Here is a 280,857-nt window from a genome sequence, read left to right as displayed (position 1 = left end):
CCTCTTCCTCTGCTCCATCATGTTGAAGTCCTGTCTGAGGTCTGGCGCCATGTTCCTCTCCCTCTGATACTCCGGGCTGCTCTCGTCCACTCGGTCAAAGTAGCGCTCCTTGTGGGGGGCGGTGGTGGGAGGGGGCGCAGTCACCACCCCGGAACCTGAGTCACCGTTCATCACCGGGTCCTGTTGGCTCCTGGAGATTAGATTCAGGTCAGAAGTGAAAACACGAGTTGTGTTCATTAGGGTAAGTGTTTCCAAACCTTTTGGGGACAGGAACCCCTTTTGTGATAGCAAATGTATACCAAAAAAATAAAAATAAAAATTCAGGGACCCCATCAAAAATAGCATACAAAGGGTTTTACTATGACTACTGCAGTGCATGGTCGGACCAACCAAGTCTCAGGCCCTGGGAAACAACAAGCCCCTCCTTCTTCACATCGAACAGAACATTTAGCAGTTTTAAAGCTAATTGCTGTTTTAAAGTTTAAATGACAGTGCACATATGTTCAAAACAACTTTAGGGAATTCAAGAAGTATTTCATTGAAAACTGGACCATCGATGGAGTACTGTGGATCCCTGTGAGCATCCTAGGCCCTGTTGTGCATCTAAGGGTATATTGTAGATATGACATTGTATTGTATTGCACTAGGATTGGGCGGTGTAGATGGTAGAAACAACGGAAAACACCAATGCAGCGCAAAATGTCAGATAGGGCCTTTCCCACCCCCCCACATCTCCTGTACAATGTCGGATGATCATGGGCCTTTTACAGCAGACACTTCATTTCCATTTTCTCCCTAATCCTGATTCGATTTGAATGGGGATTAGGGAGTACCTCCGCGGACCACCAGTTTGGGAAACACTGCACATCATACCAAAATGTTTTCAAACAGAAAATGAACATGTGCATGTATTATTAGATAATCCCAGGTAGTATCTCCAATGTTTCAGTCCCTTACATTTGTTGCCTAATGAACACAAACATGTTTTAATCAAGATTACATTTAATATCCAAGGCAGGCAGCCAGATGGAAAAATGTCACATCACGCTTGGTGCGCTAAACATTGTCACATTACATGCCATCACCTCTGCTGCTTCCTGTTTTGATAGTGACCACACCCCCCAGGGCTTATTGATTTCCTGTCCATTTCCTCAGGCTCAGTCAGTCTAGATACAAAACAAGACACTCAACCGTCATCATTACAGGGGATAAAATGAAAATGAGGCGCGGCGAGCAGCGCATCGGTCTAAGACACTGCATCGCAGTGCTTGAGGCACCACTACAGACATCCTGGTTCGAGTCCAGGCTGTATCCCAACCGGCTGTGAATGGGAGTCCCATAGGGCGGCACACAATTGGCCCAGCGTCATCCGGGTTGAACCGGTGTAGGCCGTCATTGTAAATAAGAATTTGTTCTTAACTGACTTGCCTAGTTAAATAAAGGTTAAATAAAAAATAAAAAAAATGAACCAGCAAGCCAACCAAACATTGACATTGCTAGCACAGGGAGTAAGGAAGAGAGGGAGTTACCATGAAATGCCATTATCAGTCCAGAGAATGGATGGCAGTGATTCTGTTGCATAGCAGAGCTATGAGAGCTGGTTGCTGCGAACCATGAACAAGTTGCACCACTATCTCCCATAGAACAGCATTGATGTCAGAGAGAAATGGAGAGGAGACAGAGGACAGTAGTCTCACACTTCCAGACATCACACTGACATTTTCATATGAGAATCAACGTAGAGCGGCTGGAGTCGAGCTAGAGGTAAATAAGCCATTTCCAATTGATCCAGGCTCATTTTTGTCAAGGCTGTCTGATGGGATAATGTTCCCTCAGACAGAGTACATTACCAGCCTGTAGCCAGAGAGTTGACCTCCCCCCAGAGGACAAAGACAGCCAGCATAGAGCATTAGAGCTAGGCGGGGCCCTGTTCCAATACTCAAAATGCCTCCTTCCTTCCTCCCTTCCATGAAGTAATCAATCCCTGATCTGACATGATTGCTGAAATCAATGCAGTGAATTCCTCTTTAAATCTAACCTAGCCAATCATGTTACCGCAGTGACTACTACCTCAAGAAAGGGATGAGGCTCAGGATGCATTTTTACAGTACTTGAAAAGGGCCCAAGTAGGCCTCTCTGGGCTGCCTGGCAGACACCACCGTCTCTGGGCTGCCTGACAGACACCACCATACACCATTAGTCCTTCTCAATCCTCAGCAGTTAGACAAATCTCAGCCGAAACAGGGCTGCTATGATAACTACTACCCAGGATCAAACCAACCAGGCCTCACAGCAGAGAGAGATGTGCCCAGTCCATATAGTGCCCGAGACTAACAGAGAATAGTTTGGGTGAAACTAAAACACCCGGAGACACTAAAAAAAACAGATATTTACCATCTGTATGGCTGAAGTAATAAAAAAATATATATAGTTATTTATTTGCAACCACTGACACTAAAACAGTGTAGAAATGATATATATATATATATATATATATATATAGCAGTATTGGAGCTATGGTTCTCTTTTCTGACCTGAGGGATTCTTGAGATTTTTACACTCACGAAATACATAGTCCAGAGGAACTAGTCTGGAATCCCAACTGATATAGTTTCACAGTTTGCATTGTATTTCAGGCTGCCAAATACCAACATGAAAAAGTTGAAAAATAGCAATTAGGGATAGGTCTTCCTGTGCCAATCTCATTAGGGACCAAAAATACCCAGAACCTCTGGTCTGTTACTAATCCAATTGTATCACGAATTGCCTATTTATTGTCCAACAGAACAGAGGATAATGCTGCACTGGTTGGTAGAGAATGGATTCTTGCCAGAGACCCAAATGGGATGCTATTCCCTATAGAGTGCACTACTTTTTAACCAGGGCCTATCACAGCCTGCTCAAAAGTAGTGCACTCTAGGGAATAGGGTGCCATGTGGGATGTAACCATGGGGTTCTGTGTCCAGGAATGGAATGGTCCCTTAATGGTCCCGGTCTCTTAGCCCCGCTCTGAGTCTTCCGCTCTAGGACTGACTCAGCACTCTCGACTGTTGAGGATCTGTTGTGGTGCCAGTACTGTGGGAAGGGAACGTCGCAGGCATGTTGTGGTGCCAGTACTGTGGGAAGGGAACATCGGAGACAAAATCTGAATCCTCATCCAAGAGAAAACGACCCAGAACAAGAAGGCTCTAAAAAAAAACTGTGGTTGAGTAAAGTGTCTGCTTACATGCACAGCTTCAACAAACTAAGGACAGAAACACACTAAATGGTAATTATACACTGTCCCTGGTATCTGATATAGACAACAAGCAAGTCGACTCCATTATAACCTCAAACTGTGGTCGTGAGTCTTTCAGATGACGTACTTCTTCAAACTAAGGACAAAAACATACAAAATGGGGGTAAACTAGCTTAAAAAACACACACAGCTGAAACAACATGAACTAAGTGCTTTCAGTGCTAACAGAGTGACCACTATCCTTATTCCTGCTGCAGCAACCAAGCTCAGGAAATAACTGAGGCTTTGTGTAATAGGATCTCCCACCGCCTCCAGGCAGTAACAGATACCCTGCTGCTGATCCCGGTCCTCTAGACTGACATCCATGGGAACACAGAGAGCAAAATGGCTTCATCAACTGTTATTCATTTTGTCCAAATCTTACTGTATAATCAAATCTGAATACAATGCCTACATCAATTCTTAAAACATTTTTTATTTTTTATTTTTTTAAGTCAACCACTTCCTAAATTTCAAAATTTATGGAGTTTCCTTTTTCAATTCCACAGTTTAGATTAGCTTTGGATAAATCTCAGGTATATAGCCTCGACCTCGCTTACAGAACCCAAGGAAGCCCACCCATAGAAAGAGAATTACTATTCTATTAAATGTATTCCATTAAGTCATTCCATTAAGTCATTAAGTCATTCCATTAAGTCATTAAGTCATTCCATTAAGTCATTAAGTCATTCCATTAAGTCATTAAGTCATTCCATTAAGTCATTAAGTCATTCCATTAAGTCATTAAGTCATTCCATTAAGTCATTAAGTCATTCCATTAAGTCATTAAGTCATTCCATTAAGTCATTAAGTCATTCCATTAAGTCATTAAGTCATTCCATTAAGTCATTAATTCATTAAGTCATTCCATTAAGTCACTAAGTCATTCCATTAAGTCATTCCATTAAGTCACTAAGTCATTCCATTAAGTCATTCCATTAATTCATTAAGTCATTCCATTAAGTCATTCCATTAAGTCATTAAGTCATTCCATTAAGTCATTAAGTCATTCCATTAAGTCATTAAGTCACTCCATTAAGTCACTAAGTCACTCCGTTCAGTCACTCCGTTCAGTCACTCCGTTCAGTCACTCCGTTCAGTCACTCCGTTCAGTCAAGAGCCTCTGTCTCCATGACCTGTACATCTAAGGTAAACATGGATGTGCGCCAAATGGCACCATATTTCCAATAAAGTCAATGCACTAGGACTCGATTCAAAAGTAGTGCACTATATAGGGAAAGGGTGGCATTTTGGACAAAGACCAAACCTTCCATGGGTTCATTGAGGTCAGAGTTCTGTGTGAACAGCCATCCAGTCAGGTCAAAGGTCAGTAGATAGACCAAGAACGGGATTGCCTTGAGGATAGTGAAACTGGAAACTAGACCGTGAGAGAGAAGAGCTCAACCAGCTTGTCGTCCTAAAAACAGGAAATTAGTTAGAATTTTTCAACCTCTGGTTCGTTGTCCACTCCTATGGGGGAAATTAATATAGGGAAGAATGTTTTTTGGGGATAAGCGGTGAAATGAAGGTTGATTGTGTAAACAAGCTTTTTCACAAAAAGTTACATTCGCGGATTAAGACTATTTTATAGGACAAAACAGAGAAGAGCTCCTAAGGCTGTGTTTCCAACAGACTTAATTTTCTGCGCTTATCCAAAAACGCCATTAAAATTGACCCATCGTCTTTGGCCAATGAGCCATGGTGGAGTATACCTCTGTCAATGCCTACAAAAAGACGCCATCACTATTGCCCTCAATAAAAATGACATTGTTTCTTACACAAAATGTTACATTAGGAAAGAGTACAGGAGATGAAATACACTTCCTGCTTGTAACATCCTTCTGAGGTCAACTTGAAACATCCCAGATGGCCAGTACAAACAGTATTCCCAGATAACACTTCCACTGAGTGTCTGAACTGGGAAAGTCAAAAGCCAGGCATAATGCTGTGAAACTATTAAGAGTCCTACCAGGATTATCAATCTAAGAAAAACTCAGTTGTTAACTTGTGGCGAGAAGAGATAGTCGTGACCAGACTAGCAAGCAGTGGCTATTAATTCAACCCCTTCAGATTGCAGCTTCGAGAATTTGACATAGTGCCATTTTTCTTGTGTTGTGCTACATTTTCTGATCATGGTTATAAGAGGAAAACTAGGGATGCAACTTAATTTAAAAAAAATATTATCCTAAAATTCCATGTGAATTCACAATGCAGCTGCACTGCTGACAGCAACGGTTTGGGTCTCACGGTACGTCTCTTTCAGATGGTTCAACACCTGTACTACCATTACTGTTCCTTAATTTCACCTGGCAAAGTTAGCATTTTCTCCTCATTTAACTCATTTAACAAAGCCCTGACCTCAATCCCAAAGAAAATTTGTGGGCAGAACTGAAAAAGCTTGTGCGGCCAAGGAGGCCTACAAACCTGACTCATTTATACACCAGCTCTGTCAGGAGGAATGGCCCAAAATTCACCCAACTTATTGTGGGAAGCTTGTGGGAGGATACGCAAAACATTTGACCCAAGTTAAACAATTTAATGGGAATGCTACCAAATACTAATTGAGTGTATGTGAACTTCTGACCCACTGGGAATGTGATGAAAAAAATAAAAGCTGAAATAAATCACTACTATTATTCTGACATTTCACATTCTTAAAATAAAGTGGTGAACCTAACAGACCTAAAACAGGGAATTTTTACAATGCCTAAATGTCAGGAATTGTGAAAAACTGAGTTTAAATGCATTTGACTAAGGTGTATGTAAACTTACGACCTCAACTGTAGGTATTTATAGTTGTTCACATATTCTAAGTCTAGAGGAGTGCAGAGTGATGCTAGTTGGGCGGGCAGGTGCGAGCAGTGATCGTTTGAAGAGCATGCATTTCGTTTTACTAGCATTTAAGAGCAGTTGGAGGCCACAGAAGGAGTGTTGTATGGTGTTGAAGCTCTTTGGAGGTTTGTTAACACACAGTATCCAAAGAAGGGCCAGATGTGTACAGAATGGTGTCTTCTGCGTAGAGGTGGATCACAGAATCACCCGCAGCAAGAGCGACATCATTGATATATATATATATATATATATACAGAGAAAGGAGTCGGTCCGAGAACCGAAGCCTGTGGCACCCCCATAGAGACTGCCAGGGGTCCGGACAACAGGCCCTCCGATTTGACACACTGAACTCTATCTGAGAAGTAGTTAGTGAACCAGGCGAGGTAGTCATTAGAGAAACCAAGGCTGTTGAGTCTGCCGATAAGAATGTGGTGATTGACAGAGTCGAAAGCCTTGGCCAGGTTGATGAAGACGGCTGCACAGTACTGTCTTTTATCGATGGCGGTAATGACATTGTGTAGGACCATGAGCGTGGCTGAGGTGCACCCATGACCAGCTCAGAAACCAGATTGCATAGTGGAGAAGGTACAGCGGGGTTCGAAATGGTCGGTGATTGGTTTGTTCACTTGGCTTTCGAAGATTTTAGAAAGGCAGGGCAGGATGGATATAGGTCTGTAACAGTTTGGGTCAAGAGTGTCTCCCCCTTTGAAGAGAAAATGACCGCGGCCACTTTCCAATCTTTAGGAATCTCTGACGATACGAAAGTGAGGTTGAACAGGCTAGTAAAAGGGGTTGCAACAATGGCGGCGGATAATTTTAGAAAGAGAGGGACCAGATTGTCTAGCCCAGCTGATTTGTAGGGATCCAGATTTTGCAGCTCTTTCAGAACCTCAGCTGTCTGGATTTGGGTGAAGGGGGGGCTTGGGCCAGTTGCTGCGGGGGGTGCAGAGCTGTTGGCTGGTGTAGGGGTAGCCAGGTGGAAAGCTGTATTTTTACAGAAATACAGACATTTCAGAATTTTTGGTGGCCTTCCTAAGCCAGGATTCAGACACGGCTAGGACATCAGAGTTGGCGGAGTGTGCTCAAGCAGTGAATAAAGTAAACTTAGGGAGGAGGCTTTATGATGTTAACATGCACGTCGACTCCCATTTCTGAGTGTCATCATTCGACTCTTAATATTCAGTATTTCTGGAATGGAGGAGACCGACAAGTTGCTGAAATTCCCAAGAACACAAACACTCACATCTTTCATAGTGAGTTAGCGAGAGAGAGCGAGAGAGAGCGAGAGAGAGCGAGAGAGAGCGAGAGAGAGCGCGAGAGAGCGAGAGAGAGCGAGAGAGCGAGAGAGCGAGAGAGCGAGAGAGAGCGAGAGAGAGAGCGAGGCACAGTATACAGGCAGAACCGTGCACTAGGCCTATCTAAATCGGCAATCAAAAAGTGTGTCTGGCAAATGGAATGCTGTATCTCACAATTTCTTGGCTTGCAAAGTCTCGCAACCTCAGTAAACCAGGGACTGTCATCAATGACTAGGATAATAAGATGAGTGAGATGCATCACTTAGCTCTCACAGTATCTGCGCAGATGGGCTTGGTAACAGGGAGGGCTTGGTAACAGGGAGGGCTGTTTTCAGCTCTACAGATGGGCTTGGTAACAGGGAGGGCTTGGTAACAGGGGGGGAGGGCTTGGTAGGGCTTGGTAACAGGGGAGGGGAGGGCTTGGTAACAGGGGAGGGGAGGGCTTGGTAACAGGGGAGGGGAGGGCTTGGTAACAGGGGAGTGGAGGGCTTGGTAACAGGGGAGGGAGGGCTTGGTAACAGGGGAGGGGAGGGCTTGGTAACAGGGGAGGGAGGGCTTGGTAACAGGGAGGGAGGGCTTGGTAACAGGGAGGGGGCTTGGTAACAGGGAGGGGAGGGCTTGGTAACAGGGAGGGGAGGGCTTTGGTAACAGGGAGGGGAGGGCTTGGTAACAGGGAGGGGAGGGCTTGGTAACAGGGAGGGGAGGGCTTGGTAACAGGGAGGGGAGGGCTTGGTAACAGGGAGGGGAGGGCTTGGTAACAGGGAGGGGAGGGGTCCACTACAATGAGATGAACGTATGTGTTGTTGACTTTAGATCTCCAATAATCATTGAGAACTTAATGAAATAGCAAAGTATTTCAGTTAGCTGAAATGAGCTGAAAAGCTAACTCATTCATGTTATGTACACCCACTGTGCACCTCATTAGTCATATTTGAGGGGACATAGTTGGCATGGCTGACTATGCATATATTTAATATTGCTACGCTGCGTTCGATCAGAGCAGGAAGTTCTGTTGAGAAGGATAATAAGACGAGTGAGATGCATCACAAAGCTCACAGTATCTGTGCATGTGCACAGGTTCGCTTCACACTGTTCCGTGTGGTAGCCAGGGCACCAAAATAGCGGAGAAGTTGAGCCTCACACGTCAACACTCTTCGTTGTTGAGGAATTGATCCACTACGCTGTTCACTTGCTACTTTTTTTTTTTTTATCTACAAAAACATTGATTTTCAGTAATGGATTTCTCTTAATGTTAAGGAGCCCAATTTGGTTAAAACGTTCACACTAGAGGTCGACTGATTATGATTTTTCAACGCCGATACCAATTATTGGAGGACCAAAAAAAGCAGACCGATTAAAATCGGCCGATTTGTATTTCTTTATTTGTAATAATGACAATTACAACAATACTGAATGAACACTTATTTTAACTTGATATAATACATCAATAAAATCAATTTAGCCTCAAATAAATAATGAAACATGTTCAATTTGGTTTAAATAATGCAAAAACAATGTGTTGGAGAAGTAAAGGTGCAATATGTGCCATGTAAGAAAGCTAACGTTTGAGTTCCTTGCTTAGAACATGAGAACATATGAAATCTGGTGGTTCCTTTTAACATGAGTCTTCAATATTCCCAGGTAAGAAGTTTTAGGTTGTAGTTATTATAGGAATTATAGGACTACTTCTCTCTATACCATTTGTATTTCATATAGCTTTGAATATTGGATGTTCTTATAGGCACTTTAGTATTGCCAGTGTAACAGTATAGCTTCCATCCCTCTCCTCGCCGCTACCTGGGCTCGAACCAGGAACAAATCAACAACAGCCACCCGACGCAGATTTACCCATGCAGAGCAAGGGGAACAACTACTCCAAGTCTCAGAGCAAGTGACGTTTGAAATGCTATTAGCGCCCACCACGCTAACTAGCTAGCCATTTCACATCGGTTACACCAGCCTCATCTCGGGAGTTGATAGGCTTGAAGTCATAAACAGCTCAATGCTTGAAGCACAGCAAAGAGCTGCTGGCAAAACACACGAAAGTGTTGTTTGAATTAACGCTTACGGGCCTGCTGGTGCCTACCATCGCTCAGTCAGACTGCTCTATCAAATCATAGACTTAATTATAACATAATAACACACAGAAATGCAAGCCTAAGTTCATTAATATGGTCGAATCCGGAAACTATCATCCCAAAAACAAGACGTTAATTCTTTCAGTGAAATACATTCAGTGAAGCTCCGTATTTTATCTAATGGGTGACATCCCTAAGTCTAAATATTCCTGTTACATTGCACAACCTTCAATGTTATGTCATAATGACATAAAATTCTGGCAAATTAGTTCGCAATGAGCCAGGCGGCCCAAACCGTTGCATATACCCTGACTCTGCGTGTAATGAACGCAAGAGAAGTGACACAATTTCACCTGGTTAATATTGCCTGCTAACCTTTCTTTTACCTAATATGCAGGTTTAAACATATATACTTCTGTATATTGATTTTAAGGAAGGCATTGATGTTTATGGTTAGGTACACGTTGGAGCAACGACAGTCCTTTTTCGCAAATGCGCACCGCATCGATTATATGCAAAGCAGGACACGCTAGATAAACTAGTAATATCATCAACCATTTGTAACCATAGCTTCCATCCCATCAACCATAACAAGTGATTATGATTATTATTATTTTTCTTACAAGTTAAGTTTAATGCTAGCTAGCAACTTACCTTGGCTTCTTACTGCATCCGTGTAACAGGCAGGCTCCTCGTGGAGTAAGGCAGGTGATTAGAGCGTTGGACTAGTTAACCGTAAGGTTGCAAGAATGAATCCCTGAGCTGACGAGGTAAAAATCTGTCGTTCTGCCCCTGAACAGGCAGTTAACCCACTGTTCCTAGGCCGTCATTGAAAATAAGAAGGTGTTCTTAACTGACTTGCCTCGTTAAATAAAGTTGTAAAATGAAAAATTAATTATAAAAATCTGCGTCCAAATATACCGATTGTTATGAAAACTTTCAAATCGGCCCTGATTAATTGTCCTTTCCGATTTATCGGTCGACCTCTAGTTCACACCCCATTACTGATATCAGCTTAGTGTTCTGAATGGTACACTACTAGGCCTACTCATATTACGGTCAGTCACCCGAGCAGACATGGCTGAAATTCATAACATTCACTGAATCATTTACTCACACACACACACACACACACACACACACACACACACACACACACACACCCCAACTTCTGACGGCAAGTGAAGTCAACAACTTGCTGCACATACTTCACTTAACTCGCTGAGTCGTCTGACAAAAAAGACTGAGGCTGCGTAGCAACAAGCACAAAACCCCTCCCAATTTAAACCCATACTGACACACACACAGTTGGTGTCCTCCATCCACTGGTTACCAATGTAAACGGTGGATGTTAAGAAAAAAATCCCTATCAACATTTACGGGATCTGGCACTGTGCAGCTACTGATAAAATCTGATACAATGACAGCATCAGGCTCAGTGCTTTACGTTTCAACACTGGCTGGGTCATCTGCGTACAGTACTAACCCCAGCCATCACACAGCTCCCCTCTATTACATACAGTACTAACCCCAGCCATCACACAGTCCCCCTCTATTACATACAGTACTAACCCCAGCCATCACACAGCTCCCCTCTATTACATACAGTACTAACCCCAGCCATCACACAGCTCCCCTCTATTACATACAGTACTAACCCCAGCCATCACACAGTTCCCCTCTATTACATACAGTACTAACCCCAGCCATCACACAGCTCCCCTCTATTACATACAGTACTAATCCCAGCCATCACACAGCTCCCCTCTATTACATACAGTACTAACCCCAGCCATCACACAGCTCCCCTCTATTACATACAGTACTAACCCCAGGCATCACACAGCTCCCCTCCCCACTATTACTCAACAACTGGTGCACATCTGAAGTGTGCAGGGGCGTAGCGTTGACTGTGGTCACTATGGAAACAGACCACATTACCATGGAAACTGAGATAGCCTTTTGCACCATTATGTAATAGTAGAGCAGCCCATCACAAGTACACCAGGTCTACTCCATATGTTATTAATACCTTCCACACTTGTTGTGAACTGGGAGATGAAATCTATTTCATCATTGGGGGAGTAGTAGTAGCAGTAGAAGGGACACACAGGTTGCCATATCAACGTTTAAGTTCAAATAGGCCGTATGATCTACTTCTAACTAATCAATTTGTTACAAATGCACTCTCATGGATGCCACAGCACCATTTGGAACCTGAGAACCTTCTGATGGAATCAAAAATCAAAGGAATGGTTCAATCTGGGCCACATTCCAACATGGAATCCCTGGGGGAAACTAGCCAAAAGTCACTAGTATTGATTACAGCAAGACAGTTCTGGAGATATTCTGCAACAGTCCAGATGCGGTCAATAACTTATTCCATTCTCCAAGGCTCAGGCCTGCATCCTGCCATGTGGCAATGATTAGAGCATAGAAAGAGACAGGGAGAAGGGGAGACAGAGAGACAGAAAGAGAGAACACCAGGAGAGATCGAAAGTAGTTTTCAGCTCTCAATCTCTACAGATGGGCTTGATAACAGGGAGGGTTGTTTCCATATCTACAGATGGGCTTGGTAACAGGGGAGGGCTTGGTAACAGGGGAGGGCTTGGTAACAGGGACGGCTTGGTAACAGGGAGGGCTTGGTAACAGGGAGGGCTTGGTAACAGGGAGGGCTTGGTAACAGGGGAGGGCTTGGTAACAGGGAGGGTTGTTTTCTTGATGGGCTAACAGGGAGGGTTGTTTTCAGCTTGATGGGCTTGGTAACAGGGAGGGCTTGGTAACAGGGAGGGGGAGGAGGGCTTAACAGGTAACAGGGAGGGAGGGCTCGGTAACAGGGGAGGGCTCGGTAACAGGGAGGGCTGTTTCCAGGGGAGGGGGCTCTAACAGAGGGAGGGCTGGGGGGAGGGGAGGGCTTGGTAACAGGGAGGGCTTGGTAACTTGGTAACAGGGAGGGCTTGGTAACAACAGGGAGGGCTTGGTAACAGGGCTTGGTAACAGGGAGGGTTGTTTTCAGCTCTACAGATGGGCTTGGTAACAGGGGAGGGTTGTTTTCAGCTCTACAGATGGGCTTGGTAACAGGGAGGGCTCGGTAACAGGGAGGGCTCGGTAACAGGGGAGGGGAGGGCTCGGTAACAGGGAGGGGAGGGCTCGGTAACAGGGGGCACGGTAGGGAGGGCTCGGTAACAGGGAGGGGAGGGCTCGGTAACAGGGAGGGGCTCGGTAACAGGGCTTGGTAACAGGGGAGGGCTTGGTAACAGGGGAGGGAGGGCTTGGTAACAGGGCTTGGTAACAGGGGGGAGGGGCTTGGTAACAGGTAGGGAGGGCTTGGTAACAGGGAGGGGAGGGCTTGGTAACAGGGAGGGGAGGGCTTGGTAACAGGGAGGGGCTTGGGAGGGAGGGCTTGGTAACAGGGAGGGGAGGGCTTGGTAACAGGGAGGGGGAGGGCTTGGTAACAGGGAGGGCGGGGCTTGGTAACTTGGTAACAGGGAGGGGGGGCTTGGTAACAGGGAGGGGAGGGCTTGGGGGGAGGGCTTGGTAACAGGGAGGGGAGGGCTTGGTAACAGGGAGGGGAGGGCTTGGTAACAGGGAGGGGAGGGCTTGGTAACAGGGAGGGAGGGCTTGGTAACAGGGAGGGCTTGGTAGGGCTTGGTAACAGGGAGGGCAGGGCTTGGTAACAGGGAGGGGGGCTTGGTAACAGGGAGGGGGCTTGGTAACAGGGAGGGGGGCTTGGTAACAGGGGAGGGAGGAGGGCTTGGTAACAGGGAGGGGAGGGCTTGGTAACAGGGAGGGGAGGGCTTGGTAACTTGGTAACAGGGAGGGGAGGGCTTGGTAACAGGGAGGGAGGGCTTGGTAACAGGGAGGAGGGGGGGGCTTGGTAACAGGGAGGGCTTGGTAGGGGGAGGGCTTGGTAACAGGGAGGGGGCTTGGGGGAGGAGGGCTTGGTAACAGGGAGGGAGGGCTTGGTAACAGGGAGGGGAGGGCTTGGTAACAGGGAGGGGAGGGCTTGGTAACAGGGAGGGAGGGCTTGGTAACAGGGAGGGGAGGGCTTGGTAACAGGGAGGGGGGGCTTGGTAACAGGGAGGGGAGGGCTTGGTAACAGGGAGGGAACAGGGAGGGGAGGGCTTGGTAACAGGGAGGGAACAGGGAGGGGAGGGCTTGGTAACAGGGAGGGGAGGGCTTGGTAACAGGGAGGGAGGGCTTAGTAACAGGGAGGGCTTGTTAACAGGGAGGGGGGCTTGGTAGGGCTTGGTAACAGGGAGGGCTTGGTAACAGGGAGGGAGGGCTTGGTAACAGGGAGGGGTAGGGCTTGGTAACAGGGAGGGGGGCTTGGTAGGGCTTAGTAACAGGGAGGGCTTGTTAACAGGGAGGGAGGGCTTGGTAACAGGGAGGGCTTGGTAACAGGGGGCTTGAGGGCTTGGTAACAGGGAGGGCTTGGTAACAGGGAGGGGAGGGCTTGGTAACAGGGGGAGGGCTTGTGGGGGAGGGCTTGGTAACAGGGAGGGGCTTGGTAACAGGGCTTGGTAACAGGGAGGGCTTGGTAACAGGGAGGGAGGGCTTGGTAACAGGGAGGGCTTGGTAACAGGGAGGGAGGGCTTGGTAACAGGGAGGGCTTGGTAACAGGGAGGGCTTTGGTAACAGGGAGGGCTTGGTAACAGGGAGGGCTTGGTAACAGGGAGGGCTTGGTAACAGGGAGGGCTTGGTAACAGGGAGGGCTTGGTAACAGGGAGGGGAGGGCTTGGTAACAGGGAGGGGAGGGCTTGGTAACAGGGAGGGCTTGGTAACAGGGAGGGCTTGGTAACAGGGAGGGCTTGGTAACAGGGAGGGCTTGGTAACAGGGAGGGCTTGGTAACAGGGGGTAACAGGGAGGGGAGGGCTTGGGGAACAGGGAGGGCTTGGTAACAGGGAGGGCTTGGTAACAGGGAGGGCTTGGTAGGGCTTGGTAACAGGGAGGGCTTGGTAGGGGCTTGGTAACAGGGAGGGAGGGCTTGGTAACAGGGAGGGGGTAACAGGGAGGGCTTGGTAACAGGGAGGGCTTGGTAACAGGGGGGGGCTTGGTAACAGGGAGGGCTTGGTAACAGGGGCTTGGTAACAGGGAGGGCTTGGTAACAGGGAGGGCTTGGTAACAGGGAGGGCTTGGGGGAGGGCTTGGTAACAGGGAGGGGGTAGGGGGGGGAGGGGCTTGGTAACAGGGAGGGGAGGGGCTTGGTAACAGGGAGGGGAGGGGCTTGGTAACAGGGGGGAGGGGCTTGGTAACAGGGAGGAGGGGCTTGGTAACAGGGAGGGAGGGCCTTGGTAACAGGGAGGGGAGGGGCTTGGTAACAGGGAGGGGAGGGGCTTGGTAACAGGGAGGGGGGGGCTTGGTAACAGGGAGGGGGCTTGGTAACAGGGAGGGGGTCCACTACAATGAGATGAACGTATGTGTTGTTGACTTTAGATCTCCAATAATCATTGTGAACTTAATGAAATAGCAAAGTATTTCAGTTAGCTGAAATGAGCTGAAAAGCTAACTCATTCATGTTATGTACACCCACTGTGCACCTCATTAGTCATATTTGAGGGGACATAGTTGGCATGGCTGACTACACATATATTTAATATTGCTACGCTGCGTTCGATCAGAGCAGGAAGTTCTGTTGAAAAGGCCTTTTCATCAATTCTAGTTCATATCCTAGGTCAGAAAAAGAGACAAAACAAGGATAAAGACTACTTGAGTTAGCTCCAAAAATATGCCAGTCAAGTCATATTTAGTGAATGGATTTTGCCATGAGAAGCAACAGATACTTGGGTTTCAAACCCCCCCCTCGTGAGTGTGCCACCCTCTCACATCATGGGAAGTGCACTTAAGCATTCAGCCTGAGTCAGTCTCATTTTAACTCTGCAGTGAATGCCTGTCAAAGCTGGAATCCATAATAGTCCAACCAATGGGATGTAGGAAACCACTGCTGCCTGTGCCTCAGACAACAACTACCATTGTATCTGCACTGCGGACAGAAGAATGCGTTAGAGATACTCTTGTTGCTCATTTAAAATGTAAATGTTATGGGCAGTAGTCCTGAGTTTGATTCTGTGTGTATATGGCAAAATTTAGTAAGCTGAAAGCATCCAATAATGCACAAAATCCAACTGCACATTACCGCAAACATCTTGCTTGCTTTTTGACTTCTTAGAAACCTTGTAACCAGTTTTGATTGAATACAACTCCACGTGACGTTATTTAACCAGAATTCATGAAAAATACATAAATATTTCTAATCCACTGTACTCTGATAATACAACTCTGATATAAAACGCAATTTCTCAGGGGCTTGAAATCAACTCTTAGGAATAGAGTTAGACGCTTTTTCATGTTATTGGAAGTCCCACATACCAACATTGGTTTGTTTTGGAGAGATGATAATGCTTAGATAAACCCCCATCAGTCTGCCATAAAGCGTCTTCAGTCTGCCATAAAGCGTCTTCAGTCTGCCATAAAGCGTCTTCAGTCTGCCATAAAGCGTCTTCAGTCTGCCATAAAGCGTCTTCAGTCTGCCATAAAGCGTCTTCAGTCTGCCATAAAGCGTCTTCAGTCTGCCATAAAGCGTCTTCAGTCTGCCAGTTCAGTCTGCCATAAAGCGTCTTCAGTCTGCCATAAAGCGTCTTCAGTCTGCCATAAAGCGTCTTCAGTCTGGTCTTAACCAATATGTTCAACAGGTGGTGGTCCTTGACCTGGTTCTTGGGGATAACATGACTGTTAGCTGGAAGAGGACGAGCAGATTTTCTTCTAATTCATTACCTTGCGTCTCCACTGGAAAAATCTGTGATTTTTAAATGGCGAGGCGAGGAGTCTATGATCGTTTTGCGACGTGATTTGTTAGTACAAAGTAGTATCTAGTGAAAACATACTGTTTGAGTGCTTCACTATAGAAGGAGAAAGGAAGGAGCTTAAAAATATTGTCCATTCCAACTATGCTTGATTCAGATTGGCCCAGTAGTGTGAACAGGGTACTAGTGTCTTCAAACAGGACACGCTGCTGGCTGCTACAGCACATGAGAGTAGTGCCTGGGTTACACAGATGGCAGTGTTATCATTATGCAAGACTGAGATGCATCCCAAATGGCACCCTATTCACAATGTACTAGTGCACTACTTTGGAACAGGGACCATAGGTGCACTGATTATGTAAGGAATGGGTTGCCATTTGGGACACAGCCTCAGCAGGGGGTGACTGTGTTTAGCGGCTGTGAATATGGCCCCAAATCATCATCATAATAATGTATTCCTGAAATGTAATCCATAGAGGTCCTTTGAGGGACAGAAGGATATTTTATATTTGCACACAAAAGGATTATTGAGAAATAATGAACTAAAGTCACACCGGATAAGAGTGTTTTCTAAATGACTAAACATAAACGCAGGCTAAATGATGTGACTCCTGAGCCTTATCAAGGCCTCCTCATAACTACGGTTGTAGTAACGTCTAAAGCTGACACTGTAGGCATGGAAATGTTGTTTTCTGAGGCAGGGTGTTGTGTTGAAGGGACAGGGGTTGGGGAGGGAGGGTCCTCAAGGCTTTATCTGGGTGTGGGAGATCACTGTCTAACAACAGTACTGAGAAGAAACCCTGCTGAGGGAGTTTGAGGAGATTCGTTTGGGCAAGGTGAGGCACAGAACTTCTAATTTTGACCAGATTATTGATGCAAGATGATTTGTAGATCAGCGATTCTGCACAGCCTGAATGCAATGTAGACCCACGCACACTGTCTTGCATAGCTCTAGTATCAACTGCGATACCCTGAGTCTACTACGTATGTGCCAGTGGCAACTATAGAAGAAACTAGGCAAAGCAGTGGACTAGTGACAAAGCTTCAGGACATTAGTGCCACTGGGCTGGTTCGTGACGTTTTCCTGGTAACATTGTCAATATTAACCTAGGTAGTCAAATCCATTTTTAGAACTTCCTCAGAAAACATGGTTTCTTATGTCTAACACAATATACACTCTATGCAGTGCATTAACAAATCTGTTTACACACCTGAAACGGTGCCAACATTTACACTCGGAGAAAAGAAGGAAAGAGAGTGAGAAAGAAAAACATGTTTGAAATGAGGAACACATTTTCATCATCTGCACTGGGGTCAAGGGTGTGTCTAGTAGCCTGAAAACTAACAGACTTCAAAAATGTGTTTGTGTGTGTGTGTGTGTTTGGTACTGCTAGCTTCACTCCTATGGGTGTTCCACTCATTCCACTAGAATAACGAAATCCAGGGAGTTACCCCTCCACAGTTCCCTAAAGGGCTTCTAGCCTAGTCCCTCTCTACTAATCCCCAAAGAGGGAAAGAGAGAGGGGAGGGGAGTTAGGCTACGGCCCACTGACTGACTGGAACATATACCGTATCTACAGCTAGTGGACTAGAGAAGCAACATCTTAATGGAATCTGCTCTCCGATGTTGTCCTAAAAACACACACACGACAGCTTCTTCCACAGCCATGAATGCTCCTCCTCTGAACGACCCTCTGCTCTTATCAAGGCTTTCACTGTGTGGACATGGGATGACACAGACAATGTACAGAGAAGGACTCGGAATTCATCAAGATATTTTTTTGGCTGGTTGAAGATGTGTTCTGGATTGGCATCATTAGGAAAGAGTATTTCAATGGTCTCTTGGGAGTTTGATTGGAAGATTGCTCAAATAGACAATGAAATGGTGGGATGTTTAAATGAAATAGTTAATTATTATTACTACAATACACAAGGAAAATTACATGCATGAAGTTATACATGGTTGAGTAAGGCCTACAATAGCAACACACACTAGCATAGCTCAGTGGATGGCTATTATGAGAGACTATTTCTTCATTTCCTGTCCCATTCAGGCCTACAGTACGCAAAGTAGGCTACCAGTCACTAGAGGGACAAACACATTTCCTAATATCATTGCATAACAGATAATACTGCACCGTATATTGTTTTGATAGATACATAACAGTAAACATGCACTAATTAAACCTAAACTCAGTTTCCTTTCCTGCAGGCTGTGAAAAATACACAAAACAACAGCCTACTAAAATGTGGCCTTGGAGCCTCACTCCTGCGATTGAAGGCGATTGAAGGAGGTGTGTGGGGGGACCAAGTAATACATGGTGTTGTCGTTGTTTTTATTAACCTTCGAGAGCCAACAAAACGATGTACTGTATGATACTAGTGTTACAGTTGAATAAAACATGAAATCATATGTCGCACAGGCTCCTCTGCAGAGTCCACTGGCGACGCGCAGTCAATAATAGAAACAATATAGGTTTCTACATATTGTACAAAGAGAAACGACATAAATCTTTAAATAATTGACATGGTCTCGCACTAGCCGGAGCTTACTACTACGAAACAACATGATCCGTTTTAACTTACCCTCGTTTAGTTGAAATATGATTGAAAAGACAGCACCTTCTCGTAGAAAGCGAGCGTACTATTTTCAGTATTTTTATCCGCTACCCTGCTGCTTTGAAAGAGGTCTGTTTCTGCCTGTAGTTCCTGCGATGCTCCGCCCACCAACGCCTCTCACTTGGGTGCGGCAAAGCGGTGAATGCTGGTGCGCGCCATTGGTTGTGCTCAAAATCCATTGCGGCACATGAAAGCAACGACGAACCTGGTTGGAGGTGGTACTGAGAAAGTACGATTAGACTAAACCGGGATAAACCGGGCTAAGGTTGACAAAAGTGGTGAGTGAGGAGCGCCGTCTCAAATCGAGCATCACCGGGCCATAATGTCAACAAAATAGTAAGATGAATCGTTTAGAAACATAAACTATTAATGTTTAAATAGCCTAGGGCCTAAGCCTATGTTACAATTTTCAAAGTAGTTTTCCTTAGAAAATATTCAGATTCTGAAGGCAGGTAAAAGCGACACATGCATTTTGAGCAAATTTTGAGCAAACATTTTTGCACGTGAAAACACTGAATCCTTACTAATAACTCCACGTGCTTGACATATGTCACTTGTTTTCAGCCGACTTCAACGTCTGCTTTGGTGGAGGTACCCGGGAGGCAGCCCGGTTTCAAAACGAATGCAATCAACGCTAACCCGGTTCAACCGGGGCATGCCCGGGGTATTAATCGAATTCCGTCACTTATAGGAACCCATGATGAAAACAAACAATTTGTTTTTTAGTGTCATCCCCAGTGGTGGAAAAATAACCCAATTGTCATATCTGAGTAAAAGTAAAGATCCCTTAATAGAAAATTACTCAAGTAAAAGTGAAAGTCACCCAGTAAAATACTACTTGAGTAAAAGTCTAAAAGTATCAAAATTAAATTAAATTGCAAAAATATTTATTTATTTTATTTATTTATTTTTATTCATTTAACCTTTATTTAAATAGGCAAGTCAGTTAAGAACAAATTCTTATTTTCAATGACGGCCTAGGAACAGTGGGTTAACTTCCTTGTTCAGGGGCAGAACAACAGAAAGACAAAAGGCCTCCTGCGGGGACGGGACCTGGGATAAAAAAAAAAACAACAATATAAATATAGGACGAGAGACAACTACACTACATAAAGAGAGAACTAAGACAACAACATAGCAAGGCAGTGTAACAGATGTGAAATGGCTAGCTAGTTAGCGGTGGTGCGCGCTAATAGCATTTCAATTGGTGACGTCACTCGCTTTGAGACCTTGAAGTAGTGGTTCCCCTTGCTCTGCAAGGGCCGTGGCTTTTGTGGAGTGATGGGTAACGATGCTTTGTGGGGGACTGTTGTTGATGTGTGCAGAGGGTCCCTGGTTCGAGCCCGGGTATGGGCGAGGGGACGGACTAAAGTTATACTGTTACAGCAGCAACACATGACAACATAGCATGGTAGCAACACAACATGGCACAAACATTATTGGGCACAGACAACAGCACAAAGGGCAAGAAGGTAGAGACAACATTACATCACACAAAGCAGCCATAACTGTCAGTAAGAGTGTCCATGATTGAGTCTTTGAATGAAGAGATTGAGATAAAACTGTCCAGTTTGAGCGTTTGTTGCAGCTCGTTCCAGTCGCTAGCTGCAGCGAACTGAAAAGAGGAGTGACCCAGGAATGTGTGTGCTTTGGGGACCTTTAACAGAATGTGATTGGCATTCTGTGGAGGTCGAGGGCTTCAGTAGATACCTCAGATAGGGGGGAGTGAGGCCTTAGAGGCCTAAGAGGGTTTTAAAAATAAGCATCAACCAGTGGGTCTTGCGACAGGTATACAGAGATGACCAGTTTACAGAGGAGTATAGAGTGCAGTGATGTGTCCTATAAGGAGCATTGATGACAAATCTGATGGCCGAATGGTAAAGCTGAGTAAATGGATATAAATGTATGAGAGAGCTTCCTACTGTCTGAGCTATGTTGTTGATTCAAATTGAAAAGAACGTGTGGCCTAGGATCGAGCCTTGGGGTACTCCCTTGGTGGCAGGCAGTGGCTGAGACAGCAGATTTTCTGACTTTATACACTGCACTCTTTGAGAGAGGTAGTTAGCAAACCAGCCCAAAGACCCTTCAGAGACTCCAATATTCCTTAGCCGGCCCACAAGAATGGATTGTTCTACCGTATCAAAAGCTTTGGCCAAGTCAATAAAAATAGCAGCACAATATTGCTTAGAATCAAGGGCATTGGTGAAATCCTTTAGGACCTTTAAGGTTGCAGTGACACATCCATAACCTGAGCGGAAACCAGATAGCACACCAGAGAGAACTATAGACATCAAGAAAGCCAGTCAGTTGATTATTGACAAGTTTTTCCAACACTATTGATAAACAGGGCAAAATAGAAATAGGCCTATAACAGCTAGGATCAGCTTGATCTCCCCTTTAAATAAAGGACGTGGCTGCCTTCCAAGCAATGGGAACCTCCCCAGAAAGGAGAGACAGGTTAAAAAGGTCAGAGATAGGCTTGGCGATGATAGGGGCAGCAACCTTAAAGAAGAAAGGGTCTAAACCATCTGACCCAGATGTTTTTTTGGGGTCAAGTTTAAGGAGCTCCTTTAGTACCTCGAACTCAGTGACTGCCTGCAGGGAGAAACTTTGTAGCGGGGCAGGGGGGAAAGAGGGAGAAGCATCGAGGATAGTCACATTAGAAGGGGTGGGAGTCAAATATGAATCCCGACTTAATGAAGTGGTGATGAAAGAGGTCAGCCAGGTGCTTGTTGTCAGTAACAACCACATCCTCAACATTAAGGGACATGGATAGCTGTGAGGAGGAGGGTTTATTCTCCAGGTCTTTTCCAGAACATCTTGGGGTTAGATCCACAGAGAGAGACTACTGCTCCTTAAAGGAACTACCTTTGGCCTTCCGGATAGCCTGAGTGCATGTATTTCTCATTTGCCTGAATGAGAGCCAGTCAGCCTGAGTATGCGTGTGCCGAGCCTTTCGCCAAATGCAATTCTTGAGGTGGAGTAACTCTGCAAGATCACGGTTGAACCAGGGGGCTGAACCTGTTTTTCATTCTCATTTTCTTTATGGTGGAGTGTTTGTTAACAACACCACTAAAAATATTGTGAAAAAGGTCCAAGCGTCTTGGACAGAGGGGATCAAGCTGATTCTATACCATTATACAGAGGACAGGTCATGAAGGAAGGCTTTCTCATTAAAGTTTTTTAGCAAGCATCTATGACCAATCAGGACAGGTCGTTTCACTGAGCAGCCATTATGAACACAGGCTGTAAAACAGTGATCACTAAGGTTATTACAGAAAACACCAGACTGATTCCTATCAGGATTATTTGTGAGGATAACATCAAGGAGAGTAGCCTTTTCTGGGTGTTTGGAGTCATACCTTGTGGGGTTGGTGATAATCTGAGAAAGATTTTGGGAGTCCCAATGCTTTAGGACTTTGTCAGATGGTGCAAGCATGTCCCAGTTTAGGTCACCTAGCAGGACAAATTCAGACATAGTGTAATGGCCAGGAGAGAGCTTAGGGCAGGTAGGGTACAGGCCGGTGCTGATGGAGGACAATAGCACCCAGCAACAGTCAACAAAGAGCTATTTGAAAGTGTAATACTTAAAACCAGCAAATCAAATTGTTTGGGGACAGCCTTGGTGGAGACAACCGAGCACCGAAGGTGATCCTAGGTAAAGATTGCCACTCCCCCACCTTTGGAAGATCTGTCTTGCCGAAAAAGGTTATAACCAGAAAGGTTAACATCGGTATTCAAAACACTCTTCCTTAACCACGTCTTAGTAATGACCAACACATCTGGATTGGAGCTGTGAACCCACACTTTTAATTGATCCATTTTAGGTAATAAACTTCTAGTGTTAACGTGCAGAAAACCCAGGCTTTTACGAGAGCAGAAATCAGTTTGGGCAGATATCAGAGCACAAGACAGAATTGGGTCTAGCAACAGTAGATGGGCCAGGGTGTACATGCACATTTCCAGATATCATCAACAGTAGGTGGGCCAGGGTGTACATGCACATTTCCAGATATCATCAACAGTAGGTGGGCCAGGGTGTACATGCACATTTCCAGATATCATCAACAGTAGGTGGGCCAGGGTGTACATGCACATTTCCAGATATCATCAACAGTAGGTAGGCCAGGGTGTACATGCACATTTCCAGATATCATCAACAGTAGGTGGGGCAGGTAGTGTACATGCACATTTCCAGATATCATCAACAGTAGGTGGGCCAGGGTGTACATGCACATTTCCAGATATCATCAACAGTAGGTGGGCCAGGGTGTACATGCACATTTCCAGATATCATCAACAGTAGGTGGGCCAGGGTGTACATGCACATTTCCAGATATCATCAACAGTAGGTGGGCCAGGGTGTACATGCACATTTCCAGATATCATCAACAGTAGGTGGGCCAGGGTGTACATGCACATTTCCAGATATCATCAACAGTAGGTGGGCCAGGTGTACATGCACATTTCCAGATATCATCAACAGTAATACAATCAAAGCACAGCATAGGACAGGGAGAGCTCTGCAGTGTTGATTTATGACATCTGACTGTGCATGAGATGGCAACAAGATCATATTTGTACAGCAATTTCATCAGGAAACAAATCAAATCAAATGTATTTATATAGCCCTTCGTACATCAGCTGATATCTCAAAGTGCTGTACCCCCTCCAGGGACGGCATGAGAGAGCCCCAGTAAGCCAGTGACCCAGCCCCTGTAATAGGGTTAGAGGCAGAGAATCCCAGTGGAAAGAGGGGAACCGGCCAGGCAGAGACAGCAAGGGCGGTTCGTTGCTCCAGAGCCTTTCCGTTCACCTTCCCACTCCTGGGCCAGACTACACTCAATCATATGACCCACTGAAGAGATGAGTCTTCAGTAAAGACTTAATGGTTGAGACCGAGTTTGCGTCTCTGACATGGGTAGGCAGACCGTTCCATAAAAATGGAGCTCTATAGGAGAAAGCCCTGCCTCCAGCTGTTTGCTTAGAAATTCTAGGGACAATTAGGAGGCCTGCGTCTTGTGACCGTAGCGTACGTGTAGGTATGTACGGCAGGACCAAATCAGAGAGATAGGTAGGAGCAAGCCCATGTAATGCTTTGTAGGTTAGCAGTAAAACCTTGAAATCAGCCCTTGCTTTGACAGGAAGCCAGTGTAGAGAGGCTAGCACTGGAGTAATATGATCAAATTTTTTGGTTCTAGTCAGGATTCTAGCAGCCGTATTTAGCACTAACTGAAGTTTATTTAGTGCTTTATCCGGGTAGCCGGAAAATAGAGCATTGCAGTAGTCTAACCTAGAAGTGACAAAAGCATGGATTAATTTTTCTGCATCATTTTTGGACAGAAAGTTTCTGATTTTTGCAATGTTACGTAGATGGAAAAAAGATGTCCTTGAAATGGTCTTGATATGTTCTTCAAAAGAGAGATCAGGGTCCAGAGTAACGCAGAGGTCCTTCACAGTTTTATTTGAGACGACTGTACAACCATTAAGATTAATTGTCAGATTCAACAGAAGATCTCTTTGTTTCCTGGGACCTAGAACAAGCATCTCTGTTTTGTCCAAGTTTAATAGTAGAAAGTTTGCAGCCATCCACTTCCTTATGTCTGAAACACATGCTTCTAGCGAGGGCAATTTTGGGGCTTCACCATGTTTCATTGAAATGTACAGCTGTGTGTCATCCGCATAGCAGTGAAAGTTTACATTATGTTTTCGAATAACATCCCCAAGAGGTAAAATATATAGTGAGAACAATAGTGGTCCTAAAACGGAACCTTGAGGAACACCGAAATTTACAGTTGATTTGTCAGAGGACAAACCATTCACAGAGACAAACTGATATCTTTCCGACAGATAAGATCTAAACCAGGCCAGAACATGTCCGTGTAGACCAATTTGGGTTTCCAATCTCTCCAAAAGAATGTGGTGATCGATGGTATCAAAAGCGGCACTAAGGTCTAGGAGCACGAGGACAGATGCAGAGCCTCGGTCCGATGCCATTAAAATGTCATTTACCACCTTCACAAGTGCCGTCTCAGTGCTATGATGGGGTCTAAAACCAGACTGAAGCATTTCGTATACATTGTTTGTCTTCAGGAAGGCAGTGAGTTGCTGAGCAACAGCCTTCTCTAAAATTTTGAGAGGAATGGAAGATTCGATATAGGCCGATAGTTTTTTATATTTTCTGGGTCAAGGTTTGGCTTTTTCAAGAGAGGCTTTATTACTGCCACTTTTAGTGAGTTTGGTACACATCCAGTGGATAGAGAGCCGTTTATTATGTTCAACATAGGAGGGCCAAGCACAGGAAGCAGCTCTTTCAGTAGTTTAGTTGGAATAGTGTCCAGTATGCAGCTTGAAGGTTTAGAGGCCATGATTATTTTCATCATTGTGTCAAGAGATATAGTACTAAAACACTTGAGCGTCTCTCTTGATCCTAGGTCCTGGCAGAGTTGTGCAGACTCAGGACAACTGAGGTTTGGAGGAATACGCAGGTTTAAAGAGGAGTCCGTAATTTGCTTTCTAATAATCAGTCATCCTCTCTTGGGGAATGCTGCTTTTTAGTTAGCTTTGCGACAGTATCAAAAAGGAATTTCGGATTGTTCTTATTTTCCTCAATTAAGTTAGAAAAATAGGATGATCGAGCAGCAGTAAGGGCTCTTCGGTACTGCACGGTACTGTCTTTCCAAGCTAGTCGGAAGACTTCCAGTTTGGTGTGGCACCATTTCCGTTCCAATTTTCTGGAAGCTTGCTTCAGAGCTCGGGTATTTTCTGTGTACTAGGGAGCTAGTTTCTTATGAGAATTTTTTTAGTTTTTAGGGGTGCAACTGCATCTAGGGTATTGCGCAAGGTTAAATTGAGATCCTCAGTTAGGTGGTTAACTGATTTTTGTCCTCTAGCGTCCTTGGGTAGACAGAGGGAATCTGGAAGGGCATCAAGGAATCTTTGTGTTGTCTGTGAATTTATAGCACAACTTTTGATGTTCCTTGGTTGGGGTCTGAGCAGATTATTTGTTGCAATTGCAAACGTAATAAAATGGTGGTCCGATAGTCCAGGATTATGAGGAAAAACATTAAGATCCACCACATTTATTCCATGGGACAAAACTAGGTCCAGCGTATGACTGTGACAGTGAGTGGGTCCAGAGTCATGTTGGACAAAACCCACTGAGTCGATGATGGCTCCGAAAGCCTTTTGGAGTGGGTCTGTGGACTTTTCCATGTGAATATTAAAGTCACCAAAGATTAGAATATTATCTGCTATGACTACAAGGTCCGATAGGAATTCAGGGAACTCAGTGAGAAACGCTGTATATGGCCCAGGAGGCCTGTAAACAGTAGCTATAAAAAGTGATTGAGTAGGCTGCATAGATTTCATGACTAGAAGCTCAAAAGACGAAAACGTCATTTTTTTTTTTTTGTAAATTGAAATTTGCTATCGTAAATGTTAGCAACCCCTCCGCCTTTGCGGGATGCACGGGGATATGGTCACTAGTGTAGCCAGGAGGTGAGGCCTCATTTAAAACAGTAAATTCATCAGGCTTAAGCCATGTTTCAGTCAGGCCAATCACATCAAGATTATGATCAGTGATTAGTTCATTGACTATAATTGCCTTTGAAGTAAGGGATCTAACATTAAGTAGCCCTATTTTGAGATGTGAGGTATCATGATCTCTTTCAGTAATGACAGGAATGGAGGTGGTCTTTATCCTAGTGAGATTGCTAAGGCGAACACCGCCATGTTTAGTTTTGCCCAACCTAGGTCGAGGCACAGACACGGTCTCAATGGTGATAGCTGAGCTGACTACACTGACTGTGCTAGTGGCAGACTCCACTAAGCTGGCAGGCTGGCTAACAGCCTGCTGCCTGGCCTACTGCATTGTGGAGCTAGGAGTTAGAGCCCTGTCTATGTTGGTAGATAAGATGAGAGCACCCCTCCAGCTAGGTGGAGTCTGTCACTCCTCAGCAGGTCAGGCTTGGTCCTGTTTGTGGGTGAGTCCCAGAAAGAGGGCCAATTATCTACAAATTCTATCTTTTGGGAGGGGCAGAAAACGGTTTTCAACCAGCGATTGAGTTGTGAGACTCTGCTGTAGAGCTCATCACTCCCCCTAACTGGGAGGGGGCCAGAGACAATTACTCGATGCCGACACATCTTTCTAGCTGATATGCACGCAGAAGCTATGTTGCGCTTGGTGATCTCTGACTGTTTCATCCTAACATCGTTGGTGCCGACGTGGATAACAATATCTCTATACTCTCTACACTCGCCAGTTTTAGCTTTAGCCAGCACCATCTTCAGATTAGCCTTAAACAAGAATCCAAAGCCGGTGAGAGGTGGTTAGAATAAGATGAGAGGCCAAAAGTCTGTGTAACCAATATAGAGTCAGAGTCCCGAGCGTGGGAATGAACATAGTCTGTCCCACGGTTGGGTAAAGGAAGTTTGTTGTCAACAAAGTATGCAGGAGCCATGAGGCAAATAGCAAAATAGCAAAATGCACACACACACAAAAAAGATCTAACTACTTGGGGTTGGCCATTGTAAGTTCAGAGTCACTCGCCCCAACAGTGCGTGTGTGCTGGAGGCGAGCGAAAGCTCGGGAGAGAGGTGGAAGCATGGCGGTGGTACCTGTACCAGACAGGGGAAGACAGACCAGGGCAGACGGTGAACAGAGAGGGGTGAGTGTAGCGGTGGTACCTGTACCAGACAGGGGGAGACAGGCCAGGGCAGACGGTGAACAGAGAGGGGTGAGTAGGCCAGCGGTGGACAGGGGGACCTGTACCAGACAGGGGAGACAGACCAGGGCAGACGGTGAACAGAGAGGGGGAGTGTGGTGGAGGTACCTGTACCAGACAGGGGGAGACAGACCAGGGCAGACGGTGAACAGAGAGGGGGAGTGTGGTGGGGGTACCTGTACCAGACAGGGGGAGACAGGCCAGGGCAGGCTGTGAACAGAGAGGGGTGAGTGTGGTGGGGGGGGACCTGTACCAGACAGGGGGAGACAGGCCAGGGCAGACGGTGAACAGAGAGGAGGGAGTGTGGTGGGGGGGGTACCTGTACCTGTACCAGACAGGGGGAGACAGACCAGGGCAGACGGTGAACAGAGAGGAGGGAGTGTGGTGGGGGTACCTGTACCAGACAGGGGGAGACAGGCCAGGGCAGACTGTGAACAGAGAGGGGTGAGTGTGGTGGGGGTACCTGTACCAGACAGGGGGAGACAGACCAGGGCAGACGGTGAACAGAGAGGAGGGAGTGTGGTGGGGGTACCTGTACCAGACAGGGGGAGACAGACCAGGGCTGACTGTGAACAGAGAGGGGTGAGTGTAGTGGAGGTACCTGTACCAGACAGGGGAGACAGACCAGGGCAGACGGTGAACAGAGAGGAGGGAGTGTGGTGGGGGTACCTGCACCAGACAGGGGACAGGGGACCAGGGCAGACAGACCAGGGCAGACTGTGAACAGAGAGGGGGGAGTGTGGTGGGGGTACCTGTGACAGGGAGAGGTACCTGTACCAGACAGGGGGAGACAGACCAAGGCAGACGGTGAACAGAGAGGAGGGAGTGTGGTGGGGGGGGAGACAGACCAGGGCAGACGGTACCTGTACCAGACAGGGGGAGACAGGCCAGGGCAGACGGTGAACAGATAACCAGGTGGAATCCAAGCAGCAGTACAGCAGGTAACAGGAGTAGGTGTCACACCCACTTGGGAGAAGCTTTTATTTCTGGAGACAGATTTCTTGCAGAGAATGTCAGTGAATGGTCTTTGAACAGCAGGAGGGGGCTTCAGAGGATGCTTCAAAGACTCCTGCCAGTTGTTGGACCCAAAGACATCAACATATTTTACTTCACACCTTAATGCTAATTGAATTTGTATCTGGTCTGTTCTTGCAGGCCTGGGAGCCTTAACTCAGCATTCAATCCCAATAAAAAATATATATCATTGTAATGTATTTTATTTTTTTATAAAAAATGATTCTTGGCTTTCAAAAGAGCATCAGACCAAACAGTACTCACTCAGTTCCAGGTTGGATGGTGTCCTCGGGTCTCTGTTGTTTGTTTGCCAGAGCACCCTCCGTATAGCTTGGAAAAATAACTTTGGAAGCAGTAATCTCTCCGGTTGATGTTGGTCAAAATGAGTCTGTAGGTTTAGAGTTTTGATCTGGTGCAAAGGCCATGCTGTGGAGGGTAGCATCCTGCATATGTACCTGCCGGAAAATACAAGTTTATCTAACTCCAAATCTACCCTTTTGTAAAAAAAAACACACATGCAGCTGTGTCTCTCTCTCTGTATGATCAGGACTACATATACTTAAGTATAAAATGTTCAAGTAAAGGAATAAATAATCAAGCAAACCAGGCTGCACCATTTTCTTGTGTTTTAGATGTTGTGGTGGCAGCAGCTGCAGAGAAGTATTTGTGTTTAGTGAGTCCGCCAGATCAGAGGATAGATGTTGTGGTGGCAGCAGCTGCAGAGAAGTATTTGTGTTTAGTGAGTCCGCCAGATCAGAGGATAGATGTTGTGGTGGCAGCAGCTGCAGAGAAGTACTTGTGTTTAGTGAGTCTGTCAGATCAGAGGATAGATGTTGTGGTGGCAGCAGCTACAGAGAAGTATTTGTGTTTAGTGAGTCCGCCAGATCAGAGGATAGATGTTGTGGTGGCAGCAGCTGCAGAGAATACTTGTGTTTAGTGAGTCTGTCAGATCAGAGGATAGATGTTGTGGTGGCAGCAGCTACAGAGAAGTATTTGTGTTTAGTGAGTCCGCCAGATCAGAGGATAGATGTTGTGGTGGCAGCAGCTGCAGAGAATATTTGTGTTTAGTGAGTCCGTCAGATCAGAGGATAGATGTTGTGGTGGCAGCAGCTGCAGAGAATACTTGTGTTTAGTGAGTCCGCCAGATCAGAGGATAGATGTTGTGGTGGCAGCAGCTGCAGAGAAGTACTTGGGTGTACATGATTTTACTGCAGAAGAGTTACAGGATGTGTTGTACCATAGTGTCCTGTCCTCCCAAGCCGTTGGCCTGATGCAGGATCAGATAGGGTCAATGTAGTGGAATAGTTGTTTTATTTTTTTTAAATTACTTTTTGAACCTTTATTTAACTAGGCAAGTCAGTTAAGAACAAATTCTTATTTACAATGATGGCCTACCGGGGAACAGTGGGATAACTGCCTTGATCAGGGGCAAAATGACAGATTTTTACCTTGTCAGCTCAGGGATTCGATCCAGCAACCTTTTGGTTACTGGCCTACCGCCCCAATAGTGATGAGTTTTTTTAATGGGTGTAGGGTTAGTTGGTAGGGTAATATTTTCTCAACAAAGTGTTATGAATTACAATTACAGAGTAGTAGGCTGATACACAGCCAATACAGTAGGAGGCAGCAGGCACTTATACCATTTGTTTGCAGACTGACATAATACCAAAGAAGAAGAAGTAGGGACGTCCCAAGTATCCCGGATAGCATGGACCATTCGGAAATGTTGTCATTTCAGTATGCGTCTGCGCACAATATCGAAACACTTCCACCGTGGAACGTCCATTCGCTTTTATCCAGACGGAAAAATCATCATATTTTCAGATTTAGGTAAGCGTCAAAAATCTTTGAATAGCTATTTACAAAGTTTGTAGATATATCAAATCTATGGCATTATTGTAGGCTAACGTTACTCTTAAAGTTGAGGAATGTACGTAGCTGGCTTAGTGGCTAGCTTGCTAGCGTTAGCACGATGAAGATGTCTATTGCCAATTTCTTGATCATATTAGGAGGATAATGAATGTTTTAACTTATAGGACTTACACAAATATAGCAGCCCAAGTGGATGTGCAGCTAAGCAGTCTGCCGTGTAGTAGGTTAAGGGGACAAAATGGAACTTTGGTTTTGGTGTTAGGCAGGACAAACCCGTTTTGCATATTTTTGGTATAACATCAAAATCAATAAATCGCAGCACGTTTTTGGAATAATTCAGCAGTTTTTTACCTGATTAAGTACAATACCATTGGAAATAATGTAACAATCTAAACCTTTTTCATAAGTACACATATTTAACTTTCAGCTTTTTGAAGCTGGTGTACCGAAAGTAAACAACGCAAAAACGAAACTTGAGAACGGGATGCATAGAAATAGCGAACATAGAACAGATCTACAGCTTCTTAGACTTGCTTTCAATGAGAAATACATGTCTTATAGATCTGTCAATGTGAATTTGTTCGGGTGTCCCAAAAAGTTACCTTTGCCAATTGTATGCAACTGCAGCCCGCCTTGAGCGTCCCCTATGTTCCGTCATGAACACCCCCCAAAAATTAGTAGTGTTGCTGTTCAGGCAAGGGATAGCATCAGGGACTATGTGCTATACTGTCTGTGCATAATGTGATCTTGTTTACTTGCCCCATATCACATGTTCTCATTTCCTCTCACCAGAGATAAGCCAATAATATTATTTGTCTAAAAAAGTCCACAATTGCTTCCTGTGCAATTCAACAGGGACAACTTTTAGGCACTATGTGGATAAGAGCGGCCATTTAGCATACTAAATGAAACAACCTTTGTTTAATGTTTGACTTTGTTTTCTCTGCCCCCTCTGTTGCAGGTTGCCCTTTGACCTGTCCCGTGTAGCTACAGTGATGGTCTGCATTCCCTGCATCGTCATTCCAGTCCTCTTGTGGGTGTACAAGAGGTTCCTTGAACCAATCATCTACCCCTTCATTGGTCCAATCATAAGCCGATTCTGGCCAACAAGGAAAGCTGTCCAGGAGAGTGGCATAGGAACTGGTGACGTGAAAGCCAGTGAAAAGAGCAATGGTTGTCCAGTGATGCGCAATGGAGCATGCAAGGTAATACACCTGTTATTGGATTGTGGACTGTGCCATCACTTGTAGCAATCTCCGGTGACCAAGCCCCAGACCGGCTACACATGCTTGTGGAAGTCATGACACACATTGTAATATGCATGACACCAATACATATACATGCATAGTGTCCATAGGCAGATGGGTTGCATCCCACAACGTTAAGTGTTCTAGAATACAATACATTCTGAAAGTATTTACATCCCTTGAATGTTACGTTACAGCCTGATTCTAAAATGGATTAAATTGTTGTTTTTCCCCCCCTCATCAATCTTCACACTGCCCCATAATGACAAAGCAAATTACATTTTTCCAAATTGATATAAACAATAACTTTAAAGTACTCTTTATTTTTTACTATTTTTTAAATTGTAGAATAATAGTGAACATATCAAATCTATGAAATAACACATATGGAATCATGTAGTAACCAAAAAAAAGTGTTAAACAAGTCAAAATATATTTCATATTTGAGATTCTTCAAAGTAGCTATCCTTTGCCTTGATGACAGCTTTGCACACTGATATCACATTATACAAGTATTCAGACCCTTTACTCAGTACTTTGTTGAAACACCTTTGGCAGTGATTACAGCCTCGAGTCTACTTGGGTATGACGCTACAAGCTTGGCAGACCTGTATTTGGGGAGTTTCTCCCATTCTTCTCTGCAGACCCTCTCAAGTTCTGTCAGGTTGGATGGGGAGCGTCTCTGCACAGCTATTTTTTTGTCTCTCCAGAGATGTTCGGTCGGGTTCAAGTCCGGGCTCTGGCTGGGCCACTCGAGGACATTCAGAGACTTGTCTCGAAGCCACCCTTGTATTGTCTTGGCTGTGTGCTTAGGGTCGTTGTTCTGTTGGAAGGTGAACCTTCACCCCAGTCTGAGATTCTCCCCCGATTGGTCAGTTTGGCCAGGCAGCCAGCTCTAGGGAGAGTTGGTGGTTCCAAATCTCTTCCATTTAAGAATGATGGAGGCCACTCTGTTCTTGTGGACCTTCAATGCTGCAAACATTTTTTGGTACCCTTCCCCAGATCTGTACCTCAAAATAATCCTGTCTCGGAGCTTTACGGACAATTCCTTCAACCTCTCATTGCTTGGTTTTTGCTCTGACATGCACTGTCAACTGTGGGACCTTATATATAGACAGGTGTGTGCCTTTCCAAATCATGTCCAATCAATTGAATTTACCACAGGTGGACTCCAAACAAGTTGTAGAAACATCTTTAGGATGATCAATGGAAACAGGATGCACCTGAGCTCAATTTCGAGTCTCATAGCAAAGGGTCTGAGTAAATAAGGTATTTCTGTTTCAATTTTTCTTAAAACCTGTTTTCGCTTTGTTATTATGGGGTATTGTGTGTAGATTAAGGAGGGGTAAAAATTACTTATTCAATTTTTAGAATAAGGCTTCAATGTAACGAAATGTTAAGTCAATGTGTCTGAATGCACTGTTGGTCTGGCATTTCCAAGACTAATGCATGCATGTCGCAGACCGTAAATCTTTCGTTTGTTCCTTTAGATAATGTTGACTGATTTGTTGGATTCAACAGCATCCCACTTACTTTAGAGCAAGGTATTCAATCGGGAGTCCGCAGAGGTACTGCAGGTGGTCTGCAAAAAAATTATATATAAAAAAATAATATTAAATTTCTATTTTAATGTTTTTTGAATATGGCAAAATAAAATAAATGTTGAATTACATACCTACAGTAGAAAATAGAATATCCTATTTCTGATGATGTCAACTTTATTTCTCAACTCCTAATGTTGAGCAAATTACACCCACTGGAGAATCTGACATGGGCTTTGAAAAATCACCCACACATAGGCTACCAGTCAATAGGCTACCAGTCAATGGGCGGCAAGTGGCGCTGGCTGCTGGCAAGCTTTTTTGACATGGACATTTTATTTAACCAGCTGAACAGCTGCTCTTAATGAAAATGTGTTTGCAGTTACCTTTCAATCTTATTAGTTATTAGCTGTTAGTTTACACTTCCAATCATAATATGTTGATAACTTCTCCTTGCCATTCAGCTGATGGTAGACAATAAAAAATAAACCTTTTTTGTTTGCTAACATATGATGGGACCTGCAGGGGTTCCATGGGCAAGAACAGGTTGAATACCCCTGCTTTAGAGTGAACATGTTGTTTACAGGGCTTCTAGACTGTTGCTACTTCTGTTAACTAATGAAGCCATCTCTCTTTTCAGACTGAAGTCAATGGTGTTGCTGCAAATGGGCCGGCTGCAAATGGTGTTGCTGCAAATGGGCCGGCTTCTCCAGTATCTGACAAGAAGACTGACTAACATTTCACCAGTTTTTCAACTGTGAAAATATTTGAATACAATATGGAGAACTTAACTTTACCATTCTTATTTTCTGAAATTGACTAATGTGGGATTTTTTAATGCTGGCCTGGATTTAACATAGCAACACATATTGTACATTTTCCGTAAGGCTCATTTCAGTTGTTTTGAGGAATAGAATATATGTAGAAAATATTTCTGCCTTTGTTTTATCATGCTTGATTCCCTCATGTTATTTATTATAACAGATACAATACCTACTTCTTTATAGTATTAAGTACATATTTAATTTTCTAATTCCGAAATTAATTATTAGCACTGATTAAAAAGGACATTTAAACACATTCTGACCTTGTGATTTTTAAGCATTTGCTTTTTCCCCCTTTTATGTGCAATGTATAAATAAATCTATGGATTACTATCATTGTTTTTGCTCTCCTAGTGGATCTCATTTAGCCTGGTCTCAACGGTTTATACTCTTAACCTTTATTTAACCAGGCTGGTCAATAAAGAACTAATTCTTATTCACAATGAAGGTGTGGCAAGAGGCAAAACCCCTCCTTTGGGGACTGGGTCTGAAAAAACAATGTAAGACAAAATGGACAACAGACAGACACTGGCAACAGCACAAATACAACAGCAAACAGTGTGTGAAGTAAAACAACATTCTTCCTTAAATAAGACAACGCAAAGTAGTGACATCGGGTGACAAATAGAAACTACAACATCGTAACGACCTGTTCATCTATTTGTACTTTGGGGACACCAGGTCCTGGAGTTTTAGGTTGGCTTGGAGGGAATTCCAAGACCAGGGATCTGAGTAATGACAATATCTTTATCCGTGCTCACTTCTAATATTCGGGACTGTTGGCAAGATCTGAGCTTCTATGTGTGTTTATTTTGAGCTGGAATTATATATAAAAAGGCAGATTTATTAAAAAGGCATATATATATATATATATTCTGACCTGGCCAAGATAAACCGTGGGGCAAAATCAGCCACCAATTGTGCAAGTTCTCCCACTTAAAAAGATGAGAGAGGCCTGTAATTTTCATCATAGGTACACTTCAACTATGACAGACAAAATGAGAAAAAAAAATCCAGAAAATCACATTGTAGGATTTTGAATGAATTTATTTGCAAATTATGGTGGAAAATAAGTATTTGGTCAATAACAAAAGTTTATCTCAATACTTTGTTATATACCCTTTGTTGGCAATGACAGAGGTCAAGTCTTCACAAGGTTTTCACACACTGTTGCTGGTATTTTGGCCCATTCCTCCATGCAGATCTCCTCTAGAGCAGTGATGTTTTGGGGCTGTTGCTGGGCAACACGGACTTTCAACTGCGACCTGGCCAAGATAAAGCAAAGCAGTGGGACAAAATCAAACAACCCAGAGTTACATATAAACGTACAGTCAATAACACATTAGAAAAAAAACTATTCCCAGTTATGTGAAATCCATAGATTAGAGCCTAATGAATTTATTTAAATTGTCTGATTTCCTAATATGAACTGTAACTCATAAACAGTTTATTGTTGCATTTTATATTTTTGTTCAGTATAGTATCACCATAGTACAACACAGAGGGAAAAGTTCAATGAATAAACTATTTTCTGGTGGCAAACACAAAACATAATAATAAAACCCAATACTCAGTTTGTGTTTCCTTGCAAGGTCCTCTACATGGGTGGTGAAGCTCAACTTCTCATCCACCCAATCTCCCAGATATCTGTCTTGCTCTATAGAATGTTCTTCCAAGCGTGTGATTACAAAATGCTATGCATTATGTGAACGAGTGATAACTCATTTTCATGTATTTATTTATTTAACTAGGCAAGTCAGTTAAGAACAAATTCTGATTTTTAATGACGGCCTAGGAACAGCGGGTTAACTGCCTTTTCAGGGGCAGAACGGCAGATTTGTACCTTGTCAGCTCGGGGATTTGAACCTTCCAGTTACTAGTCCAACGCTCTAACCACTAGGCTACCCTGCCGCCCTAAAGGGGGCTTGTTTATCTTTAACCCTATCAAATAATCCACCTATCAAGAAAATGTCGATTAAAATAGTTTTTCTTAGTTACCACACCTGTGAATCAACCAGAAGTGGTTTAGGGAACTGTTCATCTTTTTTTTCCACACTAAAACTTTCACTAACATTTTTAAGGATTATTCACATTATCAACTATAGATTTGAAGTAGTCGTCTGCTTTCAGTTTTAAGGTTCGTAGCCACAACCTGATTCTGATGGTGTTTAAAAGCCATCCAATCATCAGCTGAATCAGACCTTACTTTAGCGCACAAAGCATTCTGTTTCTTTACGAGTTCAGTTAGTTCATCTGAGAACCAGGGGTTGTCTCTGCCCTTCTGTCTTGTTTGAAAGAGCCATGCTTGTTGCACACACCATGAAATGCTTTATGGAAGTAAGAAAAGGCTAATTCAACTGTATTCCAGGCAATAATCCCTCCAAATAACCTGAGTGTCAAACTGCTTCCAGTTTCTTTTCCCGATGATATGTGGAGGTAGGTTAGGAATTTTACCATCCCTCACACAGGCAGCAGCACAGTGGTGACTTATACTGTATCATTAGCAACAAAAAAAACACCAGAAGAATTAAAACAATGTGGAGTGTTGTTTAAAAACAATTTTAGAGGACACTTTGCATTGAACTGTGTTACGTTGTTAAGTCTAACCAGCTCCATTGCTGTCATTATCAAGCCAGACATGACAATTCCATAACGAGTTGCCAAGAGAGCAGAAACAGACCAGCACCCAGGCTTGATCACATTGCAGCCTATAATAATTTGCTCATCTGTTATTTCTCATATATGATGGGGATAAAGTAACCCCATCAGACAACACTATCATAACCATAATAGGATAAAATATCAAGTCCTTCACAGACACACTAGGCTTGGAGTAAAAAGCACGCTCAGTGAAGAATCTCCATTTAAATCGTTTTTTAGTCCAGCACTTAATCTGTGTCCAGAAACTGTCCCACAGAGTTTTTGCTGCATCAATTGAGTCGCTTGACCTCTAGCTACTAGGGCCAGCGATGGAGAAATATCTGTGACCCCTACGCTAGTTACAGTAACTAAGGTTATATTCCTTAGCCACTGCAATTTTTAAATGTTTTTAAAAAAATGGTTTGAAGAAGATTCATGCCTTGCTAAGGAACTGCCCCCATCAGAGTTTAGGGCGGAACATTCCAGAGTGAACGTTTCAGATAGAAAAATAATGTCTAGAATCGTCTCGGCTTTGACAGTTTACTGTGTTGATTCCGTTCTACGCATTTCTATCTTCAACGTGTTGACGTTCCCCTTCCGCTCAACTGTCAGAGTGACGTTCACTTCACGCAAGTCTGTGGCGACGTGGAAATATGGTGGAAGGGGACTAGAGTAAAGTCGGAGCTTTCTCAAATTCTTTATTTAGTAAACATTTGTTTATCATTGACCTTTACAGCTATAGCAACTGTTCAACCTAAGCAGAAGACTGTCAAGAACCTGGGAGAAGAACGCGAGATAGGTGCCACGAGAGCTGTGAGCTGATGCTATGTGGCTAGATAGCTAGCATAACTTAGTTGTTAACTCACTACCCAGACATAGCTAACTAGTTCATATATGAATTAGCTAGCTAGCGTGTTATTGTAATCTCATGTCAGTTATAAATTCAGTTTCACAACCTTGTAGGAAGCGTGTCTCTAACCGCTGCATTTAGACCGTTTGATGAGCTAACGTTAGCTAGCTGCAGCTAGGGGGTGTGTAACGTTACTAACGTAAAGTAACTAACAGTAGCGTTAGTTAGCTAGCTAGCTTGCTATCTATTAAGCAAGTCCATTAACACCTTTCTGTATTAACCAATGACGTTACTTGTCTGGGCAATATTTATTTTTTACTGAAAATGTATCCCTACTGTAACTGTCAGACACCGATGAAACGCAGTTTTGCGGCTGCTGCTTGTAGCTAGCTGGCTAACTAGTTAGGTTGCTATAGACTATCTAGCAAGTCCATGGACACCTTTCTCTATTAACTAGCTAATACTTTAAAGTCTGGTCGATATTTATGATTGTTTTGTAAACTTAAAATGTATAGGTAACTCTAAGTCACAGATGTGGCACTATTGCTGAAGGCAATGACATGGGTGTGATCAAATGAATGTGTGTACTAAAGGTGTGTAAGCAAACCGTAAGTCGATGGGCCAAACTCATCCTGTATTGCACCAGGTATGTTGAACAATGAACATGCCACCAGGCGGTCAATGTTTGTCACCTTACATGCATTGTGTGACAAAGTCAGCGCTTACACTTAAATTAATTCAGCCTGTCACGTTTGGAAGGAAGCCTGATGTCGTGACACCTTGCTCCCAGTGGTTCAGTATAAACAGATCCCTAACAGCGAACCTGTTTGGGACAAGAGCATATTCATCAACAGCAGGCGACAGCCGAGTCAGTATGTTCACATTCTGCCAAATGGGTCATATTTCCAAAATCAAGACAAGCTCACAAAAAGCTTCCAAACAGGGCAGAAATCCTCAAGGCATATTCTGTGAAGGATATGAGGATGCAACCAGACAGATAGATGTGCGTCATGAGCCAGATTTGGGCCCGAATGTAATTAGGTCATTAGTCAGTTAAATAAGAAAAAATAACATTTCTCAGATGCCATGCATGTTGCTGACTACTGGTGGTGTGAGTAGAGTTTCATAACTTTGCAATGCATAATTTAATGCAGCAAGTGGATCATTGCTGACTCCACAGCCAATGTCAAATGTAAACAGCTCTCACCAGGGAACAGGGAGATTCTTCTAGATCAGAAGTAGGCCTAAGTCTCAGGTAGAGGAGAGGATTGCTAAACGTCATAGGTACCCAGTCATTTAGAATTAGTCAGGATTTTGTCATATTTCCTGTTTCATGAACCAAACCTATTTTATTCTATCAGATTCAGATAAGTAGACCTAACGTGAGTAGCGGATGAGCGAGTAGCCTAATCTCTTGGTTCTCTTCCCCAGTACAGTGCCCAGTGTGGTAGTGGGAGATGAGGCAGTGAGAAAGAGAGCATCTCCTCAGACCCCCTGTACTCAGGAGATGGGAGCCAACACCAGCCAGGTCAGTGACCTGTGTGAGAACCAGAGCCTCAGGACCCTGATCGGAACAGAGTCCATCTCAGAGAATGATCCCTTCTGGAACCAGCTCATCTCTTTCACCTTCATCAGTCCCACTAGCAGGTAATAACATGATCATCTGAATGATTAAAGTAGCAGTACTAAGCTCAGCCCAAAAATATACGTCCTCTCACTGTCAACTGTGTTTATTTTCAGCAAGCTTAACGTGTAAATATTTGTATGAACATAAGATTCAACAACTGAGACATAAACTGAACAAGTTCCACAGACATGTGACAGAAATGGAATAATGTGACCCTGAACAAAGGTGGGGTCAAAATCAAAAGTAACAGTCAGTATCTGGTGTGGCCACCAGCTGCATTAAGTACTGCAGTGCATGTCCTCCTCATGGACTGCACCAGATTTGCCAGTTCTTACTGTGAGATGTTACCCCACTCTTCCACCAAGGCACCTGCAAGTTCCCGGACATTTCTGGGGGGAATGGCCCTAGCCCTCACCCTCCAATCCAACAGGTCCCAGACGTGCTCAATGGAATTGAGATCCGGGCTCTTCGCTGGCCATGGCAGAACACTGACATTCCTATCTTGCAGGAAATCACGCACAGAACGAACAGTATGGCTGGTGGCATTGTCATGCTGGAGGGTCATGTCAGGATGAGCCTGCAGGAAGGTTACAACATGAGGGAGGAGGATGTCTTCCCTGTAACGTACAGCGTTGAGATTGTCTGCAATGACAACGAGCTCAGTCCGATGACGCTGTGACACACCGCCCCAGACCATGATGGACCCTCCACCTCCAAATTGATCCTGCTCCAGAGTACAGGCCTCGGTGTAACGCTCATTCCTTCTACGATAAACGGGAATCCGACCATCACCCCTGGTGAGACAAAACCGCTACTTGTCAGTGAAGAGCACTTTTTTCCAGTCCTGTCTGTTCCAGCGACGGTGGGTTTGTACCCATAGGCGACGTTGTTACTGGTGTACCTGTCCCGCAGGTGTCCCACTGCAGGTGTGATGATGTCTTAGTCTGTACGGATATTGCAATTTATTGCCCTGGCCATCCTGTGCAGGTGTTGTCATCTTTCTTTTGGTGTTTTTCAGAGTCAGTGGCCTCTGCCTAAGTTTTCTTTGACCTTTTTTGTAAGCTGCTGAGTTTAGTTCATGGTCCTAGAAACCCTTAGTTTGAAGTTATTTGCTTTGAAAGACAGAGTCCTGAAAATGGGATGTTTATTTTTTTGCTGAGTTTAGCATGGTCCTAGATTAGTTTGTGCTGTACAACCAACTCCTATGGTCATTGATATGCCACAGACTACCCTGTTCATCCCCTCTATCAGGGAAGAACATGTTAAAGTAGCAGACAACTAGTTGGTTGTGCTCAGGGGTGAAAGTAGATTTTATTTAGTACCAGTACACGACACCCAAGGACGCGCATATGTTTTTCATAGCCTAGATGTAATCATAGAATTCCATGTAGAACTCCTAATCATTTCATTTGTCCTCTGTGGGCCTAGTAAAGATTTGTCATCACTTTCAACATGTACACTGAACCAAAAAATATTAACGCACTTTTAGTGTTGGTCCCATGTTTCATGAGCTGAAATAAAAGATCCCAGAAATGTTCCGTATGCTCAGTAAGCTTATTTCTCTCAACTTTTAACAAATTTTGTTTACATCCCTGTTAGTGAACGTTTCTCCTTTGCAAAAGATCATCCATCAACCTAACACGTGCGGCATATTTGCCAAGTGTGTCATATAAGCAGCATGATCGTTACGCAGGTGCACCTTGTGCTGGGGACAATGCAATTGGCATACTGACTGTAGGAATGTCCACTAGAGCTGTTGCCAGATAATTTAATATTAATTTCTCTACCATAAGCCACCTCCAACATTGTTTTAGAGAATTTAGCAGTACATCCAACCGTCCTCACAGTCCACGTGTATGGCATCGTGTGGGCGAGCAATTTCCTGATGTCAACGTTTGTGAACAGAGTGCCCCATGGTGGGGTTATGGTATGGCCATTCATCCGCCACCATCACCTCATGTTTCAGCATGATAAAGCACGTCCCCACACAATTCCTGGAAGCTGAAAATGTCCCTGTTCTTCCATGGCCTGCGTACTCACCAGACATGTCACTTCTTTGATCACGTTTGGGATGCTCTGGATTGACGAGTACGACAGTATGTTCCAGTTCCCGTCAATATCGAGAAACTTCGCACAGCCATTGCAGAGGAGTGGGACAACATTCCACAGTCCACAATCAACAGCCTGATCAACTCTATGGGAAGGAGATTCATTGTGCAGTATGAGGCAAATGGTGGTCACACCAGATACTCACTGGTTTTCTGATACCTTTTTAGAGTATTCAGACCTCTTCACTTTTTCCACATTTTGTTTGGTTACAGCCTTATTCTAAAATTGATTAAATTAAAATGTTTCCTCATCGATCTCCACTCAATACCACATAATGACAAAGCGAAATCAGAAATACCTTATTTATATAAGTATTCACACACTTTGCTATGAGACTTGAAATTGAGCTCAGGTGTATCCTGTTTCCATTTATTATCCTTGATGTTTCTGCAACTTGATTGGAATCCACCTGTGGTAAATTCAATTGATTGGACATGATTTGGAAAGGCACACACCTGTCTATATAAGGACTTGTCCGTAGAGCTCCGAGACAGGATTGTGTCAAGGCACACATTTCTGCAGCATTGAACACGTGTGGCATATATAGCATGGTGGTGGCAGCATCATGCTGTGAGACTAGTCAAGATCGAAGGAAAGATGAAAGGAGCAAAGTACAGAGCGATTCTTGATGAAAACCTGCCCCAGAGCACCTTCCAACAGGACAACAACCCAAAGCACACAGCCAAGACAACACAGGAGTGCTATAATGCCAACTCCTTATCACTCAATGAAACAATGACACAAACAGAACCAGTCTAGACAACCACAACAATTACAATTCATTTGGTTTAAACAAATAGGCTAAAGGAATCCATGCAATGGGTACTAGGTTACTTTAGTAGCCCAGTCCCAGATCTGTTTGCTTTATAGCCAACTCCTTGCAGCAATGACCATGGGGGTTGGCAAGACGACACAAACAGATCTGGGACCAGGCTAATCAAATAGGCCAGGTTAGATGATGTATTCTCTTAATCCTATTTGTTTAATCACATTGAAAGGGAATTTTTTTGAAATACAGGTGGTGTTGTCACACAGAATTACATGTTTCTCCTGAAACAGGACATGTGTTTTAGTAGATCAAACAAAAGGTTTGTAATGTTTACCATGGCTTCACTGCACCCTAACCTCTTTCCCAGTTACGTTGTTAACTGTCTAACACACACATACATACACACTGTGCTTTTGAACTCTGGTTCGAACACATTTTTTCCCTCTGTTACCTTGACGATAAGTTATTCTTGGCCCGTCAACATCAGCTAAGGTGCAGCAACAGAGGGTAGGTTTTAGTTAACTTCTTCCCAAGTCAAACAGCTTTTATGTTACTATTTGTAGACCTCAGCTGACTTGCTGTAATGATCTAACTGACTTTATGATCTGGTGTGACGGGTAGTATAGTTGACCTTAAAGACGCAACCCAGATATTTTAGAAATGTTCCTGTTGAAAAACAATATCCCACGTATAAATAGACTAATGTACACACTTGGTTGTTGTACTTTTATTTTTTTTCTCCCCGATTTCGCAGTGGTGGAAAAAGTACCCGATTGTCATACTTGAGTAAAAGTAAAGATACCTTAATAGACAATGACTCAAGTAAAAGTGAAAGTCACCCAGTAAAATCCAGCTGGAGAAAGTCTTAAGTATTTGGGTTTAAATATACTAAGTATCAAAAGTAAATGTGATTGCTAAAATATACTTAATTATCAAAAGTAAAAGTATAAATACTTTCAAATTCCTTGTGACGCAAACCAGACAGCACCATTTTCTTTTTTGTGGTTGTAAATTTACAGATAGCCAGGGGCACGCACCACAACGCTCAGACATAATTTTCAAATGCACATGCGTTTAGTGAGTCCACCAGATCAGATGCAGTAGGGATGACCAGGGGTGTTCTCTTGATAAGTGTGTGTTTCTGTCCTGCTAAGCATTTTAAAATGTAACGAGTACTTTTGGGTGTCAGGGAAAATGTATGGAGTAAAAAGAGCATCACATTCTTTAGGAATGTGAAAGTAAAAGTAAAAGTTGTCAAATATAAATAGTAAAGTACAGAGAGCCCAAAAAACGACTTAAGTAGTACTTTTAAGTATTTTTTACTTTTTCACCACTGCAATTTTGTGATATCTAATTGGTAGTTACGGTCTTGTCCCATCGCTGCAACTCCCCTATGGACCCGGGAGAGTCGAAAGCCATGCGTCTCCCTGAAACACGACGCTGCCAAGCCGCACTGCTTCTTGACACACTGCTCGCTTAACAAGGAAGCCAGCCAACACCAATGTGTTGGAGGAAGCACCGTCTAGCTGGTGACCGTCAGCTTTCAGGTGCCCGGCCCGCCACAAGGAATTGCTAGAGCGAGATGGGACAAGGAAATCCCCGCCGGCCAAACCCTCCCCTAACCCGTACGACGCTGGGCCAATTGTGTGCTGCCTCATGGGTCTCCTGGTCACGGCGGGTGTGACACCGCCTGGGATCGAACTCTGGTCTGTAGTGACACCTCAAGCACTGCAATGCATTGCCTTAGACTGCTGAGCCACTCGGGAGGCCTGTAATGTACTCACTTATCGGTTGAAAAATAATTTGTATTCGAAATATCTAATACTCTAATTATATTTCCATGAATGAGTGTTGTGACTATACACATTGCTTGACAGTAGAGGGCACAATAGACTATCAGTGATGGTAAAATGGATGAACTTGAGTTTGTTAGCTGACACTGATTTAGTCAGTTCACAAGTGGAAGGATTGCAGTTTAATTGTCCCTGGTAAAGGAAGAACCATAGCTCTCTTATGTGAACTCTTGAGATACAGTGCTTGCCAATATCAGATCAAGAGCTGCTGTGGCTGCTGTAATGGAGTTGATCTTGCTTCTACATCTGCATTGCTTACGCTTTGGGGTTTTAGGCTGTGTTCTGTATAGGCACTTTGTGACATCTGATGTAAAAAGGGTTAAATGTCTTTACTCTCTTCTGTCTCTGTGTCTCGCTCTCTCTTCTTTCTCCCCCCCACAGTGGGGACTCCAAGCTGTTGGAAGAGGCTGTCATTCCCCTCGCCAAGATCCTGAGTAGGTCTCATGTTTGTGTATTAAGCTCGTCTGTCCTGTCCTTTTCTACTTATTTGGGCTTTGTTGATTGGGTCAGCGGCCATCGTTTACACCAAAACAAGCTTTTACAATTACTAATTTCAAACTACAAACTTCATTGAGTGCTACATTTAATCTTCTGATATTTACAGACTTTTATTTGACACAGTTACCTGTAGTAAACATGTAGAAAGCATGTTATCATCAGTAATTATATTATCTTTGTTTCATAAACAAGACGGTATAGATTATTGATGTGCTATGTGTCAGAATCACCAAGCAGTCTTTTTAAATACTATGTACTTCCTCTCTCCTGTCTCTCTCTCTACAGTTGAGAACAATCCCAGAACAGGGAATTTTGGAGCCCTGGTGAGAATATTCCTGGGAAGAACCAAAGAGCTGAAAATATCCACAGAATGCCAAGAGTAAGTATCATGTGAAAACGAACTGTAAACGGGGACAGAATCATCAAAATGAATAGTTAAGTCATAAATACGCCCTGTGTTATACTCTCAATGTTGAAGGCAATGACTGGGTTGAAGTGGTGATGCTGCAACCATTGACATTTCTCATTGGAATCTAGAGGTAGGCCTATAGTTGTGGGACAGTGACCTGGATAGTTCAATAATAAATACGTCCTGTGCTGTACACCATGGAGTGATGATGCAGAACCCCAGTTTGTGGAACCCTGTATTAGCAGAGGAGTCAGATAGTACCAGTCAAGAGTTTGGACACACCTACTCAGTCAAGGGTTGTTCTTTATTTTTACTATTTTCTACATTTTATAATAATGAAAATATCAAAACTATGAAATAACACATATGGAATCATGTAGTAACCAAAAAAGTGTTAAACAAATCAAAATATATTTTATATTTGAGATTCTTCAAAGTAGCCACCCTTTGCCTTGATGACAGCGTTGCACACTCTTGGCTTTTTCTCAACCAGCTTCATGAGGTAGTCACCTGGAATGCATTTCAATTAATAGGTGTGCCTTGTCAAAAGTTAAATTGTAGTATTTCTTTCCTTAAAAAACCTCTTTGGGATAGGGGTCAGCATTTTCACTTTTGGATAAATAGCGTGCCCAATTTCAACTTCCTGCAACTCATGCCAAGAATATAAGATATGCATGTTATTAGTATATTTGGATAGGAAACATTCTGAAGTTTCTAAAACTGTTTGAATCATGTCTGTGTGTATAACAGAACTTATGAAGCAGGCAAAACCCAGAGGACTAACCATTTAGATTTTTTTTTTAAGGTCACTGTCTATTCAATGAGTTTAAAAGTTTGTTCAAGTGCAGTTGCAAAAACCATCAAGCTCTATGATGAAACTGTCTCTCATGAGGATCGCCACAGGAATGGAAGACCCAGAGTCACCTCTGATGCAGAGGATAAGTTCATTGAAGCTACCAGCCTCAGAAATTGCAGCCCAAATAAATGCTTCAGAGTTCAAGTAACGGACACATCTCAACATCAACTATTCAGTTGAGACTGTGTGAATCAGGCCCTTCATGGTACTTGTTCATGGTATTTGTTTTTTTTACGTGTTATTTCTTACATTGGTACCCCAGGTAATCTTACGTTTCATTACATACAGTCGGGAAGAACTACTGAATATAAGAGCAACGTCAACTCACCATTATTACGACCAGGAATATGACTTTCCCGAAGCGGATCCTGTGTTCTGCCTTCCACCGAGGACAATGGATCGAATCCCAGCTGGCGACCCAAAACAACGACGTCGTAAAAGAGGCAAACGAAGTGGTCTTCTGGTCAGGTTCCGGAGACGGGCACATCGCGCACCACTCGCCAATGTCCAGTCTCTTGACAACAAGGTTGATGAAATCCAAACAAGGGTAGCATTCCAGAGAGACATCAGAGACTGTAACGTTCTTTGCTTCACGGAAACATGGCTCACTCGAGAGACGCTAACGGAGTCGGTGCAGCCAGCTGGTTTCTTCACGCATCGCGCCGACAGAAACAACCATCTTTCTGGTAAGAAGAGGGGCGGGGGGGTATGCCTTACGATTAACAAGACGTGGTGTGATCATAACATACAGGAACTCAAGTCCTTCTGTTCACCTAACTTAGAATTCCTCACAATCAAATGTCGACCACATTATCTACCAAGGGAATTCTCTTCGAGTATAATCACAGCCATATATATATATATTTTTTTACCTTTATTTAACTAGGCAAGTCAGTTAAGAACAAATTCTTATTTTCAATGACAGCCTCGGAACAGTGGGTTAACTGCCTGATCAGGGGCAGAATGACAGATTTGTACCTTGTCAGCTCGGGGGTTTGAACTTGCAACTTTCTGGTTACTAGTCCAACCACTAGGCTACCCTGCCGCCACATATATATCCATATATTCCACCCCCAAGCAGACACATCGATGGTCCTGAACAAACTTTATTTGACTCTATGCAAACTGGAATCCACATATCCTGAGGCTGCATTCATTGTAGCTGGGGATTTTAACAAGGCTAATCTGAAAACAAGACTCCCTAAATTGTATCAGCATATCGATTGTGCAACCAGGGCTGGTAAAACCCTGGATCATTGTTATTCTAACTTCGCGATGCATATAAGGCCCTCCCCCGCCCTCCTTTTGGAAAAGCTGACCACGACTCCATTTTGTTGCTTCCAGCCTACAGACAGAGACTAAAACAGGAAGCTCCCGCGTTCAGGTCTGTTCAACGCTTCTCCAACCAATCTGATTCCATGCTTCAAGACTGCTTCGATCACGTGGATTGGGATATGTTCCGCATTGCGTCCATCGACAACGTTGTCGAATACGCTAATTCGGTGAGCGAGTTCATTAGAAAGTGCATTGACGATGCTGTACCCATAGCAACGATTAAAACATTCCCAAACCAGAAACCGTGGATTGATGGCAGCATTCGCGTGAAACTGAAAGCGCAAACCACTGCTTTTAACCAGGGCAAGGTGACTGGAAACATGACCGAATACAAACAGTGTAGTAGCTATTCCCTCCGCAAGGCAATCAAACAAGCTAAGCGTCAGTATAGAGACAAAGTAGCCTAATGATGGCTTGCTTCACTGGCAGTGACAGCTCTCTGGAGTTCATATTGAGGGTTAACAGCAACAGATTTCAAATGCAAATACCACACTTGAAATCAACTCGAGAGCTTTTATCTGCTTACTTTTAAATTAACTAATGAGGGAATAACACACACCTGGCCATGGAACAGCTGAGCAGCCAGTTGTCCAATTACTTTTGGTCCCTTTTAAAAGGGGGGACCACGTATAAAAAGTGCTGTAATTTCTACACTGTTCACCCGATTTGGATGTAAATGCCCTTAAATAAAAGCTGAAAGTCTGCACTTTAATTCATATTTACTTTCAAATCCAATATGCTGTGGTAGACAGCTAAAATAGTAATTACTTGGTCAATTTCCAAATATTTATGGACCTGATTGTATGTGGGAACTCCTTCAAGACTGTTGGAAAAGCATTCCCGGTGAAACTGGTTGAGAGAATGCCAAGAGTGTGCAACGCTGTCATCAAGGCAAAGGGTGGCTACTTTGAAGAATCTTAAATCTAAAATATATTTTGATTTAACATTTTTTTTGGTTACTACATGATTCCATATGTGTTATTTAATTGTTTTGATGTCTTCACAATTATTCTACAATATAGAAAATAGTAAAAATAAAGTAAAACCCTTGAATGAGTAGGTGTGTCAACTTTTCACTGGTACTATTAAAAACAACGATTTCCCAAGGCAGACCAGCCTCTAGCAACACAAGAGAGCCACCAGGCCTCTCAGTAATTAGTGGAGTCAGGGCGGCTCAAAGTTTGCCAGCTAGATCTGACAAAGATGTGTGCGGTGGAAAGGTGTCTGTGAACCTACCCTGCTTCCCATGAAACACCGGGGTTTACATTCACATAGAAGCTCACCACAGTCACAAGGGAAGCCGTTATGATGGGCAATTCCTTGAATGTGTGGTAATAGGAGTGTTGGTGTGCATGGTTGTAAGTAATAGAGCTACGTTGGTTGAATGTGTGTGTTGGTGTGCGTTTATGAACTCATCATTGCCCATATCATAGTTACAAGCAATGCTATTACTTTATTCATGTTTTTTCTTTAATGTGAGTGTTTGAGTGTGTGTTTATGTTAGTGTTGATAGGTGTGTGTGTGTGTGTGTGTCGATTGATGTGGGTGTGTGTTATGTTAGTGTTGATTGGTGTGTGTGTGTGTGTCGATTGATGTGGGTGTGTGTTATGTTAGTGTTGGTGTGCGTTCATGAACTGGGGGTCCATATGTATGATCATACATGAGGTCAGAGGTTCATCCTTCCTGTCTGTGAGCGTAGTCCAGGCTACTGCACGTCTCTATAGCGGATGTGTCACGAGTCACAACAACCGTTGTTACCCAGCAGGACCCAGTGTCTGTGGTTGTGAGAGAGACTGCTCTTGACTGTGGTAGTCAAGGCTGCTGCGTGTCGTATCTCTAGTGAGCGGTTGAGACACACACACACACACACACACTGCTGCTGTCACCGGACCCGCTGTCAATCTGCAGGATCCAGTCAGTCTCGGACAAGCGGACGGGTCACAGGATATAAGGATGAAAGTATCTTGTTGCCACAGGGTCCCTCTGCTGTTGCCCTGACAACATCTCTTTGCCACCTGTTATTATGACAGGGTTGTTTACTACCCCATTCAGTGACTTCAGTTCCCCTCAAAACCCTACTCTGGGATATCCAACCAAATCACTTTACTTTATGGTCAACATTGACCATATTGTAGTGGAATAACTTGTTTTTTTGTGAGCCTGTTTTCATGGCTATTTCTTCCTGGTCTTGTCTTTATGCGTAGTAGGCTAAATCAAATGTCATTGGTCACATACAACATATTTGTTGTCTCATTGTAGCTGGGGATTTTAACAAGGCTAATCTGAAAACAAGACTCCCTAAATTTTATCAGCATATTGATTGCGCAACCAGGGGTGGAAAGACCCTGGATCATTGTTACTCTAACTTCCGCGACGCATATAAGGCCCTGCCCCGCCCCCCTTTCGGAAAAGCTGACCACGACTCCATTTTGTTGATCCCTGCCTACAGACAGAAACTAAAACAAGAAGCTCCCACGCTGAGGTCTGTCCAACGCTGGTCCGACCAAGCTGACTCCACACTCCAAGACTGCTTCCATCACGTGGACTGGGAGATGTTTCGTATTGCGTCAGACAACAACATTGACGAATACGCTGATACGGTGTGCGAGTTCATTAGAACGTGCGTTGAAGATGTCGTTCCCATAGCAACGATTAAAACATTCCCTAACCAGAAACCGTGGATTGATGGCAGCATTCGTGTGAAACTGAAGGCACGAACCACTGCTTTTAATCAGGGCAAGGTGTCTGGTAACATGGCTGAATACAAACAGTGCAGCTATTCCCTCCGCAAGGCTATCAAACAAGCTAAGCGTCAGTATAGAGACAAAGTAGAATCTCAATTCAACGGCTCAGACACAAGAGGTATGTGGCAGGGTCTACAGTCAATCACGGACTACAGGAAGAAACCCAGCCCAGTCACGGACCAGGATGTCTTGCTCCCAGGCAGACTAAATAACTTTTTTGCCCGCTTTGAGGACAATACAGTGCCACTGACACGGCCTGCAACGGAAACATGCGGTCTCTCCTTCACTGCAGCCGAAGTGAGTAAGACATTTAAACGTGTTAACCCTCGCAAGGCTGCAGGCCCAGACGGCATCCCCAGCCGCGCCCTCAGAGCATGCGCAGACCAGCTGGCCGGTGTGTTTACGGACATATTCAATCAATCCCTATACCAGTCTGCTGTTCCCACATGCTTCAAGAGGGCCACCATTGTTCCTGTTCCCAAGAAAGCTAAGGTAACTGAGCTAAACGACTACCGCCCTGTAGCACTCACATCCGTCATCATGAAGTGCTTTGAGAGACTAGTCAAGGACCATATCACCTCCACCCTACCTGACACCCTTGACCCACTCCAATTTGCTTACCGCCCAAATAGGTCCACAGACGATGCAATCTCAACCACACTGCACACTGCCCTAACCCATCTGGACAAGAGGAATACCTATGTGAGAATGCTGTTCATCGACTACAGCTCGGCATTCAACACCATAGTACCAGCCAAGCTCGTCATCAAGCTCGAGACCCTGGGTCTCGACCCCGCCCTGTGCAACTGGGTACTGGACTTCCTGACGGGCCGCCCCCAGGTGGTGAGGGTAGGCAACAACATCTCCTCCCCGCTGATCCTCAACACTGGGGCCCCACAAGGGTGCGTTCTGAGCCCTCTCCTGTACTCCCTGTTCACCCACGACTGCGTGGCCATGCACGCCTCAACTCAATCATCAAGTTTGCGGACAACACAACAGTGGTAGGCTTGATTACCAACAACGACGAGACGGCCTACAGGGAGGAGGTGAGGGCCCTCGGAGTGTGGTGTCAGGAAAATAACCTCACACTCAACGTCAACAAAACTAAGGAGATGATTGTGGACTTCAGGAAACAGCAGAGGGAACACCCCCCATCCACATCGACGGAACAGTAGTGGAGAGGGTAGCAAGTTTTAAGTTCCTCGGCATACACATCACAGACAAACTGAATTGGTCCACTCACACAGACAGCATCGTGAGGAAGGCGCAGCAGCGCCTCTTCAACCTCAGGAGGCTGAAGAAATTCGGCTTGTCACCAAAAGCACTCACAAACTTCTACAGATGCACAATCGAGAGCATCCTGGCGGGCTGTATCACCGCCTGGTATGGCAACTGCACCGCAAGGCTCTCCAGAGGGTAGTGAGGTCTGCACAACGCATCACCGGGGGCAAACTACCTGCCCTCCAGGACACCTACACCACCCGATGCTACAGGAAGGCCATAAAGATCATCAAGGACATCAACCACCCGAGCCACTGCCTGTTCACCCCGCTGTCATCCAGAAGGCGAGGTCAGTACAGGTGCATCAAAGCTGGGACCGAGAGACTGAAAAACAGCTTCTATCTCAAGGCCATCAGACTGTTAAACAGCCACCACTAACATTGAGTGGCTACTGCCAACACACTGTCAATGACACTGACTCTACTCCAGCCACTTTAATCATGGGAATCGATGGGAAATGATGTAAATATATCACTAGCCACTTTAAACAATGCTACCTTATATAATGTTACTTACCCTACATTGTTCATCTCATATGCATACGTTGATACTGTACTCTATATCATCGACTGCATCCTTATGTAATACATGTATCACTAGCCACTTTAACTATGCCACTTGGTTTACATACTTATCTCATATGTATATACTGTACTCAATATCATCTACTGTATCTTGCCTATGCTGCTCTGTACCATCACTCATTCATATATCCTTATGTACATATTCTTTATCCCCTTACACTGTGTATGACAGTAGTTTTTTTTGGAATTGTTAGTTAGATTACTTGCTCGTTATTACTGCATTGTCGGAACTAGAAGCACAAGCATTTCGCTACACTCGCATTAACATCTGCTAACCATGTGTATGTGACAAATAAAATTTGATTTGATTTATTTATCAGATATCATTGGTCACATACAACATATTTAGCAGATGTCATTGGTCACATACAACATATTTAGCAGACGTCATTGGTCACATACAACATATTTAGCAGACGTTGCGTGTGTAGCAGGATGCTTGTGTTCCTAGCTCCAACAGTGCTAGTTTATGTATGACAGATTTCTCTTGTCTTCATAATGTCTTAAATGACAAAGTAAATGTTGTTCTGTTCTCCTCTCCAGTCAGCTGTTTATCTGGCAGGCCCACAATGCCCTGTTTATGATCCGCTGCCTGCTCAAAGTCTTCATCAGTGAGATGACAGAAGAGGAGCTGCACCAACAGTTCTCCTACCAGGAGAGGGCGCCAGGCTCCTGCGGTGAGAAATCCTTCCATCCCTATCTCCAGACCCGTATCCCACCATCCCTATCTCCAGACCCGTATCCCACCATCCCTATCTCCAGACCCGTATCCCACCATCCCTATCTCCAGACCCGTATCCCACCATCCCTATCTCCAGACCCGTATCCCACCATCCCTATCTCCAGACCCGTATCCCACCATCCCTATCTCCAGACCCGTATCCCACCATCCCTATCTCCAGACCCGTATCCCTCCATCCCTATCTCCAGACCCGTATCCCTCCATCCCTATCTCCAGACCCGTATCCCTCCATCCCTATCTCCAGACCCGTATCCCTCCATCCCTATCTCCAGACCCGTATCCCTCCATCCCTATCTCCAGACCCGTATCCCTCCATCCCTATCTCCAGACCCGTATCCCTCCATCCCTATCTCCAGACCCGTATCCCTCCATCCCTATCTCCAGACCCGTATCCCTCCATGCCACGCACGCACACATACATGCATACATACATAGATTCAATTAAACATCTTAATTAAATGATGCTGTAATGTTATGATTCACTCTGAGGCAAATAGTGAATTGCATATAACTCATAGAGAGACTGACAATGTCCTAAACAGTCTGAAGGTACCACACAGTGACTTGCGGTTAGTAGTGATACGCGGGGTTGACTCAACCTGCAATCCCCATGGTTATATCTGCGGGGCGACCCGGGTTTAGGTCATGAAGGGCGGCTGGGATTTAGGGTCACGAAGGGCGGCTGGGATTTAGGGTCACGAAGGGCGGCTGGGATTTAGGGTCACGAAGGGCGGCTGGGATTTAGGGTCACGAAGGGCGGCTGGGATTTAGGGTCACGAAGGGCGGCTGGGATTTAGGGTCACGAAGGGCAGCTGGGTTGAATAATGATAAAATGGTACCTTAAAAAATTCATAAAAGTGTCATTGTTGTGCAATTTATATCTATATTCTACATTTAGCCTAAAATAATCAAATAAAAACGTATCTAGCATTAGTGCGTAAGCCTAAACCTTAGGGCCTAACTGTACACCCCCCTGAATATCCTACACGCTAATCACCAAATAGCCTACACGCTAATCACCAAATAGCCTACACGCTAATCACCAAATAGCCTACACGCTAATCACCAAATAGCCTACACGCTAATCACCAAATAGCCTACACGCTAATCACCAAATAGCCTACACGCTAATCACCAAATAGCCTACACGCTAATCACCAAATGCTTTTGGGAACGGGCAGAAAAAGTTAATGTCGATCCACGAAGGAAAAAAGGACGATGTCGGAGTTTACTTCAATAAGAGAAAAGCTGTGAAATGTAGAGTTGAAAATAAAGAGAAGGGAGACCAGAAAGTAATGTTTGGGAAAGATTTGGTGAAGTGGTACAAGAGGATGATAACAGTGTTGTGTGGTGATTGTGAGGCGCTATACAAATTCAACAGTCACAAGATCGGACTTCAAATAGGCCAATGACAGGTCAAGGGAACTGTAGCCAACTGTTCAGATGGGTAAAATGGACACTGAAATCTGGACTCTGACTGTAGGTCTATAACCTCTCGCATTGCCTGAAGCTTAATTCAACGAGTTAATATTTTCTGTAGGCTACATTTTGACTGGGGAACAGGAGTGGAGAAATATGATTTATTTCACTATCTTGAGAGCATGTGAATGGTCAGTTAGATACCGTCTGTAGAGGTACTATATTTATCATCATAAACACTGATAGTACTTCAACCACATTAAATATGCATCCAAGCTGAACTGAAATCTAATCAGAAACCTGTTGGCTCGTATTACACAGATTTATATTTCCTTACAACCCGTCAAACTGTTATTGTTATAGCATTTTCTCCCCGCCCCCTAATTTAATAACGTCAACTAGATTGAAGCCTTTTCATTCCATGGATTTTATGATATTCTGGTGAACGAGGGTTCATTTCATCTTCTAGGGCAACATCATGACAAGAGAAGCTACATGTATCTAATTATATTCCAATAGCCTACCTAAAATCTCAGAAAATAATCTAGATCAGACAAAATAAATCCTGCACACCCTGTCGTCAAGTAGTTCTGCCGTCTCTGACTGTATCCTACAGCGCATTTTCTATAATAGCGGGTTAGGGTCGGGTGTAGGCCTCAGATTTTCACTCTGGGCGGATGCGTTATTAGTGCACTGTTAGCGGTTATTATGGCCACTTTATTACGGCCATAATAACCGCTATTATGGCCACGTGTGTTTTTTACTGAGTTCTATGAAATGGAAAACATTTGCAGAACCTGAGAGTGTAGAGACGGATGATTTCTTAAACACACAATCTGAAGCTGCCACAGTTTATAGCCCCATTTTCCATGATTCATCACTCCATTTCCTCATCTGGTATTGTCTTTAGCGGCTGGGTACTGTAGGTAACCCTTCCATTGTCACACACAGAGAGAGGGGAGAGAGAGAGAGGAGTTGAGAAATGTGGAAAAATGGCATCACATCCCATCAGAGTTAATATCTGCACTCTCGAAGGGCTTTCCATTAAGCCCTCATTCCCAGGGTTGGGCTGGACCAGCGAGAGAGGGAAGAATGAGAGAGAGGAGAGGGGGGAGAAAGAGAGTGGGAAGGGAGGAGGGTGTTAGTGAGAAGAACGGAGGATGTTAGTGAGAGCAGAGGAAGACGTTCGTGGGAAGAGGAGAGGAGGGCTGGAAACACGCTTAATTGGAAGTTGTTGCAGACAGAGATGGAGATGGTGCCAACAGGCTGTCTTCACCCTCCACTGTGTGTGTGTCTCTCTTTCTTGGTTTCTCTCTCTCCATTCCTCTCAGAGGGAGGAAAAAATGGAGCGTGTGAGAAGGAAAGAAAAGAGGGAGGATAGAAGGGAAGGAGAGGAAAATGCCAATGGTGTATTGCCAGGGGTTATGCAGAGACCAAATCTGACACAGAGCAGAGACAGTTGTTTTTGTTTTTCTGCTTGTGATTTATGTTGCCTGTCTATGTTGCTGTTCTATAGCACAGACTGATGAATATGTAGACAAAGAATAGTCTAGTAGTCACAGGAAATTGAACATGCGGAGAGTAACATTGAATATGCATAGTATGCTTCATACAAGTGGTTGATACTTGTGTCCATTACAAGGTCAATTGGACGTGAACTGTAAAGATAACAAAACCTACAGTTCCAGTCAAAAGTTTGGACACACCTACTCATTCAAGGGTTTTTCTTTATTTTTACTATTTTATACATTGTAGATTGTATTCTACAATGTATAAAATAGTAAAAATAAAGAAAAACCCTTGAATGAGTAGGTTCTCATTTACAACTGCGACCTGGTCAAGATAAAGCATAGCAGTGTGAACAGACAACAACACAGAGTTTCACATGGAGTAAACAATAAACAAATCAAAATATATTTTATATTCGTAAAAGTAGCCACCCTTTGCCTTGATGACAGCTTTGCACACTCTTGGGTTTTCTCTTAACCAGCTCCACTGGAAATGCTTTTCCAACAGTCTTGAAGGAGTTCCCACATATGCTTTTCCTTCACTTCACTCTGCGGTCCAACTCATCCCAAACCGTCTCAATTGGGTTGAGGTTGGTGATTGTTGAAGCCAGGTCATCTGATGCAGCACTCCATCGCACCAAAGGACAGATTTCCACCAGTCTAATGTCCATTGTTTCTGTTTCTTGGGCCAAGCAAGTCTCTTCTTCTTATTGGTGTCCTTTAGTAGTGGTTTCTTTTCAGCAATTTGACCATGAAGGCCTGATTTCACGCAGTCTCCTCTGAACAGTTGATGTTGAGATGTCTGTAACTTGAACTCTGTGAGGCATTTATTTGGGCTGCAATTTCTGAGGCTGGTAACTTTAATGAACTTATCCTCTGCAGCAGAGGTATCACTGGGTCTTCGTTTCCTGTGGCGGTCCTCATGAGAGTCAGTTTCATCATAGCGCTGGATGGTTTTTGCAACTGCACTTGAACAAACCTTTAAAGTTCTTGACATTTTCTGCATTGACTGACCTTCATGTCTTAAAGTAATGATGGACTGTCATTTCTCTTTGCTTATTTGAGCTGTTCTTGCCCTAATATGGACTTGGTCTTTTACCAAATAGGGCTATCTTCTGTATACCAACCCTACCTTGTCATAACACAACTGATTGGCTTAAGAAGGAAAGAAATTCCACAAATTAACATTTTAAGGCACACCTGTTAATTGAAATACATTCCAGGTGACTACCTCATGAAGCTGGTTGAGAGAATGCTAAGAGTGTGCAATGCTGTCATCAAGGCAAAGGGTGGCTACTTTGAAGAACCTCAAATATATAATACATTTAGATTTGTTGAACACTTTTTTGGTTACTACAGGATTCCATGTGTGTTATTTCACAGTTTTGATGTCTTTACTATTATTCTACAATGTAGAAAATAGTAAAAATAAAGAAAAAACCTTGAATGAGTAGGTGTGTCCACTTTTGACTGGTACTGTACATCCTGGGTATGTAACGATTCACCGATACGCATCGGTCCCCGATTCATATGTTTAAGATACAAGTGCATCGGTCCGCGGACCCCAAACCGATCCAAATGTAGCATGCATCGGTCAGAAAATCAATTCAAAAGTTACAAATCACCAGTTCGCAAATTTTTTTTGCTCATATTACATTCTATCTACCTTCCGAAAATACCTCTAATCTTCTGTGAGAACTGATGAGTCCTCTCCTTCAGTGTCAAACATTGACCTACAAGTCATTTTGCATGCTGAACAACCCCAGGTAATATCAGTAGCCTGGTCAAACTGTGCACTGTTCCCAGCTTCACGCACAGTCTAACGTGAGGTAGGCGGCCTACTCCAAATGCTAAAATGGCTAGCTTGATATTAGGCTTTATTAGTTAAGTGACAACCTGTGTAATTTTCTAGGTTATTGTTATTTATACGCTGTTGAAATTTTTTATTTTTTTTCCCAGAATGAAAGTGATCTACCGGAGACACATCTCATCTGACTATAGCTGCTGAATGGGGCTGACAATAGCTTTTATTTTGATTGTTCGGGTTCACCATCCGCAATAGTTTTGAAAGTGTTGCTTTAAAAAAATCAGTGTATATGGTCATTTAAAAAAGATATACTATACAGGGTAAAGATGATAATTTCATAACGAGGACAGCAATCACAGAGGAGAAGAGAAAATCACTCCAGAACGGTCAAAATCATTCGGGTGAGATCCAAAGTTGTGCTATATATTCATTGGCTATATTTCATAGCTCATTTCTAAAGATAAATATTGATACATTACTAGCTGAAATAAAATGTGCAAAAAAAAAACAAATTCTGGTAATAGTCTCCTTTATGGTTCAGTTTAGGGCCTGCATAGTACATACATCAATAGCACACACTCACACACACAGAGAAATAAAAAAAAGTTGTCTCAGACAGACCCAGCTCATGAGGTCCATCAGCGGCAGATTTGAATTTAGAATGAAAAATGTTTTTCTCCAATAAATGTTGGTGCATCGAATTGTATCGCATTCATTTGTTCTCTAATCAAACTAAAATCGTTTCAAACTAATCGTTCCTGTATTGGAGCTCATCTGTACGTATCGAGTTGTCTTGAAAGGGAAAGATGCACATCCCTAATATGTCCAGACACCCCTATGGTCAATTACAACAGGTAAACGATAAATGGACGTTTGCCATGGTGAAACAATCTACAACACCGCCCAGTTCTCATCTCTGTTGCCATAGCTCAGAGCATCTTTACACTCCTCAGTTTATTAGGTACACCAGCCCATTGACAGAAATAGTTTGCTCCTACCAACAGTGAGTCACTTGGCCGTGGCTTGCTGTATAAAGCAGGCAGACAGGCATCGAGGCATTGTGACTGTTCGATTGAACGCTAGAATGCGCAAAACTATTGACCTAAGCGTCTTTGAGCGTGGTAAGTAACAGCTCATGAACGGCATCTCTGGAACGCGTAACTCGCCGGTCCTTGTCACAGATGGGCAGCAGACGACTACTCTGGATTCAATTCCTATCAGCTAAAAACAGTAAGAAGTGGCTCCAGTCAATGATCAACAACACTTGACAATCGAGGAGTGGAAAAACAAAGCCTGGTCTGACAAATCCCAGTTCCTGTTGCGTCATGCAGAGTTCAAATTGTACTTTTTGGTCCACCTCCCACTGTGGCAGGTAGATGAGAGAAATCTACAAGACACATTTTTTTTAACGCAAAAATTAAACCAACATAACACACAAAAAAGGATTTGCATGCTTTGTCATGTTTCTAAAACAAATGTATTACAAGTAAGAAGTCATGTGGTACAGTGCTGTGAAGTAGTATTTTTCCCCTTTCTGATTCTCTCTATTTTTCATATGTTTTTTCTCCTGACTGTTGTCAGATCTTCAGTAAAACCTGATATTAGACAAAGGGATTTTACAACAACAACAAAATATACTTATTTTATTTATTTAATAAACAAAGTTATGCAACATCCAATTCCACTGTGTGAAAAGTAATTACCCCCTTTACTGGTTGTGACTCCTTTAGCTGCAGCGACTCCAACCAAACTCTTCCTGTTATTTGTTGATCAGTCTCACGTCGCTGTGGAGGAATTTTGTCCCTCTCTTCCATGCAGAACTGCTGTAACTCAGCGACATTTGTGCGTTTTCAAGCATGAACTACTCGTTTTAAGTCCTACCACAACATCTGTTGGGATTAGGTCTGGACTTTGACTAGGCCATTCTCAAAACTTCATATGTTGCTTTTTAACCATTTCAATGTAGACTTGATTGTGTGTTTTGGATCATTGTCTTGCTTCACTTCAACTTCAGCTCACAGACAGATGGCCTGACGTTCTCCTGTAGAAGTCTGATACAGAACAGAATTAATGTTTCCTTCTTTAAAGGGAAGTCATCCAGGTTCTGAGGAATCAAAGCATCCCCAAACCACCACCACCACCATGCTTGACCGTTCTATAAGGTTTTTACTGTGGAATGCAGTGTTTGTTTTCACCAGACACAATGAGACCCGTCTTGTCCAAAAAGTGGACTCAAGTTTTTCAAGACTCTTGGAAAAATGTTCTATGGACAGATGAGTCAACTATCATTTTTTTGCGATGACATGGGTAGACTTTAGTTTCAAGTAAATTAAACCACCTTTTAAGCCTGTGCACAGCGCTTCTAAAAAAAAAAATAAAAATATATATATATATATATATATATATATATATATATATATATATATATATATTTATATATATATATATATATATATATTTCACTCAGCTCTTCACGTGCGCACAGCCCCCAGCCAGTGCGCACGTACAGTGACAAGCATTTTGCTACACTCGCATTAACATCTGCTAACCATGTGTATGTGACAAATAAAATTTGATTTCATTTGATTTGAGGCAGTGTGGCTGTGCGAGGTGGCATAGGCAATATAGGCTTTGTAGTTCTTTGACTTTGTGCGATTATTTACCAGCTATGAAACAAAACGCCAGAAATACTTTGAAAACAGCCACTGAAGCATTTATGTCACCATAAATGTGATCATTCTTGACTTTGTATTCACAAATGAGAGTGAAATGCTCGCACTGTGGAGCACTGACCACACGCCAATGTGGCTGGTGAAATAGATGTTTTTATCCACCAATGCCAAAATCTACCCGCAGGTGTCAATTTTAGGCTCTGGTCCATGGCCCCATCCTGCCTGGTGTCAATGGTACAGACTGGTGTAATGGTGTGGGGAACGTTAGTTCCCTTGATACCAATTGAGCAATGTTTCCATTACCAGAAGAAATCAAGCTGTTCTGGTGGCAGATGACCCGGTACTAGATGACCCGGTACTAGATGGCCACTGAGTGTATATTTAATAGCTATCAAGGCCATACATCCAACAGAGCCACCCCGCTGTGCCTTGGGGTCTTCTCATGTGTGTAGGTTTTCCTGTGAAGTGAGCTTGGGTCTCCTCTCTCCACCTTTTTCTATTGAACCCAAATGGACACAAAGTACTCTTTGTAGTCAAGTAGGGGGTCAGTGTAGCTGTTGGCTGGTCTAATTGAAAGGTGGTTGAAAGCAGAGACAGGCTAGGTAATTGGCTAAACTTCTGTCTCTCTCTCCCTCCCTCTGTCTCTCTCTCTCTCCCTCTGTCTCTCTCATTCTGCAGACACGGGGAGAGAGGACTTGCTGGAGGAGCTGATGTGTAACCTGGTACACCTGGTCGTGGAGGTGCCCCTGCTGTGAGTACCGTGGTGGGGAGAGGGCGAGGGGTGGACTGAGTCTGGACCCCCTATGGCTCCCACCTGGGGTGGAGGGAGGGAGGATGAGGGGTACACCTGGCTATGGAGGTGCCCCTGCTGTGAGGGGTTGGTGCAGAGGGGGATGGATGGGCACTGAGTCTGGAGCCCGTCTGGCCTCCTCCAGCTGTTTTAATGGGCTCTTGGATGGTGATAAATGAAAGGCCAGCTATTCTAGATACCTGCTGCATTGAAATATTTGATCTCCACACACCGACTGGGTCATCAGTTAGCGTTTTATTCCTCTCCCTGTTTCACATTAAAGCCTCTTAAAATGAGACCCTAAGTCCTAAAGGGACCATCTGTCGTGGCTAGATGGGGGTATTCTTCTGTACCTGCTCCCCCCAAAAGGTTGAATATAGAGAGCTCCAGTGTGAAAGGGCCAGTAGCACCAGGTCAGGTTGAATATAGAGAGCTCCAGTGTGAAAGGGCCAGTAGATCCAGGTCAGGTTGAATATAGAGAGCTCCAGTGTGAATGGGCCAGTAGAACCAGGTCAGGTTGAATATAGAGAGCTCCAGTGTTAATGGGCCAGTAGCACCAGGTCAGGTTGAATATAGAGAGCTCCAGTGTGAAAGGGCCAGTAGAACCAGGTCAGGTTGAATATAGACCGCTCCAGTGTGAATGGGCCAGTAGCACCAGGTCATGTTGAATATAGACCGCTCCAGTGTGAAAGGGCCAGTAGCACCAGGTCATGTTGAATATAGACCGCTCCAGTGTGAATGGGCCAGTAGCACCAGGTCAAGTTGAATATAGAGAGCTCCAGTGTGAATGGGCCAGTAGCACCAGGTCAGGTTGAATATAGACAGCTCCAGTGTGAATGGGCCATTTGCACCAGGTCTTAAAAAAAAATATATATATATATATATATTTTTTTTTATTCGTTATTTCACCAGGTAAATTGGAGAGAGAGGAGGGGGATGAATGAGGCAATTGTAAACTGGCGATAGCAAAGGGACATTTGCGAGAGGTTCTCCAGAGACGATACTGTTGTGTAAACTTCTGAAATGATCCCATCTGTAGCGCTACCTCGAGGTTGGGCCCAACTGTCGCCCCCCGCTGGGCAGTGTGAACAGTCTTGTTGTGTTCAAGTATAAATGGTTATAGCAGAGCAATATTTCTGAAATAAATATATATATATATATCTCATATAGCTATTTTCCTTATAGTTGAGACTTGTTTTTTTATTGAGGTTTTACCTTAAATTGCAGTACCAGCCTGTTACATTCTGAAAATGTTGCAGTAGCTGACTGTTGCTTCTACACCTGCATTGCTTGCTGTTTGGGGTTTTAGGCTGGGTTTCTGTACAACACTTTGAGATATCAGCTGATGTACGAAGGGCTATATGAATACATTTGATTTGATTTGATTTGATTTTGCTCTTAGCCACGGAAACTATGGAAACCGGTTCCTTGCACCAACATTTAAAAAAAACTAAAAACAACTGTTGACACTATCTCAAAGGGTTGACATATGAAAGTCAACATATTGAGATGGTAGATCATACAAATATATACTTTCTTTTCATTTGTAATATTGTTTGGCGATTTCAGAGGTGGCACCACAGGTCCCAGAGTGGTGGTGGGGTGGGGGATTATTATGATGGGGCTCAGAGTTTTTCCTGATCTGGTAAGCCAACCTAACCAGGTAAAACTCTGGGTATGACCGTAATAAATCAGATTTAAAAAATGGTTTCATATGGGACCAGTTGTTTCTAATCATCTCATATTCAAAAAAAACCTCCTGGCCCTAGGGTGGTTGAAAATATCACAATCCTGTCAAACAAAACATCAGGCTAATCAGTCTAAACAACAATACTTTATTCCTCTTTTCAACACTTTTGTGTCTATCTTTTTTGTGAAACCAAATCAAAAGTACTGGGGGAAAAGCCAGCTGGCCAAATGTTTGCCGACAGCCCTGCTGTGCTGATCTCTGCAACATGGATAGATGGAAATTGCCACACAATGCTACAAGTGAAGAAACATAACCTATGTAGGATCTATGTGTACAGTATGTATTTTATTTTTAGGTGGTTCCATATATAACAGCTCAACATTTCAACTCCCCGGTGAATTATAGCCTACCCATGTTAACAGTCTCAATGTTCCTTTACAAGATGTAGCCTGAACCTAATAGTTTGGTATGTTGTAAGGTAGACCTACTGTACTTTTATATTCCTATTAAAGGGGTAATCATTCAATTTTGATAGGCTGATGTTACTTTATAAAGACATGTTAGCTTTAGCTAGCGGTAACCGTGATATTTTTTTTGAAGCTAAAATGTAATGAGTGTACATATTAGAATATAAACCCTTCAGGTTATAAAATGAGAACCTGCCACCCGCCAACTGCGGGTAGATTTAGGTATTGGTGGGTAAGAATGTCTATTTCACTAGCCACATTGGTGGGTGTCTCTACAGTGGGAGCACAACATTCACATTTGTGAATGAACAGAGAGTCAAAAGTCAAGTCTGAGAATCAAATGACATTTTATCGGTCACATACACATGGTTTGCAGATGTTAATGCGAGTGTAGCAAAATGCTTGTGCTTCTATTTCCGACCGTGCAGTAATATCTAACAATTCCACAACTACCTAATACACACATCTAAAGGGGTGAATGAGAATATGTACAAATAAATAATGGATGAGCGATGGCCATGCGGCATAGGCAATATGCAGTAGATGGTATAGAACCGTAAATACATATGACATGAGTAATGTAGGATATGTAGACATTTATTAAAGTGGCATCATTTGGCTAGTGGCTAGTGATCCATTTATTAAAGTGGCCAGTTGATTGGGTCTCAATGTAGGCAGCAGCCTCTGAGTTCGTGATTGATGTTTGGCAGTCTGATGACCTTGAGATAGAAGCTGTTTTTCAGTCTCTCGGTCCCAGCTTTGATGCACCTGTACTGACCTCGCCTTCTGGATGATAGCGGTGTGAACAGGCAGTGGCTCGGGTGGTTGTTGTCCTTGATGATCTTTCTGACCTTCCTGTGACATCGGGTGGTGTAGGTGTCCTGGAGGGCAGGTAGTTTGCCCCCGGTGATGCGTTGTCCAGACCGCACCACCCTCTGGAGAGCCTTGCGGTTGAGGTCGGTGCAGTTGCCGTACCAGGCAGTGATACACCCCGACAGGATGCTCTCGATTGTGCATTTGTAAAAGTTTTTGTCAGGGGTTTGGGTGACAAGCCACATTTGTGCAGCCTCGCTGTTGCGCCTTCTTCACCACACAATCTGTTTGGGTGGACCATTTCAGTTTGTCTGTGATGTGTACATCGAGGAACTTAAAACTTTCCACCTTCTCCACTGCTGTTCCTTCGATGTGGAATAGGGGGGTGCTCCCACGGCTGTTTCCTGAAGTCCACGATCATCTCCTTTGTTTTGTTGACGTTGAGTTTGAGGTTATTTTCCTGACACTACACTCCGAGTGACATCACCTCATCCCTGTAGGCTGTCTCATCGTTGTTAGTCATCAAGCCCACTGCTGTTATGTTGTCTGCAAACTTGATGATTGAGTTTGAGGCCTGCATGGCCACGCACTCATGGGTGAACAGGGAGTACAGGAGGGGACTGAGCACGCACCCTTGTGGGACCCCAGTGTTGAGGGTCAGCAAAGTGGAGACTTTGTTTCCTACCTTCACCTCCTGGGGGCGGCCCATCAAAGTCCAGGACCCAATTGCACAGGTCAGGGTTGGGACCCAGGGACTCCAGCTTCATGATGAGCTTGGAGAGTACAATGGTGTTGAATGCTAAACTGTAGTCAATGAACAGCATTCTTACATAGGTATTCCTCTTGACCAGATGGGATAGGGCAGTGTTTTGGCTATTGCATCGTCTGTGGACCTGTTGGGGCGGTATGCAAACTGACGTGGGTCTAGGGTGGCCGGTAAGGTGGAGGTGATATGATCCTTGACTATTCTCTCAAAGCACTTCATGATGACAGAAGTGAGTGCTATGGGGTAGTAGTCATTTAGTTCAGTTATCTTTGCCTTCTTGGGTACAGGAACAATGGTGGCCATCTTGAAGCATGAGGGGACAGCAGACTGGGATAGGGAGTGATTGAATATGTCCGTAAACACACTGGCCAGCTGGTCTGCGCATGTAGTCTGTAATCTGTGCGAGTTGCGATTTAGTATCCGTTTTCAACGTGCTTCGTTTCATAGCTGCTGATTGGAGGCGCTGGCACAGGCATAAAAGTTTGTCTAAATGACCCAAGTCAGCAAAGTAAGACTTTGTCCAAGTGTTTCTTGGCTATTTACATTGTTTAGTTCAAAAGCTTTGTTGTTTTTCAAAGTTAGCTTGAATCTGCTGCTTCAACTGATAGCGAAGAGTCTGTTTTCTAAACTCTGTCCCCGGCACCCCAAGGGGTGCACGTTTAGTTTTTTGCCATAGCACTACACAGCACAACTAATCATCAAGCTTTGACAATTTGAAGCTGTGTGGTGTTAGGGCAGAAACCAAAATGTGGTCCCCGGGGGACCGAGTTTGGGAAACGCTGCTGTAGGCGTTGTCTACTGAGAACTAGTCAGATCCCAAATCTCTCACACACACGTGACATGACTCGGTGAGCCCCGTTACCACGGTATCCTCCTGCCCTTAAAGGGGTAGCTGAACATTTTGGTTATATGACTCAAGTCACAAAAAAGGTTTATGAAATTGAGCAATATACCACACTACTTTTCTTGTTTTAGAAACATAAAACTTGGTTATCATTTTTTTCAATGCATTTATGGCACAAAAATATTTTGGCTGGTAAAAAAAATCTTAGTGGTTTGCAGATTTCTTTTTATCTACCTGCCACAGTGGCTGGTGAACAAAAAGTACATTTTAGGCCCTGAAACCCTTTAATTGTCTGTACATGCTTGTGAATTGTTGCTTTTTTCAAGAGTGTAATATGGAAGAGTTACTTTTAAAGGAACATTTCAAAATTCTTCATCTCCAGCACCACCCCAACATCAACATATGTGAAAATGGCGCTTTTCTATGTTTTGTAGTTAAAAAGATAGAGGAAGATGTTTCGAAATTCATCATCGGTGTGCAATTTGTAAATTTAACCAATTTTGAATAGGCATTGCATACTAATTGCCTACTAATTGGTTGATGTTATTGGAAACCTCTATCTCCTGAGTGGGGCAGCTGTCTAAGGCACTGCATCCCAGTGCAAAAGGTGTCACTGCAGTCCCTGGTTCGAATCTAGGCTGCATCACATCCGGCTGTGATTGGGAGTCCCATAGGGCGGTGCACAATTGGCCCAGTGTCGTCTGGGTTTGGCCGGGGTAGGCCATCATTTGTAAATAAGAATTTGTTCTGAACTGACTTTCCTAGTTAAATAAAGGTTAAATAAAAATCAAACAAAATCAAACCTATTTCACAACAAAATAGAGAAGCATCATTTTCTCATGTTGAGGTGGTGCTGGAGATGATGTTGAACTTTTTTTTTTTTTAATTCCCTTTAATATTACCAAGTGGAATAGTTTGCACTGGTTCTCCTCCTGGCTAGTGGTTACTGTGACATTCACACTACTTTGAGAACGTCAACCAAACCCTCTCTCCCGTCACTAATGTCAATTGAAAAGTGTATGTACATATTGTGTCAATTGAAATTCCGTCCTGATAACTCTATTCAGTGAGGAGAATAAGCCCCCCCTTATCCCTATCAGATGGAATAGAGGTCTCTGGCAAAGGTTCAGAGGCAAAGGGTTACTGGATCGCTGGGTTCCTATTGCAGCATGGGTTCATGGGCCATCTGGTGGGATGAGGACACGCACAGTGAGTAAGGAGGGGCAGTTGAGAGACAGGGAGGGTCAAAGGGAGAGGCGAGAGCTGGGCGGTAAGGGGAGAGGAGCCCCCTTGGTTGGCTGGATTACAGTCCTCTGTTTGGGGGTGGGACACAGAGCCAATGTCCTGGGGAGGGAGCGGAGGGACAGGATGGTCAGTGTGTGTCTATGGCTGTGTTCCAAATGATATCCTTTTCCCTATATAGTGCACTACTTCTGACCTGATGGACTAGGATGCTGTTTGGGACGCAGTCTCTGCTGTGCTGATTGGGCATCTTGCTTTGGCTCTGGGCTTTGTTGGGTTCTGTGGCGCCGGGCGGGTCTTGTTGAGTCGGCCCAGATCTGGACCGGCATGGCTGGCGCTGGTGTACATTTCAAAGGCATTTTTCCATTTCGCCTCCGTCCTGTCTCTCTGTCCTCTGTCACCTTTGTGCTTCTCCAACACACAGAGGTGTGTGTGTGTGTCTGTAAAATCACAACTATTATTTTGGCATGCCATACACTCCTCAAGGTCTGTGGAAGTGTCTGCTGAAAGCCTGAGTCTCCCTCTGTGTGTGTCTGTGTGATGAGTCTGGCCATGCTCCAGGCACAGATTGCCTTCCTCCCTCAGAACACTCAGTAATATAAATGCATCAGCGACGTCCATGTTCCGTGGAATGTTCTCAGAATGTCCTTGTGTTCCGTTCCTCCTCCGTGTGACCGTCATGCCCAAAACATATGAGCCATGATGATGATGATGAGGAGGATAAGGGTGAAGAGAAGGAGGATGGAGATTGAGGAGAGTGTGACAGTCACCTTCACATGCACACACACAGGATTTTTCAGCCATTTAAATGCTTGGGCGGGTCGCCTGTAAATATGATACAATTATAATTAATACACTATCGTGTATATACACACACACACACACACACACACACACACACACACACACACACACACACACACACACACTATATATTGCCAAAAGTATGTGGACATGCCTTCAAATTAGATAGGCCACACGAGCTCACAGAACGGGACTGTTGAGTGCTGAAGCGTGTAGCTTGCAAAAATCGCCTGTCCTAGCTTGCATCACTCACTACAGAGTTCCAAACTGCCTCTGGAAGCAACGTCAGCACAAGAGCTGTTCGTCGGTAACTTCATGAAATGGGTTTCAATGGCCGAGCAGCCGAACACAAGCCTAAGATCACCATGTGTTGGCTGGACTGGTGTAAAGCTTTCCGCCATTGGACTCATCTGCGTTGCTTGCTGTTTGGGGTTTTAGGCTGGGTTTCTGTACAGCACTTTGTGACATTGGCTGATGTAAGAAGGGCTTTAGAAATGCATTGGATTGATTGACTCTGGAGCAGTGGAAACGCGTTCTCTGGATTGATGAATCACGCTTCACCATCTAGCAGTCCGATGGACAAATCTGGGTTTGGCGGATGCCAGGAGAAACTACCTGCCCGAATGCATAGTGCCAACTGTTAAGTTGGGTGGAGGAGGAATAATGATCTGGGGCTGCTTTTCATGGTTCGGGGCCCTTAGTTCCAATGAAGGGAAATCTTAACGCTACAGATGCTAATGACATTCTAGACGATTCTGTGCTTCCAACTTAGTGTCAACAGTTTGAGGAAGGCCCTTTCCTGTTCCAGCATGACAATAACTCAATGCACAAAGCCAGGTGGTGGATTTCTGGAAAGAAGAACTTGACTGGTCTGCACAGAGCCCTGACCCCAATCCCATCGAACACCTTTGGGATGAATTGGAACGGCGACTGTGAGCCAGGCCTAACTGCCCAACATCAGTGCCAGACCTCACTAATGCTATTGTGGCTGAATGGAAGCAAGTCCCTGCAGCAATGTTCCAACTAGAGGTCGTCCTCTTCTGGCTGTGCCGGGTGGCAGTAGATGATATAGAGTACAGTATATACATACCCTACATTATTCATCTCATATGTGTATGTAAACATTATATTAAGTAGCATTGTTTAAAGTGACTTGTGATATATTTTAAATCAATTTCCATCAATTCCCATTATTAAAGTGGCTGGAGTTGAGTCAGTGTGGTTGGCAGCAGCCACTCAATGTTAGTGGTGGCTGTTTTAACAGTGTGATGGCCTTGAGATAGAAGCTGTTTTTCAGTCTCTCGGTCCTGCTTTGATGCCCCTGTACTGACCTCGCCTTCTGGGTGATAGTGGGGTGAACAGGCAGAGGCTTGGGCGGTTGTTTTCCTTGATGATCTTTATGGCCTTCCTGTGATATCGGGTGGTGTAGGTGTCCTGGAGTGCAGGTAGTTTGCCCCCGGTGATGCGTTGTGCAGACCTCACTACCCTCTGGAGAGCCTTACAGTTGTGGGCGGAGCAGTTGCCGTACCAGGCGGTGATACAGCCCGACAGGATGCTCTCGATTGTGCATCTATAGAAGTTTGTGAGTGCTTTTGATGCCAAATTTCTTCAGCCTCCTGAGGTTGAAAAGGCGCTACTGCGCCTTCTTCACGACGCAGTCTGTATGGGTGGACCAATTCAGTTTGTCCGTGATGTGTACGCCGAGGAACTTAAAACTTACTACCCTCTCCACTACTGTCCCATCGATGTGGATAGGGGGGTGCTCCCTCTGCTGTTTCCTGAAGTCCACAATCATCTCCTTAGTTTTGTTGACGTTGAGTGTGAGGTTATTTTCCTAACACCACGCTCCAAGGGCCCTCACCTCCTCCCTGTAGCCCGTCTCGTCGTTGTTGGTAATCAAGCCTACCACTGTAGTGTCGTCTGCAAACTTAATGATTGAGTTGGAGGCGTGCATGGCCACGCAGTCGTGGGTGAACAGGGAGTACAGGAGAGGGATCAGAACGCACCCTTGTGGGGCCCCAGTGTTGAGGATCAGCGGGGTGGAGATGTTACCTACCCTCACCACCTGGGGGCGGGCCCGTCAGGAAGTCCAGTACCCAGTTGCACAGGGCGGGGTTGAGACCCAGGGTCTTGAGCTTGAGGACGAGTTTGGAGGGTACTATGGGATTAAATGCTGAGCTGTAGTCGATGAACAGCATTCTCACATAGGTATTCCTCTTGTCCAGATGGGTTAGGGCAGTGTACAGTGTGGTTGAGATTGCATCGTCTGTGGACCTATTTGGGCGGTAAGCAAATTGGAGTGGGTCTAGGGTGTCAGGTAGGGTGGAGGTGATATGGTCCTTGACTAGTCTCTCAAAGCACTTCATGATGACGGAAGTGACTGCTACGGGGCGGTAGTCCCGTTTTAACATGAGACTTCAATATTCCAAGGTAAGAGGTTTTAGGTTGTAGTTAATATAGTATTTATAGGACTATTTCTCTCTATACCATTTGTATTTCATATACCTTTGACTATTGGATGTTCTTATAGGCACTTTAGTATTGCCAGTGTAATAGTATAGCTTCCGTCCCCCTCCTCGCCCCTACCTGGGCTCGAACCAGGAACACAGAGACATCGCTCCACAAAAGCCGCGGCCCTCGCAGCGCAAGGGGAATAACTACTCCGAATCTAAAAGCAAGTGACGTTTGAAACGCTATTAGAGCACACCCAGCTAACTAGCTAGACATTTCACATTGGTTACACCAGCCATTAAGCTGATAGGCTTGAAGTCATAAACAGCGCTGTGCTTGCGAAGAGCTGCTGTCAAAACGCACTAAATTGCTGTTTGAAAGAATGATTACGGGCCTGCTGCTGCTCAGTCAGACTGCTCTATCAAATCAGACTTAATTATAACATAATAACACACAGAAATACGAGCCTTTGGTCTAAACTAATGATTATGATTGATTGTTTTTTATAAGATAAGTTTAATGCTAGCCAGCAATTTACCTTGGTTTCTACTGCATTCGCGTAACAGGCAGGCTACTCGTGGAGTGCAATGGTTAGAGCGTTGGACTAGTTAACTGTGCGGTTGCAAGATTGGAACCCCTGAGTTGACAAGGTACATATCTGTCGTTCTGCCCCTGAACAGGCAGTTAACCCACAGTTCCTAGGCAGTCATTGAAAATAAGAATGTGTTCTTAACTGACTTGCCTAGTTAAATAAAAGGTATAAAAATAGAAAAATATATTTTTTAAATAAAAAATAATCGGAAATCGGCGCCCGAAAATACCGATTTCCGATTGTTATGAAAACCTGAAATCGGGCCATTCCGATTAATCGGTCGACCTCTACTTCCAACATCTAGTGGAAAGCCTTCCCAGAAGAGTGGAGGCTGTTATAGCAGCAAAGGGGTGGACCAACTCCATATTAATGCCCATGATTTTGGAATGAGATATTTGACGAGAAGGTGTCCACATACTTTAGTTTATGTAGTGTATGTGAACTAGAGTTGTGTCAGTGTTACCCACCCACACTCAGGCACGAGTGACTGTCTGTTGTGTTCGAGTGTGACACTCTACAGGTAACTGTCAACATAAAGGAAACACCTAAATGAAGTGTCTTAATCGGGCGTTGGGCCGCCAACGAGCCAGAACAGCTGCAATAGATTCTACAAGTGTCTGGAACTCACACCATCTTCCATGAGAAATTCCATCATTTGGTAGTTGCCTGTATGTCCTGCTGGGTTTTGTGTGTCTGTGTGTGTGTCTGTGCGCATCCTGTTGTCTGTGTATGTGCTGTGTCTGGGTTTGTGTGTGTTGTGTCTGACACTACCTACTAATTTGCAGAGCTGATGATCAACTGTTAATACCAACACAATGTCAATACAGAGCTGGTTACCGTGGCTACAGAACAATGTCCTATAGGTCAGGGGTTAATGGGTCAGGGTTGGAGAGAGAGTGTGTGTTTGAATATATCATTAAGTTTTCGGGATGGAAAAGCATGTGATGGAAAATCGATACGATTCAATGCACAACATATTCATTTTCCATTCTAAATGAGAATCTGCTGCTGATGGAGCTCATGAGCTGGGCCTCTCTGAGCTGGGCCTCTCTGAGCTGGGCCTCTCTGAGCTGGGCCTCTCTGAGCTGGGCCTCTCTGAGCTGGGTGTTTGTGGGAATGATGCATGTCTATAGTGTATACTATGTAGGCATGTGATCTGAGCCATAAGGGAGACTAGATATCTACCTCCCCACTATCAGATTAGAGCCATAAGGGAGACTAGATATCTACCACTATCAGATTAGAGCCATAAGGGAGACTAGATATCTACCTCCCCACTATCAGATTAGAGCCATAAGGGAGACTAGATATCTACCTCCCCACTATCAGATTAGAGCCATAAGGGAGACTAGATATCTACCTCCCCACTATCAGATTAGAGCCATAAGGGAGACTAGATATCTACCACTATCAGATTAGAGCCATAAGGGAGACTAGATATCTACCTCCCCACTATCAGATTAGAGCTATAAGGGAGACTAGATATCTACCTCCCCACTATCAGATTAGAGCCATAAGGGAGAATAGATATCTACCACTATCAGATTAGAGCCATAAGGGAGAATAGATATCTACCTCTCCACTATCAGATTAGAGCTATAAGGGAGACTAGATATACAGTGGGGAGAACAAGTATTTGATACACTGCTGATTTTGCAGGTTTTCCTACTTACAAAGCATGTAGAGGTCTGTAATTTTATCATAGGTACACTTCAACTGTGAGAGACGGAATCTAAAACAAAAATCCACTAAATCACATTGTATGATTTTTAAGTAATTAATTTGCGTTTTATTGCATGACATAAGTATTTGATACATCAGAAAAGCAGAACTTAATATTTGGTACAGAAACCTTTGTTTGCAATTACAGAGATCATACGTTTCCTGTAGTTCTTGACCAGGTTTGCACACACTGCAGCAGGGATTTTGGCCCACTCCTCCATACAGACCTTCTCCAGATCCTTCAGGTTTCGGGGCTGTCGCTGGGCAATATGGATTTTCAGCTCCCTCAAAAGATTTTCTATTGGGTTCAGGTCTGGAGACTGGCTAGGCCACTCCAGAACCTTGAGATGCTTCTTACAGAGCCACTCCTTAGTTGCCCTGGCTGTGTGTTTCAGGTCGTTGTCATGCTGGAAGACCCAGCCACGACCCATCTTCAATGCCCTTACTGAGGGAAGGAGGTTGTTGGCCAAGATCTCTCGTTACATGGTCCCATCCATCCTCCCCTCAATACGTTGCAGTCGTCCTGTCACCTTTGCAGAAAATCTTCCCCAAAGAATGATGTTTCCACCTCCATGCTTCATGGTTAGGATGGTGTTCTTGGGGTTGTACTCATCCTTCTTCTTCCTCCAAACACGGCGAGTGGAGTTTAGACCAAAAAGCTCTATTTTGGTCTCATCAGACCACATGACCTTCTCCCATTCCTCCTCTGGATCATCCAGATGGTCATTGGCAAACTTCAGACGGGCCTAGACATGCGCTGGCTTGAGAAGGGGGACCTTGTGTGCGCTGCAGGATTTTAATCCATGACGGCGTAGTGTGTTACTAATGGTTTTCTTTGAGACTGTGGTCTAAGCTCTCTTCAGGTCATTGACCAGGTCCTGCCGTGTAGTTCTGGGCTGATCCCTCACCTTCCTCATGATCATTGATGCCCCACGAGGTGAGATCTTGCATGGAGCCCCAGACCGATGGTGATTGACCGTCATATTGAACTTCTTCCATTTTCTAATAATTGCGCCAACAGTTGTTGCCTTCTCACCAAGCTGCTTGCCCATTGTCCTGTAGCCCATCCCAGCCTTGTGCAGGTCTACAATTTTATCCTTGATGTCGTTACACAGCTCTCTGGTCTTGGCCATTGTGGAGAGGTTGGAGTCTGTTTGAGCGCGTGGACAGGTGTCTTTTATACAGGTAACGAATTCAAACAGATGCAGTTAATACAAGTAATGAGCGGAGAACAGGAGGGGTTCTTAAAGAAAAACTAAAAGGTCTGTGAGAGCTGAAATACTTACTGGTTGGTAGGTGATCAAATTCTTATGTCATGCAATAAAATGCAAATTAATTACTTAAATCATACAATGTGATTTTCTGGATTTTTGTTTTAGATTCCGTCTCTCACAGTTGAAGTGTACCTATGATAAAAATTACAGACCTCTACATGCTTTGTAAGTCCAAAAACCTGCAAAATCGTCAGTGTATCAAATACTTGTTCTCCCCACTGTATACCTCGTCCCTAACAGATAAGAGCTATAAGGGAGACTAGATATCTACCTCCCCACTATCAGATTAGATCTATAAGGGAGACTAGATATCTACCTCCCCACTATCAGATTAGATCTATAAGGGAGACTAGATATCTACCTCCCCACTATCAGATTAGATCTATAAGGGAGACTAGATATCTACCTCCCCACTATCAGATTAGATCTATAAGGGAGACTAGATATCTACCTCCCCACTATCAGATTAGATCTATAAGGGAGACTAGAGATCTACCTCCCCTATACCACTATCAGATTAGATCTATAAGGGAGACTAGATATCTACCTCCCCACTATCAGATTAGATCTATAAGGGAGACTAGATATCTACCACCCCTATACCACTATCAGATTAGAGCTGTAAAGGAGACTAGATATCTACCTCCCCACTAACAGATTAGATCTATAAGGGAGACTAGATATCTACCTCCCCACTAACAGATTAGATCTATAAAGGAGACTAGATATCTACCTCCCCACTATCAGATTAGATCTATAAGGGAGACTAGATATCTACCTCCCCACTAACAGATTAGATCTATAAGGGAGACTAGATATCTACCTCCCCACTATCAGATTAGATCTATAAGGGAGACTAGATATCTACCTCCCCACTATCATATTAGATCTATAAGGGAGACTAGATATCTACCTCCCCACTATCATATTAGAGCCATAAGGTAGACTAGATATCTACCACCCCTAAACCACTATCAGATTAGAGCCATAAAGGAGACTAGATATCTCCCTTCCCACTCAGATTAGAGCCATAAGGGAGACTAGATATCTACCTCCCCCTACCACTCTCATATTGTGGGGGGCAGTTGTCAATAGACGGTTGGTTGTTTAGTAATAAAAGTGCCGTGCAGTCGTTAAACTACAACAGTGACTGGGTGCAGTAGCTTGGACCGTCACCCACCGAATAGGAAGGTGAACCGGTAACGGGCCCGGCTGTGTTTTACAGACCGTTTAATCGCTGGATGCCAGTCATTCAGTCTCATGCCAAGAGGAAGACTAGGACTCTCTTCCCTTCCTCCCTCAGTGTATGTATCAATACCAGGCAGTGGTGTAACAGAACCAGGGGGAAATAGAATCCTGTGTGTCTCTGAATGGGTAAAGCATCCCTGCCTTGTGACATCACAGGCTGTGCTACGGAACTAGAAGAGCGGGGGGACAGGAAGCAGAGGAAAAATGAAGGGAGGGAGAGAGGGGGAGAGAGGGAAAGAGTGGGAGAGAGGGAAAGAGTGGGAGAGAGGGAAAGAGTGGGAGAGAGGGAAAGAGTGGGAGAGTGGGAGAGAGGGAAAGAGTGGGAGAGAGGAAAGAGTGGGAGAGAGGAAAGAGTGGGAGAGAGGGAAAGAGTGGGAGAGAGGGAAAGAGTGGGAGAGAGGGAAAGAGTGGGAGAGAGGGAAAGAGTGGGAGAGAGGGAAAGAGGGGAGAGAGGGAAAGAGAGGGAAAGAGTGGGAGAGAGGGAAAGAGTGGGAGGGAGGGAAAGAGTGGGAGGGAGGGAAAGAGTGGGAGGGAGGGAAAGAGTGGGAGGGAGGGAGAAGGAGGGAGGGAGAAAGGAGGGAGGGAGGGAGGGAGGGAGGGAGGGAGGGAGAGAAGGGAGGGAGAGAGAGAGGGGAGGGAGGGAAAAGAGTGGGAGGGAGGGAGAGGGAGAGAGAGGGAGAGGGGGAGAGAGGGGGAGAGAGGGAGAGGGGAGGGAGAGAGGAGGGAGAGAGGGAGAGGGAGGGAGGGAGAGGGAGAGAGGGGGAGAGAGGGAGAGGGGGAGGGAGAGAGGGAGAGGGGAAGGAGAGGGAGAGAGAGGGAGGGAGAGAGGGGGGGGGGGGAGGGGGAGAGGGGAGAGAGAGAGGAGGAGGGGAAGAGAGGGAGAGAGGAGGGAGAGAGGGGGAGGAGAGGGGGAGGGGAGGGGAGGGGAGAGAGGAGGGGGAGGGGGAGAGGGAGGGGAGAGAGAGGAGGGGGAGAGAGAGGGGAGAGGGAGGGAGAGAAGGTGGGAGGGAGAGAAGGAGAGGGAGGGAGAGGGGAGAGAAGGAGGGAGAGAAGGAGGGAGAGAAGGAGGGAGAGAGAGGGGAGAGAGGGAGAGGGGAGGGAGGGAGAGAGAGAGGGAGGGAGGGAGGGAGAGAAGGGAGAGAAGGGAGGAGAGAAGGGAGGGAGAGAAGGAGGGAGGGAGAGAAGGAGGGAGAGAAGGAGGGAGAGAGGGAGGGAGAGAAGGAGAGGGAGAGGGGAGGGAGGAGAGAAGGAGAGGGGAGGGAGGGAGAGAAAGAGAGGGAGAGAAAGAGGGAGGGAGGGAGAAGGGGAGGGAGAGAAAGAGGGAGGGAGGGAGAGAGGGGAGGGAGGGAGAGAGAAAAAAGAGGGAGGGTGGGAGGAAAGAGAGGGAGGGAGGGTGGGAGAGAAAGAGAGTGGGAGGGTGGGAAAGAGAGAAAGGGAGAGAGAAAGAGTGGGTGGGAGAGGAGGGAGGGAGGGTGGGAGAGAAAGAGAGGGAGGGAGGGAGGGAGGGTGGGAAAGGGAGGGAGGAGAGGAGAGGGAGAGAAAGAGAAAGAGAGGGAGAGGGGAGAGAGGGGAGGGAGGGAAAGAGAGGGGAGGGAGGGAGGGAGGGAAGAGAGAAAAGAGGGGAGGGTGGGTGGGAAAGAGGGGGGGAGGGAGGAGAGAAAGAGAGTGGGAGGGAGGGTGGAGAGAAAGAGAGGGAGGGAGGGAGGGAAAAGAGAGTGGAGAGGAGAGGGAGGGAGGGAAAGAGAGTGGGAGGGAGGGTGGGAGAGAAAGAGTGGGAGGGAGGGAGGAGAGAAAGAGAGGGGGAGGGAGGGAGGGGAAAAGAGGGGAGAGAGGGGAGAGAAAGAGAAAGAGAGGGAGAGGGGGGAGGGAGAGAGAGAGAGAGGGGGAGGGAGAGGGAGGGAGAGAGAGGAGGGAGGGAGAGAGGGAGAGGGAGGGGGAGAGGGAGGGAGGGAGAGAGGGAGGGAGGGAGAAAGAGGGACGGAGAGAAAGAGAGGGAGGGAGAGAAAGAGGGAGGGAGGGAGGAGAAAGAGTGGGAGGGTGGGTGGGGGAGGGGAGGGAGGGAGGGAGAAAGAGAGGGAGGGAGGGAGAGAAAGAGGGGAGGGAGGGTGGGAGAGAAAGAGAGGGGGAGAGAAAGAGAGTGGGAGAGAAAGAGTGGGAGGGAGAAAGAGAGAGGGAGGGAGGGAGGGTGGGAGAGAAAGAGGGGGAGGGAGGGAGGGAGAGAAAGAGAGGGGAGGGAGGGAGGGTGGGAGAGAAAGAGAGGGAAGGGAGGGAAAGAAAGAGGGGAGAGAAAGAGGGAGGGAGGGAAAGAGAGGGAGGGAGGGAGAAAGAGGGAGGGAGGGAGGGAGGGAGAGGGGAGGGAGGGAGAGAAAGAGGGGAGGGAGGGAGAGAAAGAGAGGGAGGGAGGGAGAGAAAGAGAGGGAGGGAGGGAGAGAAAGAGAGAGGGAGGAGGGGGAGGGAGAGAAAGAGGGGAGGGAGGGAAGAGAGTGGGAGGGAGGGATAAAGAGAGAGGGAGGGAGGGAGGGAGGGAGAAAGAGAGGAGGGAGGGAGGGAGGTGGGAGGAGGGAGGGAGAGAAAGGGAGGGAAAAGGGGGAGGGAGGGAGAAAGAGGGGAGGGAGGGAGGGAAAAGAGAGGGAGGGAGAGGGGGAGGGAGGGAAAAAGAGGGGAGGGAGGGAGGGAAAAAGAGGGGAGGGAGGGAGAAAGAGAGGGAGAGAGGGGGAGAGAGGGGGAGAGAGAGGGAGAGAGGGGGGAGAGAGGGGGGAGAGAGGGGAGGGAGGGAGAGGAGGGGGGGGAGGGAGAGGGGAGGGAGGGAGAGAAAGAGGGGAGAGGGGGGAGAGAGGGAGGGAGAGGGAGAGGGAGGGAGAGAAAGAGAGGGAGGGAGAGGAGAGGGGGGAGAGAGGGAGGGAGGGAGAGGGGAGGGAGGGAGAGGGAGGGGGGAGAGAGGGAGGGAGAGGGAGGGGGAGGGAGAAAAGAGGGGAGGGAGAGGGAGAGGGGGAGGGAGGGAGAGGGAGAGGGGAGGGAGGGAGAGAGAGGGGGAGAGAGAGGGAGGGGAGGGAGGGAGAGAAAGAGAGGGAGGGAGAGGGAGAGGGGGAGAGAGGGAGGGGAGGGAGAGGGGAGGGAGAGAAAGAGAGGGGAGGGAGGGAGGGGGAGAGGGAGGGAGAGGGAGGGAGAGGGAGGGGGGGAGGGAGAGGGAGGGGGAGAGAGAGGAAGAGGGAGGGGAGGGAGAGAAAGAGAGGGAGGGGAGGGAGGGGGGGAGAGAAGAGGGGAGGGAGGGAGGGAGGGGGGGAGGGAGAGGGAAGAGGAGAGGGAGGGAGAGGAGAGAGAGAGGGAGGGAGAGAGGGGAGAGGGAGGGAGAGAGGGAGAGGGGGAGGGAGGGAGAGAAGGAGAGGGGGAGGGAGGGAGGGAGAGGGGGAGGGAGGGAGAGAAGGAGAGGGGGAGGGAGGGAGAGAAAGAGAGGGAGAGAAAGAGGGAGGGAGGGAGAAAGGGAGGGAGAGAAAGAGGGAGAGAAAGAGAGGAGAAAGAGGGAGGGAGAAAGAGGGAGGGAGGGAGGGAAGAGAGAAAAAGGGTGGTGGAGGGTGGGTGGGAAAGAGAGTGGGAGGGAGGGTGGGAGAGAAAGAGAGTGGGAGGGAGGGTGGGAGAGAAAGAGAGTGGGAGGGAGGGTGGGAGAGAAAGAGAGTGGGAGGGAGGGTGGGAGAGAAAGAGAGTGGGAGGGAGGGAGGGAGGGTGGGAAAGAGAGTGGGAGAGAAAGAGGGGAGGGAGGGAAAGAGAGGGGAGGGAGGGAGGGTGGGAGAGAAAGAGAGGGAGGGAGGGTGGGAGAGAAAGAGAGTGGGAGGGAGGGTGGGAAAGAGGGGAGGGAGGGAAAGAAGAGTGGGAGGGAGGGAGGGAGAGAAAGAGAGGTGGGAGGGAGGGAGGGTGGGAAAGAGGGGAGGGAGGGAGAGAGAGGGAGGGGGGGAGGGAGAGAAGAGAGTGGGAGGGGAGGGAGGGAGAGAGTGGGAGGGAGGGAGAGAGAGAGGGGGAGGGAGGGAGAGAAAGAGAGTGGGAGGGAGGGAGAGAAAGAGTGGGAGGGAGGGATAGAGAGAGTGGGAGGGAGGGATAGAGAGAGTGGGAGGGAGGGATAGAGAGAGAGAGAGAGAGAGAGGGAGGGAGGGATAGAGAGAGAGTGGGAGGGAGGGATAGAGAGAGAGTGGGAGGGAGGGAGAGAAAGAGTGGGAGGGAGGGATAGAGAGAGAGAGGGAGGGAGGGATAGAGAGAGCCGGGGAAGAGGCGGGTGATGGCAGTCAAAGACTATAGGGCTCTCTCTCTGACGGCCAGTGTCGCTTTAGTCATGCAGTTATCTCCCAGTGTTGTACTTGGGCAGGAGCTCACCAGAACTGCGCACCGGCACCTCAAATAGAATTTTAACTTAAAAGTGTGGAGGAGTTTAAAATGAGTCCTGGTGTCTATTTCAGTGGAAATCAAGCACTGGTTATATCACACAGAGACATGGAGACGCTTCTCCATCTGTTAGTCAGTACGTGTGGTCTAGTTCATCAGCAGGTAACAGTACCACTACCTAGTTTCCTCAGAATGGAACCGGGTCAGTAAACACAATAGAATCCCTATAGAGGTTGTAGGATGGACTGGATCCTGTAGAGGTTGTAGGGTGGACTGGATCCTGTAGCGGTTGTAGGGTGGACTGGATCCTGTAGCGGTTGTAGGGTGGACTGGATCCTGTAGAGGTTGTAGGGTGGACTGGATCCTGTAGCGGTTGTAGGGTGGACTGGATCCTGTAGCGGTTGTAGGGTGGACTGGATCCTGTAGCGGTTGTAGTGGACTGGATCCTGGTGGACTGGATCCTGTAGCGGTTGTAGGGTGGACTGGATCCTGTAGCGGTTGTAGGGTGGACTGGATCCTGTAGCGGTTGTAGGGTGGACTGGATCCTGTAGCGGTTGTAGGGTGGACTGGATCCTGTAGCGGTTGTAGGGTGGACTGGATCCTGTAGCGGTTGTAGGGTGGACTGGATCCTGTAGCGGTTGTAGGGTGGACTGGATCCTGTAGCGGTTGTAGGGTGGACTGGATCCTGTAGCGGTTGTAGGGTGGACTGGATCCTGTAGAGGTTGTAGGGTGGACTGGATCCTGTAGAGGTTGTAGGGTGGACTGGATCCTGTAGCGGTTGTAGGGTGGACTGGATCCTGTAGCCCTGTAGAGGTTGTAGGGTGGACTGGATCCTGTAGCGGTTGTAGGGTGGACTGGATCCTGTAGCGGTTGTAGGGTGGACTGGATCCTGTAGCGGTTGTAGGGTGGACTGGATCCTGTAGCGGTTGTAGGGTGGACTGGATCCTGTAGAGGTTGTAGGATGGACTGGATCCTGTAGCGGTTGTAGGGTGGACTGGATCCTGTAGCGGTTGTAGGGTGGACTGGATCCTGTAGCGGTTGTAGGGTGGACTGGATCCTGTAGCGGTTGTAGGGTGGACTGGATCCTGTAGCGGTTGTAGGGTGGACTGGATCCTGTAGCGGTTGTAGGGTGGACTGGATCCTGTAGAGGTTGTAGGATGGACTGGATCCTGTAGCGGTTGTAGGGTGGACTGGATCCTGTAGCGGTTGTAGGGTGGACTGGATCCTGTGGTGGAAGGCTGGTGGTTACTCTGAGGCTGGAGGACCATATTTGTGTCACGACTATCTATTGCAGACGTAGAAACGTTAGCTGACAACGTCACAAACGATGCACACGCTTCAATGGGGCAGTAGACCGTGTGTTGTGGTTCTGGATGGCCAGATGGCTAGCTGCCATGTGGGGAATCATAGGGGCTCGTTTCAGCTTGTTTTGTCTTATTCAGACTGTCTTGTTTTGAGGTGTTTTGACTGATGTCATGTCTATGCTAATATGGCAAAAAATAAATTGCTAGCTAACCAACAGCTGTAACAATATATTTGAAACAACACGTGCTCATTGTGCAAATGTATTTCTGTTTTCAATAAACATTTGAGACAGAATTATAGTTTACATGTTGTCAACAAGCTACGCCAACCCCGACCAACCCCGACCAACCCCGACCAACCCCGTCCAACCCCGACCAACCCCGTCCAACCCCGTTTTGCCACATAGTGTAGTTGCTTTTGTTGACCTGTCTTTAACAACGACAAGATATGTCACACAGAGACAGAGATGCTCAATCTGTTAGTCACTACACGAAGGCCAGTTCAGGAGAGCAGCTTATAGGTTACACAAACCCTTCTGGGTTAGTTTAGGTTACCTCGTCCTCCTCACCACGACACACCACTTTCATTCAGAATGCCATGTTTCCTGTCAACTGAACAGGTTTTGTGCAACACAATCACCAAATAATGATACTATAACAGGTATTTCTCTCTCTCTCTCTCTCTCTCTGTCTCTCTCTCTCTCTGTCTCTCTCTCTCTCTCTCTCTCTCTCTCTCTGTCTCTCTCTCTGTCTCTCTGTCTCTCTCTCTCTCTGTCTCTCTCTCTGTCTCTCTGTCTCTCTCTCTCTCTCTCTCTCTCTCTGTCTCTCTCTCTGTCTCTCTCACTCTCTGTCTCTCTCTCACTCTCTGTCTCTCTCTCTCTCTGTCTCTCTCTCTGTCTCTCTCTCTCTGTCTCTCTCTCTCTGTCTCTCTCTCTCTGTCTCTCTCTCTCTGTCTCTCACTCTCTGTCTCTCTCTCTTTGTCTCTCTCTCTCTGTCTCTCTCTCTCTCTCTGTCTCTCTGTCTCTCTCTCTCTCTCTGTCTCTCTGTCTCTCTCTCTCTCTCTGTCTCTCTGTCTCTCTCTCTCTCTCTGTCTCTCTCTCTCTCTCTCTCTCTCTGTCTCTCGCTCTCTGTCTCTCGCTCTCTGTCTCTCGCTCTCTGTCTCTCGCTCTCTGTCTCTCGCTCTCTGTCTCTCGCTCTCTGTCTCTCGCTCTCTGTCTCTCGCTCTGTCTCTCTCTCTTTGTCTCTCTCTCTCTCTCTCTCTCTCTCTCTGTCTCTCTGTCTCTCTCTCTCTCTCTGTCTCTCTCTCTCTCTCTCTCTCTCTCTGTCTCTCACTCTCTGTCTCTCTCTCTGTCTCTCTCTCTGTCTCTCTCTCTCTCTCTCTCGCTCTCTGTCTCTCGCTCTCTGTCTCTCGCTCTCTGTCTCTCGCTCTCTGTCTCTCGCTCTCTGTCTCTCGCTCTCTGTCTCTCGCTCTCTGTCTCTCTCTCTCTGTCTCTCTCTCTCTCTCTCTCTCTCTCTGTCTCTCTCTGTCTCTCGCTCTCTGTCTCTCGCTCTCTGTCTCTCGCTCTCTGTCTCTCGCTCTCTGTCTCTCGCTCTCTGTCTCTCTGTCAATTCAATTCAAGGGGTTTTATTGGTATGGGAAACATGTGTTAACATTGCCAAAGCAAGTGAGGTAGATAATATACAAAAGTGAAATAAACAATAAAAATTAACAGTAAACATTACACATACAGAAGTTTCAAAACAATAAAGACATTACAAATGTCATATTACGTATATATACAGTGTTGCAACGATGTACAAATGGTTAAGGGTACAAAGGGAAAATAAATGAGCATAATTATGGGTTGTATTTACAATGGTGTTTGTTCTTCACTGGTTGCCCTTTTCTTGTGGCAACAGGCCACAAATCTTGCTGCTGTGATGGCACACTGGAATTTATCAAAATTGGATTTGTTTTCAAATTCTTTGTGGATCTGTGTAATCTGAGGGAAATATGTCTCTCTAATATGGTCATACATTGGGCAGGAGGTTAGGAAGTGCAGCTCAGTTTCCACCTCATTTTGTGGGCAGTGAGCACATAGCCTGTCTTCTCTTGAGAGCCAGGTCTGCCTACGGCGGCCTTTCTCAATAGCAAGGCTATTCTCACTGAGTCTGTACATAGTCAAAGCTTTCCTTAATTTTGGGTCAGTCACAGTGGTCAGGTATTCTACCACTGTGTTCTCTCTGTTTAGGGCCAAATAGCATTCTAGTTTGCTCTGTTTTTTTGTTCATTCTTTCCAATGTGTCAAGTAATTATCTTTTTGTTTTATCATGATTTGGTTGGGTCTGATTGTGCTGCTGTCCTGGGGCTCTGTGTTTGTGTGTTTGAACAGAGCTCCAGGACCAGCTTGCTTAGGGGACTCTTCTCCATGTTCATCTCTCTGTAGGTGATGGCTTTGTTATGGAAGGTTTGGGAATCGCTTCCTTTTAGGTGGTTGTAGAATTTAACGGCTCTTTTCTGGATTTTGATAATTAGTGGGTATCGGCCTAATTCTGCTCTGCATGCATTATTTGGTGTTCTACGTTGTACACTGAGGATATTTTTGCAGAATTCTGCATGCAGAGTCTCAATTTGGTGTTTCTCCCATTTTGTGAAATCTTAGTTGGTGAGCGAACCCCAGACCTCAAAACCATAAAGGGCAATGGGCTCTATGACTGATTCAAGTATTTTTAGCCAGATCCTAATTGGTATGTTGAATTTTATGTTCCTTTTGATAGCATAGAATGCCCTTCTTGCCTTGTCTCTCAGATCGTTCACAGCTTTGTGGAAGTTACCTGTGGCACTGATGTTTAGGCAAAGGTATGTATAGTTTTTTGTGTGCTCTGAGGCAACAGTGTCTAGATGGAATTTGTATTTGTGGTCCTGGTGACTGGACCTTTTTTGGAACACCATTATTTTGGTCTTACTGAGATTTACTGTCAGGGCCCAGGTCTGACAGAATCTGTGAAGAAGATCTAGATGCTGCTGTAGGCCCTCCTTGGTTGGTGACAGAAGCACCAGATCATCAGTAGACATTTGACTTCAGATTCTAGTAGGGTGAGGCCAGGTGCTGCAGACTTTTCTAGTGCCCGTGCCAATTCGTTGAGATATATATATATATATATATCTCAACGAATTGGCACGGGCACTAGAAAAGTCTGCAGCACCTGGCCTCATATATATATATATATATATATATAGGGTGGGAAGAGGGTGGGGCTTAAAGCTTGCATCCCTTTCTCACCCCACGACCCTGTGTGAAGAAATGTGTGTTTTTTGCCTATTTTAACCGCACACTTGTTGTTTGTGTACATGGATTTTATAATGTCGTATGTTTTACCCCCTACGCCGCTTTCCATCAGTTTGTATAGCAGACCCTCATGCCAAGTTGAGTCGAAGGCTTTTTTGAAATCAACAAAGCATGAGAAGACTTTGCCTTTGTTTTGGTTTGTTTGGTTGTCAATTAGGGTGTGTAGGGTGAATACATGGTCTGTTGTACGGTAATTTGGTAAAAAGCCAATTTGACATTTGCTCAGTACATTGTTTTCATTGAGGAAATGTGCGAGTCTGCTGTTAATGATAGTGCAGAGGATTTTCCCAAGGTTACTGTTGACGCATATTCCACGGTAGTTATTGGGGTCAAACTTGTCTCTACTTTTGTGGATTGGGGTGATCAGTCCTTGGTTCCAAATATTGGGGAAGATGCCAGAGCTAAGTATGATGTTAAAGAGTTTTAGTATAGCCAATTGGAATTTGTTGTCTGTATATTTGATCATTTCATTAAGGATACCATCAACTCCACAGGCCTTTTTGGGTTGTAGGGTTTTTATTTTGTCCTGTAACTCACTCAAGGTATTTGGAGAATCCATTGGGTTCTGGTAGTCTTTAATAGTTTTCTTTCCCTGTCTGTCTCTCTCTCTCGTCGCTGTCATTCTGTCTACCTGTCTCACTTTTTATTTAATTTTTATTTCACCTTTATTTAACCAGGTAGGCCAGTTGAGAACAAGTTCTCATTTGCAACTGCGACCTGGCCAAGATAAAGCAAAGCAGTGTGACACACAGAGTTACACATGGAATAAACAAACATACAATTAATAATACAGTAGATAAATCTGTATACAGCATGTACAAATGAGGTAGGATAAGAGAGGTAAGGCAATAAATAGGCCATGGTGGCGAATTAATTACAAAATAGCAAGTGCAGGTGCAGTGATCTGTGAGCTGCTCTGATAGCTGGTGCTTAAAGCTAGTGAGGGAGGTAAGAGGATGATGATTTTTGCAGTTGAACCTTTGACAAGGTGATTTTTGTAGTTCGTTCCAGTCATTGGCAGCAGAGAACTGGGAGGAGAGGCGGCCAAAGGAGGAATTGGTTTTGGGGGTGACCAGAGAGATATACCTGCTGGAGCGTGTGCTACAGGTGGGTGATGCTATGGTGACCAGTGAGCTGAGATAAGGCGGGGTTTTACCTAGCAGAGACTTGTAGATGACCTGGAGCCAGTGGGTTTGGCGACGAGTATGAAGCGAGGGCCAGCCAACGAGAGCGTACAGGTCGCAGTGGTGGGTAGTATATGGGGCTTTGGTGACAAAACGGATGGCACTGTGATAGACTGCATCCAATTTGTTGAGTAGAGTGTTGGAGGCTATTTTGTAAATGACATCGCCGAAGTCGAGGATCGGTAGGATGGTCCGTTTTACGAGGGTATGTTTGGCAGCATGAGTGAAGGAGGCTTTGTTGCGAAATAGGAAGCCGATTCTAGATTTAACTTTAGATTGGAGATGTTCTCTCTCTGCCTGTCTCTCTCTCACTCTGTCTATCTTTCTCTCTCTCTCACAGGGACATCACGTACAGTATCCTGTTTGAGGCTGTGACCACCATGTTGGTGTTACTGTCCTACCAGCTCTTCCACAAGGAGATACTGAGAGACGGACTCATTTACCAGTACCTGATGAAGGAACGATGGTGAGTAGAGTCATGGATCAACACACACACTCAGATCCTGTGAGACAGACTCATTTACCAGTACCTGATGAAGGAACGATGGTGAGTAGAGTCATGGATCAACACACACACTCAGATCCTGTGAGACAGACTCATTTCCCAGTACCTGATGAAGGAACGATGGTGAGTGGAGTCATGGATCAACACACACACTCAGATCCTGTGAGACAGACTCATTTCCCAGTACCTGATGAAGGAAAGATTGGAGTGTGGGGACGATTGGACTGTGTAAACATTTGAAAGAAATCAAATACAATTTGAACCCAGGTCTGCTACATACCTCAACACACATGGGGGTGTGGCTATAGTCTCAAAGACATCCCCATTTACTCTTACTTGACACAATGACCCAATCACATGATCTAAAAGTAACGGGAATATCCAGAATAACACAATCACGTGAACTAAGGAACTAAGTCTTCATGAGTCTTTGGAAATTTGTTTCAGATTCAAGGTTCCCTGAGTACCATTTTCTCAGCTCTCACTTTCTGTGAAAAGTGGCCCAGCTAAGATGTCTGTCTGTCTCGGGCACTAAGCAGAGAGCCAGTTATCTCCCTGGTGATTCCAAAGGGGTACGTCCCAAATGACACTACTTAGTGCACTGCTTTTGACCAGGGCCCATTGTGGAGTTCTGGTCAAAAGTAGTGCACTACATAGACAACAGGGTGCCATTTGGGTTGGTCTGGCCCAAACCCGTCTGGTAGTGTGTAACCAGGGGTCAAGAGGAGGCAGAACACATAGTGATTGTGTCTGTGGCGTAAGGATACGGGACAGGACGGGCAGGGGTAGTGCTCTGGTCAGTGTTGTGTCAAAGGTTCAAGGGTTTACAGAGTTCCTGCCTGGCCTGGCTGCCGCCATGCTGGAGTGTTGTTTTGTTGCAAGAGCACGGTGTTCGTACACACTCACAGAGAGACGTACACACTCCCAAAGCGTAGTACAAACACACACACACACACACGGTCCGACCCTGTCTGGGATCCAGTGGGAGACTGGCCAGGGCACACAGGAAGCATCGGACGAAAAACAACGCCCACAAAAACACACAAGCTGTTTCTCTAAGCTGTCCACCTCTCTCTCGCTCTCACCCACACCAGCCTCTCTCTCTCGCCCACACCAGCCTCTCGCCCACACCAGCCTCTCTCTCGCTCTCGCCCCACACCAGCCTCTCTCTCGCTCTCGCCCACGCCTCTCTCTCGCCCACACCAGCCTCTCTCTCGCTCTCACCCACACCAGCCTCTCTCTCGCTCTCGCCCACACCAGCCTCTCTCTCGCTCTCGCCCACACCAGCCTCTCTCTCGCTCTCGCCCACACCAGCCTCTCTCTCGCTCTCGCCCACACCAGCCTCTCTCTCGCTCTCGCCCACACCAGCCTCTCTCTCGCTCTCGCCCACACCAGCCTCTCTCTCGCTCTCGCCCACACCAGCCTCTCTCTCACACGCGCTCTCGCCCACACCAGCCTCTCTCTCTCACACGCACGCTCCCACACCAGCCTCTCTCACGCGCGCCCACACCAGCCTCTCTCTCACACGCGCCCACACCAGCCTCTCTCTCACGCGCGCCCACACCAGCCTCTCTCTCACACGCGCCCACACCAGCCTCTCTCTCACACCTCTCTCTCTCACGCAACACCAGCGTCTCTCTCTCGCCCACACCAGCCTCTCTCTCGCTCTCGCCCACCTCTCTCTCGCTCTCACGCAGCCTCTCTCTCGCTCTCACGCACCCGCGCCAGCCTCTCTCTCGCTCTCACGCACCCGCGCCAGCCCTCTCTCGCTCTCACGCACACGCGCCAGCCTCTCTCTCACGCTCTCACGCACACGCGCCAGCCTCTCTCTCGCTCTCACGCACACTCTCTCACGCGCCAGCACGCGCCAGCCTCTCTCTCACACGCGCCAGCCTCTCTCACACGCGCCAGCCTCTCTCACACGCGCCAGCCTCTCTCACTCTCTCTCACACGCCAGCCTCTCTCTCACACGCACCAGCCTCTCTCTCACACGCGCCAGCCTCTCTCTCACACGCGCCGCGCCAGCCTCTCTCTCTCACACGCGCCAGCCTCTCTCTCTCACACGCGCCAGCCTCTCTCTCTCACACCTCTCTCTCTCACACGCGCCAGCCTCTCTCTCACACGCGCCAGCCTCTCTCTCTCACACGCGCCTCTCTCTCTCACACGCGCCAGCCTCTCTCTCTCACACGCGCCAGCCTCTCTCTCACACGCGCCCAGCCTCTCTCTCTCTCTCTCTCACACGCGCCAGCCTCTCTCTCACACGCGCCAGCCTCTCTCTCTCACACGCGCCAGCCTCTCTCTCACACGCGCCAGCCTCTCTCTCTCACACGCGCCAGCCTCTCACGCACCCGCGCCTCTCTCTCGCTCTCAGCCCCGCGCCAGCCTCTCTCTCGCTCTCACGCACCCGCGCCAGCCTCTCGCTCGCTCTCACGCACCCGCACCAGCCTCTCTCTCGCTCTCACGCACCCGCACCAGCCTCTCTCTCACACGCACACACACACTAGCCTCTCTCTTACACACCAGGCTCTCTCTCTCTCTCTCTCACTCACTCACTCACTCACTCACTCACAATAGAGTTTGTGTTTCTCTCCTCACATTTTAAACACAACAAACCTGCTTTTCTTGGGCAGTTTTCCCGTATCTGTCCAAGCTATTTTCATGTTTTAACGTTGGTTTCCCATAAAAACATCCAAAAACAGTAAACACCTATTATTATTAACACAGAAAGGCCAGTCATCCTGTCTCCCGAGTCCTTTAACGTATTTCATTATGTCAACATCGGTCTTGAGATTATGAGACCAACTCTCCTCTGGTTCACTGACAGGAAATAAATGGAAAAGGTAAACAACCCCTGTTTCTTCAGATATGTGCTTTTAGGAAACTGTTACAACATACGATGACCTATGATAACAACCATTCATGGTTAAAGTCCTGCTCATCCTCATTCTGGTGCTGTGTCTGACTTGGTGTTACAGACTGTAGTCCTCTTGTCCCTGACCAGTCAGTTAGTGAAGACCCTGCTGGTTAACATCAGACCTGTTCTGTGTGGTGCTGTAGATCAGTTTCTGTCACTGACCTTCTCTGTCTCTGTTCTGCCAGTGTGTCCCTGACCAGTCGGTTAGTGAAGACCCTGCTAGTTAACATCAGACCTGTTCTGTGTGGTGCTGTAGATCAGTTTCTGTCACTGACCTCCTCTTCTCTGTCTCTGTTCTGCCAGTGTGTCCCTGACCAGTCGGTTAGTGAAGACCCTGCTGTATAACTTCATCAGACAGGAGAAGTGTCCTCCTCCCGCCACACACATCTTTGATCAGCAGTCGGACGGTGGAGGCCTGCTCTACGGCCTCGCCTCAGGGGTAGCAAGTAAGTACAAGAAGGTGAACACTGGGGTTTCGTACCGTTATCCTGTTGCTGTACAGGGTTATACAGTACAGTATATCAGCAGTGCACACAAGGGGGTGCTATTTCTTTCTAAACTTAAATATTTTTAAATAATATGCAAATTCCCATAGCGGACGCTAGCTTCTTAAATGATTAAACAGCAGGGATCTGGATCCAGGAAGTATTTGTTGTTGTAATTGTGGACGGTGTTGAAAATCATACCGTTGGTATTTCAAAATATACCGGTATACCACCCAAGTCTAGCACACACCCGCACAGGGATGCAGATACACACACCCGCACAGGGATGCAGATACACACACCCGCACAGGGATGCAGATACACACACCCGCACAGGGATGCAGATACACACACCCGCACAGGGATGCAGATACACACACCCGCACAGGGATGCAGATACACACACCCGCACAGGGATGCAGATACACACCCGCACAGGGATGCAGATACACACACCCGCACAGGGATGCAGATACACACACCCGCACAGGGATGCAGATACACACACCCGCACAGACGGGCCGACTCAGCCCGCACAGATACAGACGCACACGCACAGACACACGCACAGGATTATACAGTGGGGCAAAAAAGTATTTAGTCAACCACCAATTGTGCAAGTTCTCCCACTTAAAAAGATGAGAGGCCTGTAATTTTCATCATAGGTACACTTCAACTATGACAGACAAATTGAGAAGAAAAAAATCCAGAAAATCACATTGTAGGATTTTTAATGAATTTATTTGCAAATCATGGTGGAAAATAAGTATTTGGTCAATAACAAAAATGTATCTCAATACTTTGTTATATACCCTTTGTTGGCAATGACAGAGGTCAAATGTTTTCTGTAAGTCTTCACAAGGTTTTCACACACTGTTTCTGGTATTTTGGCCCATTCCTCCATGCAGATCTCCTCTAGAGCAGTGATGTTTTGGGGCTGTTGCTGGGCATCACAGACTTTCAACTCCCTCCAAAGATTTGCTATGGGGTTGAGATCTGGAGACTGGCTAGGCCACTCCAGGACCTTGAAATGCTTCTTACGATGCCACTCCTTCGTTGCCCGGGCGGTGTGTTTGGGATCATTGTCATGCTGAAAGACCCAGCCACGTTTCATCTTCAATGCCCTTGCTGATGGAAGGAGGTTTTCACTCAAAATCTCACGATACATCATCCCATTCTTTCTTTCCTTTACACGGATCAGTCGTCCTGGTCCCTTTGCAGAAAAACAGCCCCAAAGCATGATGTTTCCACCCCCATGCTTCACAGTAGGTATGGTGTTCTTTGGATGCAACTCAGCATTCTTTGTCCTCCAAACACGACGAGTTGAGTTTTTACCAAAAGGTTATATTTTTGGTTTCATCTGACCATATGACATTCTCCCAGTCTTCTGGATCATCCAAATGCGCTCTAGCAAACTTCAGACAGGCCTGGACATGTACTGGCTTAAGCAGGGAGACACGTCTGGCACTGCAGGATTTGAGTCCCTGGCGGCGTAGTGTGGCTTTGTGACTTTGGTCCCAGCTCTCTGCAGGTCATTCACTAGGTATTTTTTTCCTCATTTTGTCTGTCATAGTTGAAGTGTAGCTATGATGAATATTACAGGCCTCTGATCTTTTTAAGTGGGAGAACTTGCACAATTGGTGGCTGACTAGAATACTTTTTTGCCCCACTGTATATGTAGTGAGGTTCTGTTATTCAGAGGACACCTATGACTGTAGCTGTACAGGGTTGATCAGTAAGGGGAGACATCACCTCCCTGACTGGATACTCTGCCTCGTCTCAACATACTCTCTCTCGGTAAATCACAAGATTGGTTTTTATCACATCATTTGAACGTCCAAATGTAATTGTACTGATGTAAGCCCAGACTCTCTCAGACATTAGTAGTGGAGGCAGAGGACAGCGCCAGAGAGACTTTACTTTCTCTCTCTCCGTCTGGCTCTCTCTCCGTCTGGCTCTCTCTCCGTCTGGCTCTCTCTCCGTCTGGCTCTCTCTCCGTCTGGCTCTCTCTCCGTCTGGCTCTCTCTCCGTCTGGCTCTCTCTCCGTCTGGCTCTCTCTCCGTCTGGCTCTCTCTCCGTCTGGCTCTCTCTCCGTCTGGCTCTCTCTCCGTCTGGCTCTCTCTCCGTCTGGCTCTCTCTCCGTCTGGCTCTCTCTCCGTCTGGCTCTCTCTCCGTCTGGCTCTCTCTCCGTCTGGCTCTCTCTCCGTCTGGCTCTCTCTGGCTCTCTCTCAATTCAAGGGCTTTATTGGCATGGGAAACATGTGTTAACATTGCCAAAGCAAGTGAGGTAGATAATATATAAAGTGAAATAAACAATAAAAATTAACAGTAGACATCACACATACAGAAGTTTCAAAACAATAAAGACATTACAATTGTCATATTATATATATATATACAGTGTTTTAACACAGTACAAATGGTAAAGGACACAAGATAAAATAAATAAGCATAGATATGGGTTGTATTTATAATGGTGCGTGTTCTTCACTGGTTGCCCTTTTCTCGTGGCAACAGGTCGCAGCAATCTTGCTGCTTTGATGGCACACTGTGGAATTTCACCCAGTAGATATGGGAGTTTTTCAAAATTGGATTTTTTTTTTTTTATATTTTATATTTTACCTTTATTTAACCAGGCAAGTCAGTTAAGAACACATTCTTATTTTCAATGACGGCCTGGGAACAGTGGGTTAACTGCCTGTTCAGGGGCAGAACGACAGATTTGTACCTTGTCAGCTCGGGGTTTGAACTCGCAACCTTCCAGTTACTAGTCCAACGCTCTAACCACTAGGCTACCCTGCCGCCCCGTTTGTTTTCGAATTCTTTGTGGATCTGTGTAATCTGAGGGAAATATGTCTCTCTAATATGGTCATACATTGGGCAGGAGGTTAGGAAGTGCAGCTCAGTTTCCACCTCATTTTGTGGGCAGTGAGCACATAGCCTGTCATCTCTTGAGAGCCATGTCTGCCTACGGCGGCCTTTCTCAATAGCAAGGCTATGCTCGCTGAGTCTGTACATAGTCAAAGCTTTCCTTAATTTTGGGTCAGTCACAGTGGTCAGGTATTCTGCCGCTGTGTACTCTCTGTGTAGGGCCAAATAGCATTCTAGTTTGCTGTTTTTTTGTTCATTCTTTCCAATGTGTCAAGTAATTATCTTTTTGTTTTCTCATGATTTGGTTGGGTCTAATTGTGCTGCTGTCCTGGGACTCTGTAGGGTGTGTTTGTGAACAGAGCCCCAGGACCAGCTTGCTTCGGGGACTCTTCTCCAGGTTCATCTCTCTGTAGGTGATGGCTTTGTTGTGGAAGGTTTGGGAATCGCTTCCTTTTAGGTGGTTATAGAATTTAACAGCTCTTTTCTGGATTTTGATAATTAGTGGGTATCGGCCTAATTCTGCTCTGTGTGCATTATTTGGTGTTCTACGTTGTACACGGAGGATATTTTTGCAGAATTCTGCGTGCAGAGTCTCAATTTGGTGTTTGTCCCATTTTGTGAAGTCTTGGTTGGTGAGAGGACCCCAGACCTCACAACCATAAAGGGCAATGGGCTCTATGACTGATTCAAGTATTTTTAGCCAGATCCTAATTGGTATGTTGAAATTTATGTTCCTTTTGATGGCATAGAATGCCCTTCTTGCCTTGTCTCTCAGATCGTTCACAGCTTTGTGGAAGTTACCTGTGGCGCTGATGTTTAGGCCAAGGTATGTATAGTTTTTGTGTGCTCTAGGGCAACAGTGTCTAGATGGAATTTGTATTTGTGGTCCTGGTGACTGGACCTTTTTGGAACACCATTATTTTGGTCTTACTGAGATTTACTGTCAGGGCCCAGGTCTGACAGAATCTGTGCATAAGATCTAGGTGCTGCTGTAGGCCCTCGTTGGTTGGTGACAGAAGTACCAGATCATCAGCAAACTGCAGACATTTGACTTCGGATTCTAGTAGGGTGAGGCCGGGTGCTGCAGACTTTTCTAGTGCCCGCGCCAGTTGGTTGATATATATATGTTGAAGAGGGTGGGGCTTAAGCTGCATCCCTGTCTAACCCCACGACCCTGTGTGAAGACATTTGTGTGTTTTTGCCAATTTTAACCGCACACTTGTTGTTTGTGTACATGGATTTTATGATGTCGTATGTTTTACCCCCAACACCACTTTCCATCAGTTTGTATAGCAGACCCTCATGCCAAATTGAGTCGGAGGCTTTTTTGAAATCAACAAAGCATGAGAAGACTTTGCCTTTGTTTTGGTTTGTTTGGTTGTCAATTAGGTGTGCAGGGTGAATACATGGTCTGTTGTACGGTAATTTGGTAAAAAGCCAATTTGACATTTGCTCAGTACATTGTTTTCATTGAGGAAGTGTACGAGTCTGCTGTTAATGATAATGCAGAGGATTTTCCCAAGATTACTGTCTCTCTCCGTCTGGCTCTCTCTCCGTCTGGCTCGGTGTCTCTCTCTCTGTCGGTCTCTCTCTCTCTGTCGGTCTCTCTCTCTCTGTCGGTCTCTCTCTCTCTGTCGGTCTCTCTCTCTCTGTGTCGGTCTCTCTCGCTGTCGGGCTGTCGGTCTCTCTCTCTCGCTGTCGTCGCTGTCGGTCTCTCTCTCTCGCTGTCGGCTGTCGGTCTCTCTCTCTCGCTGTCGGGCTCTCTCTCGCTGTCGTCGCTGTCGGTCTCTCTCTCTCGCTGTCGGCTGTCGGTCTCTCTCTCTCTCGCTGTCGTCGCTGTCGGTCTCTCTCTCTCGCTGTCGTCGCTGTCGGTCTCTCTCTCTCGCTGTCGTCGCTGTCGGTCTCTCTCGCTGTCGTCGCTGTCGGTCTCTCTCGCTGTCGGGCTGTCGGTCTCTCTCTCGCTGTCGGCTGTCGGTCTCTCTCTCTCGCTGTCGGGCTCGCTGTCGGTCTCTCGCTGTCGTCGCTGTCGGTCTCTCGCTGTCGGTCTCTCGCTGTCGGTCTCTCTCTCGCTGTCGGTCTCTCTCTCGCTGTCGGTCTCTCTCTCGCTGTCGGTCTCTCTCTCGCTGTCGGTCTCTCTCTCGCTGTCGGTCTCTCTCTCGCTGTCGGTCTCTCTCTCGCTGTCGGTCTCTCGCTCGCTGTCGGTCTCTCTCTCGCTCGCTGTCGGTCTCTCTCTCTCTCGCTGTCGGTCTCTCTCTCTCTCTCTCTCGCTGTCGGTCTCTCTCTCTCTCGCTGTCGGTCTCTCTCTCTCTCGCTGTCGGTCTCTCTCTCTCTCGCTGTCGGTCTCTCTCTCTCTCGCTGTCGGTCTCTCTCTCTCTCGCTGTCGGTCTCTCTCTCTCTCGCTCTCTCTCTCTCTCTCTCGCTGTCGGTCTCTCTCTCTCGCTGTCGGTCTCTCTCTCTCGCTGTCGGTCTCTCTCTCTCTCGCTGTCGGTCTCTCTCTCTCGCTGTCGGTCTCTCGCTGTCGGTCTCTCTCTCTCTCTCGCTGTCGGTCTCTCTCTCTCTCGCTGTCGGTCTCTCTCTCTCTCGCTGTCGGTCTCTCTCTCTCTCGCTGTCGGTCTCTCTCTCTCTCTCGCTGTCGGTCTCTCGCTGTCGGTCTCTCGCTGTCGGTCTCTCTCTCTCTCTCTCTCGCTGTCGGTCTCTCTCTCTCTCTCTCTCTCTCTCTCGCTGTCGGGCTCTCTCTCTCTCTCTCTCGCTGTCGGGCTCTCTCTCTCTCTCTCGCTGTCGGGCTCTCTCTCTCTCTCGCTGTCGGGCTCTCTCTCTCTCTCTCTCGCTGTCGGGCTCTCTCTCTCTCTCTCGCTGTCGGGCTCTCTCTCTCTCTCGCTGTCGGGCTCTCTCTCTCTCGCTGTCGGGCTCTCTCTCGCTGTCGGGCTCTCTCTCGCTGTCGGGCTCTCTCTCGCTGTCGGGCTCTCTCTCTGTCTAGCTATGTCGGGCTCTCTCTCGCTGTCGGGCTCTCTCTCGCTCGCTGTCGGGCTCTCTCTCGCTGTCGGGCTCTCTCTCTCTCTCGCTGTCGGGCTCTCTCTCTCTCTCGCTGTCGGGCTTCTCTCTCTCTCGCTGTCGGGCTCTCTCTCTCTCTCTCGCTGTCGGGCTCTCTCTCTCTCTCTCGCTGTCGGGCTCTCTCTCTCTCTCGCTGTCGGGCTCTCTCTCTCTCTCGCTGTCGGGCTCTCTCTCTGTCGGTCTCGCTGTCGGGCTCTCTCTCTCTCTCGCTGTCGGGCTCTCTCTCTCTCTCTCGCTGTCGGGCTCTCTCTCGCTGTCGGGCTCTCTCTCGCTGTCGGGCTCTCTCTCGCTGTAGGGCTCTCTCTCGCTGTCGGGCTCTCTCTCGCTGTCGGGCTCTCTCTCGCTGTCGGGCTCTCTCTCGCTGTCGGGCTCTCTCTCGCTGTCGGGCTCTCTCTCGCTGTCGGGCTCTCTCTCGCTGTCGGGCTCTCTCTCGCTGTCGGGCTCTCTCTCGCTGTCGGGCTCTCTCTCGCTGTCGGGCTCTCTCTCGCTGTCGGGCTCTCTCTCGCTGTCGGGCTCTCTCTCGCTGTCGGGCTCTCTCTCGCTGTCGGGCTCTCTCTCGCTGTCGGGCTCTCTCTCGCTGTCGGGCTCTCTCTCGCTGTCGGGCTCTCTCTCGCTGTCGGGCTCTCTCTGCTCTCGGGCTCTCTCTCGCTCTCGGGCTCTCTCTCGCTCTCGGGCTTCGCTCTCGGGCTCTCGCTCTCGCTCTCGCTGTCGGGCTCTCGCTCTCGCTGTCGGGCTCTCTCTCGCTGTCGGTCTCTCTCGCTGTCGGTGTCTCTCGGTCTCTCTCTCTCGGTCTCTCTCTCGCTCTCTCTCGGTCGGTCTCTCTCTCGCTCTCTCTCGGTCGGTCTCTCTCTCGCTCTCTCTCTCGCTCTCTCTCGGTCGGTCTCTCTCTCGGTCTCTCTCTCGGTCTCTCTCTGTCTCGGTCTCTCTCGGTGTGTCTCTCTCTCTCTCGGTCTCTCTCTCTCACGGTGTCTCTCTCTCGCTCTCTCTCGGTCGCTTTCTCTCGGTCGGTCTCTCTCTCGGTCTCTCTCTCGGTCTCGGTCTCTCTCGGTGTGTCTCTCTCTCTCTCTCGGTCTCTCTCTCTCTCGGTCTCTCTCTCACGGTGTCTCTCTCGGTCTCTCTCTCTCACGGTCTCTCTCTCTCTCTCATATATCCATGCATTTCACTTTTCAGCAGCTTTGAGACGCTGTGTTGCCTGTTGTTTCCTCATTGTCAGACCAAGACAGTTATGTTAGACCTCTGTCTAGATATTTTATAAATGTATGTAATGATTATGGCGGTGTGAGGTACTGTTGCACCCTCTACAACCACTGTGACTGTTCTTCCAGCTGAGTCAAATAATAATCTGGCCTTAATGGCCAAGTACTCTAAGACTGGCCACCCCTCAGAGCCTGGCTCCCCTCTAGGTTTCTTCCTAGGTTCCTACCTTTCTGGGGAGTTTTTCCTAGCCACTGTGCTTCTACATCTGCATTGCTTGCTGTTTGGGGTTTTAGTAAATGCAAAATGGCTTTATAAAATACATTTTATTGGAAAGACTTTGGCAAGAATGAAGAAATATATTTGACATTTTCTTTGTAGTGTTTTGTGGATGTTTTTTACTCTCTCCATCGTTCCAATCGTCCACTTCTGCATTACCCGAGTCTGTCTCTCTTCACACAAGGCTCTTCTCACACCACTATTGGTTGCTGGGTCGGGTTCAGCAGGAGGTCAGACCAGTCTGTCTGGTTGATTTACAGTGGTGAAGGATCCTCAGGTCTGTCTGCCCCGTAATGTCTCCCGTTCACAGGACCAAAGAGGGCTGTGTGCTCACAGATGGATAGAAATAGACAGACAACACTGTAGCATTGGCCAGACTGGACAGGTGCCTGACTGTGCTAGTCTCTTCATTACTTTGCTTTGTTTAGGATTCTTCCACGTCCTCTCTCATTCTAGAATGACAGCTAGCGAGCTAAACCCCTTTACTGTCTGCCTACATGCCATGGCTGCAGTTAACCACAGTCTACAATGCACCCTGGTTGTAAATCAGGACTTGAGTACACTACTCACACTGATGTCTTTATGTAGGACAACGAGCCTGTTCTGTCTGACAGCCAAGCGGAAGAATGAATGGTATTTGTCCTGCAGAGGACAGCCTATAGTCCCCTGGACAATGAGAAGAGATGTGTTGGTGGTACCACAGGGGACTGGGCTGTTAACAGTGTTGTGGTTATTATTAAGGGTATGATTTGGCCTCGGATCAGACGGTTTGTATTGGCATGTTGTGCTCTCCTGCCTCCCCTGCGCCTCCTGCTCTTCCTGGCTACACACACACACACACACACACACACACACACACACACACACACACACACACACACACACACACACACACGCCAGGGAAATCTAGCGAAGGAGCATGAAGGAAAGGCTTTCAGGAAGGAGGGAGGGGCCAGTTGGAACGTTCCTCATCAGACGAGATGGGACTGCTACTCAGAGCTCTGTGGGTGGGGCTGAGGGAGGGGCCAGTTGGAACGTTCCGCATCAGACGAGATGGGACTGCTACTCAGAGCTCTGTGGGCGGGACTGAGGGAGGGGCCAGTTGGAACGTTCCTCATCAGACGAGATGGGACTGCTACTCAGAGCTCTGTGGGTGGGGCTGAGGGAGGGGCCAGTTGGAACGTTCCTCATCAGACGAGATGGGACTGCTACTCAGAGCTCTGTGGGCGGGACTGAGGGAGGGGCCAGTTGGAACGTTCCTCATCAGACGAGATGGGACTGCTACTCAGAGCTCTGTGGGTGGGGCTGAGGGAGGGGCCAGTTGGAACGTTCCTCATCAGACGAGATGGGACTGCTACTCAGAGCTCTGTGGGCGGGACTGAGGAAGGGGCCAGTTGGAACGTTCCTCATCAGACGAGATGGGACTGCTACTCAGAGCTCTGTGGGCGGGACTGAGGGAGGGGCCAGTTGGAACGTTCCTCATCAGACGAGATGGGACTGCTACTCAGAGCTCTGTGGGCGGGGCTGAGGGAGGGGCCAGTTGGAACGTTCCTCATCAGACGAGATGGGACCGCTACTCAGAGCTCTGTGGGCGGGGCTGAGGGAGGGGCCAGTTGGAACGTTCCTCATCAGACGAGATGGGACCGCTACTCAGAGCTCTGTGGGAGGTAGGGAGGGAGAAGAGAGACATTCGATAGTGAGTGAAAGAGACAGGGAATGGATGTTTTCTTCTCCCATAATGTATTTTTCATCCAAGAGGTCCATGATCATGAAATTGTCATATTTGCCTGGTGTGGTGCTTTATTTTCAAATGTTTCCTGTTATTTTTTAGAACTGTTGAATTCTTCCTAGGCCCATGCGCTTTGTGTACACGAAAGATCCTATTTCAGAATGACTTTTTTTTTTAAAAACAGCAAACCGGAGGGGAATGATGTAAATGTAGTGCTTAGAACATTGTTGGCATCACAAAGATGTAGTGATGGTCTCCTTCATCTCTCAGCCTGACACGGGGGGCACGACACGGGGGGCCCGACACGGGGGCCCGACACGGGGGGGGTGACACGGGGGGGCCCGACACGGGGGGCACGACACGGGGCAAGTTATAGGAGAAGAGAGGGATGAAACCAATTACTGGAGAAAGAGATGAGATACAACCATGAGTCAATCAAACAGCAGAACGAGGTGGAACTGTTGTGTACAGACTCAGTGAGCATAGCCTGGCTACTGAGAGAGGCTGCCGCAAGGCAGACCTGGCTCTCAAGAGAAGACAGTCTATGTACACACTGCCCACAAAATGTGATGGAAGCTGAGCTGCACTTCCTTATCTCCTGCCTAATGTATGACCATATAAGAGACAAATTTCCCTCATATTACAGAAAGAATTGGTCATCAATTCCAATTTTGATAATCTTACATATCTATTAGGTGAAATACCACATTGTGCCATCACAGCAGCAGGGCCAGATAGAAGCAGATACCTTAATAACATAAGTATTTAGACCCTTTGCTATGAGACTTGAAATTGAGTTCAGGTGCATCCTGTTTCCATTGATCATCCTTGAGATGTTTCTACAACTTGATTGGAGTCCACCTGTGGTAAATTCCATTGATTGGACATGATTTGGAACACACCTGTCTATAAAAGGTCCCACAGTTGACAGTGCATGTCAGAGCAAAGGTGGAAGGAATTGTCTGTGGAGCTCTGAGAGAGGGTTGTGTTGAGGCACGGATCTGGGGAAGGGTACCAAAACATGTCTGCAGCATTGAAGGTCCCCAAGAACACAGTGGCCTCCATCATTCTTAAATGGAAGAAGTTTGGAACCACCAAGACTCTTCCTAGAGCTGGCCGCTCAGTCAAACTGAGCATTCAGGGGAGAAGGGCCTTGGGGAGGGAGGTAACCAAGAACCCAATGGTCACTCTGACAGAGCTCTAGATTTTAGGATCGAGGCAAAGATGAACAGAGCAAAGAAGAGAGAGATCCTTGATGAAAACCTGCTCCAGAGCGCTCAGGACCTCCGACTGGGACGAAGGTTCATCTTCCAACAGGACAACGACCCCAAGCTCACAGCCAGGATAATGACCCTAAGCACACAGCTAAGACAACGCAGGAGGGGCTTCGGTAAAAGTCTCTGAATGTCATTGAGTGGCCCAGCCAGAGCCCAGACTTGAACCTGATCAATCATCTCTGGAGACCCCTGAAAATAGCTTTGCAGCGACACTCCCCACTCAACCTGACAGAGCTTGAGAGGATCTGCGTAAAATAATTCGAGAAACTCCCCAAATACAGGTGTGCCAAGTTCGTAGCGTCATACCCAAGAAGACTCGAGGCTGTAATCACTGCCAATGGTGCTTCAACAAAGTACTGAGTAAAGGGTCTGAGTGCTTATGTAAATGTGATATTTCCATGTTTTATACATTTCTAAAAATCTGTTTTTTGCTTCATCATTATGGGTTATTGTGTGTAGATGTGTAAATAACACTATTTAATCCATTTTAAAATATTGGTTAAATATTGGTTAATGTTACAAATTTGGCCTCAGAACAGCCTCTGTTCGTCGGGTCATACACTGTACAAGGTGGCGAAAGCGTTCCACAGGGATTCTGGCCCATGTTGACTCCAACGCTTCCCACAGTTGTGTCCAGTTGGCTGGATGTCCTCTGGGTGGTGGACCATTCTTGATACACACAGGAAACTGTTGAATGTGAAAAACCCAGCAGCGTTGCAGTTCTTGACACAAACTGGTGCCCCTGCCATATCCCGTATCCCGTTCAAAGGCACTTAAATATGTTGTTTTGCCCATTCACCCTCTGAATGGCACACATTCTCAATTGTCTCAAGGCTTAAAAATCCTTCTTTAACCTGACACCAGCTCTGTGACTGGTACAGATGAACTACAATAGACAGACAGCATACAGGACATTCAACATGGATTTGAAGTGGATTTAACAAGATATCAACAAGGATTCACCTGGTCAGTCTGTCATGGGGAAAATAATGCACCACATCAGGAAAATAGGACGATTTCATGGACCTCTTGGATGAAAAATACGTTATGGGAGAAGAAAACAGCCATTCCCTGTCTTAATGTTTTCTTCACTCAGAGTATTGTATGTTACCATGCCAGTAAAGCCCATTGAATTGAGAGAGGCAGAGCGAGTGAGTGACCGGCTGTCTGAATGGAAAATGAGAAGAGCCCATGGTCAAACAAAACAAGAGGAAGAGGGGTCCTTTATGGACATGGAGGGAGAGAGACTCTGAGTCTGAATGGATCGGCGGTCAGCGGTTTCCCTTAGATAAGTGTTCTTTGTTGGTGGCAGACGCCTATCAGTGGGCCATCAGAAGCCGACCAGTCTCTGTCTCTGACTACTGTGTGTGTGTGTGTTTCCCTTTGTGTGTAAGTGCGACTACTGTCTGACTGTTATCAGAGGTCAGAGTTATGCCTTGTCCTCTCTGTAATCCCCCAGAGCCTCAGTGTCTGCTACTGTCTCCTCCCTCTCTCTCTCTCACACACACACACACACACACACACACACACACACACACACACAGAGAGACTAGTAGATAGACGCCATATAGGATTTTGGCTGACTGGTTGTAGTCATGACGGTTACGTCCACAGCTGGGACAGACCGTCGTCTCTCCCCTTACTGAGATGACTGGAGCACAGACTGGAAACTGCCTGGTGTGTCCACACTGGAACAAATTGTGTAATGTGACAGACAGAGCTAACATGCCCTGCAGGCCTGGATGGACGGGCAGACAGGCAGGCAGACAGACAGGTTAAGGCTCCCTTTTTTCCAGTTTGAAGCATTCGTTCCTCAGATTTTCCCATCACTCATTTACCCCCAGCATGATCATATGATCCTGTTTCACATGCCGCCACAGGACTGTGTGTGTGTGTGTGTGCGCGTGCATGCTTAAAGATGTGTCTTACTCATAGCCCTGTGCCTGTATGATCTTTAGTTGGACATTCCCAGGAAATCTCTGCCAGCCAGTCCGTTAGCCTGCCTCAGTCAGTCACACTATGTCTGTAGGCAGGGCTGGAGCCGACCTATGAATCTCTATTCATCAAACCAGTTGTATATCAGCCCTCATTTGTCTCCATGGAAAGAAGAGATTGTTGAAACCATCCAACCATCTGCATTGTAATCTCCCCTTTTACTGTATTACTGTAGGCTTCCTAATGTTCCAATGCTCTGTGAGAAATTACAATCTAAGATGATTCCATCCAGACATCGTCTGACTGAGACAGTTGGCTTAGAGGACATTCCAAATGGTACCCTGTTTCTAATGGGGCGGCAGGTAGCCTAGTGGTGAGAGTGTAGAGGCGGCAGGTAGTCTAGTGGTGAGAGTGTCGGGCCAGTAACCGAAAGGTTGCAAGATCGAATCGAAAGGTAAAAATCTGCCCCTGAATTCTGCCCCTGAACAAATCAAATCAAATTTTATTTGTCACATACACATGGTTAGCAGATGTTAATGTGAGTACAGCAGTTAACCCACTGTTCCTAGGCCGTCATTGAAAATAAGATTTTGTTCTTAACTGACTTGCCTAGTTAAATAAAGGTTCAATAAAAACATAATGGTACTGGTCCAAAGTTGTGTACTAAATAGGGTTCCATTTGGGATTCACCCTTTGTTGCCATGAAAACTATACAAGCTCTTACTAGCAGCAGTGAAAACGGTTGGGCTGAATTCATGTACAGTGGCTTTCATCCCGTCGCTCCGGTTCTTTTCTATTTTTTTGAGTCGTGGTCGTCCGTGCTGGCAGACTTGCAGTAGTAATTGAACATCCTGTTTGTTGTAGTTCATCTGTACTGGTCACAGAGCTGGTGTCAGTCTGTGCCTGTATTCTGACTTCACATTTTAAATTAACCAGATGTTGGAACAAATGGTTTATTGGTTTAGAAAATACACATTTATTTATTGAATATGTTGTGTATAATGCCATGTCTTTCGGTGCTGCCAATGTAGCCTCTAAAGAGAAAATGATGCATGTTAGAGTTTGGTTGGGATGCCGGAGATTTAACTGGGTCATTTACACATTCAAATAATGTATTTTGTGTATGTGTTTGCCTTACTAAGTGCACATTGTAATGCTATTGAGAATTATTTCTACAGGAATGTATGTTACAAACGTACTTGTTTTAATCCTTGTTTATTGAAGAGGTGAATCATTTATTTTATTTCTGCTGCATCAGGAAGGAGGGTTGGCAAGCCAGGTCCTTGATCTGAAGCACCATTTTAAACTGACCAAATCCAGCTTAAATAAATTTAAGATAAATATTTTCCCAGAGTCAGATGAACTCGTGGATACCATTTGAATGTCTCTTTGTTTGAAGCATGCTAGCTGTTACCATAGACATCCAGTCATTGTGCTAAAGCTAGTTGGCGTTGGCTCGCGAAACTACCTCCTATCACGTCCTTCATCCTGGATGTCACTTAGCATGTTTTCCTCAGAGAAAAGGTCTGAAAAGGGAGTGTGAAAGGAAGAGGAAACATTTCATCCTGGTTATTAGTTGAGTAGTTGAGTAGTGCCTGGTCTGCCAGTTCACGGTTGTCCTGAGGAAGTGGAGCAGAGCTTAGTCATGCCGAGGCCCGTCTCCCCGTCAGCGTTTCCCGCGTTCCAAATGGTACCCTATTCTCTACATAGAGCACTACTTAGGGATTAGGGTGTCATTAGGGATATACACACCTGTCTGTGTGTTCACGTGTCACTGTGCCAGTTTTGCCCAACTGTGTGTGTGTGTGTGTCGGTCCGCGCCAGACTGGCCCCACGGCACCATAGTGCCACCTGTCTAACTTCCTGTCCAGAACAAAGCAGCTGACAATGTAGAGGCACAGGAAGTGGCGCTCTGTGTGTGTGTACGTGTACCACCAACTGAATATTGCTCTGTCCGGAGTACCCCTGAAGTACCCCCTCGTGCATTTTACCAGTGAGCCTATGGTCTCATGAGTCTTCTCAAGTACCCCCTGTGCATAGACCAAGTACCCCTAGAGGTGCTAGTACCCCTGGTTGGGGACCACTGTGTCAGACTATATGAACCACTGTGTTAGACTATAAGTCTGCAATTTAACAATCTAGTAATGTGTGGCTTGACATTTTGTTCCACATCTGAAGCTAGATTAAATCTGGTTTTAGAAATAGGTTAATAATAAAATAAGATGACAGAATCCAGAGTAAATTACGACCAGAAATGATGAGTGTAGATGAAGCACTGCTGCCAAGACCCGGACTATACAGTATGTATAGAGAATATAGTCATTATGCTCTCGGTTGAATTGTCTGTTTCCATGGACACATAGAAATGAATTCAGTGATGCTCTGGCTGTGAATAGTTGGAATAGCAGCCCCTGTTGTCATAGTTGAGGAGACCAAACCAACCTATACTGCCTATGGCTCCACAGTGCATATATACAGGACATGAGGTCTGGGGGCCCGTACGTGTGTGTGTGTATGGACTGTGTGAACACGTCTGTGTACATCGTGTGTGTGTGTGTGTGTGTGTGTGTATGGACTGTGTGAAAACGTCTGTGTACATCGTGTGTGTGTCTGAGTGTACTGTGTGTGTGTGTCATTATCAGAAGGATGTTTAATTACCGTGGGATGGCACGGCGTGGTATGCTCTGCATATTTCTCCTATCGTTGGTTTATCATCACGGCTACCAGCCTCAGTGTCTGTCTATAAGCTGCTGGGCCTCCGTCACCATGTCTTAATTCGTTTACTCTTCTGCAAATAAAACTCAAGACTGGAAACATGTAAGCACAATGTGTCACTGTCTGTTCTGTTACCGTCAAACGTAGACACACACAAACGTAGACACACACACACACACACACACACACACATATATTCTGTCCCTGTTTGCTCACCCCTACCTCCCTTTCATGTTTCCAGTCAGAAACGGTTCTTGTTCCTGGATGCTGGGGTTTAAGAAATTCCCCTCTGACCCTTTTTGTGCCTCATTTATCAATCATGACAGAAATAATTTTTGTGTAAATAGTTTGTAGAAATTCAGCATTTACCAAAGATTTACAGTGCCTAGAATTCAGACCCATTGGCTTTTTCCACATTTTGTTTTGCCTTATTCTAAAATGTATTAAATCGCCCCCCCCCATCAATACCCCATAATGACAAACATTTCTGCTAAGTTATTAAAAATAAAAAACTGATATCACATAAGTATTCAGATCTTTACTCAGTACTTTGTTGAAGTACCTTTGGCAGTGATTCCAGCATCAAGTCTTCTTCAAGTCTTCTTGGAAGGTGAACCTTTGCCCCAGTCTGAGGTCCTGAACGCTCTGGAGAAGGTTTTCATTGCTCTGTTCATCTTTCCCTCGATCCTGACTAGTCTCCCAGTACCTGCTGCTGAAAAACATCCCCACAGCATGATGCTGACACCACCATGCTTCACCGTAGGTATGGTGCCAGGTTTCCTTTAGACATGAAGCTTGGCATTCAGGCCAAAGAGTTAAATCCTGGTTTCATCAGACCAGAGAATCTTGTTTCTCATGTTCTGAGTGTCTAGGTGCCCTTTGGCAAACTCCAAGCAGGTGGTGGTGCCTTTTACTGAGGAGTGGCTTCCGTCTGGTCACTACCATAAAGGCCTGATTGGTGGAGTGCTGCAGAGATGGTTTTCCTCTCCCATCTCCACAGAGGAACTCTAGAGCTCTGTCAGTGACTATTGGGTTTTTGGTCACCTCCCTGACCAAGGCCCTTCTCCCCCAATTGCTCAGTTTGGCTGGGCGGTCAGCTTTAGGAAGAGTCTTGGTGGTTCCAAACTTCTTCCATTTAAGAATGATAGAGGCCACTGTGTTATTGGGGACCTTCAATGCTGCAGACATGTTTTGGTACCCTTTCCCAGATCTGTGCCTTGACACAATCCTGTCTTGGCCAATTCCTCCAACCTCATTCCTTCAACCTTTGCTCTGACATGCACTGTCAACTGTGGGACCTTATATAGACAGCTGTTTGCCTTTCCAAATAATTTCCAATCAATTGAATTTACCACAGGTGGACTCAAATCAAGTTGTAGAAACAAGGATGATCAATGGAAACAGGATGCACCTGAGCTCAATTTCGAGTCTCATAGAAAAGGTTCTGAATATTTATGTAAATAAAGTATTTCTGTTTTTTGTTTAATACATTTGTAAAAATGCAAACTTTTTTTTTTCGCTTTGTCATTATGGGGTATAGTGTGTAGGTTTATTAGGAAGTTTTATTTATTTATTGCATTTTAGAATAAGACTATCACGTAACAAAATGTAGAAAAAGTCAAGGGGGTCTGAATACTTTCCGAAGGCACTGTAGGAGCTCAAATAGGTAAACAAAACCATTGGTGTACGAAACGTGATACAACTTGTGTGGGAGGGAGCTGTGACAAGGAGCTGGGTTGGAAGATGGTGTGTAGGTAGGTAGGTAGCTTGACCTGGTAAACAAACCACTTCCAAGGTGTCAGAAACATTAATACAATCTTGTGTGGAAGGAAGCTGTGAGTGTGTAGGCTGTTACTGCTGTTTCTGCTTTACTGACACCATCACTTGTTGTTGAGGTCATCTCCTATCGCATCGTCCACCGTTAACCTCAGACACAAATCAACAGTACAGATTAGAGGTCGACCGATTAATCAGAATGGACGATTAATTAGGGCAGATTTCAAGTTTTCATAACAATCGGAAATCGGTATTTTTGGACACAGATTTGGCCTTTTTTTCTCCTTTCTTTTTTACACCTTTATTTAACAGGCAAGTCAGTTAAGAACACATTCTTATTTTCAATGACGGCCTAGGAACAGTGGGTTAACTGCCTTGTTCAGGGGCAGAACGACAGATTTTTACCTCGTCAGCTCAGGGATTCATTCTTGCAACCTTACGGTTAACTAGTCCCCTTACGGTTAACTAGTCCAATGCTCTAATCACCTGCCTTACTCCACTCCACGAGGAGCCTGCCTGTTACACGGATGCAGTAAGAAGCCAAGGTAAGTTGCTAGCTAGCGTTAAACTTATCTTATAAAAAACCATCAGCATATAATTGGTAGATTTGGATAGAAAACACTCAAGTTTCAAACGGTTAGGACTCAAATTGCAGTTCCTATGCCTTCCACTAGATGTCAAGTATTTAGAAATTGTTTCAGGCTTGTATTCTGAAAAATGAGGGAGTAAGAGGAGTCTGAATGAGTGGACCCTGCAGTGTCACAGAGCTTTTTCATGCGCTCGACCGAGAGAGTGCCTTTGTTTACCTTTTTATATTGACGACTATTGACGACGTTATTGTCCGGTTGAAATAATATTGATTATTTAGGCAAAAACAACCTGAGGATTATATATAAACATTGTTTGACATGTTTCTATGAACTTTACGGACACAATTTGGATTTTTTGTCTGCCTGTTGTGACTGCGTTTGAGCCTGTGGATTACTGAAGAAAACGAGCTAACAAAACTGAGGTTTTTGGATATAAAGAGAGACTTTATCAAACATAACGAACATTTATTGAGTAAATGAATGTCTTCAGAGTGCAACCATATGAAGATCATCAAAGATAAGTCATTCATTTTATCTCTGTTTCTGACTTGTGTAACTCTTCGACTTGACTGGTTACTGTTTGTAATGATTTGTCTGCTGGGCGATGTTCTCAAATAATCGTAAGGTATGCTTTCGCCGTAAAGCATTTTTTAAATCTGACACTGTGGTTGGATTCACAAGAAGTTCATCCTTTAAACCTATGCTTGTATGTTTTCTGTATTTTTACAATGAGTATTTCTATATTTGAATTTTGCGCTCTGCAATTTCGCGTCCCACATACCCTAGTGGGGTTATCTAGCGTGTCATCAATCATAATCACTAGTTAATAACTACACATGGTTGATGATATTACTAGTTTATCTAGCGTGTCCTGCGTTGCATATAATCGATGCGGTGCGCATTCACGAAAAAGGACTGTTGTTGCTCCAACGTGTACCTAACCATAAACATCAATGCCTTTCTTAAAATCAATACACAAGTATATATTTTTACACCTGCATATTTAGTTAATATTGCCTGCTAACATGAATTTCTTTTAACTAGGGAAATTGTGTCACTTCTCTTGCCACAGAGTCAGGGTATATGCAGCAGTTTGGGCCGCCTGGCTCATTGTGAACTGTATGAAGACTATTTCTTCCTAACAAAGACAGCCAACTTCACCAAACGGGGGATAATTTAACAAAAGCACATTTGCGAAAAAAGCACAAACGTTGCACGACTGTACCGAACCATAAACATCAATGCCTTTCTGAAAATCAATACACAGAAGTATATATTTTTAAACCTGCATATTTAGCTAAAAGAAATCCATGTTCGCAATATTATTAACAAGGTGAAATTGTGTCACTTCTCTTGTGTTCATTGCACTCAGAGTCAGGGTATATGCAACCGTTTGGGCCGCCTGGCTCGTTGCGAACTAATTTGCCAGAATTTTACGTAATCATGACATAACATTGAAGGTTGTACAATGTAACAGCAATATTTAGACTGAGGGATGCCACCAGTTAGATAAAATACGGAATGGTTCCGTATTTCACTGAAAGAATGTTTTGTTTTCAAAATGATATTTTCCGGATTTGATCCTATTAATGACCAAAGGCTCGTATTTCTGTGTGTTATTATGTTATAATTAAGTCTATGATTTGATATTTGATAGAGCAGTCTGACTGAGCGATGGTAGGCAGCAGCAGGCTCATACGCATTCATTCAAACAGCACTTTTGTGCGTTTTGCCAGCAGCTCTTCCCAATGTTTCAAGCTGTTTATGACTTCAATCCTATTAACTCCTGAGATTAGGCTGGTGTAACCGATGTGAAATGGCTAGCTAGTTAGCGGGGTGCGCGCTAATAGCGTTTCAATCGGTGACGTCACTCGCTCTGAGACTTGGAGTAGTTGTTCCCCTTGCTCTGCAAGGGCCGCGGCTTTTGTGGAGTGATGGGTAACGATGCAATACTAAAGTGCCTATAAGAACATCCAATAGTCAAAGGTATATGAAATACAAATGGTATAGAGAGAAGTAGTCCTATAATTCCTATAATAACTACAACCTAAAACTTCTTACCTGGGAATATTGAATACTCATGTTAAAAGGAACCACCGGCTTTCATATGTTCTCATGTTCTGAGCAAGGAACTTAAACGTTAGCTTTCTTACATAGCACATATTGCACTTTTACTTTCTTCTCCAACACTTTGTTTTTGCATTATTTAAACCAAATTGAACATGTTTCATTATTTGTGAGGCTAAATTGATTTTATTGATGTATTATGTTAAGTTAAAATAAGTGTTCATTCAGTATTGTTGTAATTGTCTTTTATCAAATCAAATCAAAGTTTATTTGTCACGTGCGCCGAATACAACGGGTGTAGACCTTACAGTGAAATGCTTACTTACAGGCTCTAAACAATGGTGCGAGAAAAAAAAGGTGTGTGTGTGTGTAGGTAAGTAAAGAAATAAAACAATAGTAAAAAGAGTCTGACAACTGTTAGTCAGGCTTATTGAGGTAGTATGTACATGTAGATATCGTTAAAGTGACTGTGCATATATGATGAACACAGAGTAGCAGAAGCGTAAAAAGAGGGGTTGGCGGGGGGTGGGACACATTGCAGATAGCCCGGTTAGCCAATGTGCGGGAGCACTGGTTGGTCGGGCCAATTGAGGTAGTATGTACATGAATGTATAGTTAAAGTGACTATGCATATAAGATAAACAGAGAGTAGCCGTAACAGAGGGGTTGGGGGGGGCACACAATGCAAATAGTTCAGGAGTAATCGGCCGATTTAATCGGTATCGGCTTTTTTTGGCCCTCCAATAATCGGTGTTGTACAGATATGGTCATATCGTCCACCGTTAGCCCCAGACCCATATCAGCAGTACAGATGTCTTCATATCGTCCACCGTTAGCCCCAGACCCATATCAGCAGTATAGATGTCTTCATATCGTCCACCGTTAGCCCCAGACCCATATCAGCAGTACAGATGTCTTCATATCGTCCACCGTTAGCCCCAGACCCATATCAGCAGTGCAGATGGTGTTTGAGCAGGTAGTACTCCTGGATGACGTCCTGTCTATGATCTCATGCTAGTGTCTCGTCCATGTTGGTGTTAGCTTGTAGAGGATAACTCACAGACGTAGACATACTACATGAAAAAGTATGTGGACACTTGCTCATTGAACATCTCATTACAAAATCATTGGCATTAATATGGAGTTGGTCCCCCCTTTGCTGCTACAACAGACTCCACTCTTCTGGGAAGGCTTTCCAGAGTCTAATGTCGGCAGCTTTACACCACTACAACTAACGCTTGGCATTGCGCATGGTGATCTTAGGTTTGTCTGCGACTGCTCGGCTATGGAGACTCCCTTCATGAAGTTCCCGACAAACAGTTCTTGTGCTAACGTTTCTTCCAGAAGCAGTTTGAAACTCGGTAGTGAGTGTTGCAACTGAGGACAGACGTTTTTTACGCGCTTCAGCACTCGGCAATCCCATTCTGTGAGCTTGTGTGGTCTACCACTTCGTGGCTGAGCCGTTGTTGCTCCTAGACGTTTCCACTTCGCAATAACAGCACTTCCAGTTGACCAGGTCAGCTCTAGCAGGGCAGAAATTTGACAACCTGACTTGTTGGAAAGGTGGCATCCTATGACGGTGCCACGTTGAAAGTCACTGAGCTCTACAGTAACTCCATTCTACTGCCAATGTTTGTCTATGGAGATTGCATGTCAGCAACCGGTGTGACTGAAATAGCCCGAATCCACTAATTTGATGGTGTTCACATATCTTTTCATATGTAGTGTAGATGGCATGCTGGGTAAAAAAGACTTGATACAGTACAAGGTTCTCTGCACAAACTCTACTACTGTCTGTCATTATTACCCCGAATGATGATGTCCTGTCTATAGACCACATGATGGTCATTATGGCGGTCGGTCTGGATGCATTCTCACAGACCGTTAGCCACGTTCTGCTCAACCCTTGTGCGCGCACACACACAGTCTTGTACAACTAACCTTGTGGGGACACACAATTCCATCCCATTCAAAATCCTATTTTCCCTTACCCTAAACCTAGCTCCTAAACCTAATTCTAACACTAACTCTAACCTTAACCCTAAACCCCCTAGAAATAGCATTTGACCTTGTGGGTTCCCAAAAAATTGTGGGGACCAACAAAATGTCCCGAGTTGGCTAAATTTGTGTTTGTTAAAAATTATTGTGGGGACTTCTGGTCACCACAAGTATAGTTCAACACGAACATACACACATGCATGAACACACACACACACACACACACTGTGTTAAACCACTGTAGACTCTATTATTCATCTTTACACAGACACGGTTCTTCCAGAGGAAGCGTGATAGCTGAGGAGAAATTCCAAAATGGCTTGGCCTTGTCGGTGTCAGTATCAATGCCTGGGAGCTGGAGAAGGGAAAGAAGAGCAGTGTTGTGGGGGGATAAAGAGAGTCAGTAGAGTGAGTCAGGAAGCCTTGCTGTCAGCCAGCCAGGACCTGGCACTGCTCTGTACTGTGTCCAAAATGTCAGCCTATTCCCTATCTAGTGCACTACTTTTGACCAGGACCCATAAGGTACAAAACATAGGGAATAGGGTGCTATTTGGAATGCTGCTTTGCTGGTCAGTGCTCTGACAGAAATGGGTCTGCTCCAGCCGGTCTGGTGCCAGTGATGAGCAGGGCTCAGTCACAAGGGCTGCTTATCTCCCCCGCTCCCCCCCTCTCTGTTGGGTTACTGCTGCCGGCCGCCACCGCTAGACGCCATGCAGGGAATTAGGACTGCTGGAGCAGCACTGTGGCCTGTGGGCAGAGTATGTGGAAATCCCACCCATCGTCTTTATACACCACTCCAGTGCTCAACGTCTTTTCGCCATTCCGCAAGAAATAGCTCAACGCTCACAGAAAAACAAACTGCCGCTCTAAATTTGTCCTTTTAGTTTTTTTGTTTAAAAAATATAATTTTATAAACACCATGTTCCATTTGGCTTTGAAGTAGACTCCTATCGTAAGGCACTTCAACATTGAAACAGGTCGTAGGCTACTGAACCAGGGCCTGCCTGATGATATGTGGCTGCTGTGTTAAAAACAAATAGCTTTTTCTCTAGTGTACAGTGCTGAGCGATTAGAGCTTTTTGAGGTCGATTCGATTATTAAAAAATAGTCACGGATTTTGGTTTTTATTATTATTATTATTTTTTAAATGTTGCATTATGTGGGTAGAATGCTTTCACAATGCTTATCATTCATTAACCATTTATTCTAGGGCTGACACCATTTAGTCAACTATTCGATTGTTTGGTCGATAGGTTGTTGGTCGACCGAGATTTCTTTAGTCGAGCAGTAGCAAAAAAAATATAGAATCAAGATGTGCAAGACACCTGTCTAATTGGACTAATCCATTGTGGAGGCTGTGGGGATGGCAGAGTCCATCACTCTAAAGACATTTGCTACAGAAATTGTACATGGTTATATTACATAAGATCAATGGTGCAACATTAATAAAAAAATACTATTTTATAACACGCGGTTGCTGTCCGCGGTTCTGAAACGCATCAGTGCGCTGTTGAATTGGCACTCTTTTCCTAGACCACGTTGCTATGTGCATAATAGTAAAGTTAATCAGCATGTTGGTGTTGAGAACAATGTGGTGGAGGCAGCAGCAGAATGAGGAGATGAGAAAATAGCCCTTGACTTAATTGTCTAAGAAAAGAGAGAGAGAACCACAACTTAATTAGATCTATAATTAATAACCTAACTCTTAAATGTGCCTGGCTGTACAGAAATAAGACGCATCCTGCTTCTGTTGCCTGTTTGAGTGTTTAATAGCCTACTGATTCCGTGAGCACCAAGCTTCACTCAACCACATGTCGGATAAACAAATTTGGCTGTTTTTAATCATTACTATGCTGTAATAATAATAATAAATGCTCTTTACTTATTTTCCCATTAGAACAGCCTCTGGTATTATTTATAATTGATTTAGTGTGGTTTACACTGTTCCAAATGATGATAATAAAAATAATAACTTTCTTGATCACCTTTGTAATTATTACGTAACTTACTTAAGCATATATGTCAATACTTATGTAGGCTACTGTATCAATCAATTATTATTTTGTTTAGGTCATCACACAGCGTACGAATCATTCATGCCTTGAAATACAATCAAGCATTTTAGTTTTAAAATGAAATAACAAAGCATCCCTTGAATAGTTAATGTAAACAATAAATAAACCGTTCCATTTTGGAAATTGCATTCACGAATGAATGACTGGTTTTAGTCTTTGCTCTAATAAAGGCTTGACCAAATGTAAGAGAATCTCTGGTACTCTTAATTTATTTAGTGTTGTATACATTGTTGCTAACGGTCAAAGAAATTAGACACAGCGCTTGCTCCTTTTTCTTGATCTCCAGTATTTTCCATAACTAGTCAAATTTGTTCCACACATCTGACTTCCCCTTTACCTCCTGGGCAACCAGTAAACATTCCCCCGTTAATATCTTTCCGCAATATTAAGCTGATCCACCCCTAAGGAAAAACAAGAGAGAGAAAAACATCCCCCCGTTTCAAGTTTTTTTATGTCCTCTGCGTCTATTTTGCTGTCACATGTTACTGTGTTTAGAGTTTATTGATGTGATCATGACATGCTATAGGTCATGTCCTATTGGTCACGTGCATGCATGTCACGTAAAGAGAGCAAGGGTTGAGGGAATAGGGAATGTTTTTCCTAAACAAATGAGGGATTTCTGTAACAAAACCCTTCAGTCAGAAATGTCTGTAATTATGTTACAGCTTCAGCAACACAGACAGCATGATAAACACTGTTGATGTTCTGTGGTGGTCGCTGCAGCAGGGAGGAGAGAGAAACGGTTGCTAGTCAGTCACATTTTTGCGCAGCAAGTCTGAGCCTGGCCCATCACATTCAAATGAATTGCGGTTGGACTCCCGCTAGTCATTTGTGCGTCTTAATTATTTAATCAAACAGTGCCCTTAAAGCTTCAGACAAGCTCAGTGCATATACACTGCTCAAAAAAATAAAGGGAACACTTAAACAACACAATGTAAAATCAAACTGTCCACTTAGGAAGCAACACTGATTGACAATACATTTCACATGCTGTTGTGCAAATGGAATAGACAACAGGTGGAAATTATAGGCAATTAGCAAGACACCCCCAATAAAGGAGTGGTTCTGCAGGTGGTGACCACAGACCACTTCTCAGTTCCTATGCTTCCTGGCTGATGTTTTGGTCACTTTTGAATGCTGGCGGTGCTTTCACTCTGGTGGTAGCATGAGAAGGAGTCTACAACCCACACTAGTGGCTCAGGTAGTGCAGCTCATCAAGGATGGCACATCAATGCGAGCTGTGGCAAGAAGGTTTGCTGTGTCTGTCAGCGTAGTGTCCAGAGCATGGAGGCACTACCAGGAGACAGGCCAGTACATCAGGAGACGTGGAGGAGGCCGTAGGAGGGCAACAACCAGCAGAAGGACTGCTACCTCCGCCTTTGTGCAAGGAGGAGCAAGAGGAGCACTGCCAGAGCCCTGCAAAATGACCTCCAGCAGGCCCCAAATGTGCATGTGTCTGCTCAAACGGTCAGAAACAGACTCCATGAGGGTGGAATGAGGGCCTGATGTCCACAGGTGGGGGTTGTGCTTACAGCCCAACACCGTGCAGGACATTTGGCATTTGCCAGAGAACACCAAGATTGGCAAATTCGCCACTGGCGCCCTGTGCTCTTCACAGATGAAAGCAGGTTCACACTGAGCACATGTGACAGAGTCTGGAGACGCAGTGGAGAAAGTTCTGCTGCCTGCAACATCCTCCAGCATGACCGGTTTGGCGATGGGTCAGTCATGGTGTGGGGTGGCATTTCTTTGGGGGGCCGCACAGCCCTCCATGTGCTCGCCAGAGGTAGCCTGACTGCCATTAGGTACCGAGATGAGATCCTCAGACCCCTTGTGAGACCATATGCTGGTGCGGTTGGCCCTGGGTTCCTCCTAATGCAAGACAATGCTAGACCTGATGTGGCTGGAGTTTGTCAGCAGTTCCTGCAAGAGGAAGGCATTGATGCTATGGACTGGCCCGCCCGTTCCCCAGACCTGAATCCAATTGAGCACATCTGGGACATCATGTCTCGCTCCATCCACCAACGCCACGTTGCACCACAGACTGTCCAGGAGTTGGCGGATGCTTTAGTCCAGGTGTGGGATGAGATCCCTCAGGAGACCATCCGCCACCTCATCAGGAGCATGCCCAGGCGTTGTAGGGAGGTCATACAGGCACGTGGAGGCCACACACACTACTGAGCCATTACATCAAAGTTGGATCAGCCTGTAGTGTGGTTTTCCACTTTAATTTTGAGTGTGACTCCAAATCCAGACCTCCATGGGTTGATAAATTTGATTTCCATTGATCATTTTTGTGTGATTTTGTTGTCAGCACATTAAACTATGTAAAGAAAAAAGTATTTAATAAGAATATTTCATTCGTTCAGATCTAGGATGTGTTATTTTAGTGTTCCCTTTATTTTTTTGAACAGTGTAGTTGATTAATACATATATCATATGTCTATATATGGAAAAAAAAGTTTGACAATTTTTACCAAGATTTTTTTGTCGGGGACAGCCCTAATTTATTCACTTTACTTTACTTTAATAAAATGTTTGATATGATGGCTTTATTTCATTCCATGTCATCATATCTCTATAGAGCTGCTGTCTGACAAAATCACTATTTAGTAGTTCATCAAAGTAAATAAGTCATACTTTTGACTGCTGAATTGCCAACTATCAATCACTTAGATCATGTATTTTCAGGCTCATGGAGCAACTGCTTTTCTATCCCTCTTGATCGCACATTCTCTCTTCTCTCGCGCCTCATATCCACCAAATGCATCAAACTCTTTGTGTTCCGGAGGAAGTCATGCATTGTCAATGGAGCAACGCTGCTTTGGGGGTTACTGAGGTGAGTTCTGAGTTCTGCGTTCCTTCAATATTTTCAACTCGTGCATTGCTTTACCATGCAGTCTCCGTTCCGTGCCTGCTCCGCACAGACCGGACAAGTTTAAGTGGGCCTGCAATGGATTATGGTCATTGTAGCTCATTTCCATGTTTTCTGAGCTAAACTATGTAGAATATTGGTCTGTTGGAAACTAATACTCCCTACTACATGACACAGTTCAGCCTTGATCTGATTTATCTCTACAGAAACTTTACATCGAGCTCATAGAAAAAATAACTAAATGGAATTTAAATAATTGAACCGACTTCGGTCAATTAGTGTTTTAAAAACCTGAAAAATAACCGAAATGTCGGTTAAATGCTCAACACTACTAATCTATTGATGATCAGATACTTCGGTTGTGCTCAGATTTTACACTTGATAGACAACTTTAGCACTGTTATGAACTCTTTTTGACAATAGCCTGTAAAGAAATGTCAACGTTTCTGGTGCTGCTGCGTTGGTTATCATGCCATCAATTACACAGGCTGTGACCTATTTCTTGGTCGACTCGTATCAACATCTCTGCGCATTAGTGGTGGGGTTGGCTGAATAAATACTACAGAATATGCCTAATCCGAAGAACAGTGATGAAGGAAATGAAAAATGCTGGCCAGAGCATGCCCGGAGCTTGTGGCTGAGCGGTACCAGAGCGAAATGCTCCGCTCACATCCTCTGGCTCTGGGCTAGCCACAGAATGGGGGCTGGGAGAGCGGGAGGGGGAAAGGGAGAGATGAAAAAAAGAGGGAAAGGAAGAGGGAGGAGATGGGGAGGAGGGAGAAAGAAGTCCTAGCTGGTGCTAAGGTGGCACTAACACACCAACGACCCAGAGGGAGGACTGGAGGGACGACCAGACAGAGGGGGACTGGGGGGGACCAGACAGAGGGGGACTGGGGGGGGTACCAGACAGAGGGAGGACTGGGGGGACCAGACGGAGGGAGGACTGGGGGTGGGACCAGACGGAAGGAGGACTGGGGGTGGGACCAGACGGAAGGAGGACTGGGGGGTGGGACCAGACAGAGGGAGGACTGGGGAGGACCTGACAGAGACCTGGGGAGGACCGGACAGAGACAGTTGGGACAGAGGGAGGACTGGGACTGACCGGACAGAGACAGGGTGAGGACTGTGGGAGACCGGGCAGAGGGGCCAGAGAGGGGAAGTGACCATGGCTCTGCTGTTCTGTCAGAGTCATACACAATTGGGTACAAGGACACACTGGGCCCCAGTCAATTTTTCCATCTTTCATTAAAATAAAATAATTTCTGTGCTTTAGGTCTTTGTCCAACCACATGGACTAACACATTAACCGATTAGATAGAAGAAGGACATGGTTGTGGTATTGACCACAGCAGAGCTGATAACCAGTGGGTCGAACATTGTTGAGGTATTGACCACAGCAGAGCTGATAACTAGTGGGTTGAACATGGTCGTGGTATTGACCACAGCAGAGCTGATAACCAGTAGGTTGAACATGGTCAGGGTATTGACCACAGCAGAGCTGATAACCAGTAGGTTGAACATGGTCAGGGTATTGACCACAGCAGAGCTGATAACCAGTAGGTTGAACATGGTCAGGGTATTGACCACAGCAGAGCTGATAACCAGTAGGTTGAACATGGTCGGGGTATTGACCACAGCAGAGCTGATAACCAGTAGGTTGAACATGGTCAGGGTATTGACCACAGCAGAGCCGATAACCAGTAGGTTGAACATGGTCAGGGTATTGACCACAGTAGAGCCGATAACCAGTAGGTTGAACATGGTCAGGGTATTGACCACAGCAGAGCTGATAACTAGTAGGTTGAACATGGTCAGGGTATTGACCACAGCAGAGCTGATAACTAACATTGACTGCTCTTCTTTCACAATCGGTCATGCTGGGAAACTATTGTCTGTTCTGTCTCTCACCTCTAGATGGAGACCAATCCTTTTCACTTTGAGACAGATCTTCTGATACACTGTCTGTGTTTCTTCTCAGATTGTAAGGTTTAGCCGAGCCAGAATGCACTGTTCTGAGAGAGAATACAATGTGATGTTCAGAAAATCAACATAGTAGTAGTTTTCAATAGCAATATCTATACTGAACAAAAATATCAACGCAATATGTAAAGTGTTGGTCCCATGTTTCATGAGCTGAAATCAAAGATCCCAGGTATTTTTCATATGCGCGAAAATCTTATTTCTCTCAAATATTTTAGCCAATGTTTTTACATTCCTGTTCGTGAGCATGTCTCCTTTGCCGAGATAATCCTTTGACCTGACAGGTGTATCAAGATACTGATTAAACAGCATGTTCATTATAAGTTTCACCTTGTGCTGGGAAAAATAAAAAGGTCACTCTAAAATGTGCAGTTTTGTCACACAACACAATTCCACAGATGTCTTTGGTTGAGGAGGATTTCTGTCTGTAATAAAGCCTTTTTGTGGGGAAAAACTCATTCTGATTGGCTGGGCCTGGCTTCCAAGTGGGTGGGCCTGGCTTCCAAGTGGGTGGGCCTGGCTTCCAAGTGGGTGGGCCTAGGCCCAGTCATGTGAAATTCATAGATTAGGGGCCAATGAATTTATTTAAATTGACTTGATTTCCTTATATGAACTGTAACTCAGTAAAATCTTTGAAATTGTTGCATGTTGCGTTTCTATTTTTGTTGAGTATGAAATCGTGTTCTTACATTCCTCTCTGTCCATACCAGGTCTTGTTCTCCATTTCCATTTAAAAAAAAAAAAATATTTGTTTAATTTACATATATATATATTGTAATTTATGAGAAGTTACTAGCGCCTATGTCATGTTTTTCACATTGCTTATGTGTTATAAATGAGCTCGTAAGACATTAGGAAGAGGGTGTTCATAGAAAGTGTTACCAATATTAATATTCTCTACCTATTCGTTTCCTCCAGGTGGGTTGTGGAGTGTGTTCACACTGGGCGGAGCCAGCAGTAAACCAGGATTGGAGCAGGAACAGAACCCGCTTCCCTTATCCAATCAGAGCCTGTTATTACTCCTGGTGCTAGCCAATCTGACAGATGGTCCAAATGACTGCCCCAACCCCTACAGACAGGCTGTCACCTGCTTCAAAAACACACAAGGTACTGCCCTACACACACACACCTTATGCCCACATGCACACCCCTTACAGACAGCTGCTTCAAAAACACACAAGGTACTGCCCTACACACACACTGCCCTACACACACACACCTTATGCCCACACGCACACCCCTTACAGACAGCTACTTCAAAAACACACACTGTGGGGCCTGGGAATCTCCAGAGGACCTCACAATACGAAATTGTCATGTTACGTTGTTGTTTTTAATGAAACTCTTATTATGAATATTGGTTATTGTTCTGCGATATTGAGGGAGCTAGCACACAAGCATTTAGCTGCCCATTTAGCTGTAAACTGTGTCTCAGGGTCTCATTTTCAATGGTACCCTGAGACCGCGAGCTCTGACCTTTTGCTGCTGTCTAACTTATTGAGGAAAAATGTACTTACTATGACTGTGAAATGTGGTTGTCCCACCTAGCTATCTTAAGATGAATGCACTAACTGTAAGTCTCTCTGGATAAGAGCGTCTGCTAAATGACTAATGTAAATGTTTACTTACAGTATTACATATTGTACCAATAGAAGCAGACTTAAAGGGAACTATTGGTGAACGTGTGTCTCATTGTAATTTGCCTTTGATAGTAGTGTCTGCTAAATGGCTTAAATATCAAATGTTATTGGTCACAAACACATATTTATCAGATGTTATTGGTCACAAACACATATTTATCAGATGTTATTGGTCACAAACACATTCATCAGATGTTATTGGTCACATACACATTCACCAGATGTTATTGGTCACAAACACATATTTATCAGATGTTATTGGTCACATACACATTCATCAGATGTTATTGGTCACAAACACATATTTATCAGATGTTATTGGTCACATACACATTCATCAGATGTTATTGGTCACAAACACATATTTATCAGATGTTATTGGTCACATACACATTCATCAGATGTTATTGGTCACAAACACATATTTATCAGATGTTATTGGTCACATACACATTCATCAGATGTTATTGGTCACATACACATTCATCAGATGTTATTGGTCACATACACATTCATCAGATGTTATTGGTCACATACACATTCATCAGATGTTATTGGTCACATACACATTCATCAGATGTTATTGGTCACATACACATATTTATCAGATGTTATTGGTCACAAACACATATTCATCAGATGTTATTGGTCACAAACACATATTTATCAGATGTTATTGGTCACAAACACATATTCATCAGATGTTATTGGTCACATACACATTCATCAGATGTTATTGGTCACAAACATATTCATCAGATGTTATTGGTCACAAACACATATTTATCAGATGTTATTGGTCACATACACATTCATCAGATGTTATTGGTCACAAACACATTTATCAGATGTTATTGGTCACATACACATTCATCAGATGTTATTGGTCACATACACATTTATCAGATGTTATTGCGGGTGTAGAGAAGTGCTTGTGTTCCCAGTTCCAACAGGGCAGTAGTATCTAACAAGCGTTTCGACCCCCTTTAGACACGTCGTCCATCCCGACAGAGCAGCACCATACGTTCCAGATTAACTTCAACAGCCTGTACACAGCTCTGTGTGAGCAACAGAGGTCTGACCAGGCTACGCTGTTACTCTATACACTGCTGCATCAGAACACCAATATGAGGAACTACATGCTGTCACGCACAGACATGGAGAACCTGGTAAGTTAAAGGAAAAATAAAGAGGGGAATGGTTCAACTACCGACCTCTTCATCTCCAGCACCACCCCAACATCAACATATGACAAAATGGTGCTTTTCTGTGTTTTGTATGTATATGATTGTGACCATGATGATATGAGGGCCAGATTGGGAATTTATCCAGGACACCAGGGTTACCACCCCTACGATAAGTGGCATGGGATCTTTAGTGACCACAGAGAGTCAGGACACCTTTTTAACGTCCCATCTGAAAGATGCCACCCTGGGACATTGGGATAAAAAAAAAATGTTTAGACCAGAGGAAAGACCTCCTACTGGTCCTTCAACACCACTTCCAGCACCATCTGGTCTCCCATCCAGCGACCAACCTGGACCAACCCTGCTTAGCTTCAGAGACAAGCCAGCAGTGGGATGCAGGGTGGTATGCTGCTGGCAGGGTGGTTTGAATTGTGTCTTGAAATATCCAATTCCATGTGCTGTTCAGACTGTAGGAAAAATAATTAGATAATAATAGATTCAAATCGGATATGCAATTTTTATTTGATTTGAGTCACTTCAAACTTCCAATGTGAAACGAGGCTTTAGTCATCTTAGTCATCCGCTTTGTCTTAGTTTCTGATTGTTCCCAGCTGACATGTTGGCACACAATGGACAGCTGGTCCTGCGGGGTGTGCTGTGATGTCACTTCTCAGCAGGTTTTAAATGTGTTGGGGAGGAGGATCACTCCCACACACACAGTGAAACCATGCTGGAACCACACAGCTCCCCTGTGGAACAACACTCTCTGTCTCCCAGTGTCTCTTTAGTCTGGGATGCAGTGTGTTGGATGTTGGGTGCATGTCAGGGCTTGCCTTCTGGTTGAGGTCTGGTGGCAGCCCCACTTCCAGCCCCCACCCCACAGCACCCCCCCTGTCTTGTCCCATACCACCCCAATTATGTCCCTCCCTCTTTCTGTGCCGCCCCACACCACCCTCTTTCTGTCCCGCTCCCTCTCTGTCCCACCCACACCACTCCCTTTCTGTCCCACCCCTCTCTGTTCTGTCTCGCCCCCTCTCTGTTCTGTCCCGTCCCCTCTGTTCTGTCGCCGTCCCCTCTGTTCTGTCCCGTCCCCTCTGTTCTGTCCCGTCCCCTCTGTTCTGTCCCGTCCCCTCTGTTCTGTCCCGTCCCCTCTGTTCTGTCCCGTCCCCTCTGTTCTGTCCCGTCCCCTCTGTTCTGTCCCGTCCCCTCTGTTCTGTCCCGTCCCCTCTGTTCTGTCCCGTCCCCTCTGTTCTGTCCCGTCCCCTCTGTTCTGTCCCGTCCCCTCTGTTCTGTCCCGCCCCCTCTGTTCTGTCCCGCCCTCTCTGTTCTGTCCCGCCCCCTCTCTGTTCTGTCTCGCCCCCTCTCTGTTCTGTCCCGTCCCCTCTGTTCTGTCCCGCCCCCTCTGTTCTGTCCTGCCCCACACCGCAGGAACACATGCAGGAGACCAGGAAGGAAAACGGAGGCATTTCTGAGTGGATTGTCCTGGTTGAATAAATTGTCTAAATGAAATGAAACCAATATGAGTAACCAACACACATGGTCATTTAGGTGGTGCCCATCCTAGAGATCCTGTACCATGTGGAAGACAGGAACTCTCATCACGTCTACATGGCCCTCATCATCCTCCTCATCCTCACTGAGGACGACACCTTCAACAGATCCATACACGAGGTGGTGAGTACTGACCCCTCACTCTAACCCTCACCATCCAACACCTTCAACAGATATGGGGTAGGGATCGGGATTTGAAACGAACACAGTACCTCAAACAACATGAATTCCCGCTCAGTAAATTCGGATTATAGACTTGGCAGACATTTCTCTGAAGGATGATTTCTCAAACATCAGGGCCTGTGCCATTTCAGATAAGAACAGTACTATGATTTATGATGATTTCTCAAACATCAGGACCTGTGCCATTTCAGATAAGAACAGTACTATGATTTATGATGATTTCTCAAACATCAGGGCCTGTGCCATTTCAGATAACAACAGTACTATGATTTATGATGATTTCTCAAACATCAGGACCTGTGCCATTTCAGATAAGAACAGTACTATGATTTATGATGATTTCTCAAACATCAGGGCCTGTGCCATTTCAGATAACAACAGTACTATGATTTATGATGATTTCTCAAACATCAGGACCTGTGCCATTTCAGATAAGAACAGTACTATGATTTATGATGATTTCTCAAACATCAGGACCTGTGCCATTTCAGATAAGAACAGTACTATGATTTATGATGATTTCTCAAACATCAGGACCTGTGCCATTTCAGATAAGAACAGTACTATGATTTATGATGATTTCTCAAACGTTAGGACCTGTGCCATTTCAGATAAGAACAGTACTATGATTTATGATGATTTCTCAAACATCAGGACCTGTGCCATTTCAGATAAGAACAGTACTATGATTTATGATGATTTCTCAAACGTTAGGACCTGTGCCATTTCAGATAAGAACAGTACTATGATTTATAATCTGTAATTTTGAAAATGATTTCTCAAACCTGTCATTTCTGTTAAGAACGATATGTTGATGGTCACTATCCATAATTTCGAAATGCTCCCCATCCTCCATCTATTTCAGATGTCATTATTGGTCAGCTTGTCAATGAATTCAGACTATTTGAACAGAAAACCGTTAAACCATTTAGCTCACGGTGATTGACTCATTCCACTCTGTCGTTACCTTCAGTTCTGTGAATCATTTTTGACATTTTAAAGCCACCTCTCTATCTCTCTCTCATATATTCCTTCTTTCTTTCCCTCCCTAGCCGCAGTCCATTGCCTGGGCTGCATATGAATCCCTCTCTCCATCTCTCTCCATCTCTCTCCATCTCTCTCCATCTCTCTCCATCTCTCTCCATCTCTCTCCATCTCTCTGTCTCTCTGTCTCTGTCTGTCTCTGTCTGTCTCTGTCTGTCTCTGTCTGTCTCTGTCTGTCTCTGTCTGTCTCTGTCTGTCTCTGTCTGTCTCTGTCTGTCTCTGTCTGTCTCTGTCTGTGTCTGTCTGTGTCTGTCTCTCTCTGTCTCTCTCTCTGTCTCTCTCTCTGTCTCTCTCTCTCTCTCTCTCTCTCTGTCTCTCTCTCTGTCTCTCTCTCTCTCTCTCTCTCTCTCTGTCTCTCTCTCTCGCTGTCTCTCTCTGTCTCTCTCTCATGGAGTTTGTCCATTGCCTGGGCTGCATATGAATGTGTCTCTCTCCTTATGTCCCAAATGGCACCCTATTCTCTATGTAGTGTACTACCTTGAACCAGAACCTTATTGGGATAGGATGCCATTTGGGTCTCTCTCGCGCCCCCCTCCCCCCAAGCAGGAAATCATGAAGCTGTGGCTGCCAGCAGACCTCTATGTTTTAGATGAAAATCCATTTCACATTGGTCTCTTTGCTATTGTCATGTAATTTCCACTAGGTTAAATGGCAACCAAAGTCAGACATCTCTCAATGTTCGGACAGAAGTTTTTCAACATTGAACAATCTATGTGGCGGTGCTTTAGTGTTAATGGTGTCATGGGGCTGTTTGTTCGGCCTGAGATTAGACGGCCACTCTCTACTCTCCCCTCTAGCCATCCAGAGAGTGATGAGGCTGTGTAGTGACTGACTGGCTGACCAGAGGCTGGGCCGGACAGGACACAGCTCTGCCTTGGTCTCCTCTTTCTCTACTCTCCCCTCTAGCCATCCAGAGAGTGAGATGACTCTGTAATGCTGTTGACTGACTTGCTTACCAGAGCCTGTTCTGGGCCAGGGAACACACACAGCCAGCCCTGCCTCAGCCTCCTCTCTCTCTACTCTCCCCCCTAGCCATGGACAGAGATGCCATTTTTCCTGATTAATGAGGAATTTCTACTTTACTACAAGAATACATCAATAAATTTCCCCTGAAACTAATATCCTTATTTTCCAGATGTTCTCTGTCACATCCCTGAGAGAGCAATGAGCCTCTGAAATACTAGGTCTACTGACTGACCAATGAGGGAGTCATTGTTTTGATCCCAGTGTGTGATGATTGTATTCCCTGAGGGCAGAGGACTACTGTACACCAGTTTAATCTGTATTCCCTGTGGGCAGAAGACTACTGTACACTAGTTTAATCTGTATTCCCTGAGGGCAGAAGACTACTGTACACCAGTTTAATCTGTATTCCCTGAGGGCAGAAGACTACTGTACACTAGTTTAATCTGTATTCCCTGAGGGCAGAAGACTACTGTACACCAGTTTAATCTGTATTCCCTGAAGTCAGAAGGCTACTGTACACTAGTTTAATCTGTATTCCCTGAGGGCAGAAGACTACTGTACACCAGTTTAATCTGTATTCCCTGAAGTCAGAAGGCTACTGTACACCAGTTTAATCTGTATTCCCTGAAGTCAGAAGACTACTGTACACCAGTTTAATCTGTATTCCCTGAAGTCAGAAGGCTACTGTACACTAGTTTAATCTGTATTCCCTGAGGGCAGAAGACTACTGTACACCAGTTTAATCTGTATTCCCTGAAGTCAGAAGGCTACTGTACACCAGTTTAATCTGTATTCCCTGAGGGCAGAAGGCTACTGTACACCAGTTTAATCTGTATTCCCTGAGGGCAGAAGGCTACTGTACACCAGTTTAATCTGTATTCCCTGAGGGCAGAAGACTACTGTACACCAGTTTAATCTGTATTCCCAGAGGTCAGAAGGCTACTGTACACCAGTTTAATCTGTATTCCCTGAGGGCAGAAGGCTACTGTACACCAGTTTAATCTGTATTCCCTGAAGTCAGAAGGCTACTGTACACCAGTTTAATCTGTATTCCCTGAGGGCAGAAGACTACTGTACACCAGTTTAATCTGTATTCCCTGAAGTCAGAAGGCTACTGTACAGTTTAATCTGTATTCCCTGAACTCAGAAGGCTACTGTACACCAGTTTAATCTGTATTCCCTGAGGGCAGAAGACTACTGTACACCAGTTTAATCTGAATTTCCTGAGGGCAGAAGGCTACTGTACACCAGTTTAATCTGTATTCCCTGAGGGCAGAAGGCTACTGTACACCAGTTTAATCTGTATTCCCTGAGGGCAGAAGGCTACTGTACACCAGTTTAATCTGTATTCCCTGAGGGCAGAAGGCTACTGTACACCAGTTTAATCTGTATTCCCTGAGGGCAGAAGACTACTGTACACCAGTTTAATCTGAATTTCTGTACAGAAGGCCTGTACACCAGTTTAATCTGTATTCCCTGAAGTCAGAAGACTACTGTACACCAGTTTAATCTGTATTCCCTGAAGTCAGAAGGCTACTGTACACTAGTTTAATCTGTATTCCCTGAGGGCAGAAGACTACTGTACACCAGTTTAATCTGTATTCCCTGAAGTCAGAAGGCTACTGTACACCAGTTTAATCTGTATTCCCTGAGGGCAGAAGGCTACTGTACACCAGTTTAATCTGTATTCCCTGAGGGCAGAAGGCTACTGTACACCAGTTTAATCTGTATTCCCTGAGGGCAGAAGACTACTGTACACCAGTTTAATCTGTATTCCCAGAGGTCAGAAGGCTACTGTACACCAGTTTAATCTGTATTCCCTGAGGGCAGAAGGCTACTGTACACCAGTTTAATCTGTATTCCCTGAAGTCAGAAGGCTACTGTACACCAGTTTAATCTGTATTCCCTGAGGGCAGAAGACTACTGTACACCAGTTTAATCTGTATTCCCTGAAGTCAGAAGGCTACTGTACGCCAGTTTAATCTGTATTCCCTGAACTCAGAAGGCTACTGTACACCAGTTTAATCTGTATTCCCTGAGGGCAGAAGACTACTGTACACCAGTTTAATCTGAATTTCCTGAGGGCAGAAGGCTACTGTACACCAGTTTAATCTGTATTCCCTGAGGGCAGAAGGCTACTGTACACCAGTTTAATCTGTATTCCCTGAGGGCAGAAGGCTACTGTACACCAGTTTAATCTGTATTCCCTGAGGGCAGAAGGCTACTGTACACCAGTTTAATCTGTATTCCCTGAGGGCAGAAGACTACTGTACACCAGTTTAATCTGAATTTCCTGAGGGCAGAAGGCTACTGTACACCAGTTTAATCTGTATTCCCTGAGGGCAGAAGGCTACTGTACACCAGTTTAATCTGTATTCCCTGAGGGCAGAAGGCTACTGTACACCAGTTTAATCTGTATTCCCTGAGGGCAGAAGACTACTGTACACCAGTTTAATCTGTATTCCCTGAGGGCAGAAGACTACTGTACACCAGTTTAATCTGAATTCCCTGAGGGCAGAAGACTACTGTACACCAGTTTAATCTGAATTCCCTGAGGGCAGAAGACTACTGTACACCAGTTTAATCTGTATTCCCTGAGGGCAGAAGACTACTGTACACCAGTTTAATCTGAATTCCTTCCCCCTCTTTCCTCCTCTCTTTATTTACAGACGCTATCAAAATGTATCTAGCTATTGTCATCTTCGGGAAATATATTTCTTTATTCCTGCCCAGGACATTTAGTCAACTGGTCGATTGTTTTGTCGATTAGGCTGTGGCCGACAGAGATTTCTTTAGTCATGCAGTAGCAAAAAATATATAAATATTTCATGCTGTACAAGATACCTGTCTGATTCGTGCCTGTCTGAGTGGACTAATCCATTGTGGAGGCCGTGGGGATGGAACAGTCCATCACTAAGACATGTGCTACTGAAATTGTAACGTGCTACTGAAACCCCAACTAAATAAAAATAATATTATTTTATAACAAACGCGGTTTCTCCCGTGTTTGATAGCAGTCACTGTCCGCGGTTCTGAAACATCAGTGCGCTGTTGAATTGGCGCCTTTTCCTAGACCATGGTTGCTGTGTGTATAAATGCAAAGTTAACCAGCATATTGGTGTTCAGAACAATGCGGCTGAGGCTGCAGCAGAATTGAGGAGATAAGAAACCCCAAGTTAATTAGGTTTATAATCAATAACCTCTAAATCATCCATATACATTTGAAGTCAGAAGTTTACATACACCTAGGTTGGAGCCATTAAAACTTGTTTTTCAACCACTCCACAAATGTCTTGTTAACACACTATAGTTTTGGCAAGTCGGTTAGGACATCTACTTTGTGCATGACACAAGTAATTTTTCCAACATTTGTTTAGACAGATTATTTTGCTGTATTTACATACACTAAGTTGACTGTGTCTTTAAACAGCTTGGAAAATTCCATAAAAGTATGTCATGGCTTTAGAAGCTTCTGATAGGCTAATTGACAACATTTTAGTCAATTGGAGGTGTACCTGTGGATGTATTTCAAGGCCTACCTTCAAACTCAGTGCCTCTTTGCTTAACATCATGGGGAAATCAAAAGAAATCAGCAAAAAATTGTAGTCCTCCAAAAGTCTGGTTCATCCTTAGGAGCAATTTCCAAACGCCTGAAGGTACCACGTTCATCTGTACAAACAATAGTACGCAAGTATAAACACCATGGGACCACACAGCCGTCATACCGCTCAGGGAGGAGACGCATTCTGTCTCCTAGAGATTAATGTACTTTGGTGCGAAAAGTGCAAATCAATCCTAGAACAACAACAAAGGCCCTTGTGAAGATGCTGGAAGAAACAGGTACAAAAGTATCTATATCCACAGCAAAATGAGTCCTATATCGACACAACCTGAAAGGCTGCTCAGCAAGGAAGAAGCCACTGCTCCACAACTGCCATAAAAAAGCCAGACTACGGTTTGCACATTTTTGGAGAAATGTCCTCTGCTCGGATGAAACAAAAATAGAACTGTTTGGCCATAATGACCATTGCTATGTTTGGAGGAAAAGGGGGGAGTTGAAGAACACCATCCCAACTGTGAAGCACAGGGATAACAGCCTCATTTTTGGCGGTGCTTTGCTGCAGGAGGGACTGGTGCACTTCACAAAATAGATGGCCTCAAAGAGGGAGGAAAATTGTGTGAATATATTGAAGCAACATCTCATTGACTTCCGGCGCCGACAGAGATGGCCGCCTCGCTTCGCGTTCCTAGGAAACTATGCAGTTTTTTGTTTTTTTACGTGTTATTTCTTACACTAGTACCCCAGGTCATCTTAGGTTTCTTTACATACAGCCGAGAAGAACTACTGAATATAAGATCAGCGTCAACTCACCATCAGTACGACCAAGAATATGTTTTTCGCGATGCGGATCCTGTGTTCTGCCTTACAACCAGTGTAACGGAGTGGATCACATGCAGCGACCAAAAAAAAAAACGACTCAGAAAAAGAGGGAAACGAAGCGGTCTTCTGGTCAGACTCCGGAGACGGGCACATCGTGCACCACTCCCTAGCATTCTTCTTGCCAATGTCCAGTCTCTTGACAACAAGGTTGATGAAATCCGAGCAAGGGTAGCATTCCAGAGGGACATCAGAGACTGTAACGTTCTCTGCTTCACGGAAACATGGCTAACTGGAGAGACGCAATCCGAAGCGGTGCAGCCAGCGGGTTTCTCCACGCATCGCGCCGACAGAAACAAACATCTTTCTGGTAAGAAGACGGGCGGGGGCGTATGCCTTATGGCCAACGTGACATGGTGTGATGAAAGAAACATACAGGAACTCAAATCCTTCTGTTCACCTGATTTAGAATTCCTCACAATCAAATGTAGACCGCATTACCTACCAAGAGAATTCTCTTCGATTATAATCACAGCCGTATATATCCCCCCCCAAGCAGACACATCGATGGCCCTGAACGAACTTTATTTAACTCTCTGCAAACTGGAAACGATTTATCCGGAGGCTGCATTCATTGTAGCTGGGGCTTTTAACAAGGCTAATCTGAAAACAAGCCTCCCTAAATTTTATCAGCATATTGATTGCGCAACCAGGGGTGGAAAGACCCTGGATCATTGTTACTCTAACTTCCGCGACGCATATAAGGCCCTGCCCCGCCCCCCTTTCGGAAAAGCTGACCACGACTCCATTTTGTTGATCCCTGCCTACAGACAGAAACTAAAACAAGAAGCTCCCACGCTGAGGTCTGTCCAACGCTGGTCCGACCAAGCTGACTCCACACTCCAAGACTGCTTCCATCACGTGGACTGGGAGATGTTTCGTATTGCGTCAGACAACAACATTGACGAATACGCTGATACGGTGTGCGAGTTCATTAGAACGTGCGTTGAAGATGTCGTTCCCATAGCAACGATTAAAACATTCCCTAACCAGAAACCGTGGATTGATGGCAGCATTCGTGTGAAACTGAAGGCACGAACCACTGCTTTTAATCAGGGCAAGGTGTCTGGTAACACGACTGAATACAAACAGTGCAGCTATTCCCTCCGCAAGGCTATCAAACAAGCTAAGCGCCAGTACAGAGACAAAGTAGAATCTCAATTCAACGGCTCAGACACAAGAGGTATGTGGCAGGGTCTACAGTCAATCACGGACTACAGGAAGAAACCCAGCCCAGTCACGGACCAGGATGTCTTGCTCCCAGGCAGACTAAATAACTTTTTGCCCGCTTTGAGGACAATACAGTGCCACTGACACGGCCTGCAACGGAAACATGCGGTCTCTCCTTCACTGCAGCCGAAGTGAGTAAGACATTTAAACGTGTTAACCCTCGCAAGGCTGCAGGCCCAGACGGCATCCCCAGCCGCGCCCTCAGAGCATGCGCAGACCAGCTGGCCGGTGTGTTTACGGACATATTCAATCAATCCCTATACCAGTCTGCTGTTCCCACATGCTTCAAGAGGGCCACCATTGTTCCTGTTCCCAAGAAAGCTAAGGTAACTGAGCTAAACGACTACCGCCCGTAGCACTCACATCCGTCATCATGAAGTGCTTTGAGAGACTAGTCAAGGACCATATCACCTCCACCCTACCTGACACCCTTGACCCACTCCAATTTGCTTACCGCCCAAATAGGTCCACAGACGATGCAATCTCAACCACACTGCACACTGCCCTAACCCATCTGGACAAGAGGAATACCTATGTGAGAATGCTGTTCATCGACTACAGCTCGGCATTCAACACCATAGTACCCTCCAAGCTCGTCATCAAGCTCGAGACCCTGGGTCTCGACCCCGCCCAGTGCAACTGGGTACTGGACTTCCTGACGGGCCGCCCCCAGGTGGTGAGGGTAGGCAACAACATCTCCTCCCCGCTGATCCTCAACACTGGGGCCCCACAAGGGTGCGTTCTGAGCCCTCTCCTGTACTCCCTGTTCACCCACGACTGCGTGGCCATGCACGCCTCCAACTCAATCATCAAGTTTGCGGACGACACAACAGTGGTAGGCTTGATTACCAACAACGACGAGACGGCCTACAGGGAGGAGGTGAGGGCCCTCGGAGTGTGGTGTCAGGAAAATAACCTCACACTCAACGTCAACAAAACTAAGGAGATGATTGTGGACTTCAGGAAACAGCAGAGGGAACACCCCCCCATCCACATCGATGGAACAGTAGTGGAGAGGGTAGCAAGTTTTAAGTTCCTCGGCATACACATCACAGACAAACTGAATTGGTCCACTCACACAGACAGCATCGTGAGGAAGGCGCAGCAGCGCCTCTTCAACCTCAGGAGGCTGAAGAAATTCGGCTTGTCACCAAAAGCACTCACAAACTTCTACAGATGCACAATCGAGAGCATCCTGGCGGGCTGTATCACCGCCTGGTATGGCAACTGCACCGCCCTCAACCGTAAGGCTCTCCAGAGGGTAGTGAGGTCTGCACAACGCATCACCGGGGGCAAACTACCTGCCCTCCAGGACACCTACACCACCCGATGCTACAGGAAGGCCATAAAGATCATCAAGGACATCAACCACCCGAGCCACTGCCTGTTCACCCCGCTGTCATCCAGAAGGCGAGGTCAGTACAGGTGCATCAAAGCTGGGACCGAGAGACTGAAAAACAGCTTCTATCTCAAGGCCATCAGACTGTTAAACAGCCACCACTAACATTGAGTGGCTACTGCCAACACACTGTCAATGACACTGACTCTACTCCAGCCACTTTAATCATGGGAATTGATGGGAAATGATGTAAATATATCACTAGCCACTTTAAACAATGCTACCTTATATAATGTTACTTACCCTACATTGTTCATCTCATATGCATACGTTGATACTGTACTCTATATCATCGACTGCATCCTTATGTAATACATGTATCACTAGCCACTTTAACTATGCCACTTGGTTTACATACTTATCTCATATGTATATACTGTACTCGATATCATCTACTGTATCTTGCCTATGCTGCTCTGTACCATCACTCATTCATATATCCTTATGTACATATTCTTTATCCCCTTACACTGTGTATAAGACAGTAGTTTTTTTTGGAATTGTTAGTTAGATTACTTGCTCGTTATTACTGCATTGTCGGAACTAGAAGCACAAGCATTTCGCTACACTCGCATTAACATCTGCTAACCATGTGTATGTGACAAATAAAATTTGATTTGATTTGATTTGAAGACATCAGTCAGGAAGTTGAAGCTTGGTTGCAAATGGGTCTTCCAAATGGACAATGACCGCAAGCATAGTTCCAAAGTTGTGTCAAAATGGCTTAAGGCCACAAAGTCAAGGTATTGGAGTGGCCATCACAAAGCCCTGACCTCAATCCTATAGAAAGTTTGTGGGCAGAACTGAAAAAGCGTGTGCGAGCAAGGAGGCCTACAAACCTGACTCAGTTACACCATCTCTGTCAGGAGGAATGGGCCAAAATTCACCCAACTTATTGTGGGAAGCTTGTGGAAGTCTGCTCGAAACGTTTGACCCAAGTTAAACAGTTTAAAGGCAACGCCACCAAATACTAATTGAGTATATGTAAACTTCTGACCCACTGGGAATGTGATGAAAGAAATAAAAGCTGAAATAAATCATTCTCTCTACTATTATTCTGAAATGTCATTCTTCAAATAAAGTGGTGATCCTAACTGACCTAGGACAGGGAATTTTTACTGGGATTAAATGTCGAGAATTGTGAAAAACTGAGTTTAAATGTAGTTGGCTAAGGTGTATGTAAACTTCTGACTTCAACTGTATGTGTACAGAAATAAGATGGATCCTGTTTCTGTTGCCTGTTCGAGTGTTTAATAGCCTACTGATTCCGTGAGCACCAAGCTTCACTCAACCACAACATGTCGTATAAACAATTTCACAAATTCGGCTGGTTTTAATCTTTGCTATGCTGTAATTAAGGCTTTAGCCTTTTTTTGTTAAAACAGCCTCTCTGTTATTACTTACCATTTATTTAGTGTTTACACTGTTCCAAATTGTCAGAAAAATATATTTAGAATAATTATTTAGAATAATAACCCTCCTTTTTCTTGATCTCCTTATTGTTATGATTGTCATTATAATAAGTAAAGTCATTATCATTAGTAGGCAGAGCAGGCCTCCATCATTCTTAAATGGAAGAAGTTTGGAGCCACCAAGACTCTTCCTAGAGCTGGCCGCCTGGTCAAACTGAGCAATCGGGGTGACCAAGAACCCAATGGTCACTTTGACAGAGCTCCTGTGTGGAGATGTAAGAACCTTCCAGAAGGACAACCGTCTCTGCAGCCCTCCACCAATCAGGCGTTTATGGTAGTGGCCAGACGGAAGCCACCTCAGTAAAAGGCACATGACAGCCCACTTGGTTTTTGCCAAAAGGCACCTGAAGGACTCAGATCAAGATTCTCTGTTCTGATGAAACCAAGATTTAACTATTTGGCCTGAATGCCAAGCGTCACGTCTGGAGGAAATCTGGCACCATCCCTACGGTGAAGCATGGTGGTGGGGATGTTTTTCAGTGGGAGTGACTGGGAGACTAGTCAGGATCGAGGGAAAGATGAATGGAGCGAAGTACAGACCGATCCTTGATGAAAACCTGCTCCAGAGCCCTCAGGACTTCAGACTAGGCCGAAGGTTCACCTTCCAACAGGACAACGACCCCAAGCACACAGCCAAGACAATGCAGGAGTGGCTTTGGGACTAGTCTCTAAATGTACATTGATGGATACATTAATGGATACATTAATGGATACATTGATACATTTGAAACTCCTGATACTTCCTGTCTTAATCTCATTGCCAGTAATCTCATTGCTGATAGGTTATCTGGGGGGTTAAAGGATTTGGATGTTGGTCGATGTTAAATATTTCTGGAAACAGTGGTGTCTACGAGGTTAGGAAGGAATAGTGGTATCTACTATCTACGAGATTAGGAAGGAACAGTGGTAGCTACTATCTACGAGATTAGGAAGGAACAGTGGTAGCTACTATCTACGAGATTAGGAAGGAATAGTGTTATCTACTATCTACGAGATTAGGAAGGAACAGTGGTAGCTACTATCTACGAGATTAGGAAGGAATAGTGGTATCTACTATCTACGAGATTAGGAAGGAACAGTGGTAGCTACTATCTACGAGATTAGGTAGGAACAGTGGTATCTACTGTCCTACGAGATTAAGAAGGAACAGTGGTGGCTACTATCTACGAGATTAGGTAGGAACAGTGATATCTACTATCTACGAGATTAGGAAGGAACAGTGGTATCTACTGTCTACGAGATTAGGAAGGAACAGTGGTATCTACTGTCTACGAGATTAGGTAGGAACAGTGGTGTCTACGAGATTAGGAAGGAACAGTGGTATCTACTGTCTATGAGATTAGGAAGGAACAGTGGTGGCTACTGTCGTACGAGATTAGGTAGGAACAGTGGTGTCTACGAGATTAGGAAGGAACAGTGGTGGCTACTGTTTTATGAGATTAGGAAGGAACAGTGGTATCTACTGTCTACGAGATTAGGAAGGAACAGTGGTATCTACTGTCCTACGAGATTAAGAAGGAACAGTGGTAGCTACTATCTACGAGATTAGGTAGGAACAGTGGTATCTACTGTCCTACGAGATTAGGAAGGAACAGTGGTAGCTACTATCTACGAGATTAGGTAGGAACAGTGGTATCTACTGTCTACGAGATTAGGAAGGAACAGTGGTGGCTACTATCCACTAATGGGTTGTTACCTACTGTAGTAGCTACCATTTAAATAGCCATTTCTTATGTTGTCGCCCTCTCTCTCAGGTATTGAAGAACATAACGTGGTATTCAGAACGTCAGTTAACAGAGATCTCTCTGGGTAGTCTACTCATCTTGGTGGTCATACGCACCATCCAGTACAACATGACACGGACCAGGGTGAGTTAAACACACATGGATGTACATGCATATGCAGCGCATGGACACGCATGGACACACATGCACACACAGGGTTTTTTCTGGGTCAAAATGGGGTTTAGGTGGTGACCGTGGCTGTGGCATGCCCATGGGTGTGGTCCTGTTGGCTAATTTCCTGCAATTCTACACATTTTTGCCATCAGGCTAAGAGAGATTTGTACGCAATAAAATATAAAAAATCTAATAAAAACGCAACATGTAAAGTTTTGGTTTTTATTCAGAAAAGGCTTATCTCTCAAATGTTGTGCACAAATTTGTTTATATCCTTTTTAGTGAGCATTTCTCCTTTGCCAAGATAATCCATTACACAAGTGCACCTTGTGTAAGGGACAATAAAAGGCCACTCTAAAATGTGCAGTTTTTTCACACAAGACAATGCCACAGATTGTGTTGAGGGAGCGTGCAATTAGCATGCTGACTGCAGGAATGTCCATCAGAGTTGTTGCCAGAGAATTGAATGATGATTTCTCTACCATAAGCCGTCTCCAACTTTGTTTTTAGAGAATTAAGCAGTACGTCCAATCGGCCTCGGAACCGCAGAACAAGTGTATGGGGTCGTGTGATCAAGTGGTTTGCTGATGTGAACAGAGTGCCCCATAGTGGCGGTGGGGTTATGGGATGGGCAGGTATAAGCTACGGACAACGAACATAATTGCATTTTATTGATGGAAATTTGAATGAACAGCGATATCGTGACAAGATCTTGAGGCCCATTGTCATTACATTGATCCTCTGCCATCACCTCATGTTTCAGCATGATAATGCACTGCTCCAAGGATCTGTACACACTTCCTGGAAGCTGAACATTTTCCAGTTCTTCCATGGCCTGCATACTGACCAGACATGTCCCCCATTGAGCATGTTTGGGATGCTCTGGACCAATGTTTGCGACAATGTGTTCCAGTTCCTGATAATATCCAGCAACTTCGCACAGCCATTGAAGAGTAGTGGGACAACATTCCACAGCCATTGAAGAGGAGTGGGACAACATTCCACAGGCCACAATCAACAGCCTGATCAACTATGTGAAGGAGATGTGTCACGCTGCATGAGGCAAATGGTGGTCACACCAGTGACCAACAGATCCATATCTGTATTCCCAGTCATGTGAAATCCATAGATTAGGGCCTAATGATTTTATTTCAATAAGATTTCCATATATAATCTGTAACTCAGTAAAATCCTTGACATTTTTTATTTTTGTTCAATATAGATTCTCCTTTTATTTTAGTGATTGTTAGTTCTGAGATTTTTAAATTTTTTTATATATAAACGATATTTTCTACATACTTTTTATCTGGTTTTAGTCATTTCAGTTTTTACTGTTTGGACATAGACGGCCTGAAAAACACTTAGGCCGGCCCGGCCCGCCCCGCCCCAATACTTTTAAATGCAGTAAAAACCCCGGACACACACACCTGCATGACCACGTACACTTTGTTTAGGCCTACTTTAGATTTTCATTTCTCATGTGTTTTTGTTCAACCTTATGTTGTTTTTAGTACTATATTGATTGTTGGGTTTAGAGTTGGCAAGAAAGGCATTTCACTGTACTTGTGCACGTGACATTAAAAGTTTAAACTATACTTAGTACGCATCTCAATGGACTTCAAGGAAGGTCATTGTACGTCTCCTTATTTCCTCTCTTCCAGGATAAGTACCTGCACACCAACTGCCTGGCAGCCCTGGCCAATATGTCAGCCCAGTTCCGCTGCTTACACCAGTACGCTGCCCAGCGCATCATCAGGTGAGGTTTAGTAGGCACTCTGTAGAACTAGTGTTGACTGTCAGCACAGACACTGGTATGGCCAAAGCATTTTAACTGGTATTGATATGGCCAACTGTAGACTGAAGAGGTTTAGCAGGTCAGGGTACAGCCAGGCCTGGTGTTAGGTTAGAAAAGGTGTCTCCCAACGGGTCGATCACCAGCTACCAGTAGCTACCAGCCTACCAGCCTATGAGTAGCTCGCCAAACAATTCTGAAAGTACAAGCAATTTAAGTGTTCCACCACAAACTGTCATAAACAAATCCCACAAGTATCTGACACTGCAAACTCCCAGCTACTATTTAATCAACACAACATTATCCCAACCCTGGTTATCCACTATTGGCTTAAAAAAAAAAAAATCTAACACTATCTGCCAATTAATTTCCAGCAAAATTGCCCATCTGTCTGTCTGTCTGTCTGTCTGTCTGTCTGGTGAACGCGTTTGTCTATCACTCCGTGTCTAGACAGCCTGTTGATGTGATAACCGTCTTGTGGGTTGACAGAAAACTTTTCCCCAAATCCTTCTCAATGAAATGTTAACTGCAAAGTAGGCTTACCTAGCAGAATTATATCTGGAGGAAGTACAGCGTAGTCGGAAAGTATTCAAACCCCTTGACTTTTTCCACATTTTGTTACGTTACAGCCTTATACTAAAATTGATTACATTGTTTTTTCCCATCAATCTACACACAATACTCCATAATGACAAAGCAAAAACAGGTTTTCAAATTTTAGCAAATGTATGAACTAAATGGAAATATCACATTTACTTAAGTATTCAGACCCTTTACCCAGTACTTTGTTGAAGCACCTTTTGGCAGCGATTACAACCTCAAGTCTTCTTGGGTGTGACGCTACAAGCTTGGCACACTTGTATTTGGCGAGTTTCTCCCATTCTTCTCTGCAGATCCAAAGCTATTTTCAGGTTTCCAGAGATGTTCGATCTGGTTCAAGTCCGGGCATTGACTGAGCCACTAAAGGACATTCAGAGACTTGTCCCGAAGCCACTCCTGTGTTGTCTTGGCTGTGTGCTTAGGGTTGTTATCCTGTTGGAAGGTGAAACTTTGCCCCAGTCTGAGGTCCTGCACACTCTGGAGCAGCTTTTCATCAAGGATCTCTGTGCTTTGCGCAGTTGATCTTTCCCTCAATCTTGACTAGTCTCCCAGTCCCTGCCGCTGAAAATCATCCCCACAGCATGATGCTGCCACCACCATGCTTCACCATAGGGATGGTGCCAGGTTTCCTCCAGACGGGACGCTTGGAATTCAGGCCAAAGAGTTCAATCTTGGTTTCATCAGACCAGATAATCTTGCTTCTCATGGTCTTCGAGTTCTCTAGGTGGTTTTTGGCAAACTGCAAGCTGGCTGTCATGTGCTTTTTACTGAGTAGTGGATTCTATCTGGTCACTCTACCATAAAGGCGTAATTGGTGGAGTGCTACAGAGATGTTTGTCCTTCTAGAAGGTTCTCCCACCTCCACAGAGAACTCTGGAGCTCTGTCAGAGTGATCATTGGATTCTTGGTAACCTCCCTGACCAAGGCCCTTCTCCCCCGATTGCTCAGTTTGGCTGGGAGGCCAGCTTAAGTAAGAGTCTTGGTAACTTGGAGTCTTCCTGACTTGTTCCATTTAAGAATGATGGAGGCCACTATGTTCTTGACGACCTTCAATGTTGCAGACATTTTTTGGTACCCTTCCCCAGATCTGTACCTCAGCACAATCCTCTCTCGGAGCTCTACGGACAATTCCTTCGACCTCATGGCTTGGTTTTTGCTCTGACATGCACTGTCAACTGTGGGACCTTATACAGACAGGTGTGTGCCTTTCATGTCCAATCAATTGAAGTTACCACAGGTGGACTCCAATCAAGTTGTAGAAGCATCTCAAGGATGATCAATGGAAACAGGATGTGCCTGAGCTCAATTTCTAATCTCATAGCAAAGGGTCTGAATATTAAAGTATTTCTGTTTTTTATTTGTAATAAACATTTCTAAAACCTGTTTTCTCTCTGTCATTATGGGAATTGTGTGTAGGTTGATGAGGAAACCATTTAAATGAATCAATTTTAGATGTGGAAACGGGGAAGAGGTCTGAATACTTTCCGAATGCACTGTATATCATTTGCATCTATTATTGGTTATTTGAGAACTTTGCCATGAATTGAGCAGCACCAGTACAGAACCATTGCTAGATCAGCACATTAGGTGGCACATTGCTCACTCGCTAGATGCACAATTAAAGGGACAGATTTTTGCGGGCATTGATTAGAATCCCCATTAGTCGGCGCCACGGGGGATCCAGTTAGTCTTACTGGGGTCTAAACACATAACACATAACACAAAAGACATTACAGACAAAAGTCTTTACATTTAAAATTATTAAACAAATATTAACATGTAGCGTGTGTGCATCTATGCGTTGTTGCTTTATTCATTTTTGAACCCAGGTTTGCTGTTCACCCACCCTATATAAAATGGAAGGGAGTTCCATGCACTAATGGCTCTGTATAATACTGTACATTTCCTTGAATTTGTTCTGGACCTGGGGACTGTGAAAAGACCCCTGGTGGTATCTGTGGTGGGTGGAGTAAGTGTGTGTATCAGTGCTGTGTGTAAGTTGACTATGCAAAAAATAATGACTTTTCAACACATTGTTTCTTATAAAAAACAAGAACTGACTCAGTCAGTCTTTCCTCAACTCTCAGCCAAGAGAGACTGGCATGCATAGTATTAGTATTAGCCCTCTGATTACAACGAAGAGCAAGATGTGCCATGGTTCTGGGCCAGGTGTAGCTTAACTAGGTCTTTCTTTGCTGCACTTGAACATATGACAGGACAATAATCAAGATAAGATGTTTTATTTTATTATTGTTTTATTTTACCTTTATTTAACTAGGCAAGTCAGTTAAGAACAACTTTTTATTTTCAATGACTGCCTAGGAACAGTGGGTTAACTGCCTGTTCAGGAGCAGAACGACAGATTTGTACCTTGTCAGCTCGGGAGTTTTGAACCTGCAAACTTTCGGTTGCTAGTCCAATACTCTAACCACTAGGCTACCCTGCCGCCCCTAGGCTACCTTGGAGCCCGCAGGACTTGCTTTATGGAGTGTGTTGTCAAAAAAGCAGAGCATCTCGTTATTGCAGACATACTTCAACTCCTCTTTACAACCGTTTAATCTCTGTTTTGACCATGAAAGTTTACAATCTGAGGTAACACCAAGTAACTTTGGTCTACTCAACTTGTTCAACAGCCAGCACAATTCATTACATGCCTCAGCTGAGGTCTTGAACTTAGGGAATGATTTGTACCAAATGCAATGCTCTTCATTTCAGTGACTTCATTATATGTGGTTGCTGATGCATATATTGTTGAATCATCAGCATCATACGTTGACTCATGTGCTTTGTTTAATGCCAGTGACAGGTCATGGGTAAAAATAGGAAAGAGTAGAGGGCCTAGAGAGCTGCCCTGCGGTACACCACACTTGACATGTTTGATATTAGAGAAGCTTCCATTAAAGAAAACCCTCTGAATTCTATTAGATAGCTCTGAATCCACGATATGGCAGAGGTTGAAAAGCCATAACACATACATTTTCTCAACAACAGGTTATGGTCGATAATGTCAAAGGATGCAATGAAATGTAACAGTACAGCTCCCACAATCTTCTTATTATCAATTTCTTTCAACCAATCATCAGTCATTTGTGTCAGTACAGTACATGTTGAGTGTCCTTCTCTATAAGCATGTTGAAAGTCTGTTGTTAATTTGTTTACAGAGTAATGGCATTGTATTTTTATCAAACACAATTCTTCCAACAGTTTGCAGCAAGCTGATAGGTCTCCTGTTAGAACCCGTAAAGGCTGCTTTACCACTCTTGGGAAGCGGAATGACTTTGGCTTCCCTCCAGGCCTGAGGATAAAGACTTTCCTCTAGGCTCAGATTATAGGCATGACAGATAGGAGTGGCTATAGAGTCAGCTACCATCCTCAGTAACTTTCCATCTAAGTTGTCAATGCCAGGAGGTTTGTCATTATTGATCGATAACAATACATTTTCCACCTCTCCTGCATTAATAACTTCACAAAATTCAAACGTACAAAGCTTTTCTTTTGTTATTAGCTTTTTTATGCATTTAGTACAATGGCTCACCGTTCGTTTTTGGCATTTCCTGCCTAAGTTTGCCCACTCATTAAAATATTTCTCAACATCAAATGGTTTTGTGATTAATACGCCATCTGATTCAATGAAAGATGGAGTTGAATTTGTTTTTCTGCCCATAATTAAATTTAAAGTACTCAAGTTTTCCCTCCCATTTTTCTTTGTCATTGATCTTGGCTTCATAATAATTCTTCTTCTTTTTGTTGAGTTTAGTCACATAATTTCTGAATTTGCAGTAAATCCGATGGGCAGCCAGACTTATTAGCCACTCCTTTTGTCCATCTTTTTCAACCATAGTTTTTCAATTCCTCATCAATCCAGTGAGCATTAATAGTTCTAACAGGTGCATGTTTATCAATAATTGGAGGAAGCATAAATTCATCAAGTGCAGTGTCTGGACCAACAAATATTTCTATTGTACAACATATTTTGTAGATGACAATCTCTTATACACTATTTTAGGCACAGCTTTTGGAACTTTGGCTTTACTGGATAGACCCACTATATTTTGATCACTTGGTACGGATACAGCTTTAGAACATAGTTCTACAATATTAGGAAAAATATGATCAATACATGTGGATTATCTCCTGTAGTGTTTGTAAACACAGTGTTAACACTCAGTATCTAAATAATATAATGTGAAATGCTCGACTGTTTACATCACATAGACTGAGGGTACTTTCTTGGGGACCTGAATATTGACTGGTTATCATCAAGAAGAAGCTTCTCACTGTAACCAATACCTGTAATCTGGTTCGGGTTATTAATCAACCTACCAGACTTGGTGGCCTATAGCAACACCCCAAAAGAAAAGGATTTAGATGTGCAAGGTGAACCTGCAACCACAACACTTCAATAACATATGCTCTAAGCATTACAGGGTTATGGCTCTGAATATATACAGCAACACCTCCCCCATAAGCGTTCCTGTCTCTTCTATTATTTTTTATTATTCCTTTTTTGAACCTTTATTTAACTAGGCAAGTCAGTTAAAGAACAAATTCTTATTTTGTTGTTGTGGAGAGACAGTTCGATACTGGTAGACTGGCGAGTATTATCCAGGCTAAAAACAGGGCTGGCTGTGCAGAAGTTCAAAGCCGCTGGCAGTGGCTAAAAATGACTAAACAGCTTGTAGCTAATTAGCTGGTTAGCTTCTGGAGGTTCTTGAATGTATTCTAAAATTAAAAATAATAGCGATTCAGGTTACCGGAAGGTATAATCGAATTAAAAATCGAAAAGAGGTTGAAAATAAATATGGGTCCAGTGAGTGGTTGGGCTGGCTGGGGACACGGCGATTCAGACAGTTAAGCAGGCCTGTGCTAACAAGCTAACAGTTAGTAGGCCGGGGCTAAACAAGCTAGCAGTTAGCAGACCGGGGCTAAACAAGCTAGCAGTTAGCAGACCGGGGCTAAACAAGCTAGCAGTTAGCAAGCAAGCAGACCGGGTTAGCAAGCAAGCAGAAAGCAGGGGCTAGAAAGTTAGCCTTTGGGGGACGTCGCGATGGGGTTAAGTCTGTTTTTGCCTCTTCATGTGGTGACGTCGATAGACCGGTCGGGGAATTAGTAGGGTTCCAAGTTGCTTTAGGTAGCTAGCAGGCCTAGCTGTTTAGCATAATGGGCCTTCAGCGGGCGTCGTGCCTGAGGGGAGTATGCTTCGGTGGTAGCACAGGAGCTCTGGCCGGGCTAGCTTCAAACTAAGTGGATGGAAACGTTAGCCAGGAGTAGTCATCCGGGGTTGCGGTTAGCTAGTTGTGAAGATCCAGATGAAAATGTTCAGTTTGCGGTGGGAATCCGGGGATAAAAATAATAGGTCCGTTATGCTCTGGTTAGAGACACGTTGTTCGAACTGGCAAGAGCTTTCCGAGCTAAAGGTTAGCTGATGACCACTGGCAATGGTTTGCTGACTGATAGCTGGTAGTTAGCTGGCTAGCTTCAGTTGAGGGATTCCAGATCCGAAGTAAATATAGATACTTTAGAGAGAAAAAAGCAGATCCACGCTACATTGGGTGAGGCGGATTGCAGGAGAGTATTTAGATGTTGAGGTTTAGCAAAATATTTTAAAAGATGTGCGAAGAAAAATATGTAAAAAACGATATATACAAGGGACACGACAGGACAAAGACGTCTGACTGCTATGCCATCTTGGAATACATCGATCAGTTGGTGTGTGTAAATGTGTTTGTGTGTGCTGCAGGGTTGAAGCTTCGAACCCATAGGGTTGGCTCTCATCCCTTCCAGGCTTTTGGGAGGGAAGATGGACAGTGAGCCAGTCATACTGGATGTAAGCAATGTCCCCACGTGCTCTGGCAGCTTTCATGGTAGGGATAAGTTATTTCCTCTTATGGCGCACAACTTCAGGATAGTCCTCATTGAGGAAGATGTTTGTTCCTCTCAAGTTCTTTGTTCTTTCCAGACAGCTAACTTGTCATTGAACCTCAGGAACTTGACCACTATCGGCCTGGGTCTGTCACCTGGGCCGGTGGTAGGTTTTTCAGTCCTGTGGGCGCACTCCACCTCAATCTTCCTGTGTTGTGCATATTCAATTTCTCTGAGATAATTTCCCTCACTTTGTCCTCAGACTCCATCGTGGAGATTCTGGACTTCCGACCACAACAATGTTGTTCCGCCTTGATTGTCCCTCAAGATAATCCAATTTCTCCGTCATTGTTTTCATGGATTCACATACATAACTGATGTCCTCTCTGCGATTTACAGATTGCTGTCATCTTGCCGTTTTCCTGTTTAATCTCACTGGCCTGACCCTGGGAGAACTGCAAACTTGTCTTCAGGTCCTGGACCTCTCATTCTATTATTAGTTGACTCCACCAGTATTTGGACACAACAATTGAAGCTATGTTCTTGTTGTTGTAACATCTGATGGTCAAACTATTTTTGTTCATTTAAAAGACGCTTCACTTGTCATGGAGAGACACCACTGCCCTCAATGGTACACCTGCTGGCTTTGGTGTTTGTTATGGAGAGACACCACTGCCCTCAACAGTACACCTGCTGGCTTTGGTGTTTGTCATGGAGAGACACCACTGTCCTCAACGGTACACCTGCTGGCTTTGGTGTTTGTCATGGAGAGACACCACTGCCCTCAACGGTACACCTGCTGGCTTTGGTGTTTGTCATGGAGAGACACCACTGTCCTCAATGGTACACCTGCTGGCTTTGGTGTTTGTCATGGTAGCTACGTAGGTTACGCTGGTACTCGCAGTTCCAGACAGGGCAGGTTGCAGGGAAGATGGGAAACAACAACAAACAGCAGGGATCTAGACATCCACAAGCCCGGGACAATCCATGGTTTCAGCCACAATGGCTAACCGCGTCACAGGCTCTGTTCAAGCCCTCAAACACCTGCTAGCTTGATAGGCAGCTAGCTAGCAGCTAGGGCTCCCGGGTGGCGCATTGGTCTAAGACACTGCATCTCAGTGCTAGTGGCGTCACTACAGACCCTGGTTTGATTCCAGGGCGGTGCACAATTGGCCCAGCGTCGTCCTCGTTAGGTTTTGGCCGGGGTAGGTCATCGTTGTAAATAAGAATTTGTTCTTAACTGACTTGCCTAGTTAAATAAAAGTTAAATAAAATAAATAAATACGCCAAGCAGCTCCTCAGACCTGGCCTTGGTCGGCAGGATCACTGGACAGATCGTAGCGGTCTAAAGATAGCTAGCTAGCAACCTAACTGTTTCAATAGACTTTCAAAACCTTCCAAAACAACTAACCGAGCTCTCCCTCATTCCACATTCAACAGGATGCGGAACAAGGGAATTGCACAAAGAAATTGACTTCTGATGTGATTTAAGCATTAGAATGGACTCAGAACATCCAGTGTCGTTGATCTCTATCAATAATTGTAATTTTGAGTGAAAAACTAAACAAATCAGAAAAAGTAAAACTCAGAAGATATAAAGCAGAATTTGGGAGGAACAAAACCGATTTTATAGGGCCCTCCTTAGTTATTTATTACCAGGTATGTTGACAAACACTTTCTACTTTCTTGTACAATAAGAACCCTGGGGAAAGTTCCAGGAGAGACGAATGTACCTATTTGAAAGCTAGAAAAATATTAGTAGCTCGCAACGTTTCCCTTCACTGGAACTAAGAGCCCTAGCCCGAACAATGAATAACAGCCCCAGAACATTATTCCTCATCCACTAAACTTTACAGTTGGCACTATGCATTCAAGCAGGTAGCGTTCTCTTGTGTGCATCTGCTCGGCACCCTCCCGCCCGACTAGCATCACTACTCTAGACGGTTCTGACTTAGAATATATGGACAACTATAAATACCTAGGTGTGTGGCTAGTCTGTAAACTCTCCTTCCAGACTCACATTAAGCATCTCCAATCCAAAGTTAAATCTAGAATTGCCTTCCTATTTCGCAACAAAGCCTCCTTCACTCATGCTGCCAAACATACCCTCGTAAAACTGACCATCCTACCGATCCTTGACTTCGGCGATGTCATTTACAAAATAGCCTCCAACACTACTCATCAAATTGGATGCAGTCTATCACAGTGCCATCCGTTTTGTCACCAAAGCCCCATATACTACCCACCACTGCGACCTGTATGTTCTCGTTGTCTGGTCCTCGCTACATATTCGTCACCAAACCCACTGGCTCCAGGTCATCGATAAGTCTTTGCTAGGTAAAGCTCCTCCTTATCTCAGCTCAATGGTCACCATAGTAACACCCACCCGTAGCACATGCTCCAGCAGGTATATTCCACTGGTCATCCCCAATGCCAACACCTCCTTTAGCCGCCTTTCCTTCCAGTTCTCTGCTGCCAATGACTGAAACAAATTGAAAAAAATCACTGAAGTTGGAGACTTATATCTCCCTCACTAACTTTAAGCGTCAGCTGTCAGAGCAGCTTACCGATCGCTGCAGCTGTACACAGCCCATCTGTAAATAGCTCATCCAACCAGCTACCTACCTCATCCCCACTTTTTTTCCTGCTCTTTTGCACACCAGTATTTCTACTTGCACATCCTCACCTGCACATATCACTCCAGTGTAAATTGCTAAATTGTAATTACTAATGCCACTATTGGCCTATTTATTGCCTTACCTCCTTCATTTGCACACACTGTATACACAATTTTCTATTGTGTTATTGACTGTATGATTGTTTGTATGTTTGTTTATGTGTAACTCTGTTGTTTTTGTCGCACTGCTTTGCTCTATCTTGGCCAGGTCGCAGTTGTAAATGAGAACTTGTTCTCAACTGGCCTACCTGGTTAAATAAAGGTGACATTTTTATATTTATATATATATTAGCATCCAATCCTTCGAGGGGGAAAAAAGTATCTACCTGAGTCATAGGTAGCTCCCAGCATCTGTCTGACTCAGTAAGATTTTCCTCCAAAGCCTCTTAATCAGTATTCCTGGATTTTGTAGTTTTCTTGGCTTTTCACTTTTTCACTCTTTTTAAATCCCCAATAAGCCATTTTTATGCCAAAGCGATGAAAGAATCCGTTCAAAATACTATGATGCGTTCTGAGTGCGTCCTTTCTAAATACCTGTAGCAACTGTTTGCATTACGCTAAAGTCCCACCCAGGTCATCTGATATGACTGGAAAGCTTATCTTATTGGCTACACAACTGTCCATCTTTCATTTGAACCACTCCTCAGTTGAAAGATAAAAACAACACACTTTTGGTGCTCAAAGATGTAGTCACTGGGTGGACATTTGATGTTCTTGTTCAGCCATACATTATCGGAGAACATTGATACTAGGCTACTTTTGATCGTAAGAACCTAACAATTCATTTGACACCATGTAGCTCTAGCTCAAACACAGACCACATGTAAGCTTACCTTGTAAGATGTTTGTTGTTTAGTGAAAACAAAGTTTCAAATTGGACTCCTTGACTCTTGGCTGTGAATCGATAATGGTAAGTCACAGGCCAATCAAACAACATATCTGTGGAGTCTATGCTTTAATCACATATCAACATTGTTCAAGAAGCCAAGATCCCCAGCTTTCAGGAGACACCCTGTATTCATGGGTGGGTGCTACCTTTTTCATTTTAGACGACATTGAATTAAACATTTATATCAAGGGGACCCTACAATTTAAGAGGTTAATTAAATGCCCTGATGACTTGATACACAACAACATTATTCCAGATTGCCTCGGTAGCTCTAAGCACACAAACACACTCACTCAAACACTTACTCCACCCTGATTATGTAATCGAGTTGGTCATTAGACAGACATTAGTCATAGTTTGTGAAATATTCATCTTCCCATTTCTATATGCAGTAGCCTAAGCATTGAGATCTCTGCACTGTAGCACCAGAATGTCGTCCAGCCTTTGAAATGACGTCGTTCTATTCTTCATGATACCTCCATGTTAAACCACTAGACTGGCTGTCAGTCTGTGGTTGGCTCTGAATAAAGACATTATCACGTCTCGCGGGTACTCCAGCTGTGAAGCACTCAGTTAGTCAGTCAGTGATGGTAACACTAATGGTTCCAAGCTGTTGAAAGGAAGGAGGATTCACGCATGCACAGGATTCTCCTCTGCTCTCTGTGGTTAGGAGACTTAGCTGTATGAAAGAATGAGACTGTGAAGGGCCAGACCAGTGAGTCACTGACCCAGCACACAGCCCATTTTTACCAGATGGACCCTGGCTAGGACCACACACTTCCTGGCCATGTTCGCTCACTGTCACGGGACAGCTAACCAGAACGACCACACGAGCACTCCTCTTCCTCTCATCAATTCTTTCAGGATTATTTAACACTGTTGCGTGACCACGGGGAAGTGGAAACAGAAATACTCTTTGCGTAGGTGGACACACACACACACAATCCACCGTGTTTTATGATGACTAAGAGAGTAGCCTGCTGACACTATTGTCCGTGTCTTCACTGTTTAGGGATGTAGTGGTGGGGAAGGTAATGTAGTACATATAAGATGTTGGCTGTTTAGGGATATGGTGGTGGGTGGGGAAGGTAATGTAGTACTACATTCATGATTTTGCTCTCAGGGGAATTTCCAAATGTCAGATTTGCACATTTTCTGTCAAGGATTTTTTTAAATAAATTGATGCTTAAAAGAAAAATCACTTTTTAGGTCCATATATTCAGAGGCAGCAGAGGATGAAAGGGCTTTCCACTATGTTAGTGAACACATCCATCATCATCCCTCTATTCCTTCCCAGATGGGCAGTGACATGAATGTGTGAATAGCTCGCAGATTAGATTTGACTGTGCGTCAGTTCTTAAGAGGAACGTGTGGCGCTTGTGAGGAAAGGAGGCAGGCATGTTATTATCATTTTATAACACTGTCTTCATATCTGCATCTCAGGCGCTTTGCAAACAACCACCAAGCCTCCTTTCATCATCACGCTACACTGTAGTTTTCCCAAACAAATATTATAACCTTATTATGGGAATTCTAAGAGCATGTTACGTCTGTTAAGTCTGTTAAGTCTGTCTATAACTCCAATCCATGGGTAAAGCATTGATTATAAATGAACAGTCAATGTCATAAAGGAGAAGCACCTATCTATACCAATGATTTTACTGCATGCTCAAGGCTAATGTCAATGTTAGCACTACAGAGAATGAGAGAAGGAGTGGATTACCTGTCTGCTGAGCCTAGTTTAGTTGGGTCAATCACATACAGTTGAAGTCGGAAGTTTAAATACACTTAGGTTGGAGTCATTAAAACTCGTTTTTCAACCACTTCACAAATTTCTTGTTAATAACAAACTATAGTTTTGGCAAGTCTGTTAGGACATCTATGTTGTGCATGACACAAGTAATTTTATTATTTCATTTATAATTCACTGTGTCACAGTAAACTTCTGACCCACTGGGAATGTGATGAAAGAAATAAAAGATTAAATAAATCATTCTCGATACTATTATTCTGACATTTCACATTCTTAAAGTAAAGTGGTGATCTTAACTGACCTCGGACAGGGAATTCTTACTGGGATTAAATGTCAGGAATTATGAAAAACTGAGTTTAAATGTATTTGGCTAAGAAGTATGTAGACTTCTGACTTCAACTGTATATAACAATTTATTATAATATGCATTTGACTACCTCGGTCACTGTGGCTGTAATATTACAAGTGAAAAACCCAAATCTGCTTCCTTTTCACCTCTTTTACTATGCCACCCTTTTTATTAACAACATTCTCAGCTCTTCTCCAGAAAAACACTTATCAAACAAAAAACAGACAAAATATATATGTATATGTTTTTCCCTCCTCTCCTCTGTTGCCCTTGTCTTTCAGGTGTGACAGCCTCCACATAAGGAGATACTGTTCTTTACAAAGATACTGTTCTGTACAATATGGACACTACCTTTCAAAAGTTTGGGGTCTCTTAGAAATGTCCTTGTTTTCCATGAAAACATACATGAAATGATTCGCATAATGAATAGGAAATATAGTCAAGACGTTGACAACGTTATAAATAATGATTTTTAATTGAAATAATAATTGTCCTTCAAACGTAGTTTTCGTCAAAGATTCCTCCGTTTGTAGCAATTACAGCCTTGCAGACCTTTGTGGAGGTGATCTGAAGAGATCTCACCCCATGCTTCCTGAAGCACCTCCCACAACTTGGATTGGCTTGATGGGCACTTCTTACGTACCATACGGTCAAGCTGCTCCCACAACAGCTCAATAGGGTTGAGATCCGGTGACTGTGCTGTCCACTCCATTATAGACAGAATACCAGCTGACTGCTTCTTCCCTAAATAGTTCTTGCATAGTTTGGTGCTGTGCTTTGGGTCATTGTCCTGTTGTAGGAGGAAATTGGCTCCAATTAAGCGCCGTCCACAGGTATGGCATGGCCTTGTACGAATGTTCTTCTATGTGATCCGAACACCTCAAACATAGATTTGTCAGTCCATAACACTTTTTTCCAATCTTCCTCTGTCCAGTGTCTGTGTTATTTTGCCCATCTTAATATTTTCTTTTTATTGGCCAGTCTGAGATATGGCTTTTTCTTTGCAACTCTGCCTAAAGGCCAGCATCCCAGATTCGCCTCTTCACTGTTGACGTTGAGACTGGTGTTTTGCAGGTACTCTTTACTGAAGCTGCCAGTTAAGGACTTGTGAGGCATCTGTTTCTCAAACTAGACAGTCTAATGTACTTGTCCTCTTGCTCAGTTGTGCACCGGGGCCTCCCACTCCTCTTTCTATTCTGGTTAGTGCCAGTTTGCGCTGTTCTGTGAAGGGAGTAGTACACAGTGTTGTACGAGATCTTAAGTTTCTTGACAATTTCTCGCATGGAATAGCCTTCATTTCTCCGAACAAGAATAGACTGAGGAGTTTCTGAAGAAAGGTCTTTGTTTCTGGCCATTTTGAGCCTGTAATCGAACTCACAAATGCTGGTTTTCCAGATACTCAACTAGTCTAAAGGCCAGTTTTATTGCTTCTTTAATCAGAACAACAGTTTTCAGCTGTGCTAACAAAATTGCAAAAGGGTTTTCTTTTTATTATTTATTGATCAATTAGCATTTTAAAATGATAAACTTGAATTAGCTAACACAACGTGCCATTGGAACACAGGAGTGATGGTTGCTGATAATGGACCTATGTACGCCTATGTAGATATTACATAAAAAATCAGTTTCCATCTGCAGTAGTCATTTACAACATTAACAATTTCTACACTGTATTTCTGATCAATTTGATGTTATTTTAATGGACAAAAAAAATAGCTTTTCTTTCATAAACATGGACATTTCTAAGTGACCCCAAACTTTTGAAACGTAGTGTATTTCTCTCGCTCCAGGTGCAGTAGCCTCAAACACTGGCTGGTCACTGCGGGCGACGCACAAAGGGAGGAGCTTTTGCACTTGCTTATTCATTCTCTATGCTTCCAGGTTAAGCTACAGTTTTATGCTTCCAGGTTAAGCTACAGTTTTATGCTTCCAGGTTAAGCTACAGTTTTATGCTTCAAGGTTAAACCAGACTAGTCCTATGCTTCCAGGTTAAACCAGACTCTAGTCCTATGCTTCCAGGTTGAACAGGACTCTAGTCCTAGGCTTACAGGTTAAACCAGACTCTAGTCCTATCCTTCCAGGTTAAACCGGACTCTAGTCCTAGGCTTACAGGTTAAACCAGACTCTAGTCCTATGCTTCTAGGTTAAACCAGACTCTAGTCCTATGCTTCTAGGTTGAACTGGACTCTAGTCCTAGGCTTACAGGTTAAACCAGACTCTAGTCCTATGCTTCTAGGTTGAACTGGACTCTAGTCCTAGGCTTACAGGTTAAACCAGACTCTAGTCCTATGCTTCTAGGTTAAACCAGACTCTAGTCCTATGCTTCTAGGTTAAACCAGACTCTAGTCCTATGCTTCTAGGTTAAACCAGACTCTAGTCCTATGCTTCTAGGTTAAACCAGACTCTAGTCCTATGCTTCTAGGTTAAACCAGACTCTAGTCCTATGCTTCTAGGTTAAACCAGACTCTAGTCCTATGCTTCTAGGTTGAACCGGACTCTAGTCCTATGCTTCTAGGTTAAACCGGACTCTAGTCCTATGCTTCTAGGTTGAACCGGACTCTAGTCCTATGCTTCTAGGTTAAACCAGACTCTAGTCCTATGCTTCTAGGTTAAACCAGACTCTAGTCCTATGCTTCTAGGTTAAACCGGACTCTAGTCCTATGCTTACAGGTTAAACCAGACTCTAGTCCTATGCTTCTAGGTTGAACCAGACTCTAGTCCTATGCTTCTAGGTTAAACCGGACTCTAGTCCTATGCTTCTAGGTTGAACCGGACTCTAGTCCTATGCTTCTAGGTTAAACCGGACTCTAGTCCTATGCTTCTAGGTTAAACCAGACTCTAGTCCTATGCTTCTAGGTTAAACCGGACTCTAGTCCTATGCTTCTAGGTTGAACCAGACTCTAGTCCTATGCTTCTAGGTTAAACCGGACTCTAGTCCTATGCTTCTAGGTTGAACCGGACTCTAGTCCTATGCTTCTAGGTTAAACCAGACTCTAGTCCTATGCTTCTAGGTTAAACCAGACTCTAGTCCTATGCTTCTAGGTTAAACCGGACTCTAGTCCTATGCTTACAGGTTAAACCAGACTCTAGTCCTATGCTTCTAGGTTGAACCAGACTCTAGTCCTATGCTTCTAGGTTGAACCGGACTCTATTACTACCAATTTGCTGCCTTTCCCCTGCTTCTTTCTTTCTTTTTCATGTTTCTATGATTTTTCATTCCGTTCTGACTGCTGCATGGGCACTGACTCTTTGCTTGGCATGCTGGGTACAGCCCTGCACGGGTGAGAATTTTAAACCTGAGCCCTACCCATGCCGCAACATTCAGGCCCTACCCTAACAAGGCCCGATTGCTTCTGCCAATTTTAAGGCCCAGCCTGAAATCAGAAATAACTCCCTCTGTTAGTGAATCCGTTAACTGCTCCCCTTTGTCTGTCACTCGCTCCCTGCACTCTGCCTGTACCCTAGCTATGGATGAAAAACTGTCCCTACCCGGCCCTAACCCAATGTATAATGTCAGGGCCCGTCGGGCTCGGGTCAGATTGCAGGCCTCTGCCACCCGACCTGGGAGTCCAGTCCCCTATGCAGGCCTTATCCCAGCATTAGAGCTCTGCCACCCGACCCGGGAGTCCAGTCCCCTATGCAGGCCTTATCCCAGCATTAGAGCTCTGCCACCCGACCCGGGACTCCAGTCCCCTATGCAGGCCTTATCCCAGCATTAGAGCTCTGCCACCCGACCCGGGACTCCAGTCCCCTATGAAGGCCTTATCCCAGCATTAGAGCTCTGCCACCCGACCCGGGACTCCAGTCCCCTATGAAGGCCTTATCCCAGCATTAGAGCTCTGCCACCCGACCCGGTAGTCCAGTCCCCTATGCAGGCCTTATCCCAGCATTAGAGCTTTGCCACCCGACCCGGGACTCCAGTCCCCTATGCAGGCCTTATCCCAGCATTAGAGCTCTGCCACCTGACCCGGGACTCCAGTCCCCTATGCAGGCCTTATCCCAGCATTAGAGCTCTGCCACCCGACCCGGGAGTCCAATCCCCTATGCAGGCCTTATCCCAGCATTAGAGCTCTGCCACCCGACCCGGGAGTCTAGTCCCCTATGCAGGCCTTATCCCAGCTTTAGAGCTCTGCCACCTGACCCGGGACTCCAGTCCCCTATGCAGGCCGTATCCCAGTCCCCTATGCAGGCCTTATCCCAGCATTAGAGCTCTGCCACCCGACCCGGTAGTCCAGTCCCCTATGCAGGCCTTATCCCAGCATTAGAGCTCTGCCACCCGACCCGGGACTCCAGTCCCCTATGCAGGCCTTATCCCAGCATTAGAGCTCTGCCACCTGACCCGGGACTCCAGTCCCCTATGCAGGCCTTATCCCAGCATTAGAGCTCTGCCACCCGACCCGGGAGTCCAGTCCCCTATGCAGGCCTTATCCCAGCATTAGAGCTCTGCCACCCGACCCGGGAGTCCAGTCCCCTATGCAGGCCTTATCCCAGCTTTAGAGCTCTGCCACCTGACCCGGGACTCCAGTCCCCTATGCAGGCCGTATCCCAGTCCCCTATGCAGGCCTTATCCCAGCATTAGAGCTCTGCCACCCGACCCGGGACTCCAGTCCCCTATGCAGCCCTTATCCCAGTCCCCTATGCAGGCCTTATCCCAGCATTAGAGCTCTGCCACCGACCCGAGAGTCCAGTCCCCTATGCAGGCCTTATCCCAGCATTGATGGTGTTAAGCGAGAGCTGAATGGAGCTGAAGGGTGGGACTAATAACAAGATAACCAATGTAAAACATACAGGGTCTGGAAAATGTATATAGGTTCAGAAATTTTGTGAAATTTCAACTGTATGTGTATATGGGATTGTATGGGTATGTGTGTATATATGTGTGTGTGTAAATGTGGATATATACAGTTAAAGTCGGAAATATATTTAAACTCAGTTTTTCACAATTCCTGACATTTAATCCAAGTAAAAATTCCCTGTCTTAGGTCAGTTAGGATCACCACTTTATTTTAAGAATGTGAAATGTCAGAATAATAGTAGAGAGAAGAATTTATTTCAGCTTTTATTTCTTTCATCACATTCCCAGTGGGTCAGAAGTTTACATACACTCAATTAGTATTTGGTAGCATTGCCTTTAAATTATTTAACTTGGGTCAAACGTTTTGGGTAGCCTTCCACAAGCTTCCCACAATAAGTTGCGTGAATTCTGGCCCATTTTAACTGACAGAGCTGGTGTAACTGTGTCAGGTTTGTAGGCCTCCTTGCTCACACATGCTTTTTCAGTTCTGCCCACACATTTTCTATATGATTGAGGTCAGGGCTTTGTGATGGCCACTCCAATACCTTGACTAAGTTGTCCTTAAGCCATTTTGCCACAACTTTGGAAGTATACTTGCGGTCATTGTCCATTTGGAAGACCCATTTGCGACCAAGGTTTAACTTCCTGACTGATGTCTTGAGATGTTGCTTCAATATATCCACAACATTTCCCTCCCTCATGATGCCATCTATGTTGTGAAGTGCACCAGTCCCTCCTGCAGCAAAGCACCCCCACAACATGATGCTGCCACCCTCGTGCTCACGGTTGGGATGGTGTTCTTCGGCTTGCAAGCCACCCCCTTTTTCCTCCAAACATAACGATGGACATTATGGCCAAACGGTTCTATTTTTGTTTCATCAGACCAGAGGACACTAATCCAAAAAGTACGATCTTTGTCCCCATGTGCAGTTGCAAACCATAGTCTGGCTTTTTTATGGCGGTTTTGGAGCAGTGGCTTCTTCCTTTCAGGTAGTGTTACATAGGGCTCATTTTACTGTGGATATAGATACTTTTGTACCTGTTTTTTTGTCCAGCATCTTCACTGGGTCCTTTGCTGTTGTTCTGGGATTCATTTGCACTTTTTGCACCAAAGTACGTTCATCTCTAGAAGACAGAACGCGTCTCCTTCCTGAGCGGTATAATGGCTGCATGGTCCCCATGGTGTTTATACTTGCGTACTATTGTTTGTACAGATGAGTGTGGTACCTTCAGGCGTTTGGACATTTCTCCCATGGATGTTCCAGACTTGTAGAGGTCTACATTTTTTTTGATTCTTTTGATTTTCCCATAATTCCAAGCAAAGAGACACTGAGTTTGAAGGTAGGCCTTGACATACTTCCACAGGTACACCTCCAATTGATTCAAATTATGTCAATTAACCTATCAGAAGCTTCTAAAGCCATGACATTTTCTGGAACTTTCCAAGCTGTTTAAAGGCACAGTCAACTTAGTGTATGTAAACTTCTGACCAACTAGAATTGTGATATAGTGAATTATAGGTTAAATAATCTGTCTGTAAACAATTGTTGGAAAAATGACTTGTCACGCACAAGATGTCCTAACTGACTTGCCAAAACTATAGTTTGTTAACAAGAAATTTGTGGAGTGGTTGAAAAACGAGTTTTCATGACTCCAACCTAAGTGTATATTTACACCCAAAATATATGGGGCATTGTAAATGATGCAGACAATTACATTGTTGGAAGCAACAATCTATCCAAAATATTAAAGCCATGTCTGTCAGAGCTATAGAGTAGGCCGAAGGGTTGCAGTCAGTCAATATGGCAGAGGGTCTTTGTGCTAGTGGGGATCACCAGGTGTGCCTCTCACTCAGTCTCAGTAATAGCATGTCTACAAAAGACCCCATAGAGTCCAAGTTACCCTACAGACAGACCAGGACCCAGGCCTCTTTGCCAGCACTGGTAATCATATCTCAATACACCTTTCAGTAGCTCAATCATACCGCATAAAGCCAATGATATAAACGGCCTTGGTGACCTGCACTGGATGAATGGTGCTGACATGTGGCACAGGTGTACGTCTCTGCTGAGTCCTGCATTTATCTGGCTGGTTTCTTTGTGCAACAGTTTGGGAGATTCTGTCTCATTTGGTCTTGTTGTATGGCTTATTTTGTGTCTGAGTCTGCTGATGAATGTGTGGGTGGGGGCGTGCGTACGTGCACCTGTACTTGTGTGTGACTGTGTGTGTGTGTGTTTGTCCGTGTGTGTGTGTGTTTGTCCGTACGTGTGTGTGACTGTGTGTGTGTTTGCCCGTATGTCTGTGTGTGTGTGTTTGCCCGTACGTCTGTGTGTGTGTGTGTTTGCCCGTACGTCTGTGTGTGTGTGTGTTTGTCCGTACGTGTGTGTGTTTGTCCGTACGTGTGTGTGTGTGTTTGTCCGTACGTGTGTGTGACTGTGTGTGTGTTTGCCCGTGTGTGTGTGTTTGTCCGTACGTGTGTGTGACTGTGTGTGTGTTTGCCCGTGTGTGTGTTTGTCCGTACGTGTGTGTGACTGTGTGTGTGTTTGTCCGTACGTGTGTGTGACTGTGTGTGTGTTTGTCCGTACGTGTGTGTGACTGTGTGTGTGTTTGTCCGTACGTGTGTGTGACTGTGTGTGTGTTTGTCCGTACGTGTGTGTGACTGTGTGTGTGTTTGTCCATACGTGTGTGTGACTGTGTGTGTGTTTGTCCGTACGTGTGTGTGACTGTGTGTGTGTTTGTCCGTACGTCTGTGTGTTTGTCCATACGTCTGTGTGTGTGTGTTTGTCCGTACGTGTGTGTTTGCCCGTGTGTGTCTGTGTGTGTTTGTCCGTACGTGTGTGTGACTGTGTGTGTGTTTGTCCGTACGTGTGTGTGACTGTGTGTGTGTTTGTCCGTACGTGTGTGTGACTGTGTGTGTGACTGTGTGTGTGTTTGTCCGTACGTGTGTGTGACTGTGTGTGTGTTTGTCCGTACGTGGGTGTGACTGTGTGTGTGTTAATCCGTACGTGTGTGTGACTGTGTGTGTGTTTGCCCGTACGTGTGTGACTGTGTGTGTGTTTGCCCGTACATGTGTGTGACTGTGTGTGTGTTTTTCCGTACGTGTGTGTGACTGTGTGTGTGTTTGCCCGTACGTGTGTGTGACTGTGTGTGTGTTTGCCCGTACGTGTGTGTGACTGTGTGTGTGTTTGTCCGTACGTGTGTGTGACTGTGTGTGACTGTGTGTGTGTTTGTCCGTGCGTGTGTGTGACTGTGTGTGTGTTTGTCCGTACGTGGGTGTGACTGTGTGTGTGTTAATCCGTGTGTGTGACTGTGTGTGTGACTGTGTGTGTGTTTGCCCGTACATGTGTGTGACTGTGTGTGTGTTTTTCCCGTACGTGTGTGACTGTGTGTGTTTTGCCCGTACGTGTGTGTGACTGTGTGTGTGTTTGCCCGTACGTGTGTGTGACTGTGTGTGTGTTTGCCCGTACGTGTGTGTGACTGTGTGTGTGTTTGCCCGTACGTGTGTGTGACTGTGTGTGCGTTTGCCCGTACGTGTGTGTGACTGTGTGTGTGTTTGTCCGTACGTGTGTGTGACTGTGTGTGTGTGTTTGTCCGTACGTCTATGTGTGTGTGTGTGTGTGTTTGTCCGTACATGTGTGTGCGTGCGCTTGCACGTCCATTTCACAGTAGGTCAACCTGACACAGCTTCCAGGCACTGTGTCTAGACTAAACACGACCAATGGAAAAGGCTGCCAATGATGCCAAAACAATAGCCTCTGGCAGCTAGCGCCCGGCCCGGCTCTGTCCTGTCGGTCAATTAGTAACAAAATGTGCCCCTCCGTCCCATCACATTTATAAAGAGACACACAGAGCGCACATAACAAAGGATGCCCCCCATTGTATTGGGTTTCAGAGAGCACAGAGCATCAGAGCGTGCTCAGACCTCAGTCATAGTACCCACCCAGGGTATGTCTATGTTTTGAAACACATGTGCCACCATGTTGTTGAAGGCTGAATGAAAATTCCCAGACATCCAACCCAAGCAGAAACAGTGTATCCATATGGTAAAGGAATACAGTTGAATTAGCAGGTAGGCTGGATCTGGCACATTGACAGAAATGTTGGTCATCAATGTGCATGGTCCCTGTCGAGTAACGTTGAAGACTCCATTTTGTTGGATTTGATTTGAACCATGGTGGGTCCTAAGAGGATTAGTCAGGTCAGCTGCTGCTTGATAACGGGAAGGAATTCCCATCTACTCCACCTCTGTTCCAGACTGTTCTCACCAGGCAGGCTTAATGAGTTAGTGTTGAGGAGAGGGAATGTTCATGTAACACGATAATCAGCAGCAGCTTTTGTCTTGTTAGTTGCTGCACACTACAGTACATTTTATGAACCTATTTGACTATTTTCTTCATATATTAAACCAACTGTCACCCATTTCACCATCTTCTAACCTCGCTCAAATTCCAGCAACAAAATTCCTTACACCATTTTAAAGTAATATTGTGTGTGTGTGTGTGTGTGCGCAGTGTAGAACTCATTGAATGTTGAGGGGTGTATAGCTGTTTGTGTGTGTTCCTTCTGAACCGTGCTCCTGCCTGTGTTGTTAAGCTGTGTTCCCACATGGCGGTTTACTCCTCTCTGTGTGTTATTACAGCTACAGAAACCATCTGCTGTTCTTGGGGGAGGGGGAGTAGTGCTCTACTTTTGACCAGGGCCCATAGAGGGGGGAGTGCTCTACTTTTGACCAGGGTCCATAGGGGAGGAGTGCTCTACTTTTGACCAGGGCCCATAGGGGGAGTGCTCTACTTTTGACCAGGGCCCATAGGGGGAAGTAGTGCTCTACTTTTGGACCAGGGCCCATAGGGGGAAGTAGTGCTCTACTTTTGACCAGGGCCCATAGGGGGAAGTAGTGCTCTACTTTTGACCAGGGCCCATAGGGGGAAGTAGTGCTCTACTTTTGACCAGGGCCCATAGGGGGAAGTAGTGCTCTACTTTTGACCAGGGCCCATAGGGGGAAGTAGTGCTCTACTTTTGACCAGGGCCCATAGGGGGAAGTAGTGCTCTACTTTTGACCAGGGCACATAGGGGGAAGTAGTGCTCTACTTTTGACCAGGGCCCATAGGGGGAAGTAGTGCTCTACTTTTGACCAGGGCCCATAGGGGGAAGTAGTGCTCTACTTTTGCAGGGCCCATAGGGGGAAGTAGTGCTCTACTTTTGACCAGGGCCCATAGGGGGAAGTAGTGCTCTACTTTTGACCAGGGCCCATAGAGGGGGAGTGCTCTACTTTTGACCAGGGCCCATAGGAGGGGAGTGCTCTACTTTTGACCAGGGCCCATAGGGGGAAGTAGTGCTCTACTTTTGACCAGGGCCCATAGGGGGAAGTAGTGCTCTACTTTTGACCAGGGCCCAAAGGGGGAAGTAGTGCTCTACTTTTGACCAGGGCCCAAAGGGGGAAGTAGTGCTCTACTTTTGACCAGGGCCCATAGGGGGAGTGCTCTACTTTTGGCCAGGGCCCATAGAGGGAACTAGTGCACTATATTTGACCAGGGCCCATAGGGGGTACTAGTGCACTGTATTGGAAATAAGGTGCCATTTGGGACACTGTATTTGTCATGGGTATGGGGCAAACGGTGGACAGCATGAGGAGCCTGGGCTGAATTGGTGTGATGATTTATGTTCTGTGGTCCAGGCTGAGTACTGTCTGTTGAGGTACAGTTCAAAGACAGCGGTTACAGGAATGTAGCCATCAAACATTGTTGTTTGATTAAATGGTGGCTGGGCACCGATAGTGTACCAGTTGAAACTGGCTGCATGTAAATAACATTACAGTAATGATTGTTGCTAGACTGGTTTTCTGCTTAGAAATGGCATACAGTAGCAGGACTGATTTTCTTATAAATGACTCTAAGGTTGCACATTTTGGGGAATATTCAGAGGTGGAAACTTTCCATGGAAATTAACAGGAATATATGGGAATTAACATGAATACCATTTAAATGTAAATGTTTTTGGAGTTGGATATATTTACCATATCATATGGAGACCTTCACTTGAACTTTGTTGAACTCTGCATGCAGCAAATGAGGAGATAAAGCATGTCTGGTTGGAGGGGTGTATGCTGGGTGAAGAACTTTTAGAAATCTCTTCCAGTACACATTGCCTGTGAGCATCAGAGGTGAACCAGTTGCATACACAGCTCAAGCAAGACATTCATCAGCGTTTATCTGACTACGTTGCTCCATTGAGTCAAACAAACTTCTGATTCCAGGAGGACCATGAGCTGTTGCTATTGATAAGGTGTCTGATTCATCATTTTCACCTCGAATCGAAGTAATGAGGCTTTTGTCAGAGGTTGCTTGTTGTGAGCGCTGAGGGAACTTACTTAATGCACTTGGCCAGATGATTCTGCATCTTCATTGCATTCTTCACATCTGATTTGGCACAGCATTAGCAAATGTACACAGCTTTTCCTTCTACATTAGTTGCAGTGAAATGTCTCCACACATCAGATAGTGCCTGTGGCATTTTCCTGTAAAGATTATATATTTTTTTGTAAAAAAACAACAAATACAATTCCATGTACAGATAAATAGTTAAGCAGTTAGATTAAACAACTGCTTTGAAAGATACATGTTTTAAAATGAAACATGTATGGAAACAGGTGAATTAACACTCCTCAGTTAGCAGGCTCAAGCAAGCTAAAACCCACATGGTAGCAGAAACAAACTAGTTATAAATTATTTAAACACACTTTGCTGTAGGCTACTGTTTACTAGTTAACAAAAAATCATGTATGTCATATAAAATATATTCACCCCACCCAGCATTGTAAACAAAACTTACCAGAAAGCATGTAGTCCTTGGCTCAGACAGTGTAGTAGTGTGGGATTAATAGCATCTCATTAGTGTGCAAGATCTTGAGAATCAGCTGTACATGTGACGGAAGAATGCACTGTGCGTGTGATGGAAGAATGCACTGTGCGTGTGATGGAAGAATGCACTGTGCATGTGATGGAAGAATGCACTGTGCATGTGATGGAAGAATGCACTGTGCATGTGATGGAAGAAGGCACTGTGCATGTGATGGAAGAATGCACTGTGCATGTGATGGAAGAAGGCACTGTGCATGTGATGGAAGAAGGCACTGTGCATGTGATGGAAGAATGCACTGTGCATGTGATGGAAGAATGCACTGTGCATGTGATGGAAGAAGGCACTGTGCATGTGATGGAAGAATGCACTGTGCATGTGATGGAAGAATGCACTGTGCATGTGATGGAAGAATGCACTGTGCATGTGATGGAAGAATGCACTGTGCATGTGATGGAAGAATGCACTGTGCATGTGATGGAAGAATGCACTGTGCATGTGATGGAAGAAGGCACTGTGCATGTGATGGAAGAATGCACTGTGCATGTGATGGAAGAATGCACTGTGCATGCAGTGTCACGCCCTGACCGTAGATTGCGTTGTATGTTTCTATTTTTAGTTTGGTCAGGGTGTGATGTGGGTGGGTATTCTATGTTGTATGTCTAGGTGTTGTGTTTCTATGTTTAGGCCTGGTATGGTTCCCAATCAGAGGCAGCTGGTTATCGTTGTCTCTGATTGAAAACCATACTTAGGCAGCCTGTTTTCCCACTATGGGTGTGGGTAGTTGTTTTTTTGTCTTTGTGTGTCTGCACCAGACAGAACTGTTTAGTTTGTTCCACTTTGTTGTTTTTTTTGTTCTAGTGTTCAGTTTCTTTATTAAAATTAACATGAACACGTACCACGCTGCTCCTTTGGTCCTCTTCACCTTCTTCCACCTACGACAACCGTTACATGCAGAGGGTTGCAATTCCATTGAATTGATGATAGTTTAACCAAAATATGCCAAAAGACCTAGAATTGCCTTATGTGTATCCCACAAAAAGGTTCACTGTTATAAGCAAACTTTTTTGTTGAATTTAAGCAATTTACCAGAAAGTTTCTGACCCTTTGCAACCCTAAATGACCGTAGCTGGACTGATTTTCTTGTAAATGACACCGTAACGATCGCTAGCTAGTAGGGCCGGGACGATACCAGTATCACAATATTTGTTCTATGGCAAACATGGTCCTTTAAAACCTGCTGTATGTAAAATAGTGTGGTACAGCTTGGAAAATAAATACATGTGACTCTGGATGACAACATTATGGATGTTTGTTTCCAACATTAGGGCTGTTTTCCTAAAGAAGTTAAATCCACTTTGTGTTTTTTTCCCTTGCCATGATACTGGTATCATCCCGACCTTCTAGCTAAGCAGATAGCTATGTGACCTGTTAGCAAAGATTACAATACATAACCCTATCATCTGTGGTGTTAGCAAGCTAGCTATATTAGCTACTATGCTCACTAGCTGGCTAGATAAACATATCGCTAAGATATCAGGTGGGAGCTAGTAGCCAATGTAGCTAGCGAATGTTATCTATTTACTGCTGTGCTGATCTGACCAGCCGCAAGCATATTCATAAATTAGATGTTGATCGTCAGGTTAGATGATCGTTGTAATAGAGAACAAATTAATTGTTTTAAATACCTAAATAAAGGTTGGCAATAGGTTTAGCGACCTAACACTCTTCCTTCATGTTTATGGACCAAGAAAGCTGTAGATCGGTGCGTGTGTGAGCGTTCTCACTTCTCGAACTAGGGGCAGATTTGAGTCATTCACACAAGAACGTTCATCGTCGTTTCATATGTTTTCCTACCCTCGCACTCCTTGTTGGATATGATGCACATTTATGTCTTGGTAGAGAGTGTCATCACCATAGCTAGTTATCGTAGTAGCAGTAAACCGCAGCAAGTGATATGAGCAATGGAGAGAGATGTGAGGAAATCTGAAAGGGAGCGGAGTTAAAGCCTATTGTCGATCAAGTTACAACCCGCTCATTTCTAGACAGATAGACGAAAAGCAAGTTGAGTTGATTTGAATTTCATCCTGGCAGTTGAGTTGTTTTAGAAATGCGTCCTGACAGCTAAAAATGTATGTTTTCCCGATCACGGAAAATGACTGAACAATACTACACATCATGACGTTGTACCCATTTTAATGGATAGATGTTCTTTTATATTCTCAAACTAACATCAGTGCCTATGTGATGTCCTTCCATACAGGTGTGACATCCTGGACTGATGCCTCTATGCAAATGTTGTTGATCAGGAGGCTAATATAAGTCCCAAATGGAAGACAAACAGATTGTCATCTGTAGCACCATAGACTCCACCGATCAGCCAAAACAAGCTCAATAACTCAATGCACACACTCCTATTTAATATGCATTCACCTGTATTGTAAGTAGGCTTATGCTGTCTTCATTTACCCAGGTTAAGAGATTTACCATTCAAATACAATTATTACTATTATGTTATGTCGTTAGATTGGTGAAAAACATTTGAAAATGTATGCATTAATGCATACAAGGATGTCTCTGGGAAATGTCATCAACATTTTCTAATTGAATGATATTGAATATCGGCCGTCGCTTCCTTGACCCCCAAAAATCAGTATTGGCATCTGCACTATAAAATATTTGTTGGTCGTTCTCTAATTAAAAGTGTTAGCGCTAGTAATGTATCAATATTTATGTTTACAAATGAGCTATGACACAGCCAATGAATATGTAGCACAACTTTAGATTGCACCCCTGTCTCATAAATGGTTTAGGCCTTTTGGGACGTGTTGACACTCAGATTGAACATGTGTAAAATCAGGAATAGGCCTTGTTGGTCAGCGTGCTACGAGGCTACTGATATTGCCTTGGGATGTTCGGCATACGAAATGACTTTTAGTTCAATGACTGTCACCACAGTTACATGCAGTTCCACCCTGAAGAAGAGGATGCATGAGGTATTTTCTGAAGGTAGAAAGAAAGTCATTTCTACAATTCGTAATGTTTGAATTGATTTCTGACAGATCCAGCAGACCGATGCCCTTCTATTTTAAACATTTGAACCAGGGACCGATGTGAATCGTTACGTCCCTTCTAAATAGGGCACTGCTTTTGACCCGAGCCCTATGGGGTGTCATTTGAGACTCGGGATGATGTCACTGTTCCTAGAAGCTCCGGACATAACATTCCATGCCATAGGAATAGGGTGCCATAGGGCTCTGGTCTAAAGTAGTGCACTATATAGGGAGTAGGGTGCCATTTGGGCTCTGGAGAAATTGCAGTATTTCCTCTGTGCACATTTGTAATGTGTTGTTTTGTGAAAAAGACCCTGTATGTGTAAATCGGACATCAATCAGGCATCAGACACAACGCTAGTGTCTGTGTTACATCTCTTCTGTGATGCTCTCTGTCTTTCTCAGGCTGAAATGTGTCTGTGTTACACCTCTTCTGTGATGCTCTCTGTCTTTCTCAGGCTGAAATGTGTCTGTGTTACATCTCTTCTGTGATGCTCTCTGTCTTTCTCAGGCTGAAATGTGTCTGTGTTACACCTCTTCTGTGATGCTCTCTGTCTTTCTCAGGCTGAAATGTGTCTGTGTGTGAGATCTGTTTATAACATTGGCCAATATACACTGTGTACAAAACATTAGGAGCACTTGCTCCTTCCATGACATTTAAAAAAAATATATTTATATATTTCACCTTTATTTAACCAGGTAGGCAGGTTGAGAACAAGTTCTCATTTACAATTGCGACCTGGCCAAGATAAAGCAAAGCAGTTCGACACATACAACAACAGAGTTACACATAGGACTGACCAGGTGAATCCATGATCCCTTAATGTTGTCACTTGTTAAATCCACTTCAATCAGTGTAGATGAAGAGACAGGTTAATGAAGGAGTTTTAAGCCTTGAGACAATTGAGACATGGATTATGTATGTGTGCCATTCAGAGGGTGAATGGGCAAGACAAAAGATTTAAGTGCCTTTGATCTGGGTATGGTAGTAGGTACCAGGTGTACTGGTTTGAGTGTGTCAAGAACTGCAATGCTGCTGGGTTTTTCAAACTCAATAATTTCCCGTTTGTATCAAGAACACTCCACCACCCAATGAACATCCAGCCAACTTGACACAACTGTGTGAAGCATTCCGAAAGTATTCAGAACCCTGGACTTTTTTCCCTCATCAATCTACAACCAATACCCATAATGACAAAGCAACAAAAAAAAAAACTTTTTTTGTGTTTGTTTTTTTTTAATTGCAAAAAACCCAATATAAAAACAATTCAATGATCACATTTACATAAGTATTCAGACCCTTTAGTCAGTACTTTGTTGGAGCACCTTTGGCAGCTCTGTCAGAGTTACCATCGTGGTCTTTGTCACTTCCCTGACCAAGGCCCTTCTCCCTCGATTGCTCAGTTTCCCCCGGGTGGCCAATCAATTGAATTTACAACAGGTGGACTCCAATCAAGTTGTAGAAACATCTCAAGGATGAGTAATGAAAACAAGATGCACCTGAGCTCAATTTCGACTCTCATAGTAAAGAGTCTGAATACTTATGTAAATAAGGTATTTCTGTTTTTAACTTTTAATACATTTCCCCCAAAAAAAAAAAAATAAACTGTTTTTGCTTTGTCATTATGGGGTATTGTGTGTAGATTGATAAGGGGCAAAAAATAATTATAGTAATAATTGAATAAGGCTGTAAAATAACAATGTGGAATTAATACTTCTCAAATGCACTCTAGGCCAGCATCCCTGTGGAACACTTTCGACTCCTTGTAGAGTGCGTGGCCTAACAAATTGAGGCTGTTCTTGAGTGCAAACGGGGGTGTACCGCAGTGGTAAACAGGTGTTCCTAATGTTAAGTACTCAGTGAGTACTCAGTGGAAGTATTTGTTTAATAAACGTAGGTCCAGATCAGGGTTCTCCAACTGCTGGCCCTCCGGTGATTTTATTTATCATCATTCTTTGGCTGACAAAGAAAATCAGCTCCAAGTGATTTTAATTTAGGAAATCTGTTCCAAAGTATTCCCACACACAATAGAGAGATATATGTGATCTTATACAAATGTAAGCAAGGTTTGAAATTGCTGTGTTTAAGTCAAATATTATATTTGTTTTGGGTTTCTTGCATTCAATTTGAAGTTATTTGTAATTATGTCCTGGCCTCCTGACCATCTGCTGAAAAAGAAAATGAATCTAGTTGATGATCCCTGGTCTGGATTATGTGGACTGAAAGAGTATGACAAATATAATGCCCTTAATAGTGCAGCCAGTCTTGTGATACCAGGATGTGATACCAGAATCCTCTGATCTTTGTAAAGACTCTAAATAGCCCTGTTGCCTCTCCTCTCCCCTTTTCCTCTCCCCTTTTCCTCTCCCCTTTTCCTCTCTCCCTCCAGTCTATTTGCACTGCTGTCCAAGAAGCACAACAAGGTCTTGGAACAGGCTACCCAGTCTCTGAGAGGTCCCCGGGGGGCAGACGACAGCTCTGTGCTGCCTGACTACGTGAGTACTGCAGCTACTGATTTGGTCTATGAAAAATCTAGTCTTATCCCAGTTGTCTTTTGATTCAATGGTGGGACTATGAGGGAAATTGACCTCACACACCAAGTGAATACTGATCCCCTGGGCCTGCACCTCCAGACATGTCTGGATCTGAGTGTCTGGGTTTGTGTCTAGGTCTGACTGTCGTCTCTCACTGAGTTCGCATCTGCATTCGTGGTGCGTGCTGTGTGTGTCTTTGTGTCTGGGTGTGTGTGAGTGTCTGGGGGATGGGTGAGGGTGGGGGTGTGTGTAAAGGGGGGATCAGATGTCGGGGGTCCCAAGGATTGCTCCCTGCAGACGAGATGGAGTAGCTGAGGTGTGTGCCTGATTATCCCCCCACAGACAGGCGTAAGGGAAGAGCCCCTCACCCTGTCCTCTCTCTATCCCCCCCCACAGACAGGCGTAAGGGAAGAGCCCCTCACCCTGTCCTCTCTCTATCCCCCCACAGACAGGCGTAAGGGAAGAGCCCCTCACCCTGTCCTCTCTCTATCCCCCCACAGACAGGCATAAGGGAAGAGCCCCTCACCCTGTCCTCTCTCTATCCCCCCACAGACAGGCGTAAGGGAAGAGCCCCTCACCCTGTCCTCTCTCTATCCCCCCCACAGACAGGCGTAAGGGAAGAGCCCCTCACCCTGTCCTCTCTCTATCCCCCCACACAGACAGGCGTAAGGGAAGAGCCCCTCACCCTGTCCTCTCTCTATCCCCCCACAGACAGGCGTAAGGGAAGAGCCCCTCACCCTGTCCTCTCTCTATCCCCCCAGACAGGCGTAAGGGAAGAGCCCCTCACCCTGTCCTCTCTCTATCCCCCACAGACAGGCGTAAGGGAAGAGCCCCCTCACCCTGTCCTCTCTCTATCCCCCCACAGACAGGCGTAAGGGAAGAGCCCCTCACCCTGTCCTCTCTCTATCCCCCCACAGACAGGCGTAAGGGAAGAGCCCCTCACCCTGTCCTCTCTCTATCCCCCCACAGACAGGCGTAAGGGAAGAGCCCCTCACCCTGTCCTCTCTCTATCCCCCCACAGACAGGCATAAGGGAAGAGCCCCTCACCCTGTCCTCTCTCTATCCCCCCACAGACAGGCGTAAGGGAAGAGCCCCTCACCCTGTCCTCTCTCTATCCCCCACAGACAGGCGTAAGGGAAGAGCCCCTCACCCTGTCCTCTCTCTATCCCCCCACAGACAGGCGTAAGGGAAGAGCCCCTCACCCTGTCCTCTCTTTTGTTTGGATGCCTCTTTCATGGCCCTTATCCCTCCCCTTGTTTCATCCTGTGCCACACACTGGCTGGAAAAGACCATTGCTATGTCTAGAGTCGTCAAAGCTGAATTAACCTCGGGGCAATGATATCACTTCCCCCAAACATGACCCTCCCTGGTCACACAGTATTTTGTAAACGTCTGTATTAATTATATCATGTTTTCTATATGTCTGTGTGAATTATATCATGGAAGGCTTCCTCCAAGCTCCAACAATAAGCTGTCCGCGGACCTATTCATTAGCTAAAGAAAACTAAAACAAGCGTTTGTTATTGGTTCATTTCAAGTAGTACCCTGTTTCAGTCAGATTTGTAATGTTTGGTGCCTGATGACTATGACCCTGATTTTCGTAGGGGCAGTTGTGATCTCAGGGATATTGTTGTTCCTGGTTGGTGTCTCGTGTCCAGTATTATGTTCTCTGAGTAACGTTGATAAGGTCTTGATATTGATGTTGCTAGGAAGGTGTAAATCCTGCAGTCTGAACATGAAGGTTGTTATTCAAACACATGAGAGACTCTTCTTTCTCTCTCTTTCTCTGTGTCTCTGTCTCTTTCTCTCTGTGTCTGTCTGTCTGTCTCTCTCTCTCTCTGCCTGGCTTTGTCTCTCTCTCTCTCTCTCTCTCTCTCTGCCTGTCTCTCATTCTGTTTCTCTCTCTCTCTGTCTCTTTCTCTCTCTGTCTGTAGGTCTGTCTGTCTCTCTCTCTCTGTGTCTCTCTCTCTTTCTCTGTCTCTTTCTCTCTGTGTGTCTGTCTGTCTGTCTGTCTCTCTCTCTCTCTGCCTGGCTTTGTCTCTCTCTCTCTCTCTCTCTCTCTCTCTCTCTCTCTCTCTCTCTCTCTCTTTCTCTCTCATTCTGTTTCTCTCTCTCTCTCTCTCTTTCTCTCTCTGTCTGTAGGTCTGTCTGTCTCTCTCTCTCTCTCTCTCTGTCTCTCTCTCTGTCTGTCTCTCTCTCTGCCTGTCTCTCTCTCTCTCTCTGCCTGTCTCTCTCTCTCTCTGCCTGTCTCTCTCTCTCTGTTTCTCTCTCTGTTTCTCGTTCTCGCTCACTCTCTCTGTCTCTCACTCACGCTCACTCTCTCTGTCTCTCACTCTCTCTGTCTCTGCCTGTCTCTCTATCTTTCTGTTTCTCTCTCTCTCTGTCTCTCTCTTTTTCTCGGCCTGTCTCTCTCTCTCTCTCTTTCTCTCTCTCTCTCTCTTTGCACCATTCTGCAGCAGCATCTCATCAACTTACTTGTATTTGATCTACATTCTTGGCCAAAAGTTTTGAGAATGACACATATTAATTTCCACAAAGTTTGCTGCTTCAGTGTCTTTAGATATTTTTGTCAGATGTTACTATGGAATACTGAAGTATAATAACGGCTTCTATTGACAATAACATGAAGTTGATGCAAAGAGTAAATATTTAGTTTTGACCCTTCTTTTTCAAGACCTCTGCAATCCGCCCTGGCATGCTGTCAATTAACTTATGGGCCACATCCTGACTGATGGCAGCCCATTCTTGCATAATCAATGCTTGGAGTTTGTCAGATTTTGTGTGTTTTTGTTTGTCTACCCGCCTCTTGCGATTTGACCACAAGTTCTCAGTGGGATTAAGGTCTGGGGAGTTTCCTGGCCATAGACCCAAAATATTGATGTTTTGTTCCCCGAGCCACTTAGTTATCACTTTTGCCTTATGGCAAGGTGCTCCATCATGCTGGAAAAGGCATTGTTCGTCACCAAACTGTTCCTGGATGGTTGGGAGAAGTTGCTCTCGGAGGATGTGTTGGTACCATTCTTTATTCATGGCTGTGTTCTTAGGCAAAATGGTGAGTGAGCCCACTCCCTTGGCTGAGAAGCAACCCCACACATGAATGGTCTCAGGATGCTTTACTGTTGGCATGACACAGGACTGATGGTTGCACTCACCTTGTCTTCTCCGGACAAGCTTTTTTCCGGATGCCCCAAACAATCGGAAAGGGGATTCATCAGAGAAAATGACTTTACCCCAGTCCTCAGCAGTCCAATTCCTGTACCTTTTGCAGAATATCAGTCTGTCCCTGATGTTTTTCCTGGAGAGAAGTGGTTTCTTTGCTGCCCTTCTTGACACCAGGCCATCCTCCAAAAGTCTTCGCCTCACTGTGCGTGCAGATGCACTCACACTTTCCTGCTGCTATTTCTGAGCAAGCTCTGTACTGGTGGTGCCCCGATCCCGCAGCTGAATCAGCTTTAGGAGACGGTCCTGGCGCTTGCTGGACTTTCTTGGGCGCCCTATAGCCTTTTTCACAACAATTGAACCGCTCTCCTTGAAGTTCTTGATGTTTTGATAAATGGTTGATTTAGGTGCAATCTTACTGGCAGCAATATCCTTGCCTCTGAAGCCCTTTTTGTGCAAAGCAATGATGACGGCACGTGTTTCCTTGCAGGTAACCGTGGTTGACAGAGGAAGAACAATGATTCCAAGCACCACCCTCCTTTTGAAGCTTCCAGTCTGTTATTCGAACTCAATCATCATGACAGAGGGATCTCCAGCATTGTCCTCGTCAACACTCACACCTGTGTTAATGAGAGAATCACTGACAAGATGTCAGCTGGTCCTTTTGTGTCAGGGCTGAAATGCTGTGGAAATGTTTTTGGGGATTCAGTTCATTTGCATGGCAAAGAGGGACTTTACAATTAATTGCAATTCAAACTGAGGCAGCAGACTTTGTGAAAATTAATATTTGTGTCATTCTCAAAACTTTTGTCCACGACTGTATATCAGTCACAAACATTTTTAAACGCTAAAAAATATAGTGCTTGCACACAGACAGACAGACCCAGTCATACTCAGTACACACAGGGTGTTTTATGCATACTACCGTACTCTACACTCTAATGCTCCGAGTGCATTCTCCGACGACTTTCTCTCGATTACGTTCATGAGGACAAGAGTGTGGAGAATGTATAAAACATTCCATTTAATAAGCTCCCCCTACTGTATTACCTCAAACTGAGCAGCACTCCCCCTACTGTATTACCTCACGCTGAGCAGCACTCCCCCTACTGTATTACCTCACACTGAGCAGCACTCCCCCTACTGTATCACCTCACGCTGAGCAGCACTCCCCCTACTGTATCACCTCACACTGCACCTTCCCCTTTTCTGAACCTTCTTCCAGTCAGGACAATGACAACAATAGAGACCAAACAAGATATACGCAAAGCAAATGTTTTACTTCATAATTATCAGCTAGCTATATGTGAATCGTAATACCCAGATAGTTTAACAGGCAGAAATTACCTTAAACTAATGTTGTGCAAGGTAGATGTCAATTCGTCGTGGCTTTCTAGCTAGCTAACTGTAGTAGCTAGCCAGTTCGCCCTATTGACTTACTCTGGTCTTGCGATCTACGAACAATACAGTGGGTTTTGTAGGCAGGTAAACATAGCAAAATTCTTAAGCTTCAGCTCAAATAATGGACTCCATTGATTTCAAGAAATTTTGTGTAATTTTTTCCTGGTTGCATTGCATTTCTGTACATATTTTCCATTGAAGCTTTCATCAAAACATGCTTCAAAATATGTACAGAGTAAACATCCGAGAATTGCCCTCCATACTACGTTGAACATACTTCACCCTCCCCGGCTTCAAGTTCTGTGCTCGGAGCACGGTAGTGTGCAATTTATTTGACGTGATAAATAACTTGGAAATACTCACGAGCTCTACAATAAAAAACACAATTTGATACTGACAAACATACAAGGACCAGTAATTAATTGGGGAAGCTGATATACACACAGTGGTGTTGTTGTCAGTAGACTGAGCCAGAGAAGCAGGCTGTGTGGGTGGTGTTGTGGTGTAGTGTGCTGTGCTGCAGGGGGGGAGAGGAGGGGAGACAGGCGAGGAGGAGAGGAAGGATAAAGGCAGAGTGACAGGCCCCATTTTGCCATCAGGCCTCATGACTGATCTGCCCTGACGCAGAGCCACACGCTCAGACACCATCCACAGAGGAGGAGGAGGAGGAGAGAGGGAAGGGAGGAGGGGAAGGAGAGGGGAGAAGGGTAAGGAGGGTGAGAGAGGTGAGGTAGGACACCCTGTCAGAGGGCGAGGAGGGGGGCGGGGGGGGAGTGGTGAGGAGGAGTAGTGGTGTCATTTAGTAGTTTCTTTGCAGCAATTCGACCATGCTTCTACATGCATTGCTTGCTGTTTGCGGTTTTAGACTGGGTTTCTGTACAGTACTTTGACATCTGCTGATGTAAAAGGGCTTTATAAATACATTTGATTGAGTCAAGCAATCTCATCTGAGTTGAAGTTGAGTTGTCTGTTACTTGAACTCGGTGAAACATTTATTTCTGCTGCAATCTGAGGTGCAGTTAACTCTAATGAACGTATCCTCTGCGGCAGAGGTAATTCTGGGTCTTCGTTTCCACGATTCTATTGTAGAATGTTGTGCGTGCTGAATTTGCACGTGTAAGCCAAGAGCCACAGTTACGAGCACTGTCAAAGCTGTACAATACTGCGTTGGTAATAAGGCATTATTTGTTTGACCGAATGGGAAAACGTCTGTGTGAGCATTTGAAATTAGATCAGGATCAAAAATGTTTGATTCAAATAGTATTATCAGGTTCTGGGGTAGCTAGCTGGCTTTAGCTTGGTACCTAGCTAGCACAAATGCAACCAGCCTGAAAACAATGACCAGTAGAAACTGCAGTCATTTTCATTATTCTTAGCAATGATTTAGGAATCATTGTGAGTCAATATTAGCTAGATATTCACTTGTTGTTCTCCTATTGAAATAACTAGCTAGCCAGCTACTTGTATTTTATTTTTATTTAACCTTTATTTAACTAGGCAAGTCAGTTAAGAGCAAATTCTTATTTACAATGGCGTATTGACATTCATATTGCAGTGTACAGCCTTACCTAAGGATTGGGAATCAATGAAATGGGATATCAGTCTTCTCAATACCCAAGTGCTTTTTTCCCCCAAAGACTCCAAAACATCCACGTTGTATGTTTTTCCTCTAATACACATAGTAAGTTGACTGGTACAATAAATGTGGCTGAATTCACAGTGGTTTCAGAGTCCCGCAATAAGAGCTACGACACTAATGTTCTCTGGGTGTCACTGAGTACCCTGATACCCCATGTCATTGATCCACAATCTATAGGTCAGGCTGTACAGTGAAATACGTGTTCCCTCCCAATGCAATGTCTTATACATCCAGTGTGATTTCAACAAATTTTTATCAAATTAACTAATTGTCTTTTGTTGAATTTATCTAAGAACATTCCAACCTTGTTTTTCATTATGTATTCCATTATGGCATGATTCCACTTGTTTTTGTATGCATTTTCATCACTTTCATTGAGAGACTTTTATTTTGAAGGCTAACCGCAAAGTCCACTATTGTGGCTAATCCTTATTGTGGATAGCTTCACATAGTTGGGTCCGACCACCATTAATCAAATAAGAACTGTTTTATAAATGAAGGCTATTTTAGATGACACCTAGCTATATAGTTAGCTAGCTAACTAGAGCTACTGAAACAGATGCTGGTTTGATATGTTTTTGGGGAAGAACATTGTCAGCTAGCTAGCTTTTCTATGACCAGCAATGTAGGTGCGTGAGACAACTTTACCAGCATCACAGCATACGTAGCGATGAATCGTTGTGACATATGAAATACGAGTGATAGTGTAATCAATGTGTAATAACTACGTAAAAAATGTATGAACGTGTTAAATTATGTGATGTGCGATCATATTCAGGTCCTGATTGGTCAAATATTGTTATTTAACACGTCAAATAGTGTCATTTGTATCTGTTTTGCCACCCAAACAGTGTTCCATACCTCCCACACCTCTCTGATTCAGAGGCATTGGGTTAAAAGCAGAAGACACATTTCAGTTGAACACATTCAGTTGTACAACTGAATAGGTATGCCCCTTTCCCTTCAGTTCAGTAGTGTCTGCTCTGTGTCAATGCCAAGTGGGGCGGGACAAACAGATTAAATCAGCCACAATACTGAGAACAGTGCTCTGTTTCAACCCAGTACCATGTACTTACATCATCACTGTCTCTTCCTTCCCTCTCTGTCTACCCGTCTCTCTCCCCGTCTCTCTCTCTCTTTGTCTCTCTACTCTCTCTATAAAGCTCTGTTTCTCTCCCCCTCTCTCTCTCTTTGTCTCTCTACTCTCTCTATAGAGCTCTGTTTCTCTCCTCGTCTCTCTCTCTCTCTTGTCTCTCTACTCTCTCTATAGAGCTCTGTTTCTCTCCCCTTCTCTCTTTTGTCTCTCTACTCTCTCTATAAAGCTCTGTTTCTCTCCCTGTCTCTCTCTCCCCCTCTCTCTCTCTTTGTCTCTCTACTCTCTCTATAGAGCTCTGTTTCTCTCCTCGTCTCTCTCTCTCTTTGTCTCCCTACTCTCTCTATAAAGCTCTGTTTCTCTCCCTGTCTCTTCTCCCCCTCTCTCTTCTTTGTCTCTCTACTCTCTCTATAAGCTCTGTTTCTCTCCTGTCTCTCTCTCCCCCTCTCTCTCTCTTTGTCTCCCTACTCTCTCTATAAATCTCTGTTTCTCTCCCCCTTCTCTCTCTCTCTTTGTCTCTCTACTCTCTCTATAGAGCTCTGTTTCTCTCCCTGTCTCTCTCCTCGTCTCTCTCTCTCTTTGTCTCCCTACTCTCTCTGTAAAGCTCTGTTTCTCTCCCTGTCTCTCTCCTCGTCTCTCTCTCTCTTTGTCTCTCTACTCTCTCTATAAATCTATGTTTCTCTCCCCCTTCTCTCTCTCTCTCTTTGTCTCTCTACTCTCTCTATAAAGCTCTGTTTCTCTCCCCCTTCTCTCTCTTTGTCTCTCTACTCTCTCTATAGAGCTCTGTTTCTCTCCTCGTCGCTCTCTCTCTTTGTCTCTCTACTCTCTCTATAAAGCTCTGTTTCTCTCCCTGTCTCTCTCCTCGTCTCTCTCTCTTTGTCTCTCTACTCTCTCTATAAAGCTCTGTTTCTCTCCCTGTCTCTCTCTCTACCTTCTCTCTCTTTGTCTCTCTACAGAGCTCTGTTTCTCTCCACCTTCTCTCTCTTTGTCGCTCTACTTTCTCTATAAAGCTCTGTTTCTCTCCCTGTCTCTCTCTCCCCCTTCTCTCTCTCTCTCTTTGTCTCTCTACTCTCTCTATAAAGCTCTGTTTCTCTCCCTGTCTCTCTCTCCACCTTCTCTCTCTCTCTTTGTCTCTCTACTCTCTCTATAAAGCTCTGTTTCTCTCCCTGTCTCTCTCTCCACCTTCTCTCTCTTTGTCTCCCTACTCTCTCTATAAAGCTGTTTCTCTCCTCGTCTCTCTCCACCTTCTCTCTTTGTCTCCCTACTCTCTCTATAAAGCTCTGTTTCTCTCCTCGTCTCTCTCTCTTTGTCTCTGTCTTCTGTTTCTCTCCACCTTCTCTCTCTTTGTCTCCCTACTCTCTCTATAAAGCTCTGTTTCTCTCCTCGTCTCTCTCTCTCTTTGTCTCTCTACTCTCTCTATAAAGCTGTTTCTCTCCACCTTCTCTCTCTTTGTCTCTACTCTCTTTATAAAGCTCTGTTTCTCTCCCCCTTCTCTCTCTCTCTTTGTCTCTCTACTCTCTCTATAAAGCTCTGTTTCTCTCCCTGTCTCTCTCTCTACCTTCTCTCTCTTTGTCTCTCTACAGAGCTCTGTTTCTCTCCACCTTCTCTCTCTTTGTCTCCCTACTCTCTCTATAAAGCTCTGTTTCTCTCCCCCTTCTCTCTCTCTCTTTGTCTCCCTACTCTCTCTATAAATCTCTGTTTCTCTCCCCCTTCTCTCTCTCTCTCTCTCTTTGTCTCTCTACTCTCTCTATAAAGCTCTGTTTCTCTCCACCTTCTCTCTCTTTGTCTCTCTACTCTCTCTATAAAGCTCTGTTTCTCTCCCTGTCTCTCTCCCCCTTCTCTCTCTCTCTTTGTCTCCCTACTCTCTCTATAAAGCTCTGTTTCTCTCCCTGTCTCTCTCCCCCTTCTCTCTCTCTCTTTGTCTCCCTACTCTCTCTATAAAGCTCTGTTTCTCTCCTCGTCTCTCTCTCTCTTTTCTCTCCCCTACTCTCTCTATAAAGCTCTGTTTCTCTCCTGTCTCTCTCTCTTCTCTCTTTTCTCTCTACTCTCTCTATAAAGCTCTGTTTCTCTCCCTGTCTCTCTCTCTCTTTGTCTCTCTACTCTTCTATAAAGCTCTCTCTCTCTTTTGTCTCTCTACTCTCTCTTTTCTCTCCTCTCTACTCTCTCTATAAAGCTCTGTTTCTCTCCCTGTCTCTCTCTCCACCTTCTCTGTTTGTCTCTCTCTTTGTCTCCCTACTCTCTCTATAAAGCTCTGTTTCTCTCCCTGTCTCTCTCTCCACCTTCTCTCTCTTTTTCTCTCTACTCTCTATAAAGCTCTGTTTCTCTCCCCTTCTCTCTTTGTCTCCTACTCTCTCTATAAAGCTCTGTTTCTCTCCCTGTCTCTCTCTCCACCTTCTTTCTCTCCTCTACTCTCTCTATAAAGCTCTGTTTCTCTCCCCTGTCTCTCTCTCCACCTTCTCTTGTCTCCCTACTCTCTCTATAAAGCTCTGTTTCTCTCCCCTTCTCTCTCTTTGTCTCCTACTCTCTCTATAAAGCTCTGTTTCTCTCTATCTCTCTACTCTCTCTATGCTCTGTTTCTCTCCTCTCCTTCTCTCTCTTTGTCTCCCTACTCTCTCTATAAAGCTCTGTTTCTCTCCCCTTCTCTCTCTCTTGTCTCCTACTCTCTCTATAAAGCTCTGTTTCTCTCCCCGTCTCTCTCTCTCTTTGTCTCTCTACTCTCTCTATAAAGCTCTGTTTCTCTCCCTGTCTCTCTCTCCACTTTCTCTCTCTTTGTCTCCCTACTCTCTCTATAAAGCTCTGTTTCTCTCCTCGTCTCTCTCTCTCTCTTTGTCTCTCTACTTTCTCTATGAAGCTCTGTTTCTCTCCCTGTCTCTCTCTCCACCTCCTCTCTCTCTCTCTCTTTGTCTCCCTACTCTCTCTATAAAGCTCTGTTTCTCTCCTCGTCTCTCTCTCTCTCTTTGTCTCTCTACTCTCTCTATAAAGCTCTGTTTCTCTCCCTGTCTCTCTCTCCACCTTCTCTCTCTTTGTCTCCCTACTCTCTCTATAAAGCTCTGTTTCTCTCCACCTTCTCTCTCTTTGTCTCCCTACTCTCTCTATAAAGCTCTGTTTCTCTCCCTGTCTCTCTCTCCCCCTTCTCTCTCTTTGTCTCCTACTCTCTCTATAAAGCTCTGTTTCTCTCCCCTCTCTCTCTCTCTTTTGTCTCTCTACTCTCTCTATAAAGCTCTGTTTCTCTCCTCTCTCTCTCCCTCTCTCTCTTTGTCTCCCTACTCTCTCTATAAAGCTCTGTTTCTCTCCCTGTCTCCTACTCTCTCTATAAAGCTCTGTTTCTCTCCCTCTCTCTCTTTGTCTCCTACTCTCTCTATAAAGCTCTGTTTCTCTCCCTGTCTCTCTCTCTTTTTGTCTCTCTACTCTCTCTATAAAGCTCTGTTTCTCTCCTGTCTCTCTCTCTCCCTTCTCTCTCTTTGTCTCCCTACTCTCTCTATAAAGCTCTGTTTCTCTCCTCGTCTCTCTCTCTCTTTGTCTCCCTACTCTCTCTATAAAGCTCTGTTTCTCTCCTCGTCTCTCTCTCTCTTTGTCTCTCTTTCTCTATAAAGCTCTGTTTCTCTCCCTGTCTCTCTCTCCACCTCCTCTCTCTCTCTCTCTTTGTCTCCCTACTCTCTCTGTAAAGCTGTTTCTCTCCCTGTCTCTCTCTCCACCTTCTCTCTCTTTGTCTCCCTACTCTCTCTATAAAGCTCTGTTTCTCTCCTCGTCTCTCTCTCTCTTTGTCTCCCTACTCTCTCTATAAAGCTCTGTTTCTCTCCTCGTCTCTCTCTCTTTGTCTCCCTACTCTCTCTATAAAGCTCTGTTTCTCTCCTCGTCTCTCTCTCTCTTTGTCTCCCTACTCTCTCTATAAAGCTCTGTTTCTCTCCCTGTCTCTCTCTCCACCTTCTCTCTCTTTGTCTCTTTCTCTATAAAGTCTCTCTCCTGTCTCTCTCTCCAGCTCTGTTTCTCTCTCTCTACTCTCTCTATAAAGCTCTGTTTCTCTCCCTCTCTCTCTCTCTTTGTCTCTCTACTCTCTCTATAAAGCTCTGTTTCTCTCCCCTCTCTCTCTCTTTGTCTCTCTACTCTCTCTATAAAGCTCTGTTTCTCTCCTCTCTCTCTCTCTCTTGTCTCTCTACTCTCTCTATAAAGCTCTGTTTCTCTCCCTGTCTCTCTCTCCACCTTCTCTCTCTTTGTCTCCCTACTCTCTCTATAAAGCTCTGTCTCTCCTGTCTCTCTCTCCACTTTGTCTCTCTCTCTCTTTGTCTCTACTTCTCTCTGTTTCTCTCCCTCTTCTCTCTCTCTCTTTGTCTCCCTCTCTCTATAAAGCTCTGTTTCTCTCCCCTCTCTCTCTCTTTGTCTCTCTACTCTCTCTATAAAGCTCTGTTTCTCTCCCTGTCTCTCTCTCTCTCTTTGTCTCCCTACTCTCTCTGTTTCTCTCTCTCTCTCTCTCTTTTCTCTCTCTACTCTCTCTATAAAGCTCTGTTTCTCTCCTCGTCTCTCTCTCTCTTTTGTCTCTCTACTCTCTCTATAAAGCTCTGTTTCTCTCCTGTCTCTCTCTCCACCTTCTCTCTCTTTGTCTCCCTACTCTCTCTATAAAGCTCTGTTTCTCTCCCTGTTCTCTCTCTCTTTGTCTCTCTACTCTCTCTATAAAGCTCTGTTTCTCTCCCTGTCTCTCTCTTCTCTGTCTCTCTACTCTCTATAAAGCTCTGTTTCTCTCCCTGTCTCTCTCTCTTCTTTGTCTCTCTACTCTCTCTATAAAGCTCTGTTTCTCTCCCTGTCTCTCTCTCCACCTTCTCTCTTTTTGTCTCCTACTCTCTCTATAAAGCTCTGTTTCTCTCCTCGTCTCTCTCTGTCTCCCTACTCTCTCTATAAAGCTCTGTTTCTCTCCTCTCTCTCTCTCTTTGTCTCCTACTCTCTCTATAAAGCTCTGTTTCTCTCCTGTCTCTCTCTCTCTGTCTCTCTCTCTCTCTTTGTCTCTCTACTCTCTCTATAAAGCTCTGTTTCTCTCCCTGTCTCTCTCTCCACCTTCTCTCTCTTTGTCTCCCTACTCTCTCTATAAAGCTCTGTTTCTCTCCTTCTCTCTCTCTTTGTCTCCTACTCTCTCTATAAAGCTCTGTTTCTCTCCCTGTCTCTCTCTCTTTGTCTCCCTCTCTCTATAAAGCTCTGTTTCTCTCCTCGTCTCTCTCTTTGTCTCTCTACTCTCTCTATAAAGCTCTGTTTCTCTCCCTGTCTCTCTCTCCCCCTTCTCTCTCTTTGTCTCCCTACTCTCTCTATAAAGCTCTGTTTCTCTCCCTGTCTCTCTCTCCACCTTCTCTCTCTTTGTCTCTCTACTTTCTCTATAAAGCTCTGTTTCTCTCCCCCTTCTCTCTCTTTGTCTCTCTACTTTCTCTATGAAGCTCTGTTTCTCTCCCTGTCTCTCTCTCTCTCTTTGTCTCTCTACTCTCTCTATAGAGCTCTGTTTCTCTCCCTGTCTCTCTCTCCACCTCTCTCTCTCTCTCTTTGTCTCTCTACTTTCTCTATAAAGCTGTTTCTCTCCCTGTCTCTCTCTCTCTTTGTCTCTCTACTCTCTCTATAGAGCTCTGTTTCTCTCCACCTTCTCTCTCTTTGTCTCCCTACTCTCTCTATAAAGCTCTGTTTCTCTCCCCCTTCTCTCTCTCTCTCTCTCCACCTTCTCTTTCTCTCTTTGTCTCTCTACTCTCTCTATAAAGCTGTTTCTCTCCTCGTCTCTCTCTCTCTCTTTGTCTCCCTACTCTCTCTATAAAGCTCTGTTTCTCTCCCTGTCTCTCTCCCCCTTCTCTCTCTCGCTTTGTCTCCCTACTCTCTCTATAAAGCTCTGTTTCTCTCCCCCTTCTCTCTCTTTGTCTCTCTACTTTCTCTATGAAGCTCTGTTTCTCTCCCTGTCTCTCTCTCCACCTTCTCTCTCTCTCTCTCTTTGTCTCTCTACTTTCTCTATAAAGCTCTGTTTCTCTCCTCGTCTCTCTCTCTCTCTTTGTCTCTCTACTCTCTCTATAAAGCTCTGTTTCTCTCCCTGTCTCTCTCTCCCCCTTCTCTCTCTTTGTCTCCCTACTCTCTCTATAAAGCTCTGTTTCTCTCCCTGTCTCTCTCTCCACCTCCTCTCTCTCTCTCTCTTTGTCTCCCTACTCTCTCTATAAAGCTCTGTTTCTCTCCCTGTCTCTCTCTCCCCCTTCTCTCTCTTTGTCTCCCTACTCTCTCTATAAAGCTCTGTTTCTCTCCCTGTCTTCTCTCTCCCTCTCCTCTCTCTTTGTCTCCCTACTCTCTCTATAAAGCTCTGTTTCTCTCCTCGTCTCTCTCTCTTTTCTCTCCTACTCTCTCTATAAAGCTCTGTTTCTCTCCTCGTCTCTCTCTCTCTTTGTCTCTCTCTCCTACTCTCTCTATAAAGCTCTGTTTCTCTCCCTGTCTCTCTCTCCACCTTTCTCTACTCTCTCTATAAAGCTCTGTTTCTCTCCCTGTCTCTCTCTCCACCTTCTCTCTCTCTCTCTCTTTGTCTCCCTACTCTCTCTATAAAGCTCTGTTTCTCTCCCTGTCTCTCTCTCCACCTTCTCTCTCTTTGTCTCCCTACTCTCTCTATAAAGCTCTGTTTCTCTCCTCGTCTCTCTCTCTCTTTGTCTCCCTACTCTCTCTATAAAGCTCTGTTTCTCTCCCTGTCTCTCTCTCTTTGTCTCCCTACTCTCTCTATAAAGCTCTGTTTCTCTCCTCGTCTCTCTCTCTCTTTGTCTCTCTACTCTCTCTATAAAGCTCTGTTTCTCTCCCTGTCTCTCTCTCCCCCTTCTCTCTCTTTGTCTCCCTACTCTCTCTATAAAGCTCTGTTTCTCTCCCTGTCTCTCTCTCCCCCTTCTCTCTCTTTGTCTCCCTACTCTCTCTATAAAGCTCTGTTTCTCTCCCCCTTCTCTCTCTTTGTCTCTCTACTTTCTCTATAAAGCTCTGTTTCTCTCCCTGTCTCTCTCTCCCCTTCTCTCTCTTTGTCTCCCTACTCTCTCTATAAAGCTCTGTTTCTCTCCCTGTCTCTCTCTCCCCCTTCTCTCTCTTTGTCTCCCTACTCTCTCTATAAAGCTCTGTTTCTCTCCCTGTCTCTCTCTCCCCTTCTCTCTCTTTGTCTCCCTACTCTCTCTATAAAGCTCTGTTTCTCTCCCCCTTCTCTCTCTTTGTCTCTCTACCTTCTCTATGAAGCTCTGTTTCTCTCCCCCTCTCTCTCTCTTTGTCTCCCTACTCTCTCTATAAAGCTCTGTTTCTCTCCCCCTTCTCTCTCTTTGTCTCCCTACTCTCTCTATAAAGCTCTGTTTCTCTCCCCCTTCTCTCTCTTTGTCTCTCTACTTTCTCTATGAAGCTCTGTTTCTCTCCCTGTCTCTCTCTCTCTCTTTGTCTCTCTACTCAGCTCTGTTTCTCTCCCTGTCTCTCTCTCCACCTTCTCTCTCTTTGTCTCCCTACTCTCTCTATAAAGCTCTGTTTCTCTCCTCGTCTCTCTCTCTCTCTTTGTCTCCCTACTCTCTCTATAAAGCTCTGTTTCTCTCCCTGTCTCTCTCTCCACCTTCTCCCTCTTTGTCTCCCTACTCTCTCTATAAAGCTCTGTTTCTCTCCTCGTCTCTCTCTCTCTTTGTCTCTCTACTCTCTCTATAAAGCTGTTTCTCTCCCTGTCTCTCTCTCCACCTTCTCTCTCTTTGTCTCTCTACTCTCTCTATAAAGCTCTGTTTCTCTCCTCGTCTCTCTCTCTCTCTTTGTCTCTACTTTCTCTATAAAGCTCTGTTTCTCTCCCTGTCTCTCTCTCCACCTTCTCTCTCTTTGTCTCTCTACTTTCTCTATGAAGCTCTGTTTCTCTCCCTGTCTCTCTCTCTACCTCCTCTCTCTCTCTCTCTCTTTGTCTCTCTACTCTCTCTGTAAAGCTGTTTCTCTCCCTGTCTCTCTCTCCACCTCCTCTCTCTCTCTCTCTCTTTGTCTCTACTTTCTCTATAAAGCTCTGTTTCTCTCCCTGTCTCTCTCTCCACCTTCTCTCTCTTTGTCTCTCTACTTTCTCTATGAAGCTCTGTTTCTCTCCCTGTCTCTCTCTCTACCTTCTCTCTCTTTGTCTCCCTACTCTCTCTATAAAGCTGTTTCTCTCCCTGTCTCTCTCTCTCTTTGTCTCTCTACTCTCTCTATAAAGCTCTGTTTCTCTCCCTGTCTCTCTCTCCACCTTCTCTCTCTCTCTCTCTTTGTCTCTCTACTCTCTCTATAAAGCTCTGTTTCTCTCCCTGTCTCTCTCTCCACCTCCTCTCTCTCTCTCTCTTTGTCTCCCTACTCTCTCTGTAAAGCTGTTTCTCTCCCTGTCTCTCTCTCCACCTTCTCTCTCTTTGTCTCCCTACTCTCTATAAAGCTCTGTTTCTCTCCCTGTCTCTCTCTCCACCTTCTCTCTCTTTGTCTCCCTACTCTCTCTATAGAGCTCTGTTTCTCTCCCTGTCTCTCTCTCCACCTTCTCTCTCTTTTTCTCCCTACTCTCTCTATAAAGCTCTGTTTCTCTCTCTCTCTCTCCACCTTCTCTCTCTCTTTTTGTCTCTACTCTCTCTGTAAAGCTCTGTTTCTGTCCTCGTCTCTCTCTCTTTGTCTCCCTACTCTCTCTATAAAGCTCTGTTTCTCTCCTCGTCTCTCTCTCTTTGTCTCCCTACTCTCTCTATAAAGCTCTGTTTCTCTCCTCGTCTCTCTCTCTTTGTCTCCCTACTCTCTCTATAAAGCTGTTTCTCTCCACCTTCTCTCTCTTTGTCTCCCTACTCTCTCTATAAAGCTGTTTCTCTCCCTGTCTCTCTCTCTCTTTGTCTCTCTACTCTCTCTATAAAGCTCTGTTTCTCTCCTCGTCTCTCTCTCTCTCTCTCTTTGTCTCTCTACTCTCTCTATAAAGCTCTGTTTCTCTCCCTGTCTCTCTCCTCGTCTCTCTCTCTTTGTCTCTCTACTCTCTCTATGAAGCTCTGTTTCTCTCCCCCTCTCTCTCTCTTTGTCTCTCTACTCTCTCTATAAAGCTCTGTTTCTCTCCCTGTCTCTCTCTCCACCTTCTCTCTCTTTGTCTCCCTACTCTCTCTATAAAGCTGTTTCTCTCCCTGTCTCTCTCCTCGTCTCTCTCTCTTTGTCTCTCTACTCTCTCTATAAAGCTCTTTCTCTCCTCGTCTCTCTCTCTCTCTTTGTCTCTCTACTCTCTCTATAAAGCTCTGTTTCTCTCCCTGTCTCTCTCCTCGTCTCTCTCTCTTTGTCTCTCTACTCTCTCTATAAAGCTCTGTTTCTCTCCCCTCCTGTCTGGCATGTTTAGCAGCAGAGTGGATGTAAAGGCAGTAATAGAAAGCAGCTGGCCCTGACAGTGTTCTGTTCTGAGCTGCCTGAGGGGAAGAACAGGGGAGGAATGAGGGAGAGAGAAGGGGTGGAGAAAAAGAGAGGAGGGAAGAGGGAGAGGGCTTTGTGACTGACTGACATCTAGAAAGAATGTAATTTGGCCCGACACCAGGCTACAGAGAGGGAGAGAGAGAGTGGGATAGAAAGAGAGATATAGGGGGGAGAGAGAGAGCGAGCTAATGTTTGTTTAATGTGGGATTGTCCTCAACTTGTAATTGGTCTTTAAGGAAGCAGGAGGAGAGGCTTCAAACACTGTCGGCTCAGTGGGAGTATTTACCCATAATGCCTTAGTGTACTGTACATCCCAAATGGTACCTTGTTGCCTTTATATTCTAATACTGGTCCTTTGTATTCTAATACTGGGCCTTTATATTCTAATACTGGGCCTTTATATGCTAATACTGGCCCCTTATATGCTAATACTGGCCCTTATATTCTAATACTAGCCCTTATATTTTTATACTGGGCTCTTATATGCTAATAGTGGGCCCTCATATCCTAATATTGGGCCCTCATATCCTAATATTGGGCCCTTATATCCTAATACTGGGCCCTTATATTCTAATACTGGGCCTTTATTTTCTAATACTGGGCCCTTATATTCTAATACTGGGCCCTTATATTCTAATACTGGGCCCTTATATTCTAATACTGGGCCTTTATTTTCTAATACTGGGCCTTTATATTCTAATACTGTGCCTTATATACTGGGCCCTTATATTCTTCTACTGGGCCCTTATATTCTAATACTGGGCCTTATATACTGGGCCCTTATATTCTTCTACTGGGCCCATATTCTAATACTGGGCCTTTATATTCTAATACTGGGCCCTTATATTCTAATACTGGGCCGTATATACTGGGCCCTTATATTATTCTACTGGGCCCTTATATTATAATACTGGGCCTTTATATTCTAATACTGGGCCTTTATATTCTAATACTGTGCCTTATATACTGGGCCCTTATATTCTTCTACTGGGCCCATATTCTAATACTGAGCCTTATATACTGGGCCCTTATATTCTTCTACTGGGCCCATATTCTAATACTGGGCCTTTATATTCTAATACTGGGCCTTATATTCTAATACTGGGCCCTTATATTCTAATACTGGGCCGTATATACTGGGCCCTTATATTCTTCTACTGGGCCCTTATATTATAATACTGGGCCTTTATATTCTAATACTGGGCCCTTATATTCTAATACTGGGCCCTTATATTCTAATACTGGGCCTTATATACTGGGCCCTTATATTCTAATACTGGGCCCTTATATTCTAATACTGGGCCTTATATACTGGGCCCTTATATTCTAATACTGGGCCTTTATATTCTAATACAGGGCCTTATATACTGGGACCTTATATTCTAATACTGGGCCTTTATATTCTAATACAGGGCCTTATATACTGGGCCCTTACATTCTAATACTGGGCCTTTATATTCTAATACAGGGCCTTATATACTGGGCCCTTATATTCTAATACTGGGCCCTTATATTCTAATACTGGGCCTTTATATTCTAATACAGGGCCTTATATACTGGGCCCTTATATTCTAATACTGGGCCTTATATACTGGGCCCTTATATTCTAATACAGGGCCTTATATACTGGGCCCTTATATTCTAATACTGGGCCTTATATACTGGGCCCTTATATTCTAATACAGGGCCTTATATACTGGGCCCTTATATTCTAATACTGGGCCTTTATATTCTAATACAGGGCCTTATATACTGGGCCCTTATATTCTAATACAGGGCCTTTATATTCTAATACTGGGCCTTATATACTGGGCCCTTATATTCTAATACTGGGCCCATATATTCAACCCCAGTTCCACTGATTATTTTCTTCATTGTTTCCCTCTCATCAGGGGAATGATTTTAGACCTGGGACACCAGGTGTCAGGTAGAACAGAATAACAGCAGACTGGACCTCCTCGAGTCAGAGTTGAATACCCCTTATATTGGGAATAAGGTGCCATTTGGGACGTTGACCCCCTAATGCCTCTGCATCTCCTCTCCTCGCGACCACCAAATCCCCGCCTCTTCTTCCTGAATTCCTACCTCTAACACAGACACAGCATTCTCTCTCTCTTACTCTGGCACTGTGTGTGTTTGTGGAGCTGGTTCTGGTTAGTGTCAGGGCTTTAGAGGGTTAGACCCTGGCCCCCAAAGTCCCCCAGGAGACGGGGCTAAAGCTCCGACCCAGGCCAAGGGCAGGTTTCACTGGGGAGCTGAAGCTCCTCTCCCCACTGGACACCCCTCAGCCTGGAGGTCATGTGTCTTTGTACTGATTAACATTTCAAGGTGACGGCTGATATTCTCTCGCTCTCTCTCTCTGCCCATCCCCCATTGTGGGCAGTATGCACGGTGGCCTCTCTCAATATTCTGTACAAAGCTCTCCTTACCCTACCGCTCAATCCCTCGCTCGTCCCTGAACGTTAGGGCCTAGACACACTAGGAAAAAGCAGCAGGAGTTCTGTTGACGAAAGGCTGACGCATTCTGTTTTTGGTTTCCCTCAAAATAGGATAGTTAAAATAAAGTTTTAAAAAATGGTGTGTGGTTTTGACTGTAATCTTTGTGAGGAGAGAAAAACACCACACAGATACAGAGATAGTCTATTTAAGACTGCAGACCAGACCTCCATGTCTCTCTGTTTACATCTGTGAGTTAAACCACTGCATCTGCTCTGTGTTTAATTTCCTTTGTGTTTACTCACTGATTTGTCCTGTAGTAGTACTGTTCCATGGTTCAGTCTGTAGTCAGATATTGCATCGACTGAATTCACACCTTGGATTGGCTGGATCCATAGGGGCCTTATCATTTATTTGTTTATCTTTTGAAAACTACACAAGTACTTGAATCGTTCTACAGATAGAGTATATTTTGCGTACAGTTTATCTTTTAAGTAGATGTTGAACACTGATATTGAATTAAAAGCCTGCGATATTAAATGAAATGCCATTTAATGTAGACCGCATGGCTAAATTAAACCAATCAGCAGTTTGACATGTCCCTTGTCATGTTTTTACGACTTCTAGGAAGATTCTAACCCGCTTTATGACAGAATTCTTCAAATTTGGTGAAATAAAATGTACACTACCCAAAATGTAATCTGTTCGTGGAACGACCCAGTTATAATTGTATAATACTATGTGGATGCACAACAACATGTACATTTTAACACATATGCTACTGTGAGGACGTGGAGATGCAGCCCTCTGTCTCCTGCTGCTCCACAGCCACATCCCCCGCATTCATTAGACTGTCATCCTGCTGAGGACAGGCAAGCAGACTGTCATCCTGTTGAGGACAGGCAAGCAGACTGTCATCCTGCTGAGGACAGGCAAGCAGACTGTCATCCTGCTGAGGACAGGCAAGCAGACTGTCATCCTGCTGAGGACAGGCAGGCAGACTGTCATCCTGCTGAGGACAGGCAAGCAGACTGTCATCCTGCTGAGGACAGGCAAGCAGACAGAGAGGGGATGAGCCAGATGCTGTCTGTCTGTCTGTCTCCTTGCCTGTCTGTCTCTCCCTGCCTGTCTGTCTCTCCCTGCCTGTCTGTCTCTCCCTGCCTGTCTGTCTCTCCCTGCCTGTCTGTCTCTCCCTGCCTGTCTGTCTCTCCCTGCCTGTCTGTCTCTCCCTGCCTGTCTGTCTCTCCCTGCCTGTCTGTCTCTCCCTGCCTGTCTGTCTCCCTCTCTCCCTGCCTGTCTGTCTCTCTCTGCCTGCCTGCCTGTCTCTCCCTGCCTGCCTGTCTCTCCCTGCCTGCCTGCCTGTCTCTCCCTGCCTGCCTGCCTGTCTCTCCCTGCCTGCCTGTCTCTCCCTGCCTGCCTGCCTGTCTCTCCCTGCCTGCCTGTCTCCCTGGCTGTCTCTCGATCTGTCTATTTTATTGTGTTATAGCCTGAATATTAAATGGGTTCTACTAAGCTGACTTATGGAATTGTTTTAAGACGGTCATACCAAGGATAATTTAGCCGTTTGATTTGTAATTTTAGGACCCCTTTAGGTACCCAAAGATTATTTGATAAAACATTGAATTTGGCTTTAGAAACACACTGAATAACAGATTCCTGTATGGAAAAACAGGTGAGTAAAAAAAATAAAAAATAGTCTCTCCTAAATCTGAGAGATATAAGAAATATCAGGAAAGTATGTATATACGTTTTTACCCAAATGTTTAAAAAATAATAATAATAATTTTAAATTTAAATAAAAAGAAATTGCAATGAACTACTTCCATATATATTTTCCTTTTTTGAACTGGTTTCGGGCTACCTTCAGATGAGGCTTGTGGGCGTTATAGAGCAGAACAACATGTACGTGTTTCTGAGTGTCACGTTTCCATAGAAGGGTCATGTTAGCGTAGCTCTGACTTTTAGCTGACAGCTACTTTATTGAGTCGAAGTCTATTTAATATGTGCTGTTCCCACCTAGCGATCTTAAGATGAATGCACTTATAGTCAGTCACTTTGGATAAGAGTGTCTGCTAAATGACTCAAATGTACCAATCTAGTGTGTAGCCCAAACTGTTCAGACGCTACAGCCATTTTTGTGAGAAGACCTGTTTTCGGGATGTCTCATGGTCTTAACAAACACTGCTGTAGCTCGGCCACCTTCCACCACAGATGCAGAAAGCTGCCATTGAGGTGGATGAAGACGCAGGCCATGAAGACGCAGGCCATGAAGACGCAGGCCATGAAGACGCAGGCCATGAAGACGCAGGCCATGAAGACGCAGGCCATGAAGACGCAGGCCATGAAGACGCAGGCCATGAAGACGCAGGCCATGAAGACGCAGGCCATGAAGACGCAGGCCATGAAGACGCAGGCCATGAAGACGCAGGCCATGAAGACGCAGGCCATGAAGACGCAGGCCATGAAGACGCAGGCCATGGCAGACGCAGGCCATGAAGACGCAGGCCATGAAGACGCAGGCCATGCAGGCCATGAAGACGCAGGCCATGCAGGCCATGAAGACGCAGGCCATGAAGGCGCAGGCCATGAAGACGCAGGCCATGAAGACGCAGGCCATGAAGACGCAGGCCATGAAGACGCAGGCCATGAAGACGCAGGCCATGCAGACGCAGGCCATGAAGACGCAGGCCATGCAGACGCAGGCCATGAAGACGCAGGCCATGAAGACGCAGGCCATGCAGGCCATGAAGACGCAGGCCATGCAGGCCATGAAGACGCAGGCCATGCAGGCCATGAAGACGCAGGCCATGCAGGCGCAGGCCATGAAGACGCAGGCCATGAAGACGCAGGCCATGAAGACGCAGGCCATGAAGACGCAGGCCATGAAGACGCAGGCCATGAAGACAGGCCATGAAGACGCAGGCCATGCAGGCAGGCCATGAAGACGCAGGCCATGAAGACGCAGGCCATGCAGACGCAGGCCATGCAGGCGCAGGCCATGAAGACGCAGGCCATGCAGACGCAGGCCATGCAGGCCATGAAGACGCAGGCCATGCAGACGCAGGCCATGAAGACGCAGGCCATGCAGACGCAGGCCATGAAGACGCAGGCCATGAAGACGCAGGCCATGCAGACGCAGGCCATGCAGACGCAGGCCATGAAGACGCAGGCCATGAAGACGCAGGCCATGAAGACGCAGGCCATGAAGACGCAGGCCATGAAGACGCAGGCCATGAAGACGCAGGCCATGAAGACGCAGGCCATGAAGACGCAGGCCATGCAGACGCAGGCCATGAAGACGCAGGCCATGAAGACGCAGGCCATGAAGACGCAGGCCATGCAGACGCAGGCCATGAAGACGCAGGCCATGAAGACGCAGGCCATGCAGACGCAGGCCATGAAGACGCAGGCCATGCAGACGCAGGCCATGAAGACGCAGGCCATGCAAAAAAGAAAAAGACGTTTTAGAATGTTTCCCTACGCATAGCAAAAATGTGATTTATCAAACAATCCTACAAGCGTCAAATATATGCACACCGGTAAGACAGAGCCATTGATAAATACCAATTGTTCTCAGCCTCAGTGCTTGTGTACAACCTTGGGCATTTAGAAACACACATGGTTAGAATCACCCCTTTAAAGCTCGTGGGGAATATACAGTACAACGCCATACCATTGAATACAACGGCCCAAGAAAAAAATAACTTTTCCCAGACTGAAATAGAGGTGCTAGTGTCAGAGATTGAGTACAACCTAAATGTTCTGTTTTGCTCCCTCAGTTGTGGCCTGACCAGTAAAAATGAAAACACCGCAACGAAGAGAGGATCATTAAGACAGTTAGTTGCTTTAGTAATGGCAAATATACTTCCAGTTGAGTAGTCAACACTCAACAATAAGCCATCCATCCTCAACAGCTCCCTTCTGTAGGCGTATCCCAGGGTGCTTTTATTTGGCCCCCCAAGTTTTCTGAGAGAAAAAATGAAATTGTATTTGTATTTATTGTTGGACATAAGACTGTAAAAACAACAGGAAATCAGCTCAAATTGATTTTTATTTTGGGATTTTTTTCCCCCCAAGGGCTTCTTGCGGTCAATTTGTAGTCTACAAGTTATTTTTTACTAAGTTCCCGACCATCCGCTCAAGAAAGAAATTGTCCCGTGGCTGAGTGTAGTTGATGATCCCTGGAGTAGGCTATAGGCCAACATTGCTGTTCTGCAGAATGAACGAGTCGCGCAATTCCACCTTTCCACCACATTCAGCAGCGTCGTGTGCGCATCACATCACGCAAGCTATCACCTGCACATAACGAGCGGAAGCCTTTTCTGTTCACATGGTTGAACTCGTTTTGGGATGGTGCTTTTATGGTGATGTGGGTGCTGTCTATTGCTCCGTTCCATATTTGGGAACCCATTGATGACATCACGGCAAAGAAACTCCTCTTAACTTCAACCTGTTGTGACATGGTGAATGGAAATTGTATGGTACTGTTCGTTTTGCTGATGATTGTATCCAAGTCATTGGCTCATCAAGGGCTGTGAGATGCCGATCGGCCAGCTCCCGCTGAAAAGTGCCAGTTGACAATGGGTGGACAGCACTCGGATGTGCATCGGAATGGCATGTCTTTGCCTTTCTAAAGTAGTTCTTAAATCCTGTAAGATTAGTTCTGGGAAATTATATTTGATAAACCAATCTGTACTAGAGGTCGACCGATAATGATTTTTCAACCCCGATACCAATAATTGGAGGACCAAAAAAAGCAGATACCGATTTAATCAATTAATTTTTTAAATTTTTTTATGTATTTGTAATAATGACAATTACAACAATACTGAATGAACACTTATTTTAACTTGATATAATACATCAATAAAATCAATTTAGCCTCAAATAAATAATGAAACATGTTCAATTTGGTTTAAATAATGCAAAAACAAAGTGTTGGAGAAGAAAGTAAAAGTGCAATATGTGCCATGTAAAAAAAGCTAACGTTCCAGTTCCGTGCTCAGAACATGAGAACATATGAAAGCTGGTGGTTCCTTTTAACATGAGTCTTCAATATTCCCAGATAAAAAGTTTTAGGTTGTAGTTATTATAGTAATTATAGGACTATTTCTCTCTATACCATTTGTATTTCATATACCTTTGACTATTGGATGTTCTTATAGGCACTTTAGTATTGCCAGTGTAACAGCTTCCGTCCCTCTCCTCGCCCCTACCTGGGCTCGAACCAGGAACACATCGACAACAGCCACCCTCAAAGCATCGTTACCCATCGCTCCACAAAAGCCGCGGCCCTTGCAGAGCAAGGGGAACAACTACTCCAAGTCTCAGAGCGAGTGACATCACCAATTGAAATGCTATTAGCGCAGACCACGCTAACTAGCTAGCCATTTCACATCGGTTACACCAACCTAATCTCGGGAGGTGATAGGCTTGAAGTCATAAACAGCTCAATGCTTAAAGCACAGCGAAGAGCTGCTGGCAAAACGCACAAAAGTGCTGTTTGAATGAACGCATACGAGCCTGCTGCTGCCTACCATCGCTCAGTCAGACTGCTCTATCAAATATCAAATCATAGACTTAATTATAACATAATAACACACAGAAATACGAGCCTCAGGTCATAAATATGGTCGAATCCAGAAACTATCATTTCGAAAACAAAACGTTTATTCTTTCAGTGAAATACGGAACCGTTCCGTATTTTATCTAACGGGTGGCATCCCTAAGTCTAAATATTGCTGTTACATTGTACAACCTTCAATGTTATGTCTTATTTATGTACAATTCTGGCAAATTAATTCGTCTTTGTTAGGAAGAAATGGTCTTCACACAGTGCGCAACGAGCCAGGCGGCCCAAACTGCTGCATAAACCCTGACTCTGCTTGCACAGAACGCAAGAGAAGTGACACAATTTCCCTAATTATAAGAAATTCATGTTAGCAGGCAGGCAATATTAGCTAAATATGCAGGTTTAAAAATATATACTTGTGTATTGATTTTAAAGAAAGGCATTGATGGTTATTGAGTTGTTGAGGTTATTTTATTTTTACAGGAACAGTTTTACAGGAACAGTGCACATTAACCAATGTTTCAGTAAAAGTGCCGGTTTTAGACATAGCATACAGACAGAGCAACATAGGACAAGCAAGACGTAGTATACAGACAGAGCAACATAGGACAAGCAAGACGTAGTATACAGACAGAGCAACATAGGACAAGCAAGACGTAGCATACAGACAGAGCAACATAGGACAAGCAAGATGTAGCATACAGACAGAGCAACATAGGACAAGCAAGACATAGTATACAGACAGCAACATAGGACAAGCAAGACATAGTATACAGACAGGACAAGAAAATGAGCAACAGACAGACAACATAGGACAAGAAGACATAGTATACAGACAGAACAACATAGGACAAGTATACAGAGGACAAGCAAAATGTAGCATACAGACAGAGCAACATAGGACAAGCAAGACATAGTATACAGACAGCAACATAGGACTAGCAAGACATAGTATACAGACAGGACAAGCAAAATGTAGCATACAGACAGAGCAACATAGGACAAGCAAGACATAGTATACAGACAGGACAAGCAAGATGTAGCATACAGACAGAGCAACATAGGACAAGCAAGACATAGCATACAGACAGAGCAACATAGGACTAGCAAGACATAGTATACAGACAGAACAACATAGGACAAGCAAGACGTAGCATACACACAGAGCAACATAGGACAAGCAAGACATAGTATACAGACAGAGCAACATAGAACAAAAGCAGCAAGACAAAATTCATAAAAGCAACAGTGTTTCCACACCTCACAAGCTACAGACAATATGGAAAGCGGCAATACACAGCTAGAGATTATGTTCACAAATCTGATTGACTTTTAGCAATGTCTTCATGCGTTTTGTGAAAGTGTGTTTGATGGCAGTGTATTCCAGACATGGGAAGCTCTCAAAGAGAAAGCGGATTTACTAAAGGTGCTTTTCCTTAAGGGAACTATACAGTCACCTCTCATGGCAGACCTTGTGGATCTGCTGCCAAATGTTTGGGTTTTCTGTTTAACAAAAATACTGAGTGGGGGGGAGCCAGGCCATTTAGGATCTTGAATACAAGACATGCGTCTGTGTATTGCACAAGATTTTCCCAACTCAGGAGCTCATGCTTTCTGAGGATGTAACAGTGATGATGGCTATTGGGCTTCCTATCAAGCACTTTGAGAGCCTGTTTGTAGACTGAATGGGTTTTAATGTTGTATAGCAAGCTTGGGCCCAACTAGTCAAGCAGTATGTTAAGTGGGGGAGTATCATAGATTTGAAGTACAGTTTTGCTACCTCTGTAGTTAAACAATTTCGTATAAATCAGAAATTAGCTAGGTTAAATTTGGTTATTTGAATTGCCCTTTTCACATGCTTTTTAAAAGAGAGGTTGGAATCACGTATGATGCCAGGGTACTTAAAATCAGATACCACCTGGAGCTTCTCCCCTGACACACAGACATCTGGCTCAGTAGCATCAGATACCACCTGGAGCTTCTCCCCTGACACATAGACATCTGGCTCAGTAGCATCTGTTACCCTCTTTGTGAAGAACATGCAAACAGTTTTTTTCACATTGAGATGCAAACACGAGTCACTGAGCCACTTTGTAACCTGGACCATTACAGTAGTGAGTTCTGGTGCAGCTTGTTGTTTGCTCTTTGCATGCACATATATCACTGTGTCACCTGCGTACATTTGAACTTCAGACCCAGTACAGACAGAAGGCAGATCATTAATGTAAAGGCTGAACAGGAGGGCCCCCAGTATTGACCCTTGGGGACACGCCCACATCATAGCTACGAGTGGGCGACAGCTCATTGCTCACTCTGACACACTGAGTTCTGCCTACAAGGTATGATTTCATCCATCTCAAGGCATCAGGGGAAAATTTGAACTTGGGAAATTTTGTGATGAGAATCTCATGGTTAACAGTATCAAAAGCCCAGAAACACAGCCCCAACAACGCCCCCTTTGTCCATCTTGGACTTCACATTTTCCAGAAGAAAGCAGTTGGCCGTTTCTGTGGAGTGTTTCGCTCTGAAGCCAAACTGCATGGAGTGTAATGTGAAGGGGCTGTTGTTGAGGTGAGCAATCAGTTGTTCTGCTACACACTTTTCAACAACCTTTGACACCACAGGTAGTATACTAATGGGCCTGTAGTTACTCACGTCAGCATGGTCGACCAATTTAAAGATGGCCGTTATTATGGCCGACTTCCATACCCTTGGAAACACCCCCAGACCAATAGATGTGTTGGTCACCTTAGTAATGTGGCCAATGAGTGACTCTTTGTAGTTTTTCAAGAAAGGTAGAGTCCAGCCCAAACACATCTTTGGCTTTAGAGTTCTTTAGTGAGCTAATCACCTTGTTCACCTTTGACTCAGAAACCTCCCTTATGATGAAGACAGGTTGAGCGTCATTCACTAGCACTGAGCCCAAGAAACCAGTGGAGGGGTTCTGTGTCAGTACCCTGACAGAGTCAATAAAGTAGGAATTGAAGGCTATTGCTATTTCAACTGCATCCTATATTAGATTGTTATTCACCATGATTTCTAGTCTTTTTGCAGTGTTACTATTTCCCTGTTAACTTTTTTAGATTCTCCCAGATCAATTTAGAATTTCCCTTTGCTTCACCAATTATGTTAATATATTTTTTTTTACCTTGGCCTGTCTGATTTCTTTCATCACCTTATTTCTCAATATGGTAAACCTACGTCTGTCATGCTCTAATTTGGATCTTAGGGCTATTTTTAGAGCATAATCTCGTTCTTTCAACAATTTCCAGGTATCTCCATTTAGCCAAGGAAGAGTGCTCTTTTGGCCAGGTTTGGATTTGATTTTCTTTAGGAAACCATTTATTGTAGTCTGAATTGTGGATAGAAAAACCTGACTATCAGCTTCCACGTGTGTATAGGACAAGAGATCATTCCAGTTAATTCCCTTAATTGCGTTTTCAAAATAGTTTAATTCACTCTTAGGTATTAGTTGATCCGGCTTTCTAACAGAGTGGTTAAACCTGCTCTTAGACAGCTTTCTGGCTATAAGTGTCAGATTATGATCAGATAGCCCAGTAACCATATTGAATGATTTAGTCACTCTGATTTATTACTGAACACCAAATCAATCTGTGTTTTAGAGCAACAAGTCACCCTGGTTGGTCCTTTAACTAAGCTGTGTAAGGTCAAAGGTATTAGTGATCAGTTTAAGGGTTTTCCTACAAGATTTGTCTTCATAATTAATGTTAAAATCTCCAATTAAGATGACCTCTTTCCCAAAATCACATTCCCTAAGCATGTTAAACTGATGAAAAACACACTTTTAGTGGAAGGTGGCCTATACATTCCAATAAGGGTAAAAGACATTTGGGCCAATACATTCTAGTTGATTATCACATGACCCACTCAATTTGTTTACATCGGATATGTTTGGTAATGTAAATCATCAGACCCCCTCCTCTTCCTCCAATCCTGTCTCTCCTGAGAACATTGTAGCCAATCACAATCACAGCAGCATATGGAGAGGTTTTATGGAGCTGTGTCTCTGAGAGGCAGAGGAAGTCTAGGTTGGAGTCCGTGAGTAGATGTTTTATTTGATCACTTTTTAGAATGACACAGCGAATGTTGAAATGCTCCCCTAGTAGTCCCTTGGGCTTAGCTCGTGAGTCCCAGATGACTCGAGAGGGATTGACGCATTGAAAAAAGTAAAATTTTCGGGGTTTTCTGACGGCTGGGTTTGGGCCAATTTGTTTAGTTTTGAATCGGGGCAGTTCGGTAGCGCAATTAACAATCCCTCCCACCTGCACTGGATGCAGGGAACTAAGTAAAACAGCTTGCGTACCAGAAGCAGAGTCAAGGATCACATATAACGACTTGGGTATGTTTGAAGAGTCAAAATCTATCCTGGACCCGGGTGAGTCGAGAGAAACCATGGGACCATAGCACTCACCCACTTCCACAGCGGCGACGATCAGTGGACGAGGCCATCCATTGCTTTCCACTCCGGTGAGTATCGCTGGCTCGGTGATGTTAGGCCCAGGGTTGAGGCTGGCTCGGTGATGTTAGGCCCAGGAATGAGGCTGGCTCGGTGATGTTGGACCCAGGGTTGAGGCTGGCTCAGTGATGTTGGGCCCAGGGTTGAGGCTGGCTCGGTGATGTTAGGCCCAGGGAGCAAGGTAGACTTGGCCATTATTCAGAACATTATGGTATGCTGTGTGCTGTCTGCTGCCGTGGTACGGTGAACCAATGTGTTTGGTGTTGGTATTCCCCGGCAGTAGATTTGTGTCATCCCAGCAAGGACGCACTGAGATTACCATGGCAAAGTACTGGAGATAAAACACATAATGGTGCTTTAACTCTTTGCATGAGTTACTTAGCTGGGGTTGGCGTACACCTGATGGTTTAGATAAAATAACAGCATTCGTATGAGAAGCGGCACCTGCCGCACCACCCTGTCTTCCATCCACCATTATCCTGGTTAGGTTTGGTGCAACGACAGTGCTAAATCATCACCCGTTTGGCGAAGTAGGCTGTGATTCGATGAGAAATTAACAGGCACCGCATCGATTATATGCAACGCAGGACACGCTAGATGCACTAGTAATATCATCAACCATCTGTAGTTAACTAGTGATTATGTGAAGATTGATTCTTTTTTATAAGTTTAATGCTAGCTAGCAACTTACCTTGGCTTCTTGCTGCCCTTGCGTAACAGGTAGTCAGCCTGCCACGCAGGCTCCTCGTGGAGTGCAATGTAGGTGGTTAAAGCGTTGGACTAGTAACTGGAAGGTTGCAAAAACAAACCCCTGAGCTGACAAGGTAAAAATCTGTCGTTCTGCCCCTGAACAAGGCAGTTAACCCACCGTTCCTAGGCCGTCATTGAAAATAAGAATGTGTTCTTAACTGACTTGCCTAGTTAAATAAAGGTACAAAAAAATTAAAAAATAAATCATCCAAATCTGTGTCCAAAAATACAGATTCCCGATTGTTATGAAAACTTAATCATCCCTAATTAATCGGCCATTCCGATTAATCGGTCGACCTCTAATTTGTACTTTCTGCAAGAAAAGTCCCACCTGTCTGTAAAAACACGCTCTCTGCTAAATGCAGCGTTTGACAAATCTTCCAACAGAGCAAGATCAGACGTCTCTCATCCCATTATCTTTTATAGTATGTCAACAAAGGTTTAACTTTCACATATACCTCTCATTTAACACATTACTGTATTTTATATGGATTATTATCAAAACAAAATCACTGATGTGGTCAAATTATACGCAATAGCCTGTCAAGATCGAATGGAAATACAATGAAATCTAAAAATGATTTAATCATGACTCACAATATAACACATTTTCAACATATATTTTCCCCATTCACTAGGCTACGCTTGACAAGCAGTTCCCTTATTCCACCATTTGGGCCTGTGTGTACACACAGCCATAGCTGTCCATAAATTTTAATCCCTGTACCACACGTGTAATTATCTATGAGGTCCCTCAGTTGAGCAGTGAATTTCAAACACAGATTCCACGACAAAGATCAGGTATGTTTTCCAATGGGAAATAACAAGCAGACATTGAAAATCCCTTTGCGCATGGTGAAGTTATTAATTACACTTTGGATGGTTTGTCAATACACCCAGCCACTACAAAGATACAGGGATCCTTCATAACTCAGTTGCCGGAGAGGAAGGAAACCACTCAGGGATTTCGCCATGAGGACAATGGTGACTGTAAAACAGTTACAGAGTTTAATGGCTGTAGGAGAAAACTGAGGATCAAGTTTGTAGTTACTCCACAATACTCCACAATACTATCCTAAATGACAGAGTGAAAAGAAGGTAGCCTGTTCAGAATAAAACATATTCAAAAACATGCATGCTGTTTGCAATAAGGCCCTAATGTAATACTGCAAAAAAATGTGCAAAGAAATGTACTTTATGTCCTGAATGCAAAGCATTATGTTTGGGAAAAATCCAATACGAGACATGACTGAGTACCACTCTTCATATTTTCAATCATGTTGGTGGCTGCATCATGTTATTGGTATGCTTGTCATCGGCGAGAACTAGGGAGTTTTTTTAGGTTAAAAAGAAACAGAAAAGAGCTAAGCACAGGCATAATTCTAAAGCAACACCTGGTCGTCTGCTTTTAATCAGACATCGGAAGACAAATTCACCTTTCAGCAGGACAATAACTTAAAATACGAGGGCAAATCTACACTGGAATTGCTTACCTAGACAACGTTGAATGTTCCTGAGTTGCCTAATAACATTTTGGACATAAATCAGCGTGAAAGTCTACGGAAAGACTTGAAAATGGCTGTCTAGCAATGATCAATAACCAACTTGACAGAGCTTGAAGATATTGTACAATCCAGGTGTGCAAAGCTCTTAGAGACTTACCCAGAAAGACTCACAGCTGTTATCGCTGCCAAAGGTGATTCTAACATATAACGTATTGGCTCAGGGGTGTGAATACTTATGTCAATTAGATTTCTGTATTTCATTTTAAATACATTTGCAAAAAAATTTTAACACATATTTTCACTTTGTCATTATGGGGTATTGTGTGTAGATGGGTGAGAAGAAAAACATATGTTTAATTCATTTTGAATTCAGGCTGTAACACAACAAAATGTGGAATAAGCCAAGGGCTATGAATACTTTCTGAAGGCACTGTAAGTCTGTATGTGTCGACCTCTTTGTGTCTGTCTTGCGGTCTTCTTCCCTTACTGTCAACAGCTAGTGCTTATCCTTCTCCACAGGCAGTAGGAGGGCCGCCCCAGCCAGCCGGCGGGTGCTCTCTGGGCCTAATGGGGTCCATCAGCATGGTGATGCCAGGCAGGGCAGGGCAGGCAGCAATTAAGACAGCCCTGCTGTGCTGTGGCCTTTACACTGCTGGCTTAGATACACTAAAGCTGGCTACAGACACACACACACACACACACACACTGAGTTAAGTGGGGGAGGGACTTTCCTAAAGGAAGGTGGAGGAGCTATTTTATTATTAATCACTGTGGTAACATGTTATATGTCCTCTTGACAAAGTCCTTGTAATGTGGTTTGTTTGTACACCGGGTCTTGTTAAACTAATGGAATATCGTATTGGAAAACCGTTAACGTTTTGTCATTTTAGCTCTCTAGGACATCTCTAGGTTAACGTGCAACTGCGTACATCACATATAGTATGGTATGTTGTTTAAATGGTGACATAATGGTCAAATAGATTGACCCTGACCCCATAGTAGGGTTATGGACCCTGACCTCAACAAACCCTAGTCCAGACAGCTCAGTGGTGCGATCAACAAGCTTTGGGATGAGGGACTCAGACTGAGGTTACAGTCAGTCAGTCAGCAGGTGAACGCAGCCAGCCAGCTAGTCACTAATCCACCAGTGACCAGCCAGTCATGGGGCTTGATTACCACAAAGCTGACCCTGCCAAGGAGCCAGGGCACTAGGCAGACCAGACCAGACCAGCCAGCCTCCCAGTTCCAGCTAGCTTTTCCTGTTAGGCCCTAACTAACTGACAGGGAAGTGGGCAGACCAGACCAGCCAGCCTCCTAGACCAGGCAGGCAGGGCAGACTCCCAACCCCAGCCAGCCTTTCACATGGGCAGCAGCCTGCTAGACTGAACTACTGTTAGGTTACTGCTAGACTGCACTATGTTTAGGTTACTGCTAGACTGAACTACTGTTAGGTTACTGCTAGACTGAACTACTGTTAGGTTACTGCTAGACTGAACGGTTACTGCTAGACTGAACTACTGTCTGGATACTGCTAGACTGAACTACTGTCTGGATACTGCTAGACTGAACTACTGTCTGGATACTGCTAGACTGAACTACTGTCTGGTTACTGCTAGACTGAACTACTGTCTGGTTACTGCTAGACTGAACTACTGTCTGGTTACTGCTAGACTGAACTACTGTCTGGTTACTGCTAGACTGAACGTTTACTGCTAGACTGAACTACTGTTAGGTTACTGCTAGACTGAACTACTGTTAGGTTACTGCTAGACTGAACGGTTACTGCTAGACTGAACTACTGTCTGGATACTGCTAGACTGAACTACTGTCTGGATACTGCTAGACTGAACTACTGTCTGGATACTGCTAGACTGAACTACTGTCTGGATACTGCTAGACTGAACTACTGTCTGGTTACTGCTAGACTGAACTACTGTCTGGTTACTGCTAGACTGAACTACTGTCTGGTTACTGCTAGACTGAACTACTGTCTGGTTACTGCTAGACTGAACTACTGTCTGGTTACTGCTAGACTGAACTACTGTCTGGTTACTGCTAGACTGAACTACTGTCTGGTTACTGCTAGACTGAACTACTGTCTGGTTACTGCTAGACTGAACGTTTACTGCTAGACTGAACTACTGTTAGGTCACCGCTAGGCTAGCTACTGTTAGGTTACCACTAGGCTAGCTACTGTTAGGTTACCGCTAGGCTAGCTACTGTTAGGTCACCGCTAGGCTAGCTACTGTTAGGTCACCGCTAGGCTAGCTACTGTTAGGTCACCGCTAGGCTAGCTACTGTTAGGTCACTGCTAGGCTAGCTACTGTTAGGTCAAAGCTAGGCTAGCTACTGTTAGGTCACCGCTAGGCTAGCTACTCTTAGGTACCGCTAGGCTAGCTACTGTTAGGTCACCGCTAGGCTAGCTACTGTTAGGTTACCACTAGACTGAACTACTGTTAGGTCACCGCTAGGCTAGCTACTGTTAGGTTACCGCTAGGCTAGCTACTGTTAGGTTACCACTAGGCTAGCTACTGTTAGGTCACCGCTAGGCTAGCTACTGTTAGGTTACCACTAGGCTAGCTACTGTTAGGTTACCGCTAGGCTAGCTACTGTTAGGTTACCGCTAGGCTAGCTACTGTTAGGTCACCGCTAGGCTAGCTACTGTTAGGTCACCCGCTAGGCTAGCTACTGTTAGGTCACCGCTAGGCTAGCTACTGTTAGGTCACCGCTAGGCTAGCTACTGTTAGGTCAAAGCTAGGCTAGCTACTGTTAGGTCACCGCTAGGCTAGCTACTGTTAGGTCACCGCTAGGCTAGCTACTCTTAGGTTACCACTAGACTGAACTACTGTTAGGTCACCGCTAGGCTAGCTACTGTTAGGTTACCGCTAGGCTAGCTACTGTTAGGTTACCACTAGGCTAGCTACTGTTAGGTCACCGCTAGGCTAGCTACTGTTAGGTTACCACTAGGCTAGCTACTGTTAGGTTACCACTAGGCTAGCTACTGTTAGGTTACCACTAGGCTAGCTACTGTTAGGTTACCGCTAGGCTAGCTACTGTTAGGTTACCGCTAGGCTAGCTACTGTTAGGTTACCGCTAGGCTAGCTACTGTTAGGTTACCGCTAGGCTAGCTACTGTTAGGTCACCGCTAGGCTAGCTGCTGTTAGGTCACCGCTAGGCTAGCTACTGTTAGGTTACCGCTAGGCTAGCTAACTGATGCTGCTGTAATAGTATATGCCACATAGGAGCCCCTCATAACAGCTCCAGTCACTCCAGTGTTAATCTGCTAAATTGTAATTATTCGCCTACCTCCTCATGCCTTTTGCACACAATGTATATAGACTCTTTAAAAAACAATTCTACTGTGTTATTGACTTGTTTATTGTTTACTCCATGTGTAACTCTGTGTTGTTGTCTGTTCGCACTGCTATGCTTTATCTTGGCCAGGTCACAGTTGTAAATGAGAACTTGTTCTCAACTAGCCTACCTGGTTAAATAAAGGTGTAATAAAAAATTTTTTTTTAATTAAACAGTAAGTGCTACTTATCTGACCACCGAACTTGAGTCTGTTAGCCAACACACATGCACACGCTCTCTCCCTCTTTCTCTCTCACTCACTCACACACACACACACTTACTCCTACACACCCTGCACGTCCCGAGCCTTTAATGAAGTCAAAGCCGAAATGTCAGTGGACATATGAAAGCTCCTGTGATTACATGGGCTGAGCCCTAATTGAGCCTCCAGAGAACTCTGAGTACTGAGAAGACTGCTCTATACAGATCAGTTCATTTAATGGCCTGTGTTCTGCTGCTCTGTCTGTCTATCTGTTTGGGGTCCTTAGTTGTGTTAGACAGACAGACATGTCATGACTCGTGTACCCTTTGAAGACCTTTGGAGTTGGTCAGAAAGACATAGAGGTGTTTGTACTGTAGTTATTTCCACTTCTCTCCCCAAGAGAAACAGAAACAGTTCTAGACTTTTATCTTTCATCTAGTTATCTTTCATCTATTCTATACTGTATGATGATGATGATTTGATTTGAGTATGCGAGAAGGAGTTGGTGTGGTTGGAATAAGACTCGCGGAGCTGAACACTTTCTCGTGTGGATCCAGTTTGTGATTACGTGAGGGGCTCAGATAAAACTGCTGACCCTCCCTGATGTGCCCTCCTCCTCTCCTGTAACTGATTACTTATTACCCAGACAGGAAGTGTTTTTGTTTACCTTTGGAATAACAAGGTCCCTGTTTTCAGAAAGGGGGGGACATGTTGTAGACCCCCTTGCCGCCCCTACAAACAAACAAACAAACACACACCTCCCCCTCCCCTTTAATCTGTTCCAGTTCATATGGTCATAACAGTAGGGGGAAACAGGAGAGGGCTGGGGGAGATGTACAGAGCAATGTGGTTATGAAATGCTTCCCTCTATGTTCCATAATGCAGGTCAGAGAATGACCTATTTAGAGGCTCTCAAAAGACCGCTGTTTCAGCGCCAGACAGACGGCTCTGTTCTGCGTGTATCTCTCGCTCTCAATTCAATTCAAGGGGCTTTATTGGCATGGGAAACGTATGTTAACATTGCAAAAGCAAGTGAAGTAGATAAATCTCTCTCGCTCTCTCTCGCTCTTGCTCTCTCTCACCGTCTCGCTCTCTCGCTCTCGCTGTCGCTCTCTCTCTCTCTCTCTTGCTGTCTCTCTCTCGCTGTCGCTCTCTCTCTCTTTCTCTCTCGCTGTCTCGCTCTCTCGCTGTCTCTCTCTCGCTCTCTCTCGCTGTCTCTCTCTCTCTCGCTGTCTCTCTCTCTCTCGCTGTCTCTCTCTCTCGCTGTCTCTCTCTGTCTCTCTCTCTCTCGCTGTCTCTCTCTCTCTCGCTGTCTCTCTCTCTCGCTGTCTCTCTCTCTCGCTGTCTCTCTCTCTCGCTGTCTCTCTCTCTCGCTGTCTCTCGCACTCTCTAGCAGGACACCATTCCTTGCTGTTGTGGTTTTTACAGTTCTTTGCTGGGGAAGGTGGTTCTGACTAATTTGGAATGGATTCTGGGTTTTGCATAGTGTGGGAGAGTATGCAAAACCCAGTCCAAATCGGTCAGAACCACCTTCCAACCCGAGACAATATGTTAAGCTGCTTGTTTGTTCTTGCCAGCTCTCCTGCTTTAGACAGATTTTCATGTCTCTTCACTAAGCCTGCAGCCTCTGAGAGAGCATTGTCAGAAACAGAACTCACACACACACACACACACACACACACACACACACACACACACACACACACACACACACACACACACACACACAGGAATAGTCACTAGAGATGGTAAAATCCACACATTCAGATATGATGATTTGTTGTTTTCAAATGTTGTTAATACGTATTTGTATGACTTTGTATGTATTTATCCTTTGTATGAGAGTACATGGTACACAAAAGTACTAGCAGACAGCTCTTCTACTTGGTAATTTTGTTGTGGTCTGGTCTCTTAACCTCCACATCAGACAGGCACATCTGTTCTGTGTGCTGTCTGCTTGTTGCCATGACAACGCTGTGTCGTCCGCCCTGCCGTCCGTCTGTCCCCCCTCCCCCCCAGCAGCACAGATATGACCTGACACACACACACACAGAGAGACACAGAGACAGATATGCGCTCTCCTGTCTCTGTCTGGCTGTCACCCCTGACCCATTAACCCCTGACCTATTGGACATTGTTCTGTAGCCACGGTAACCAGCTCTGTATTGACATTGTGTTGGTATTAACAGTTGATCATCAGCTCTGCAAATTAGTAGGTAGTGTCAGACACAACACACACAAACCCAGACACAGCACATACACAGACAACAGGATGCACACATACAGACACACACACAACAGGATGCGCACATACAGACACACACACACAACAGGATGCGCACATACACACACACAGACAACAGGATGCACACATACACACACACAGACAACAGGATGCGCACAGACACACACACAGACACACAAAACCCAGCAGGACATACAGGCAACTACCAAATGATGGAATTTCTCATGGAAGATGGTGTGAGTTCCAGACACTTGTAGAATCTATTGCAGCTGTTCTGGCTCGTTGGCAGCCCAACGCCCGATTAAGACACTTCATTTAGGCGTTTCCTTTATGTTGACAGTTACCTGTAGAGTGTCACACTCGAACACAACAGACAGTCACTCGTGCCTGAGTGTGGGTGGGTAACACTGACACAACTCTAGTTCACATACACTGTCCTCCACCGGAGACCGGGGTTCACGTCCCAATCCAGGCTCTCATTTCCTTGCTGACTCTCCTCCCTACTGTTTCCCCTGTATATCTGTCTGACTCTCCTCCCGGCTGACTCTCCTCCCTACTGTCTCCCCTGTATATCTGTCTGACTCTCCTCCCTGCTCTGTCTCCCCTGTATATCTGTCTGACTCTCCTCCCTGCTCTGTCTCCCCTGTATATCTGTCTGACTCTCCTCCCTACTGTCTCCCCTGTATATCTCTCTGACTCTCTTCCCTACTGTTTCCCCTGTATATCTGTCTGACTCTCTTCCCTACTGTTTCCCCTGTATATCTGTCTGACTCTCCTCCCTGCTCTGTCTCCCCTGTATATCTGTCTGACTCTCCTCCCTACTGTCTCCCCTGTATATCTGTCTGACTCTCCTCCCGGCTCTGACTCTCCTCCCTACTGTCTCCCCTGTATATCTGTCTCAATAAATACAAATCCCTTGACCCTGACCCTGTGTCAAACGCTGAGTGCTAAAACCAGTTTTAAAAGGAAACTGCACCCGCTGATTTGGCCTCATTTTTTGGCTTGCTCCTTAAAATGCTGGCAGCCCGGACAGAAGCCAAGCATGAGTTGGCTTGTGGGTGTGGTTTGATGTGGGTGTTTCTTGGGTATGTCCTTGCCACCACCGAAACACACTCATCTGTCAGAACCTTGTCTGCAGCTGCCCCCCCCCCTCCCCTCCCCACGCTATCACAACAAACAAACCTCCTGCAGGTTGAGTTCAATAACTACAGGCAGATGTATGGTGAGATGCCGGAGGAAGTTTTGAATTGGTCAGTAGCTTACAGGGTAAAATGAGAAGAATGCAGTTACTGAATTTATGTAGATATTCTAAACTAAGTGTTTTAACAAAGGTCCATGTAGAATAAACAGCCCTTTACACAATACCATAGAAGAAGTGTTCTGCTAATATTAACAATGTGCACCTTTCATTGTCATTCCCAGCCGATACGGATACTGTGCCTATAGATATTTTGTCTGGTCATAATGGGGTTACCATGGTAACATGTCAGAGTGGTCATACCGTCCTGTCTGGTGGTAATGGGACTACGTTATCATACATGTCAGTGGTCATACCGTCCTGTCTGGTGGTAATGGGGATACCTTATCATACATGTCAGTGGTCATACCATCCTGTCTGGTGGTAATGGGACTACGTTATCAAACATGTCAGTGGTCATACCATCCTGTCTGGTGGTAATGGGATACCTTATCATACATGTCAGTGGTCATACCGTCCTGTCTGGTGGTAATGGGGATACCTTATCATACATGTCAGTGGTCATACCATCCTGTCCTGTCTGGTGGTAATGGGGATACCTTATCATACATGTCAGTGGTCATACCATCCTGTCTGGTGGTAATGGGGATACCTTATCATACATGTCAGTGGTCATACCATCCTGTCTGGTGGTAATGGGACTACGTTATCATACATGTCAGTGGTCATACCATCCTGTCTGGTGGTAATGGGACTACGTTATCATACATGTCAGTGGTCATACCTTCCTGTCTGGTGGTAATGGGGATACCTTATCATACATGTCAGTGGTCATACCATCCTGTCTGGTGGTAATGGGGATACCTTATCATACATGTCAGTGGTCATACCATCCTGTCTGGTGGTAATGGGACTACGTTATCATACATGTCAGTGGTCATACCATCCTGTCTGGTGGTAATGGGACTACGTTATCATACATGTCAGTGGTCATACCATCCTGTCTGGTGGTAATGGGACTACGTTATCAAACATGTCAGTGGTCATACCATCCTGTCTGGTGGTAATGGGACTACGTTATCATACATGTCAGTGGTCATACCATCCTGTCTGGTGGTAATGGGGATACCTTATCAAACATGTCAGTGGTCATACCATCCTGTCTGGTGGTAATGGGACTACGTTATCATACATGTCAGTGGTCATACCATCCTGTCTGGTGGTAATGGGACTACGTTATCATACATGTCAGTGGTCATACCATCCTGTCTGGTGGTAATGGGACTACGTTATCATACATGTCAGTAGTCATACCTTCCTTTGTGGTGATAATGGGGATACCTTATCATACATGTCAGAGTTGTCATACCTTCCTGTCTGGTGGTAATGGGGATACCATGGTAACATGTCAGTGTTGATACCTTCCTGTCTGGTGGTAATGGGGCTACCATGGTAACATGTCAATGTTGATACCTTCCTGTCTGGTGATAATGGGGCTACCATGGTAACATGTCAGTGTTGATACCTTCCCGTCTGGTGATAATGGGGCTACCATGGTAACATGTCAGTGTTGATACCTTCCCGTCTGGTGATAATGGGGCTACCATGGTAACATGTCAGAGTCGTCATACCTTCCTGTCTGGTGGTAATGGGGCTACCATGGTAACATGTCAGAGTCGTCATACCTTCCTCTCTGGTGGTAATGTGGCTACCATGGTAACATGTCAGTGTTGATACCTTCCTGTCTGGTGATAATGGGGCTACCATGGTAACATGTCAGAGTGTTGATACCTTCCTGTCTGGTGGTAATGGGGCTACCATGGTAACATGTCAGTGTTGATACCTTCCTGTCTGGTGGTAATGGGGCTACCATGGTAACATGTCAGAGTGTTGATACCTTCCTGTCTGGTGGTAATGGGGCTACCATGGTAACATGTCAGTGTTGATACCTTCCTGTCTGGTGGTAATGGGGCTACCATGGTAACATGTCAGAGTCTTGATACCTTCCTGTCTGGTGGTAATGGGGTCAGTGTTGATACTTCCTGTCTGGTGGTAATGGGGCTACATGGTAACATGTCAGTGTTGATACCTTCCTGTCTGGTGGTAATGGGGCTACCATGGTAACATGTCAGAGTCTTGAACCTTCCTGTCTGGTGGTAATGGGGCTACATGGTAACATGTCAGAGTGTTGATACCTTCCTGTCTGGTGGTAATGGGGCTACCATGGTAACATGTCAGAGTGTTGATACCTTCCTGTCTTGTGGTAATGGGGCCTAACATGTCTGTTGATACCTTCCTGTCTTGTGATAATGGGGCTACCATGGTAACATGTCAGAGGTGTCATACCTTCCTGTCTGGTGGTAATGGGGCTACCATGGTAACATGTCAGTGTTGATACCTTCCTGTCTTGTGGTAATGGGGCTACCATGGTAACATGTCAGAGTCTTGATACCTTCCTGTCTGGTGGTAATGGGGCTACCATGGTAACATGTCAGAGTTTGATACCTTCCTGTCTGGTGGTAATGGGGCTACCATGGTAACATGTCAGAGTTCCTTCCTGTCTTGTGGTAATGGGGCTACCATGGTAACATGTCATGTTAATACCTTCCTGTCTTGTGGTAATGGGGCTACCATGGTAACATGTCAGTGTTGATACCTTCCTGTCTTGTGATAATGGGGCTACCATGGTAACATGTCAGAGGTGTCATACCTTCCTGTCTTGTGGTAATGGGGCTACCATGGTAACATGTCAGTGTTGATACCTTCCTGTCTTGTGATAATGGGGCTACCATGGTAACATGTCAGAGGTGTCATACCTTCCTGTCTGGTGGTAATGGGGCTACCATGGTAACATGTCAGAGTGTTGATACCTTCCTTTAAACATCAACTATCCTTCCTCATTTTGACTGATAACGTTCAATTCAATAATATAAAAAGACAATCCATGTAAAAGTTGTCTAATAGAATTGTAATACCTATTGCCAGGTCTCTCTCCATTCAGAGACATCAGTATCAAGCCTGTCTGTCAGAGTGCACCGGGTCTCTCTCCATTCAGAGACATCAGTATCAAGCCTGTCTATCAGAGTGCTAGGTCTCTCTCCATTCAGAGACATCAGTATCAAGCCTGTCTGTCAGTCTGGACTTCATCACATCATCTTGCAAGTCTCCATGTGTTGGCTCAATAGATGCATCTGAGAACACATACACAGTCACTGTTCTATTACCAATAGCAGTTAGGATAGGTAATATAAAAATATGTACACTATGTTGAAGTTTTAAAAGCTCAGCCTAAACCTGGTCTCCCCATCATCAACCGTGGGTGAGCAGGCAAGAGGTGAGGCTGGAGGTGAGATCTTTGCCAGAGCCTCATTGATGAGAATAGCAGCATATATCAGCTCCTGGCCCCTCATCAAAGATACTGGTTGGTCTCACACACAGAGCACTGATTACATTATCAATGGTGGTTATGATTAGCCTGGTGAAACCAACCTGATCGCTGTGTTCACCTTTCTATTTCACTTCAAATATCATAAAACAGAAATAGAATAGAGAACACAGGGATCAGGCTAGGTTCTTCCAGGCTAGATTATGAAGGTGAATGGGGACAAAACTCAAAATTGTTTTGCCCCAGCTATCACATCTGACTCCAGTAATCAACTAATCATGATCTTCAGTTTAGAATTCAGTTAGTTTAATCAGCTGTGTTTGCTAGGGATGTGATCAAAGTGTGACAGCACTCTGGCCCCCGAGGACTGGAGCTGCCCATCCCTGATTGATAGGGATGCTCACAGGGAGGGCATGTCTACGTGATGCTGAGGTGGTCTTCTCTCTATGTTGCATGTTTGGATGAAAAATTGACATTTCTCAAACAACTGCAGCAGGCAATCCTCATAAACAATGTACTTCCTCATCTTATGAGGTGGTCTTGACTGGGAGGGTCTGTGACAGGGTGATACAATAGACAGCCATGTGGTAAATTGCAAGATAAAATGCAATTGTGTTTAATGTCCGTAGCTATGCCTGCTCATACCATTAACCCCACCGCCATCATGGGGCACTCTGTTCACAACGTTGACATCACCAAACGGCTCGCTCATACAATGCTATACACGTGGTCTGCAGTTGTGAGGCCGGTTGGACGTACTGACAAATTTTCGAAAACAACGTTGGAGGCGGCTTATGGTAGAGAAATGAACCTTTTATTCTCTGGCAACAACTCTGGTGGACATTCCTGCAGTCAGCATACCAATTGTGTGCTCCCTCAAAACTTAAGACATCTGTGGCATTGTGTTGTGTGCCAAAACTGCACATTTTAGTGTGGCCCTTTAGTGTCCCCAGCTCAAGGTACACCTGTGTAATGATCTTGGCATTTAATCAGCTTCTTGATATGCCACAGCTGTCAGGTGGATGGATTATCTTGGCAAAGGAGAAATGCTCACTAACAGGGATGTGAACACATGTGTGCGCAAAATGTGAGTGAAATAAGCTTTTTGTGTGTCTGGAAAATTTCTGGGATCTTTTATTTCAGCTCATGAATCATGGGACAAACACTTTAAATTTTGCCATTATATTTTTGTTCCGTGTAAATATTTCATTTATCCAGAGTGTTAAAGTAGCAGGACTATCTGATTTCCAGAACAATGTTAGACATGTCTTTGCCATGAGCACAGACAGATCAATATATCTTTTCTGATTCTTGTTCCATGGATCTAGTTCACTAGTCCCAAACAGACACAAGCTAAGCGTGAGGCAGTTGTCCTCCCGGGGAACAGTGGGTTGTCATTGTAAATAAGAATTTGTTCTTAACTGACTTGCCTAGTTAAATAAAAAATGTAAATTTAAAAAAAATAATAATAAATAAATTGCGACGTTGTTCTGGTGTATTATAGTACACTCTGTGCCTGGTTTTAAACCGAGAGATTTTGTCTGAGTTTGTAGGAACATTTGTATGCTTTCTAACATATACAACACCATTCTCTCTGCTTATTTCAACCTGTAAAATCTTTTTCCCTTTTAAACCAGTAACATCTGTCTACTGGCATATGAGAGTCGCTGCTGTCCTCAGGCTAGAACTGAGATGGGGACACGATCCTTTTCCCATAATACCCCTTCATCCTGGAACATGCTTCACAAGTTAGAGGAGTTGGTGTCGTCGTCTGTTTTTAAGACTCTGATCAACAACACTGTTTGTGAAAACTGCAGTTGTTTCTAATCTTCAATTGTATCTGTAACATGTGACACGTTGTCTTTTGTGTGTATTTTGTATTTTTCTGTAATATTTAACGGGGACACGCTGCTATTTCCCTGTTTTGACTTCTTGGCAGGTCGCCCTCGCAAAAGAGGTTTTTAACCTCAATGGGTTTTACCTGGTTAAATCAAATTTAAAAAATAATGATCTAACAGCAATTTATAAACCTTGACAGTTTTTTTCACTACTATTCAGTAAGACATCACGTTTAGATTATTAGTGTTTCACAAGAGAACCCTGTTTCAATCTAACCGTGTGAAAACAAATGTTTAGATGGAATAAGGTTCACGTACTTGTTGAAAATAACAAAGTTCCATCCTGGAAGATGTGGTACATTTCCCTTAAACCTTTGTTATACCAGGATTTAAATGGTATCATCGTTAAAACAGGATGAAAAGCAGAGATTTCCCCATTTAGGAGCAAAAGGGGAGAGAGAGGCATTGTTACCCTGTCATTTATTAGTTGCTTTTCATACTTGTATACTATTCAGAATTGCTGGGCTATTCGTAATCTTCTATATCTCTTGCAGGCCAAAAATAGGGCAGGTATTTCAACTCGTGTTGTAAAATGTCAAAGGATTCTAGCCTTTTCCAAGAACTTAATGAGGGAGAAAACCATTGTTTAACTTGGGCGAGATGTTGGGCTTCACAATAGTAATGTTGTAGGTAAATTCACACCACTCACCTTATATGGAAGATACAGGACCTACAAATGATTTCTGGGTTATTCGTTATTCCAAATAAATGAGAAGAGGCTCTACATGTTTCATGCAGAGGGGGTGAAATTGGAAGATTCTAAAACGAATAAAGAAATGTTGGTAATATTGGCATTTTGATGACATTAACTCTGCCCAGAAGAGAAGTAGGAAGGAACCTTTTTAATAACTGGAATGGAGTTCAATTTATATAAATATAAGCTGAATCTCTGTCTTCGACCAATTTACTTTATCCAGATAGTTTACCAAACTCTTCAAGCAGTGATAGGAGCACTGGAATTGTATGAGGAGTCGAAGAGAGAGAGCCAGACATACAATGATATAACATGCTATTATTTTCAATTGGAATTCCTTTAATTTGGTCATGGGATCTAATCATAATGACAAGGGATTCTATGACCAAAGCAAAAAGTTGTGCACTGGTCGGACAGCCTTGCCTTGTCCCTCTAGACAACAGGAAGTGGGTTGAGTATTGTGTGTTGGTTTTAACTACTGCCGTTGGTGAATTATAAAGAATTTGAATCCAAGAGATAAATAATGGATCAAAAGAGAAGTAAAGTACTTCATTCCACTCTGTCGAATGCTTTTTCAGCATCAAGAGCGAAAACATTTGGGGTCTTAAGATCACTAGTATGACAAAGAATGTCAATATATCTACGTAAATGATCAGGAGAGAGACGACCCTGCACAAAACCAGGTTGGTCTGTGTGGATGAGATTCTAGGTGCGGAGTTAATATAATCAACATTTAAAACATTTAAAAGTGACATGTCTACTTTGACTTCAGCGTGTCGTTGCACTGGAGTTCAATCAGCTCCATTTGGATGTTGGTTGGTGCATTTTCCACATCAACTGCGAAGGGATTACTAAGCAGTTCAAACTTGCATTTCTGGGCATCGAAGTCGGCAAATCGCCGGCTAAACTCAGCGGCGAGAACACTGAGTTTTTCAGCAAACTGTGCGCATGGGAACACGGCGGTAGAGATCTGCGCTTTTATGGATTGGCAGCAGGGAAAATGGCAAGGGTTTCCTTGCAGCATCTGATTCTCCCACAGGCACAGTTTAGTTTTGAAGGCCCTCACTGCAGCGTACATGTCTGTGATGATGCGCCCCCGCCCCTGAAGCTGCAGGTTCAGCGCATCGAGATGGCTCGAGATGTCACAGAGAAAGGCCAGCTCACACAGGAACTTTTGCTCCCGGAGCTCTGCTGTATCCTTCCCTTTGGTTTCCAGGAATTGACATATTTCTTCACGCAGCTCGAAACATCTGTTCAGTACTTTTCCTCTGCTTAGCCATCTCACCTCTGTGTGATACGGCACGTCTGCGTATTCCGAACCACACTCCTCCAGAAAAGATTTAAACTGGCGGTGATTTAGACCTTTGGCTCTTATAAAGTTAACTACCTGTGTTACTGTGGTCATAACATGTTCCATCTTTAGGGCTTTGGCACACAGTGCTTCCTGATGTATGATGCAGTGGTAAACAGTTAGCTCACCTGCACAGTTCTCTTCCCGCATCTTCTCCCGAACCATGCCCACCAGTCCACTCTTTTTACCGCACATCGCTGGCGCACCATCTGTCGTTAATCCAACGAGTTTATCCCACGGCAGCTTTATTTCAGTTACACATTTGGAAACCTCCTCAAAGATTTCCTTTCCTGTGGTTGTGCCATGCATTGATTTGAATCCTAATAGCTCCTCCGTAACACACAGATTTGAGTCCAATCCACGGATGAAGACTGACAGCTGAGCAGTATCAGATGCGTCGCAGCTCTCATCCACAGCGAGGAGAACGCAACAAAATCTTTTCCCTTTTCCATCAGCTGGTCATACAGATTGGTGGCAAGATCACATGTGCGATCAGCTACTGTGTTCCTGCTCAGGCTCACGTTTGAAAATGCTTGTTTTTTCTCTGGGCATACGAGGTCACAAACCTTCATCATGCACTTTTTCATGAACTCTCCCTCATTAAAGGGCCGGGCTGATTTTGCGATCTCTGCTGCCACTATATAACTAGCCTTTACAGCAGCCTCGCTTTGTGATGTGGCTTTTTTAAACATATTCTGTTGTGAAACCAATCTCCTCTACTTTCTGGCTCCTTTGAGTCATGTCCAGGTCCTTGTATTTGTCATGGTGTTTCGTTTCATAGTGTCGTCTAATGTTGTACTCCTTACTTACAGCCACGTTGACTCCACAAACAAGACAAACAGGTTTGTCTTTTACATATGTAAACAGATATTCTGCCTCCCACTTGTCCAGAAAGCTCCTGTTTTCTGCCTTTTCTTTTCGCCATTTTTGGGAAGGGTTAGCTCGCTGACAGTTGTAGCGTTTATGTTGCTATGACTACTGTCACAGAGGAGAGAGCGTTTCTGGGTCCTGTCCTGATTGGCGCGCGAAAACAGCAGAGCATTATGGGATTCGTAGTATTAGTGGTGAATGCGCTGTATAATACCGGCGGGCCAGCTCTAGTAGTAATTTGGTATTGTCTCGCGGGCCAAATATAATTACTCCGCGGGCCAAATTTGGCCCACGGGCCAGAGTTTGACACCCATGCTCTACACAGTAAACTGGATCCAGTCTATCACAGTGCCATCCGTCATCCCCAAAGCCAACACCTCATTTGGCCGCCTTTCCTTCCAGTTCTCTGCTGCCAGTGACTGGAACGAATTGCAAAAATCGCTGAAGTTGGAGATTTTTATTTCCCTCACCAACCTTAAACATCAGCTATCTGAGCAGCAAATGGATCGCTGCAGCTGTACATAGCCCATCTGTAAATAGTCCACCCAATCTACCTACCTCATCCCCATGCTGTTTTTAATTTTATTTACTTTTCTGCTCTTTTGCACAACAGTATCTCTACTTGCACATCATCATCTGCTCATTTATCACTCCAGTGTTATTCTGCTAAATTGTAAATATTCACTCCTCTGGCCTATTTATTGCCTTACCACCTCATGCCTTTTGCACACACAGTATATAGACTTTCTTTTCTCTACTGTGTCATTGACCTGTTTGTGTTATTGGCTTGTTTATTGTTTACTCCATGTGTAACTCTGTGTTGTTGTATGTGTCGAACTGCTTTGCTTTATCTTGGCCAGGTCGCAGTTGTAAATGAGAACATGTTCTCAACCAGCCTACCTTGTTAAATAAAGGTAAAATAAAAATAACAAATTCCTATTTACAATGCCGGCCAAACCCTAACCCGGACGACGCTGGGCCAATTGTGCGCCGCCCTATGGGACTCCCAATCACGGCCCGTTGTGATACAGCCTGGAATCGAACCAGGGTCTGTAGTGACGCCTCTAACACTGAGATGCAGTGCCTTAGACCGCTGCACGATTCAGGAGCCCCTAGTCTCGTGAGTCACACTGCAAACTAGATGAGTACAATTCTTCATACAATAGTCTAAACATTTCATTAATTTGAAGTGGATCTACTGTAACACAATGGAGGCTCTTCAGTCTGCCGTCCTTGAACACTTTGGGTCAATTAACCAACGGAGCCCCGTTCAATGAAGGGAAGCGAAGTGGGCGAGTTGAGGTTGCCAACGCCCTTTTTGACGAGACTGACTTTATGACAAAAAAAATGATCGTATTTACACTTTGTAGTGCGTTTTGACACTAGAGTAAATGACATGTCGATGCCACGGGGCCGTTTTCAAAGGGATTAGATGTTTTTTAGGGGCAGTCGCTCTTTAACACACACTCACTCAGCCCTCAAGGTTAAAGGAATTGCAGGAGACCGATTAACATGTTTTATCTCCTGAGTGTACACACAGTCTCTTGTCTACGACACACACACACACACACACACACACATTGTATCTGTCTGTGGTTATGCAAATAGCCAAACAAGTCAGTCAATCAGGATCTTTCTGACAAATGACCACTGTCTCATCTCTACACAAACACCTGAAACCATTCTTCTAATCTACCTCCTCATCATTGGTATTGGGCTAGAATGAAAACAGTACTCATTACAAACAAATGTGTTTTCAATAGTATAGATATCAATAGTATAGATATCTAGAATGTAGTTAACTCACATGTATTGTCTTTACAACAGTATTTTTTTTGTATTGATGTAGTATCTGTCGCTCGATACATTTCACGTCATGTCGTCGTGATAGTTTTACATGAGTAATATATTGGTGGTTTCTTACACTAGTCATTTCTGTGTTCTAGATCGTAGTGCTGCTGCTGCTGCCTGGTGCTGTGGTCATGTAAACACAGTCCCTGTTGGCTGTCTGTGACAGGTTGTCTTGTGACTGTCTGTGACAGGTTGTCTTGTGACTGACTGTGACAGATTGTCTTGTGGCTGTCTGTGACAGGTTGTCTTGTGACTGTCTGTGACAGGTTGTCTTGTGACTGTCTGTGACAGGTTGTCTTGTGACTATCTGGGTGGTGGTCATGTAAATACAGTCCCTGTTGGCTGTCTGTGACAGGTTGTCTTGTGACTGTCTGTGACAGGTTGTGTTGTGACTGTCTGTGACAGGTTGTCTTGTGACTGTCTGTGACAGGTTGTCTTGTGACTGTCTGTGACAGGTTGTCTTGTGACTGTCTGTGACAGGTTGTCTTGTGACTGTCTGTGACAGGTTGTCTTGTGACTGTCTGTGACAGATTGTCTTGTGACTGTCTGTGACAGGTTGTCTTGTGACTGTCTGGGTGGTGCAGTGCACTCTGACAGTGTTAGTGAAGCACAACTGTCTCTGGCTGAATTACCCTGCAAGAGTGAGAAATCACAAAGCAGGAGGGGAAGAGGAGAGTAGACAGGGGGGAGAAGAGGGGGGGACATGTGGCTAGACAGAGGAGGACAGAAGTGAGGAGCGGAGGGGGGTTGGTGTGGGTGACTTGATATATAAAAAAAAGCCTCTGCTTCATTTCATATGGGGCGAGACTGAGGCACCTCTAATTTAATCAGCCTAGCATGTCTCCCACACACAGACGTCTAGTTTACACACGCGCGCACACAGACATGCATGCACACAGACACGCTCTCACACTGAGACACGCACAGACACGCACTCACACTGAGACACGCACAGACACGACACGCACGCTCACACAGACACGACACACACACAGACACGCACTCACACACAGACACACACACACACACGCTCACACACAGACACGCACTCACACACAGACACACGACACACAGACACGCACTCACACACAGACACGCACTCACACACAGACACGCACTCAGACACGCACTCACACACAGACACGCACTCACACACAGACACGCACTCACACACAGACACGCACTCACACACAGACACGCACTCACACACAGACACGCACTCACACAGACACGCACTCACACAGACACGCACTCACACACACACACACACGCACTCACACACGCGCACAGACACGCACACAAACACACAGACATGGAGCTTGCACATTTGCATCTGACCTGGATTCCCTGGTGTGCAGTGGGCTAATCTCATTAAGGAGAAAACACAACACACCACGTGACTGTCTGCCGTTCCTTCACCATTTGTTTGGCGCAGTATGTTTTAGGGATTACCAGCCGGTGGGCTTCTGACTGCCCAAATGTTTGTCCGTCTCTACATGTATAATTGGTTTGCAAATTACGGTCGGCACTGTGTTCAGAGATGCTAAGTACTCTTGACCGGCAAATGCTACCGGTGTGTCCTGTCCTCGTCTCTCCCCTCTGCTCCTCATCCCCTTCTTCAGCTAGACCAATTATCACCTAACCCTTGGGAGTCCAGGCCTGTCGGGCCACCTCCACACTATTCCCTAAATAGTGCACTACTTTTGATGAGTGGCCTAGTACTGCACTATATAGGGAATAGGGTGCCATTTGCGATGCAGAAAGCACCTCAGCTCCCAGACACCCCATCAATCTTTATTAGACAGACAGACAGACAGACCTGCTGGTGATGCGTCTGGTTTGGACCTCTCTCACGTCTCACACAACATCTATAACCTATTGTCCTCTCTCCTCCCTTCTCCTCCTCCTCTATTCTCTTCTGTCACACTACCTAGAAAACAGGTGACGGAAAATGAAATAACATATATTTTTAAAATGAAATGTCATATTTATAAAATGAAATGACTTATATTTATAAAATGAAATGACATAGTGGGGCAAAAAAGTATTTAGTCAGCTACCAATTGTGCAAGTTCTCCCACTTAAAAAGATGAGGCCTGTAATTTTCATCATAGGTACACTTCAACTATGACAGACAAAATGAGAAGAAGAAAATCCAGAAAATCACATTGTAGGATTTTCTATGAATTTATTTGCAAATTATGGTGGAAAATAAGTATTTGGTCACCTACAAACAAGCAAGATTTCTGGAAAATTACAGGCCTCATCTTTTTAAGTGGGAGAACTTGCACAATTGGTGGCTAACTCAATACTTTTTTGCCCCGGCATATATTTATAAAATGAAATTACATATATTTATAACATAACATAAGTAGTAGCAGGAGATCCAGGGTTTTACTGTGTTGAATAAAGCATTCATCAGCCATCTTCACAGGTGTCCTAGTGCACATAGCTGTTTATACACACACACACACACTCTCACAGGGCAGCAGGCTCCCTCCCACCTCCTGATTGAAGGGTCACTCCACGGCAAATCAGGGCAGACTGAGAGTAGGGGGCCGTGTAAAAGAACCGTAGGAATTCTGGGAGCTCGGTGGTGTGTTGGGGTGGTATGTGCGCGCGCTGGACTACATAGCTAGCCGGTCAGATAGCCACTTGGCTTATTTCATTAGAATCTATAAGCTGTTTTGGACTTCTTGACTCCAGACTAGAGTTGTTCTCAGGTGGATCTTGGGTTCTTGATCAGACTCAAAAAGTGGCTTTTAAAGGCACAGTCCTTAAATTCCTATTTTCAGCCAAACATCAGATCCCCCATCGGGTTTTATGTAGAGCTGAGAAGGGTATTGAGACATCAAATGTTATTTGTCACCTGCGCTGAATACAACAGGTGTAGAGACCTTACCGTGAAATGCTGAATACAACAGGTGTAGAGACCTTACCGTGAAATGCTGAATACAACAGGTGTAGAGACCTTACCGTGAAATGCTGAATACAACAGGTGTAGAGACCTTACCGTGAAATGCTGAATACAACAGGTGTAGAGACCTTAGCATGAAATGCTGAATACAACAGGTGTAAGACCTTAGCATGAAATGCTGAATACAACAGGTGTAGAGACCTTAGCATGAAATGCTGAATACAACAGGTGTAGAGACCTTACCGTGAAATGCTGAATACAACAGTTGTAGAGACCTTAGCGTGAAATGCTGAATACAACAGGTGTAGAGACCTTACCGTGAAATGCTGAATACAACAGGTGTAGAGACCTTAGCATGAAATGCTGAATACAACAGGTGTAGAGACCTTAGCGTGAAATGCTGAATACAACAGGTGTAGAGACCTTAGCGTGAAATGCTGAATACAACAGGTGTAGAGACCTTACCGTGAAATGCTGAATACAACAGGTGTAGAGACCTTACCGTGAAATGCTGAATACAACAGGTGTAGAGACCTTAGCGTGAAATGCTGAATACAACAGGTGTAAACCTGCTGAATACAAAATGCTGAGGTGTAGAGACCTTACCGTGAAATGCTGAATACAACAGGTGTAGAGACCTTAGCGTGAAATGCTGAATACAACAGGTGTAGAGACCTTACCGTTGCTGAATACAACAGTGAGAGACCTGCTGAAATGCTGAATACAACAGGTGTAGAGACCTTACCGTGAAATGCTGAATACAACAGTTGTAGAGACCTTACCGTGAAATGCTGAATACAACAGGTGTAGAGACCTTACCGTGAAATGCTGAATACAACAGGTGTAGAGACCTTAGCATGAAATGCTGAATACAACAGGTGTAGAGACCTTAGCATGAAATGCTGAATACAACAGGTGTAGAGACCTTACCGTAAATGCTGAGGTGTAGAGACCTTAGCATGAAATGCTGAATACAACAGGTGTAGAGACCTGCTGAAATGCTGAATACAACAGGTGTAGAGACCTTACCGTGAAATGCTGAATACAACAGGTGTAGAGACCTTACGTGAAATGCTGAATACAACAGTTGTAGAGACCTTACCGTGAAATGCTGAATACAACAGGTGTAGAGACCTTACCGTGAAATGCTGAATACAACAGGTGTAGAGACCTTACCGTGAAATGCTGAATACAACAGGTGTAGAGACCTTAGCGTGAAATGCTGAATACAACAGGTGTAGAGACCTTACCGTGAAATGCTGAATACAACAGGTGTAGAGACCTTAGCGTGAAATGCTTACTCATGATGTGGAGAAGTAGGCTATACTATGGTAGATTAATCAGCAACCGCATGTCACCAACACCTGTTTCTTATAGACGCTGTCAGTAGAACCAGTCGCAGTGAGAAGCACAACCAATATCAAAAGGAGACGTTATTATTCTGTTATCCCCAGCGAGTAGCTGTTTTAAAGAAACCTTTTCATCCTCTGTGTTTCGCTTCATATTGTCTGATTTGTAGTCATGGGAAATCACTAAACAGGGCTATCTCTCTCTGTCTCGCTACACACACATTCATACACACATCTATACATACACCTTAGCCAAATAAATTTAAACTCAGTTTTTCACAATTCCTGACATTTAATCCTAGTAAAAATTCCCTGTTTTAGGTCAGTTAGGATTACCACTTTATTTTAAGAATGAAATGTCAGAATAATAGTATTTGGTAGCATTGCCTCTAAATTAAATTGGTAGCCTTCCATAAGCTTCCCCCAATAAGTTGAGTGAATTTTGGCCCATTCCTCCTGACAGAGCTGGTGTAACTGAGTCGGGTTTGTAGACCTCCTTGCTCGCACACGCCTTTTCAGTATTGCCCAAAAATGTTCTATAGGATTGAGGTCATGGCTTTGTGATGGCCAGTCCAATACCTTGACTTTGTTGTCCTTAAGCTATTTTACCACAACGTTGGAAGTATGCTTGGGGTCATTGTCCATTTGCAACCAACCTTTAACTGATGTCTTGAGATGTTGCTTCAATATATCCACATAATTGTCCCTCCTCATGATGCCATCTGTTTTGTGAAGTGCACCAGTCCCTCCTGCAGCAAAGCACCCCCACAACATGATGCTGCCACCCCCGTGCTTCACGGTTGGGAAGGTGTTTTTCGGCTTGCAAGTTTTCTGGAATTTTCCAAGCTGTTTAAAGGCACAGTCAACTTAGTGTATGTAAACTTCTGACCCACTGGAATTGTGGTACAGTGAATTATAAGTGAAATAATCTGTCTGTACACAATTGTTGGAAAATTTACAACTGCGACCTGGCGACAAAAACAACAACACAGTGTGTCACATGGGACAAATAAACGTACAGTCAATATTACAATAGAAAAATCTGTATACAGTGCGTGCAACTGTAGTAAGATGCAGTACGGGTTGGCTGTCTACATGATGACATTATTATGGATAACAGCGAGAATAATCAGTCAAGTGTCAATCATCATGTCATCAGAATAAGACCCTTTAATTGGAAAGGAGCATCAAGATCACCACGGTTCACGTCCACCACCCTGTGAGGTTCAGAGGTTATTCCATCTGTAGCCTAATCAACTGCATGGTTTCACAAGTCTCCGTGGGAGGACCACACACCATGTCATCGCGTTACAACAATATGATGGTTATTAAATCAACATTTACAGATGAAAGGTGTTTCCAACGCCAATTTCTCAGGTAACATTTTTCTGTCAGCAATTATACAATTTTCTATCACAACTGATGTGCTTTTTTTATTTTTTATTTTTTTATACATTATGACTTTACTCGCATAAAAACTGGATGAAAACGTGGTTACAGGCAGTGTTTTGATGCACACAGAGAGCACATTCGGACCTTTTGATTTCATATATGTGTTCCCCATATATTTTCATACACACTAACTGCACTGCACAGCAGAGTAGCAGCTATCTGCCAGAGTTAGCATAGGCTATCACCGCTGTCCTTTCATACACACTAACTGTACTGCACAGCACCCGGCAGAGTAGCAGCTATCTGCTAGCGTTAGCATAGGCTATCACCCCTGTCCTTTCATACACACTAACTGTACTGCACAGCAGAGTAGCAGCTATCTGCCAGAGTTAGCATAGGCTATCACCCCTGTCCTTTCATACACACTAACTGTACTGCACAGCACCCGGCAGAGTAGCAGCTATCTGCTAGCGTTAGCATAGGCTATCACCCCTGTCCTTTCATACACACTAACTGTAATGCACAGCACCCGGCAGAGTAGCAGCTATCTGCTAGCGTTAGCATAGGCTATCACCCCTGTCCTTTCATACACACTAACTGTACTGCACAGCACCCGGCAGAGTAGCAGCTATCTGCTAGCGTTAGCATAGGCTATAGCATAGGCTATCACCCCTGCCCTTTCATACTCACTAACTGTACTGCACAGCAGAGTAGCAGCTATCTGCTAGCGTTAGCATAGGCTATCACCCCTGTCCTTTCATACACACTAACTGTACTGCACAGCACACGGCAGAGTAGCAGCTATCTGCTAGCGTTAGCATAGGCTATCACCCCTGCCCTTTCATACTCACTAACTGTACTGCACAGCAGAGTAGCAGCTATCTGCTAGCGTTAGCATAGGCTATCACCCCTGTCCTTTCATACACACTAACTGTACTGCACAGCACCCGGCAGAGTAGCAGCTATCTGCTAGCGTTAGCATAGGCTATCACCCCTGTCCTTTCATACACACTAACTGTACTGCACAGCACCTGGCAGAGTAGCAGCTATCTGCTAGCGTTAGCATAGGCTATCACCCCTGTCCTTTCATACACACTAACTGTACTGCACAGCACCCGGCAGAGTAGCAGCTATCTGCTAGCGTTAGCATAGGCTATCACCCCTGCCCTTTCATACACTCTAACTGTACTGTACTGTAACACACCACGCAACAGGGCCAGTGGCTATCTGAGTAGCAGCTACTTCTCTGCTGCCCCTCCTAACACACATGATATCTAGCTAAACTACCATTATTCAACCCAACCACAGGCCTTCTCGTTTCTCCTGGGCTGGAGCAGACAGACGTGGATCTCTGTCTCTGTTCTGTGCTGGAGATATTGGCAGGGCTTAGGAGCCCACAGCCCTAAGGCCGGGAGCTACCATCGTTCAGCACACACCCAGAACCACACACACCCACTGATGTACACCTACTATCCATTTATCCATTCAGTCTGCACCTCGTGTATCTACCATTTGTGTCCTCAGAATGGACCGGTCTTTCTATACTGAACAGAAATAGAAACACACCATGTGAAGTGTTGGCTCCATGTTTCAAGAGCTGAAATAAAAGTTCCCAGAAATGTTTCATACGCACAAGATGCTTTTTTTCTAAGCACTGCAGTGCTAGCTGTGCCACTGGAGATTCTGGGTTCGAGTCCAGGCTCTGTCGCAGCCGCCCGCGACGGGGAGACCCATGGGGCGGCGCACAATTGGCACAGCGTTGTCTGGTTTAGGGGAGGATTTGGCCGGCAGGGATATCCTTGTCTCATCGCGCACTAGCGACTCCTGTGGCGGGCCGGGCGCAGTGCACGCTGACACGGTCGCCAGGTGTACGGTGTTTCCTCCGACACATTGGTGCGGCTGGCTTCTGGGTTAAGCGGGCATTCTGTCAAGAAACAGTGCGGCTTGGTTGGGTTGTGTTTCGGAGGACGCAAGGCTCTCGGACTTCGCATCTCCCGAGTCCGTACGGGAGTTGCAGCGATGAGACAAGACTGTAACTACTACAAATTGGATACCACAAAATTGTGGAGAAAAAAGGGGTGAAATTTTAAAAATTAAAAAACAACTTTTTCCCCTCAAATTTGGTGCAGAAATGTGTTTGCATCCCTGTTAGTGAGCATTTCTCCTTTGCCAAGATAAACCATCCACTTGACAGGTGTGGCATATCAAGAAGCTGATTAAACAGCATGATCATTACACAGGTGCACCTTGTGCTGGGGACACTAAAACGCCACTCTTACATGTGCAGTTTTGTCACATAACACAATGCCACAGATGTCTCAAGTTTTGAGGGAGCGTGCAATTGGCATGCTGTCTTCAGGAATGTCCACCAGAGCTGTAGCCAGATAATTGAATGTTAATTGCTCTACCTGCCTCCAACGTCATTTTAAAGAATTTGGCAGTACGTCCAACCGGCCTCACAGCTACAGAGCATGTGGAACCACGCCAGCCCAGTACCTCCACATTCGGTTTCTTCCCCTGCGGGATGGTCTGAGACTAGCCACCCAGACAACTAATGAAACTGAGGGATGGTCTGAAACCAGCCACCCAGACAACTAATGAAACTGAGGGATGGTCTGAGACCTGCCACCCAGACAACTAATGAAACTGAGGGATGGTCTGAGACCAGCCACCCAGACAACTAATGAAACTGAGGGATGGTCTGAGACCAGCCACCCAGACAACTAATGAAACTGAGGAATGGTCTGAGACCAGCCACCCAGACAACTAATGAGACCAGCCACCCAGACAACTAATGAAACTGAGGATGGTCTGAGACCAGCCACCCAGACAACTAATGAAACTGTGGGATGGTCTGAGACCAGCCACCCAGACAACTAATGAAACTGAGGGATGGTCTGAGACCAGCCACCCAGACAACTAATGAAACTGAGGAATGGTCTGAGACCAGCCACCCAGACAACTAATGAGACCAGCCACCCAGACAACTAATGAAACTGAGGGATGGTCTGAGACCAGCCACCCAGACAACTAATGAGACCAGCCACCCAGACAACTAATGAGACCAGCCACCCAGACAACTAATGAAACTGAGGAATGGTCTGAGACCAGCCACCCAGACAACTAATGAGACCAGCCACCCAGACAACTAATGAGACCAGCCACCCAGACAACTAATGAGACCAGCCACCCAGACAACTAATGAAACTGAGGAATGGTCTGAGACCAGCCACCCAGACAACTAATGAAACTGAGGGTTTGAACAACTGAATTTCTACACAAACTGTCATGAAACAGTCTCTGGGAAGCTCATCTGCATGCTTGTCGTCCTCACCATAGTCTTGACATGACTGCAATTCGAGGTCGTAAATGACTTCAGTGGGCAAACAACGCACCTTCGATGGCCACTGGCACGCTGGAGAAGTCTGCTCTTCACGGATGAATCCCCGTTTCAACTGTACCTGGCAGATGGCAGACAGCGTGTATGGCATCGTGTGTGTGAGCGGTTTGCTGATGTCAACATTGTGAACAGAGTGCCCCGTGGCGGTCGGTTTATGGTATGGGCAGGCATAGGCTACGGACAAAGAACATAATTGCATTTTATTGATGGCAATTTGAATGCATAGAGATACCGTGACTTGATCCAGAGGCCCATTGTTGTGCCCATCTCTTTCTCCTCTCTCTCTCTCTCTCTCTCTCTCTCTCTCTCTCTCTCCCCCTCTCCATCTTTCTCTCTCGCTCTCTTTCTCTGTCTCCATCTCTCGGCTGGTGGGCTGGTTCTGTCTTGGCGTCTCAGCGTCCCAATGGCACCCTATTATACCCTACCCTTTTATAGTGCACTAGTTTTGACTAGAACCATAGGGGCCCAGGTCTAAAGTAGTGCACTAGTGTCCCTGGTCTAATGTAGTGCACTAGTGTCCCTGGTCTAATGTAGTGCACTAGGGGCCCTGGTCTAAAGTAGTGCACTAGGGGCCCTGGTCTAAAGTTTTGCACTAGGGGCCCTGGTCTAATGTAGTGCACTAGTGGCCCTGGTCTAATGTAGTGCACTAGTGGCCCTGGTCTAATGTAGTGCACTAGTGGCCCTGGTCTAATGTAGTGCACTAGTGGCCCTGGTCTAATGTAGTGCACTAGTGGACCTGGTCTAATGTAGTGCACTAGTGGCCCTGGTCTAATGTAGTGCACTAGGGGCCCTGGTCTAATGTAGTGCACTAGGGGCCCTGGTCTAATGTAGTGCACTAGGGGCCCTGGTCTAATGTAGTGCACTAGTGGCCCTGATCTAAAGTAGTGCACTAGTGGCCCTGGTCTAAAGTAGTGCACTAGGGGCCCTGGTCTAAAGTAGTGCACTGTAAAGGGAAGAGTTCCATGCTATTTCCTCTCAGCCATGGGAATATGACAAGCACTGCTAAACCGCAGGGGAGGGAGAGAGAGACATAAGGAGGAAGAGAGAGGGAGGGGAAATGGCAAGTAGACAGGCAGTGGGAAGGGATGGAGGGAAAAGGAGACTGTTGGTTTCGAAGGGGAAGTGGCAAGTAGACAAGCATCAGGCTGGCAGCCCCGTGTGGATGCAGATACCCTGCCACTTTCTCTCTCTGTCTCATTCTATCTCTCCCTCCCTTTCTCTGTGGAGTCCCAAAGTAGAGATGTCCCCTCTCTCTCTTGATGTGAGGAAATTGGTTTGGATTGTTTTGGACCTGTAGGTGAAAAGGGCCGTGTGAATTCACATGTAGCACCATGTCCTTTTGTCTGGTGTTCCTTGATCATTCATATGTTTTGTATTTAGGCCAATGGTGCATGTTTACATTGTTTAGATGAGGTTCCAGACTTGAGCTGGTAGAACATGACAAGATGTTGACCTTGACCTTCAGTAAACTGGGTACCTTGAAACTCTGAGGTGGACAAAGACATTGTTGGTTGTGCAAAGTGAGAGTGAACGACAGCATGATGTAAAGAAGGGAGGGCTGTAATAGAGCCACTGGGTTCTGTTCCCTCCCTCCTCCCCTTCTCTCTGGGCTCTGTTCCTTCCCTCCTCCCCTTCTCTCTGGACTCTGTTCCCTCCCTCCTCACCTTCTCTCTGGGCTCTGTTCCCTCCCTCCTCACCTTCTCTCTGGGCTCTGTTCCCTCCCTCCTCCCCTTCTCTCTGGGCTCTGTTCCTTCCCTCCTCCCCTTCTCTCTGGACTCTGTTCCTTCCCTCCTCACCTTCTCTCTGGGCTCTGTTCCCTCCCTCCTCACCTTCTCTCTGGGCTCTGTTCCCTCCCCTCCTCACCTTCTCTCTGGGCTCTGTTCCCTCCCTCCTCACCTTCTCTCTGGGCTCTGTTCCCTCCCTCCCCTCACCTTCTCTCTGGGCTCTGTTCCCTCCCTCCTCACCTTCTCTCTGGGCTCTGTTCCCTCCCTCCTTCCCTTCTCTGGGCTGGGCTCTGTTCCCTCCCTCCTCCCCTTCTCTCTGGGCTCTGTTCCCTCCCTCCTCCCCTTCTCTCTGGGCTCTGTTCCCTCCCTCCTCCCCTTCTCTCTGGGCTCTGTTCCCTCCCTCCTCCCCTTCTCTCTGGGCTCTGTTCCCTCCCTCCTCCCCTTCTCTCTGGGCTCTGTTCCCTCCCTCCTCCCCTTCTCTCTGGGCTCTGTTCCCTCCCTCTCTCTCTCCCTCCTTCTTTCTCGATGTCTCCCTCCCACTCCCTCACACTCTCTCTATATATCTATCTATCTCTCTCTATACTATCTCCCACTCCCTCAGGTAGGCAGGCAGGTATAATATGTTCCTGTTTTGCATAGCAGAGTGCTGTTGTGCTGTCTGGTCAGTGGCCATAGACTCCAGACAGTCTATATGGAGTTAGATAACATCTCAACCACGCAGACTTCACAATGGCTATCCCTCAACATGACACAACCGCCCTGCCGCTCGCCTGCCTGCCCCTGTGTTGCCTGTTTCCTAGTCCATGTCCAGCCCCCTACGGACTTAGTGGTGCCCCCAGCTTCCTCCCTGGCTCCAGCCACTTCTAGGCTGCCCTGTACACACACACACACACACACCGTCACTTTGTATTTAAGGCCCAATGGAAACCATTGATTCTAGTCATTCAGAAAACACACTTTCTCTTTAACCTGAGGAACCCTGTGTATAAGGGTTGTTCACCTTATCAGGGTTATTAGATTACATAGACCCACCCTAAATTCCCTTCTCTTCTCTCTTATGTGTCTTTTTAGGACAAGAATGCCATGTTTTCTAACATGTATTTCACATACATTTTCCTATAAGTGTGTAAAACTTCCTCTGCTATCTCTCTCTCTCGGTGTCTAAATCAAATCAAATCAAATCAAATTTTATTTGTCACATACACATGGTTAGCAGATGTTAATGCGAGTGTAGCGAAATGCTTGTGCTTCTAGTTCCGACAATGCAGTAATAACGAGCAAGTAATCTAACTAACAATTCCAAAAAAACTACTGTCTTATACACAGTGTAAGGGGATAAAGAATATGTACATAAGGATATATGAATGAGTGATGGTACAGAGCAGCATAGGCAAGATACAGTAGATGATATCGAGTACAGTATATACATATGAGATAAGTATGTAAACCAAGTGGCATAGTTAAAGTGGCTAGTGATACATGTATTACATAAGGATGCAGTCGATGATATAGAGTACAGTATCAACGTATGCATATGAGATGAACAATGTAGGGTAAGTAACATTATATAAGGTAGCATTGTTTAAAGTGGCTAGTGATATATTTACATTTCCCATCAATTCCCATGATTAAAGTGGCTGGAGTAGAGTCAGTGTCATTGACAGTGTGTTGGCAGTAGCCACTCAATGTTAGTGGTGGCTGTTTAACAGTCTGATGGCCTTGAGATAGAAGCTGTTTTTCAGTCTCTCGGTCCCAGCTTTGATGCACCTGTACTGACCTCGCCTTCTGGATGACAGCGGGGTGAACAGGCAGTGGCTCGGGTGGTTGATGTCCTTGATGATCTTTATGGCCTTCCTGTAGCATCGGGTGGTGTAGGTGTCCTGGAGGGCAGGTAGTTTGCCCCCGGTGATGCGTTGTGCAGACCTCACTACCCTCTGGAGAGCCTTACGGTTGAGGGCGGTGCAGTTGCCATACCAGGCGGTGATACAGCCCGCCAGGATGCTCTCGATTGTGCATCTGTAGAAGTTTGTGAGTGCTTTTGGTGACAAGCCGAATTTCTTCAGCCTCCTGAGGTTGAAGAGGCGCTGCTGCGCCTTCCTCACGATGCTGTCTGTGTGAGTGGACCAATTCAGTTTGTCTGTGATGTGTATGCCGAGGAACTTAAAACTTGCTACCCTCTCCACTACTGTTCCATCGATGTGGATGGGGGTCTAGTATCTCTCTATGTTATGTTTCTCTTCTCTAGGCCCAGGACCTCTATGTTAATAGTTTATCTCTTCTCTAGGCCCAGGACCTCTATGTTAATAGTTTATCTCTTCTCTAGGCCCAGGACCTCTATGTTAATAGTTTATCTCTTCTCTAGGCCCAGGACCTCTATGTTAATAGTTTATCTCTTCTCTAGGCCCAGGACCTCTATGTTAATAGTTTATCTCTTCTCTAGGCCCAGGACCTCTATGTTATGTTTCTCTTCTCTAGGCCCAGGACCTCTATGTTAATAGTTTATCTCTTCTCTAGGCCCAGGACCTCTATGTTAATAGTTTCTCTTCTCTAGGCCCAGGACCGCTGTTAATAGTTTCTCTTCTCTAGGCCCAGGACCTGAATGTGATCGAGGAGGTGATTAGGATGATGCTGGAGATCATCAACTCGTGTCTGTCAAACTCTCTACACCACAACCCCAACCTGGTCTACGCCCTGCTCTACAAGAGAGAGCTCTTCGAACAGTTCAGAACACACCCCTCCTTCCAGGACATCATGCAGAACCTTGACACGGTGAGACAGAGAGACACACAGCACGAATGCCAGCACGCAAACACACACACTCAAACATTAATTCCTAAATCCTCTGAAAACAGTGGCCAATTTTGGATTGAAACTCCTCCACTGCTGTGCTGAATTTTAGCAAGCCTCTAATCTTTCCAGTAGAATCGTTTTGTGAAAAAGCTTTGTAGCATTTCAAAGATTTGGGATTTACAATAAATAATATATTTTCATGATGGAGAGAATTTCGCGCCTCAATTTCTGATGCAAAGATACTCAGAGGGTTGATTACTATTCTAGTGTCAGATGAGAAGAAGCGTAGTACAACTCTGAAAAGATTTGGCATGGGTCCCCAGATCCTCACAAAGTTCTACAGCTGCACCATTGAGAGTATCCTGACCGGTTGTACCACCGCCTGGTATGGCAACTGCTCGGCATCCGCCGTAAGGCACTACAGAGGGTAGTGCGTACAGCCCAGTACACCACTGGGTCCAAGCTTCCTGCCACCCAGGACCTCTATACCAGGCGGTGTCAGAGAGAGTGCTAAGTCTAGGTCCAAAAGGCTCCTTAATAGCTTATGTCTGCCTGTTAGAGATGTCTCTCTGGGACTCTGGCATCCTGTTAGAGATGTCTCTCTGGGACTCTGGCAGCCTGTTAGAGATGTCTCTCTGGGACTCTGGCAGCCTGTTAGAGATGTCTCTCTGGGACTCTGGCAGCCTGTTAGAGATGTCTCTCTGAGACTCTGGCAGGAGCAATTAGGGTTTAGTGCCTTGCTCAAGGGCACATCGACAGATTTTTCACCTTGTCGGCTCGGGGAATCTAACTAGCGACCTTTCGTTATTGGCCCAACACTCCAACTGCTAGGCAACCTGCAGTCCTGATCTTCTACTCCATGTTGCTATGATACAATTTTGTTGCTATGATACGTTTATCAGCTGTTAAATGTGAGAAACACATAGACAGAGAGGTCTGTCCGGAAAACGTTAGTATCACTCAATCCTTGCTTCCTCTGCCCTTGTTTCCTTAGTTGTTATTAAACAAGGACAGAGGATGTGATAACCCCCATCATTTGAATAGATGCTCTGCATCAGTGGATACTCAGACACAACAGTTAGTCCAGGTACACAGAAAATTCAACATCTGCACTCAAAATCCCCCAAAAATGTGATTATTGAATTTTGAAAATAAAAAAAGTAAGATTTTGTTAGTTTTACACTAAAGACATGACTATCGTTGTGCTGTAGAATTAGTGAATTTAGTACATTTTCTTTAACTGTCATTTTTTGTTATGTTCCAACACTCCATCTTGTGCCAATATCAGTTATTTTTAAGTCTTGGTTGCGATATTGTTTTCTACTGGACCTAGTGTCAACAGACAGTCTGTGCCAACAGCGTTTATGCTGATTACACTAGTTACTACAGCTACTGAAGTTACACTGTCTACAAGTTGCTCCCAATGTCATCACGTTAGGGACCTCTGTTGCAGTGGTAGACTCGCCTGACGACCCAAAGCAGAGGATGAAATGAATTATGAAGCTGAGAGGAGACGACAGTTAAATCACTTCAACGATATGTTATTATACATGTACAGAAACGAGACTCATTGAAGAGTCTCTTGACAGTAAATGGTGTCAAATCAAATCACTTCCTCGGTTTCATGACAACCTAGTCTTAAATGATTGACACCTTCATTTAAAGTTGTCATAGTAACCTAGATGAAAGTAAAGGCATTTCACAGAAAATACATGTATTTAGACCTTTACCTCACAGGTCCCTCAAGCAAACACACCACATACATATATATACAGACACACACCCCTGTCTGACTTGTTCTTCTGTTGCCGCTGTGTCCCACAGGTGATAGGTTTCTTCAGCCAGCGTCTGGAAGCAGCAGGGACTGATCTGTCAGTAGAAAGGGTTCAGGAAGTTATCATGAAGGGAGCACAGGCCCTTCCCAACGACCGCCTCAAGGTAAGTAATAAACACACATACACACACCCTGCCCAAAAACACAGAGACAGCAGTGGTAATTAACAATCGGGATTTGGGGGGTTGGGAGGTGGGGGTGGGGGCTGGGAGCTGTGGGGCTGCAGGTAGGGGATGGGATGGGAGGTGGGGGTGGGGCCTGGGAGCTGGGGAGCTGGGGGGGGATGGGGGCTGGGTGGGGGCTGGGGATGGGAGCTGGGGGTGGGGCCTGGGAGCTGGGGGGGGGCTGGGAGCTGGGGGTGGGGCCTGGGAGCCTGGGAGCTGGGGATGGGGGCTGCAGGTAGGGGATGGGAGCTGGAGGTGGGGGTGGGAGCTGGGGGTGGGGCCTGGGAGCTGGGGATGGGGGCTGCAGGTGGGGGATGGGAGATGGGGGCTGGGGATGGGAGCTAGAGGTGGGGCCTGGGAGCTGGGGATGCGGGCTGCAGGTGGGGGATGGGAGGTGGGGGCTGGGGATGGGAGCTGGGGGTGGGGCCTGGGAGCTGGGGATGGGGGCTGCAGGTGGGGGATGGGAGGTGGGGGCTGGGGATGGGAGCTAGAGGTGGGGGCTGGGAGGTGGGAGCTGGAGGTGGGGGATGGGAGGTGGGGGGGAGCTGGAGGTGGGGGCTGGGGATGGGAGCTGGAGGTGGGGGCTGGGCTGAAACTGGGTATATGGGGAGTTGGAGTTGAGGATGATTTAAGATGAAGTCCAGCTCCAATCTTCATCAGCATTAATGTCATGCTCCACCGCCATCCTTCCTGCCTGGTGAATATGCTGCTGCAGATAATGACATTTCAAGGAGACATGACAGCTCCGTCAGTTTGTCTTCATTTTACATCCCAAATGACACCCTGTTCCATATATGGTGCACTACTTTTGAACAGGGCCTATCATCGTGCACTATATAGGGAATAGGGTGCCATTTGAAACGCTGGATCCGGGAGAGGAATCAATTTGCCAGCAAGCACTTCGTTACCTTGCACTCCGTGCTGGGACGCCGCCTACCCACAATTCCCCAACCCCACAGAAATCAAGGAGGAAATATGTATCTGGGGACGTCCCTATGCGTTGCCATGTAGTCCATCTTCAGCGGCGCCCAGCCAGGCGATTTTAATGTTTCATCATGTGTTCTATGTGTTCTATGTTCTGTTGTGGGGCATTGGAACAGGAAGGCATGTGTTCTATGTGTTCTATGTGTTCTGTTGTGGGGCATTGCAACAGGAAGGCATGTGTTCTATGTGTTCTATGTTCTGTTGTGGGGCATTGCAACAGGAAGGCATGTGTTCTATGTGTTCTATGTTCTGTTTTGGGGCATTGGAACAGGAAGGCATGTGTTCTATGTGTTCTATGTTCTGTTGTGGGGCATTGCAACAGGAAGGCATGTGTTCTATGTGTTCTATGTTCTGTTGTGGGGCATTGCAACAGGAAGGCATGTGTTCTATGTGTTCTGTTGTGGGGCATTGCAACAGGAAGGCATGTGTTCTATGTGTTCTATGTTCTGTTGTGGGGCATTGCAACAGGAAGGCATGTGTTCTATGTGTTCTATGTTCTGTTGTGGGGCATTGCAACAGGAAGGCATGTGTTCTATGTGTTCTATGTTCTGTTGTGGGGCATTGCAACAGGAAGGCATGTGTTCTATGTGTTCTATGTTCTGTTGTGGGGCATTGGAACAGGAAGGCATGTGTTCTATGTTCTGTTGTGGGGCATTGGAACAGGAAGGCATGTGTTCTATGTGTTCTATGTTCTGTTGTGGGGCATTGCAACAGGAAGGCATGTGTTCTATGTGTTCTGTTTTGGGGCATTGGAACAGGAAGGCATGTGTTCTATGTGTTCTATGTTCTGTTGTGGGGCATTGGAACAGGAAGGCATGTGTTCTATGTGTTCTATGTGTTCTGTTGTGGGGCATTGCAACAGGAAGGCATGTGTTCTATGTGTTCTATGTTCTGTTGTGGGGCATTGGAACAGGAAGGCATGTGTTCTATGTGTTCTATGTGTTCTATGTTCTGTTGTTGGGGCATTGGAACAGGAAGGCATGTGTTCTATGTTCTGTTTTGTGGGCATTGGAACAGGAAGGCATGTGTTCTATGTGTTCTATGTGTTCTATGTTCTGTTGTGGGGCATTGGAACAGGAAGGCATGTGTTCTATGTTCTGTTGTGGGGCATTGGAACAGGAAGGCATGTGTTCTATGTGTTCTATGTTCTGTTGTGGGGCATTGGAACAGGAAGGCATGTGTTCTATGTGTTCTATGTTATGTTGTGGGGCATTGCAACAGGAAGGCATGTGTCTCTACTACTACTGTTACCAGATAGCTGTTAAGTACCCTATTCCCTGTAAAGTGTACTATTTTTGACAGAACACTGTTAAAAAGTAGTGCACTATAAAGGAAATATGGTGTCATTTGGGAGGTGTAGCATCTCTCCAGCCGTATCTCCTGCTACACATCTCAACACTGTGGCTTTTCTGATAATGGAGGTGTAGCATCTCTCCAGCCGTATCTCCTGCTACACATCTCAACACTGTGGCTTTTCTGATAATGGAGGTGTAGCATCTCTCCAGCCGTATCTCCTGCTACACATCTCAACACTGTGGCTTTTCTGATAATGGAGGTGTAGCATCTCTCCAGCCGTATCTCCTGCTACACATCTCAACACTGTGGCTTTTCTGATAATGGAGGTGTAGCATCTCTCCAGCCGTATCTCCTGCTACACATCTCAACACTGTGGCTTTTCTGATAATGGAGGTGTAGCATCTCTCCAGCCGTATCTCCTGCTACACATCTCAACACTGTGGCTTTTCTGATAATGGACTGAATAATTCCCTCCCTCTGTATGACTAATCTCTGGGGCTGTTCCTTCATCTTGGCATGTATCTGTCAGAACTGGGTTTCAAAAAGCATTTGTTTTCTTTCAAGCTCTCATCTAGCGATCACACGCACACAGTTCTGACTGACAGTTCACTGTAGCTTTGTGTCTCTTCAGTTGTGATCTCCGGCTGGCTTTGACTGATGCATCCTGCCACAATATGATCGCTGCAGCAGTGTGAGAATCTAGGTCGCTCATTCTATCGCTCAACTCTGCCTCAGTCTCTTCTGCCTCAGAGATAATCATCACTTCTCTGCCTGCGTGCCTAGAGAATAGGGGGGGCATTTGGGACACAGCCTTAGCTTCCTAATGAAAATCCATAGGCTAAGATGAATGCTGTGTGGAATCATCAATACATCTATAATTGTCCTCTCAAAGCACTTAAACAGACAAGTGCCTAGCAGTTTGTTAAAGTGAGGATGACATGGTAGAGTACTAAAATGGACAAGAGTTGGAAAGACATTAACCATGTTTCCACTGGCTGTCTATCTGGCCATTTGTCACTGCAGTTAGGGTTGAGCTGAATGTAGAGTTTATATGACTAGTCACGCAGTAACTGCTTCTAATGCACCCAGATCAACTCAACTAGGACATAGAACACTTTTGCCCTCACTGATCTACGTTGTGTTGGATAAAAGCATCTGTTAAATTCCATATATTCTTCTTCTATTGGAAGAGCCTTGAAGAGCTGAATGAACTAGACATAGACAAAGAAGAGCATGATAGATGTATAGAAACATTGACTTACAATGAGCCAGCCAGACATGCGTTTGTCCCTGGCCGTCTGTCTATATCTGTGTGAAATGGGTAACAGAAGGTGAGAATGCCCCAGGGACAGCTTAACTGATGTTCTCCCCCATAAGGGTGCATGCCCAAGCCCCCATCCTGTGTACTCCCTGTTCACCCATGACTGAGTGGCTACGCACGCCTCCAACTCAATCATCAAGTTTTCAGACGACACAACAGTAGTAGGCCTGATTACCAACAATGACTAGACAGCCTACAGAGAGGAGGTGAGGGCCCTGGGAGAGTGGTGCCTGGAAAATAACCTCTCACTCAATGTCAGCAAAACAAAGGAGCTGATCGTGGACTTCAGGAAACAGCAGAGGGAGCACCCCCCTATTCCACATCGACTGGACAGCAGTGGAGAAGGTGGGATGTTCCTCGGCGTAAACATCACTGACGATCTGAAATGTTCCACCCACACAGACAGTGTGGTGAAGAAGGCGCAACAGCGCTGAAGAAATTTCACTTGGCCCCTAAAACCCTCACAAACTTTTACAGATGCACAATTGAGAGCATCCTGTCGGGCTGTATCACCGCCTGGTACGACAACTGCACCGCCTGCAACCGCAGGGCTCTCCAGAGAGTGCTGCGGTCTGCACAATGCATCACCGGGGGCACACTGCCTGCACTCCAGGACACCTACACCACCCGATGTCACAGGAAGGCCAAAAAGATCAAGGACATCAACCACCTGAGCCACTGCCTGTTCACCCGCAATAACATCTGCTAAATATGTGTACTTGACCAGCACAATTTGATTTGACACCACAGTTTTCCGGCAGCGTCAGACTGGCCCGATTATGTCTCTCAGTCCCCCGTCCCTCGTCACCAGCCCCCAGTCCCCAGGCAGAGACAAAGGACCCATCCAGAGATAGGGCCAGCCTCTCTTTCCCTCTCTCTTTGTCTGTGTCTCTCTCAATTCAATTCAAGGGCTTTATTGACATGGGGAACATATGTTAATGTTGCCAAAGCAAGTGAAGCAGATAATAAACTAAAGTGAAATAAACAAAAAGCAACAGTAAACATTACACTCACAGAAGTTCCCAAAGAATAAAGACATTACAAATGTCATATATATATATATATATATATATATATATATATATATATATATATATATATATATATACAGCGTTGTAACTATGTACAAATGGTTAAAGTACAAAAGGGAAAATAAATAACCCATATTTATGCTTGTATTTACAATGGTGTTTGTCCTTCACTGGTTGACCTTTTCTTGTGGTAACAGGTCACAAATCTTGCTGCTGTGATGTCACACTGTGGAATTTCACCCAGTAGATATGGGAGTGTATCAAAATTGGGTTTGTTTTCTAATTCTTTGTGGATCTGTGTAATCTTTGGGAAATATGTGTCTCAAATACATTTGGCAGGAGGTTAGGAAGTGCAGCTCAGTTGCCACCTCATTTTGTGGTGAGCACATAGACTGTCTTCTCTTGAGAGCCATGTCTGCCTATGGCGGCGTTTCTCAATAGGAAGGCTATGCTCACTGAGTCTGTACATAGTCAAAGCTTTCCTTAAGTTTGGGTCAGTCACAGTGGTCAGGTATTCTGCCACTGTGTTCTCTCTGTTTAGGGCCAAATAGCATTCTAGTTCGCTCTGTTTTTTTGTTCATGTTTTATCTTTTCCTCTGTCTGTGTCTCTCTGTTTCCCTCTGTCTGTGTCTCTCTGTTTCCCTCTGTCTGTGTCTCTCTGTTTCCCTCTGTCTGTGCCTGCTGGTCAGCCTCTCTCTCTGCCTTTCTGTCTGTCTGTGTCTCTCTGTTTCCCTCTGTCTGTGCCTGCTGGTCAGCCTCTCTCTCTGCCTTTCTGTCTGTATGTGTCTCTCTGTTTCCCTCTGTCTGTGCCTGCTGGTCAACCTCTCTCTCTGCCTTTGTCTGCCTGTGTCTCTCTGTTTCCCTCTGTCTGTGCCTGATGGTCAGCCTCTCTCTCTGCCTTTCTGTGTCTCTGTTTCCCTCTGTCTGTGCTTGCTGGTCAGCCTCTCTCTCTGCCTTTCTGTCTGTCTGTGTCTGTCTGTTTCCCTCTGTCTGTGCCTGCTGGTCAGCCTCTCTCTCTCTCTCCCACTGTCCTCCAGGTTCTCTCCCTCTCTCCTTCATAGTCCACTGTGAGCCCAGCCACCTACTCCTACAGCTATCAGGCTCAACCACTTTCAATGACAGACAGCGTTTGTGTCCCAAATGGCACCTTATTCCCACATAGTGGGAACCCTGTTCCCTAAATAGCTATTCCCTACGTAGTGCACTATCTACGGAACAGGGTGCCATTTGGGATGGAGACGGACAGTGTGGAATGTAGAGTTGCTTTGTTCTGTAGTGCTGCGATACAGACAGTCTGGCTCCTTTTTGGAGGAGAGGACAAGGGGAGGAGAGGGGGAGGATGGAGGAGAGGAGACGGGAAAGGAGGGGTGGATAGAATAGGCGGGGAGGCTCGATGAGGGGAGGATAGAGGAGAGGAGGGGCGGATAGAAGAGAAGAATAGGAGAGGAGGATGGGAGGGGAGGATAAATGAGGCGGGGATAGAAGAGGAGAGGGGAGGATAGAAGAGGAGAGGGGAGGAGAGGGGAGGATAGAAGAGGAGAGGGGAGGATAGAAGAGGAGAGGGGAGGATAGAAGAGGAGAGGGGAGGGGATGATAGAAGAGGGGAGGGGAGGAGAGGAGAGGGTAGGATAGAAGAGGAGAGGGGAGGTTAGAAGATGGGAGGGGTGGATAGAAGAGGAGAATAGGAGGGGAGGGGGATAGAGGAGGGGAGGGGAGGATAGAAGCGGAGAGGAGGGGAGGATAGGAGAGGGGAGGATAGAAGAGGAGAGGGGAGGATAGAAGCGGAGGGGAGGGGAGGATAGAAGCGGAGGGGAGGGGAGGATAGAAGCGGAGGGGAGGATAGAAGCGGAGGGGAGGATAGAAGCGGAGGGGAGGGCAGGATAGAAGCGGGGGAGGATAGAAGTGGAGGGGAGGGCAGAATAGAAGCGGAGGGCAGGATAGAAGGGGAGGGAGGGTGAGGAAAGAAGCAGAGGGGAGGGCATGATAGAAGCGGAGGGGAGGATAGAAGCAGAGGGGAGGATAGAAGCGGAGGGGAGGATAGAAGCGGGGGGGTTAGAAGCGGGGGAGGATAGAAGCGGAGGGGAGGATAGAAGCGGAGGGAGGATGGAAGCGGAGGGGAGGATGGAAGCGGAGGGGAGGATGGAAGCGGAGGGGAGGATGGAAGCGGAGGGGAGGATGGAAGCGGAGGGGAGGATGGAAGCGGAGGGGAGGATGGAAGCGGAGGGGAGGATAGAAGACGAGGGGGGGAGGATAGAAGCGGAGGGCAGGATAGAAGCGGAGGGCAGGATAGAAGCGGAGGGCAGGATAGAAGCGGAGGGGAGGATAGAAGACGGCGGGGGAGGGGAGGATGGAAGCGGAGGGGAGGATGGAAGCGGAGGGGAGGATAGAAGACGAGGGGAGGGGAGGATAGAAGACGAGGGGAGGGGAGGATAGAAGACGAGGGGAGGGGAGGATAGAAGCGGAGGGGAGGGAGGATAGAAGCGGAGGGGAGGATAGAAGCGGAGGGGAGGATAGAAGCGGAGGGGGAGGATAGAAGCGGAGGGGAGGATAGAAGCGGCGGGGAGGGGAGGATAGAAGCGGGGGAGGATAGAAGCGGGGGAGGATAGAAGCGGAGGGGAGGGCAGGATAGAAGCGGGGGAGGATAGAAGCGGAGGGGAGGGGAGGAAAGAAGCAGAGGGGAGGGCAGGATAGAAGCGGAGGGGAGGATAGAAGGGAGGGGAGGATAGAAGCGGAGGGGAGGATAGAAGCGGAGGGGAGGATAGAAGCGGAGGGGAGGATAGAAGCGGAGGGGAGGATAGAAGCGGAGGGGAGGGCAGGATGGAAGCGGAGGGGGGGAGGATAGAAGCGGAGGGGAGGATAGAAGCGGAGGGGAGGATAGAAGGGAGGGGAGGATAGAAGCGGCGGGGAGGGGAGGTTAGAAGCGGAGGGGAGGATAGAAGCGGAGGGGAGGATAGAAGCGGAGGGGAGGATAGAAGCGGCGGGGAGGGGAGGTTAGAAGGGAGGGGAGGATAGAAGCGGAGGGAGGGCAGGATAGAAGCGGGGGAGGATAGAAGCGGAGGGGAGGGGAGGAAAGAAGCAGAGGGGAGGGGAGGAAAGAAGCGGAGGGCAGGATAGAAGCGGAGGGGAGGATAGAAGCGGAGGGGAGGATAGAAGCGGAGGGGAGGGGAGGTTAGAAGCGGAGGGGAGGATAGAAGCGGAGGGGAGGGCAGGATAGAAGCGGGGGAGGATAGAAGCGGAGGGGAGGGGAGGAAAGAAGCAGAGGGGAGGGGAGGAAAGAAGCGGAGGGCAGGATAGAAGCAGAGGGGAGGATAGAAGCGGAGGGGAGGATAGAAGCGGAGGGGAGGATAGAAGCGGAGGGGAGGATAGAAGCGGAGGGGAGAGCAGGATGGAAGCGGAGGGGAGGATAGAAGCGGAGGGCAGGATAGAAGCGGAGGGGAGGGCAGGATAGAAGCGGAGGGGAGGGGCAGGATAGAAGCGGAGGGGAGGATAGAAGCGGAGGGGAGGGGAGGATAGAAGCGGAGGACAGGATAGAAGCGGAGGGGAGGGCAGGATAGAAGCGGGGGGGATAGAAGGGAGGGGAGGGAGGATAGAAGCGGAGGGCAGGATAGAAGCGGAGGGGAGGGCAGGATAGAAGCGGGGGGATAGAAGCGGAGGGGAGGGAGGATAGAAGCGGAGGGCAGGATAGAAGCGGAGGGGAGGGCAGGATAGAAGCGGAGGGGAGGATAGAAGCGGATGGCAGGATAGAAGTGGAGGGGAGGGGAGGATAGAAGCGGAGGACAGGATAGAAGCGGAGGGGAGGGCAGGATAGAAGCGGGGGGGATAGAAGCGGAGGGGAGGGAGGATAGAAGCGGAGGGCAGGATAGAAGCGGAGGGGAGGGCAGGATAGAAGCGGAGGGGAGGATAGAAGCGGAGGGGGGAGGGCAGGATAGAAGTGGGGGAGGATAGAAGCGGAGGGGAGGATAGATAGAACGGAGGGGAGGATAGAAGCGGAGGGGAGGATAGAAGCGGAGGGGAGGATAGAAGCGGAGGGGAGGGCAGGATAGAAGCGGAGGGGAGGATAGAATTGGAGGGGAGGGCAGGATAGAAGCGGAGGGGAGGATAGAATTGGAGGGGAGGGCAGGATAGAAGCGGAGGGGAGGGGAGGATAGAAGCGGAGGGGAGGGGAGGATAGAAGCGGATGGCAGGATAGAAGTGGAGGGGAGGGGGATAGAAGCGGAGGGCAGGATAGAAGCGGAGGGGAGGATAGAAGCGGAGGGGAGGGCAGGATAGAAGGGGGGATAGAAGCGGAGGGGAGGGAGGATAGAAGCGGAGGGGAGGGCAGGATAGAAGCGGAGGGCAGGATAGAAGCGGAGCGGAGGGCAGGATAGAAGCGGAGGGGAGGATAGAAGCGGAGGGGAGGGCAGGATAGAAGCGGGGGAGGATAGAAGCGGAGGGGAGGGGAGGAAAGAAGCAGAGTGGAGGGCAGGATAGAAGCGGAGGGCAGGATAGAAGCGGAGGGGAGGATAGAAGCGGAGGGGAGGATGGAAGCGGAGGGGAGGATAGAAGCGGAGGGGAGGATAGAAGCGGAGGGGAGGGAGGAGGATAGAAGCAGAGGGGAGGATAGAAGCGGAGGGGAGGATAGAAGCGGAGGGGAGGATAGAAGCGGAGGGGAGGATAGGGGAGGATAGAAGCGGAGGGGAGGGCAGGATAGAAGCGGAGGGGAGGATAGAATTGGAGGGGAGGGCAGGATAGAAGCGGAGGGGAGGATAGAATTGGAGGGGAGGGCAGGATAGAAGCGGAGGGGAGGGGAGGATAGAAGCGGAGGGCAGGATAGAAGCGGAGGGGAGGGCAGGATAGAAGCGGGGGGATAGAAGCGGAGGGGAGGGCGGGATAGAAGCGGAGGGGAGGGCAGGATAGAAGCGGAGGGCAGGATAGAAGCGGAGGGGAGGGCAGGATAGAAGCGGAGGGGAGGGCAGGATAGAAGCGGAGGGGAGGGCAGGATAGAAGCGGAGGGGAGGGCAGGATAGAAGCGGAGGGGAGGGCAGGATAGAAACGGAGGGGAGGGGAGGATAGAAGGGGGGGAGCGGAGGATAGAAGCGGAGGGGAGCGGAGGGGAGCGGAGGATAGGAGGGAGGGGAGGATAGAAGCGGAGGGGAGGATAGAAGCGGAGGGGAGGATAGAAGCGGAGGGGAGGATAGAAGCAGAGGGGAGGATAGAAGCAGAGGGGAGGATAGAAGCAGAGGGGAGGATAGAAGCGCAGGGCAGGATAGAAGCGCAGGGGAGGATAGAAGCGGAGGGGAAGGATAGAAGCGGAGGGGAGGGGATAGAAGCAGAGGGCAGGATAGAAGCGGAGGGCAGGATAGAAGCAGAGGGCAGGATAGAAGCGGAGGGCAGGATAGAAGCGGAGGGCAGGATAGAAGCGGAGGGCAGGATAGAAGCGGAGGGCAGGATAGAAGCGGAGGGCAGGATAGAAGCAGAGGGCAGGATAGAAGCAGAGGGCAGGATAGAAGCAGAGGGGAGGATAGAAGCAGAGGGGAGGATAGAAGCAGAGGGGAGGATAGAAGCGGAGGGGAGGGGAGGATAGAAGCGGAGGGGAGGGGAGGATAGAAGCGGAGGGGAGGGGAGGATAGAAGCGGAGGGGAGGGGAGGATAGAAGCGGAGGGGAGGATAGAAGCAGAGGGGAGGATAGAAGCGGAGGGGAGGATAGAAGCAGAGGGGATGATAGAAGCGGAGGGAAGCGGAGCAACCCTGTGCTGGACTGGGTGACTGGCATGAGCCTGGCCATGTATGTAGTATTTAGGGTCTCCCGAGTGGCGCAGCAGTCTAAGGCACTACATCGCAATGCTAGAGGCGTCACTACAGACATTGGTTTGATCCAGGGCTGTATCACAACCGTCCATGATCGGGAGTTCCATAGGGTGGCGCACAATTGGCCCAGCGTTGTCCGGGTTAGAGGAGGGTTTGGCCGGGGTAGGCCGTCATTGTAAATAAGAATTTGTTCTTAACTGACTTGTCTAGTTAAATAAAGGATAAATACATTAAAATAAATGTAGTCTGCTCTGCAAGCAGGGAGGGATGGATGGAGAGAGAGGGGGAGGTGTTGGAGCCAGGCCAAAACAATGAGCCATTCCTGGGCCAGCCTGTGTACGTGTCTGCTTCCAAAGAAACACTGCAGGAGTGTTTACCTAACCATGCTAGTCTGAAGCTAGTCCACTAGCTAATCTCTAGATCAAATCACAAGCTAAACAACACTGATAGCAAGCTACAAGGGAGTGACTGACTGACTATCTAGCTGACTGACTAATTAGCTGACTGACTGACTGACTAACTAGCTGACTGACTGACTAACTAGCTGACTGACTAACTAGCTGACTGACTGACTAACTAGCTGACTGACTAACTAGCTGACTGACTGACTAACTAGCTGACTGACTGACTAACTAGCTGACTGACCTGACTAACTAGCTGACTGACTATCTAGCTGACTGACTATCTAGCTGACTGACTAACTAGCTGACTGACTGACTGACTAACTAGCTGACTGACTGACTAACTAGCTGACTGACTGACTAACTAGCTGACTGGCTGACTAACTAGCTGACTGACTAACTAGCTGACTGACTGACTAACTAGCTGACTGACCGGACTAACTAGCTGACTAACTAGCTGACTGACCTGACTAACTAGCTGACTGACTAACTAGCTGACTGCCTGACTGACTAACTAGCTGACTGCCTGACTGAGTAACTAGCTGACTAACTGACTGACTGACTAGCTGACTACCTGACTGACTAACTAGCTGACTGGTTGACTGACTAACTAGCTGACTAACTAACTAGCTGACTGACTAACTAGCTGTCTGACTGACCAACTGACTGCCTGACAGACTAGCTGACTGACAAACTAGCTGACTGACTGACTAGCTGACTGACTGACTGATTAGCTGACTGACTGACTAGCTGGGTGACTGACTAGCTGACTGACTGGCTTGCTGACTGACTGACTGACTGCCTGACTGGCTTGCTGACTGACTGGCTTGCTGACTGTCTGACTGACAAATGTTCTAGCTGACTGACTGACTTGCTGACTGACTGACTAACTAACTAGCTGACTGACTGGCTGGTTGGCTGACTAACTAACTAGCTGACTGACTGACTGACTAACTAGCTGACTGACCCGAATGACTGACTGACTTAACTAGCTGACTGCCTGACTGGCTAACTAACTGACTGACTGACTGACTAGCTGACTACCTGACTGACTAACTAGCTGACTGGTTGACTGACTAACTAGCTGACTAACTAACTAGCTGACTAACTAACTAGCTGACTGACTAACTAGCTGCCTGACTGACCAACTGACTGCCTGACAGACTAGCTGACTGACAAACTAGCTGACTGACTGGCTGACTGACTAGCTGACTGACTGACTGACTGATTAGCTGACTGACTGACTAGCTGGATGACTGACGGACTGACTGCCTGACAGACTAGCTGACTGACTGGCTGACTAGCTGGCTGACTGACTGACTGACTAGCTGGATGACTGACTGACTGACTGACTGACTGACTAACTAGCTGACTGACTGACTGACTAGCTGGCTGCCTGCCTGACTGACTACCTGACTGGCTTGCTGACTGTCTGACTGACAAATGTTCTAGCTGACTGACTAACTTGCTGATTGACTGACTGACTGACTGATTAACTAGCTGACTGGCTGGCTGGCTGACTAACTAACTAACTAGCTGACTGACTGACTGACTAACTAACTGACTGACCCGAATGACTGACTGACTAATTAACTGCCTGACTGGCTAACTGACTGACTAGCTGACTACCTGACTGACTAGCTGGCTGCCTGCCTGACTGCCTGACTGGCTTGCTGACTGTCAGACTGACAAATGTTCTAGCTGACTGACTTGCTGACTGACTGACTGACTAACTAGCTGACTGACTGGCTGGCTTACTAACTAACTAGCTGACTGACCCGAATGACTGACTGACTAATTAACTAGCCGACTGCCTGACTGGCTAACTAACTGACTGACTGACTGACTGACTAGCTGACTAACCATCTGACTAACTAGCTGACTAATTGACTGAATGACTGACTAACTAGCTGACTGGTTGACTGACTAACTAGCTGACTAACTAACTAGCTGACTGACTGACTGACTAGCTGACTGACTGACTAACTAGCTGATGTTAATGTATTTGGTAGAGACCGTCAGCTGGCTAGACCACAGTAATACAGCACTGTCTGTTGATACAGTATCGTATGACCACACAAGCCAGGGTCCGTAGATCATTATGCCAGGCTGCTTGTGCTACAGACCAATACTACCCAGAGAGTGGACACAATGAAGGCTAATATGAATGGCCGGGAATGGGCCTGTCATGCCAAATAATGTCCCCACTTTTTGGCAGGGGGACACTATTTGGCGTGACAGGCCCTTCACTGACCACAGCATAATAAGGATTACTATGTGTCTCTCACCAGAGTGTGATTAGTGTGTGACCCAAACATCACCCTGTGACCTGGCTGGTGGGATGTGATGAAATATCACTGTATTATTCATGCTTCCAGGCCTGGCTGCTGCTGGTCTGGGTAAGGTAGGGCTTCGACCTTCGGTTTGAGTTGGCTGGGCTGTTGGTGGGAGAGAAGAGATGGTATACTCTCTGACTTGGCTGGGCAGGGATTGGTAGGTTGGGCAGGACGTGGCTGTTGTTGGACAGAGAGGATACTCTCTGACTGGACTGGGTAAGGCTGGGTTGGGCAGGGATTGGTAGGGTAGGGCAGGACAGAGAGGATACTCTCTGACTGGGCGGGGATTGGTAGGGCAGGACAGAGAGGATGCTCTCTGACTGGACTGGGCAGGGATTGGTAGGGTAGGGCAGGACAGAGAGGATACTCTCTGACTGGGCGGGGATTGGTAGGGCAGGACAGAGAGGATGCTCTCTGACTGGACTGGGCAGGGATTGGTAGGGTAGGGCAGGACAGAGAGGATACTCTGACTGGACTGGGCAGGGATTGGTAGGGTAGGGCAGGACAGAGAGGATGCTCTCTGACTGGACTGGGCAGGGATTGGTAGGGTAGGGCAGGACAGAGAGGATACGCTCTGACTGGACTGGGCAGGGATTGGTAGGGTAGGGCAGGACAGAGAGGATACTCTCTGACTGGACTGTACAGGGGTTGGTAGGGTAGGGCAGGACAGAGAGGATACTCTCTGACTGGGCGGGGATTGGTAGGGCAGGATAGAGAGGATGCTCTGACTGGACTGGGCAGGGATTGGTAGGGTAGGGCAGGGCAGAGAGGATGCTCTCTGACTGGACTGGGCAGGGGTTGGTAGGGTAGGGCAGGACAGAGAGGATACTCTCTGACTGTACTGGGCAGGGGTTGGTAGGGTAGGGCAGGACAGAGAGGATACTCTCTGACTGGACTGTACAGGGGTTGGTAGGGTAGGGCAGGACAGAGAGGATACTCTGACTGGACTGTACAGGGGTTGGTAGGGTAGGGCAGGACAGAGAGGATACTCTCTGACTGGGCGGGATTGGTAGGGCAGGACAGAGAGGATGCTCTCTGACTGGACTGGGCAGGGATTGGTAGGGCAGGACAGAGGATACTATCTGACTGGACTGGGCAGGGATTGGTAGGGTAGGGCAGGACAGAGAGGATGCTCTCTGACTGGACTGGGCAGGGATTGGTAGGGTAGGGCAGGACAGAGGATACTCTCTGACTGGACTGGGCAGGGATGGGTAGGGCAGGACAGAGAGGATGCTCTCTGACTGGACTGGGCAGGGATTGGTAGGGTAGGGTTGGGCAGGACAGAGAGGATGCTCTCTGACTGGACTGGGCAGGGATTGGTAGGGTAGGGCAGGACAGAGAGGATGCTCTCTGACTGGACTGTTTTTAAAACCGCTTCCTCCTCAGCCAGGTCTGGTAATTAGAACTAAAGCTTGTCTGTAACAGAAACCACTCAGGTCGTTCGTTAACAAGCGTTCTCTTTCACCTGAGGCGTCACCTGAAATCAACGATGGGTGTAGATTTCAAGGATGTGGAGGTGTGGGACAGCTAGGTGTCGCTACTAGAGCCAGATTACGAGCTGAATGGCTAGTGGTTCAAATGGGTTCCACACCTACTGGAGCACACACTCACACACTGGCTGGTCACCACCACTTGTGGTTTTCGATGGTTACTTCTCAAATGGAACTCTATTCCATATAGGCCCTGGCCAAAAGTAGTGCACTATATAGGGAATAGGGTGCCATTTGAGACGCTGACCCATTCAGATCAATGGAGGGTTGATGACAGGGGCCTGTTTGAAAGGTCAGAGGTCACCTCTCAGAGTGACACCTCTTACCAAACGTACCTGTATAAGTACCTTTACCTCAGCAACTAGACAGTCAGCTACAGATGGAATTACATCAGATGGAATGGGTTTTATCTGGTTGGTTTGTAGTTAGTTCCTGTCCTATCACCAACCAGTGTTGTCATCTGTCAGTTAAACCTGGGAGTTATAGACAATGAATCTTAACATTTCTATGGTCACATATGCTGATCCAGAGTCAAGACCGGACCTCTCTCGACTCAGACCAAGACCACTAGGTTAAGACTCCATCTCTGGGTTTGTCCTGTCCATAGATCCCCTTTATCTTAAAATGTTCTTCTTCTGTCTTCTCTGTGTCTGTCTACAGAAGTTCCCGGAGCTGAAGTTCAAGTATGTAGAGGAGGATCAACCTGAAGACTTCTTCATCCCGTACGTGTGGTCCCTGGTCTTTAACTCTGGAGTGGGTCTTCACTGGAGCACTACAAACATACAACTCTTCAGCATGGACTCTGCCTGAGGGGAGGTTCACGTTGAGGGGGGTAATCACGCTGAGGGGGTGTTGACGTGTGTGTGTGTGTGTGTGTGTGTGTGTGTGTGTGTGTGTGTGTGTGTGTGTGTGTGTGTGTGTGTGTGTGTGTGTGTGTGTGTGTGTGTGTGTGTGTGTGTGTGTGTGTGTACCCTGCTTTGGAAGTGCCTCTACCCCCACAGACAAATCTGTCTTACAGGGAAATCCCTGTATGTTGGACAGGACATCTGATGTCACCTGTCCTGCTCTTCAGATAGTCTTCTCTCCTGTGCTTCCACAGCCTGGTTATGTATCTAGGTACACCATTGTTTTGATGGTGAGCTCAGTGTTGGGTCTGTTTTCACATGGTTCAGCTCCACACCTCAACAGCAGCACTGAATATAAGGGATGATACTCTCGACAGAGACACGCTACAGTTTTGATCCACAGTCTCTATCAGATTCTATAACTTTTTTTCCTCCCCTCCAATTGCTTTGCGGTTTATTTGGGTTAGCTTAAAAAAAACATATTTATTTTTTAAGTGATGTAGTTATGGTTTAAGGTTGAAAAAAGTTCAGAGAGAATTTAGAACAGGTCACCTGAGGACAGGTCAGTTGATGACAGTTGGTGACAGCCTAAATGATACTTGTCTCTGTAGCCTGGTCCCAGATCTGATCGTAAACAGATTCTGGGACCAGGCTTTTGTCTCACTGTCCTCACTCCAGTCTTTACTACAGGAATCAGTTACTTCAATAGGTTTAAACAGGGGTTTGTGTTTTTCATCAGTTCTCATTTTCAGTCAGTTGACCCAATGTTCTTTTGTGCACAATCATGTTTGTTTATTTGTTAATTTGCATGTTTTATTTGATTCATTTTTTTTAATGTATTTATTTTCATATCTGGATTTGGATATTTGCCCCCACCAAAACATAAACAACAGCACCAACATGATAAACATATCCTTGTAAACCAAAATCTAAAAGTTTTTTTTTTTTACACACTATCTTATTTAGCGGAAGTTATGTAGTTGTCTTAATGTCAATATAGAACGACAACAACAGCTGACAGTTTTGGAAATTCAAAGTTGAATTTAGGAAGCATAATTATTATCTATAGAAAAATAACTAAACTGTATAGGCTAACTGTCATGTTTATTTAGTCTCAAAGGGCACCCTATTCTCTATATAGTGCACTATTTATGACCAGAGCCCTATGCACCCTGGTCAGAAATAATGCACTATATCGGGAATAGTGTGCCATTTGCGATGAATGCCCGATCTTCTACAGGTCAGAGAACGCGTATATATTATTTTATAGACAAATACAAATGCATGTTTGTTACTTTCGACAAACGTTCAACCATATCAATCTGAAGGGAAGATGTTCCCTATGGGTATCCCAAATGGCACCCTATTCCCTATATAGTGCACTACTATGGCCTATAGGACTCTGGTCAAAAGTAGTGAACTATTTATGCAATAGAGTGCAATTTGGGATACTTACAAGGTCACTTTGAATGTTTTCTGTTCTGCATAAACTGACAAATATATTTAGAATATATTTATGTATGCATCAGCATCAACATGACATGGAAAATAAAACATGATTGAAAGACAACTGCGTTTGAGTGTTTGACCTCTCCTTTCTGAAGTGTGCACTCATTCACTACTACACGTACATTTCCAACTATTGGATTGGCAAAGGCATGGACTAGAGGGAGTTTTCATATACCGGTCATTCCCTTTCAAGTCCTAGAAGGGAGGTGAACAAGTGCACACTTCGGGAGAAAGGAGAGACTATTGGGATACACTCATAGATTCCCTCTCTCCTTGTGTTATCTAAGTAACAAGAGTCTTCTCTGTAGTGAATGAGTGAGTGAAGTGTTTGAGAAGCACTCTTCTTGAAAACGTTATCTTTGATATATTTTGCGGTTGTTATGACAGAGGTTTTTAGCTGAAGAAGAATGGATTAAAACATAAATCCTGCTGTTTCCATACAAGTCAGTGATTCTGGAATGTTCACTCAGGTAAAGACAATTTCTTATGACCTCTTACAATCACCTCTCCTTCACCCATACTCTCTACTTCAAATTAAATGGTTCTCTTTCCCTGTCTGCAAACTGACACAAATAAATAAAAACCTGTGAATGGATGCACGATTTTCTTTTACTTCTCAGAAAAAGATGGATTTGTACGTATGTATCTGTGTTTTCCTCTTGTAATGACGACGGAGTGAAGTGGAAGCATGAAACCTTTTTAGGTTGCTGGAGTTAACAGGATACTGTTTGTGTTTGTGCTATTGAAGCGAATGTCCTCCTTTCCCCTCTAGTCTTTTGATTTAATGGCTGAAAACACATTTTCCTTTCTCAAGAGCTGACTGTAATAATTGAAGTAATTACATTTGGGGGAAAAATGACCAATTTGACAGGTACGAACAGTGATGTAACATTTCAACTCCATTTCTGAGTTGGTTGCTGCGAAGCTTCCTAGAAACGTTAGGTACAGTGCTTTCTGAAAAAATTCAGACCCCATGACTTTTCCACATTTTGTTACGTTAAAGCCTTATTCTAAAATGGATTCAATTAATTGTTTTCCTTATTTAGCAACACACAATACCCCATAATGACATCACAATACCCCATAATGACATCACAATACCCCATAATGACAAAGCGAAAACAGGTTTATAGACATTTTGCAAATTTATTAAAAATAAACGGAAATGCCTTATTTACATAAGTATTCAGACCCTTTGCTATAAGACTAAATTGAGCTCAGGTGAATACTGTTTCCATTGATCATCCTTGAGATGTTTCTACAAATTCATTGGAGTCCACTTGTGGTAAATTCAATTGATTGGAGTCCACTTGTGGTAAATTCAATTGATTGGACAAAAACCAAACCGTGAGGTTGACAAAATTGTCCGTAGAGCTCAGAGACAAGAGTGTGTCAAGAAACAGATCTGGGGAAGGGTACCAAAAGCGTTCTGCAGCATTGAAGGTCCCAAACAATACATTGGCCTCCAACATTCTTAAATGGAAGAAGTTTGGAACCACCAAGACTATTCCTAGAGCTCGCCGCCTGGCCAAACTGAGCAATCGGGGGAGACCGGCCTTGGTCAGGGAGGTGACCAAGAAACTGATGGTCACTCTGACAAAGCTCTATAGAGTTCCTCTGTGGAGATGGGAGAGGAAAACCATCTCTGCAGCACTTCACCAATTATGCCTTTGTGGTTTAGTGGCCAGATGGAAGCCACTCCTCAGTAAAAGGCACATGACAGCCCCTCTTGGAGTTTTCTAAAAGGCACCTAATGACTCTCAGACAATGATAAACAAGATTCTCTGGTCTGATGAAACCAAAACTGAACTCTTTGGCCTGAACGCCAAGTGTCACATCTGGAGGAAACCTGGCACCATCCCTACGGTGAAGCATGGTGGTGGCAGCATCATGCTGTGGGGATGTTTTTCAGCAGCAGGGACTGGGAGACTAGTCATGATCGAGGGAAAGATGAACAGAGCAACGTACAGAGAGATCCTTGATGAAAACCTGCTCCAGAGCACTCAGAACCTCAGAATGGGAGCGAAGGTTCACCTTCCAACAGGACAACGACCCTAAGCACACAACCAAGACAACGCAGGAGTGGCTTCGGGACAAGTCTCTGAATGTCCTTGAGTGGCCCAGTCAGAGCCTGGACTTGAACCCGATCGAACATCTCTGGAGAGACCTGAAAATAGCTGTGCAGCAACACTCTCTATCCAACCTGACGGAGCTTGAGAGGATCTGCAGAGAAGAATGGGAGAAACTCCCCAAATAGAGGTGTGCCAAGCTTGTAGCATCACACCCAAGAAGACTCAAGGCTGTAATCACTGCCAATGGGGCTTCAATAAAGTACTGAGTAAAGGGTCTGAGTGCTTATGTAAATGTGACAGCAGTTTGTTTTATATACATTTGCAAACATTTCTAAAAAACCTGTCTTTGCTTTGTCATTATGGGCTATTGTGTGTAGATTGATGAGGGAAAAAACGATTTGATCTATTTTAGAATAACGCTGTAAAGTAACATGTGGAAAAAGTTGAGGGGTCTGAATACTTTCTGAATGCATTGCATAAAGCAAGCAATATAACTATTTTTGGCTTTATCCAGAACCTTTTCTCTAAGAGTGTAGGTTTCAATGGATTTCAGGTGGCTTTTACACTTATGATTTTCATGTTTCCCAAGTAAAGCTGACACCAAAGTGAATCAACATGGAAACAAAGAAAACCCCATCAATACTAGACCATCCACAGAACTCTTGTAATCAAGATGATCTGTTTTCTTCCACCAAAGCTGCTACAACAAAGTATTGAGTAAAGGGTCTGAATTCTGATGTAAATGTGATATTTCCTGGCTTTTTATAGGGTGCCATTTGGGACACTACCCTGTTGACAGCCTTCGACAGGTAGCCTAGTGGTTAGAGCGTCGGACTAGTAACCGAAAGGTTGCTATATCGAATCCCAGAGCTGACAAGGTAAAAATCTGTCGTTCTGCCCCCTGAACAAGGCAGCTAAGCCACTGTTCCTAGGCCATCATTGTAAATAAGAATTTGTTCTTAACTGACTTGCCTAGTTAAATAAAGGTTAAATAAAGAAGTATGTCACCGGGGTCTGGTGACCGGTACCATACTACACTGCAGGGATCAGCTTCGTAGTCGCTACACATCAAATGGGAGAAAGACCAAAGTATCCATCTGAACTTGTCCAATTAGAAACACAGGTTTTGTGTAGAAAAAGGTTTACTACAGTATGCACTAATGAATACTGCCCAGGTTGGGGTGGCAAGTAGCCTAGCGGTTAGAGCGTTTGACTAGTAACCTAAAGGTTGCAAGATCAAATCCACAAGTTGACGAGGTAAAGATGTATTGTTCTGCCCCTGAACAAGGCAGTTAACCCACTGTTCCTAGACCAGTTAACCCACTGTTCCTAGACCAGTTAACCCACTGTTCCTAGACCAGTTAACCCACTGTTCCTAGACCAGTTAACCCACTGTTCCTAGACCAGTTAACCCACTGTTCCTAGACCAGTTAACCCACTGTTCCTAGACCAGTTAACCCACTGTTCCTAGGCTGTTGTTGAAAATAAGAATTAGTTCTTAACTGACTTGTCTAGTTAAATAAATGTTAAAAAATAAATTGCTGTCCATACTCCTTCAACTATTGACTCCCAGAAACCCTGTAACATTAATCTCCACCTTTTTATTTATTTAACCTTTATTTAACTACGTAAGTCAGTTAAGAACAAATTCTTATTTACGATGACGGTCTACCCCGGCCAAACCGTAACCCGGGCAACACTATGTAGTGCACCATTTCGGACGCAGCCAATGATAAATCAAGATGACCTTTGACTTCCTGTGACCTCATGCAGACAGACATGCTGGGTCTGCAGACTGCTGATCTAGTAGATCATTCACGGTATATCATTCACAGACCGAAAGTTCAAGTGTTGGCTAATGGACAAGGTTCCAACTGGCTTTGCAGTGTTTGCTAATGGACAAGGTTCCAACTGGCTTTGCAGTGTTGGTTAATGGACAAGGCTACAACTGGCTTTGCAGTGTTGGTTAATGGATAAGGCTACAACTGGCTTTGCAGTGTTGGTTAATGGACAAGGCTACAACTGGCTTTGCAGTGTTGGTTAATGGACAAGGCTACAACTGGCTTTGCAGTGTTGGTTAATGACAAGGCTAGGACTGGCTTTGCAGTGTTGGCTAATGGACAAGGCTAGGACTGGCTTTGCAGTGTTGGTTAATGGTCAAGGCTAGGACTGGCTTTGCGGTGTTGGCTAATAGACAAGGCTACAACTGGCTTTGCAGTGTTGGCTAATGGACAAGGCTACAACTGGCTTTGCAGTGTTGGCTAATGGACAAGGCTAGGACTGGCTTTGCAGTGTTGGTTAATGGTCAAGGCTAGGACTGGCTTTGCGGTGTTGGCTAATAGACAAGGCTACAACTGGCTTTGCAGTGTTGGCTAATGGACAAGGCTACAACTGGCTTTGCAGTGTTGGCTAATGGACAAGGCTAGGACTGGCTTTGCAGTGTTGGTTAATGGACAAGGTTCCAACTGGCTTTGCAGTGTTTGCTAATGGACAAGGTTCCAACTGGCTTTGCAGTGTTGGTTAATGGACAAGGCTACAACTGGCTTTGCACTGTTGGTTAATGGTCAAGGCTAGGACTGGCTTTGCAGTGTTGGTTAATGGTCAAGGCTACAACTGGCTTTGCAGTGTTGGTTAATGGACAAGGCTAGGACTGGCTTTGCAGTGTTGGCTAATGGACAAGGCTAGGACTGGCTTTGCGGTGCTGGTTAATGGACAAGGCTACAACTGGCTTTGCAGTGTTGGTTAATGGTCAAGGCTAGGACTGGCTTTGCAGTGTTGGTTAATGGTCAAGGCTAGCACTGGCTTTGCAGTGTTGGTTAATGGACAAGGCTACAACTGGCTTTGCAGTGTTGGCTAATGGACAAGGTTCCAACTGGCTTTGCAGTGTTGGCTAATGGACAAGGCTACACCTGGCTTTGCAGTGTTAGTTAATGGACAAGGCTACAACTGTCTTTGCGGTGTTGGCTAATGGACAAGGCTAGGACTGGCTTTGCAGTGTTGGTTAATGGTCAAGGCTAGGACTGGCTTTGCAGTGTTGGTTAATGATCAATGCTACAACTGGCTTTGCAGTGTTGGTTAATGGACAAGGCTAGGACTGGCTTTGCAGTGTTGGCTAATGGACAAGGCTAGGACTGGCTTTGCGGTGCTGGTTAATGGACAAGGCTAGGACTGGCTTTGCAGTGTTGGCTAATAGACAAGGCTACAACTGGCTTTGCAGTATTGGCTAATGGACAAGGCTAGGACTGGCTTTGTGGTGTTGGCTAATAGACAAGGCTACAACTGGCTTTGCAGTGTTGGCTAATGGACAAGGCTACAACTGGCTTTGCAGTGTTGGCTAATGGACAAGGCTAGGACTGGCTTTGCAGTGCTGGCTAATGGACAAGGCTAGGACTGGCTTTGCGGTGTTGGCTAATGGACAAGGCTACAACTTGGTGTTGGCTAATGGACAAGGCTAGGACTGGCTTTGCGGTGTTGGTTAATGGACAAGGCTAGGACTGGCTTTGCGGTGTTGGTTAATGGACAAGGCTAGGACTGGCTTTGCAGTGTTGGTTAATGGACAAGGCTACAACTGGCTTTGCAGTGTTAGTTAATGGACAAGGCTACAACTGGCTTTGCAGTATTGGCTAATGGACAAGGCTAGGACTGGCTTTGCGGTGTTGGCTAATAGACAAGGCTACAACTGGCTTTGCAGTGTTGGCTAATGGACAAGGCTACAACTGGCTTTGCAGTGTTGGCTAATGGACAAGGCTAGGACTGGCTTTGCAGTGCTGGCTAATGGACAAGGCTAGGACTGGCTTTGCGGTGTTGGCTAATGGACAAGGCTACAACTTGCTTTGCAGTGTTGGCTAATGGACAAGGCTACAACTTGCTTTGCAGTGTTGGCTAATGGACAAGGCTAGGACTGGCTTTGCGGTGTTGGTTAATGGACAAGGCTAGGACTGGCTTTGCGGTGTTGGCTAATGGACAAGGCTAGGACAGGCTTTGCGGTGCTGGTTAATGGACAAGGCTAGGACTGGCTTTGCGGTGTTGGTTAATGGACAAGGCTACAACTGGCTTTGCAGTGTTGGCTAATGGACAAGGCTAAGACTGGCTTTGCAGTGTTGGCTAATTGACAAGGCTAAGACTGGCTTTGCAGTGTTGGCTAATTGACAAAGCTAGGACTGGCTTTGCAGTGTTGGCTAATTGACAAGGCTAGGACTAGCTTTGCAGTGTTGGCTAATTGACAAGGCTAGGACTGGCTTTGCAGTGTTGGCTAATTGACAAGGCTAGGACTGGCTTTGTAGTGTTGGCTAATTGACAAGGCTACAACTGCCTTTGCAGTGTTGGCTAATTGACAAGGCTAGGACTGGCTTTGCCTATTTAGATCAGCTTTACCGATGACCTCTCTCTCTCTCTCTCTCTCGGTCTCTCTCTCTCTCTCTCTCTCTCCAGCTCTCTTTCAGATGAGTGATGGTCAATACATTTTTACATGTTCTGTAATGTTCGATACATGTAAATGAGATGTAGATCTGGGTATATAGCACATACATAGAATCTCAAAGCAAGTCTTGTGATGTGAGGAATTCCCTTGTGCTTTATTATGGATGCAATTCTGCCTTTTAATAAAAGAGTGTAATTAACTGTGATATGGTCGGTTAGAGGATGTTTGTGTCTGCGATTTCCATTGCATTCCTTTTGTAGTGCTTTATGTAGGCAAATACATCAAATACTTCTTTAAACAAATCTGGCACTCAAATGTATAAGAGATGTAACATTGCTGTGGTGGGAAAAGCACCCAGTTGTCATACTTGAGTAAAAAATAAAAATACCTTAATTGAAAATGACTCATGTAAAAGTGAAAGTCACACACAAACATTTCTACTTGAGTAAAAGTCTAAAAGTATTTGGTTTTAAATATACTTAAGTATCAAAAGTAAAAGTATAAATCATTTCAAATTCCTTATATTACGCAAACCAGATGGCCCATTATTCTTGTTATTTTTATTTAGTGATAGCAAGGAGGCACACTCCAACACTCAGACTACAACACTCATTTACAAAAAAAAAGTATCTGTTTTGAGTGAGTCTGCCAGATCAGAGGCAGTAGGGATGACCAGGGATGTTCTCTGTTTAGTGAGTCCTCCAGATCAGAGGCAGTAGGGATGACCAGGGAGGTTCTCTGTTTAGTGAGTCCTCCAGATCAGAGGCAGTAGGGATGACCAGGGAGGTTCTCTGTTTAGTGAGTCCTCCAGATCAGAGGCAGTAGGGATGACCAGGGATGTTCTCTGTTTCGTGAGTCCTCCAGATCAGAGGTAGTAGGGATGACCAGGGAGGTTCTCTGTTTAGTGAGTCCTCCAGATCAGAGGCAGTAGGGATGACCAGGGATGTTCTCTGTTTAGTGAGTCTGCCAGATCAGAGACAGTAGGGATGACCAGGGAGGTTCTCTGTTTCGTGAGTCTGCCAGATCAGAGACAGTAGGGATGACCAGGGAGGTTCTCTGTTTCGTGAGGGTGCCAGATCAGAGACAGTAGGGATGACCAGGGATGTTCTCTGTTTAGTGAGTCCTCCAGATCAGAGGCAGTAGGGATGACCAGGGATGTTCTCTGTTTAGTGAGTCCTCCAGATCAGAGGCAGTAGGGATGACCAGGGATGTTGTCTTGATAAGTACATGAATTGAACCATTCAAAATCTAACAAGTAGCATTCAAGCATTCAAAATCTAACAAGTGGGCTACTTTTGGGTGTCAGGGAAAATATATGGAGTAAAAAATACATTATTTTGTTTAGGAATATAGTGAAGTAAAAAATATAAATAGTAATGTAAGTACAGATGACCCAACAAAAAAAACTTTAGTACTTTAAAGTACTTTAACTTAAGTACACCAATGCAACTTTGCAGCCTAGGCCTACCCTTGGTTACCACTTGAGAATGTGGTAACTATGGTAACCATGGAACGTCTTTCTTTATTCTCCTTTGCTTGCAGTTTGGTTCTATCTGCTCCGAGATCAAATAATTAATCATCTTTTTAATTCAACTTTAAAGTTCGCCTAATTTATTATCGCTCTTATCTGTGCAGTTGCTTGACATAAGCATAGGTCGCCATTCATGTCACATAAAATATTAATCACATTCTGTGCATGATTGTTCCAGCGGAGTAATTTTGTTTAATTGCTTATGCATGAAACCAGTCCAGTGTATTAATAAATTACATTACTAAAGGTTATCTAGACTCTTCATGGCTGAAATACATTATTATCATGTATTTCCACTTACAACACTGTGCTATCCACTTCCAATGCATGCGAAATAGACGACATGCCCGTAATATCAATCATCCTTAATGATATTATGGATTATCGACAGTCCAAATATGTTAATGGTTATCTTTTGTATTTCAAACTGAGTTTTGTTGTAAGGAAATTGAGAATATTTGCATATGTATGAATAGAAGGCATAATCCTATATTAATCAGTAGATTGGATAGGCATACCTACATTATTTTGTTTTTATCAATTCAAAATGAAAACGACTTGATAAAATACTTCCTGCATGTAGTCTGTGGGAATCCACTTTTTTTCATTACAAACAGAGATAGCTTCAGTTTCCTATAAACTTGTTCTGTTGTGAACGGTGGTTGGTTGCGGTGTAAATTACTTCCAGACTACATAAAAAAATGTTTGCGGGCTGCTGCCGACCGGGTTGGTTGAGCTCGAGCTCTCGTGCGGCGCCAGTGGGGAATCCGGTGGAACAATGAGACTTGAGCCATTGACTAGCGGCGGCGCCTCCCATCGCGAACACAACACACATATCCCATCATCATTACCATCATCCATCCCACTGCCCTGCAGCGACGCTCACTGCCTGGACTGGCCTGACTGGCACCTAAATGAACATAGGACTGCTGTCCGCAGCTTCCCCTCCCCAACTGACCGCCTATCGGACACAATAAGGCTACAACGCTGGCATTCTTCAGTTCACTCAAAGAGTCAATCAAACCTGTCTGTCCAGCGGCCACCAAGTCAGTTTAAAGTACCAGATGTTACCATTCCTTTTACTTGAGGTGTGTAACATTGAGCAGGGGACTCGGGGGAGGAAAGCTCTACTAGTCTATAGACTTTGAGGAGGGGACTAGGGGGAGGAAAGCTCTACTAGTCTGTAGACTTTGAGGAGGGGACTAGGGGGAGGAAAGCTCTACTAGTCTGTAGACTTTGAGGAGGGGACTAGGGGGAGGAAAGCTCTACTAGTCTGTAGACTTTGAGGAGGGGACTAGGGGAGGAAAGCTCTACTAGTCTGTAGACTTTGAGGAGGGGACTAGGGGAGGAAAGCTCTACTAGTCTATAGACTTTGAGCAGGGGACTCAGGGGAGGAAAGCTCTACTAGTCTGTAGACTTTGGGGAGGGGACTCAGGGGAGGAAAGCTCTACTAGTCTATAGACTTTGGGGAGGGGACTCAGGGGAGGAAAGCTCTACTAGTCTATAGACTTTGAGGGGGGACTCGGGGAGGAAAGCTCTACTAGTCTATAGACTTTGAGGAGGGGACTCGGGGAGGAAAGCTCTACTAGTCTATAGACTTTGAGGAGGGGACTCAGGGAGGAAAGCTCTACTAGTCTATAGACTTTGAGCAGGGGACTCAGGGAGGAAAGCTCTACTAGTCTATAGACTTTGAGCAGGGGACTCAGGGGAGGAAAGCTCTACTAGTCTATAGACTTTGAGCAGGGGACTCAGGGGAGGAAAGCTCTACTAGTCTATAGACTTTGAGGAGGGGACTAGGGGAGGAAAGCTCTACTAGTCTATAGACTTTGAGGAGGGGACTAGGGGAGGAAAGCTCTACTAGTCTGTAGACTTTGAGGAGGGGACTAGGGGGAGGAAAGCTCTACTAGTCTATAGACTTTGAGCAGGGGACTCAGGGGAGGAAAGCTCTACTAGTCTGTAGACTTTGGGGAGGGGACTCAGGGAGGAAAGCTCTACTAGTCTATAGACTTTGGGGAGGGGACTCAGGGGAGGAAAGCTCTACTAGTCTATAGACTTTGAGGAGGGGACTCGGGGAGGAAAGCTCTACTAGTCTATAGACTTTGAGGAGGGGACTCGGGGAGGAAAGCTCTACTAGTCTATAGACTTTGAGGAGGGGACTCAGGGAGGAAAGCTCTACTAGTCTATAGACTTTGAGCAGGGGACTCAGGGGAGGAAAGCTCTACTAGTCTATAGACTTTGAGCAGGGGACTCAGGGGAGGAAAGCTCTACTAGTCTATAGACTTTGAGCAGGGGACTCAGGGGAGGAAAGCTCTACTAGTCTATAGACTTTGGGGAGGGGACTCGGGGAGGAAAGCTCTACTAGTCTGTAGACTTTGGGGAGGGGACTCAGGGGAGGAAAGCTCTACTAGTCTATAGACTTTGGGGAGGGGACTCAGGGGAGGAAAGCTCTACTAGTCTGTAGACTTTGGGGAGGGGACTCAGGGGAGGAAAGCTCTACTAGTCTGTAGACTTTGGGGAGGGGACTCAGGGAGGAAAGCTCTACTAGTCTGTAGACTTTGGGGAGGGGACTCAGGGGAGGAAAGCTCTACTAGTCTGTAGACTTTGGGGAGGGGACTCAGGGGAGGAAAGCTCTACTAGTCTGTAGACTTTGGGGAGGGGACTCAGGGGAGGAAAGCTCTACTAGTCTGTAGACTTTGGTGTGGGGACTCAGGGAAGGTTGTCTGCTAGTCTTCTCTACTCACCACACCTTATAAAGCCCATTCCTCAAAGCATTTTCTTTAAATTAATGACAATCAAACCTTCTGGTGAATTTGTACAAGGCCTATTTAGTTTACCTCTGAAAGAAATGCATTCATTAAGCTACATATTATCATGCAGAAATGTATCAGTATTTCAAAAATGGCCAGTGAAAGTTTACATTTTCCCATGCAGCACAATAACAGAAATAATATGCCTATAACCCCCATAGTTAATGGGCAAGGAAACCTCTGTCAACCGGTGCTCCAATCCATACGATTAACCCGTGTTTAATGGCGACTTGGAGTTAGGCTACTCAGACAGACTGAGATGAGGCTACAGTGTCACTAATCTACCGTACTGATTGGCACCAGTCGCCAGCCTCTGACGTAAACAGAGTCGACATCATAGAGATCCTATTAAATGAACTAATTCTATGGTCCACATCCCAACTGTTTGGAATTGTCAAAGCAAAACGTGTTGTACAACAGCCGTGAACTTGTCTGTGATGAGTAATGTTGTAGCCTAATAAACAACGTTTATTAGACATGTAGACAACCTACATCAGAATCCCTTTGATTGGCCAAGTACACCTACCCAGAATTTTAGTTGATCCAGTGCAGCTTGCAATAGACACCGTATAGAGACCGAAACAGACAGAGGAATTTACACAAGGTTACATCCTGTACATTACATACATCAATGGGTTTCACAGGGTAATAACTTTCTTTGACCAGAGGGAGGCAATAGTTTGTTGAGCTCATTCATGGGAAAAAGGTTCAGAGACATGCAACTAGGTTCTTCAACATCAAAGGGAAACATGATATTAATATACCACTAATAGCAATAACAGTAATGATAATAATGTGGATGTCATGATGTTATTATTACAATATCAACACTTATTATTATTAGGCATTGTTTTATTTTTGTTACTGTTATTGTTATCAGTAATGCTAATGTTGTTATCAGCAATGTTATTGTTATCAGTAATGTTATTGTTATTATCATTAGTAATGTTATTGTTGTTTTTGTTATTATCGGTAATGTTATTGTTATTATCATCAGTAATGTTATTATTATTATTATTATTGTTATTATTATTATCAGTAATGTTATTATTATTATTATTATTATCATCAGTCATGTTATTATTATTGTTATTATTATTATCATCAGTCATGTTATTGTTATTATTATTATTATTATTATTATCAGTAATGTTATTGTTGTTATTATTATTATTATTATTATTATCATCAGTAATGTTATTGTTGTTATTATTATCATCAGTCATGTTATTGTTATTATTATTATTATTATTATTATCTGTAATGTTATCGTTATTATTATTATTATTATTATCTGTAATGTTATTGTTATCATTATTATTATTATCTGTAATGTTATTGTTATTATTATTATTATTATCTGTAATGTTATTGTTATTATTATTATCATCAGTAATGTTATTGTTATTATTATTATCATCAGTCATGTTATTGTTATTATTATTATCATCAGTCATGTTATTGTTATTATTATTATCAGTAATGTTATTGTTGTTATTATCATCAGTAATGTTAATATTATTATTATTATCATCAGTAATATTATTATTATCATCAGTAATATTATTATTATCATCAGTAATGTTATTGTTGTTATTATTATTATCATCGGTAATGTTATTGTTATTATTATTATTATCATCAGTAATATTATTATTATCATCAGTAATGTTATTGTTGCTATTATTATTATCATTATAGTAATGTTATTGTTATTATTATTATCATTAGTAATGTTATTATTATTATTATTATCATCAGTAATGTTATTGTTGTTATTATTATTATCATTATAGTAATGTTATTGTTGTTATTATTATTATCATTAGTAATGTTATTGTTATTATTATTAGCTGACTATTATCATCAACGTAAATCATAGTTATTTGTATTTAGGCCTACTTCATTAATGTGATCATATGGCACAAAATAAATAAAAAGTAAAACAAATGTTTTGTCAAATATTACCCTGAGAGACCTCACTTGCTTTGGAAATGTATAGTAGTTATTATTGTTTCCCATGCCACATGTTTCCCATGCCACATGTTTCCCATGCCACATGTTTACCATGCCACATGTTTCCCATGCCACATGTTTCCCATGCCACATGTTTCCCATGCCAATAAAGCCCCTTGAATTGAATTGACAGAGGGAATGTTTTATTTCTACAGTAAAAAGCCTTTCTAGCTCCATGTTTAATTTCCCACACCATCTTTTCGCATTATTTACAACGTTTTTCCATTGTAACTTTTGGAAAATGGAACTTTCCTACCAAAACGATGTCTCTGTATGTAGCAGCCTAAGCTACTTGATCTCTTGTTTGCGCAACACAATCACTTTTTTCAAGCGACAGGGTGTCTAGACACCCACGTGACGGGGCGCGCCAATGCGCACTGGAGACACAGAGCTCGGAGAGTTAGAAAGAGATAGCGAGCAAGAGAAGGCAAGGGCTCTTCAACTATTCGCGTCATTCGCAGACGTTTTCTGAAGATCGCATCACTTTTTTGTCGCCACTCAAATCGCTTTATTCCTTAGTCTACGGAAACCTCATTCAATAAGTGTCTGGATTAATTTATAAAGGGATATTTCGACATATAATTCTGGTACAACGGACGGTAGACGGGGACTCTGTGCGACTGCCCTACTAAGGCAGATTTCTGTCTGGCACTAAAGCGGCTCCAGTTTTGGATTTGCTACCTAGTTTTGGATCTGTTTAGGGGATCCTTTCGTCCTCTCGCAACGTCTAAATCTATATTGAAGATCACATCATGTGCAGACAGATATGATATTTAGAAGATAAGGGATAACACGTAGACAACAGCCTGTGTTAAAGCCTTTTTGCTCTCGGATCAAGGATTGTGTGGATTATTTTTTTTCTACAGAAAACTGGACAGCTTCGTTTTTCCCCTCATGGATATATAGCCTAATTCTAGTATTTAACTAGGCAATTTATCTGCCCCAAATTACACAGATACCCAACTCGTAACCATATGCGTAAAATATCATCTGTTACAATGTTTATCTTTCTACATGGGCTACTGAATGAACGGAACGAATGAAGCATTTCATGTTCACAGTACTTCAACGTTGTAACAAATTCTTTATGCTGCTATTTTGTATTCTAGATGCTCAACGTTCTTACATTGAAAAGTGTTTATATTACGATATAGCTGCATTTTAGTTCGGACCATTATAGGTTTATAACTCCGTTAAGGTGATGGTGCATTTCTCCTTACAGAGAAGGTTACTATCACGACTGGAGCCTTGATTTTTTTTTGCGGGGTTGATTTTTTTTATTTTATTTTTTATTAAAGACTGGCGTATGCTACAGATTTTCTTGCCTTCTACAACTCCGATTTTCTCCATACTATTATCTCAGGCTGCTTGTCGTTGCCTGTACACGGATCCCGGAATCTTCATGATTTGCGTACATCATGCTCGTTTTTTAGCCGGGAAATCCTCTTTTCGTCCCGCATGTTTAGGACCAAACGAACTGGGCTCGTCCGGCGACTCTGGAGGAGCCGTGCGCCGGTCGAGGGCGACGGGGATGCGGATACACGAACGCATGGATCCGGGGGTTGCTGTCTGGGTAAATCGACGAAGGTTGCCGGAAAAACTAGCGCCGGAACGGATGCTGAATTGAAATCCCTGACCCACTCGATACTGAAACAAATAAAAGAGAAACAATTAGAGGGGCTCTTGCAAGCGGTCGAGTCAAAGGGGGGTGCGCGGAGCCCCTGCCTGCTCCTACCCAGCAAAGTGGACACCAAACTGGGTCAGCAGTCTTATTCCCTCCCCTTGCTGCTCTACAAAGTGTTTCGGTGGCCGGACCTCATGGATTGCTCGGAATTAAAAAGGCTGTCTTGCTGTGAATCCTATGGGGAAATTAACCCAGAACTCGTTTGCTGCAATCCGCACCACATGAGCAGGCTTTGTGAACTCGGTAAATTATTTATATATTTTTTTAAACCATAGATTATAACGTGAAAAATAAATCGAAATCAGCAATTGCAAAAATATAGACCTAGACTGTAATTGGTACACTGTTTAATATTGTGTGTGGGTCAATTGATTGGCATGTAAACTTTCCCAGACACAATTACCGGTTGTGTCAATTGCAACGCTATAGGTCAGACTTGGTTGGTATGACGTTTTAGCAGCACAACGGTTAGCATAATCACTATTTCCTTAAGGTTAGATATATAAATTCTTCTTTCTAGGATATGGGATATGATTCAACATTTGCTTTGAATGGCCCCTCACAAATCAAAACAGTTGCAATTATATTATGGCCTTATTATTTATAAACGGTAGACGTATTTTATTGGTGTGGCCAAGCTTCTTCTTTTTTTTTAACTATGAAAGTCAATTACTTAAGAACAAAGTATTATTTACAATGACGGCCTATGAACAGCGGGATAATTGCCTTGTTTAGGGCCAGATTGCCAGACTTTTAGCTTGTCAGTTTAGGGATTCGATCTAGTAACCTTTCAGGTTACTGGTCCAACGCGCTAACCACTAAGCTACTTACTGCCCCTAGTATTTCTAAACTGCAGAGGGGATCTTGCTCTTAATTTGTAGGTTTCCTATATCAGTATCTTCTGTAGAATGCATTTATTAAACCCCTCTTGTACAGTATTGTGAACAAGGATGGCTTCAAACAGTTATAGGGAGCAGTCATGGGGGTGTCTTGTCACATGAAAGTACATTTATTTGATTGAACGTGACCATCTTTTAATGTAAGGCTACGTGTAATAACAAAGAAGATGCACAATATTCAACTATTTTACATTTCCTATCCTTGACCTCCATGTATCTCGTTGTATTTGACAGTCAGTCTGGATCAAGTTAGTTTGCTTGTAGCCAGGCAGCGATTCCGATTGGAGTGTCCTGTTCTGGTGTGAGCAGAGAGGCCCGTATCTCCCACAGTCTGAGTCGGAGCCTAGTCAGATAGCCGCCTAGAGGCTGGCGCCAGGCGCCCCTTGTTTATCTCTTCGTCAGATATCAAGGCAATCGCCGCATGGCTGCCTCGCTGCCTGCCCTGCCTCCAACCCCCACTGATAACACAAACAGTTTCCCAAAAAGAATGCCAACTGTTATCATACGTTTCATCTTTCCCTGGAAGCTTTTTCTCATGCTCTGTCTTTGCTCTGTCTTTTCTCTCTCTCTCTTCTGTCCATTTCTTTCTTTTCATTTCAGAGTCCCCCCCTCCTCCTTATTCCCGATATCCAATGGACTTTCTTAAACCACCCGGTGAGTTTAGTTTTATTTTTCTCATGAATGTTAAGGTTTTTGGGGTTTGTATTTTTTCAGCATATGATTTTCCACGGTGATACACTTAAAATCAATACAAGTTAATATATACAATTTTTTAGTAGTTATTTACCATTTGTGAAAAATATAACTGTATATTATACATTTTATAACAATGTTATTACAACAAAGTTTATAGCAACATTATTACAACAACATTACACTTTTGCCTGGTAATTTCTAAATAATTCTGTGAGGATATGGAAATGTTATGTTTGATTTATGGTGCTAGTCAGACTGAGAGAGGGCTGTCTGGGCAGCGCCAGGGCCGACCAGGGCCCTTTAATAGAATGGCGGTTGGCCAAGGCCAGGGCCGACCAGGGCCCTTTAATAGAATGGCGGGTAGCCAAGGCCAGGGCTCGACCAGGGCCCTTTAATAGAATGGCGGGTAGCCAAGGCCAGGGCCCTTTAATGGAATGGCGGGTGGCCAAGGCCAGGGCCCTTTAATGGAATGGCGGGCCAGGGCCCGACCAGGGCCCTTTAATGGAATGGCGGGTAGCCAAGCCCAGGGCCCGACCAGGGCCCTTTAATAGAATGGCGGTTGGCCAAGGCCAGGGCCCGACCAGGGCCCTTTAATAGAATGGCGGGTAGCCAAGGCCAGGGCCCGACCAGGGCCCTTTAATAGAATGGCGGTTGGCCAAGGCCAGGGCCCGACCAGGGCCCTTTAATAGAATGGCGGGTAGCCAAGGCCAGGGCCCATTCCAGGCTGGCACCAGCTCTGCAGTGGTTGTCTGTCTGTACAAACTTTTGGCCGGAGGGGGTGACCTAGCAGGACAGATAAACAGTATTGGCACCAGAGGAGAGAGAGGAGACACACACAGGGAGGTAACATATACACACACACGCAGGACACACATACGCAAGTGCCAGTGTGTGTGTGTGTGTGTGTGTGTGTGTGTGAAGGGGTGGTGCCGTCTGCAGGGAGGGGAGAGAGCTTATGGGAAATGTGGATCACAAACACAAGGGGAAAAACAGAAAGATTTATGGAGCCATGTTTTATCTGTTGAATGAATCTGACTGTAGATTATGGCTGAGGGTTTGGGAGTGTCACACTGCTATGTGTGTGTGTGTGGATGTGCGTAGAGCTTTTGTGTGTCCATGCAGGCCTGTCATTAGGTCTGTGAGCCATTTTAGAAGGAAGTCTATTATCTCAAATATATATATATATATATATATATATATATATAACAGTATTTGTCTGCCAAAAAGGGAAGTTGGAAGATTAAACTGCTGTTTTTGCAGCTATAGACAATCATGAGACTCATCCAAGTCTCTAATATGGGCAGATAGATGTTTATTTTTTGTATTTAACTAGGCAAGTCAGTTAAGAACAAATTCTTATTTACAATGGCAGCCTACCGGGGAACAGTGGGTTAACTGGTCTAGGAACAGTGGGTTAACTGGTCTAGGAACAGTGGGTTAACTGGTCTAGGAACAGTGGGTTAACTGCCTTTTTCAGGGGGCAGAACGACAGATTTTTACCTTGTCAGCTCGGGGATTCAATCTAGCAACCCTTCGGATAGTGGCCCAATGCTCTAACCACGAGGCTACCTGCCACCTCTACACTCTAACCACAAGGCTACCTGCCGCCTCTACACTCTAACCACAAGGCTACCTGCCGCCTCTACACTCTAACCACGAGGCTACCTGCCGCCTCTACACTCTAACCACGAGGCTACCTGCCGCCTCTACACTCTAACCACAAGGCTACCTGCCGCCTCTACACTCTAACCACGAGGCTACCTGCCACCTCTACACTCTAACCACGAGGCTACCTGCCACCTCTACACTCTAACCACGAGGCTACCTGCCACCTCTACACTCTAACCACTAGGCTACCTGCCACCTCTACACTCTAACCACTAGGCTACCTGCCACCTCTACACTCTAACCACGAGGCTACCTGCCGCCTCTACACTCTAACCACGAGGCTACCTGCCACCTCTACACTCTAACCACGAGGCTACCTGCCACCTCTACACTCTAACCACGAGGCTACCTGCCGCCTCTACACTCTAACCACGAGGCTACCTGCCACCTCTACACTCTAACCACGAGGCTACCTGCCACCTCTACACTCTAACCACGAGGCTACCTGCCACCTCTACACTCTAACCACGAGGCTACCTGCCACCTCTACACTCTAACCACGAGGCTACCTGCCACCTCTACACTCTAACCACGAGGCTACCTGCCACCTCTACACTCTAACCACGAGGCTACCTGCCACCTCTACACTCTAACCACGAGGCTACCTGCCGCCTCTACACTCTAACCACGAGGCTACCTGCCGCCTCTACACTCTAACCACGAGGCTACCTGCCGCCTCTACACTCTAACCACGAGGCTACCTGCCGCCTCTACACTCTAACCACGAGGCTACCTGCCGCCTCTACACTCTAACCACGAGGCTACCTGCCGCCTCTACACTCTAACCACGAGGCTACCTGCCGCCCCTACACTCTAACCACGAGGCTACCTGCCACCTCTACACTCTAACCACGAGGCTACCTGCCACCTCTACACTCTAACCACGAGGCTACCTGCCGCCTCTACACTCTAACCACGAGGCTACCTGCCGCCTCTACACTCTAACCACGAGGCTACCTGCCGCCCTTGTCATGTCTATGTTAAACTTTAGATACATATGATACATGGTGATCATAATTTTAGTGATAGGCACTGCATCTCGGTGTTAGAGGCGTCACTACAGACACCCTGGTTTGAATCCAGGCTGTATCACAACCGGGCATGATTGGGAGTCCCATAGGGTGGTGCCCATAGGGTGGTGCCCATAGGGTGGTGCCCATAGGGTGGTGCCCATAGGGTGGTGCACAATTGGCCCAGCGTCGTCCGGGCTTGGCCGGTGAAAGCCTGTCATTGTAAATAAGAATTTGTTCTTAACTGACTTGTCTAGTTAAATAAAGGCTAAAAATAAAATAAAAAATATCATGATTGAATAGATAGTGAATGAAGAGAAGAGGGGAAGTTAAGCGAGGAACAGCTACTGAAGTCAGTTGAAGTGTTTCGATGGTGGCTGTGAGTCACTCCTTTATGAATCAGACAGTTTTGGGGTTTCCTGCATGACTTTGACCAGACCGCACAGAGAGAACGTCCCCTATTTCCTCTATAGTACACTACTTTTGACTTGACCTTTTTCCAAAAACAGTCAACTATATAGGGAATAGGGTGAAATTTGGGACAGGCCTCACGTCCCAGGGACTTCACCGCTGGGTCTGTTCTCTGGACTGGGTCTATCTGGGTAGGATGACATGGTTAGGGAGGCAGCCTCCTGCGAGGCTAGCTGGGTAGGATGACATGGTTAGGGAGGCAGCCTCCTGCGAGGCTAGCTGGGTAGGATGACATGGTTAGGGAGGCAGCCTCCTGCGAGGCTAGCTGGGTAGGATGACATGGTTAGGGAGGCAGAAAACAGAGAGAAGGAGGAAAAGCCCAGGGCAGAGTTCCCCCTAGAGCAGAGAAGGAGAAAATATCTTTCATTGAACAGTGGGAAAGAAAGGAGAGGAAGGCATGTGCAGCTGGGATTCTTGGAGGTTTCAGTCTAAGACAATAGAGACTAGAGAGAGGACAGATATTAACAGGACAATGGAGTGGAGTGTGGCTGAGGAGACGAGTCAGACTATATATAGAACTAGAGGAGACGAGCCAGACTATATAGAACTAGAGGAGACGAGCCAGACTATATAGAACTAGAGGAGACGAGCCAGACTATATAGAACTAGAGGAGACGAGCCAGACTATATAGAACTAGAGGAGACGAGCCAGACTATATAGAACTAGAGGAGACGAGCCAGACTATATAGAACTAGAGGAGACGAGCCAGACTATATAGAACTAGAGGAGACGAGTCAGACTATATATAGAACTAGAGGAGACGAGCCAGACTATATAGAACTAGAGGAGACGAGTCAGACTATATATAGAACTAGAGGAGACGAGCCAGACTATATAGAACTAGAGGAGACGAGCCAGACTATATAGAACTAGAGGAGACGAGCCAGACTATATAGAACTAGAGGAGACGAGCCAGACTATATAGAACTAGAGGAGACGAGTCAGACTATATATAGAACTAGAGGAGACGAGCCAGACTATATAGAACTAGAGGAGACGAGTCAGACTATATATAGAACTAGAGGAGACGAGCCAGACTATATAGAACTAGAGGAGACGAGTCAGACTATATATAGAACTAGAGGAGACGAGCCAGACTATATAGAACTAGAGGAGACGAGCCAGACTATATAGAACTAGAGGAGACGAGCCAGACTATATAGAACTAGAGGAGACGAGCCAGACTATATAGAACTAGAGGAGACGAGCCAGACTATATAGAACTAGAGGAGACGAGCCAGACTATATAGAACTAGAGGAGACGAGCCAGACTATATAGAACTAGAGGAGACGAGCCAGACTATATAGAACTAGAGGAGACGAGCCAGACTATATAGAACTAGAGGAGACTATATAGAACTAGAGGAGACCAGACTATATAGAACTAGAGGAGACAGTCAGACTATATAGAACTAGAGGAGACAAGTCAGACTATATAGAACTAGAGGAGACGAGTCAGACTATATAGAACTAGAGGAGACGAGCCAGACTATATAGAACTAGAGGAGACGAGCCAGACTATATAGAACTAGAGGAGAGGAGTCAGACTATATAGAACTAGAGGAGAGGAGTCAGACTATATAGAACTAGAGGAGACGAGTCAGACTATATAGAACTAGAGGAGACGAGCCAGACTATATAGAACTAGAGGAGACGAGTCAGACTATATAGAACTAGAGGAGACGAGTCAGACTATATAGAACTAGCGGAGACGAGTCAGACTATATAGAACTAGAGGAGAGGAGTCAGACTATATAGAACTAGAGGAGACGAGTCAGACTATATAGAACTAGAGGAGACGAGCCAGACTATATAGAACTAGAGGAGACGAGTCAGACTATATAGAACTAGAGGAGACGAGTCAGACTATATAGAACTAGCGGAGACGAGTCAGACTATATAGAACTAGAGGAGAGGAGTCAGACTATATAGAACTAGAGGAGACGAGTCAGACTATATAGAACTAGAGGAGATGCTGACTGACGGCTCCCTTGGCTCAAAGGGAATTCCCCTGTCTGTCTGTCAGGCATCTGTCCACTTCAGTCCTTGTGTGTGTGTGTGTCCACTATAGCTCTATTTAATCCTCTGAATCCTCACCACAGTGTTCCACTGGCAATATTATCATGCTAACATCTCTGACTCCTCACCACAGTGTTCCACTGGCCACATCACCATGCTAACTTACATCTCTGACTCCTCTCCATACTGGCCACATTACCATGCTAACTAACACCTCTGACTCCTCACCACAGCATTCCTCTGGCCACATTACCATGCTAACTAACACCTCTGACTCCTCACCACAGTGTTCCACTGGCCACATTACCATGCTAACTAACACCTCTGACTCCTCACCACAGTGTTCCACTGGCCATATTATCATGCTAATTAACACCTCTGACTCCTCACCACAGTGTTCCACTGGCCATATTATCATGCTAACTAACACCTCTGACTCCTCACCACAGTGTTCCACTGGCCATATTACCATGCTAACTAACATCTCTGACTCCTCACCACAGTGTTCCACTGGCCATATTACCATGCTAACTAACATCTCTGACTCCTCACCACAGTGTTCCACTGGCCATATTATCATGCTAACTAACACCTCTGACTCCTCACCACAGTGTTCCACTGGCCATATTATCATGCTAACTAACACCTCTGACTCCTCACCACAGTGTTCCACTGGCCATATTACCATGCTAACTAACATCTCTGACTCCTCACCACAGTGTTCCACTGGCCATATTATCATGCTAACTAACACCTCTGACTCCTCACCACAGTGTTCCACTGGCCATATTATCATGCTAACTAACACCTCTGACTCCTCACCACAGTGTTCCACTGGCCATATTACCATGCTAACTAACACCTCTGACTCCTCACCACAGTGTTCCACTGGCCATATTATCATGCTAACTAACACCTCTGACTCCTCACCACAGTGTTCCACTGGCCATATTACCATGCTAACTAACACCTCTGACTCCTCACCACAGTGTTCCACTGGCCACATTATCACTCACAATAGGTGGAATACCCCAGGGTTCCTGTCCCACAACACCTGCAGATATAACACATAGTATATATTATTGATGATGACAGGCATAGCTGTGTCGTAGAAAGAGGTTTTTCTCTGCCTGCCCTTGGGTTCTATAGTGTGTGTATGTCAACTTTGACTCCCCTGGGGGTTAAGAGCATGATCTTGTAAGGCCCTTGTAAGTGTCTTTGCAGAACCAGTAGAACCAAGTACTGAACATGTAGAACAAGGACAAGGATCCATTCAAGGGACAGACAGACACACAGACAATCACTCCTTACTGGACCCAGAGCTGGTCGTTCGCTGGTCAAGTTCAATAGACGGACTGACTGAATAACTGCCACTGAATGACTGTAACTGAATGACTGCCACTGAATGACTGCCACTGAATGACTGCCACTGAATGACTGCCACTGAATGACTGCCACTGAATGACTGCCACTGAATGACTGTAACTGAATGACTGTAACTGAATGACTGCCACTGAATGACTGCCACTGAATGACTGCCACTGAATGACTGCCACTGAATGACTGTAACTGAATGACTGCCACTGAATGACTGTAACTGAATGACTGCCACTGAATGACTGTAACTGAATGACTGCCACTGAATGACTGTAACTGAATGACTGCCACTGAATGACTGCCACTGAATGACTGTAACTGAATGACTGCCACTGAATGACTGCCACTGAATGACTGCCACTGAATGACTGCCACTGAATGACTGCCACTGAATGACTGTAACTGAATGACTGCCACTGAATGACTGTAACTGAATGACTGCCACTGAATGACTGCCACTGAATGACTGTAACTGAATGACTGCAACTGAATGACTGCCACTGAATGACTGTAACTGAATGACTGCCACTGAATGACTGCCACTGAATGACTGCCACTGAATGACTAACTGAATGACTGCCACTGAATGACTGCCACTGAATGACTGCCACTGAATGACTGCCACTGAATGACTGCCACTGAATGACTGCCACTGAATGACTGCCACTGAATGACTGCCACTGAATGACTGCCACGTCATGGGCACTACAGATCTGAGTGTGTGTGGACACTTAGCCAACAGGACATGTGATTAATAATCACTTCATAGTAATACGAGTCAGTAATAAGGGTTTAGTAGTTCATTGATGTTTCCAATGTCTGAAGTTTATGACTATATTATATAATCATTCAGCTATAAAAACACCAAGGGGAGTCAGACTTATGTTTCAGTGTCTGTTGCTGAATGCGTAAATCTAAACAAGAGAGCGTGAGAGTGTTTGTGAGAGAGAGACACGAGAGAGAGAGAGAGACGAGAGAGAGGGGGGGTTCTTTATGGAACAGGAATCAGATGTACGTGTCAGTCTGTCTCTCCATGGTCATTATCAGAGCTGCCGTGGTAATACCTAGTTTGTTTTAGCTCCCTGGAAAATGAATCATACAGTGTTTGAAGCTGCTGCCTCCCTCTCTCTCCCTCTTCCCCCTTCCATCTCTCCCTCTCTCTCTTTTTGTCTCTCTCTCTCCCTCTTCCCCCCTCCATCTCTCTCCCTCTTCCCCCTCCATCTCTCTCTCTCTCCCCTCTCTCTTTTTGTCTCTCTCTCTCCCTCCTCCCCCTTCCATCTCTCTCCCCTCTCTCTCTCTGTCTTTCTCTCTCTCTCTCTCTCTCTCTCTCTCTCTCTCTCATCTCTCTCTCTCTCTCTCTGCCTCTCTTTCTCTCTCTCTCTCTCTCTCTCTCTCTCTCTTTTCGCCCTCTTTCTCTCTCTCTCTCTGCCTCTCTGCCTCTCTCTTGCCCTCTCTCTCTCTCTCTGCCTCTTTCTCTCTCTCGCCCTCTCTCTCTGCCTCTCTCTCTCTCACCCTCTCTCTATCTCTCTATCTCTCTCTCCCTCCTCTCGCTCTCTGCCTCTCTTTCTCTCTCTCTCTCTCTCTCTCTCTCTCTCTCTCTCTATCAATTCAATTCAAGGGCTTTATTGGCATGGGAAACATGTGTTAACATTGCCAAAGCAAGTGAGGTAGGTCTCTCTCTTTCTCTCTGTTACTTTCTTATACTTTCAAACTCTTCCTCCATATTTTATGTTTGTTTCTGTTTTACACTGCCCCCCTCTCTTTCTCCATCACTCTCTCTGACTGAATCTTCCAGATCTTGGTTCTGGATGAGCTCCACCTCAGGCCTGTGGTCAGTGAACCGTGCCCAGGAAACCAGGCCTGCCTCCTGGACAGCCATGAAAGAGAGGCAGGCTGTTTCACCGTGGCCCTGCATCTCTTTAGGTTGACCACAGTACCGGGGCTGGTCTAGCCTAGGCGTGAACTAGCCTGGTCCCAGATATGTTGGTGCTGTCTTTCCAACTACTGGCCATTCATGAGTTGGCAAGACAGCACAAACAGATCTGGAACCAGGCTAGAATCCTGTCTCTAATTTGTAGGCAGTAATGCTAGTAGTCTTGCATTGCCTAATGGGGCTGTGCTCTGCTCTGCTCTCAGGCTCTGGTGATGGAAGGTGTAGGACAGAGTCCGTTGACATGTATAGAATGGAATGTATCATTACTGAATACCAGCCAGCCAGCCAGTCAGTCAGTCAGCTAGACACTGAGACACAGCCCAGCCAGCAGGTCAGTCAGTCAGCCAGTCAGAGACAGCATAGCCAGCGATAGAGTCAGTTCCTCTCCTTCCCTCCCCTAGCTCCCTGGTGTTTTAACTGGATCTGATGTGAGAGTAGTAGTCGTCTTATAGAGGAGTAATAATATATAACTCCTCTATGTGAGTATTATAACTCCTCTATGTAGTGTATATAACTCTTCTGTGTAGTATTATAACTCCTCTATGTTGTATTATTACTCCTCTATAAGACGACTACTACTCTCACATCAGATCCAGTCATGAAGCTTTTCCAGTCTCAGCCTCTCTAGGATCAGAAGGACTCTACTACATAGAGGAGTTATAATACTACATAGAGGAGTTATGTACACGACATAGGGGAGTTATATACACTACATAGAGTTATAATACTACATAGAGGAGTTATTTACACGACATAGAGGAGTTATAATACTACATAGAGTTATAATGCTACATAGAGGAGTTATAATACTACATAGAGGAGTTATGTACATGACATAGGGGAGTTATATACACTACATAGAGTTATAATACTACATAGAGGAGTTATAATACTAAATAGAGGAGTTATTTACATGACATAGAGGAGTTATAATACTACATAGAGGAGTTATATACACTACATAGAGGAGTTATGTTACTACGTAGGGTTATAATACTATATAGAGGTGTTATAATACTACATAGAGTTCAAATTCTACATAGAGGAGTTACAATACTACATAGAGTTATAATACTATATAGAGGAGTTATAAACACTACATAGAAGATCAATTACACATATCCCTTGCTGCTACGTCTCCTATTGGTGGCATCACTATTAGATCACTTGGGGTTAATTTCAGCAGGAACAGGGGGTTCATCTCAGCAGGGACGGGGGTTCATATCAGCAGGGACAGGGGGTTCATCTCAGCAGGGACAGGGGGATTAATCTCAGCAGGGACAGGGGTTCATCTCAGCAGGGACAGGGGGTTAATCTCAGCAGGGACAGGGGGATTAATCTCAGCAGGGACAGGGGTTCATCTCAGCAGGGACAGGGGTTCATCTCAGCAGGGACAGGGGTTCATCTCAGCAGGGACGGGGGTTCATATCAGCAGGGACAGGGGTTAATCTCAGCAGGGACGGGGTTCATCTCAGCAGGGACAGGGGGTTCATCTCAGCAGGGACAGGGGGTTCATCTCAGCAGGGACGGGGGTTCATATCAGCAGGGACAGGGGGTTCATCTCAGCAGGGACAGGGGGTTAATCTCAGCAGGGACAGGGGTTAATCTCAGCAGGGACAGGGGGAGACCGAGGAGAGAGAGTTTCCTCTGTCGGCTAGCATGCCATTAAGAAAATGTACTGTACACAGTTTTCAAGGCTGGGGCTATTTCCTGTCTCACTCATTGTTTTGGGGTTGATGGAGTGCATCCTGCTAACCTGTATATTCCTATTAGAGACTAGCTTTGATACACTCTCTGTCTCCCACATGACACACTATTCCATATGTAGTGCACTAGTTTTGACCAGGGCCTATAGGGAGTCCCATAGGGCTCCAGTCGAAGGTAGTCTATTTATAGGGAATAGGGTGCCATTTTGGGACGGAACCAGGCTCTGATATGTAAAGTAGTGTTAGGATACAATGGAGTCAGACATGTTTTTTAGGGCAAAGCCTCTTTTCCCTCCAAGCCAGCCATGTATTTATTCTGGGCCTCCCTCTGAGACATTTGGAGAGAAGAAGAAAAAATGAAAACGTGATTGCGTTGGAAGGGTTGGTTGGTTTTCCGGGGTTGGGACTGGGAGAAGTAGCAGAGCAGGGGCACTGCTGTGTGTTTTATGTGGTGTGTTGAGACCTGCCAGGTCCTGCTGTCAGCCAGCAACTCTCTCTACCTCTCTCTCTCCATCCACCAAAATGGCCGCTCTAGTTGTCTCTCTGAGGAGAGACTGCTGAGGATTATGGGATTAGTCTTGGTTTGTGTTGGAGGCCTTCCCCTTCAGTTCTCAGGACTAGTCGTACTCTCTGTTAGAGGGCTGTTAAGACGTGATGTGTGGCTATACTTCTGTCTCTTCCTGGTGGTATGGTATATTTTATGTTATTTCACCAGAAAGACAAGCAGTGAGATGGCCAAAAGTATGTGGACACCTGCTCGTCAAACATCTCATTCCAAAATCATAGACATTAATATGGAGTTGGTCCCCCCTTTGCTGCTATAACAGCCTCCACTCTTCTGGGAAGGCTTTCCACTAGATGTTGGAACATTGCTGTGGGGACTTGCTTCCATTCAGCCACAAGAGCATTAGTGAGGTCGGGCACTGATGTTGGGTCAATTAGGCCTGGCTCACAGTCGGCGTTCCAATTCATCCCAAAGGTGTTCGATGGGGTTGAGGTCAGGGCCCTGTGCAGGCCAGTCAAGTCCTTCCACACCGATCTCAGCAAACCATTTCTGTATGGACCTCGCTTTGTGCACGGGGGCATTCTCATGCTGAAACAGGAAAGGGCCTTCCCCAAACTGTTGCCACAAAGCGTTACGATTTCCGTTCCCTGGAACTAAGGGTAGGCCCAGTAAGGCCATTCTACTGGCAATGTTTGTCTATGGAGATTGCATGGCAGTGTGCTCGATTTTACACACCTGTCAGCAATTGGTGTGGCTGAAATAGCCGAATCCACTTATTTGAAGGGGTGTCCACATACTGCTGTAAATATAGTGTAGGTAGTGAGTTAGCAGTAGTGTCTGTGGATCTGTGAGGTTAGTGCTCCTGGCTAGCTGTTTGAACTGACTGAAAGACTCCCAGACCTCAGTGGTCCAGTGGGTCTTCATTTAGCCTGTGTGATTGACAGCTCTCACAGCTGCTCTCTGCTCAAACTGTGGTTGGTCTCTCATTCTAACACACTGTATTTTACTCTGTATTTTACTCTGTCTCTCTCCTCTTCTCTCACACTCCCTCCTTCTTTCTGTTCAGATTCTCCAGACTCGGGGCCTTCATCCACAGAGACTGGAGGAACTACCTACTCGGCCCCTGTGGGGCTCTCAGGTAAGACGCAAGGCCATGGTTTTAATTTATCTCTCTCACTCTTTCTGTTGCTCTCTCTTTCTGTCTCCCACCCTCCCTCTGTCATGATGCTCTGGCTAGCTGGAGGGGCCACCACCCTCCCTCTGTCATGATGCTCTGGCTAGCTGGAGGGGCCACCACCCTCCCTCTGTCATGATGCTCTGGCTAGCTGGAGGGGCCACCACCCTCCCTCTGTCATGATGCTCTGGCTAGCTGGAGGGGCCCCCACCCTCCCATGGTCATGATCTCTGGCCTCTTCTTCCCCTAGCTGTAATAAAGGAAGGAAGGCGTGTTCTAGAGGTCCACATGAATTCCTCCTCTTCTCCTCTCCTTCTGTTTCCTATCTGTTTTGTTTGATGTAATCCAAACAGAAAACGTTGTTTGCTTCAGGGAGCACCGGCTAGTTTGTGTTTTGCCTTGGATGAGGATCCGAGCTAAGACGTTTCCACGTGTTTCTTGTGAGGCGGTAATCATGTCATCAGTGGATGACAATGGGCCAAGCCATCTAAAGCTGGATGAAGCGCTGTCATTACTGTGCCCTCCAAGGGAACATGAACACCAACATGCTGTAAAGGCTGTCTGTTAGATGGTTGGTAAAGGTTGTCTGTTAGATGGTTGGTAAAGGTTGTCTGTTAGATGGTTGGTAAAGGTTGTCTGTTAGATGGTTGGTAAAGGTTGTCTGTTAGATGGTTGGTAAAGGTTGTCTGTTAGATGGTTGGTAAAGGTTGCCTGTTAGATGGTTGGTAAAGGTTGTCTGTTAGATGGTTGGTAAAGGTTGTCTGTTAGATGGTTGGTAAAGGTTGCCTGTTAGATGGTTGTTAAAGGTTGCCTGTTAGATGGTTGGTAAAGGTTGCCTGTTAGATGGTTGGTAAAGGTTGTCTATTAGATGGTTGGTAAAGTTTGTCTGTTAGATGGTTGGTAAAGGTTGTCTGTTAGATGGTTGGTAAAGGTTGCCTGTTAGATGGTTGGTAAAGGTTGTCTGTTAGATGGTTGGTAAAGGTTGCCTGTTAGATGGTTGGTAAAGGTTGTCTGTTAGATGGTTGGTAAAGGTTGTCTGTTAGATGGTTGGTAAAGGTTGTCTGTTAGATGGTTGGTAAAGGTTGCCTGTTAGATGGTTGGTAAAGGTTGCCTGTTAGATGGTTGGTAAAGGTTGCCTGTTAGATGGTTGGCAAAGGTTGCCTGTTAGATGGTTGGTAAAGGTTGTCTGTTAGATGGTTGGTAAAGGTTGTCTGTTAGATGGTTGGTAAAGGTTGTCTGTTAGATGGTTGGTAAAGGTTGTCTGTTAGATGGTTGGTAAAGGTTGTCTGTTAGATGGTTGGTAAAGGTTGTCTGTTAGATGGTTGGTAAAGGCTGTATGTTTAGGGCCAAATAAAATGATAGTTTGTTCAGTATTTATCTTTCCAATTATTATTATTATTTTTTGTTTTCTCGTGATTCGGTTGGGTCTAATTGCGTTGCTGTCCTGGGGCTCTGTGGGGTGTGTTTGTGTTTGTGAACAGAGCCCCAGGACCAGCTTTCTTAGGGGACTCTTCTCCAGGTTCATCTCTCTGTGGTTGATGGCTTTGTTATGGAAGGTTTGGGAATCGCTTCCTTTAAGGTGGTTGTAGAAATTAATGTCTCTCTCTCTCTCTCTCTCTGTCTCTCTCTGTCTCTCTCTCTCTCTCTCTCTCTCTCTCTCTGTCTCTCTCTCTCTCTCTTTCTTCTCTTCCCCCTCTCTCTCTCTCTCTCTCTCTCTCTCTCTCTCTCTCTCTCTCAATTCAATTCAATTCAAGGGGCTTTATTGGCATGGCAAACATGTGTTAACATTGCCAAAGCAAGTGATGTAGATAATATACAAAAGTGAAATAAACAATAAAAATTAACAGTAAACATTACACATACAGAAGTTTCAAAACAATAAAGACATTACAAATGTCATATTATATATATATATATATATATATATATATATATATATATATATATATATATATATATATATATATATGTGTATATATGTGTGTATATACAGTGTTGTAACAATGTACAAATCGTTAAAAAACACAAGGGAAAATAAATAAGCATAAATATGGGTTGTATTTACAATGGTGTTTGTTCTTCACTGGTTGCCCTTTTCTTGTGGCAACAGGTCACAAATCTTGCTGCTGTGATGGCACACTGTGGAATTTCACCCAGTAGATATGAGAGTTTATCAAAATTGGATTTGTTTTCGAATTCTTTGTGGATCTGTGTAATCTGAGGGAAATATGTCTCTCTAATATGGTCATACATTGGGCAGGAGGTTAGGAAGTGCAGCTCAGTTTCCACCTCATTTTGTGGGCAGTGAGCACATAGCCTGTCTTCTCTTGAGAGTCAGGTATGCCTACGGCGGCCTTTCTCAATAGCAAGGCTATTCTCACTGAGTCTGTACATAGTCAAAGCTTTCCTTAAGTTTGGGTCAGTCACAGTGGTCAGGTATTCTGCCGCTGGGTTCTCTCTGTGTAGGGCCAAATAGCATTCTAGTTCGCTCTGTTTTTTTGTTCATTCTTTCCAATGTGTCAAGTAATTATCTTTTTGTTTTATCATGATTTGGTTGGGTCTAATTGTGCTGCTGTCCTGGGGCTCTGTGGGGTGTGTTTGTGTTTGTGAACAGAGCCCCAGGACCAGCTTGCTTCGGGGACTCTTCTCCAGGTTCATCTCTCTGTAGGTGATGGCTTTGTTATTGAAGGTTTGGGAATCGCTTCCTTTTAGGTGGTTGTAGAATTTAACGGCACTTTTCTGGATTTTGATAATTAGTGGGTATCGACCTAATTCTGCTCTGCATACATTATTTGGTGTTCTACGTTGTACACAGAGGATATTTTTGCAGAATTCTGCATGCGGAGTCTCAATTTAGTGTTTGTCCTATTTTGTGAAGTCTTGGTTGGTGAGAGGACCCCAGACCTCACAACCATAAAGGGCAATGGGTTCTATGACTGATTCAAGTATTTTTAGCCAGATCCTAATTGGTATGTTGAAATTTATGTTCCTTTTGATGGCATAGAATGCCCTTCTTGCCTTGTCTCTCAGATCGTTCCCAGCTTTGTGGAAGTTACCTGTGGCGCTGATGTTTAGGCCGTGGTATGTATAGTTTTTTGTGTGCTCTGAGGCAACGGTGTCTAGATGGAATTTGTATTTGTGGTCCTGGTGACTGGACCTTTTTTGGAACACCATTATTTTGGTCTTACTGAGATTTACTGTCAGGGCCCAGGTCTGTCAGGGTCTGTCAGGGCCCAGGTCTGACCGAACCTGTGCATAAGATCTAGGTGCTGCTGTAGGCCCTCCTTGGTTGGTGACAGAAGCACCAGGTCATCAGCAAACAGCAGACATTTGACTTCGGATTCTAGTAGGGTGAGGCCGGTTGCTCTCTCTCTCTCTCTCTCTCTCTCTCTCTCTCTCTCTCTCTCTCTCTCTCTTTCTGCCTCTTGCCTTCTCTCTCTCTCTCTCTGCCTCTTGCCTTCTCTCTCTCTCTCCCTCTTGCCTCTCTCTCTCTCTCTCTCTCTTGCCTTCTCTCTCTCTCTCTCTCTTGCTCTCTCTCTCTCTCTCTCTCTCTCTCTCTCTCTCTCTCTCTCTCTCTCTCTCTCTCTTGCCTCTCTCTTGCCTTCTCTCTCTCTCTCTCTCTCTCTCTCTCTCTCTCTCTCTTTCTCTCATGACAGAGAATTTAAAGGGTTTTTCATGTTGGGGTGCTGATGGGGGGGGGTGGTCTCCAGATAGAGTGTTTTTAGATTGGGGACTGAGATGGGCTGGCTGGGTGTATAAACAGAGGGTTTTTCATGGAGTGCATGGAGGTTTTAGCCTGTGGTCACAGTGTGTATCAGGCAGGATGGAGAGATCAGTTGTTTCTGAAGTAGTGAAGTGGCTGATGGGTGTCTTCCTCTCCTCTCATTCTGTTTGTTTCATGGTTCTTTTGTATGCGGGATGAAAATCCACCATTTAGGAGCCAGCAGTGCTCAACCTAAAGACTGCAGGCATCAGGCATTAACCCAACGCAGCCCGTCTGCCTGACTCCATCCTCTGCCTCCTGCTTGACTAAATCCTCGGCCTCCTGCCTTACTCCAGCCTCTGCCTCCTGCCTTACTCCAGCCTCAGCCTCCTGCCTTACTCCAGCCTCAGCCTCCTGCCTGACTCCAGCCTCAGCCTCCTGCCTGACTCCAGCCTCAGCCTCCTGCCTGACTCCAGCCTCAGCCTCCTGCCTGACTCAAGCCTCAGCCTCCTGCCTGACTCAAGCCTCAGCCTCCTGCCTGACTCCTCAGTGTCTGAAGTCCTGCAGCATTAACTAAACACATTTTAGAACCCCAGTGTAAACTGGGAATGAAGTCTAACTAGCTACCCCGCTCTTTCTCCCTCCCTCCTCTTCTTCTCCTCCCTCTGGCATGCACCCCCTCCCCTGTTTTCCTTCCTGGCTGTACCAATACAAGACGGCCAGCCCTGGTGAATGGTGCTTAGTGAGGGGAGGGAGGGAGGGGAGGGAGGGGAGGGAGGGAGGGAGGGAGGGAGGGGGAGGGGAGGGAGGGAGGGAGGGAGGGAGGGAGGGAGGGAAGGGCCCGGGCGCCTGGAGCCAAGGACTTGATTTCTCTGGCATGGGAAGAAAACTGTACACCCTCCGGGGCTCTCACAAAAGAAACATTGCCTCCCCAGGAGGCTCCATGTTGACCTTTTAATTCACTCACTCTGCCCTTTTTATGTTGCTCCCCAGACATATTTACAGAAGATAGGGAGGAGGGTACAGCTGCTATAAACACATGTACTACTTGAAATAATTAAAACTATCAATACAAGGAGGACTAGAGCAGAAAATAACATCTCCAAATCTCTCTCTGTCTCTCTCTCTCTGTCTCTCTGTCTCGCTGTCTCTATCTCTCTATGTCTCTCTCTCTGTCTCTGTCTCTCTGTGTGTCTCTCTCTCCCTGTGTGTCTCTCTTTCTCTCTGTCTCTCTCTCTGTCTCTCTCTCTGTCTCTGTCTCTCTCTCTCTGTCTCTCTGTCTCTCTCTCTCTCTCTCTCTGTGATCTGATCATGGTCTTTGGTCAAGATTATATGTTGAGACAGACTAGTGCTTTGGTCCGGATTATCTGGTGGGAGGAAGACACTCTAGTTACTGTAACTGGTCTGCTCTGGATACGATTATAATCTGGTGAAAGGCTCTTCCTCGCCCCTGTCCCCGGCCCCATCCTTGGCCTTCTGTTGTCCTGGAAAGCAGGGTTGGTCACAAATGCAAACTAGGCTGCCTACACTGCAAACTAGGCTGCATGTGTAGTGGAGCAGAGGGACGAGATGGCCTGATCGGCTTAGACTGTTGGCCAGGACTGGATCTAGAGCTAAAGACAATGGCTGGGGACGAGGTTTAGGCCTCAGGGTTTGAGCCAGTGCTGGAGCTGGCGTTTAGGCATCAGGGTTTGAGCCAGGACTGGAGGCCTCAGGGTTTGAGCCAGGGCTGGAGCTGGGGTTTAGGCATCAGGGTTTGAGCCAGGGCTGGAGCTGCGTGGCTGGGGTAGAGGCTGTGGGGCTGAGGTAGAGGCTGTCTGGCTGGGGTAGAGGCTGTGGGGCTGGGATAGAGGCTGTGGGCAGGGGTAGAGGCTGTGGGGCTGGATTAGGGGCTGTGGGGTTGGGGTAGGAGCTGTGGGGCAGGGATAGAGACTGTGGGGCTGGGTTAGGGGCTGTGGGCTGGGGTAGGAGCTGTGGGGCAGGGATAGAGGCTGTGGGGCTGGGGTAGAGGCTGTAGGGCTGGGGTAGAGACTGTGGGGCTGGGGTAGAGGCCGTGGGGCTGGGGTAGGAGCTGTGGGGCAGGGGTAGAGGCTGTGGGGCTGGAGTAGAGGCTGTGGGGCTGGGGTAGAGGCTGTGGGGCTGTGGGGCTGGGGTAGGAGTTGTGGGGCAGGGGTAGAGGCTGTGGAGTTGGTGGGGTGAAAAGGTATCTCTTGTGTCTCACGCTTGAGTCTGGGGTGGGGGCGCTAGGGTCAGAGCGGGATTAGGTGTTGTATCTGAGTCCCTGTGCGTGCGAGTAGTGGTGGGGGTTGGGTTCAAAGCTGGAGGTGGCATGCCTGGTTGGTTGGTGCCGGCTAGGAGTGAGTAACAGGATCCCTTTGGCTCACTGCTCTGCTGTGGTGGTGCTGAGCTGACAGGTACGCTGCGTGTGACAGGCCCTCAGACGATGGTATAGAATGACCCACACAGGGACTGGCTGGCTCCCTGACTCGCTGGCTGGCTGGCTGGCTGGCTGACTCGCTGACTGGCTGGCTCCCTGACTCGCTGGCTGGCTGGCTGGCTCCCTGACTCGCTGGCTGACTGGCTGGCTGACTGGCGGGCTCCCTGACTCGCTGGCTGACTGACTGGCTGGCTGGCTGGCTCCCTGACTCGCTGGTTGGCTGACTGGCTGGCTCCCTGACTCGCTGGCTGGCTGGCTGGCTGGCTCGCTTGCTAACTGACTGGCTCGCTGGCTGGCTGGCTCCCTGACTCGCTGGCTGACTGGCTGGCTCCCTGACTCGCTGACTGGCTCCCTGACTCGCTGGCTGACTGACTGGCTGGCTCCCTGACTCGCTGGCTGACTGGCTGGCTCCCTGACTCACTGGCTGACTGGCTGGCTCCCTGACTCGCTGGCTGGCTGGCTGGCTGGCTCGCTTGCTAACTGACTGGCTCGC

The 280,857-nt window shown here is 45.5% G+C and overlaps 4 protein-coding genes across 29 annotated transcripts in view; 3 read left to right on the top strand and 1 right to left on the bottom strand.

The window, feature by feature from the left end:
* LOC112257364 (alpha-adducin) overlaps window positions 1-19,021 on the bottom strand; it is a 64,300-nt gene extending 45,279 nt beyond the window's left edge. For all 23 annotated transcript variants that reach the window (XM_042326507.1, XM_042326524.1, XM_042326508.1 and 20 more), the window contains exons 1-2: window positions 18,873-19,021; window positions 1-190 (exon numbers count right to left, since the gene is read on the bottom strand). The exon at window positions 1-190 is cut by the window's left edge and continues 24 nt beyond it. In XM_042326507.1, coding sequence (XP_042182441.1) covers window positions 1-171 — 171 coding nt within the window. In that variant the 5' untranslated portion in view covers window positions 172-190; window positions 18,873-19,021. The remainder of the gene's footprint in view (window positions 191-18,872) is intronic.
* Window positions 19,022-30,333: 11,312 nt separating this feature from the next.
* Window positions 30,334-34,470, top strand: LOC112257363 (UPF0729 protein C18orf32 homolog). Its single transcript, XM_024430871.2, has 3 exons — window positions 30,334-30,475; window positions 31,479-31,722; window positions 33,946-34,470. Exons 1-3 carry the CDS (start codon window positions 30,354-30,356, stop codon window positions 34,039-34,041), a joined length of 462 nt encoding a protein of 153 aa, XP_024286639.1. The 5' UTR covers window positions 30,334-30,353; the 3' UTR covers window positions 34,042-34,470.
* A 2,903-nt stretch (window positions 34,471-37,373) lies between these two features.
* On the top strand, window positions 37,374-246,830 carry dym (dymeclin). 4 transcript variants are annotated; one of them, XM_042326506.1, is made up of 17 exons: window positions 37,374-37,568; window positions 39,056-39,266; window positions 44,359-44,411; window positions 44,761-44,854; window positions 52,228-52,361; window positions 60,511-60,583; window positions 85,064-85,189; window positions 88,446-88,588; window positions 117,958-118,146; window positions 119,670-119,848; window positions 121,415-121,540; window positions 133,904-134,017; window positions 135,709-135,803; window positions 165,063-165,168; window positions 227,034-227,216; window positions 229,062-229,175; window positions 244,542-246,830. In XM_042326506.1, the coding sequence occupies exons 2-17, from the start codon at window positions 39,127-39,129 to the stop codon at window positions 244,689-244,691; spliced, it is 2,019 nt and encodes a 672-aa protein (XP_042182440.1). In that variant the 5' UTR covers window positions 37,374-37,568; window positions 39,056-39,126; the 3' UTR covers window positions 244,692-246,830. The 4 variants fall into 4 exon arrangements, with proteins under 4 accessions (XP_042182440.1, XP_042182439.1, XP_042182438.1 ...); XM_042326505.1 differs by having other exon boundaries at window positions 39,051-39,266; XM_042326504.1 differs by having other exon boundaries at window positions 37,374-37,582.
* Window positions 246,831-259,476: 12,646 nt separating this feature from the next.
* The window catches only part of smad7 (SMAD family member 7), a 60,849-nt gene continuing 39,468 nt past the window's right edge, over window positions 259,477-280,857 (top strand). Inside the window, exons 1-3 of the mRNA XM_042326502.1 lie at window positions 259,477-261,008; window positions 262,265-262,318; window positions 274,117-274,188. Of these exons, the coding sequence (XP_042182436.1) occupies window positions 260,540-261,008; window positions 262,265-262,318; window positions 274,117-274,188 (595 nt within the window). The 5' untranslated portion in view covers window positions 259,477-260,539. The remainder of the gene's footprint in view (window positions 261,009-262,264; window positions 262,319-274,116; window positions 274,189-280,857) is intronic.

Source organism: Oncorhynchus tshawytscha, linkage group LG09, assembly GCF_018296145.1.
Source record: "Oncorhynchus tshawytscha isolate Ot180627B linkage group LG09, Otsh_v2.0, whole genome shotgun sequence".
Taxonomy (NCBI): domain Eukaryota; kingdom Metazoa; phylum Chordata; class Actinopteri; order Salmoniformes; family Salmonidae; genus Oncorhynchus; species Oncorhynchus tshawytscha.
The sequence above is the reverse complement of the archived record's forward strand: the minus strand, read 5'-3'. Positions and strand labels throughout refer to the sequence as shown.

Coding starts and splice junctions, on each gene's coding strand:
- LOC112257363 (XM_024430871.2), top strand. CDS start 30,354: ATGGACCATTCGGAAATGTTGTCATTTCAGTATGCGTCTGCGCACAAT. Junction 30,476..31,478: donor CATCATATTTTCAGATTTAG/GTAAGCGTCAAA, acceptor CCTCTGTTGCAG/GTTGCCCTTTGACCTGTCCC. Junction 31,723..33,945: donor TGCGCAATGGAGCATGCAAG/GTAATACACCTG, acceptor CTCTCTTTTCAG/ACTGAAGTCAATGGTGTTGC.
- dym (XM_042326506.1), top strand. CDS start 39,127: ATGGGAGCCAACACCAGCCAGGTCAGTGACCTGTGTGAGAACCAGAGC. Junction 85,190..88,445: donor TACCTGATGAAGGAACGATG/GTGAGTAGAGTC, acceptor CTGTTCTGCCAG/TGTGTCCCTGACCAGTCGGT. Junction 121,541..133,903: donor ACAGATCCATACACGAGGTG/GTGAGTACTGAC, acceptor CCTCTCTCTCAG/GTATTGAAGAACATAACGTG.